The 208,332-nt window shown below is 47.9% G+C and overlaps 13 protein-coding genes across 25 annotated transcripts; 9 read left to right on the forward strand and 4 right to left on the reverse strand.

Annotated features, from left to right (window-relative positions):
* Positions 1-3,462: 3,462 nt before the first annotated feature.
* On the forward strand, positions 3,463-8,632 carry rbm41 (RNA binding motif protein 41). The gene is made up of 7 exons (XM_088924697.1): positions 3,463-3,517; positions 4,756-4,872; positions 5,366-5,567; positions 6,522-6,726; positions 6,900-7,510; positions 7,689-7,836; positions 8,086-8,632. Exons 1-7 carry the CDS (start codon positions 3,510-3,512, stop codon positions 8,226-8,228), a joined length of 1,434 nt encoding a protein of 477 aa, XP_088780823.1. The 5' UTR covers positions 3,463-3,509; the 3' UTR covers positions 8,229-8,632.
* Positions 8,633-12,047: 3,415 nt separating this feature from the next.
* Positions 12,048-37,652, forward strand: LOC148828734 (MORC family CW-type zinc finger protein 4). The gene is made up of 17 exons (XM_088924699.1): positions 12,048-12,091; positions 12,245-12,317; positions 15,217-15,349; positions 22,283-22,504; positions 23,054-23,197; positions 24,043-24,202; positions 26,412-26,540; positions 28,519-28,638; positions 29,487-29,590; positions 30,159-30,332; positions 31,116-31,244; positions 31,702-31,779; positions 32,071-32,110; positions 33,571-33,719; positions 34,129-34,726; positions 35,272-35,564; positions 36,412-37,652. Exons 1-17 carry the CDS (start codon positions 12,053-12,055, stop codon positions 36,560-36,562), a joined length of 2,736 nt encoding a protein of 911 aa, XP_088780825.1. The 5' UTR covers positions 12,048-12,052; the 3' UTR covers positions 36,563-37,652.
* Positions 37,653-41,651: 3,999 nt separating this feature from the next.
* Positions 41,652-43,623, reverse strand: cldn2 (claudin 2). Its single transcript, XM_088924698.1, has one exon. It carries the CDS (start codon positions 43,531-43,533, stop codon positions 42,703-42,705), a length of 831 nt encoding a protein of 276 aa, XP_088780824.1. The 5' UTR covers positions 43,534-43,623; the 3' UTR covers positions 41,652-42,702.
* A 12,155-nt stretch (positions 43,624-55,778) lies between these two features.
* On the forward strand, positions 55,779-58,587 carry ripply1 (ripply transcriptional repressor 1). Its single transcript, XM_088926072.1, has 4 exons — positions 55,779-55,879; positions 56,381-56,459; positions 57,522-57,598; positions 58,227-58,587. Exons 1-4 carry the CDS (start codon positions 55,779-55,781, stop codon positions 58,459-58,461), a joined length of 492 nt encoding a protein of 163 aa, XP_088782198.1. The 3' UTR covers positions 58,462-58,587.
* A 2,593-nt stretch (positions 58,588-61,180) lies between these two features.
* On the forward strand, positions 61,181-71,867 carry prrg3 (proline rich and Gla domain 3). 2 transcript variants are annotated; one of them, XM_088925933.1, is made up of 4 exons: positions 61,181-61,268; positions 62,752-62,797; positions 65,071-65,231; positions 65,942-71,867. In XM_088925933.1, exons 2-4 carry the CDS (start codon positions 62,788-62,790, stop codon positions 66,482-66,484), a joined length of 714 nt encoding a protein of 237 aa, XP_088782059.1. In that variant the 5' UTR covers positions 61,181-61,268; positions 62,752-62,787; the 3' UTR covers positions 66,485-71,867. The 2 variants fall into 2 exon arrangements, with proteins under 2 accessions (XP_088782059.1, XP_088782058.1); XM_088925932.1 differs by having other exon boundaries at positions 61,207-61,268; positions 62,752-62,812.
* Positions 71,868-72,412: 545 nt separating this feature from the next.
* On the forward strand, positions 72,413-79,543 carry LOC148828738 (mitochondrial fission factor homolog B). 5 transcript variants are annotated; one of them, XM_088926005.1, is made up of 8 exons: positions 72,413-72,449; positions 74,401-74,607; positions 75,360-75,520; positions 76,153-76,247; positions 76,699-76,860; positions 77,697-77,762; positions 78,297-78,372; positions 78,629-79,543. In XM_088926005.1, exons 2-8 carry the CDS (start codon positions 74,406-74,408, stop codon positions 78,758-78,760), a joined length of 894 nt encoding a protein of 297 aa, XP_088782131.1. In that variant the 5' UTR covers positions 72,413-72,449; positions 74,401-74,405; the 3' UTR covers positions 78,761-79,543. The 5 variants fall into 5 exon arrangements, with proteins under 5 accessions (XP_088782131.1, XP_088782133.1, XP_088782134.1 ...); XM_088926007.1 differs by having other exon boundaries at positions 77,703-77,762; XM_088926006.1 differs by lacking the exon at positions 72,413-72,449 and adding an exon at positions 73,311-73,386.
* Positions 79,544-84,220: 4,677 nt separating this feature from the next.
* On the forward strand, positions 84,221-93,131 carry cnga2a (cyclic nucleotide gated channel subunit alpha 2a). Of its 2 annotated transcripts, XM_088924405.1 has the most exons (7): positions 84,221-85,051; positions 86,796-86,932; positions 87,207-87,317; positions 87,411-87,590; positions 87,800-87,907; positions 88,526-88,632; positions 89,559-93,131. In XM_088924405.1, the coding sequence occupies exons 2-7, from the start codon at positions 86,826-86,828 to the stop codon at positions 90,983-90,985; spliced, it is 2,040 nt and encodes a 679-aa protein (XP_088780531.1). In that variant the 5' UTR covers positions 84,221-85,051; positions 86,796-86,825; the 3' UTR covers positions 90,986-93,131. The 2 variants fall into 2 exon arrangements, with proteins under 2 accessions (XP_088780531.1, XP_088780530.1); XM_088924404.1 differs by lacking the exon at positions 84,221-85,051 and having other exon boundaries at positions 86,387-86,932.
* A 269-nt stretch (positions 93,132-93,400) lies between these two features.
* dnaaf6 (dynein axonemal assembly factor 6) lies at positions 93,401-95,636 on the reverse strand. The gene is made up of 6 exons (XM_088925971.1): positions 95,537-95,636; positions 95,293-95,356; positions 94,735-94,828; positions 94,424-94,520; positions 93,716-93,801; positions 93,401-93,567 (listed from the first exon to the last, which is right to left on the reverse strand). Exons 1-6 carry the CDS (start codon positions 95,624-95,626, stop codon positions 93,438-93,440), a joined length of 561 nt encoding a protein of 186 aa, XP_088782097.1. The 5' UTR covers positions 95,627-95,636; the 3' UTR covers positions 93,401-93,437.
* Positions 95,637-96,190: 554 nt separating this feature from the next.
* nup62l (nucleoporin 62 like) lies at positions 96,191-105,932 on the forward strand. Of its 4 annotated transcripts, none has more exons than XM_088925138.1 (13): positions 96,191-96,373; positions 96,923-97,232; positions 97,607-98,100; positions 98,522-98,611; positions 99,097-99,201; positions 99,432-99,536; positions 100,256-100,382; positions 101,022-101,166; positions 101,640-101,689; positions 102,191-102,325; positions 102,846-102,975; positions 103,998-104,064; positions 105,685-105,932. In XM_088925138.1, the coding sequence occupies exons 2-13, from the start codon at positions 96,931-96,933 to the stop codon at positions 105,774-105,776; spliced, it is 1,842 nt and encodes a 613-aa protein (XP_088781264.1). In that variant the 5' UTR covers positions 96,191-96,373; positions 96,923-96,930; the 3' UTR covers positions 105,777-105,932. The 4 variants fall into 4 exon arrangements, with proteins under 4 accessions (XP_088781264.1, XP_088781266.1, XP_088781265.1 ...); XM_088925140.1 differs by having other exon boundaries at positions 102,846-102,957; XM_088925139.1 differs by having other exon boundaries at positions 99,100-99,201.
* Positions 105,933-106,872: 940 nt separating this feature from the next.
* LOC148828742 (calnexin-like) lies at positions 106,873-116,952 on the forward strand. Of its 2 annotated transcripts, none has more exons than XM_088925351.1 (15): positions 106,873-106,887; positions 107,257-107,344; positions 107,807-107,880; positions 108,679-108,749; positions 108,985-109,126; positions 109,335-109,416; positions 110,381-110,573; positions 111,491-111,680; positions 112,114-112,227; positions 112,676-112,832; positions 113,139-113,354; positions 114,086-114,205; positions 115,016-115,118; positions 116,204-116,280; positions 116,558-116,952. In XM_088925351.1, the coding sequence occupies exons 2-15, from the start codon at positions 107,276-107,278 to the stop codon at positions 116,573-116,575; spliced, it is 1,626 nt and encodes a 541-aa protein (XP_088781477.1). In that variant the 5' UTR covers positions 106,873-106,887; positions 107,257-107,275; the 3' UTR covers positions 116,576-116,952. The 2 variants fall into 2 exon arrangements, with proteins under 2 accessions (XP_088781477.1, XP_088781478.1); XM_088925352.1 differs by having other exon boundaries at positions 107,262-107,344.
* Positions 116,953-118,313: 1,361 nt separating this feature from the next.
* On the reverse strand, positions 118,314-127,987 carry vamp7 (vesicle associated membrane protein 7). Its single transcript, XM_088924557.1, has 8 exons — positions 127,831-127,987; positions 125,936-126,205; positions 124,975-125,032; positions 124,750-124,887; positions 123,028-123,118; positions 121,930-121,997; positions 121,343-121,435; positions 118,314-120,515 (listed from the first exon to the last, which is right to left on the reverse strand). Exons 2-8 carry the CDS (start codon positions 126,079-126,081, stop codon positions 120,447-120,449), a joined length of 663 nt encoding a protein of 220 aa, XP_088780683.1. The 5' UTR covers positions 126,082-126,205; positions 127,831-127,987; the 3' UTR covers positions 118,314-120,446.
* Positions 127,988-128,442: 455 nt separating this feature from the next.
* On the forward strand, positions 128,443-139,997 carry polr1d (RNA polymerase I and III subunit D). 2 transcript variants are annotated; one of them, XM_088924561.1, is made up of 6 exons: positions 128,443-128,505; positions 130,385-130,482; positions 130,842-130,918; positions 136,737-136,819; positions 137,208-137,253; positions 138,045-138,163. In XM_088924561.1, exons 1-5 carry the CDS (start codon positions 128,464-128,466, stop codon positions 137,241-137,243), a joined length of 336 nt encoding a protein of 111 aa, XP_088780687.1. In that variant the 5' UTR covers positions 128,443-128,463; the 3' UTR covers positions 137,244-137,253; positions 138,045-138,163. The 2 variants fall into 2 exon arrangements, with proteins under 2 accessions (XP_088780687.1, XP_088780686.1); XM_088924560.1 differs by lacking the exon at positions 137,208-137,253 and having other exon boundaries at positions 138,045-139,997.
* Positions 139,576-160,767, reverse strand: LOC148828745 (endothelin receptor type B-like). 2 transcript variants are annotated; one of them, XM_088924558.1, is made up of 8 exons: positions 160,483-160,767; positions 150,115-150,604; positions 148,030-148,142; positions 146,918-147,122; positions 144,514-144,663; positions 142,424-142,557; positions 142,071-142,179; positions 139,576-141,516 (listed from the first exon to the last, which is right to left on the reverse strand). In XM_088924558.1, exons 2-8 carry the CDS (start codon positions 150,541-150,543, stop codon positions 141,367-141,369), a joined length of 1,290 nt encoding a protein of 429 aa, XP_088780684.1. In that variant the 5' UTR covers positions 150,544-150,604; positions 160,483-160,767; the 3' UTR covers positions 139,576-141,366. The 2 variants fall into 2 exon arrangements, with proteins under 2 accessions (XP_088780684.1, XP_088780685.1); XM_088924559.1 differs by lacking the exon at positions 160,483-160,767 and adding an exon at positions 157,694-157,825.
* Between the last annotated feature and the right edge of the window lie 47,565 nt (positions 160,768-208,332).

Genomic DNA, 208,332 nt, shown 5'->3' on the forward strand with positions numbered 1-208,332 from the left:
GCAAGGCTGCCAGTGTCAATGAGAATGTGCTCTCATCTGATTGGATGAAGGGCTGTTGTTGATGTTACTATAGTCATCATTCAGGGGCTTCTCAATCTGCAGCCCTTCCATTCTGCTCCATTTCAGACCACCAACCCCTGAGCAGTTTATTGATAAACAGAGAGGCGAGACTCAGCAGAGGCGATATGTGAATTAAATAGCTGGTTGTCTCCAGGTTCCCGAATGGAGCAGATTGGGAGGTACATCAGTCAAGGATAAGCAACCCTGGGATAAGTCATGTGTCTACTTCTAGGTAAGTCCACTATTGGCGCAGGCAACAAAACATCGGCATTGTTTTAGAGACAAACTGCAATCGTCCTTATGTTCTTCTGCTCAGGGTTCAATTTAGTACTAAAGGGCTAGATTGGAAGCCCCTGTGATTCCACTGGACTGTGACAGGAGTGGGGATACCCAACACAAGGCATGTTGTACAGTAATGCCATTAGTCCCCTAGCACATATCGAAGGAGTAGAGGGTGTAAACCAAGGTGAATTGTTTTCTTCACCTCTCACCAGCACAAAAAGCATTATGCGAAAACACCCCCCCCCCCCCCCAACTTCAAGATTGCTCCTTCTCCCACCCCCAAGACATGTGGAGCTGTGAGATCACCCCTCCCCCCCACCATGGGTAATGGAAGGTTCCAAGGGGGATACCCCTCCCCCCCACCCTGGGATATGGAAAGGTCTAAGGGGGCACCCCCCCCCCCACCCTGAGTGTGCTTCAGTAAAAACAATGTGCCTGGCTATTCCCTTGTGCAGTACCGCCACGCAGTTTTAAAACAGCTTCCCCGCGCTGACTGAAGATCTAGTGTTGCTAAATCAACTGTTCTGCTGTCAGTTTCTCACCACAAGAACCAGCTCAGTGCAGCTTCAGACATCACTGGCTGTAGGTTCTTCCATTTTTCTGTTCCAGCGGTGAGCACATAACTAATCAACCGAAGCAATTATCTCGCCTAACTGGAGCACCAGTCAAGGTCCTAAGCAGGTAAAAGTTTAAAACGGAGCCCCCAGGCCTGGAGGGGTACAGGATATCTTGGTTGCCATTCGACTCCTGATCCCTGTTAACTTCTTTGGGCCAAGTCTTTGAAGAGGAAGTCAGATCACCTGTTTTTTTTTAAAGGATGGACTTATTCAGTTGCTAATTGAAAGGTTAAGCTGTAAACCAGCAGGACTCCGGCCTTTGTGAGGAGCAGAACTGGTCTCTCCTGGTTGAGACAATTATTTTTCAAATACCCGTTCTGAAAAGAAGTTTCCACCCACAGAGAGGAATTCACAGCGGGGTGTGACACATTCACACCTCGGAGGAGCAGTGGAGTTTGTCTGTCTGTCTGAAGTCTCCAACTGATTTCATTCGGTTTGTTCCCTTCCTGTACTGTAAACCCATTCCTTGTGTGTAGATTTCTCACAGTCAGGAATTATTTCACTGAGGACATCTTACAGGACACAGACGCTCTCCAAACCACATTCTCCTGCTTATGTCCTCTTTGGTCTTTGCAACATTTATATGCTGAATCAGGTCCACTCACAGCCTGTCAGCCTCAGTCCTACCAGCCTGTTGGTGCAGGATATTCCCTTAAACTCAGGAAGGTATCGTGTTCTAAATGAGATCTTCCCAGTGCATAGTAACATTTTAACATCACATCCCTTGATTTAAATTGTACTCTTTTTACTATAGATTCATATGAAACATCTTCAGAACTGGGTTTATCATTTTGTACGTGGAGTTTGTTTTTATACCTGAATGTAACACAACTGCACGTTGTGCCTGAATTTGCTGGTTTTCATTCCGGCTGAGCCCTTAGTCACAAGTGTTAATTGGTACCTGTAGCTGATCTGTTTCCTTGTTAGATTTTTTTACACTAGGGCCTTAGTTTCAGGAACACCCCAGTTAATTCCAGCAACTCCCAGACAAAGAACTTTATACAGTCTCTTAGGAACTTATTTTTAACTTAAAAGCTCTTAATAGCTACCCAGCCTGCTATGGGCATGTGCATATTTTTCCTTCTTCTTCATTTCAGCTGGTCTGAAAGTTCCTAATTATAAAGGCCTCAAATAAAAAAAAAACAACCTGAAGTCTGTGGCTGTGATTACAAACATGACTGAAGTAAAAAAAACAGAAGAGACAGTGTTGGACACTGTGGGGAGACACAGAGCTGCTCTTGGGTCTAGCAAGGTTTGATGACATCTGACAGAAGGAAAATATTCTGGATTTGAGCAAGATATCAGCAGTGTAAACAAAGAAGTAAGCTATATTCTCTATTCAGTTTATTTTTTATTGATAAAGTATTATTTACATACTGCGAAACAGTTACCGACATGCTGAGAGGCAGGTGCTGGAACTTCTGCTCGCTGTGGAGTGTTGGGGTGGGAGCAGGGCGTTGAGCGGAGTGACGTCACCGTGTGACGCCAGGCAGGCCTGCCGGGGGTGTGGCCTTTGCTGTCAGTAGATGGAGGTATGTTCAGACTCCACCTAGTGACGGCTTTAAAAAACCGCTCTTTCCACTGCAGCGTATTGTAAAGATTTTCGAAAGGAAACAATCCAACTATTCATTCGACCTACCCGAAAAGACGTTTACCAATTCCACGTTTCACGAGTAAAACTGTGGTTAATTTAATTTAATTTTTACCTAAAAAATTACTGATTGGTCTTTTTTTTTGCCATTTAAGTAATTCATCCTGTGCAGAATTGGAAAGACCTAATCTGGGGGGGGTGTTTGACAAACATCGTGGGGCTAGCGTCCAGACTAGGTCTGTAATCCTCACTTTTCTGAAACGGTGAGACAGCCTTTTCTCCCCAGTCTTCCCGATGTAAATGGAATGAGAAATGAGGCTGACCGAGCGCCGGCCACACTGCCCCCTTGTTTGAGCCTGAAGGCGCCGGGGCGGATCACGTGTGCGCTGTCGGGTCCCAGGTGACGCAGTGCGATGTGTCCGACTCTAGGTGTGCGGGGGGGGTGGTGTTAACTGGGTGGTGTGACTGTGAAGAAGGGGCAGTCTGCGTTTAGTTTGAAAACCTTGGTAATATAGTGTTAGGGTATAACGATAAGTCAGACAGCCTGGACAGCACAGAGTAGCGAGTCCCTGTTTCAGACACTGCTGCTGTTCCCTTGAGGAAAGGAAGAGGAGAGAAAGAGCGGCACAGCGTGTGTTGTGTAAAAGCCCTGGTAAAAAATGGTCACAGGTGAGGTTGGTGTCCGCAAGGCGTGGTTTAAAGAGATGCGACACAGAGCCTGATTTAATCACAGGGTACGGACATATGTTATTCATACAATATTAACAGCGCTGTTTTCAGTTTATAAATACAATTTAACCTGGCCCATTCACTCGCTTCAAATAATCATTACCCTTTCGTATTCTTCATCCTGCTCTTCCGAACTACATTTCCCAGAATTCCCTTCGGTTTGTTCAATTCTCCCACAGTGCTTTGCTGTCAACAAAAGGGAGTCGTTTTGCTTTTCCGCAGAACTGAAAATGCGCCGGTAAATCTCGTTAAACTCTACATTCGTTCCCTTCGAACTTAAAGTGAAAATACTTTTTTTTTAATAATCGGGAATCTCGGTATTTGCATTTCGATTACAATCTCAGTGCCTCGTTACAGGCACCGACATTACGTGCACGTTTTGAATGGTGTATCGGTAGTAATGGAAGGATCTGTTTTATTTAAAAGTCTTAAGTAATTGGTTGGGATAGGGTGCAATAGCTCTTGTTTTGACACTGGCTATTGTCGTAGTCCGTGAATCGGTAGTGTGAGTAGTGGTCCGGACGCAGCTACCCGCAGTGCTGCTGCTGTCTCTTGGGACCCAACAGCTCAGGGCAGGCTTGTCGGGAAGGAACGCGTTGATCTTTCACTTTTTATGTAGAACTGAAGCCAGAATAGGACTGACAGCGGAAGAGTTATTCTTTAAACTCTGACAAAGTATCCATATTAATATTAATCCTGAGATTAATGAGAAAGTGAGCGGGAAGTTGCCCAGCGCGAATATTTACCCCTGTCCGGTGTGTTAACGCGAAGCAGTGTTTATACGTGAAGTAGCTGTGGGCAAATTGTGCTACAGTGTGTCCTTAGTGTAACAGAGTTCAGTACTACTCATTGGGCTATGAAGTCTCTCCTGTTGAACTGCTCGTTCATCTGTAGTGATCAGAGGTTAACATTTATAGTACAATAACACAAAATTTACAATAAAAAATAAAACAAGGTTAAAATAACGAATTTTGGTTACCCTTGCTATTCCACAGGCCGCTGTCATTGTATCAATAATCGCAGGGCACACACACACACACACACGGCCAGTTTTCCCAGAAGTAACCTACCAGTATGTCTTTGGACCATTGTGGAAGAAACCAAGGCACCTGGAGGAAACCCACGTGAACATGGGGAGAACATGCAAACTCCACACAGCCAGCTCTCACGGAATTGAACCCAGGGCCCCAGCGGTCTGAGGCAGCGACGCTCACCGCTGCACCAGCGTGCCGCCTGCGGCTGACGGCGTTTAATAACGCTCTACGTGGCTATGGCGCTTGGAAATGGAAGGCAGCAGTGCGTTTGCGACAGACAGCATGTCAGCTAAGACGCAGTAGAGGGTGTCCTGGACTGTGTGGCCACTCGGAGGAGCTCGGTCAGGATTAGGCGTCGGATAGCAGCTGGTAGTAACTGGTGCTCTAACACCCTGTGTCACACTCTTCTCTCCCTCTCCCTCCCCCTCCCCCCGCCCCGCAGCGTGAGCCGGCACTCCTGCGAGGACGCCCCCGCCCCGGAGGAGCAGGAGACCGAGGGCCAGCGGCAGCTCCGCGGCCTCCTGCTGCAGCAGCTGGACACCGCGGTGGACCTGGACAGGTGAGGAGGCCCCCCGCGGGTGGGTGTGCAACCGCTTCACCCTGCTGCCTCCTGAAAGAGAGACCAGGCCAGAGACTGCACGCTCCACTCTCCCGCCCCCCTCTGTGCAAAGCAGCGCCTCCCATTCTCGGTTTTTATTGCACTTCCACGTACTTTCACCCGTACAACGTAGCCTGATGGGGAAATCAAACCCGGGCTGTGGGGTGGCGAGAGTCAGCAGTGGCCAGCTTGGTCCGTGCTCCCACAATCCTTTGCATGGAAAAGCCCCAGCTGTTTTAAATGCCGTTCCACGTAGTTTCCAGTGTCGTCTCCCCTGGTTCACTGTGAAGATGTGCACCTTCCTGTGGCTTTGAGCATTTTCGATATTGGTACCAGGACCCTTCAGAGCGATTCTTTCAGCCTCTCAGAGTAGGACGAAGGCGGGGGGAGACGCAGGGAGTTAAAAGCCCCCGAGAGGCAGATCTTACTTCTCCGTGGCTGTCTCCTCTTCTAGGTGCGTGGCAAAGAGGAAGTGTTTTGCGCCGGCGGCCCTGTACAAGCCCTTTGGGGAGCAGGCAGCCGGAGTGAGAAGCCTGTCCGAGTTTCAGGCTTTGCAGGACGGGGAGCAGGAGCTGGCGAGCCTGAGGGAGCTAGGCCTCACCGACGCCGAAATCGAGCTGTGGCTGAGCAGGGATGCACTGAGAAACGCAGAGAAGGTAGAGATCTGGGTTAACAATTACCTGTTTCTTTAAGGTAGAACTTTTAAGCCTGTTCTCACCTCTCTCTCATTTCCGGACAAATCTCTGTTTAATAATTCCTTACACTTCTAAAGTGCTTTTCTGGACACTCCTCTCAAAGCGCTTCACAGGTAATGGGGATCCCCTCCACCACCACCAGTGTGCAGCCCCACCTGGATGATGCACCAGTACTCTCCCCACACACCAGCTCTCAGTGGGGAGGAGAGCAGAGTGATGAAGCCAGTTCAGAGATGGGGATTATTAGGAGGCCATGACTGGTAAAGGCCAGGGGGAAATTTGGCCAGGATGCCAGGGTTACACCCCCACTCTTCTTGAGAAACTCCCTGGGATTTTTCATGACCATAGACTCAGGTCCTCGGTTTTACATCTCATCCGAAGGACGGTGCCTTTATACAGTATAGTGTCCCCGTCACTATACTGGGGCATTAGGACCCACACAGACCACAGGGTGAGCGCCCCCTGCTGGCCCCACTCACACCTCTTCCAGCAGCAGCCTCAGCTTTCCCAGGAGTCTCCCATCCAGGTGCTGACCAGGCTCACACCTGCTGAGCTCCAGTGGGCTGCCAGTGGTGAGTTGCAGGGTGATACAGCTGCTGGCAAATACATAAGTCTGTCTGAAAAGTCGTAAGCAGTTGCTAGATAAAGCTTGTTTGCTTTTGAGTAAATTCTGCATAGAGAGAAATAGAGGGAAAACAACATAAAATGTGCTTTCCCCCTTCATTTGTGAAGCCCTGCAGCTTGGAGAATTTCACATGGTGCAAAGCTGCGGGCTGTGAGTCTGTGTTTTGCATGAACGGTGTCTGCATTAGTGCTTACGATCCGTGAAGTGGCCTTCGGAGGCGTGCCTGTGTTCTGGCAGGCTGCGCGGGGAGTGTGACCGCAGCCCCCCCCCCCCCCCTTCTGTCTCTGCAGCGCAGGGGGGTGTCCGCAGCCCCAGGTGCGAGGGAGGAGCGCCTGCAGCAGGTGGAGGAGAAGCTGGCCGCGCGGCGGGCCCTGCTGGCGCGGCCCCAGCGGCTCTCGGCCAGCCGCGCCCTGAGCCGCCGGGAGATGGAGATCGAGAAGGCGCTGTTCCACGGCGCCGACCGGCAGCGCTTCCTCACGGCGCTCTACCACCGGGGTGAGAGGTGCACGTCCTGCTGCTTCCCATCTCAATGTGTCTGCGGGGACACTGTCCACCCGCTCTGCCTTTCTGTGTGCCTCTTGCCACTTTCCTGCCCTCTGGGCTCCCCGTACGCTGGCCTTAAAACAGTCTTCCCCTCCTGTCCCTGAACTCCTTGTTCTCGTTGACAGAAGAGGAGCCGCAGCCTGACGATGGCCAGACGCTGTGCTCTGACTCGCTGGACTCCGTGTACAGGGCTGTCCTGAGAGATGCCGGGCAGCAGGCCCTCTCTGCAAAGGTCCAGGGGGGGCCTTCAGACCACAGCTCGCCACAGCCCAGACAATCCCAGAGTGAGAGCGCGCAAGCCAGCCAGCCACCGTGGGAAGACAGCCACTTCGACCAATCACAGGGGGATATCCACAGCTCTGACCAATCACAGAGCGCCAGCGCAGGCTCTGGCCAAGCCCAGAGGGTGAACAGCCACTTCGACCAATCACAGGGGGATATCCACAGCTCTGACCAATCACAGAGCGGCGGCACAGGCTCTAGCCAATCCCAGAGGGAGAACACCACCTCTGACCAGTCAGAACCCCAGGGCAGCAGGGGGTTGCCCGTGTCAAGGAGTCTGAGTGTGAGCCAGCCAATCGGCAAGTTGTGTGGTGTGGGCGGGGGCCCCCCAGTGACCGTGACCGGACCAGTGCAGCCCATTTCAGAGGAGGAGATCCGTGCCAACCGGGCCACTGTGCAGGAGATCCAGCAGATTCCACGTTTTCACAACTACCAACAGGGGGAGCCCTCCAAGGTAGGGCTTTCTACAACACATTGTTCAGCTGAGCGCCTGTCTGTCTGTGACACTCAACGAGCAATTCCGATTGGAGTCAGTGAAAAGCACTGCGCGGGGGGGGGGGCGTATTCAGGATTGCGCGTGCAGAAGGCACTAACCAGTCTGTGCTGCCTGTCCCTCTCTCTCGCTCTGTCAGGTGCTGTTTGTGAGGAACCTCAGTCCCCGGGCTTCACTGGCCCAGCTGGTCTCGGTGTTCTCCCGGTTCCAGCCCCCCTGCGCCCCGGTTCTCCGGTACCGCCTGCTGACTGGCCGGCTCAAGGGCCAGGCCTTCATCACGTTCCCTGGTGGGTCTCACAAGCCAAAAAACAAAGAACTAATTTAACTAAAAGCTCAATTAAAAAGATACGTATGGCGTAAGTGATGGTGTAAGCATGGACTGATAACTACCAGTTCTGTGTGTTTTTTCGTGTGAAATGAAATATTTGTTTTTAAAAAGTCATTCAAACTCGGGGCACGCCGGCGATGGCGGGTGAGGCTGGCCCTCCAGGTCCGGCCCCTGCCTCCGGCGGCTCAGATCCGATTCTCCGTTCCAGACGTGGCGACGGCCCGGGAGGCGCTGGAGCTGGCGAACGGATTCCGGCTGCTGGACAAGCCCCTGGTGATCGAGTTCGGGAGGGAGCGAGAGGAAGGGAGGGGCGCCGGCGCCCCAGCAGAGCTCGGCGCTGGGAGCAGCTGAGAGGGAGCGGAGGAAGAGGAGGAGCAGCCTTGCCTTCGTGTCCTCCATTGACCTCGGGACTCGGAAGAGAGAGGGAGCAGGGAAGAGCTCCGGCAGTGCGGAATCCCGGCTAGATCGCTGCCCTGGGAGGGTCCGGAAGCCGTAAGGGCCGTGCTCATGTCCGTCACATGCCGAGAAAGAGCTGGCCTGAGCCGAGAGACTGGTTCTGCCGTCGTCAGTCCTGGGACGGCGAGAGGGATGCCCTGACGCGCATTCCCACGGGAGAAGAGAGCTCCTGTCTGTCGGCGAGAGCTGGACCTGAACTATGTTTGTGATGCCAGGAGACTTGGCGAATGTTCTGTACGAGTGCACAGAATGTTCCGTTTCCTTGGAGTTGTAAATGACTAATATAGTGATGACTGAAATGTGTTGTACGTATGTTTTTTTTTTGTTTTAAAATTACTGTCATTTTTAATTTAAAAAAAAAATGGAAGGGACTTTTGTGCTGTAACTGTCGCAGCCCACCAGGGGGCAGTGCTCGGCTGAGTTGATTTTTTTAAAAATTGCAACGCAAACAGAAGAGGGCGCCAAATGCAATGCAATGGTTCCTGCACAACCACACACTGTTTTCTGGGCAGTGGGATCCAGAGCACTGCCAGTATCTTGGAAAGAGGGCCAGGTGAGCTTAGCCTTTTTTGCTTAATCACTTCTCAATATGATCAAGATATCATTAGCGTTTTTGCAAATAGAATATTTCTGTTTATGGTTCTCCAAACATCAACATAATTAAAGCAAAAACAAACCACTGTGTATAAATCTTAAAGTTGATGTGCAAAACATGCATGAATTCTATTGCTGTTGCACAAAACCCATATTCCTGCACAGAGGTCACCTAATAGCATGAGCCCTGATATATGATTTACTTAGTGCAGTAGTGTCTTGTGTGGTGTGCAAAGGTTAGTTTAAAACAGGTGTTCAACCCCTGTCCCTGAAGATCCACGGGCTGGTTTTTGACCAGACTTTTCAAACGACTGATTCAATGAAATAATTCTCAAGCTCTAGAAAGTGCTGTTGCTCTCCAGGAACAAGGAGAGGAAGTCCTGTTTTAAAGCAGTTAGAATGATCGAATGTGTGTGCTGAAAACTGAAACACCCGTCCATCTGAGACCAGCAGAGCAGCAGAGTTAAATATACTGCATAAAAGCAGCTGAAGCTAGACACTGGAGCACCTGCTTTCAAAACAGTAGGACAAGCAGCAATCTTCAGTAGCTATGCTTCTCTTCTTTTTTTTACTGGAACAGGCAGAACACCCTTATGCCCTTATCACAGATAGATTTTTATTCACTTTAGGTTTACAAATAGATTGATTTCCCATTGCCTTGTCAGGTGATTCTTACCTGCTCTTAAGGAAATGAGACAGTACATTAACACTATTATCAGAACGCCCCCCCCCTGTAGGGGCACTCCAGACACTGATAGGCACTGGGCCTCGGTTCCAACAGGTTGGCGGAACTGAACAAGATTAATTACAGGACAATACGTCTTCTATTACATGGAGAGTTCTGGAAATGTTAATTAGAACTAAACTAGAGGATCAATGGTATGGAAACAGGATGCGAGGGGATTATCAGCAAGGATTTCGAAAAGGTACGTCTTCATCAGAACAGCTAAACATGTGTCAGCCCTTTACACCCCGACCAGTCAGGACTCTCCTCGCCCCTGCCCATTTTCCTTGTCTCAGGCGCGACAGCTGCTGAATATTTTACATACTGATCGTGAGAAGAACACCAGCACCTCATATCGCCAGATGCTGGAATGCGCTCGGTAGTACTTTAACTTTTCAGTCTAGGAGCCTCGTTTGTAAAGCGTGTTGAAATGCTGTATGCAGCCTGGAAGCCACAATTGTAACTAATTGTGACAGTTCTGATCACCTCTCGTTGCACAGGGGCACAGAGAAAGTTGCCTTTTTGATGTTGCCTTAGAACCCCTGGCAATTAGCAGAAGAAACCATCTCACCAGTGAAGGGTTTGAAGTTGTCAAGGCGGGAGCCTGTATATTTCTCACTCTGTATCGGCCCTGCTCCTTCTGTTGGAACTGATCGGAGTGTCTGCGGTGTTCTCAGGGTACACTAGCAGAACGGTATATTCATGATCTAGTGTGCTGTGAAAATCGGGGCCACGGTAGATCTGGGGTGCCTTTTTTGAATGTTTTGAAAAGGACTGATTACTTCACACATCTAAACAGTCTGCAGTCACTTTTATCGTGGATCCTGTCTCTTCTCCAGCTTCAACAAGAAAAGGCAAAAGCAAGTTTGAGCTGTTTTTTCTTTGCCTCTGTGTTGTGTTTTGTTTTGCTTTTTACGTGTTTCTATATATTCTGTGTTGTTTTTTTTTGTTTGTTTCTTGGTTTTGCTAGTCTTGTCAACATTTTCCACTTTTTAAAATACTTAAAATAAAAAAATGAAGGTGTTCCATAAGTAACGCGTACTAGCAACAGTAATGGACACAGTGCACTTGATATGGTGTATTGGGATTTCACTAAAGTGTCTCATAAAATATGAATTCTTATAATTAATTGCTGGCAGTAAGCAGTCTCAGTGATGCATGTCTTTGGAAGGGGGACTAATTAATGGGTAGAAAACTGAGAACAGGTAAGGGAAAATAGCTAAAGTGAGGTCAGATAATCAGTGGAGGATCACAGGGCTGTCTGTGAGGACCACCGCTCTTCCCAATTTATGATCCCTAATGCATGACTTCAGAATAGTTCGTAAACTGGTGGCATTTGGGTGATGACACCAAAACAGGAGGATGAGCCAACAGCAAATAGAAACCGCAGAAGAAAAAAGCTAAATATTCATAAAATGTAAGACTGGGCAAACAGGTAGCAGGGATTTAATGTGGAGGTGAGGAGCAGCAAAGGCAAACTTTATTCAAAATGGGAAAAGCTGACCTTAAATGTCCTACCTGTGAGAACCCTTCTTACATTTGTGTGTTGTTTTTTACATACGTGCTGCTTTTTCTCACTTTTTTGTACAATCACCTGAGATGAAAGCACTTGTACAAAAGAAAGTGCTTTAGAAAATAGGCTTATTGGATAACGGGATGGGTTTGATGTCTGACTAGGGATCCTTCTGTGTGGAGTGTGCATGTTCTCCGTGGCTTTGTGAGGATTTTCTTCAGACACTAGGTTTCCAAATTTCTTCCCAAAACATGCTGGTTAGTTGATTGGTTATGGATTACATAATATAGATGTTATGTGTCTCTGCTTTTTCTCTCTGGTCCAGAGTGTCAGCTCTGTGATGGGCTTGTGTTCCATTTAGGATCTAATCCCACCTTGCACCCTGTCCAACCTTGCCAGGAAATAGCAGCTTTCTAATAATGGATGAATGCATTATTGTTCTACTGTAAGGTATAATTAAAAGGTTATGGAGTAAATATCACTGCATTATGAACGAAGAGTTCTGTTCAAGGGATACTATAAGATCTCCTAGAGTGTGTTAGTTTAAACTCTCTTGACATGAGCAGTTCATTTGTGCGTTCGCCGAACAGAAAACGCTCTCATCGAACAGTAACGCCGTTCTGTGGAGCGTTACCCTTACCAACATGGCGGATAGCGGCTTCTTGCCGTACAACAGGGCGTTTCCCAGCAGGGTTACTTCCCGTGCAGCGCCATGCTGTACGGCACTTCATAGGTACAGGGCCTGGGGAGGGCCTGAAGGCACGAGATCACGAAATCGCGTGCCTCCGAAGCGCTGCATTTACAGCTAGTCGCCGCAGGTCTCGCCGTCTGTGTGTTTGTCTCTCTCGCTCTCTAGTCTTATTTATGTTTTTCTGACAGTTCGTAAAAATGGCGAAGCTGAGCGAGCACGGGATTCGGCTGAGCTGTGTGAGTAGACCGAGCTATCCGCTGAGCTTTAAGCATGACACGGATGAAAACATGATAGCGGAGTCAATTATGAAATGCGTTGCTGATTTCTCGATGAGCATGCCTGTAACTCAACAGAAATATTAATATTTCAATGCCTTTTCCTTAATTTAGATGAGCCCTTCATACCTGCACAGCAATTCAACAAGTCACACCTGGCCTTTCAGTGCAGTTGCGGAACTTATAGGTAAGGCGAAATAAATGTTACAATTTCGATACGGTATTTGAAATATCCGTTAGTGCGATTATTTCCTTTAGCATGTTTGTTGCAGTTGGGGGGTTTTTAAATACCGGCAACACCGAGCTGCGCACGAGACCTCGGAATAACACTGCGCCGACAGTTCGCGTTTTTTTTTTAACTCCCGTCTTTGATAACGACGCATTCGTGCGACCCGCGTTCTTAGAGGGCTCTGTGAGGTCAGGTCTGCGGGACAGGTGCAGAGCTCGGCGCCCCGGGTTGCACGCCGGGTCGCCGTGTCTGCGTGTTTTCATTCTGTTTACAACGTGCGGACCTGCTGGAGACGCACCTGTTGCCAAGCCGCCGCCGCCGCGCGCCCGGAGGACCGGGGAGCTCGTGTCTGCAGGGAACCACGAGCCGAGCTCACGCTCGCAGGTCGCTGATAATGCAGAACAGGCATGAGCGTGTAGGTGTGATATAGACTACTTTTGAGTGTGTGGGGTTTTATTTTAAGTTTTAGATTTACACGTCGTACTTTCTCCTCTGTACCATTTACAAAACCTCGCCTGAAAAGATGAACAAAAATAAGACTTATTGAGAAGGGGGTGGGGTTGTTACCACCTCTGTGATAGACGAGGACAGAGAATGCAGAATGCATTTAAAGAACGGTCTGCTTCAGTTTTACATGACTGTTTCTCCGTAAATGTGAAGATCTGGGAGGTGTTGATGCGACTGGATTGGTGATCTATGTCCCTTGTAACATTTCCTTCATTTTTGCACGAGTAAAAATAGTATTTAAAAACTCGGAACACGTTATCATTAACGTGACGTGTTTTTTTTTTTTTGGCTCCTGTGCTGCTCAGCGCTTGGTTTCCTGATCAACACCTTTGCCGAGTTCCGCATTCAGCGGGCGAATCAGCGGTCGGCCTGCTCCACTCCGCGCGCCGTCATTGGCGCGCTCGAGAGCCGGGTGGGGGCGAGCTGTGGCCACGCGAGCGGCCCTCCGCGCGCGCCCCAGCCGACTCGAAGCGCGCGGGGCTGCGGGGCCGAGCCGCGGTCAAGCTGCGCGAGTTTCACTTCTGGAGCTGCGGTTCGGACACGGTGCATTTTAACACCCGAACAATTGTGCAGTCGGCGTCGGTCCAATCGCACTATACTAGGTCATCATAACAGAGCCGAGAGCTGCGGGGTTTTTCTGTTCCTCCGAAGTACATTCGAGATCTCCGATATTTTATTTTTCTTCCTTTTATTGCGCAGTAGTCTGAAGCTCACCGGATGCATCTAACTTCCCCTTTCGCTGAGAATTTTTTTTTTAAAAAGAAATGGCAAGGCGCCGGCCTCCCTCTCTCTCGCCGCCTTTCTGTCAGCGCTGCGGACGGCCGCTCGCCGCCCCTGTGCGCGAAGCTTTTGCTTGACGGTGACGAAGGTATTGCTCATCGTTCACCGGCCAGCTAAAGGCCACGTGAAAATGAGCAGGGAACAGGACGGGGTTTTCTTTACAGTGACGACAAGCTTCTCTCATCCCTCAGTTATTCACACGTTGTTAGAACACAGTCAATACACGCTGTAGGTACGGTTGATACCCAGCTGATAGCCAGCCGAATGTCGCATTACTGTAACAAGACGTTAGCATCGTTTTGGGGTTTGATTACACGTGTGTATCGGCACGGCGAGTATTTTCTTATGCATGCCTTCGCTTCTGTGTGTACATAGTCATTGTCTGCCCGAGATTCCTGTCATTACTCCGGAGCAGAGCGGAATCGCGGGATGGGGAGAGGTTGGGAGACGTTGTGTTTGCGTCACGTGATCGTGTGCGGAAGAATGTGTGTGAGCTCCGCACATCCCTGCACAACAGCCCGGAGCAGCGTGACAACACTGGAACGAAACAAATCAAGACAAAGCTGTTCTGTAGCGGGGTCTTTATCTGCAGACCTTCCACTTTGTGTTTGCTTAATGCCTCGGAACAGGAATGTGTGTACCTCCTCTATTGAGGAGCTCAGAGTGAAGCAGTGCAGTGTGGGATGATGCTGAGGAGCTCAGAGTGAAGCAGTGCAGTGTGGGATGATGCTGAGGGGCTCTGAGGAGAGGCAGTGCAGTGTGGGATGATGCTGAGGGGCTCTGAGGAGAGGCGGTGCAGTGTGGGATGATGCTGAGGAGCTCAGAGTGAAGCAGTGCAGTGTGGGATGATGCTGAGGAGCTCTGAGGAGAGGCAGTGCAGTGTGGGATGATGCTGAGGAGCTCAGAGTGAAGCAGTGCAGTGTGGGATGATGCTGAGGGGCTCTGAGGAGAGGCGGTGCAGTGTGGGATGATGCTGAGGGGCTCTGAGGAGAGGCGGTGCAGTGTGGGATGATGCTGAGGGGCTCTGAGGAGAGGCGGTGCAGTGTGGGATGATGCTGAGGAGCTCTTAGGAGAGGCGGTGCAGTGTGGGATGATGCTGAGGGGCTCTGAGGAGAGGCGGTGCAGTGTGGGATGATGCTGAGGGGCTCTGAGGAGAGGCGGTGCAGTGTGGGATGATGCTGAGGAGCTCTGAGGAGAGGCGGTGCAGTGTGGGATGATGCTGAGGGGCTCTGAGGAGAGGCGGTGCAGTGTGGGATGATGCTGAGGAGCTCTTAGGAGAGGCGGTGCAGTGTGGGATGATGCTGAGGGGCTCTGAGGAGAGGCGGTGCAGTGTGGGATGATGCTGAGGGGCTCTGAGGAGAGGCGGTGCAGTGTGGGATGATGATGAGGGGCTCTGAGGAGAGGCAGTGCAGTGTGGGATGATGCTGAGGGGCTCTGAGGCACAGAGGAAGGGAGAAGGTTAGAGACCAGAGACAGCGAGGAAGGGTGGCATGTTATTGACCATGAGATGGGACTGCAGGTGCTGCTGGCTTGCCCTCTCTCTCCCAACAGTCTCCCTCTCTCCTGGCAGACAATGCCTGTGACCCGGGCGTCACGGCCAAGCAGATCTGGATCGACGTGGTCAACGTGAAGGACGAGCTGTGCCTCACCTTCACGGACAACGGCAGCGGCATGACGCCCAGCAAGCTGCACAAGATGCTGAGGTGAGCTGATCTATGGCACCCCAACTTCCGCCTGTGGCGCCTCCATGTCCTGCCGCGCTCGAATCGCCCGTGTGCCACTGGGCTCCAGATCCGGCACAGAAGACTTTTCCCACTGTAGGCACAGGGGTTCGCAATCCTGGTCCTGGAGGAACACACGGCTGCTGCTTTCCGTCCCAGCTTAATTGCTTAATTGAAGTCTTAATTGAGCTAACAAGTAACTTGATTGGAATATCTGCAAGTTTGTTTTTTCTCTCAAAAGCACATTAATTATGAATGAAATGCAATAGTTAGAAACAGTTTTGTTTGACTGAAAACAGTCAAACATTTTGAACTAAGGTCCCGATGAAGTCGGTTCAAGGTTCAGCTGTGTAACTCAGAGCTGGAACAGCAGGTGTTGTGGCCCGTCCAGGGCCAGAGCAGTGTGCTCTGTCAGGCACAGATGGGTTTGACTGGTAGGTGGAGGTTTTCTGTGTGTGTACTGAGTGTGCATTTCAACCATAAAACCCCACGAATGTCCACGCACGCAGGAGGAACTGTGCGTGAGCGTGCAGGAACAGGGCTTGGGATAGATCCTGGCCTTCCTATGTTGTGACCTTCAACACTGTGCATCAGCACAGGTCAGATGTCTCCTCCAGTCCCTGTCTCCCCCGATTCCTGACTCTGATCCCATGGGACACCACTGGCTGGCTGTGGTTTTACATATGTAAAATTCCTGCACTTTGTACAGTTGGATATTTCCCCAAGTGTGACTTTGAGTCCTGGACACGCGAGTCTCTTGCTAGTATTGTGAAGCAGCAGGGATGTTTAATCATGTGCTTAATGAATCTCAAACCTGGGATGTTAGTGGGATCCCCGTGTGGCATTTGGGAATAAGAAACTGGCAGCCATTCAGGACAGACACAGAGGACTGTGGTGTATGATCTATAATCTCATCTCGATCATCGTGCAGAGTCCACAGACGGTTTGTATGCTCATGAAAATAACACCATGTAGCCCCAAGCTGCCATACCGGTCTAGTCTGTTTAGTCTCCCTCGTAACACATCAAGGGGTGTTTGTGTGGCTCTGTGAAACAAGGAGTTTTTATACTGTGTGGTTATGAGTATTTTAAGTTATGTGGAGATCCATCAAAGATGAACCCTGATGCCCACATCGCCCTTGGGCTTTCAAACCAAAAGGTTGTTGATGGTAACTAAAAGCAGGGTGATTAGGCCCCTCACAGGGCCGTTAGAAAAACAACACTACTGTGTATCTGAAAGCTCACATGCACAGTCAGCTTTTTCTCTCTGTTGCTTTCTAGGAAACTCTTTGGTATTCCCTTTAAGGTGAAGATAGGATGACAGTATTCTGAATTCATTACACATTCGTTTTTGCGATTTAATTTGATTTATATGATTTTGCCCACTAGTTTAATTAAATGCACGAGGGGCTCGTTGTGATTTTGCCTTCGTTCTTGTACAGCTCTGGTCAGGTAGTGCTCCGTGTTTGTGAACACAGTGACGCACTCCCACAGCCGTACACACGCTGAGCACGTGTCAAGCCCTGACCCTTCTCTGCGAATGCCAGGCTTTCTTTATGATGATTAAGAACAGTACAAGCAGCAGGGCTTGTCTCGGTCCGCCTTCAAGCAACATAAAAGATAGAAACCTTTTTATAGCCCGAGAGATGCACTCAGCCCGCGCGAGAAGCTGTGTTTTGAGCTCTGCACTGTTTTTGTGCACGTCTCTCTCTCTCTTGACAACACTCGCCTCTGACGCAGGAACAGCCACATACTCTCCAGCTGTATGAGCTGAGAAACATGCATGGGGGGGGGTGGGGGGGGGTCTCTTTCACACACACACACGCACGCACACACTTCCTCTTAGAGCTCTGTGGCCGAGCCAACCCGTCAACACTGAGAAGAGGAAACAGCCCTCTGACCAGCACCACTTCAACAGAAAATGCAACCCAACTGTCCCGGCTGTGTCTAACACAGCTGCACGGCGCTTTGGTTTATATTTTTAAGTTATTTTATTAATTTGTCAAGGGCATTGTTTGTCTTCATGACAAAAATGGTTTTCTATTAGCAAAATGCTTATGTATCCTTCTGTCTATCTAACCAGTCACCCCTGTTAGATTTCGAAATTTTCATGTACTACTTCTTATTTTAAGACCAAGCACAATGAACTATGCGAATGACTTTAACGAGATCTTGCTTTTTCACAACACTGAGCATCTAAATAGACTCCTAATTTGGCGTTTTCCATCTATGAAGTCAAGCTCAGCAGCCTTGGTTCGCTGTTTTCCCTGTAAGGCCCCGGCAGAGCTTGACCAGTGAGACCGGCCTTGCAGGGAACGGCTTTCAAGATTGTGCTGTATTTTGAGGGCGAGCAGCTGCTTTGGCAGCTGGAGTTGGGGTGTGTGGGGGGCGGGGGGGGGGGTGGATTCTATCAGATGAGGTATAAAAAAAAAAGTTCCATTGAACTTGAACTTTATTGCCATATGTAACCGGTACATGTACTGGTACAATGGAATTCTTACTTACAGAAAGTCTCTCGATTGTTAAAACAAGTGTAAAAACACAAAGTGCAGACAGCGCATCAAGACGATATACAAACAAACAGTAGAAATTTTAGTAGTAGAAACAGTAGAATTTGAAGGTTTTTTTTTCTTCTCTTGAGTCTTAAGTTTGGGAACTGTGGAATGCGATGCGTTCAGTTGAATCCACGTTTGTCCTCTGCCTCGGGCTCAGTCCTCCCTGCCCAGCATAGCAGCCCATTGGTCCAGATCTAGACACCCCGGCCTTGTGAAAACAGCGCCGCGGCCACAGACTGGTTAGCTCTGCCAGTTTGCTGCAGTGCCTGCCTCCCTTTTCACATTTGCCACCTGTTGGACAGCAGAGCTTGGCAAAAAACATCGTCCCCGGCTGAGCCAAGACCCCACTGAGACAGGAATGCTGTCCGCCAAGCTAATAAAACCTGCGTTTCTGCAGAAACTGGAGGTAAATGCTACCCTGGGTTTCCTTTCATTCGCCTCCCTTGGCTGGGTTTCTCCCCTTCTTCCTTTAATGCCGTTGGAGCGCCGAATGTTTGAAATGCTTGTGTGCTGAAGTCAGGTGCTACCTGTGGCTTAGCAGAAACAGCCACAGGAATGGGCTGAGGGCTGGGTGTGTTGTGTGCTGTGTGACAGCAGGGAGGCACAAGGGGCTCCACGAGGGAGAGGGACAGAGATTGCAAGACAGCGAGCAAACAAGAGACAGAGAGAGAGAGCTGGTGACTGAGGGCACAGCAGGTCTGTCAGCAGAGTTTCGTCACTGTGAGAGCCGGGCTGGATTCCAGCACAGAGGAACCAGATTCCTCCAGTCAGGTGCGCCTGGCTGTGAGAGTCTGGAGCACAGCACCCAGGCTTCTGTCCAGAAACAGCTGGACGAGACCCTTGGATTGGTTAGCTACTAGCAGCCAAAAGGACCAGGTGGGCCAACTCGCCTCCTCTCGTTTGTGACCCGTCTTGTGTTCTTCCACTGTTACCCTGCCAGCCAGAGCCATGTGGTCAGCAGCACACCTCTCCCTTAGCGGCCCTCACAGACACTCACAGAACCCTGCTACACCGCTACACTCCAGTAAGATCCGTCAGCTGTACAGGAAGACCGCTGTAGGGTTAGGCCCTTTTACTTTCATTCTCTAGAAGATTAGACCTCTGTAAACATCCTCCTATATAAGATACATGAGGGAGGTTACAGACGGGGAGGCTGTTCGTGTGCTTTAATTTCTAGTAGGAAATTGACCCCAGGATCCCCTCCAGCTGCTTCCTCAACAGAGCCAGGGTCTGGGCTCCCACACCACGACCGGTCAGCTTGTTAAAGACCCCCAGCACTCTTCTTGCAACAGAGGTCTCGTGTCAGATGAGTCTCTGCGGGGTCATAGCCCATATGATTAGACCGTTTGCAGACCCTCTTACGCATTAATCAACACTTCTAGGGACATACTTGGATATGTGGTTAGACATGCAGATAGAGAGATGGATGGGCAGTTTTTCTGGGGGGTTTTTTGTACATCCTTTCTGCGAAGCTGCCTGACCGATGAGACTGTAAGGTCTTCAGAAAATAAAGGAATGTTTGATGGAGGAAGGGTGAGTCAGAGCTGAGCTGCAGCCAGGATGCTATAAATAGTACACGGCTGCAAAGGGAAACAGCAAAGTGCAGAGACAGACACCCAGCAATGACCAGTAGAGTTGGAGTTCCTGTGTGCCCCAGATGGAGAACAGACGTGGCCGCAGTGGGTCTACAGTCTGCACCGCTGGTGGTATGGGTACCAGCTCTTTGCATTGGTCCTGTGTGACTCACAGAGCCAGTCCTGTGACAGCCGTGTTTGTTCCTGCTCTGTTTAATGCTCAGCGTGGTGCATAGCACTTGCACAGCCTCTTCGCAGGCGGGGGGGTTTCTGGGCTGCGCGCCCCACGTCGGAGATGGATGAGAGGGGATGCTGTCCTGCAGGCTTGGAGACTACTGCTAAAAAGGAGTTTGGGTTCTTCCTAAGGCTGCTGCTTCTTAGAGTGTGGTTCCCTGGCTGTGTGTCGCTCTCTCACAGCAGCGCTAAACAGATGACATTCGTCACCAAAAAAAAAAAAAACAACAGTAAAAAAAGCCCTGTGATCTGATGTGTAGATATTTCAGCGAGTGACAGTTTCTGATATCCTGGGGTGCCGCGCTTATCTGATCCAGGCCGAGAAAGTACAAGGTGTGTGACAGAGGATGAGTTGTTGCTATTTTTGTGTGCGCGAGGTATGAGTTTGTGGTGGGGTGTGAGTGTATCAGTGCCTGGGAGAGCACGCGCAAGATAGTGTGTATGTGCCTGTGTGTGTAATTGTTTCCCTTACAGTTCTGTGTTCTGTCGTCCACATTCCACAGTGATCGTTCAGTAACTCAGATTCCGTCGTGTGGAGCAACGACACTAAATGAGGTGTTTAACACTTCAGGTGGAAGAGCCGGTGTTAGAGTATGTTTGTATCCATCAGATCTGCGTTTTTTGGAAAGAAATTAAACTAATTGCACCATGAATCTCAGTATTTAGTTTGTTTTGAAGGTGACTATCAATGGTGTTACAACTACTGAGGTCTCCCTAAGAATCTGGAGACAAGGGTAATGTCAAGTTTTGCAGTACTGAGGAGCTTCAAAGCTAGAAAGAAACTGAGATATTTGCTGAGGTGTAGGGGGTTAGAGACACAGTGATCGAAGAACTTGTCTGGTTTACCTCAGTTAAGTTCTTGGTAGAGTCATCAACAGTCCGGGAAAACAGGATATAAAAGAATGGGTGTGAAAGAAGAGACAAAAAAGGGGACAGAGAGGGAGAAGATGGCATAAGGGGAAGAGAAGGACAGTGCCAAGAGGGAGTACCTTGTTCCAGTCAGCCTTTAAGGCCAGATTCAAGTTAAGTATCTGAACCTTTTTAAGAGAGCTGGCTGCTCTGAGTTTTTAGGAAACTCTGATTTCCTGTATAGAGAATCCCTAGGTCAAAAACAGTCTTTTCTGCTTAGTGGATTTTTTTAGAATAGGCATAGGGTCCCCTTCACTTTATTGCATTTGGATTTATTTATATAGGTTTATCTCTCTTGTATTAGCTGTTATACGAGTTTTGAATACTTGGTAGCAGTCCGGGGTTTTTCTGGTTGGTCAGGTGTAGGTGTCCCTCGTGGGCCCACTCTTGTGCAGAGGTGTTTGTCATGGGCCCATTCTCATGTTGAGGTGTTCCTCATGGGCCCATTCTTGTGTGGAGGTGTTCCTCATGGGCCTATTTTCACATGCAGGTGTTCCTTATGTGCCATTTCCTGTGTGCAGGTGTTCCACATGGCCTATTCCCATATGGAGGTGTTCCTCAAGGGCCCATTCTTGTGTGCAAAAACTTGCATGTCTCGGAAGAGGCTTGGTAATGCTCTATGTTGTGTGTTAAGGCAATTCAGCTTCTCTTCTATTGATTCCTGTGATTTTAGCAAAGAGTTATGCTTTCTCTGATGTTCTGAAAATTGCTCTAGGTGTCTTCATTGCTGGGGGTTGCAAGTGAACTCATTTTTTTAGATTTTGTCCTGTGATGGGACATTAGTGATGTAACAGGATTTAAAGAGATTAGTATAGATTAGAAGGTGTCATCACACTTTTCACACTGTAAAGCCAGGCAATTAATATCTCTTTACTGAGGTTTTAATTCAATTCATTTCCACAGCACAGAGAATCTGCTAAGTAAGCAGGGAACATGATTCAGTGCTGTTGGTTGGATAAGAATCTTATAATTTTCTGAACCAATATAATGGCGGATTATATTATAGTGTGTCCCAAACATATACTTATATACACATATATAAATACATATTGATAAATGTATACAGTGACATTTTGGCATTGCAGTTGTGTTTCGCAGGTTTTGAGTTGCACTCCAGACTAGAAGTCCTTCTGTGTAAAGTTTGTGTTCTTCTCATGTCTGTATGAGTTTTCTCTAGGTGCTCTAGTTTCCTCACATCTCTTATAGAAATGCGGGCTGCATTAATTAGTGTCTCTGAATTGTCCCTGTGTGCACATGTACAGCATTATGATAGTGAATGAGTATATACTACATACTGTAATTCTGTACAGATACTCAAATATATCTATTATTCTGATCATGCTTGGGTATTTTCATGTTAAAACTAAAACTGTTTTTGTTGAACTGGCTCATTGCTGGTGGCACACCTTGATCTGTGTCCATTTCAGCTCTGGGACGTTAGGATTTCCAGGTGCAATTCCTTCAGCTGTATCCATGCATCTCGGTTGTCTGTGCTTTCATCATGTTTCTCTGCAAGGGGCCTTGAGATGATGTCATGCACGGTATTACATACTATAAAGACTGTTGTCTTTGTCAGAGGTTGTGTCATGGGTGTGCTCCTGCATTGTTTTACTTCTGCATCTTTCTCTCTCTCCACCTCTGCAGTTTCGGCTTCACGGACAAGAGCTCCAGCAAGAGCCACCAACCCATTGGGGTTTACGGCAACGGGTTCAAGTCAGGCTCCATGCGGCTGGGCAAGGACGCGCTGATCTTCACGAAGAACGGGGGCTGTCTGAGTGTGGGCTTGCTATCCCAGACCTACCTGGAGAAGATCCGGGCGCAGGCCGTCATTGTGCCCATCGTCCCCTTTAACCAGCAGAACAATATCCTGACCCAGGGCTGAGAGGCCTCGCCACCTGAAGCCGAGGGCAAGAGTGAGGGATCTGGCTGGACGAGACAGCGGAGACAGGGAAGACCACGAGGTGCCAGGGGCTGCTGAGAGGTGTAGACAGGGCAGGCTGGTAGTTTGAGTAGCTGCCTGGGACTGGGGAGTTCCCGATGCTTGGGGGACCCAGCAAGAGTTAGAGAGACCTAGAAGAGGTTGCAGATGAATACAGGTTAGTGGTCATATTCAACACTCAGTACGTTAGAAAATGGCTTTTCCCAGTAGAGGAGAGTCAGTATGAAATGTCTACTGCTGAGCCTGGGTCCCTTTTGCTACGTGTGCCGACTGAAGTGGACAGGAGAGGGGAGAGTAGAGAGTATCTGTCCCTTGTGCACTCCAGTTGGTCTCTCTGTCAGCTCACTCATGCACATTGTATGGTGTTTTTGGGTCAGAACCCTGAATCCAGTCTTCGGGCAAAGGCTGCTGGTGCACAGAGCAGACTCCCCCGCCACAGTGTCCCAGTGTTCTCCTTGACCCGGTTTCTCACAGAACCTGATTGTGACTGAGGACTCGGTGGCCAGTCTGAACGCCATCCTCACCCACTCCCTGTTCAGCACCCAGGAGGAGCTGCTGGAGCAGTTTGACACCATTCCCAGCAAGAAGGGCACCAAGATCATCGTCTGGAACATCCGCAGGTGGGCACGCCATGCTAGCGGCCAGCCTGGCACCTCCCCACATGTGGTCACGCTCGTAAACTCGTATAGTAGATAATAAAATTGCCCAGTTCGAATTGCAGCGTACCCCAAATGTCTCTTGAGGGACAGCTTTGCAGAACACTGCCAGAAGACAGTGTCGCTGCATAGAACCGTTTGAGTGCACTGAAAAAGAAAATGTATAAAGAGTGAAAATATTATAGTCACATTGTATCTCTCAACCATTTGAAAAGCAGAGCCGGTTTTGCTAAAATGCCCCATGCAGTCTTGAAATATATGCCTTGAAAAGTGTAGAAAAGAATCCAGCCTGCATATCCAGTGTTCTTGAGCCATTAAGTTGCAAAGGATTGTATTGCGTGCAGGGCAGTTTGCACCAGTATTTATGCAATTCAGGTTCAAGTCTTTCCTGTTTTGGGCTGCGGATTTCTTCTGGCTACTTCCTGCTTTGCGATCTGGACGCGCTGTTCCTCGGTGACGTGAATGATCTGCGGGTCAGCAGGTTCAGGGGCAGGGGCTGTGCACTTAGGCAGCACGTGCCTGGGGCCTCTCTGACTGGCCGAGGTTTCTGTTACTCTCTGTGTTCTGCACTTTGACCTCTGCCTGGGTCCAACAAGGCTGTCAGTGGCTTTCCAAATGATTTCCTGAAAGCCCTCCAGCAAAAACTTACTGGGCAGCTGCCAGTTAAAGAAAGGCGGTGCCGCAAGGTATCTGGCTTGATCTGCTGACAGCACACAGCTCCGGGCCAGCAGTGTTGTGGTTACTCACACTCAGACCGCACATCAGCTGCTCAGAGCCCGTCTCCCATCTTCCCGAAATCTCTCTTCCAGGAACAAGGATGGGAAGCCAGAGCTCGACTTCGAGACGGATAAGTACGATATCCGGATGCCGGATATCCGTCCGGAGGAGATGAGGACAGGAGGGAAGAAGAGATTCCCAGGACCAGAGAGGACTGATCAATCCGTGCCCGAGATGGACTACTCCCTGAGGGTCAGTGAGGAGGTGGGGGTGGGTGAGTTGGGGGACGCGGGGGGGCAAATTGCAGAAATGGGGGAAGATGAGAAATGGAAGAAGGTGGCAGAAGGGAGGAAGGGAGGTACAAAGCTGGCGAAGCAACGAGGGCTGCTCACATGGTGAAGAACATCCAGCACAAACTGGGTTCCTCCTACACCTACCAGTCCCAATCCCAGGGAGGAACAGACTGGAGCATGAAGACAGCTGCTGCAGCATTCCCACCCTTCAGGCGTCTCACCGCTTAACACTGGCTGCTCTCCCGATAGTGAGGAGGTGTTTCGCTCTGTGGTGCAGACAGCGTGCGAGTGGACACTCGCTCTCTTGACGTGTTAGCGTGAGTGAGTGCAAAGGCATCGTTTCGAGTTGCTCGTTTTCACTCGCCAGAATGGCCCCTGCCAAGGACTCCAGTCACTTCCCCGGCCTGTAGTGACCATCAGGATAGGATAGGTGGCAGATATTAAGAGGCCACTTATCTCTTTATGAATCAAGTCCTTGTTAGAAGCATAACAGTGCTGTGGAGATAGGTGAGTGAGTCCTTCAGAGTCCTGATCATGCATACACGGTCTGTAATGCCCACATACAAACATGTGGCAACAATTGTATGGGAACTACCTGCTGCCTATCATTCCAGTTTAATTAGTATCCCAAACTGCTCTTTGGGGATAGTGGCAGATACAAAACAAATATTTAGTGACTTTTGTGTTTAAACAACATGCCCCTTTGTTTTAAAAACCAGTGTGATGTGTATTAGGAGTCTGCCGGGGAATTTGTCCCTCTTCAATAGTAATACATGCCGTACACACACAGATGGAAACACAGGAAATCCCATCAAGGTTCTCTGACAGCCATGATGCCTTTCTTGGGGAAGGAAGTAAAGGACTGCTTGCAGGAATCCAGAAACACTGTTATCTTCTTAGGTCCTGCGGGACGTCTTCGTGCATCTTACAGAAAGTCGTTGTGATATGGGAGGTTTTCACTTTTTCCAGCCAACAACTGATATGTTCTTGGAAGTCAGCCACTGCCTTCAACATCCCTGATCTTTCCCAGTCCCTGTTTTTGTCTGTGATCTTTCTCCGTGCTCTGAAGCATTCGTGGTTTGTTGAGTGGCTACAGTGCTGTGCCCTTGAGACAGACAGTTACTCCCTAAATAACGTTTGATGTTTCTTCATCAGCCTGTTTGCAGATGCATAAGTCTGTGTTGCAGGGTGGGGGTTGCAGGGAGCTGAACGCCTTTCGTCAGCGAGGAAAGCATTCCTTTAAGTCTGTCTAAGATTCAGAAAAACAGGGCCTGACAAACTACAGAAGGAATAGGAGAAATGTTTTCTAACACATCAAGATTAGAATGTTGTATTTGGCTTAGGTGGCCTATACAGTATATAGCAAGACAATCACTAAATGCTGCTCATTAATTATTTAATTAGCTGTTAATTAGACGCAGCAATTACAGCAAATTATTTGACTATACCCTAGATATAACCTTAACGCCTGCACTGGGCACTGTGAACAAAATAGCAATGGTTTTTGGCTTTAAGATCGTGACACTGGTAGCTGCCCACGTCTATCCCTCTGACACGGATTGAAGGCCCACGAGGCATTGCAGATAAGGAAATGCTTGGATACTGGGCGCAGTGGGTATACAATTGCGGTACATATGGTTAAAACTGACGGAGAGATTGCTGGTGCATCTGGTGAGTGCATTTGAAGAGTCTGCGGCAGTAGTGGTTCATTGTTCCTTATGGTTTACTTTGTAGTGAGCAGAGGATGGTGGAGATGGTGGAGATGGGGGTGTGCACCCTTGAAAACTGGCTCAGAATGAATTATGTTTCCAAGAGGAAGGCCGTGAAGGCAGATGAAGTAGTTTACTCAGTGTGCAGGACAACACTGAGCTGAGAACTGCTCTGCTGCATTCTGGGACAACAAGTGTGAACATGTATTTGGAAGGCGATGTGCCAGGCCAGTGACGAATACGATATTGCAAGGCTTTGCTTCCCATGAATTTTTATTGACGGTAAACAATGACAGCAAGCCCATGTTATGATCAACAAACAGAAGAACTCGCTCTGGTCTGCTGTAGACAGCTCAGTTCTCTCTCGAAATTCCTTCAAGCCCAGTGATGATGCAGCCTATGTGTCTCCTTGTGGCTTTCCCCGTGACGTGCACATTAGCGCCCCCTCTGTCTCTGCAGGCCTACTGCAGTATCCTCTACCTGAAGCCACGGACCCAGATCATCCTGCGTTCGAGGAAGGTTCAGACCAAGCTGATCGCCAAGAGCCTGGCCAACATCGAGAACGATGTCTACAAGCCCAGCTTTATCGTATCCACAAGTGAAGAACAAGTGTTCTTTGGAGGGGTGGGGGGGATTGGGGTGTTACTGCATTCGGAGATAAAGCTTGTGCAGCTGCTGTGCTTTAACTTGTGTGTTTTTTGGTAGATCCTGGAAGTGTTGCAAAATATTTTTCAGCCCTGGGCACATCTCCTCTGGGACCAGGGTACCAGCAGCAGCACTATGCGATTGGCAGAGAGCAGCTGGGGTTGGGTTTTGATGGGGTTTAGATCTCTGCTTTCTGGCCTGTGGTGCCCCCTGTGAGGCAGGGAATCAGCAGGGCCACGCTCATCTTCACAAAGAGCTGTTCACACAGACGGTCATTGTACCCATTGTCCCCTATAACCAGCAGAACAATATCCTGCTCCAAGACAGAGAGACCTCATCCAGAGACCAAAGTGGCCTAAAGCTCAGACCGAGAGTGAGAGTGAGTGGCTCAAACAGGAACAGCTCTTTCTTGTACATCTTTGACATTACGGGATGGAGGCTGGTAGTTTGAGTAGCTGACTATGACCAGGATTTCTCCAGGACAGCTGCGCAGCCAGCATAGGGCTGGGGTCTGCCTGGGTGCTCTCTCTGCTTTCTGGCGATTGGCTGAGCTTCGGCAGGCTTGTGGTGATGTCATTGAGAGACGTGCCTCTCCTCCAGTCAGTTCTAGCTCTCCTGCCAGCTGCTGTGGTGCTTGCAAAGGACAAATAAAAGCCATATTAGGAAGGAGGATCTGCAGTTTCCCTGTCCATTTTTTTTCCAAGTCTTCGTTGAAAGAATGCTGTCACACGGGTGAGTTTTGTCAATCGGAATAGAAAGCTGCGTGTCTCAGCAGGCCTGCTCAGCTCTTTGCATCTTTCTCCTGTCAGGAACAGGGCTTCCAGGTAATCCCAAAACTGAATTCATTACCGGTAGCGCCTTGCGAAGAACGGGGAAGCAGGAGCTGTCGCTGAAGGCTCTTGGCAGTCACGTCCTGCTCTCTCGGAAACGGGAGAGGAGAGGTGACTTATCCCAGAAGGCCTCCAGAGACAGATCAGCAGGGCCTTTTCCAAGCACAGGGAAGGCCAGTCCAGGCAAAAAGCTGGAACCGCCAGTGTTTCTGTTTCCTCCACAAACAGCTGCCCCTGTCCCACTCTGCCTGCCCTCCTTCTTCCCTCTTTCCCATTCCAGCTGTCTCCCTTCTTCCTGGTCTCCCCTTCTCCGGCTGCATTGCTTTAATGCTCTTATTTGCATCTTCTGCTTTTCCAGTGCTAGCCTGAGTGTTGTAAAAGCACAGCGATTTGCATGCCAGCGGGGGGCAGGGCTGGAAGTGATGAGCTGCCGAGAGAATGGGACTGTGTGCTGTAGCTCTTGGCACAGCTGTTGGGAATCAAATTTGAGTCATACGATGTCACGGGGAACAGGAGAGTGTGCGCTCCGACTGGGATTAGGGGAGAGAACTGGGATAACCAGCACGGAGAGAGGCTGACAGCGACTGGGCCGCGAGTTCTGATAAGCTGGTCGTGACAGACGGAAGCCCAAGAGAACCGGGGCAGAGAGAGGTTGAACCTGCTTTGTGTTTTTTTTTCTCCTTTTTCTTTAGCTTTTTTTGCTTTTTTCTCTTCTCCTGCTGTTCCCCTTTTCTGAGCTTCTTTGCTCTGTTTCTCTGCTGGGGTTCGGAAACCGACCTGTGACCTCTGACTTGTACTCGTACTTGTACTGGAGGCTGGGTTGAGCACAGGACAGGCATGTTTTCAGAGTGCATTGGAGATAATGGGAATGGAACATGTCGGACGTGATCACAGTAATACCGCACTCACCCCTGCTTTAAGAATAGTGGTGTCAGAAATATTGGGGTACTAGAGCATGCAGAGTACCCATGTCTGAGAGCGCGACCCAGCCTCTTGCCACAGTTTCAATGGTGTATCTGTCTTGAGTGACCCCTGCCTGCCAGTGTCCAGTACTCTACCTGGGACCTGTTTGCCTTAACAAGTGCCTCCAGAACAAGAGAGTGAAGATCACCTTCGGGTTCAACTACAAGAACAAGGACCACTACGGCATCATGATGTACCACAAGAACCGGCTCATCAAGTCCTACGAGAAAGTGGGGTGTCAGATTAAGGTACCCAGTTCTTTCCCCTCCATGTAATGCAGGGGTCCCCAATCCTGGGCATGGGGACCCCCACTGCTGTGCACTCGATTAAATCAGCGAGCCCTTCTTAGACTACGGAACAGGCTTCATTTGGTCTTAAATTTGTTTTCCGTTCCTAAACCTGCGGGAGGTTGCCTTGTAACCAGGTTGCAAATTAAAAAAAAATGGCAGAGGTTCTTACCGGCCTGTTTGTTGGTTCAGCTAAGGATTCACATAAGTAAGGAGCTCAGTGGGTTCGTGAATTCCTGGGACGAGGTTTGGGGAACTCCTGCTGTAAAGAATTCATCCATCCATCCATCCATCTATTTTTTAACCTCTTCTTCCATTACACTGTTGGGGGGGAGGGGAGCCAGAATTGATACCGGCAAGCCAAGTGCACAAGGCAGGGTACACCCTGGACGGGACACCAGTCCATTACACACTAGGACCAATATTACCAGAAGCCAGTTAACCTACCAGCATTTCCTTAGACTGGGGGAGGAAACCCACATGAGCACATAGAGAACATACAAACTCCACACATATGGCACACCAGGTCCAGGACTGAGCCCAGGGCCCTAGTTCTGCAAGGCAGCAGTTCTGAGCACCACTGTGCCACCATGCCACCTTAAGAGTTCATCTTTAGTCTTACTGTTTCAAGTTAGGATTGCTGAAGAAATCTGAGAACGATCCTTCAGTTCAGATTAAATCAGTTTTATTTCTCCAGAGAAATAAGTGCCTCTGGAGTCAGCTTCCCGCTTTCACCCATCAGTAGGGGGCACTGTGCTCTTTTCCATCTCTGATCCTGGCTCTGCCTGTCCCCTGTCTGTCCCCTGCAGTCCACCAGCCGAGGGTCAGGGGTCGGGGTCATCGGGGTCATTGAGTGCAACTTCCTGAAGCCAGCGCACAACAAGCAGGACTTTGAGTACACCAAGGAGTACAGGTAGCGTGGGGGCAGCCCAGCATGGCTGTCAATGTGTGTGTGATGCAGTTCATTCCAAGTAAGCAACTGCACTTTACAGTGCCAGCCACTGCTCTTGGTATTACTCTTTGCATTACAGCAGTTCTGTGAAGCACAGGGATTTCTAAGCGTGCAAGATATAAGATATTGGAATTTTCTAAAGGTAGTAGAACTCCTTGGATTATTCAGTCACGTAGTAATGATAACATGATCTTCACAAGGAGTGGACAATTGTTTTTTCTAAGAAATCCTCTCCTTTTCAGTTTATGTCAAAGTGTATACATTTTTAACGGTACCTCATTTAAAGTTTGTCAATTTAAAGCTGACGTGCAGTTGACAAAGTAAAATGTGATGAGTGTGGGTCAGTCTGACTCTGGCCTCTCCAGTGAGCGCTCTCTGCTTCCCCCTGCAGGCTGACTCTGGCCTCCCCAGTGAGCGCTCTCTGCTTCCCCCTGCAGGCTGACTCTGGCCTCCCCAGTGAGCGCTCTCTGCTTCCCCCTGCAGGCTGACACTGGCCTCAACAGTGAGCGCTCTCTGCTTCCCCCTGCAGGCTGACTCTGGCTGCTCTGGGCCTGAAGCTGAATGACTACTGGAGAGAGAAGAAAGAGAAGAAAGCCAAGCAGAAGGCGTTGGCCCGAGCGCAGAGAGAGAAGGAGCAGCAGGAGAGAGAGGAAGAGGAAGAGGAGGAGGAGGAGGAGGTGGATGGAGAGCAGGATGAAAGCGAGTGAGTGCCTGAGAGAGGGAGACAGTCAGAGGAGAGTACCATCAGAGCTCCAGGCGCCGGCTCCGTCAGACTGGCCTTGAAGTTCTGATTGCCTTTGTACCGTTCTGTTGATAATGCCAGCCTTCACAGAACCTTGGAGACGAAGTGGAAAACATGTCAACATGTCTGGAGAATAGGGTCTGCTCTGCTCGCCAGCATCCAGGACCAACAAAGGGACAGACACTATGCAGCATATATTTAATATCGTGTGACCTCATTAGGCCTCGATGGAGGCTCGCAAAATAGAAGGTTAGTTAGAACGTGGTTAAAAGACATCATACGGCACGTCCTAGGGGTTCTTAAGGAGTTTTTCTCTGCGTGTGGGACGGCGCTGTTGGAGTGGAACAACCTTGTGCAGTGTGGCTCTCTCACGCCCTGTGCAGAGCACTGTGGACAGGTTGGGCGGAGCGGTTGTGTTCAGAGTGTTGTGGTTGGTGGTGACCAGCAGCCTTGAGAGGCTCTCAAACAGCCAGCAACAGTAAACAGGGGGGGGGAGGGAGGGGGCAGGCATGCTGTGCAGAAACCTCAGTAGCAGGAAACCGTGCAGGTTGGTGGGGGGGGGGGGGGGAATAGGGGGCACGTGGGACTTCCGAGCTGGACGGGAGGTTCAGGGTGGTTGTGGGTTGTGCGTCTGCCTGTGGGAGAGTATGTAATGTTCTTGCTGTGTGTGCGTTATTGTGACTCGAGGCGTGTGGCTGATGCGAACACGTCCGTGTCTAACCACACGCGTGTGCCTGCACACAGGTGTTACCCGGAAGAGCCCTGGGTGCAGTGTGAAGAGTGTCTGAAGTGGAGGAAGCTGCCCTCCTGGATGCAGCCTGAGACGTTACCCGACAAGTGGCACTGTGCCCTGCACCCTGACCCCAGGTCACGGTGAGTGTGCTGGACAGGAACACGCAGGTGGGGCTGCTGGTGGAGGAGGGTGCCAGACCCAGTGCCCCAGTCTGGGGTGTGGTACAGGTTTGCTGCTGGGAGACGCAGGATATTACAGAAGTACATGGGATTGTATAGGCTTGAACCGTTAACTGTCACCAGCACTGCTATTGACCCCGTTAATACTTAACCTGAGACTTGATTTAAGTTAGGAGGCTGATTAAGGGGGAAAAAAAGAGAAAAGGAATAGATGGATAGAGAAGATGATATTAATTCGCTATGATTGTGTCACACACAGTAGCTGTCTAAAGAGACTTCTAATTATGCTGTGTGGACATGAAATCAAGATGTGCAGCTGGGGATAGCTGTGCTGCCCTCATTAGGGCTCATCAGTGCGATGCAGCTGTATCCTGACCGGCGAATGAGAGGAGATAAACAGATGTGTGTTGCCGTGCAGGAGCTGCTCTGTCCCAGAGGACCCCGAAGAGAGTGAGGATGAGCTGATGCCCAGCTACGAGAAAACCTACAAAAAACAGTACAGTTTCTCTCTCTCTCTGTCTGTCTGTCTGCCTGGCCATCTCTTAAAGCACTTCTCCCAAGCCTTACCCAGTGTATGTGTGAGCTTTCCTGTGCACCTGCTGGTTCCTGTGAAGCTGCGGTTTCACATTGTGGTGATTGTGCACTGTGGGAGGTGTGAATTCAGTTGCAGTGGGGTTATTTCTGCAGCCACGACTGGCGTGGAAGAGGAAGGCAGGGACAGTATGTGTCAACTGGGGGGAGGGAACATGTGCAGGCCTGTGGGTGATCCCCATGTGTCTATTTACAGAGACCCTGCCTGGGATCGCAAGCGCAGCAGATCACTGGAGGTGGGTAGATACTCGAATGTCATCCACACACAGACTCTCTGCATTGATTGGATCTCTCCTACCAGTTTGAAACACAGAAATGACCCTGGAACACTTGCACAGATTTTGGACATGCTCACTGTTAACAGAGTTCTGGGCTAAAATAAAACAAGACCATGTGCCAAACTGCAGAATAAGCTGGGTCTTCCTATCCTGGGATTGACCACTGAAACTGAAACTATTGTCCAAAGGACAAAAACAATATAGAGGGACGAACAGCTAAAAATCATCTGAATGAGCAACTGTCCTTCTAGCAGCAGGATGATCAGCAACCCCCTAATTAAGTGTAAAAATTAAAGTACTAACCCACAACAAAGTCTCAGTGTAATAGTCCAAATAAGGATGATTAGTGTCCTTCTAGTATATAAATATAAGAAGGATAATTTTGTTAAAAAAAAGATTGTCCACCCATAAAATTAACCCCCAGTCCACACCCTACCCCTCCAATGTATAACCACATGAGTTCTCTGGACACAGCTTGTGCCTCATGAATCTAAGACTCACAATGTTTCAGCATGAGTCATGTATTAACTATACTATTATGAATGCAATATTGTTATGCCTGCAGTTTAACTGCTTTTCAGACAACCTTAGTATTTTCGATACACACGTATTAAATATTTTAGAAGGAGAAATATGTCTGGCATGAAATGTTTTCTCTGAACACCTATGGTATTCACATTGCAGAGAGCACGTTTTAGGAAGTGGTGCTTTAGCCTGCTAGGATGCAAAAGTTTGTCAACTCCTAATGTTATGGTAAAATTCCACTTTGGGCTTGCACAGTCTGACACACCTAAGCACTGCATAGCACAGAATTATTATTCCAAGTGTAACAAGTTTAAGAAATAACTGCTCTACTCTTGGTTTTGTTTTTGCACATAGACTGAGCAGAAATGAGGAAGATCGGTGGTCCTAGTTCAGGGCCCTGTGGCACACCACTAATTATTTCACCCCAGTCAGCAGGCTCTTCCCCTATCATAGCTATCATCAAGTTCATCATTCTCAAGCATACATAACCTTGTATCCCTACAGTTCTCATCTTGAGAATTCCTCTTTAGTGGTAGAATTTAATCAACCACATTCTAACAAGTAACACTTACCCTATCGTTTACCTCAGTTAAAGAATATGTGCTTTCTATCCACTGTCTCATGGTACTAATATAAAATAACATCTGGTTTTATGCTGATTCTTTAACATTTACCGTATACTAGAACTGCATTCAATAGAAGTAAGACTTTGGAATATTTATATTTATACTGCTTTTACCGTATTTTCCATTAATGCGTCCCACTGTTCTTGGTGTTTGTTTAACGCCAGAGCGTTTCAAACACAGACCAGGTCATTGGACTGCTGGACGGCTGGGGGGGGGGGGGGGCGCGAGGAGCTGAGCTCTGAAGAACGCGTTTGTTTGCCGTTTCAGGAGGGGAAGAACCGGCCAGGCCTGGCCAGGGGCCTGTCTGAGCCAGCCAATCACTCCTTGGGCAAGCAGGAGGAAATGGAGCTGGAGGACGAGGTGGCGCTTGACTATAGCACCCGCAGTGGCGAGGAGGACCACATGGCAGCCTGCAGGTCTGAGCGGCACTGCCCAACAGGGGCGCAATTCCCAGCTAGAGACGGAAGGAATATCTCAAGCCTGCCCTGGTGTACTGGATTGATCCCCTCATAACTGCAACATTGTTTTCAATTAAAACGGCCATTATCACCTGACTGCATAAACGCAGTCGATGTTGCGACTAGAACGTAAACACTTTGGTAAAACACTTTGGTAAAATCTTTTAGAAAAATCTGGTGGAATCCATCCAGACTTAATCACGGTGCACAGAATCATAGGACACCTCCTGGCCAGTTTATCAGCTAGTCTTTCCTTTCCAGGAGGCTCTGCCTCTGGCCATGAGCGCTCAGCGCTGTAGCTGTGTCTTCCTGTATCATAGCCAGCCGCGTCATCGCCGTTGTCCTGCCTGTTCCTGTCTGTGCGCAGCAACAAGAGGAAGCCGGGGCCGGGGTGGAAGGAAAGCAGCCCGGAGAAGAAGCTGTGTTCCGGGCTGGAGGGCGAGGCCCGGCCCCCCCGCGGCGCAGCCAAGCAGGAGAGGGAGGAGGACGGGGGGAGGAAGAGAGGGGGGCTCCGGGAGAGCGAGGAGGAAGAGACCCTGGCTGTGGAGGAGCGGGGCACCTCTCCCAACACAGTCGCGGTCAAACAGGAGCACGGCAAGGCGCCCCCCGGAGGGAGGTCCGTGGAACCGCAGTCCTCGCCAACGGGCATAGCGCCCCCTCTGAGAAAGAAAGAGGCCTGTAAGGCTGCCCTGATCCCAGAGGAAAACCCGGAGTCCATGGATAGGGTAACTCTCTGCCAGAGGGTGGCACAGCTTGAGAAGGAGGCCGACAGGCTGCGTAGGATCCTGGGGACGCCCCCTCTGCCCCGCAGCCCTTTAAGGGAAGAGGGTCACCCCAGTACGGATCAGACAGCAGAGCTGTGCCAACAGCTCAGCCAGGAAAGAGAGCTGCTGAGCCAGGGGCTCTCGGAGGCAGCGGAGAAGCTCGTAAGAATATCCACGGAGAGGGACAAGTACAAATTTAAGGTAAGAGTCGGCTCAGCACTGCGGACAGCAACAGAGTTGGCACAGTTAACAGCTTCACCCTCCCTTTCATTCTAAAGGAATAAGCCACAATTACAGAAACTTGTAAGTCTGGCTGTCCTCAACAACGCACACGGATGGGTGTCGTCAGCGCCACACACGGTCAGGAAGTTAGTGGTGCACACGGTCAGGAAGTTAGTGGCGTACACGGTCAGGAAGTTAGTGGTGCACACGGTCAGGAAGTTAGTGGCGCACACGGTCAGGAAGTTAGTGCCACACATGGTTGGGCAGTCTTCAGCGGCGCACACGGTCAGGAAGTTAGTGCCACACACGGTTGGGCAGTTGTCAATGGCACACACGGTTGGGCAGTCGTCAGTGGCACACACGGTCAGGAAGTTAGTGCCACACACGGTGGGGCAGTCGTCAACAGCGCACATAGTCAGGAAGTTAGTGGTGCACACGGTTGGGCAGTTGTCAGCGGCGCACACTGTTGTCTGTGTTAGTGGTCTGTTGTTACCGGAGTGTTGACAACATACCGCATCCTTCAGGTGATGGAGCTGGAGCAGGAACGGGCCCGGCTGCAGGAGGAGATTGAGAAGAGCCAACAGGAAGTTGTTTTGCTACGCAGCCCCCCCTCACGGGCTGGTGAGGACATCTATTGGGGCAAAAAGTACTCGAGCTACCAGTACCACGAGCTGGAACAACTGCGGGCCAGTTTGGATCACTTGCAGCTAGAGAAGAGAGAACTGGAGAACCGGCTGAGGCAAGCCGAGCTGTGCCTCCAGAGGTGCAGGGACACAAGGGAACAGAGCACCAGCACGACCCAGACTGCATCAGACAGGTACTTCCCCTCTACAACACCTATAGAGAGGCAGCCCTCGCCCCGCCCAGAGACAGGTAACCCCCTCCCTGCCCTGCCCAGTAACAGCTGACCCACCTCCCTGCCCCGCCTAGAGACAGGTAACCCCCTCCCTGCCCTGCCCAGTAACAGCTGACCCACCTCCCTGCCCCGCCTAGAGACAGGTAACCCCTTCCCTGCCCTGCCCTGCCCAGTAACAGCTGACCCACCTCCCTGCCCCGCCTAGAGACAGGTAACTCCCTCACTGCCCTGCCCAGTAACAGGTGACCCACCTCCCTGCCCCGCCCAGAGACAGGTAAGCCCCTCCCTGCCCTGCCCAGTAACAGCTGACCCACCTCCCTGCCCCGCCCAGAGACAGGAAACCCCCTCCCTGCCCCACCTAGAGACAGGTAACCCCCTCTCTGCCCTGCCCAGAGACAGGTAACCCCCTCTCTGCCCTGCCCAGTAACAGCTGCCCCACCTCCCTGCCCCACCCAGAGATAAGTAAGCCCCTCCCTGCCCCGCCTAGAGACAGGTAACCCCCTCCCTGCCCTGCTTAGTAACAGCTGACCCACCTCCCTGCCCCGCCTAGAGACAGGTAACCCCCTCCCTGCCCCGCCCAGTAACAGCTGACCCACCTCCCTGCCCTGCCCCGAGACAGTTGACCCACCTTACTGCCCTGCCCTTCCCAGGAACAGGTGACCCCGCACTACCCCTCCCAAAGACAGGTGACCCCATCACAGTCCAAACTACAGACAGGTAAACCCCTCCCTGCCCTGCCCGAGGTGCTGCAGGTACCGTTCTCGTACTGCCCCTCTTCACCCCTCTCCCTCTGTCTGTGCCCCCCCAGCGTCGCCATGGTGCGCCTGCGCGACCTCCGGCAGAACGTGGTCAACCTGCTGACCTCCGTGCTGCCCCACCTGGACCTGCAGGGCATCAGCCTGGACACTGGGGACGTGGACAACATCCTGGAGCAGGTCATCGAGGCCAACAAGATCTGATTCTCCCCAAGTCCCTCCCCCCCAACACACACTCGCGCACACACACACACACACTCGACAGACTCTGCAGAAACTCATTAGCAGCCTGTGTGCCTCGGGTGCAACTAGAGCAAGAATGCAGTTGGTTTGCTTAGCTGTCTCTTCCTCCTGTCGTTGAGTTTGTGACTTGTGTTTGTCTCTTTTTGCTCTTGGATTTAGTTGGAACAGCTCTTTGGCCAAACACATCAGAAGGCGGCGTCCAGTGGCTTTCTCAAAAAGCCCATTTCTAAAGGTTTAACCGGAGTCGTTAGCTGTGGCTCCTCCGTGCGTGCCTCTTGAGATGAGATAGGACAAGTGACACTCCCCTGTTTGGGAGGCGCTCTGGGAGCAGACTCCTTCTCTCGGCAGGTTTGCGGTCTGTGCCTTTACTTGTATACCGCCTCCGGCCAGCAGGGGGCGGCCCTCGCACCCGCAGCACAGGAAGAGCTCGCGATGAAGGGGCCTGTGTTGGTCGGCCCGCTTCAGCTCGGACCGGCGCGGCATATAAAGCCCCACTCTGGCGGAGGCGGAAGGCGGGTTTTTCCTCGAAAAGGTCTTTGTGATTTTTGTCACCTTTTTCTTTTCTTCGGTAAAAAAAAAAAGTAGTTGGGTGGAAATTGCGTTTTGAGTTTAGCCGGTAGTTTGTCTCTAACAGCTCCTCGCGTTTTAATTTTCTCACACATCGCTGACGTATTTTTTTTCTATATGTATATATATATATGAGTAATGCGATTTTATGTAGGATTTCAATCTCCAGCAGCCTGTTATGGGCCATCAAGAGACATTCGTAAGATGTAGGTAAATGTAAGATCGCGAATCTAACCTTTATGAAGTGTCCGTGACCGAACATCTGGGCTCAGAATATAGAGTGATACAACCCACACGCCAAGTAAACTCTGACAAAATTCTGGATTTCACTGTAGAATACCGATTCTTACGTGTTTTATTTATTGTCATTTTTTATACTAGATATGTAATTTGTACTACTGTGTGTGGGGACAAATATGTATTGTTACTGTAAGGGAAGTTTCCTTTTTTAACGATACATATAAAACGGGGAACATGTTACAAACTGTTGTCGTGTCTGTCCTGTCCGTGAGTGGTTGTGTCGTGGGAGCAATGCACCGCAATAACCCACACGTGTCCGTCAGCTTAATTCTTTCTTTTTCTGTCCAACACGGAGTGGAGTCTTGCTTTCCCCCTTTCGGCTTGAGGTCTGGCTCTCTGTCGCCCCCTGGTGGAGACTGCCATGGCTGCGCGCTCTGTGTTGGCTCAGGTCACACGCAGTGCTGCGGCTGTTTGTGTGTGCTTTGGGCGAGAGCCCACATCCAGTCCTTGAGGTGCAGCAGATAACGTTGTAACAGGGAGCCGTGGCTGTAAATATTACCGAGAGAGGAGGACCTGAACTGTACTCCCCCTGCTGCGTGTGTGTTTGTGGTCTTTCTGTTCCGCGGTCAAAGAGTTCGCAAACGTTGCCTTCGAAGAAGCAATAGCAGTTCAGTGTAAACAGGGCGCACATCTGCTTGGGCAATCTCATGAGCTCTGACCCAGTGTCACATCTGAGGTCTGCTTTTAGAAATAATTAAACCACATGTGCTGCTAACCCGAGGAGGAGGAAGAGGCGCTTCCCCACTCCGGCTTCCTGCCCAAATTCAAGGCAAACCTTCGATCGCTGTACATGGAGCAAAGTCTCGTGGAGCAGAGCCAGCCCGCAGTTTGCCAAGGTCATGCCCAGCCATCACTTCTCAGCGGGACTAGCAGGGAAATGGAACATGCCGTCCTGTTGCCAGGACCCGCCAGCCCAAATCGAACCGTCCTCCGCGTCTTCTCTCAGAGGCTGCCTGCTGGAGGAGACGAGCAGTTGCGTGCTGCCGCTTCTTTGAACAAGTGTCGGGGGGCCATCTTAGTGACCAGAGCTTCCTGCTTTCGTTTGAACTACGGGAGAATTTGTTGGGTTATGAATACTGAAAAGAAATGAGCCGAGACCGATGACTTCTTCAGTTTTGGGGACGTTCCCGTGTTACAGCATGTGAGGCAGATGGCTTTGTGCAGCTCACAGGCGGGCTGGCCCAGTGACCGTGCTGGCCCGTTCCAATACAGGAGTACGTCAGTACTCTAGTGTTGGAATGCTGCTGGAGGTAACAGAACTTCCCGATACTGGGGCAGTAAAACGGACTTCGCAGGCTTGCATGTGACAAGGCGTGACAAACCCCAGCCCCTCAGGAGCCCCGGAGTAACTCTGAGCCGCCCTGTGCTGCACACTGTGAAATTGTAAAATTGAGCAAAATTAAAATGACAAGAGAACAGAGTAAGAGCTCAGCCTGTACTCCCTGACAGTTTCATCGGTGACATCGGTTTTAATTTTTCATGGTTTTTAATTTGCTACAAAGATTATTTTGGTGCTCGGAGGGGTGCGCTTTTGACTTTGGTCCCGGAACCCCCGGCTGTTTTAAAATGGGTGCAGCGGTTGGGCAGCCAACGTTAAAATAAAACTGCAAAATAAATAAACAGAGGAGCAGATCGGCTGGATTGCTGCTGGAGAATGTAGCCTTGGCAGCTGCAGCAGCTCACCCTGCCCCGAGTCCATGTGCTATCCTGTAGGAAAACCATGCCAGCGAGCCCTGGACCTCCCTGGCAGCCGACCGGAGAAGGGAGTGGACCGACCACAGCAGGGCACCTGGCAGAGCCTCCTTGAAGACACAAAGCTCAATTCAGCAGCTCTTTCAGCTGGGAGCCTCGGACAGCTCTTGTTTGAGATCCGTGCCTGTGTGCTGCCCTGCTCAGTCTCAGGCCTGCTCGCACGTGTTTGGAGGAATGATCCTTCAACATTGGTTAACCTTAGACCCAAACAGTGAACCAGCTGAGATACTTTTGCTGTTTCATTTTCAGTTTGCCCAATGGACTACTCATCCATGTGGATACTAACAACCATGTAGGCTAGTTCTATCCCCTTGACTTCCTCTGGTTTGTTATGTTGTTATGTTATTATATATTGTGATTTTGTTCTTCCGTCTGTAATACTCAGCGTTACAGCAGCCTGCAGCACTTGGTTTACAGCTGCTGAAAGCTACAGCCCAGCGGTTGGAAACGGGCCCTGGTGAGCTTGGCCTTATCTCCAGTTACAGGAACGAGATAGCAGCCTGTTCTTCCTGTAATACACAGACAAGCGGGTCGTTAACGATCATCACTCAGCTGCACGGTTTCGGCGCCTTCACTTCCCTCACGGCAAAAGAGCTTTTTAAAAATGCTCTTCCTACCGCGGTACATCAAACGGGTAAGCGCTGGAAAGGAAGAGGCCGAGAGCGCAAGACGTTCCGTGCACTCTTGCCACCCCCCACCCCTCGCCCTCGCCCTCGCCCTCGGGCGTTGCTGTGGAGACACGGAACACTCAATGACGTCAGAGCAACAGCTGCCGCATCTGGCCGTCGTGACTGTGTAAAGTCGCCAGTGCGACGCTCGGACTCCCGCCGGCGTGCTGCGGCGCTGAGGGGTGTCCCGTGACTGCGAGGGACGGAGAGTCGGTGCTACGCAGATCCGCAGCTAATTCCAAACTGCAGTCTAGAAATGCGCCAATGTCACAGTACCACTGTAAACATGTGTAAAGGCACAGTAAAAATGATCACTGTGTGATCTCTTTTTTTTTAAAAGTGAAAGTGATCATTTTTGTGCAGCCCGTTTCTTGTGGGTGGTGGAATAGCCCCGGGACACCTGTACCCGTGAGCAAGTTCGATAAGGAGCTCCGAGCAGCGGTACGCCTGAAGAATGAAGGGCCGTCAAACTTTACGGTGCAGTAACACAGTGAGAGAACATCCCTGCGCGCAGTGCTGGGGGCTGTTACTGGACCGAGGCGGTGTCTCGCAGCGACAGCGTGCGAAGGGCGAAGAGAGAGTGTGTCTGATGTAAGTTCTCGCAAGCTCTCCGTAGACCCGCCCCCGCGGGCACCCGCGGGCCTTATCTCACCCTTATCATTTGCATGTGAGGGATTTCGTGCCTCTCGGAGCAGAACCCACCTGTGGGAAGACCTCAGCTGCGAGCACGGCGGCATTTTAGTGGCAGAGCGAGCCAGCAGATGGTCTCCACCCGCCCCAGTGTCGAGAGGGCGCGCGATGCTTATTGACAGCTTCGTTCACGTTCGTGCGATCAATAGACTTTCCGAACAAATCATGTTTGCAGACGTAGGAATCGGCATTGTCGTTTTCTTGAACTTAATTACTTCAGCACTTAATTAACGTGTTTTCTGTCTTCTTTTTCCCCCCAGCATGTAATAAACCTATTACTTGTTCCTTAATTAACCTTTGCCAAGATGAGCTAATTTAGAATAAATTTAGAAAAGAGGTGATTCAACAAAAGCTAAGGTCATCGTCTGCAACTGTGTGTTGTTCTGCGTATAACAAAACGGCAAACATTGAGACTACGGTAAAAAAAAAACGACTTTTCCCCTTTATTCAGATATATTTATACACTTACATAAGCCACGGAAATGCAGTCAGGATGCACTGTTATTACAGAGCTCTGGTAACACTTCTCACACGACACAGTTCCAAGAATCAGGTTTTGCAACACGGGCGTATCGACTGTTCGTCCCTGGGTCCTGAGACTAGCTGTGACTGGCGCGTGAAGCCGCGGGGGTCTCACGCACGTGCCGAAGTCACCCTAAACCATAAAGGCGATTTCGGGAAGGTCGTCACTTTTTTTTTTTCAAATTCGTTTGAAAAAAGCGCAACCGCAAAACAATCCTGCTGACACAAGAAAACAAGTGTAAGGAGGTATTTTGGAGTTCATTCAAGTTTTGCGGCATTACTTATCATCGGAATAATAATAGCTCATGCCGAAGAACCTTGTGTGCAGCTGATGAACCAGGCGTTAGATTACCGCTGCCTGAGCCTCTGGGAGGGGCTGTGGCTAAACTCTCTCACAGGGGACGCTGCCGGAAGACCCTACCGACTTGATTTAAAAGAGAGCCTCGCTTGCGCCATAGCAGTCTCGGGTTAAATAGTGCTCGTGAGATACTCCGTCCACCGGCCGTATTGAGAGTTACTGTGCGGTAGACGGGCTGAGCTTCAGCTGGGCTCCGTGCTGTCAAAACCAGGCGCTGCACTGGGTGACGAGCTCAAGAGGAACTCAAGTGTTTACTCACTCTGGTGAAAATGAAACATCCAGTCAGTTCGTAAACATCAAGATCAGACCTTGAGCTCCAGTGGTTTTATTAGTGATATAGCGATATCGCCGCTACGTACAGTCAAAGGATCAACAGAGAATCATTTTCTTCATATACTTTTTTATGTGATTTGTAATTTCAAGATGGTTTATGTTAGTTTTGTGTTTGGAATTGTGTAGACTGCCAAAGATGTCATGTGAAAACGAAAAAAAAAATTGAAAAATGGAGCAGCTGTATCAAAACCCACTCTTTAGCAGGATACAGTTGTAATAAACTAATTTTAAAATCTGCTAACAGTTCTCCATTATGACATTGCTCTGTCCCATGTGTTCAGGGTTTTCACAGTGTGTTACCCACTGAACTACTGCACTGTCCAGTGCTGCAGGCTGTATCACCACTGAACTACTGCACTGTCCAGTGCTGCAGGCTGTATCACCACTGAACTACTGCACTGTCCAGTGCTGCAGGCTGCATCACCACTGAATTACTGCACTGTCCAGTCCTGCAGGCTGCATCACCACTGAATTACTGCACTGCCCAGTCCTGCAGGCTGTATCACCACTGAACTACTGCGCTGTCCAGTGCTACAGGCTGCATCACCACTGAATTACTGCGCTGTCCAGTCCTGCAGGCTGCATCACCACTGAATTACTGCACTGCCCAGTCCTGCAGGCTGTATCACCACTGAACTACTGCACTGTCCAGTGCTACAGGCTGCATCACCACTGAATTACTGCGCTGTCCAGTGCTGCAGGCTGTATCACCACTGAATTACTGCGCTGTGCAGTGCTGCAGGCTGTATCACCACTGAATTACTACTATGTTAGGGCACTGTGCAGTTAGACAGTCCTGCAGGCTGTTCCCTGGCTCCTTATTTTTCGTCCCCCCTGGTGTTAAATGGAGTGGCCGTGGCGGTCTTGTCCGGTCTAAGGCAGGCACCCTGTGGGCTGGGGTCACCCGGAGGTCAGACGTACCCCGTGAGGTCATAGCCACTGGCGCCGCGGTGCCCGGGGGAGGGCGTGGGGGCGCTGCTCCTGCTCTGCTCGCTGTGGCTGCTGCGCGGGGGGCTCTTGCTGGCGGTGTGGACCCCGGCGTGCGCCAGCGGGTTGCGGAAGGTCATGGCGTTGGCGTGGGCGTGGGCGCGCGGGTGGGGGGCGGAGGACCCGGGGTAAGGGTACCCCGCCATGCCCCTGCCACCCCGGGGGCGCCCGCGGCTCCCTCTCAGCGGCTCCTCCCCACAACATGACAGGCAAAGCACCCCCCCGCCCATCAGGGACAGCAGCGCTGCCGCCATGCCCACGTAGAGACACTCCCCGATCTCAGACTTGTAACTGGAGGGCACGATGGGATTGTGGAACAGCTTCACCACCTCGTTGGTGGTCCAGGCTACGGGCACGAGGCACAGGAGCCCAGCTAGGAGCAGACAGCAGCCCCCAGCCCCCGCCGCGCGCGGCTTCGCCGGCTGCCCCTGCAGGCAGGTGGTGCACTGCATGCCCAGGCAGGAGATGGCCAGGCCCAGCACCGACAGCACGCAGGACACCACCATCATGGCGCGGGCGGCCTGCAGGTCGGCGGGCAGCGCCAGCAGGGAGTTGTAGGTCTCGCACTGGAAGCTGCCCGTGCTGTAGTAGGCGCACTCCATCCACAGGCCCTTCACGTAGCCCACGGCCGTGATGATGTTGGAGCCGATGAAGGCTGTGGTGCGCCAGTAGGGCAGGACGGTGGAAACCAGCGTTCCCAGCAGCCCCAGCAGCGCCAGCAGGAACCCCACCAGCTCCAGCCCTACCGAGGCCATCTTTCGGCAGAGACGCGTCCCGGCAGGTACCCTTGCTCGTCTGCCTTCCTCCCTGTGCTACCCGGCTCCGGGTCGCTGTGCTGCCGTGTCCCGCCCGTCTCCTGTCTTCCCAAATCCAATCTTCTCTTCCTCCGTCCGCAGCAGCAGCAGTGGGGAAGCGCTGAAGCTCTATATCCTCCTTTCCTGACTTTTAGGATTCCCAGTCAGTTTCTCTGGTATTTCTCTTCCTCTGGTCAGATCATGTCGGTGCGATGGCTGTGTCCAGTGAGCCTTTGTGTGTGTGTGAAAGAGAAAGCTCAAGTTCAACTCTCTCATCTCAACATCTATCAATACAGGAACACATGAGAAAAACACACACATATATTTACAGCTAGTTAAACATTCACTGATCCCAGATAAATCCACTCAAACAGACCTTTGGTTCAACCAAAAAATAGGATAACAGCTTTTATTGGAACTGCAGTAAATATGTTATGCCCCCCCCCCCTCGCTAGTCAGACTGCAGCTTGACGGGAAAAAATAAAACCCTCTTACTAATATTATTAATACCCTGTTTCGGAAACAAATTCTTTAATGTTCCTGAAGCTAAACAATCTTCCCTACTCCTCTGTCCCTGCTGGCTATCCTCCAAGGTTTTATCTGTTGTTTGACCCAGACAGTTAATCAATAATCCGATCGAATTGTAAATCTTTAACCTGCCGTGGAGCTCTCTACAGGTGCCCCGAACAAACTCTCTTTGCCACCTCCCATCCCGGTGAGTCGCTAACAACAGCAGCAAAATGCTTGCATCACTTTCAGAAGCATTGCTATACACTACTCCATCCAGCAAGGTAAATAGTATTAACTTAGTTGTGATTATTTGTCTATTTCTTTTACAGATTCTTGTTGAACACCGATTCATCCTGCAGCTGCTTTGTAGGTAGCAATACTGTTTCAAATGAAGGGTGGCAGTACTTCTATTGTCTATAAATATTTCAGGCTGCTTTCCTTCCTTTCATCTGTATTATAGTCATTTATTTTAAACAATTAAGAAAAAAATATATGTTCTGGGTAGGACCCAAAACTGACAGTGAATGGTCTATTATGCATTGCTAAATAAATTAAAAAGGTTTTCCAAAGTTAGGTGGCCCTGGTATCAGTTTCTGGGTAGCTGTCTGTGTGGAGTTTATATGTTCTCCCTTTGTTCACATGGCTTTCCTCCAGGTGCTCCAGTTTCCTCCCACAGTCCAAAGACATGCTGGTGGGTGAATTGGCTTCTTGGAAACTCGGCCCTGTGGGAGTGTGCGTGAGCTTGTATCTGTGTGTTCCCTGCGATGGACTAGCGTCCCGTCCAGGGTGTACCCTGCCTTGCGCCTGTTGCTTGCCAGGACAGGCTTGGGCTCCTCTGTGACCCTGAATCAGATAAAGTGATAAGAAAATGGATGGACGGATGGATGGGTTTTTCCAAAGTTATTCTAGAGAATTAAAAAAATAATCCCAGGGTTCTTACATCTGCTCCCCTTTTCCCGAAACAAGCATAAAAACTACTGGCATTTGTAGCCAAACGTTTTGCATATTTTTATAAATACCCTGCAGAACTCCCTCAGAAATCAATTCAGGATGTCTTTGGCAGAAAAGATAAAGGATTCCTTGAGGGGTTTTGGAAACTTTTGCTCAAAATATCCTGCATGAATCTGGCACATATCCTGAGGGAGTTTTTGCAGGAAGTGTGCAAGACATTGCGTCTTGGGTGGTTTCCCAGAAGCTGGCCTGGGAAATGGCTCTGTCATATTGATAGGACAGCACAGCGTACCTCTGTTCACACGCACAGAGATAAGAAGTCAACTACTTTTAAGACTTGGACACCTGGAAATCGGGTAATTCTTTTATTGCCTGGTTATTCCACAGTCTTAGAACTCTTTGATTTTCACCGTCCCTGGCCATGAAGCAGGAGCAGTCACTCATTCTGCAGGTGTGTGAGTTCAGGTAAGTGTCTGTATGTACTCCAGGCCACCTTGGGCAGGCTTTCCTGCTGGAGAACAGCCCGTCTGTATTGAGGTGTTCCGATCCATCAGGGACACAGGGAGAGAAACACAAGTGCTCAGCAGGGACACTGTTTTGCTTAAGGGAGTTTCAGCTCACCAGACTGGCTCAGCCTCAGAGTCAGCGATTGCCAGAACCTTAAAATGAAACGAATCTTCATTGAATGTCCTTCACCGTCGAATCAGTATCTAGTTCTCATTTAAATCTGTTGTCCTGGATTTCATTGTCTCTATCAAAATGACAGGCAGTTTCAGACCCTAGGTCTAGTCCTAGCCTTAGTGCTAACCTTAACCCTAGCCTTAAGCATGAACCCAATCCTAACATTAACCACAATTGTAATCATAGCCCTAAATCTAACCTTAATACTATTCTTCGTCCTAATGCTGGATTTAGCTTCACAATAGCCAAATTCCTAACCACAACCTTAACCTTAGCCATTATCCTGTACCTGTTCTTAGTCTGTAGACTAGGCACACAGCTCTCATAGAGAACTACTGAAAAATGAGACACAGATACAACCGTTAGGGTCAGTCATGAGTTAATCAGATTACTGGTCAGCACAAGAAAGCACAGAGTTTTCTTCCCCACATACAGACTGGACTGCCACAGCCCCTTTGTAAAGCCAGGTCATGGATGCTTTGTTTCAGTGTGTCTCATTATTATGAAGCAAAAAGCAATTAACCCAGTTTGATGCTCAGACAGCTGCGTCTTCATGGATCTCCATCGCAATGCGGGTACATTACAAAAAAAGTGTTTCCTTCCTCTCTGAATCAGCGTATCCCCAAGGAAAAGCCACAGGTAAGCCCTCTTTTTACTACTATAGGCATTTAATAGGATTTGCACAATCCTATGGGGTTTTCCTGATGCCTTACCAGTATTGTGCAGATAATGATAGTCAAATGATAGGATTATCAGAGGGCTTTCACCGAAAGACAATGATCTCACTCCTAGATGAGCATCTGACTTTGCTTTTCCAACAAAGACACGAAAAACACCCGGATTAGGCTTCTCTGGAATAAAAATAGTGTGTGTAGTGAGAGGCATTAACAATGCAAAAAATATACTGTTACCAACACACATTTGTTTTGTTTTTAATGCCTCTCAGAACAGCTTCATGGTGATACCGATTATAAGGCACACGAAACAAAACATTGCGAAAAAAAACATATCTCACAATGGAAGCTGAAATAATTTAACGAAAGAAGGACAAGGGCAGAAGGAAAGAAAGGGGAGAAAGGGAGAGACAGGCTTTTGTCCGCAGGGTTTCTGAGAAGATGGAAAGACCGTGGGATTTCTAGCAGGTTAGCATTCAGAACAGCCCCTGGCAGGACACCTAAACACAGGCACTTACCGTGATGCATGTGTGGCGCTCACATCGCAGGCTGCAGGATGGGCAGGGAAGCTGACAGGCTGGATCTTTCCAGTGCAGAAACTGCAGGACAGTAACCCCCAGGCTTGCCCCTCCAGTAGGGGGTGGTATTGTACTTCTGGGGGCTGGGCACGAAGGACAGAAGCAGACTTACTGTTTTACTGTTTCCTGGCTGTTCCACCCCCCTCCCTCCTGGATCAGATCCTTCACCTCTCCCCTAATTCCGTGTCACATGTTCGGGGGCACGGTAATAAGATTAGCTCCCGATCCAGCTCCTGTCTGAGTGAGGTGGTCAAAGAGCACTGGGCAGGCAGCACTGTGTACAGCAAAACTAGACAGGGCTCAGCACAGACACCGCGCACCAGACACAGCACAGACACCCCACACCAGACACAGCACACCACACACACCCTACACCAGACACACCACACACACACACCCCACACCAGACTCACCACACACACACCCCACACCAGACACAGCACACCACACACACCCCACACCAGACACAACACACCACATACACCCCACACCGGACACTGCACACCACAGACACCCCACACCAGACACAGCACACCACACACACCACACACCAGACACAACACAGCACACACACCCCACACCAGACACAGCACAGACACACCACAGCTTTTACAGAAACCCAGCGGGGCAAATCACGGTCAAAGACAGAAGCAAATGCACTGGAACAGGGTAAATGTGTGATGAACACGTGGGCACACAGAGCAAAGATTACCTTGTGAGCCTGCTATGGAAAACTGTGATGGAGGAGCTAACGAGTTGTTACAGCGCTATAAACAGAGCACATGATGTTCTGAGTCACTTTATTGCCTTATAGCAGGGGTGTCAAACTCATTTTTAAGGGGGGGGCAAACTAAAAACATTTAATCATGTCGTGGGCCACACATGCAGATACACACTGATTAGAGTTTTATTATAAATTTTTCCACATATGCAAGTGAATGTAGCCTCTACAAACAAAACATTGAACATTGCTTCAGTATGCCTCTATTTAAGAATATGATTGAGCATTTCATAAAAGAAAATGTATTCAAGATAAAAATAAGATCAAGCATTTTAGGTAATTTTTGGCAATGTAACTATATTGCACAAAATGAATGGAAATAAATACATGAATTGAAATAAATAAAAAAAAAACAAACACAGATAAGGATAGGTCTACATCACAAACTGTAAGCCTATTGTTGCTTTGCCAGGCCAGAAACCTGAGCTCTTTTCTTTGAGGCAAGAAAGTCTAATCTGGGCATAAAATCCTGAATGGCAAGTGAATATGCAATAAATTTGGTCGCTTTCTCTGAAAGCTGCTCTTGTAGATCATAAGCAATCTCATCCGCTCGAGAAGTCATCGTATTTCTAGTGAGACGACTGATGTTTGCAAAAGCAGGCCCTGTCTCTGGACACACTACTTCAGAAAATCGCCCTCACTGAATGGTCTCCTTGATTTAGCTATTTCTTCAGCCATGATAAAACTTGCCTTCACGACAGTTACATGTTTAATAGCAAGATGACAGCGTTTTTCTACTACTAGATTCAAGGTGATATCTGTGTAAAGGAAGCCAATCTAATTAGTTTCACTCCAGAGGGGAAGGGAAGACGCCAATACTCAGTTGTCGCGTGATGCGATTGGAGCCAAGGGCTCATGGGAATTGGAGTTCCTGCTGTTGTGGGACTCATACAATAGACCGGGAAAAAATCTTGCAAGTGCCGGATTAAAACAGATTGCGGGCCGTGATTTTAATTAATTAATTAATTGCTTAGACTTATATAGCGTTTTTCTGGACACTCCACTCAAAGCGCTTTACAGATAATGGGGACTCTCCTCCACCACCACCAGTGTGCAGCCTCACCTACTTGTAGATGATGTGACAGCAGCCATAGTGAGACAAACGCTCAACACACACCAGCTCTCAGTGGGGAAGAGAGCAGAGTAATGAAGCCAATTCAAAGATGGGGATTATCTATGGGACATAGACCATGGGAAATTTGGCCATGTCGCCGGGGTTACACCCCTACTCTTTTCGAGAAGCGCCCTGCGATTTTTAATGACCACAGAGAGTCAGGACCTCGGTTTTACATCTCATCCGAAGGACGTTGCTTGTTTACAGTATAGTGTCCCTGTCACTATACCGGGGCATTAGGACCCATATGGACTGCAGGGTGAGCGCCCCCTGCTGGCCTCACTAATACCTCTTCCAGCAGCAACCTCCAGGTACTGGCCAGGCTGCTGGCTATATATATATATTATTATTATAGATATATATATAGTATATATACAATATATATAGTTTGACACAGGTGCCTTATAGAAACCGCGACCCTGCCACGCCACAGTATTTACATGTGTTCTTTATTCATAAAACATTTACCACCACAGTTAGTGCTGTTTGCCTTGGAGAGATAAAGTATCACAGGAGCCATTCAGAAGGCCAGGTTAGGAGGAGCAGGAATCTTGTCTAATTTCGGAATGCTGAGCTTGTTTTCCCTTTCAAAAAAATAAGGCACAGGACGTTCTGTGATCGGACAGGTCATGATGAAAACGGCCCAAAGTCTCTCCAGTGTGGGTGATGTATTTTTTAACATCAATGTAAACATCTTTTTTTATTATGCTTCACCATGCAAGTGTTTAAATTACAATTGTATTCTTCAAAAGGAGAGATGCTATAAAACTGGTGTGTGCAACCCTGCAGACAAGTGCGTTTTTGTTCATGTAGTAACGTGATTATGCCAGGAATGGGTCAGCGATGGGCCTTGAGACCTACATGTAGTTTTGCGATTTTTATTTCGTTTCAGGGGATGTCTAAACTGCGTCCTTGAATAAATCCCCTGCTTCTGGGACCAGAATTATTGTGCCCCGAGTGTTCACAAACTGAGAAATTAAAACCTGCAGCGCCGTGGCAATCCAGAACCAATCTTCGATACAACTGCTTTGAAATGTTTTGATCCTTTATCCGTCCGGGAAAAAAAATATCACCTTGCGATGCGGTCTGCGTCCACTAGAGGGAGCCCTTTACTGCGCGCTTCAGCTGTGGACGCGGGACGGGGGGTTGAGAACAGAGCGAAAGTTATACAGGACATGAGGTCGCGAGGACCATTTGGCCTGTATTTTGTTTGTTTGGTGGTTGGCAGTTGATTGATCCAAATTGAAACTCATCCATCCATCCATCCATTTCTTGAAAACAACAAAAAATATTCAACAACATGGCTGGGTAGTTTGTTTCACACCCCCACTACCCTTTGGGTACAGAACTGTGTGTTGTTTTCATGTTTATGTAATTTCATGCAGACGGCTCCCAGCAGCAGTGACTTGGTCTATTTTGGTGGCACAGGGGTCCTGTAAAGTATAGTCACCCTTGCATGTCATCGCACTGAATTACCGTGGAGGGAGCGATGTATAAATACATATTTCTGACACTCGCAGAAGGCGCCACAGCCGAAATGTTGAGTCTCTTTTCTTTACCTTTCAGCGCGGAATAAACCTTTACCCGTTCCTCTGCAGCCTCAGCACACTGACGCAGCTCCCTGCTCGAACTGCAGTAAATATCAGTCATGTTTATGCAATGAAAATGAACAATGGAGAAACACAGAGATCCCCTGGAATGAAAACACAGGAATGTTCCAGCCACGTCCTGGGATCGGAGACGCTCTCTCCTGAATTATCCGGATAACTTACATGTTACATTAACCCAAGCCGGGGCAGTGCTACAAGTCTTCAGACATGTCTAGATGGTTGCTCTTAAACTGTTGAGCTGAGCCTTAAGCATGAACCCAATCCTAGCATTAACCATAGTTGTAATCATGGCCCTAAATCTAACCTTAATGCTATTCAAGCATTAATAACAAGTCTCTTGGGGGCCCGGTCTGGGCTCCACTGTACGGCCAGTGAGGTGCTGGGCTGCGGCTTGCAGAGAACAGCTGCTGCCCAAGGTCAGGTGGGTCAGTGCCTTGTGTGGTTTTTACCCACAGCCCACCTGGAGCCGTGCCAGGGCTGCGCTGCGTGGATCAGTGCTGCCCTGGGAATCGTGGAGCAGTCCCAGGAGCAATCCCAGAGCAATTCCGGAGGTGCCGAGAGTGTCTCCTCCGGGCGCGAGCTCAACAAGGTGTGAGGCGGAGGTGCCGGGGCGTCGGGGGGGGGGGGCCCCCCAGCCTCTCCCCGAAGTGTGCCTGCAGAGGTGCGAGTCTGCTGCCAGGCCCGGAGGTGCGAGCTGCAGTCTGGGGTGGGAACGGTCTGACCTGATCCATGGCCGCTCGCAGGCAGGCCGCTGGCCCGAGTCTCGGCTTCATTGCACAGAAATCACCCCCCTCCCCTACATCTCCCATTAGTAAAGGTTTATTCCAGGCTGAAAAGAGATGAAAAGAAACACGACGTTTCGGCTGCGGAGTCTTCTCCGGGTGTAATGAGGGTCTTGCTTCGTCGTGTTGTAGACTATAGGCCATGAATGAAATTGCTCTTGTCAAGCTGAGCCGTTTAAAGTGAAAAATCACTTTAGATGTCGTTTATGAAGAGTTGAGTGAGACGTTCGTGAAGAGGTTTAGGCTGCTTATTGTGTGCTTGGCTGGATCATCAGTGTGAGAGTTGGAGAAAACAGTTTTCCTCACATTGTACAGTATTGCCCTGTGTGTGGCAAATCTCCCAAAGGGGGATCCTTAGAAGCCATCTCGGAATTTGTTTGAAAGATCAAAAAGGATTTTGGTGCATCAGTCAGGCACTTTCCACTTAATTTTAGCACAGGTTTGATTGCACAATTGAGGGTGGGGGTTGTGTGAAAACAGTGACTCATAAACATAACTGAAATTCGCCCTCTTGTGCTCCAGTAGGAAACCTGTTTTGCCTGACCTGTGTCTGCAGGTTTGCCAGGTCTCTCCAAAGCAGCGGCACCTGAAGAGCTGCGGGAAGCTGTTGAATAATTGATCCTGTTAATCCGATAATGATCTGATGGGGGTTGCTCTGGAATACTTGTGATCTTTTTGGTAACCCTTCTCAATAAGGGATTAATCTACAAGGAGCCAGCCGAAGACATCATCACTTAAAGTACATTTCTCATCAGCTCCAATTAGTGCAGGTGCTCACGTTACTCCTGTCCTGGAGTCCTTGCACTGGCTTCCATCAGGTTTTGTGTCGACTTCAGAACCCTCATGCTCACCTATAAGGCTCTCCTTGGCTTGGCACCTCGGTACCTGTCTGATTAACCATCTTCTTCACTCCACCTCACAGCCTTCACTTGTCTGACTCTGGTCTCCTGTTCAAGTCCCAGTGTAGGAGGTCAAGAACCCTCTGATCTGGGGGGCAGCAGCACCTGAAGAGCTGCAGGAAGCTGTTGATTAATTGGTCCCATTAATCCAATAATGAGCTGACGGGGCTGGTGAAGAGCCCAACTGGAAGGAAAGCCCTCTGGAATAGCAGCTTGCTGGCTTCTGTCCCTGTCCCTGTCCCTGTCCCGGAGCGATCTGAGAGAAGCAGCTGTCTCTGGTGGACAGCCCCAGTGCCCCTGTTCCCTGCTCCGCGCTGCTGCCCCAAGCTACATCTGTAGGGGAACAGTATCTCATGGACAGCGACAGTGCAGATTTATGGGCTCTTAAAACAAGGGGGCTCGCTTGGATCTGTACCCTGGAAACACAGCACACTCCCAGTGTGGACAATAGTGACAACAGTGCCGTGTGGTGCGTGCTGCCATTGTCCACTAGAACTTAGTTTGGATGAGAACTTCAAATTTCAGTGCTCATAGTGCACTTCTTTACTACAGCCTTTGACTAAGCATTAGCATCCTGTACATGTTAATGTATTTATTGAGGCCGTATGCTGACCCCATACCGTACATGCTTTCTCTTTATCAATGTGGGCCTAGTTCTATACATATTAAGTACATCCATGTGTCTAATTGTGAACTTGTTTTGCTGACACTTCCATGCGAGGCAGCAAGCGCTGGTGCTCATTCTAACAGCTGGGCGTGCTATTGGGCTGACCTGCCTGATGCACTGCTAATCCCACTGTCCTTGCAGTTAGGAGCCCAGAACCCAAACCAGTACTCCAAACTGCACTGCTGTTTTACTCTGACGTGCCATTTATGTGCACACTGTGAAATAAGCATTACAGTACGTATTATCACGAACATATATATATATGTTGCAATATATATTCAATTCAACTTTATTGTCATTATACTTACACAGGTGCGTAGTATAACGAAAAGTGTTTCTCATTAGTTCAGGTGGGTGGCTGCGTCAGCATGCGTAGGCTGCAAAGGAACAAGTAATAGGTTTATTCCATGCTGAAAAAAAGAAGAAAGAGAACACAGCGTTTCGGCCGTGGAGCCTTCTTCAGGTGTGTTTGAGGTGTTGAGGTGTTTCTCATTAGTCGCTCAGGTGCAGTATATAAATAGAACAGAAGATAAGACAATAGATAGTAACACAATAACAATAACAGTGTACTAACATAACGTAATCAAAACTGTGCAAAATCCGCAAACAGAGAAAAGAATAAAACAGGACAGAAACAGTGCAAGGTAATTCGGGGAACAGCGCAAAAATAGTACGGTGATGAATAAATATATATAACTAATACGGTTTTACTGAGCTATCGAAGGGACAGTACAATTTCGGCTTACATATATACAGTATATTTAGTTGTCAATCGCTTGATTTTAGGGGGTAGATGGTCGACATTCCTGTCTCAGCGGGGGCCGGGGACGATGTTATTGCAGAGCTCTGCTGTCCAACGGGTGGCAAATGTGAAAACAGAAGCGCCCGCTCCGCGGCCAGCTGGCGGAGCAAACAAACCGCGCCAGGGCCCGGGCTGGGGGAGCGGACATCTGGATCTGCGGGGTGAACTTTTGTCGCGGCGCTGTACCGCGGGGCGGGGAGGACTGACCCGGGAGGGAGCCGGTCCCAAAACGTGCGTTTTCAAAAAGTCCGAAGGGTCGAGCCTTAAACTAAACTGGATGTTTACTGCAGACGGCGGGTCTCGTTTATCTACACTGTACGTGGAAAAGGTCCTTACCAGTGTCGCGTCTAGCCCATCAAACAAGAAGAAAAAAAATCAGATAGGGTATCTCTTTCTCGTCTTTAAACATGGTCATATCTACTTTTAATATAGGTTAGCTGGAGAACATATGAGTTATTTGAAGTACATATGGGTTATATAAGTAGATATGGGTTATCTGGAGTATGTATGGGGGTTATTAAAGTATATATGATATTTGAATTCTAAATGCAATGAAGAATGAGCGGCGTTTTTGTGCAGCTTGTTCTATGTGTGTGTGTGTGGAGGGTATGTTTATTCGCTTTCAGTGAACCTCATATCGCATCTGCGTACTGTTAAGAAATAATGGGGATTCCTATCGCTCGAACCTCGTCCATTTGTGCCGTTTGTGTCAGTTTGCTGCCCTGGCGGGGGGGCTGTGTGTGTGTGGGGGGGGGGGGGGGATATCAGCCCGAAGCCCTCAGAGCCCATTAGAGGGTCATTACCCAGAGACACAGTCGCCTCTCCCACCTCACACCTCGCCACACACGGGCCGCGGGCGCGTGCGACTTGCGCCCCGGGTTTCCAAGGGCAGCCAGCATATTTCAACACGCTTTGTGATATAACTAGGCTTTTTTTAAATGTAGGACGGGTGGCTTTCGTGCAGGTTTTCACGGTTTTCACTGAAGAAAAATGTTTCGAGAGACAGCGAGAAAGGAGGGTATTCTTTTCTCGAATAGTCGCGCGAATCTGATGATGTTCTGTTTGTTGTTAGAAAAATAAGACGGACTGCTTGCATTCATTCTTGAAAGCCAATCAATTTCCACAGTATTTCTCTCTCCTGAGACTCGTATACTTAGATAAAGACGCACCTTACAGCAAGCAAGACGTAAGACTTTCTCCCTCGTGTTCGGTCATTAACATTAACCAGGTAAAAATACATAGTTTATCCATCTTTGAGTCATAAATGGGTTTATTAATCTCTTTAATCGTCAGACGTTTTTGTTGTTCTCGGATAATGTGGTCAGAATGTTGGGCCTTCTTTCGCGAGCGCAATTAGTCCAGGACAGGGGGTTTAGACTGAACCCCGAAAACTCCTGAACAAGCAAAGTTCAACACTTGCAACACCAATTATATAGATCACAAACAGTGATAAGATATCTTACAATAATTTTGTAACTGAACAGTATGATCTATTAAAAATGGCCCTTTTAACATACTCTTTCAACAAGCTTAATACGCAACGGGCTTTCATATACAAATTGTGTGTGATACATCAGGGTATGTGCCACAGTAAGGTTTCATAAGGCCAAACTCATATCGGGATTTCGCCCTTGATATTCTTATCTTAAAATACCTGCCCTCGCTGAGCAGCTACAGCGCTCTTTATCATCAGCTCTGGGCTGGAAAGTAATTTTCAGTCTTAATTAGCCCCCCGCCCCCCTGCTCCCGCGCCCCCCGCGGACCTTCTCACAGATGGTGTCTGACTTTCCGCCTTCTTGTTTTCTCTTGCCGCCTCTCTGGTACCACATTTCTCACCCCCTCGCTGCGGGTGTCTCTGTTTATCCAAGTGGGACACTTTAACACCAAAATGCACATCGTTTGGTAGCTGTGTGCCCTCCCCCCCACTTCCCTCTACCCAACCACCCCCCCACCTCTGCTGAGGTCTTTAAAAAGCCGGGACAGAGGCACAACCGCAGCCATCACACGCACCGAAAGCAGACTCCTCTCTGTCGAGGCGAAACGACTGTCCCGGGGCCACGAGAGAGAGACAGGGCGAGAGCAGACGCGTCCGGAGGAGGAACAGAGGGACACACGGCTCGCGCTGCGCCGCAGGAGGAGACCCCGCGACCACAGACAATGGAAGCCGCCTGCGTCGCCAGCAACCAGGCGTCTCTCGGGACGCCTCCGGTGTCGTTCCGGTGTGCCCTGAGCACCAGCGGGGCCACCCTCGGCTGCAGGTGAGCCCTCGCACGCCAGGCCGCAGTCAGCATCTCCCCCTGTCGCCGAGAGGCTGGTGACCATAGACTTCGTGCCCGCCCGCGATCAGTGGTGAATGCCTTCCCGGTTTAGGAAATAGTGCTGTGGATTTGCAAGAGGTACTCTTCTTTGCGCGACAGCATAAGAGCAATGGGGAAGTTAAACGGTGCTAAAGATTAAAAAATAATAATAAAACGGCATGGAGCACCGTGCGCGTTGCAATTGTTTTTTTTTTAATGTCATGTCTGTTTTTTAAAAAAAACACGCGTGATATGGGGAGGTTGTGGAGGATCCGTGCAGTTTTAAACAAATCCTCGCTCTTCTGCTGCATGCCGACACGGCTAAGATCTGAACCACAGTTGCACGACGGCGACTCCTCCAGCCGCGCGGATGGTGTTTAGAATGAAGTGCTCACACGCACGCGCGCGCGCGCTTCAGCGCTGATTGACGCTAACCCCGTGCGCTCGTGCCCCTGCCCGCAGCCCGGCAGCCCTGTGGAGACCCTGGCTCGCGACGGCCGAGGATGCGCAGAGAGCAGCTCGGAGACGGCGGCTGACCTGTGTAAGTTCCCGGCGGTCTGTGCCTTGTTGTGCGATGTGTGCGAGGCATTGCATGCACGATTTCTTTTCTCTCTTCGTAAATGTCTGTGCGGTCCAGCCGCAAAGCCAGTACAATACACGGGACAGACGTAACTCCCCCTTTCTACACAAGCCGTATTGCAAACATTTCCATCTGTAGAAGCCCTCCCCAGCACCTACAGCACGTTTCCCGTGCACGCTGTTCATTGTTTCTGCCTGTGCAGGAACTGTAAGAAAACATCGGCGGGCCTAGTTTGCCCGATCCGTCGTTCTGCAATATCAAGATGAGATTTTAAGAGGTGAAACAACTCATCCAGTCCCGTTCTGCACTGGCTTGTCCAGGCATGGCAGGAGGAGGAAGGGGGAGAGGGGGCAGGGTTAACAAGGAGGGGTGGGGTGGGGGGGGGTTCTGGGGTGTGCCGGAGAAGTGTGGCAGGTTTCTGACACCTAGACAGACAGGCCTGAGAGAGGGCGGAGTGGGGAAAGGAGAGAAAGGGATTTTAGCACCGAGACACGATGCCATATGGGCAGTGAGCCCTGAGCTGACGCCCGAGGTGAGATGTGCAAACACAACCCCTCTTGCTGCCAGTGGAATAATGTCCCACAGCTCCTGTGCACTTGGGGGCGGCAGACCTGGGGCCTGTGTCACATTGGCGCTGCTCTGAAGCCTGTCAAGCTTTCCGCACTCACAGAGCTGCCCATGGCAGGATGGAGTTTGCTCCTTTATTTCTTCCTTTTAAAAGGAAAACAATTCCTGTGCAGGATCCAGCCCCAGAGGCAGAGATCTGAAAACACAGTCCAACTAAACTCAGGAGGCGGCCATCAAGAAACGCTCCTTTCCACAAAGAGCTGGGGCTGTTTAGACTAATGATCACATGCTGAATTCTGAGTGAGCAGGGGAGCTCAGGAAGAGTCTGGAGCATCAGGATTCTGGGTCAGCGGTCAACTAGATGAGCAAGGTGGTTTGACTGGCAAGGCTGCTCGGTTTTAGCAGCTGTCTGATCCCGGCGGTTTCTGACCTGACGATCTGTTCTCTCCTGTGCAGCCCTACTCCAGAGCGGCAGACCTGCACAGCTGTGTGAGCGATGGAAAGACGCAGTCCTTCTTCCAGCACCCTGTCAGGTGAGCTGCTGCTCCACTGATCTCGCTACAGCCTTCACCCCGTCCCGACCTCTGAGTTAGCAGTGAGTGGGTGACCACATGGCTGGCCAGTGCTCCGATCGTGTGCTCCAGTGCGGGTGCACGTGTGAGCTGCATAATACATGTTTTTAAACACAAGTTTTCAAGTACTAAAGGGCCTGATGTTTTTTTTTTATTCAAAAGATACACGGAGACTCTGTAGATTGCTTGTTCTTAGAGAGTGGCAAGCTCTGTTCCTCATTCTGGCCTGACAGTTTGACGCTGTCCTCGCCACCTGTGGTGGCATCAGTCTTCTTCGTTACTGTAGCCATTATGCCGAAGACGATTCCAGTGCAGCTCTGGTCAATTGCATTCAGAGTGCCGCTAGAGTCAGAAAACCTTCTGCTTCCGTTTTGCGCAGAGAGTCCGTAAGATTACAGCAAAACTCTGGGAACCCAAACTGTATGTGGTATCATGGCTTCACACATCATCCATTAAGGGATACAGAACAATGATTATTTTATGGGAGGTGAAAAATTTATATTACACTACACAGTATTTGAGGTCCATTGACGAAATCACTTTTCCTACCGCGTCTGAGCTCACCTGTCCTTCTCATTTCCCCCTCCAGACTGTTTTGGCCGAAGTCCAAGTCCTATGACTACCTGTACAGTGACGGACAGGCTCTCCTGAAGAACTTTCCAGCCCAGGCCACCATCAACTTCTATGAAGAGTCCGACAGCGAGGAGGAGGATGTTGACGACGACGAGGAGTGTGAGACGGAGGAGGAGGAAAGCGAGTCGGGGTGCCACCCATCTCGGACGAGCCCGCGCAAACCTCCGTCCGGCATCTCCTGCTACAACTGAGCCCCGGCACTGATCCGAAACACACCGCCGGTTGTGCGATGTCTGCAGAGAGCGGGTAATGCCGCGTCTATCCCAGCCGGGCTCCAGGCTGTCCCGGCCGGCAGGGCGCGGATGGCAGGAGCTCTGGAGCCGCTGTCTCTGCGCTGATGGAACATCAACTCCTGTGATGAATCCTGGGAAAGACTCCAGGGGGAACTGGAAATGTGGGAGGGGGCATTTCAATATGGAAGGCCGAGACTTGTTAGGTTTTAAGCTGAGCGGGGAGTTGCAGTGACAAGGTGGGGGGGGGGAGATTCCTATCAGTAAGTTTAGATTGTATTTATTACCCTTTTAAGGAAAGGTGCTCTTAGCCTCCTCGTGCACTGACATGGGCTGGGCCAAGTGCCTGTGATACAGAGGGTTATCTCCTGTCCCTCTGTTCTCACCTCTCGGTGTCCTGTGCCAGAGCTGTCGGTGGCCCTGTTTTATTTGACACAACAGACAGAAACACCGTCTGAGCTCATTGTAGGCTAGGGAGTCCGAGACTGAAGATGTGAAGTCCCATATTGGGACAGAGGCTTTGCTGGCTGATGAGACTCCTCTTATCCCGGGTCGAAACTTTGTATTTTGGGTGTAAAACTATTCCGATTTCTAATAATATTTGTAAATTTAACTTATATTGTAAAAAGTCAAATTTAAAAGTGCTATTTTTGTATTTTTATATGTTTTTACTATTTTATTAAATTCTTTAATATAAGGAATTCATGGAAATAAAGCTTATATTGTGAAAAAGACCATCTCCAGTTTGAATATGTGTACGACAAAGCGATGAGGTTCAGTTGTTTGTTATAGAAGTCTCCTTTTCCCGGCTCAATCCGGTGTGTCCATTCCAGGAAAACAAGACCAGTCACAAATGAGAGGAGCCATCCAGCCATCCAAATGGCCTGTTTGCTGATTGGTAGTTTATCTAATCCCAGGATTTCATCCAGCAGTTTCTCAAAAGAAACTGGCAGCTTGTTCCACACCACCACCTCCCTTTGCGTAAAGAAGTGTCTCCTGTTCTCAGTTTTAAATGTCTGCTCCACACCAGGGCCACATGGTAGTGCAGACCATGATCTCTCTGGAGGTTAATGTGTCATCAGAGAGCAGTCTCTCCATCTTCCCTGCACAGAAAGCTGACGCCTCAGAGCCACGACCCCCCCCCCCCCTTTGATCTTTCCTGTCCCATTGTGACTCCTTGCTGTGTCAAGAATACCCCCTCCACACACACACCAACAAGCAGCTGCCCGACTCTCCATTTCAAGGCACTGCCTGTCCTGAGTCATCCAGTCTGGGAACACGCTTGCAGGCAGAGTCAAAGGTTGGGCTCTGTCAGGTCAGAGGTCACTGAGCACTCCTGTCACTGTCAGTTGTGGGACTTGAAGCGTTGAACTCCGTGTCACACAATACCCATCTGCCCCTGAGGGCCATTGTTAACAGAGGAGATTTCTTTTAGGTAATTTAAAATCCAGAGGGGGGGGGGAAACAACGCACACAAACACATTAAAAGAGCAGAATCCCGACTTTTCAGCCATTTCCAGACTTTCTCTCATTGTAACTGGCACACTGAACTAAGCAATGATGCTCGAGGGACAGAATGACGTCCGCGCCGGGGCTTTTCGCCTGAACACGACCGTCATACTGCGCGGTATGACGGCAGACGGCAACACAACGCTACGTGATGTGTTCGCTTGCGAGGTGGGAGCAGCGATTCCACTGCCCCCGCAAAGTTTGTTTCGGATTTCAGGTCCCTCACGACGCGCTGTTTGTCTTGTGTCACAAGTCCAGCAGCAGGGTAAGGCGGGGGCGGTGTGTTCGGCGGAGCTGTATCTGTAGCTACAGTCCCTCGCCCAACATCACTCGGAGGCGACGACAGCTGGGGTAGCACGCCCTGCGTGACTGCAGCCCCCACGCTGCCTTGTCGTGACAAACGCAAAAGGCATTTATTTTATTTTTTTCCCCCACATGCGTGAATAAGTCACAACTGCACAAAACTGCGGGGGCGTCAGCCAGTCGTGAATAAGCCCACTCCGCCTCCCCCGGTCCTCACCCACGCATTTCTGCGAGCACGCCAGCCTACAAATGCCAGTGACGGGTCGCACAGGCGTAAATCTACCCTTGCAATTCCGCGAAATGATAACGGTGTTTCACCGTCGGATAATACAGAGTATCTAATGAACTGAGACAGCTCGCGAAACGTATTGTCTTTTATTTGTATAGATTTCCCCACTCGCTATTAATCCCGCAGAAGAAAACAACCCCCTCCATTTGATCGAGACCCTTTTCGTCAGCTGGACGGACTCTCTCGTGTGTATTTTCTTCCCAACGCACACCTCAATAGTAATCGACCATGTGGCTCTAGAAATCCGGGAAATGTAGTCTTTTAGTAAAAGGTGTGGCAAGTAAAAACGGGATGGTCTTCTCAGCTGTGGGATTGTGGTCCTTCCTCAAGAGCTACAGCTTCGGGATGGGTACACGGCTGACGTGCTCACTCTAAGGAAGAGTTTTGCTTTCTCCCCCTGCGTTCAGTGGCGATTTAAGTGCAAGTTAATTAAAGGCGCGAGGCGCTGGGAAGGAACTCCAACTACCAGCATGCACCGTGAAAACAAAGGCAGAGGCTTACTGTATCAAACCCGGACCGTGAGGGCTCTGATTGGTTGAAACCGGGATCCCAAGTTTCCGATTGGCTAAGACGCTTTTCATTCACACTTCGAGAGTAATTCGTGTGTAGACGCTCTGTTGCTGGAAATAGCAATGGAATGGAAGGGATTCGACTCTAACGGGGGAAGGTAGGCTTGTATTATTGCTCTGTTTCAGAGTTGCAAGTTTATAAATCAGAGAGATAAAAAGCACCCATTGTTTATTCGGGGGGCGTTGTGATGGCGTTATCGAAAAAGGTGCGTGAAATGTTCGGTTATAATCTTCGTTTTATCGCAAGTAGCTCATCAGGGTAGTGCTTTCAAAAACCTCAATGAAAAAAAAAACTCAGCACGACTGTTAATAAATATTTGATTCATACAGAAACCGTTTCTCGGCCTCCCCTGGTTGGTTCGTGTTAATAGAAAACGAGTCTGATGTTCATTATTGTCCACGTTTCACACAAATGGAAAAAAAAAACGTGTTGCTTTTTTTTTTGCCGGTGGTTAAAATACATGCGTATGTAATTTATTAGTCACGTTAAGTAAGATTTAGCTATCCAAGAACAGCGCGTAGCAGCTAATTTTCCACGGTTTAATCTCCTCGGCATCGCTTCAGGCAGGAAGATGTGGTTGTCAGGATGTGTCAATTACAAAGTAGTAGACAGGCAGCACCGACGCGCCACATACAGTAGTAACTAGCGCCCTTTCCGTAAATAGCACCTGATGGATACCAGCTGTAGCCCAGTGTTGATGTGCAGGGTACGCCACAACCGAAAGAAAACCCCCCCTTCTCCCGGCTCCGCGGCTCCAGACAGCGCCGTTCCTGTTCTACCTATTTCCGCCGAGATGCGTGCTGTTGTTGCGGTTTAATTGTGTCAACGCGGTGCGTGGGGGGGGGGACCCCCGCAGCTGACGGCGTGTCTCCCTTTCGCTCGCTCTCGCCCTCCTTGCTGTTGCCATGGCGATCCCTGCCCTCCTCCGGGGAGACGGGCGTGTGGGACACGCCGGCCCGCGCACCGCAGTGCCACCGAGCGGGGATTACCCACAGACCGGATCAATGAACCGGCTGTCAGAAAAAGCAGGAGGGAGGGATGCTGTCAGAACAGGCGATCTGCGTGCTGCCGTCACTCGTAGTACAGCCAGTAGCAGCGGTGTCTCCCTGTGTCCATTGACTCCCGGCTGCTCCATCTCCCGCCGCTCTCGGGCTGAGCACCAGCCTTTACTATCACCTCTTGTGTGTCTCCACAGTAATGCCCTGTCGATTTCCGGGGGAATTTTTAGAATTCGTCCCGCATTTTGATTCAATTTAAAAATCCTTCGTTTTGCCCGTAAGGGAAGAAAGAAGATGTTTTCCCCTCACGAAGATACTGACAAAGCAAATCCATCTGACGTCTACGGGGTGAGCTGTTACACTGGGAGTGGGGACGACTTTCAGGCGGAGCACGGGAGGCAGTGCCCTTACACCAAGAGCAGCGGGGGTGTGGAGCGGGCTGTTGCCGCTGATAGCCAGGCTGGAGGATCCGTTAGTTCCTGGCAGCCCAACAAGCTAGATGGCTCTCATTTGTTCCCCTTTTCCTAATCTCCTCCGTCTTCACAGTCTTCCTCCTTTCATAGTCTTCCTCTGCATTTGCAGGTCGCGCTGTTCCACTCTCCGCTGCGGACCGGCAGCATGGCCGAAGGCAAGTACCACCGCCGTACGAGCGGCACAGGGGGCCAAGCCTGGAGATATCTCCGGCTCTTCCCGGATTTCCTGAAAACATCCTGGTAGCACCCAAAGTGGAGCAGACGAGGATGGCTAGCTGCCCCTTTGCTCCGGCTGAGGCTGCCTAGTGTGCCGACTGAGTTGGCCGTTATTGTAAAGTGTTACCCCGGGCGGGGCAGTTCGGCCTTCCCGTTTCTGGGGGTGTTGGGGATTGGGCAGGGGTTCCCAGTCCTGGTCCTGATGATCCCCACACCTGTGTGGTTTCATTCTGACCCACCTTCATTAGATCAAGAGGTTGTGTCTTTGGAATATTTACATTTTTCTTTCTAGTCACCAGTTTAGGGTTTATTTCAATTGTAAAACACAGTGGTTAAAGCTCCAACATGTTCAAGAGCTGGGAACAAGGAGTTCCAACTGATCTGATTATTGTTAAGTCAGTGGAGGGTTTGATTGTGCCACTGAGGGCTCGGCTGGAGCAGAAACCAGCAGGTGTGTGTGTGTGGGTCACCGGGCCCAGCTCTCAGAACGACTGGCACAGTGTTTGCTCATTCAAAGTGTGGTGGCTCTGTGGCTCAGGATCTGTGCCTGTGGCTGGCAGGTTGTCGGTTTGTATCCCGCGGCCGGCAGAGGAATCCTACTCCGTTGGGCCCCTGAGCAAGGCCCTTCACCCCAACTGCTCCAGGGGCGCCGTATAAATGGCTGACCCTGCGCTCTGACCCCCAGCTTCTCTCCCTGTCTGTGTGTCTCAGGGAGAGCAAGTTGGGGTATGTGAAAAGACAAGTTCCTAATGCAAGAAATTGTATATGGCCAATAAAGTGATCTTATCTTATCTATCTTATCTTATCCAAAGCATATTACAGGGATCATGTGTGAGTTAACCAAACAATCATCTAGCTGCTATATCTCTCTGCAACTCACAACTGGCAGTCCACTGAAGCTCAGCAGGTCCTGACTCTCTGTGGTTATTAAAAACCCCAGGGTGTTTCTCTAAAAGAGTAGAGGTGTTACCCCAGTGTCCTGGCCAAATCTCCCCCTGGCCTTTACCCATCATGGCCTCCTAATAATCCCCATCTCTGAGCTGGCTTCATCACTCTGCTCTCCTCCACACTCATAGCTGAATAGCTGATGTGTGGGGAGTGTACTGGTGCACTATGGCTTCTGTCACATCATCCAGGTGGGGCTGCACACTAGTGGTGGTGGAGGGGAGTCCCCATTACCTGTAAAGCGCTTTGAGTTGAGTGTCCAGAAAAGCGCTATAGAATTGTAAGAGTGATTGTTTTACAATTATTAATCAGAGGTGGTGGAGTATTACCCTGACACACTGCATGTTACACCAACAGTGCATCTGGAGAGATACATAGAGAGAGAGAGGAGTGGGTTGTTCAACTTGAAGCTGGAACACCAATAGCAAACAAAGGCATAGAAAAAAATTAAAACAGAAACAAAAGGAAATGCATGAAAAAGAAAAGGAATTAAAACGCAGCCTGCCTGTGACTCAACTCCTCCAGGACAGAGTTGGAACTGAACGGCAGCTACACCTCACTGTCAGAGACGGCTTCAAGTTCGTTTTTCATTTTTAATGTAAAAAAATGTTTTTTTTAAAGCAGGCAAGTACTTTCACACTAATGAGCTCCCCTGGTGCCCGCTTGCTCTCACCGGCAGGCTGTTGGTGTTCGCACAGGAGCGATCTGAGAGCTGCGAGAGTGAGTCCTGTGTTGTGTGCAGGGTTGGAGGTAAAGAAGAGGCAGAAAACAGGCACTAAGAATACTTCCGTCTGTCGTTTTTGCCTCCGAGTGCTGGGAAATCTGCAGAGACTGTAGTGGGGAGAATTGAGACATGAGAGTATCATTACTCCTTTTAAGGAACTTATCCAGGCTGCTTCAGGGGGTCTGCTTTAGAATATCTGCTGTCCCAAAGGTGCAGTCCTCCGGTATCGTTCACCCCCAGGGAATTCCTGGCGACAGCTATCCGTCCCTGGTTTTCTGCAAAATCTATGATCTCCTTACGGGAAAACTCGATGGACGTGGAAGCTTATAGCATCTCAAAACGTGCTCGGCTTGTTCTCACACCAGGGAAGTTCCTATTAGTTTTCTAGAACATGTTTTTTTTTTTCCAAGCCAAATCTCCGCATTTCTTGTCTCTGTGACTGAACTGGCTCTCGCTGAACGCAGCCTTTTTTAGCTCGGTATGTGCAACAGCAAGCCTGTCTCTGTCTGAGGGACTTTCCCCCTTCCTGTCCCCCTCCGCCAGCGTTCCTAGGGGAGAAGGATGCCCACTCTCTCCTCCGGCGACTGCGGCGAGCCAACGGGTTTCTGGAGGAGTTCCGGCAGGGCAGCATCGAGCGGGAGTGTGTGGAGGAGAGCTGCAGCTTCGAGGAGGCCAAGGAGGTGTTTGAGAACAAGGAGCGCACGGTACCAGGAGCAACTCACTGCTTCACTCTCACAGAGCTGCATCATCACACTGAGGCTGCACACAGAGACCGACAGAGACCGACAGAGACCGACAGAGACCGACAGAGACCGACAGAGACCGACAGAGACCGACAGAGACCCACAGAGACCCACAGAGACCCACAGAGACCCACAGAGACCCACAGAGACCCACAGAGACCCACACTCCAGACAGGCACTTTGCATTGATGCGCATGTGTCACTCACACGTATAGACCTACATCTGGGGGCAGTGATGCACTCTGCACTGATATGTTGTAGTGAGACACACACCACTGATACTTGCTCGCTAAAACAAATGCACACACACAAGATTTTTATGGCTGGTGCACTCATATGCACAAAATGGTCAAGATGTTATCCTCCACTGCAGAATTTGCTCAAGTTTTTCTTAATGTTGTGCATCCCAGCAGGTCATGTTACAGAGGGATTTGTTTTTGAGGCCAAAAAAAGTAGAGCAGCGTCTCTGCCTCATAACAGCATTGTATCTTAATAGGTGATTGCTTTTAGTTTTTTTGCTGCAACTTTTGTAAAACTGGGAGAGAATTTTGCACTTGAGCAAAAAGATGTGGGTGGATCTGCACAGCGCATGAAAGTGTGCACACTCCTGTCACAGCTCTGCCTCCTTGTCTCCTTGTCTCTCTGTCCGTGTGTCTGTGTGGGGCTCTCAGATGGAGTTTTGGAAGAACTACATCTACACCGTGAGCAGCAACTCGGAGGCTCGGACCGAGCGCTCGGACGCCGTCTTCATGGTGGTGCCGCTACTGGGCGTGGCGCTGCTCATCATCATCGCGCTCTTCATCATCTGGAGGTGTCAGCTGCAGAAGGCCACGCGGCGCCGGCCCGCCTACTCCCAGAACCGCTACCTGGCCAACCGGACCTCCCGCAGCCTGCCGCGCATCCTGGTCCACCGGGAGCCCGCGCACGCGCCCAGCGAGGCCGCCGCCAGCGCCGAGCCCGGCCCCCGCTGCACCGGCCCGGGGGCGGCGGCGGCGGCGTTGGCGGTCGGCGACGGTGGGCCCTGCCACCCCCACTCCGGCCGGGCTCTGTATGTGCAGGACTCCTCCGTGTCCGTGGCATCGCGGCTCTCCAGCGCCACCCCGCCGCCCTCCTACGAGGAGGTGACGGGCCACGTGGAGAGCAGCAGCGATGAGAACAGCGCCCCCTACAGCGACCCGCCGCCCAAGTACGAAGAGATCATCAAGCAGAAGTGATGCTCCCCAGCAGCCAGACATGCGAGGCTTGGCAGTGACCAGCCCCAGCAGTGTGAGCCATTTCAGGTTTTACCAGTTGCCAGCTCTTGTTCGGAAAAAGCCGGGACGCTGCACACGTTTTTAATGCGTGGGCGCCTTACCCGAAGGGAATTTGCATTGACACACACAAGTGACCGCGCGTTACAAGTTTGTGTTGTCCTTCTTCACTGATAGAGTTTGGGCAGAAGCCAGCGTTCGCAGAGCCTGAAATGGATGAAATCGCTGGGCGTTGGGAAGGAGTCGGTGATTTAATCCCAAGCCGTTGACCTCATAACTATACCTTCCCCCGCTCCCCCCAAGGTGGAAGGATCCCCCTCCCCAGGTGAAAGACAACAACGCAAAGGCATCGACAGGTTGACACCACTATTCACAAGGGAAACAAGCTCCTGGCTCCTTCCCGTCCTCGGCAGAGAGGGACTGATGGGAAAAGGGAGGGAGGCTGACTTGGATCAAAGTGCCAAACGAGTTTAATCGGATTCCAGAACACGAGGGATGGTGCGGGATGCCAGCTGGCCACCCCAGACCTCGTGCAGCTCTCTCGTGCTGCGCTGGGAGTTCTCGAGCCCTGGCTGTGGCCCCGAGAGTTGGATCACTGAAGATAAAGCCCAGAAACTCTGTCCTGGAAACAGGTGGCAGGTCGCCCCTGGGGAGACCGCTCAGTGGCGTTGGGCCAGTTCAGCACCCGTTCCTGCGGGGGGGGCGCTGTAACTCCCTGGGGCGAAAGGAAGGACTGGATGCTCCGGGGTGCGTGGTGCGAATTCCCGTTGGCGTTGCCTTTTTGTTTCCCCAGCTTCGAATGTCTAACAGGGCTTGGCCGCTGCTGTGCCAACTGCGACCGCTGTCGTTCCGATAGCGGCAGGTGATGGAGCTTTGCTGTGGTGGGTCACCACGCAGGGCCAGGAGGAGGGGAACCTCATGTGGGCACAAAGGGGCTGGTCCCTCCGCACTGCCAGCCTTCAATGCCTTTGTCAGATACCTGCCGTCCTGAGAATTAGTAAAAAGAAACCCCGAGGTGGGTGCACCCTCTGCTGAATATATGTGATCATGTAATCATGGGGGCTCCATGCATGCAACCCTGGAGAGCCCCAATCCACTTAGTCTTGCAGGTCACCTGTGTCTAAATAAGAGACACTTGTTAAGCTATTAAGTATGAAAAAGTGATCTGTACAAAAGAAAGGCTATGAACAAAGAGGAGGCCATCTGGCCAGTCGAGCCCTTTTGGTAGCTGGTAGTTAATTGATCTGAGGATCTCGTCCAGCTGTTTCCCGAAAGACGCCAGGGTATCAACAGCCAGCATGACTGGGCAGCTTAGTTCCAGTTATGAGTTCTGGTCACTGGCTGAAGGTGACAAAATTACAAAATTAATTCTACATTATAACATTGCAACCGAATTGTCCCAAGCTTTCAGAAATTGGTGTTTTAATTGGGGCTCTCCAGAAGCCGGGTCGGAGGTCCTCGCTCTGCTGCTGCTGCAGGGTAGGAAGGCTTCCTTTTCCTGTCATTTGATCAAACTGGAGGTTTTTACAAGCTGTAGTTTGATTTTAAATTGTACAGACGAAGAGCCTGCTGTTCCTAACAAGCTTCCAGCCCTGTCAGTTGTGTTAGAGTAGTGGAGCCCAACTCCAGTCCTGCTGCCTGCGGGTCTCCGTACCACCCAATTTCCATCAAATTATTGCTCCAGTTAATTATCCCAGTTCAAAACCATTTGCAAGTACTTCAGGTCCCGAAGAGTGAAAGAAACCTGTAAGATGTGGCCTGTAGCCCTGCAGGCCTGGAGCTGTGCACCCCTGATTCAGGGGGTGACAGTGTCTTTCTGTGGGTCCCACAACACAGTGGGTTGGCCTCTTACTGCAGTCGTGCGGTGTCCACTTACGACAACACTATTCTTCACTCAGGCTCCATTGCACTCCAAATGGACTGAGTACATTGAGCTCCATAAACCCCCTTTTTGTCCCTAAATGTGGTGGTTGATGCAATTTACAGCACCTAGCTGTGCGCTCTCTGCAGTGTTGCTATTTGTTCATGTCCACTGTGTCCATACATGTGAAGCTTTCTGTGCAGCTTTCCACTAGAGGGCGCTGCACAAGTATTACAGAGCTGTCAACGCTATGAAGAAGCTGTTGTTTTTATTGGCTATGAGGCCTACTATTAGGGCTACTGGCGGAAGGTCCCCTTAAGCAGGCTAGCAGAGGTGTACCCCCTTTCTCAGCCACCAGTGTCTCGTGAGGGAGGGCATTCTTCTCTGCCCAGGCTTAATCAGAAATGGTGGTGCCGTTCGATTCCTACATTTTTTTATAGTTATTATTATTATTTAATTCTGAGTTAAAAAAAAGAAGACTTTTCAGTAGCTCAGTTGAATCCCTTTCTGGGGAAATCGGAAGGAAAGATCCCTTCATTTACTTATTCTGTTCATCCTGTTTGTATCCGAATGAAAATGAGAAAGTGTGGAAGAGCCAGAGGCATGCTGACAAGCTCCTAGTGTACTGTGCTGGGTCCCCCTTGGGGTTGTGTTCCTGCTTGCTTTGATGTTACAGCACACAATGCGCTCCGTTTCCTGCTGTGTTACACCATTCTCCTGTACAGGGCGCGGCTGGGCTTCAGAGACAAACCCATTTTCTCCTTTTCCCTAGTCTTGCTTGGCAACATGGATTTTCATCCTTCTGCGCCTTACTGTCACACGTAAATGCTCGTGCCTCCACTGTGCTCTGTGACAGGAGTTCTCCCTTGGTGTGGAAGTCGTCGTCTGCATTGGAAAGTGTTGCAATGCCATTGTTATGGCCTAGTTGAGAATCTGTGCTGGTGGCTGGTGTTATGGAGGGGACAATAACTCAGATTGTTCTAGTATTGAAACCCTGTGTAGTTTTCAAATTCTAAACAAAGGAGACACTTTTTTTCTTTGCAAAATAGAATGCACATATTTGCTCCTGATGAACGTATAGCTTTCTTCCTCACTCAGCTGTCATAGGACATGCCTGCAGTATAGTGTATAGCATGTATAATGTCTCAGCATCATAGACATAGCCGACCCTGAAATAGACAACCTCTAACATAGCGATTTCCAACTCTGGGAGTCGAAGATTCACTGTCTTCAGTTTCAGAAGAGCTCCCTGTTACTTGAATCATATTTGACTATTTATACCCCAATTAATATGAATTTTTAATCATTAACAGCCCAGCTGTAGTGTCTTGTCCTCTTTCATGTTCTCCTTTTTTTTGCCTTATTAATGAGTTAAAATTTACCACACTCCCTCAGAGCTCATCAGCCCTTTTCACAGCTCGGTAAGGTTTGATTTTGTGGAAACTGTACGATTTCCAGTGCTCTTTGCTCTTTGGAATGAGGACGTTTTTGCTTTGTTCTGCGTTTGCTGTCCCAGGAGCCAGCCTGCTCAGACCAGTGTGTCAGAGCTGTCCAAAAAAGTGCTTCCACTTTCTGTCACTTGGCACGGTATCATCTTTCCCTGCTCTTGGATAAATAAATATTGCAAACTGAAAAAATAGTAATAAAGAAAGCAAAGGGTGTCCCCTGCTGTTCACCCTCCTGGGTACTGCGAGCTGCTTGTAATACTGAAGAAGACATCAGCACATCAGTATCTCTGAGTGGGGAAGAGTGTGTCTTTACAGTCTGCGTGCAAACAACAGCAGGAGAGTTTAGTCACAAAACGTCAAAAAGCACATTGGTAAACATACCGTACGTACGTGTAACGCTTTTGTATTGCTGAAAAACCTTTTCATCCCATTTGAAACTGCTCTGTATCACCACATTTAGGTTTCCCATCGTTTGGCGATATTTTCCTTATAAATTCACTTCTGAGTTCACCCATGTTTTTATGTAAATATGTATACACACGCTTTCACAACTGCCTAGGGATCTGGCCTTGTTTTCCCTGTCATAGTCTCGTATTTGTCCCATTTAGCCAAAGTGGGCCACCTCCTTTTATATTTATATATGTATAATAAATAATATGGTACATTTTTATAATTGATTATTGCATGGATGCATATTTTTATATTATTATAATTTTGTTTTCTTTCTCTAGCTCAAGTTGATAGATTTGTACTAAAGTGTATTGCCAGTAGGTCAGGGGTAGACAGCTGAAGCTTCTCCAATCTGTGCTGGGGTTTGGTCTAGGACTTAATTTGTCCTGAATTACTGCACTCGCCTTTTGCCCCTCTCTCGTTTAAACACAATTATTTGTAAAGGGGGGGAGTGGTGGAGTCCAGGCTGCCTGCCCCTGCAGTTAATTGTCTAGTATGTATTTCCAGATGTTTGCTCCCCTTTTTGTACAAATGAGCTTCCAGTACTAGCAGATTAAGGAGAGAAGTGTCTCCTTCACGGTTTACAGAACTTCACTGCATGGATGACACAAAGAACTGGAGTCCTCTGCAACAAATCGTGGCGTTGTTGAATTTCTAAAGGCACAATTTATAGAAAATATTCGCCTTGTATACAGTACACCTTTCAGAACGAACTCTCGATGTGTAGTCAGTATGTGAGTACAACACTGACATCTACCGGCCTTTCAGTGGTAGTGCAAGTGACGTGCATTAAAAACAATGTACAGAACTCCCTCTCCTCTGATGTAAAGTGCTTTATCGGCAGCGTTTCACTCTTTTTAAGTGTTGTTAACCAAATTGAAATGTAGCTGGGGAGGGGGCATTGGGGGAAATTTTGTGTACGTGTTAGTATTTCGTTCTCATGATGGTGATTTCGGGGTGAAGGCTTGTGTCTGGGTCTCAGCGTGGAGTTGACTTGAAACCTTCTAATCAAACGCATGACGTGGTCCTTTTTTCTGTCATCTCTGACCGTCTTGCGGCCAGAGAATGTGAACTCGCTGCACTACCAGGACACGGGTTTATTTCCTCCGATATCCGAAAAAGAGAAAATATCTTTCTCCTTCACCAAATTGCTTTTTCGAGTATGTGTACCTGAGCTGTTTTTGTATGATGTGTAGGACACAAATAATATGACACACTACGTCGTCACGTGGGCATCAGTGTTTCCGAATTTGGCTTAATGTCCATTTTTAAGAATTAGGCGAAACCTCTCCAGGCTACCGTAAATACATCTGAGGTTGCAGGGCCAGCGCTTTGCGACATTCATAGAAAATACGGGGCAAGTCATTCCGGGTAGCAGAGTTGGGAACAGGGGTACGGGGGGGTCTCTCTTGTGTTTCTTAAGGTAGTATTAGTCTGTGCCAAAAATCCACCCCGCGAGACAGACACACTGCTGGCCTCACCCTGGTTTCCCTTCAGCCACGCTAAGTGCCAAATCTCTCTCTCTCTCTCTCTGTGTGACGCACCAACTACTCTGTGCACATATTAAACAGTGTTTTTTTTATACAAACTTTCCTGGGCTCCTTCTCTTTTATTCTGGTGAATAAACCGTGATGGTGAGAGACACTGGGCTACAGGAAGTGTCATTCTCCAGAGGAGACCTTCGGCAAGGGACGTGACTACGAGCTCATTAAGGCTCCTTTTCAACTCATCGAGTTTGGTCACACGTCTGCTGTTCTGGTAGGTTCCTCTTGCACAGTTTGGCCTGCCTGTAGCCCCCTCTGTCCCCTTGATTCAATTGGTGAAGTAATTTCTTGGTTTCCACTTCATCTGCATCTAGACTGGGATCAAAACTGAAGAGTTCAGTTGCTCGTTGATTCCTTTAATGTTAATTGATTATTTATGTTTAAAGAGTTACACTTCCTGTCTATTTTTTTTATTTAATGTTACAAAAATTTGCGTCGGGAATACACAACCTCACCATGTGACTGAGTCTCTCGGTGTTTACACCTGACTCCTGGAGGCGGGACTAAACCTGCCGCCGGTCGATTCTATAGGACATAAGTGTACGGAGCCGTGACGCAAGACAGAGGGGGAGGGTTTTGCACCGGTTACGTCATAAACAGGAGTCGAAAAGAGGTTTGTGCAACAGGTTAGTGAAAAACTGCTTTTCTAGTGTGGGACTTGAGCTTCAGCGGGTTTAGATACTTTTGCGCAAAGTCCAACTAGTCAGGCTAACGCCTGTTAAACTTTGTAACGTATTCGGACTTTTGCAGCGACTGTCATTAAAGCTGAAATGCGAATTTAGAGGGTGATCCCTGAGTTTGTGTTGATTGGGACACAACTGCGCTGCACAATACTTCGGTATTTCAATCTAGTTCTTAGATAAACATACAAAACCCTCGATTTGTTAAATACAGAAATACAGAATTACCTCCTTTTAGCAGCCGGTATGCTGTTTTGTAATTACAAGTAATATGGATAAAAAACAATTTTAATTAATTCTTATAACATTTTTATTTGTATAAAAAATTAGTTTATTGTGTGAAGGGGCTAACTGTTTTCTCACAGTACCCAGAACATGCATTAGTTTTTAATCCCCTTAAACGGTCTCGTCACCTGGTGTTTGACTCGAGCAGGGAGCAGGTCGTGTCGGGCCGCAGTCTGTCGCGGTTTAAAGATAAGATTGACTCCCAGTGCTCAGCAGTCTGATCGATTTCAGAGTTTCCGATCTGGAGGTTGGTCTACTGACGGAACGGAAAACCAGATTAAAGTTGTGATGCTGTGATGTGACAGAGATCGCGTGGCTAACACATATGGGTACAAAACTGGGTTTGGTAGTTTGGCGAATTCGGTTCTTTTATATCGATTTAAATTCCCAGGTCTTCAACTTGCAGGACCTGAAATGTATTTTTTTAAACTATTCTGTGTCTGTCCCATAACGTGGGGTGTGGCTACATTGGTCGCACGGGTTTTAAAACACTATTTGCAGTCCAGCTGTCTTTTCTTATTCATTTCTTTGAGAAACAAATAATATCCTTATGAATGAGCTTGCTTGATCAAGATGCTGACAGAGCAGATTTAACAATGTGAGTACTGCGTCGTCTACAACCCTCCTTTCTCTATATGCAAACTGCAGGGGGTCAGTAAGGCGCTGTGTGTTCTTTGTAATGTAATGTTTTAAGATTCTCTCAGGCTTTTCACTGGGAGAGATGAAAAAGCAACTGGCCTGTAGCTGTTAAGATCTGGTTTTGGGAATAGGGGCAATGATGGATTTCTTCCACAGAGAAGGGATGATTTGTAGATTTAAAGACATTTGACCTGTGCTGGATCAATTTTGATAGACAGATTAAACAAGTGAAATGACAGGACAGCAAATTTCCTCAGTGGCACAGTGAAGCTTGAATTAAATGTTTAGAAGCGGTTGATCGTATATAATGCAACATTTAGTTAGCGCTGACCTGTGACATTCATGTTATACTTCATGCCCCAACATGTGAGATCCCAGGTGCAATACTGCTGTGATCACAGGGGCTACAGATCACAAGGGCTTCTAGTACGGGCGGAGCGGTGGCTCTGTGGCTCAGGATCTGCGCCTGTGGTTGGAAAGTTGCCGGTTCAAATCCCACAGCTGGCAGAGGAATCCTACTCCGTTGGGCCCTTGACCCCAGCTGCTCCAGGGGTGCTGTATAAATGGCTGACCCTGCGCTCTGACCCCCAGCTTCTCTCCCTGTCTGTGTGTCTCATGGAGAGCAAGCTGGGGTATGTGAAAAGATGAATTCCTAATGCAAGAAATTGTATAGGGCCAATAAAGTGATGTTATCTACTTCAAGTAGTCAAGATTCAGAGCTGCAGCTGCTGAAGGCCAGATCAACTCCTCAGTGAGTAAAGTGCTGGGATGAGAAAAATTTGGACCAGCTAAGAGACTGATTCAGTTCGGTTAACGATTGAAGATCTTTTTTAGATCTGAGGAGGGCAGAAATACACAGCTGGCAAGGAGGAACAGGAGATAAAATAAGAGTGAGTCAGGTTCCAAGCTGAGAATGAAAGAAGCGCTGAAGTGATCTCCCGGCGGGACGTGCTGACTGCACCCTGTGTTCCAGTTGCGATGGCGTCTCGGGGTTTCCTGGGCGAGGAGCAGTCAGGGGGGCGCCGCCCCGACCTGGGCTTCACGGAGGTCATCAGCCAGCGGATGTGCGTCCCCGAGCACCTGAGGGTGGCCGCCATGCCCTCGGAGGAGCGGGAGGGGCCCGGACAGGAGCCGCCGCCTTCCTTCAGCATGCACATCCCTGACCGGATATCGCTGGCGGGTGGGTGTGGACCTCCTGCGCAAACAGGCCGGAACCACACCGGCCTGGCAGGGCAAAGTCAAGGGGCTCTTCCTGTAGCTCCCTGGGGTAACACAGCCCAGCCAGGGGGAAGAGTGCTGACAGGATGAGAAGAGGGGAGTAACCTGGGCCCAGCTCCAGCGGGAATCTCAAGGTCTGGGGAACAGTGTGTTTGAAAGTCCACCAGCAGGGGATGTTCAGGTCTTTGGAGATTAGCATCTGTGCAGAGCCCGGAAATCAGATTTGGTTTGTAATATTTAAGCCAGGAGTGGCACGGTGGCGCAGTGGTGAGCATTGCTGCCTCACATTGCTGGGGGTCCTGGGTTGAATTCCAGCCCTGGGGTGCTGTCTGTGTGGAGCTTGTATGTTCTCTCCATGTTCGTGTGGTATCCCCTGGGTGCTCTGACAGTCCAAAGACAAACTGGTAGGTAATAATTGGCTTCTGGGTAAAACCGGCCCTGGTGTGAGCGTGTGTGTGTTTGTGTCTATGTGCCCTGAGATGGACTAGTGTCCTGTCCAGGGGTATGTGCTTTGCACGTGTTGCTTGCCTGAGATCTGTTGCTCTGACCCCCCACGACCCTGTTTTGGATAAAGCGGTGAGACAATGGTGTTTAAGACAGCAACTGTTTCATCCAAGTCACTAACAGCTGGGGTTGGAACACAAACCATGTGTTGACCGGCACTGGCCTGGCATGTCCTGATGTCATCTGTGCCTTTTGTCTTTGATGGCGCAGATGTTCCAGATGTGAGTCCCCGGCCCCCATTCCTTCCTCGGATGAGCCAGGGGTGGACCCCCCAGCCCCCAGCCGCTCTGCGCCGTGCTGGCTACTCAGGGGTGCTCTCTGAGTCTCTGGCAGCAGGGTGGGACAGGGGGACACATCGTCAAGAGGAGCAGGTACGTTCCTTCAGGTCTGGGCTCATAAAGGGGCCCATAACGAGCGCCCCAATGTGAGAGGCCGTACCCTGCTTCCACACAAGCCTGCATCGCTGACGCCCCACCTATGCAGATTTTCTCTGTGAGAAAGTGAGTGTGAGCACTGAAAGTGATCTCACACCTGCTGTCAGAGTTTCAGTTTCGGCAATATAAATAATGGCAGGGTGGCATCAAGTGCACCCGGTTTCTTCTGTGTGGCAGTGCTAACTCTACACCCCAACGCAGGATGCTGCTTGATTGGGGTGGGAGGGGGTCTCAAAGGGTTCACTGAGCAGATAATGCATGTGTTGAGGTCAGTTAGCGTGATTGGTCTTTTTGGGTAGAGAATGTGGACTTCATTCTGGGGTAATTGTAATTCCTAGTACATCTTTTAACTTGCCTCTGGCCCAGTGTTGTTACAAAATGGAGGAGGACAACTTGCCTCTGGCCCAGTGTTGTCACAAAATGGAGGAGAACACGAGTTCAGCAGAACTGAGCTAGAGGTTGTGAGCAGGTGGTTGTTGTTGTTAAAGGAACGCTGATTACTGCTTCTTGTTATCACTGTGTTCTGCTTTTTCTGCTTCCTATTCTTCCTCCTCTCCTCCTTGTGAAAGGCCTCCCTCCGCAGGTCATTCAGTGACTGCACATTCATCAGGAGCTCTGCGGCACCCTCCAGTGGCTCACGACCCCAGCAGCCCCTGCAGCCTCTGTGAGTACTGTCCTCCGTAGCTTCTCCAACTACAATTCCCATCAGCCTTCAGCTGCATTCCCACAATGACCTTGCCTGCAACAGTAGAATTGCCTTGTGCTGTTTGTAGTGCCCCAGGTGGAGTTTTAGCTAAGTCTCTCAAATCCTCCTGTGCTCCAGCTAGGAAGCCCATGTGGGCTTAAATATATTCCAGTACTTTTCAGAACCTAGGAAGGTGTTCAGCAGATGTGGAGAAAGGTGAGTGTTCCTGTTGCCCCATTGGGTGAACACCCAACTTTAAGGTAAAATACAGACAAAGGACAATTAAGTGAATAGAGCATCTAGATGCCATTCCGTTCATTTATCAATATACTCCACCTATTGGACTGTCCTTACGCTGGTTCATGCAGACACTATCTGTGTGTTTGTAACCTGTCTATGTGCCTGTCTGTGAACCCCCCCCCCCCCTTAGCCAGAGTGTGGGACACCCCCAGCACCCCGATTCACCCTCCTCACCCCTGGAGCCTCTCCCCAGCCTGCTGTCCCCTCAGAACATGCTGAGGACTGCGCGGGAGCTGGGACAGCAGGCCACTCAGCAGCTCCTGCAGACAATCACTCAGAAATACAGCCCCAGGTGACAGAGCTGCCCCTCTCGTCCTGCCCTCTGCTTGTGATCCACGGGCTCGAGTGTTCACACCCCTCCCCAGATACGCTGGCAGGCACCTTCCCAGAAGTCAGTGCGTGCTGAACAAGAAATGGCACTGCCTGGTTTCGTGCAATGGTGTGCAGTATCTTGCCACCTCACAAATGCAAAACATGATTGCATTTAAAACATTTCAGTTGTGATCAGCAGAAAAACACGATTATTCCTTCCCGTGATCGCGTAAAAATTTCAATTATAAATACGCTCTGTCCTTTTTCTTAATGGACTTGAACTGCCAACGTATCCAGGGCGAGAAAAGCCAGATCTGCACTCTGTCTTCCCAGTCTGTCTGTGTGTGGCTTTGTGAATGTGCACAGCACACAGGGGGTGAGTTCTCTAACTCTGAGCTGTCCGTTCCTAGTCCTAGAGGGCTGGTGTGTCTGCAGGTTGTCATTTCAGCCTAGGTCTTAATGATCTGAACCTGTTACTGGCTTAATTAGACCAGTTGAACTGCTTCTCTCAGCCCTTCAGGTGCAGAACTGGGCAGCCATGCTGTATAGTACCGGCACGGGGTGGCACTGTCTCTGCAGCTGGAGGAAATGTGTGCAACATCTGGATCAGCTTCCCCCTTGCGGGGTCCTGCTTGATCGATCGCATGTGAAGCAAAACAAAACAGTTCAATTTTTTCCTTTTATCCCTTTCTGATTTGATGGGTTTTTTTTTTTGCAATGGAACTGACAATTATTAATTCTAGTTTTTTTGGACCAGGAATCTCTATCCATCTGTCTTTTGGAAGTGGAACTCTTTTTCTTTTCTTCTTTCTGAAGTTACAGTTGCCTGGATAGCTCTCCGACCAGCAGCGCCAGTTTTAATCCTGTGGGCGACCATAGAAGGTAATGCTCTTTTTTAAGTTTGGTTATATTTTCATGAATGAGTGAATGAATGTTTCACAAGAACAAAGAGCCTGTGCTGTACACCTGTGATCCATCTATACGTATAGATCCATCTATCTATAAAAAAAAACCCACTGATTTCTCATGCATGCAGATTTGATCTGTAGTGTTTCCAAAGTAGTTAAAATTTGAAAGTCTAACTGGATGATGTGGTAATTCAGCTGTATGTTGAGTATGGTGTTAAAAACAAAACCTTTTGGAGCTTGTGTATGTATACACAGAGCCACGAGGTCTCTGCACCATCAGTATTGATGGAAACATGATTAGGATAGCTGCCCAGTCTCATTGCGCTTGTTATTCTGTGGAAAAGGACTGTTTCATCAGCCTTGCCTGGGTCTGCCGTTTAAAAGCAGGAGAGAAACTCCGGACGCAGCCCTTGCACCAGGCGGGGCCTTTCTGTACTCGCTGGCTGGTGCCCGTGGTGTCTGTGTGTGGGCATTGCTGTCGTCTGACCTCAGGCTCTCTCTGTCTCAGTGGGGTCCCGGAGTCCTGGCTCAGCCCTGACGCAGAGGAGGGCGTGGCGGTAGAAGTCATTGTGCTGCGGAGACAAGTGAGCAGGAGCAGGAAACATTCTTGGTGTCTATGTCTGCGATGTAGGGATGTGTCTATATGTGGGTGAGCAGAGTGCTGTAGTCCTGCCTCTGTATTGTGGGGCAGTGTGTTGCAGTCCTGCCTCTGTATTGTGGGGCAGTGTGGTGCAGTCCTGTCTCTGTATTCTGGGGCAGTGTGTGTGGGAGCAGTGTGCTGTAGTCTTGTCTCTGTATTGTGGGGCAGTGTGCAGTAGTCCTGTCTCTAATGTTTTGCAGATCAGTAAGATAAGCCACCGCCTGGCTGGCCTGGAGAGGCAGAATGTGGAGCACAGACGCACCGAACTGCTGCTCTTCTCCCTGCTGCTCTCCGCCTGTATGGTCAATGGTTGGCTGTGGTTGCGCAGGTAGCCTCAAGCTGCGCAGAGAGAGCCCCAGGCTGCGCAGGTGGCCTCAGACTGTGCAGAGAGAGCATCAGACTGCGCAGGGAGCACCTGTGCCACCTCCCACACAGGTGCATGGAAATGGACTTCAGAGCAGCAAGGAGCACCTTCCCCTGAGATGACGGGCAAATTGGACTGACAGCTCTACACTGCAGCTACACAGTTGGCCCCAAGAGTCCACTTAGAGATGCAGGAGATCAGTTCTGTCTGCATGTCAGCCCACCCCTCTGTACCTCAAGGAGACACCCCTCACTAGCAGGAGCTCCAGGACTGAGACAGGATGAGGACAGCAGTGTCTTAGCCCTCCTCGGAGTGTGCCCTCAGCCTCGCTGGAGACAGCCTGGACCTTGCACTACAATGAAGGTTCTCTGGTTGTCGAGGACTAGAACTGCAGGCTCCTATTCTGTCACACGTGACTGTTAACTGAACTAATTAGTTTCCTAGTAGGAGAGAATTAGATTTTAGTTGCAAGTTGTTTTTCTGTAACACTAAATTTAACAAAATCTGTACAGGATGTTTCATGCTGCTCTGAGACTTGAGAAATGCAGGGAACAGTACCTCAGCTTAGATTGATTGAGCTCACTGAAATACTATGCAAAGCAGAGCTCACCAGGTGATGTTCAGATGTCCATAGCGATTGGCAGGAATGTTGTGTTTCTAGGAGTTATGTTTGCTGGATAATTTGTGTGTTTAAAATACACTTTATAACAGATTTTAATATATGAAATAAATTCTGGATTTGCTCTCTGTAGATGTAGTCATAATATTCTTATTAATGACAATATGTTTATTTGTAAAAAAGCAGTAAGTGTTTTGCAGATCTATTTGGGGCATGCAGTCCTGTTTTCAGCCAACTTGAGCATCTTTAAGCCTGTTTGCATCTCTGGGATGAAAGTAAGGGTTGCCAAATATAGGGCGTGCCCCTGGACATGCTGCAGTGACCCCAGAGGGCTCCTGGGGGCCCTTGTAGTGCCTGTGGTTGAAGGAAGCCGATGTTTTCCATTATATACGACCCTGGAACACAAACAGCAAACAACTGCAATTTTAGGATTGTTAGGGTTTAGGAAGGTGTGGCTCAGAGGAAGGAGGGTGTGGCTCTGAGATGGGATGGTGTGGCTATTGAGAGTGTGTGTTATGCTCATAGGAGGGAGGGTGTGGCTATCGAGAGTGTGTGTTATGCCCAAAGGAGGGAGGGTGTGGCTCAGGGAAATTGGGGCGTGACTCAGGGAAGAGGGGTATGGTTCTGAGGAGGTAGGGTGTGACTAAGGAGTGAGGATGTAGGTTGTGTTACGTGTGCGGACTAGAGCACCTGGTTAAAACCCCACATGAACAGTGACAGAACATGCAGTCTCCAGATAGACAGGCAGCTGAGGTTGGTATCAAACCCAGGACCCAGGGGCAAGAGAATTGCCTGACCATTCATCCTGTGTGTCTTTCTTCTTTCTCTCCTACTTGTGCATTAGTTTGTTGTCTCTCTCCTTGTGAAGAGGCAGTTGTTGATGAGAGAGGGTGAGGAGGGAGGGGGGCTGGCCTGGCACCTCATCAGAGTCTGGTTCTGAATTTTGATCAGAGTGCCGCTTGTTAATTAACTCCATCAAAGAGCACCTGTGCCTTTCCTGGCGTGTTTGTGTACAGGGGGAGGGGGCAGGTGCAGCTTTATCTGTATGAGTTATTTTTTTTGAAGATGTGCAAAAGGAGGCTGCCTCACTGCATCTATCAGCAGAAGAAGCATCCACTTACCTTAAAGACAGATCTCTTTCCCCAGGACACGACACACCCTCTCACTGCCCTCACTGTGCCCGACGTTATCCCATCCCTCTCTTCTCTTGCTGGCTTTGTCCCAGACATAATCCCCTCTCCTTCCTTGCTCTGTCCCTCCTCCCCCCTCTGCCCCCTTCATTCCTCCTCTCTGCTCTCCCTCTTGCCTCCTCTCCTCCCTCCCGTCCCTCTGTGTTCTTGGGCTGTGCGTGTTAATTTCTCACTCCCTCTGCTGGCTGCCCAGGTGACCTCTCACCTTTTGGGGTTAGAGGCTGCCCAGCAAGACTGAGCAACGTGCTTCCCTGGCATGGCAATCATTTGCAGAACATTTGTGGCGATTAAGAAAACATAATAAATAATATAAACAGCAACCAACAATAATATCTAAGTGTACAAAAGAAAAATGCAATTATTAATTGTTATGAAAGTGCATTTTAAATAAATCTGAGAAAAGGAGACAATACTTTACCCAAAGGGTTGTGGGTGTAGGGAACAAGTTCCCTACCCATGTTGCTGAATGCAGATTGGAGGTTTTAACAAATCATATCCCAACCATTAAAGAAAAACACCAAAGCATGAAATGTAAATTACCTTGCACTGCATCCTTCATCTCAGCCCAGACTCCTTTTTTCTTTGGCTGTTTTAATTAAATCTGAGTCTGAACGATCTGCGCCTGAGCCCTGTCCACATACTGCAGCCCCAGTTGTCAATTGGTGGTGCGAGGTGCTGACACCCGTGCTAAGGTGCCATTTAAAATTAAAAACGATGACCTGATCAAAAGGGAATGGAGAACAGGTGGAGAACATGTTGTCTAATCTTTTGGCCGTTAATTAATTGCTCTTAAGAGGCGCTACCCACGAATTCCTGCTTAGCCGCTCGGATCAAAGCGAGCGGAGCGTCACTTGAATAACCAGGAGCGAAGCTCCGCTGTGTGGGCCCGACTGCTGGAGACACATTAAGTCAACGGGAGGCCAGAAAAAACTGAAAGAAACCCCTTTTTTTATTCATGTATTCATGGGAAAAGATCTGAGTGATGGTGCTCGCTCTTTTGCTTCTTTGTGTCCCTGTGCTCTCTCTTCTGCCCGCTGTGGAGAAGTGTGAATAGAGATGAAAACCACACAAGGAGACAGACTTGCTTTGCTGTTGTCCAGGTGGAAAGAGGGAGAAAGAGGGCGATGTGAAGGGCTTTCTGTGTTCCTGTAGTGCTGTTTATGCTAATGCTCTCTCCTGTGATCATCAGCCCCACGGCGCAGTGCTCCCTGTCCAGTTCCTGGAGACTCGTCTGAGCGCACAGGGGGAGAGACAGCTCACACAGACGTACGCAGGCTGAGAGAGAGAGACAGAGACAGCGCTGTTGCCTGGAGAGACAGAGAGAAAGAGCTGAACTGCGGGGCTGCTTCCGAAGGGACAGGGAGAAACAGACCTACAGGTCAGGGAAGGAGAGAAACAGAGAGCTGTCCTACCGGGTGCATCTACAGAGACTCAGAGAAGGAGGGAGAGAGATAGAGAGCTAACCTGCAGGAAACAGAAGAGAAGAGACGAGTTGCATTGGTACTCTCCCCGGTCTCCAGATGGGCACCCTACATAAGACGGAGAAAACGTTTCCAGGTCGGGGTGACCAGCAGGATTTCTGACAGGCAGCAAGGAGCTGCGAGTCAAGCTGGTGGTGAGTCTTTCTCAGTCTCTCTTCCCAGGTGCTAATCTGTGAGCAACTTAGTTTCGAAACGTGGGCGGCACGTGTCCGAAGTGCACAGGGCTCCCATGGAGTCTTCCCGAAGTCACGGTGCCTGCTCAGTGGGGGCGCGGGTTCAAGAACAGCACCTGCTGATCCCTGTTGATGGCCCTGCCAGATTAAAATGAGCAGCCTTGTTACAGCAACCCTAAGACTGCGACATTGATACCAGCGCAAAACGGAAAGGACAGTCTCATGTGCATCCTTCAGCTTGCCCTTGTGTGTGCTGTGCATAGAGCTTATTTTATTCATACTCTGAGTACAGACATATGCTGGGACAAATAGACATCTCCCTCTATTTGTCTGGCAAGGTCTCGTTTTCATGTGGTGTTGCTGTGCTCTGACAGTTTGCTGTTTTTACTGTGAATATATCTATTTTCCCTGCTGTTTTATAAGCTGGCCTGTCTGGGTGCCAGTGTAAACCTCTTGCTATCCTCTGCTCTGGTCCTTCCATGACAACTGGGAAGTCCCCTGCTGTTCTGGGCCACTGTTAACACCATGAGACTTGTGTGGCAGCTTAACGCTGTCTGACACAGCCTTTGGAGCAAGAGTCCCTGTGCACAGCAGTCAGATCCATTCCAGAGTTTACCAGTGAAGCCTTTATAGCATGTAAAGCAATAGCAGGCGCTGTCCATTTCAAGTCTTCCCTTCAGGAAATTTGCGCAGATGTATGTGCGATGTTACAGGACTAATACATTGTTTTTGTCCCCTCAGTAATGCGTTGTGTACAAGTCAGCAACAGTCAAAACATGACACAACCATTTTGTTTTATTTCTTCCCTTCAAGGGGGTTGTATTGAAAATAAGATACTGGTACTATGAGTTTGCTGTATGTAGGGGGCTGAAATACGACTTCAGTTTTAATGCTGTTTCCCTGTTGTAAAATGGCTTTTTGAGATAAGAACATAGGAAAGCCATTCAGCCCATCTTGAACAATTTCTTCCTAGCAGTTGATTGATCAGAGGGTGTCATTCTGTTGTTTGTTTTTAAAGAAATCCAGAGATCACTAACACGGGTGGGCAGCTTGTTGCAAGCTCTTACGTTCTTCTGTATAAACTCGTTTCCCCTGTCCTGACTGGAGGATCTCATCCTGCCTTTTCTTGAAAAATCTCCTTTTTTTTTTGTCTTTTTGTAGTTCTAAACCCCCGAGGGTGCTTTCCATGAGTAGGTAAAGCCTGTATAAAGGGACAAATGTTTGATTTATGAATTAATTGATTTATTGATTGGAAAGCTACAGAAAGATAATAGTTACTGGAGAGTAGCCCTGTGCCCAAATGTAACAATTGTGCCCAAATTATTTTAACCAGTGACATGACAGTACAACACACTGTGCTGACAAATTTCAGTGATACATTTTAAAATGGTTGGTGTTGGGCATGTGACATATGAGTTGCTTTTCAAACCCTAGCGTCTCTGTGCTGTTTCTCAGACACCGGCACTCTTCTCATTCAGTGCAGTGGGCGTGAGGAGCGGTGCGAGAGATGGGACGGTACCTGTTGACAGGTGTGGAGAGCGGCAACAGTAACCCACAGTGCTCTAGGCAGAGACAGTCCCTAATGAGGCTCATTAGTAAAATACAGTCACAGGAGCTCTAATGGTCTCATTAGCCTCCCTGTGCTGTTCTCCGCTGCAAGGAGAAAACAGAGGCTTCCTCTGCTGAGGGAACATAACATTTTCTTTCATGATAAACAGCAATTATCAATACAGTACCGTTCCAACACATCCACATCGACTACATATGAGACAATCAGGTTTGTAGGGCTTACGAGCTATCATTAATCAGCCTGGTGGATTGGACTTGCCAGTCACCTGCTACTGTTACTGTAGTCTGTCCGCTGGTGTCCACAAGTCATCCCTGTCACAGCTCATGAGATCAATAGCTGATTCATTTAAATGACAGAGAATTGAGTTGAGATGAAAAGTTGAGTTGAGAGTCCTCTTGGCTTTCCCAAACCAGGCAGATCAATGAATCCACAAACAGAACAGACCCAAGCTGGAATGAACAGGACATGAAATAGAATGGGAATCAGGAGTTCTTTTTTAAAAGCATGTGGTGTGTATCTGTTCTGGGGGAAGAGAAGGAGCCCCCGACAGGTTCGAACTGAGAGAAAGAGAGAGATGAAGAAGGAGGGCAATGTGTAGGGATTGGAGGAAAAGAGTCCAGTGATCAAATTGATTAGCTAAGTTGCTCTATTAGCATGAAGTGTGTGCAGGTAAATATGGTGGGCCAGCCTAACCAGGATCTCTCTGACCTCTTAATCCTCACACTTCTATAGCGCTTTTCTGGACACTCCACTCACAGTGCTTTACAGGTAATGGGGACCCCTCCTCCACCCCCACCAGTGTGCAGCCAAACCTGGATGATGCACCAGTACACTCCCCACACACCAGCTCTCAGTGGGGAGGAGAGCAGAATGATGAAGCCAGTTCAGAGATGGGGATTATTAGGAGGCCATGATTGGTAAAGGCCAGGGGGGAATCTAGCCAGGACACCAGGATAACACCCCTACTCTTTTCAAGAAACGCCCCGGGATTTTTGATGACCACAGAGTCAGAATCTCGGTTTTACATCTTGTCCTAAGGACGGCGCCTTTTTTTGGAAGGAGCCCCTGCCTTCACTCTCTTTTACAGTAGCACTCTTTTCTTTCACATACTGCTAAGCTCCTTTAAGAAAACCCAGCACTATCTCAACATCCTCAAGTGCTGACGTCTTGACGTGACTCTGCTGGATATTAGAGGGCAGGATCAGGGCTGGGCGCAGAGCACATACGTGAGTATGAGAGCGAATACATTATCAGCTGTAGATGTGTCAGGAGGGTTTTCAAGTCCGAAGGAAGAACGTGCCTCTGTCTTTCTCAGTCCACTTCCAGCCCCTTGTCCCTCTCTCCCTCTGTCTCGGGGGGTGGCAACCACCATAACTACAATTGCACGTTGCTCTGGTTGCCAAGGCTGTATCCACAGAGACAGGAGTGTTACTAAGGAGAGCTGGGATGTGCTTTCTCTCACCTCCCCTGGCGGTGTCCTCTGCTCGCTGGGTGATTTACCACGGTGAATGGTGTAAATATTGTGATGGCTGCTGCCTCTTTAATGATGCTGGTGTCAGATACAACACAGAAGAATCCCCAGGTTGACACCCAGCCTCAAAATACCCAACGCGATAGATGCACATGCTTTCTCATGTGGGTGTGTGTTTTCCTGGACGTCAGGAGCTGAATTTGGCATTAATGGAGTCAATCATTAGAAGGTCCTTCAGGTGACTGCAGGGGAGGAGAATCTGCACTGCCTGAGACAGACCCTGGAAAGCAAGCTGGCCAGGGAGGCAGAGCACGTAGAGAGAGGACATGTGCAGAAGAATGAAAACTCTATGGCCATGTTTACTTTGCCTGTACAAACACAGTGATTGCGGCAGACAGTTTTAATAATATGTCGGTTTCGTTAAGAAAAAGCAGATTATTAAATTCTATATGCCAGCACAGTGTCGCCCAGTCATAGGCTCTACATGACACTGGAACTAAAGCAGGGGTAATAAGTCCAGTAATTCACTTATTTCATCCTAAACTCCCTGTTCTTTAATGATCAGGAATAATTGATAATAATTGATCGACTCAGCAAGTACCATTCCAATAAAGTGCACACTTGTCCAAGAGGGCTGAAGAATACTCTGATCGTTGTACCAGATGTTCTCTGAATTACCTATTGAGCAGCATCTGTTTAGTTGATCATGTCATGGTGAAATTGTTCCAGGCTTTTGGAAATGACGGCCGCTGGCCGTTTGTCATCGCTGTCGCTGTACTGTACAACTGGTGCCTCCTGGTGGCGAGGTTAGGCACTGCAGTTCTTTCTGTCGTAGAGTATTGTCTGGTCTGAAGGTTTAATATTTTACCCGAGTCTTGTTGCTCTGTAGAGTACTGTATTGAGAAAGAGAGGGAATGGTAGACAGACAGGGAGGCAGAAAGTCACAGGAAGCAGCTGCCTAATTAGCAAGTTCTTAATGACACCATTAACCATTAATCTTAATGACACCAGCTTAATTTTTACACATCAATGCATAAAAATGAGCTAGTACAGTATGTGGTGCTGGAAGCTCTGACTCACTCTGACTCACTCTGCTCTGACACTGGGCTCCTCCCTTTGGAAATGGATTACATTCTCTCTGTAATACCTACTGGACGGGGGCTCTCTGGAATCAGGCTTGGAGACTCCAGCTCTATACAAATTCAGTCTGAGCTGAGATATTCCCAACACTGCAGACAGGGATGTTCCCAAAACTGTATTCCCCCTAGTGCACCAGAAGGAAGAAATTGAAATGTTTGGGGAATGGGGAAAGAGGAGGGATGTCTGCCTGTTGTCAGGGGAGAGAGGAGGGAGTGAGCTGCTGTTCTGTCCTTCAGCCACTTGGTGTGAAAGTAAGAGCAGAGCTTGGTTTAGACCCTGATGGTTATATGCAAAGTTAAAATGATGAACAGGAGCGCTTCGCAGCCCAGGCAGACCTCAGGACTCCCCTGTGTCCTCAGTCCTCTCTGACAGGGCCGCAGTGAGCCAGGATGACAGGCCAGGTGGCTGGGAAGAGCACAGACCTGTCTGCCCACCGGCTGTCCGTGAAGACCTCGCTGGAGGACGAGCTGGACGGAGCCGACAGCACTCTGAGCCGGTGAGGGGGATCAGGGGCTGTGCGAGATGCAGCTCAGCCACACTGCTGTCCTGAGCAGTGTAGTCCACTCTGGTGCAGTGCCTTTGGCCTCTGTGTGGAGTTTTGGCATAGGCCGGTTTGTAAAGGAGCGGATGAGCAAGCAAATTCACAAATAGTTGGGTAGAGCCTGCAGTATCCTGTATCTTCATGCCTGCGTGTCTGAGTGACAGCAGTGCCCTGTCTGTCCTGGTGCTTCGCTCTGGCTTCCTGGCCTTGACGCTCTGTTTGTCTGCAGGGCACAGTCAGTGTGCGATGACACATCCTCAGAGCTGCAGCGGGTCGCGACCCTTGACCCCCGTGGGCCGAACTCGCAGAATTCCTTCCGGGGGCGAGGGGCCATGTCTCGGTGAGTCCTGCGGACGGGTGACGGAGGTGCCGTCCTGTCAGTGCGCTGCCGCCAAGCGATGGTGTCTCACCCGCCGTGTGTCTCCCCCTGCAGGCTGGTGCGGCTGGTGGTGACCCTCCGGGAGTGGGCCCACAAGAGCCTGCTGGAGGAGGAGGAGCGGCCCGACTCGTTCCTGGAGCGGTTCCGTGGGCCTGAGCTGAGGGCCCCTCCGAGCCGGGTCAGCAACACTCAGCCAGGCCAGAACAACAACGAGGGAGCAGGCGCCGCCAGCAAGTATGTCACCCCGTTATCCTGTCACTTTGCCCATTCGAATGCCACTCCATCTGTAGAACAATCTGCCTTTGTTTCTGTCTGTGCACACCGGAAAAAGTGCAGCTCTCAGCCTAGCAGCCTAAAAGTCCCGTGCTGGTGTTTTCCATAGAATTCCAGGATAATGGGGTCACAGGGCAGTTTGTTTACTAGCACGCTCTCTCTCCACGCAGGAAGAAGTCAGATGTGTTTGTGGTCGACCCTGCTGACAACCTCTACTACCGCTGGCTGTTTGTCATCGCTGTCGCTGTACTGTACAACTGGTGCCTCCTGGTGGCGAGGTTAGGCACTGCAGTTCTTTCTGTCGTAGAGTATTGTCTGGTCTGAGGGTTTAATATTATACCTGAGTCTTGTTGCTCTGTAGAGTACTGTATTGAGAACGAGAGGGAACGGTAGCCAGACAGACAGGGAGGCAGAAAGTCACAGAGAGCAGCTGCCTAATTAGCAAGTTCTTAATGACGCTTAACCGGCTTAATTTAAACACATCAATGCATAAAAATGAGCTAGTACAGTATGTGGTGCTGGAAGCCCAGGGAGTGTATCAGTGTAGTTACTCACTCTGCTCTGACACTGGGCTCCTCCCTTATAGTCTAAAACAATTTACGCACCCTTTTTTTAAACTAACCAGGAAAGCCCTGACACTTTGATATGCAGCTCGATTTCTGCTCTTATGACCAAGTAGGGAGGTTGAGATCTGTCTTGTTCTCCTCAGGCCCATCATGCATTGCCTTTCACTCAGAGAGAGACCATATATTTGGCCCGTGCTTCCTAATATTTTCGCCAGTGAGCATAAACGTTTTTATTAAAATCACCCATTCGCTCCCCGGACACTACCTGCACAAGGGACAGGGCTGCTTTAAGGAATGACACAGAGCCTGAGCTCACTCTGCTGTGTGCAGGGCCTGCTTTGATGATCTGCAGACTGAGAACTTCATCCTCTGGCTGGTCCTGGACTATGTGTCGGACTCCGTCTACATTCTGGACACCTGCGTTCGGCTGCGCACCGGTGAGGACACACGATTCCAGCCTTGCTGAGGTCACAGGCTGCTGGCTGGTCGGAGAGACCCGTCAGACTCTGGGATCAGTGTGGACAACCTCTGCTGTACTAACTGAGGGAGTATGACTTCAGAAAAACACTCAACAAAAAATAACACTTCCATGTGATATTGATTTGTTTCAGCCAGGTCCTGTGAATTCAGTCGCTGCTGGCTTTGTTCCAGCTGAATTCTTGATGGTTTTATTGAATCCCCAGATTAATCTAGTAACTTGCAAGCAAGGTAGATCGTTCATTGCTTACAGGTCTGCAACGTTAAGTGATTCTAATCTGACCTTTTTAATAGTCTTAAGTGACTTGAAAACTGCAGCTCTGTGCGAGCTGAAACCAGTTCCAAAGCTCTCTGATTAATCTTTCCATGTGAAAGCCAGTTGACCCAAAAGGTCAGGAATACAAGGATGGGGAAGAACTGTTTCAATATTTGCTGTGAATGAGTTGCACCGGTAGCTTGAGATTAGAGATGAAGTGTGCTGTTTCCTTCCTCACTGTAAGTGGAGAGCTGCGGAAACGTGTCCCACATTTAACTATGATTGAACTTTCATTCATTTGGAGAGACGTCAATGAAGCTGGATCAGTGATTCAGCAGACTATTCTATGGGTCAGTCAGTGAATACATGGGTGTGTAGAAATAACTGAGTCCACAAAATGCGATGATCACAATTAGCACTGTCCAAACCCCCCAATTCGGCAATTATCTTTTAATCCATCACCCATTGAAATCCTGGAAGAAGGTCCTAATGGAGGCAAATGAAGTGAATAAGTGGTTGAATGAACTGAGGGTGGAAGGAAACCTCAAAGGCACTGCTGGCCATGAGGACTGGCTTTTGATCTGCGGTCATGCCGTCTGCCTGTGTGACACGGTGTCCTCTCCCACCCAGGATTCCTGGAGCAGGGCCTGCTGGTGAAGGACCTGTCCAAGCTGAGGGACAGCTACATCCACACACTGCAGTTCAAGCTGGACATGCTGTCCATCCTGCCCACTGACCTGGCCTACCTGGCCACGGGCATCCACACGCCACAGCTCCGCTTCAACCGGCTGCTGCGCTTCCCGCGCATGTTTGAGTTCTTTGACCGCACGGAGACGCGCACCAACTACCCCAACATCTTCCGCATCTGCAACCTGGTGCTCTACATCCTGATCATCATCCACTGGAATGCCTGCATCTACTTTGCCATCTCCAAGTCACTGGGGTTCGGCTCCGACACCTGGGTGTACCCCAATATCTCGGACTCCGAGTACAGCTCCCTGACGAGTGGGTACGTCTACTGCCTGTACTGGTCCACCCTAACGCTCACCACCATCGGCGATATGCCCGCGCCGGTCCGCGACGAGGAGTTCCTCTTTGTCGTTTTCGACTTCCTGGTCGGCGTGCTCATCTTCGCCACCATCGTGGGAAACGTGGGATCCATGATCTCCAACATGAACGCCACCCGGGCGGAGTTCCAGGCGCGCATTGACGCCATCAAGCACTACATGCAGTTCCGCAAGGTCAGCAAGGAGCTGGAGGCCCGTGTCATCAAGTGGTTCGACTACTTGTGGACCAACAAGAAGGCCGTGGACGAGCAGGAAGTGCTCAAGAACCTGCCGGACAAGCTGCGCGCCGAGATCGCCATCAACGTGCACCTGGAGACGCTCAAGAAGGTCCGGATCTTCCAGGACTGCGAAGCTGGGCTGCTGGTGGAGCTGGTGCTCAAACTGCGCCCCCAGGTGTTCAGCCCCGGCGACTACATCTGCCGCAAAGGCGACATCGGAAAGGAGATGTACATCATCAAGGAGGGGAAGCTGGCGGTCGTGGCTGACGACGGCGTGACCCAATACGCTCTGCTGACGGCGGGCAGCTGCTTCGGGGAGATCAGCATTCTCAACATCAAGGGCAGCAAGATGGGGAACCGGAGAACCGCCAACATCCGCAGCATCGGATACTCCGACCTCTTCTGCCTCTCCAAGGACGACCTGATGGAGGCCGTGACGGAGTACCCCGATGCCAAGAAGGTGCTGGAGGAGCGCGGGCGGGAGATCCTGCTGAAGGAGGGGCTGCTGGACGAGAGCGCGGCGGCGCAGGGCGGGCTGGGCGGCGAGGAGGTGGAGGAGAAGGTGGAGCGGCTGGAGTCCTCGCTGGACAACCTGCAGACGCGGTTCGCCCGCCTGCTGAGCGAGTACACCGCCACACAGCAGCGGCTCAAGCAGCGCCTCTCGGTCCTGGAGCGCAGGGTGCGGCACATGGGCAGCGGGTACCTCTCCGATGGAGCCGAGAGCGCCAACGGCACAGACGGCACGCACGGCGAGGGCAACTCCCGCAGCTGAGCACAGAATGACTTCTCCTGAAAAACCGCAGTCCCAGCTGGGGGATGGGGGCTGGAAGCCTTTCTCGACTCCGCTTTCCACGTCTATTTTTAGAGATTTGTTCTAGTGATCAGGAGGTATGTTTTCGCGAATGGATTTTCACCCCCCGTGACGTCATTTTGTGCGCCGCGGCCCTTTAAATTATATTTAGAGGACGAGAACGTTGTGGACTGGAGAGGCACAATTACAGATGAAAAGAACAAAATAGAACCATGAGGAAGTAAAAGGTGCTGGTGACATAGTGGAGTATATGGGCCTTCTGAACCCCCCCCTGCTCTGCACTGGGACAGTTGACCAACCTTTGCCATATGGTCCATTCGGGGTAGCACTATGTGTGACCTGGAGCAGCAGGGCCTGTTTTGCTTGTGACACAGCCTTACAGAATGATGTAATCCCTCAGTGGTCAGTGATGATGCAATAACTCCCCAGTGTGGAGCATGTGCTGAATGCACCAAGTCAGGTCTGTGCACGCCTCAGGTGCCTCGCAGGATGTGACTGAATGGAATCACGATCCCTGTGGACTGGAATTCCCCGTCTACACAGACTGACGAAGGGATAGGAGTGGATGACACTGTAAATAAGCGGTTAACAATGGAACATGTGTATCTAGCTGTTTTCGGGTGTTAATGTGATACAGCCGTGTACACAAACATTTAAAGCAGCGCATGACATTACACTTAAGTGCACTTTACACACTGAAACAACATTCTACTGGTAGCTCGCCATTTTTTAATGCCTTATTTTTTATTACTGCATTTATGGAAGCTTTTGTGTTCAAGAAGATATTAGTAATTATTTTAATTAAAAAATAAGATTTATAAAAAAAGAGTAAAAAACAGAAATTGCATTGACTCTGTGTATTAGTTGTAAAAACAAAAAGCTATTGAATGTATTTTTTTACCTTAGGGTACAGGTAATACTGTCTCAGTCTGACCCCTGCAGTGCTCTACTCTAGTCCAGTTGTAGGACTGTGCCTTTGTCCATGTAGGAGCAACAGGAAGGGTTCCTATTACACCCTGTAAGTCTCCTAAAGCAGGGGTCACAAACCCAGGTCCTGGAGAGCTTAGTATCTTCTGGTTGTTACTTGACTGATCAGGTTGAAAGAAAAACCAGAAGACCCAGGAGCCCCCAATTTGAGACCACTGCCCTACAGGGAGACCCAGTTTAAAAGGGTATGGATTAGGGATGCATAACAGTTTTAAAGGGCCAGACGGTTTCTGCTTTTCTTTCCATCTGTTTAACTCTTAACTCAGGTTCTCTGACCTGAGTTGGGCACACCTGGTATCTGGTATAGATGATGTTGAATTGGTTACTTGAACAGAGCACTGTCCACTACATGTATGGAAGGAGGGAATTGGGTGCAAAGGTAAAGTTTTAGACATACTTTATCTATAAACTTATCACATAAACCAATGCCATCAGGTTCTGAAGGAAATGTAGGGTTTGTAACTGCCACCTTTTACACAGAGAGTTGAAGGCCATCAGATAACAGATTATATTTAATTAAAGAGTTCAAAACACAGTAGAAAGAAAGCAATAAAGATGTTAATGCCAATAATGAAGCATAGAAGACTATCTGCAGGCAACAACAGTGTGATCCATAATTAGGGCATTTCTATTAATGAGAGGAAGTCAGGTGACAGTGAACAGTTTGACATACTGCTGACATACATACAGAACCCTGCTGAGGGTTCACTCTCACTCTGTCTTAAAACAGCTATGTTAGAACAAATTAACATTCAATGTGCTGTCAAAGTGCTACAGATTAATGGCTTCTCTGCTGTACCGTTACAGCAGGACTCAAGAGTTAAGAAAAATCTCTCACTAAGCCACCAGAGGACACTAGACCATTTAGGATCGGTGGTTTCCCTACACTGATGGGGAACTGGTTGGAATTCCAATGCCTTAAACATTTCTTATGTGTAAAGGAAAACAAAACTAATACTTCATGAACAATCAACACAATGTACAATGCCTATACTTTTAATACTATAATTTTTGCTGAAAAGAAGGGGAAAACAAATAAAATCTTTTTGCTAAAATTGTATTAAATGTGTTCTTTTTGTGACACTTAAGCCATGCTGGAAATATACCCATACATGATCAGCTTCAAGGCCATACTAGGTTCTCGCCTGGTACTCTGCTACCCCTACAGGCCTGCTGTTGTGTTGCTGTCCTGGTGTCTGCTTGCAGTCAGGATTTACAGTCGGATGTGTCTCCGTGTTCTGAACTGGAAGAAAGGAGGCTGCGTTTCCCTGATGTACTGTAACATTTTCAATGAAAGACACGAGGCAGAACACGTGAGCATTATTCCTGTGCAGCCGAGACAAGGGCTCTGGTGTAAACACCCTGCAAGTGTGCTTTGGTTGACTGGACCCAGGGCTCCAGCACAGTCACACACTCTTCCTCTCTCTCAGGCCAGGTTAATGCCGTCCAGTGGGCGGTCCATAGGGAGGGTGACCTCCAGCTCCTCCCTCTCCGTGATGAAGCAGGCTCTCCCCTCTTCACTGTGCACAGGGTGAGGGAGGTGCAGCCCCAGCTTACTGCCAGAGAAAGGGAGAGAGGTGATATATCTTGTTTAATAATAGAACAAATTAATTTAATAATACATTAAAGATATGGATATAGAGTGCATCGTTTCCAGCTGTAGGAAAATGCTTAGCGGTGCCACATGGAGATTTGTTTTCTTACTATTTTGGTGTTCGTAGATCAAGGAAATTCTCTTTGACGTCGAGGACCAAGTCAGTGATTTTTGTGTTGGGCAGTTTGATTTTGACCTAGAGAGGAGGAAAGGAACAGATTCTCATTTGCCTTAAACTTTTTTTGGGGCACTTAAGGTTGTGCCTCTTGTTCATCTCTGTGTAAGGTACAGTACGTCACAGTCTGTAAAACTAACATGCACATCCTGCTCTTTGCTTTTAGGCCTGTTCAGCATGCTGCCAACATTGGCAGTTGCTTGCAAGGTAGACAGACCCTGCTTTCACACTGAATTGCAAAGCCCAGACTGTGATTCTCTGTTCATTCAGAGTGCAAGGAGCTGTTGTAGATGTGTCTGAATGTATTCTTAACCTTCCTTCCCCAAGCCCAGCCACAGCCCTGTTGTGCATACTCCATCATTATTCTAAACACACATTTGGATTCTTGACTTCTGTTAGAGCAGGGCCTTTTTTTTACAGATTTGTATAATATTTGTTTCCTTTTGACATCAGTGATTATCTCTTTACATTCAGACCTGTTTTCAGCTATTTTTTAGAGTGTAAATCCAACTTGCCTGTCTAATATTAACTGAAAGTTAAATACCTTGGGTAAGTTTAAAGGGTTACGCAGAGGTGAGGAGAGGGGATTCTGAGTGAGAGTGTGCAAAGGCCTGGGTGAGGAACTGAAGGGGATTAATCTTACCAGCATGCTCTCACAACAGGCGGAGGAGGGGTTCTTTCTGCTCATACCCAGAAACACATCCTCGGTGCCCACTCTCTGCTTCAGGAGGATCTCATACCTGCACAGACAAGCAGGCAGGTTAACCTCTGCACACACTGCACCTTCCACAGCAACTGCAGGATGTTACACCAAGCGTCAGTCCCAGCAAACACGCTCATTTCGCAAACCAGAGGTCCAAGCTAATAAGTTTGCACATGCAAATGGGGAAAAAAAAACCTGAAAAGGAATTAGTTGCCAGAGGTGCTCCTGAATTTGAACTGTGTATCACTCACTCGGGCTGTGGCCGAGGATCACAGAGGTCATCGAACTGTGAGCCTTCCGCCACCTCCTCCTCACTCCAGATCTGCCTGCTGTCCTTTGAGGGAGCTGGGGAGAGAGATAGAGGGGAGGGAAACCTTTGATCAGCACAGCGGTGTCAGGCACCCTGCCCTCCTGGTCTGATTCCCTCAATGGTAATAACTTCAAAGGTGTTACCTTTAATTAAGCACGACTCGTTGCAAAACTGAATAGGAAAAATCAATCACACTGGATTTTGTGTCACGATGAAACACCCGATTTAAAAATCATATATGTGTAAGGGAGATCAGGCACGGACAGACAAGGTTCATCGAGTTAAAAAAGAAAAACTGAGTCCGTGTCGTTATTTAAATGAAGGTTCAGAAATAACCTCAAAACCAAACTTTTTTTCTTCTTATCAACAGCGACTCCCAGTGAGATCGCAGGGTAATTTCAGCTACATTTTAAGGTTGCGCTCTCCAGTTCCGAAAATACAACTTATCTGTTCTATTAAAAAAAGCAGGGAAGTCAAGAAGACACAGATCTAGACTCACCGTCTTTCTCCACTGCTCTGGCTGGGCCAATCTGACCAGGTCCCATTCTTGCCGCAGGTGGAACCTAATAATAATAATAATAATAATAATAATAATAATAATAATAACAACATTATTATCGTTACATTATAGCAATTTAAAATGACTCTTGACTGAAGAGATGGTCACATACTGAACATGCATGACTATCAAACGGCATACACACGTAGGGACCGGAAAAATATTTCTGAAGACGGAGGTTTACCGAGATGCTGTCATCCTCGTCAGACTCCTGGCCGGTGTAGAGGAGGCTGGACAGAGCCTGGAGAGTCTCCGCCGAGGACATGTTGTCCATTGCGCTGCTCGATAACCCTAACGGGACTAAAACTGTAATGTAGTGAATTATTTTTTTAAACACTTTTTACAGAGATGTTAGCTTAACTTATTTTCTGATTTTAAATTTTAATATTTTTATGCATCTTTACTGTCGGGTAATTTCAGGAGAAGTAATCTCAGATCTATGTATACTGTGATGATTATTTTAAAAGTATTAGAGTGTGGCTTCTTGCTTGGCTTTCTTTCGATGCCATGGCAACCGAATTAATTCCTCCCTCCCAGCCAAAGAGATGTGGTTGACAGAAGCTTAAACCAATCACTGAGTAGCAACTTTAGTAGCACACCAATCAGCGAACAGATGCATATACGTCACTTCTGCCAAGACAGTCCGTGCCTGTTCCCGCTTATACAGTTTTATTTTTTAAATAAAAAATAAACAAAACGTTTGTACAATTACCATAAATTTTCCAATATGAATTATTTGCTAATTCAGTTTACAATTAGTTGTAATTTGTGGTTATAGTTTTAAAACTGTTATCTTAGGCAATGCAATAGCCAGTCATACTCACAGGCTGGGGTCCTCACGTATACTCTGGCGCAAAAATGGCGCAGTAGGTGGCAGTGTATTAGAATTGGAAGTTGTGAACGTTTTCCGGTTTGTTAAATTTATCGTACTTGATTGTATGCTTATTTTAGGTTACTATTAATTTTTATAACACATACCTGAGGAATCTGACAAGCTCTGCGTTCCGGAGACTCTTAAGTAGTAAGTTACTTATTCAGAATCTGCGTAGTCCAAGTGTTTCGTTTCTCTCGTTTGTGATACAACGTGTGCATGTTATCGTTTGACAGTTGTCGCTGGTATTATCGATACAAATGTAGTATTACGTTTAGTGATAATATTTAAAACCACACGTCTGACGGGAGCTCATTTCACATACTTAAATTAAAATTACAAAACGGTTTTTGTTATGCAAACGCATTGATTTCTCTACTGAAGTGTTGGAGACGTTTTGTACTTCTTTTCTCGTTCTCTTTTTGTCTTCCTCTGTTTATCACTTCTTCGTCTGTTTGCTTTACTAATGCTATCAGTTTCTCATTAGAAAGGTTGTAGGCGAGAGGGGGCCATTCAGGTAGTTGCTAATTGGTCCCGGGATCTCATTCAACTGATTCGTGAAAGAAACCAGGGTATCAGCTTCAACTACATGGCTGGGTGTCTTACTCCATGCTCCCACAACACTTTGTGTAAAGGAATACTTAATTTTGTTTTTGTCTCTGAAACTTTCTGTCTCTCTCTCCTTTCTCCCCCTTCCAGGATGCGCCATGAGTGGGTTTAATTTCGGCCAAAGCTCCGCCACCACGGGGGGGTTCACCTTCGGGACCCCGAAGACGTCTGCAGGGGCTGCCCCAGCAACTGGGTTTGGGCTGACCACCAGCACCCCAGCAGCGGGAGGGGTGGGGGGCTTCAGTTTCGGGACCCCGGCCCAGTCCCAGGCCTCAGGGCCCAACCCCCAGTCCTCAGGCCTCTTCTCGCTGTCGACGCAGGGCGGCGCCAGCACCCAGGGGGGCTTCAGCTTCAGCACCCCGGCACAAAGTGGCACCGGCCCGGGTGGCTTCTCTTTTGGGTCAGTGCCGCCGTTCTGCGCAGCTCTGTTACTCTTGCCTGAGCTCAGAAGGGGTTCATGCCTCGAGCAGAGGGGCTCGTCTTTTTAGAATGACACTGCGGGGGGGCAGGTTCGTCCTTCACTGGTCCTCATTTGAGGGTTTGTGCAAAAGACACATTTATAAAGGTCGGGAGGGTCCGCAAACAAGGGATCCAATTAATCCCTTATTCGAATCCCTTAATTAAGATTCATATAATCCCTTAATTAGTTAAAAGACCTAGGGAGCCTGACAAGTTGATCTGTGTATATGTCTTTCATCATTTTTTCTTATTTCTTTTAAAACCGCGCTGTTGGTGAGAGAGTTTTAACTTAAAGTTTCTGTTCTGTTCCCGCAGAAACTCCACTGCGAAGCTCGGCCTCAACCTGTCAGCCACCTCTCAGCCCGCATCCTCTGGAGGGCTGATCCTGGGGGGCAGCACAGTCCAGTCTGCCCAGTCTGCCCAGTCTGCCCAGTCTGCGCAGTCTGCCCAGTCTGTCCAGCCTGCCCAGTCTTCGGGGTCGGGGTTCTCACTTGGCGGGGTCCTGACCACACAGACCACCGCGGCGGCGCCCTCTACTGGAGGGTTTAGCTTCAGCGGGGGACTGGGGATCGCAACCACACAAGCTCAGGCCCCGCCTGCAGCAATGGGGGGTTTCAGTTTGGGGGCGCCTGCAAGCTCCCAGCCTGGAGGGGGATTCACTTTTGGGGCGCCAAAGGTCCCAGCCACCACCACAACAGCAGCTGCAGCCCCTGCTGCTAGCACTGGGGGGGGATTCTCATTTGGTAGCAGTAATGCCACAGCAACCAGCCAGCCAGCTAGCACCCTTTCCCTAGGGGGTCAGACTACAGGTGAGCTTCCTGGCACTGCCATTCTTGAGATTCACTCAGTACAGACGCCTGCAGTGGTTCTGATTCTGGTGCCATCCTTAAATCAAGTTTGTTTCTGAGTTTAGTTATGATTCCGGTGTCTTACAAGAGCTGGTCATAACGAAAACATGTTACAAAAGATGTTAAATAATCAGATTTTGATATCTTAACCTAGAATTGTCATGTGTCTCTGATTTTCTGGTGCTCATGTTTACCTTTGAAACATGCCCCGATTATTGCAGTAATATTTTTTTATTTATAGTGCAGTAGTTATGATGATGTATACCCTTTTCCCTTCAAATATGTCTAAGGTTAAAGAAACAAGCTTTTTTGTTACTTGTTTTGTCTTAAGTCTGCTGCACTGACAGCAGTGCTCCCTCTTCTCCTCTTGTCTTCTCAAAAGGTCTGACTCTGGGATCTGTCGCCCCAACCTCCACAGCCACAGGGGCTGCCAGCCAGGGATCAGGCTTCTCATTCGGAGTCAAACCTGCAGGTGCGAAAGGGGCTTTTATGTCCAGTGCAGAGGCCATATAAATAAAAGTGAGCAGTGCGGACTGTGTTGTAGGACGCAAGTAGGTAGTGTGGAGTGGTATTGAGGAATGCAGTTCCATACCCTGAGGATTACAGTCCCTGCCATAGACTCTTGTTGCATTCATAAGCCAAATGGATCCAAGCTGCATTTGCTGGGAGTTTAACTTGGAATTAATTACTAACTCATTCAGGATGAACCCTGTGTTCTTACTTCGCTGAAGGCATTAGAGACCAGGATTTTCCCAGCCCTGGTTTGAGCTAAAATACTGACCCTGAACATGAAGCACATATTCCTTTCTGAGAAACTGTCAGTGTCATCGTAATTTATTGATTGATTGAAACTACTCTGCAGCAAGACCTTGGAAAATTCTACCATAATGGCAGCATTGCTGTTGTATTGTAAGGAGTCTCTGAATGTGAGTCGTGACTGTTTTGTTTCCTCTTCAGCAGCTGCAGCTACTACTGCGTCAGCCACCCAGGCTTCCACGATAGTTGGTTCCTCCCTCTTCGCCACCCCCACCGCAGCGTCCTCCGTCCCCACAGGCTTCATCCGTGAGTTCCTGTCCCCAGGGCGGACATGCACTGTACTTAACTTTCCCCCAAGCACACCTCGTGGCCGACAAAAAAAGAAAAGGGTTTATTTCCTGTAGTGTAAGAAAAGTGACCCTCGGCTGTTTGGTTTAAAGGAGAGTTTGAGTTTAGTGCTTTGTGTGAATTAATTTCTGACCAGTCCTCCCCTCTGCCTTTCTCTCCTCCCTCCCCCCCGTCTACATTCTGCACAGTGGGGGCAGCAGCAGCCACACCTGCAACAACCTCAACAGGCGGAGGACTGGGGTTCACGCTGAAACCCCTGGGGAGTATATCTGCCATCAGCACAGCCACTACGGGTGAGAAGAGATGCAACTGAACTTCAGTAGCATTAATAACAGGAATAAAGTCTGGAGTGGGAGCTCCTCAGTGCTGTGTCTCAAGGGCCACTGTCCAGCAAGCAGGCTTTTGTTAGTCTCTTTCAGAGTTCTCTTCAATCCACCTGGAAAAACTTGTTGATTTACCTCACTAAAGTCCCCAGTTATCAGTTTAAGTGCATTAAAAACACTCTGCTTATTAAGCTGTATTGTTGTGGAATACTAATTCATTCAGTTGTTAAACTGGTTTCTAATGTTAACAGTTGCTGTAGAATAGTGTTAAATGGGTTGAAGAAGTTCAAGTAGGGAGCTGTGTTACCATGCATAGGCTGCAAAGGAACAAGTAAAGGTTTATTCCATGCTGAAAAGAGAAGAAAAGAAACACAACGTTTTGGCTGTTAAGTCTTCTTCAGGTGTAGTATCGCCTTTAGAGGTCGGCGTCAAAGCCAGTGTAAGAAGCGAAGAAGTATTCTTCTACCCAGCCAACAAAAATATTAGCACAGGTGGGTCCCATCCTGGTGCCCTGGTGACACCTGAAGAAGACTCCACAGCCAAAACATTTTCTTTTCTTCTCTTTTCAGCATGGAATAAACCTTTACTTGTTCCTAGTGTTAGATGGGTGCAGTGAACCCATTGTGAGGGGGCCTGAGACCAGGCCTTGAGCTTGCAGCGAGTGAGGGAATGCTGGTGTGTTTTTCCAGCTGTGACGACCTCCGGCTCGGCCACGGGATTCTCTCTGAGCATGAAGCCCACCGGAACAGCTGCTGCCAGCACGGTGGCCCCTCTCACTGCTGCAACAATCACTGCCACCCCTGCCTCCACTGCCAGGTACCACCAGACTAGACTCCCTGCTTTACGCGGCCACCTGCGTGCCTCTGTCTCTCCCAGTGCTCTCATCTCTGTCTCTCTTTCCAAGTAAGCATGTATGAGTCCCGAATCTGCAGGTAAATCCCATTCTGGGTGGTTTTATTACTGTCTCTTTCTTCAGTACGTGTATTTCTTTGTGTCTTTTTATTGAGCGAAATGAAAAACGTGTACTCTACCCCAGGAATGAGCATCTTCAGTCCTTGAAGGCATTAAGGTCCTAAGATTTAATTCCACTTGTACGCTTAATCATATTAGTCGTTTGGTGAAGTTGTTTGATCTTAGCAAGGTTCTAATTGAAATACATCCGGAATAACGTGCAGAACTTTAGCCCTAGAGGATTGGTGCTTCCCATCTCTGTTGGACGTTGCCCCTCCTTAGATACAATTCAGATCAGTTACTTGGAAATGTTTATGCAGCGGCAACACCAGGCACAAAAAAGAATGGATACAGTCATTGCATTTTCTATAAGCTTGACCACATGAACCATGCTTCTGAAGGCTGATTTTAACCCCATTGGTGCCCAAGTGTTCAGGAGACGTTGGGCTCATTTCAGCGTTGTGGTGTAAGTGTGCTCACAGCCTGTTGCTGTCTCCGCCCCAGCGCCCCCCCGGTGATGACGTACGCCCAGCTGGAGTCCCTCATTAACAAGTGGAGCCTGGAGCTGGAGGACCAGGAGAGGCACTTCCTGCAGCAGGCCACACAAGTCAATGCCTGGGACCGCATGCTCATTGAGAACGGAGAGAAGGTGCTGAAGGGAGTGTGGCTGTTCAGGGCAGCGGACCTGCAGGAGTCCCAGATGGGGTGGGGGTGCAGAGAAAGGGTACCAAAATAACTAAGGGTGGAAGAGGTAGAGTCAGTAGAAGTGATGGCAGGGCCTCGCATGGTACAAGGTACATAGGGTGGGCACAGGATTGTGTAAGCTGCAGAAATCCTGATAGTACTCGTCTTGTAGTTTTAACGCCTTACTATAGTACCCACAAAGGATAAAATGCTATAGCAAAATTTCTATGTTGAATTTATGAGAAGAAACCAAGGTGCTGTGTAAGACGTGATTCAGGAACTAGTGTGACTTCGGTCTTAGGAGGAGCCGCTGTGTGGAAGACACCCTGTGCGCTGTGTGTAAAGAAGTGTTTCACTGCATGAATAAAGGTGGCAGGGACTGAGCAAGTGCTGAGGGGAGATTTAATGTCGGTGCTGTGTCTCTGTTTCCGTTCTCAGATCACGTCCCTGCACAGGGAGGTGGAGAAAGTGAAGCTGGACCAGAGGAGGTAAGGTCAGGGGGGCCGCAGGCTTATCTTGGCTCTTGGTCAGAAGTGCCTTTCACAAGAACGGTGTTTGGATTTGGTTTTCCCTGCTTTTCCCGGGATTTTAAATGCTCCCTGAACACTGAACTCTGAACACTGAAGCGACCCCAGTATTGCCAAATGTCGGGGTCACCGTTTTCAGGAGGGCATATGTTCTGACATTTTTAATTACAGTATTGTGTGATCTCAGTCAGATACATTGATGAAGTGAGACAATTATGAAGTGCTTAGCAGAACACATCTGCAGTTGATCTTTTTTATGACCTGCTGATAAAATCTTTTATGAAATGTTTTACTGGTTTAGCCTGAGGGACACATCATGTTACTTAAGTGCTGTAGTTCAAGTAAGTTTTACATTAAGACGGGGGGAGAGAGAGAGCTGGCCCAGCTGAATAATTAGGAACATGGGCTTTAAAGTGCACCCCTGCTCTGTTGTGTAAAAGATGATCCTTTGTTCTTCTGCAGGCTGGACCAGGAACTGGATTTCATCCTCTCCCAGCAGAAGGAGCTGGAGGACCTGCTGTCACCGCTGGAGGAGTCGGTGAAGGAGCAGAGCGGCACCATCTACATGCAGAATGCAGATGAGGAGCGCGAGAGGACGTAGGTTCCCTTTTCCTGTTTTGAAATCACTGATTCTTTACACAGGCCTCCTTCCTCCAGCCTGTAATCCTGGGACTCTTTCAACATAATTTGTCAGTGTGCAGCAAACCTTACCAGTCTTACAAGTCCGTCACAGAGAGTCTAGAATTGTGAATTGCTGTATGTGCAAGAGCTGCATTAATGCAGTTTCTTGCACTTTTGTAAATACTTTCATGTAATTTGATTAGAAATGGCATCTTTTCCCCTAGTGGGAGAGTCTTTGAACTGTGAAACCTCCCACAATGGAAAGTGTTTTTTTTCTCTCTTGAGACATCACCCTACCTTGGATAGGTAGGGATTTAAAACTCATTAGTAAAGTTTTAACTTTATTTTTTAAATGATGTTTCAACATTTCTGAGAGAAAGTACTTTTTGACAAAATGCAAAATAAGCTGGCGTGCACGGTTTGTTGTGTGATGTGATGCTTTACCTTCACTGCAATAAGACTGGCCCTGTGATGCATCTCTGTTTGCTCGCGTCAGGTACAAGCTGGCCGAGAATGTGGACGCCCAGCTGAAGAGGATGTCGCAGGATCTGAAGGAGATCATCGAGCACCTCAACACCTCCAGCGGCCCTGCCGACACCAGCGACCCGGTACGCCAGGGGTTCAATGTGAGAATGAACCGTAATCTTCCCTTACAGGGGCTTGGGGGTGGGGTGGGGTGGAGACACCCCTAGGGGTGATTGAGATTGGGGTCTGCAGAAGCACAGCCCCTAAAACCCCCTTCATCCACTGCCCCACAGCACACATCAGAGAAGTGTCATGACTGGAGAATAACGTTTTAGATAACTTTTAATAACTGCTAGAGATCCTGCTGGTTAAACCTATTGGACTGTGTGCCAGCCCATCAAAAGGCCACGTTCCAATGCACTGCTCTGTTAGGGGAGAAATAAATGGATACTGCCGGATCTTCTGGGGGAAAGAGTGAGGAGCAGGAGGGAAAAGGAGGAGGCGAGAGGTAGGGAGTTGCTGGGTGAGAGAGAGGAGCAGTAAAGAAGGATCGAAGGGAATAATTGAGTGACAGTCAAACCCGCTGTGGGTCTAAGTGTCTGGTTAGAAAGACCAGGATCTCTTATCAAAAAGTACAGTATGAACCTGCTTTAACCCTTAAGCCAGGTGCTGAAACACATTTTGAGAATCGCTGAAAGTGCGTCAGTGAACGTGTTACGTCTCCAGTTCTGCTGGGGGGCCTTGCCTTGGACACGAGGTGGTGTCACAGGATTTTGAGACACTGTGAATTTTTTTTCTGTCTCTGTTCCCGGGCCTCTAGAAAATCTGGGAGTTTGATAGGGGGGCTGGGAGAATTGAAAAAGGGTAGGAATATGTTGTAGACTTGTGGTGATGGGAGAGGAAGATATCTGTGTTAATGGGTTACTGTTATTGAGAGTTCATATGATGCTTTTTCAGTTTTACAACTAGCTGAAATCTTGTGAAATTGAGTGAAGGAAAGAAAGCAAAATTTCATCCGTCAACCACCTACGTTTATTTCTTGTTTTAAAACACACACACACACACACGCACATATATATATATAAACCCAAACACATGTCTTGTTGTATATTGCCGCAGGACTCTAACATTAGTTTTATGTTTCTAAAAAAAACTTTTTATAACTTTTTTTTTCTTTTACCAGCTCCAGCAAATCTGCAAAATTCTGAATGCGCACATGGATTCTCTTCAGTGGATCGACCAAAATTCTGGTGAGTGTGCAGATGTACTTTTTCCATGTTCTTTTCCACGATGGTGATCATAAAATGTTTCATGAATAGTTTTCGAGCAGCAGCTCTGTAAACTGCTATCAAGGGACTCAGGAGCTTCCCTTCATTCTGCGAATAACTCTTTTAGCTTCTCCTTGTTTTCAACAGAGAGTAAATATGTATTTCGGGCTTCGTGCCCAATTAACCCCTTTACCTTAAGCTCACTAAGGCAGAAAGTGGGCAGCAAAGAAATAATGCCTATCAATGTTTCTGGCACTACATAGAACAGAATTAAACGTATTCATTAAAATTGCCATGTTTTGTGATGTCTTGTGACATTCATCGGCCTGACCAGCAGAATAGACGTGTAGAATTTGATTAGACTTATCTCAGTCAGTCAGTCAAGTGACTTATCTCAGTCACTTGCTGAATGTTTATGTAACTGATTAGGGCCCCTAGGGAATGTTTGATATCTGGACAGTTATTTTGTGGTTGCATTCTGTGTTAACGTTTTCATGAATAACAAGTATGTCCTTTTCCTGACATGAGATTTCTAGTAACACAGAGGCTGTTCATGCTGTGCCTAAGGTTAAAAATAGCCTTGGCTTTAGAGTTAAGGGAATGAGAGAATGAGGAGGGCCTTTTGTTATAAACTTTCTTACAAACTACAGTGAACAACACAGTGACTTTATATATCCTACACATGCCTTTTAAACACTGGCCCCTAAAATCACATTGTAAGCTCATGCATATAGGCTTTGCTTGCTATAAAAAAAATGAAATGTGAATATGTATTTCGCATATTCATATAACACAGTTATATATATTTGTATAACACAGTTCATTGCTCGTATTTTTGCAAACGACTGAGTCTTTCCTGGTCAGCATTCATCCCAAACTCATTTTCCATTAGCTGCAGGGAACAGTGCCTCTTCCCATGGATGCATTCCTGTGCAAACAGAGATGGGATTGTAATAAAGTGCTGCTTTGTTGAAATTCCTAAATTTAGCTTTGGAGATGTCAGCAGGATCTTGTGTAGAGGGTTTAACTCTTTAACCTAAGTGAATAATTAACTTGGTGTTTGTTGTGTTTTAACCCTTGTTGTTAAAAAGCCCTTGCCAAGGCAATGAAGAAAGTCTAAATGTCAGATTTAGAGCTAATTTGTAGTAGATCCACAGAGCCATATTTATTCATGGTTATTCGGAAGACAATTGTATAGTTTTCCCCACGGCATTTCGGCGTCCACTTAACAATATCAGCCTTTGGAATACCCATCTGCAGACCCTGTGTGATGGAGGGTCAGACTTTACTAGATCCTACTGTATATTGTTGTTGTTTTTTCTGGGTTATGTGGCAGTTAAACTTATTTCAAGGCCTGTCAGTTCAATGTGGCGCTGTTCTTTAGTAGAGTAAATCCAGTAGGGTCGTTGTAAATGTGTGAGTGCTTTCCTTATTTATTTCTTGTGCCTTTTTAAGTTGTATAAAGCATTTATAATGCATGTTGTGCTTCCTCGTTGCAGTTTCTTAAAGTCGCCATGTATGAGTAATGTTGCCTCTTTTAAAAATCTTTTAAGATCTTGTTTCAATTTTTTCTTCCTTCTTTTTTTCTCCCTCTCTGTACAGTCCTGTTGCAGAGGAGAGTGGAAGAAGTGTCCAAGCTGTGTGATAATCGCCGCAAGGAACAGGAAAAGAGCTTTAGGATTACGTTTGAATAGGCAGAGAATATATAACTTGACTGATTACGATCTGTATGTACATGTTGATGTACAACTGTTTCCCATAAAGCCCTAGAATGTGTACTCTGAGGGATGAGAAAGGGGGGCTAGAGGGGTCTCTTTTGTTACAATAAAGTAGTGATTTTGTCAGGCTGATTCTAGGCTGTTTCTTTTATTTCAATCATGACATCAGTGACACTGATTTCACTGCAGGAGATTCACACTTCACTTCTAAAGGAGCAGTTCTTCGCCCCGCAATGATGGCGAAATTTGTATGTTTGGGAAAACGGAAAAGTACAGTAACCCAGTCTGAGGTCTTCTAGATTCATCTTCGTTAAGAGTTTTTTTTCAGTCCTCTTTTTCCTTGAATGCCTTTTCCTAAAAGCTATTTTAGCTCTTTGAGACATCTGTTTGATGGTCATGTCAAGATTGTTCTCTGTCTGAACATGATTAATGTTGGGTGAAAATGTCAGCAAATATTTGGTTTTCACTGTTCCTAAAATCTGGAGTGCAGTCTGCTACCCAGTCATTATGCACTTAAAAGATGAGATGCATTGATCCTGTTTTCTGCAGAAAGAAGCTGCATCTTGATGAAGAGATGCTGTAAATCTTGGATCAGTGTATCGCTCAGAGTTAGCAGTATTATATTAAGAGTGTAAAAACTGCTATGCCAAAGGTTGAGTAAGTTTTCTTTTTCTAAAAAATAAATGATTAGCACAGTGCAGAGTAATGATTACATACTGTAGCTCATCACTACCGGTTTCATTGTGAAGGGGTATTTTCATTACAGTGGCGTTTGCATTTCAGTCTATAGATGTACTCTTTTTTTTTTTCATTGAGAAAGGAATTGAAAAAAATGTGAATGTTAGCTAAATGAAATGGGAAAATGAGAATTCAGCTCACCACGTATGAACCAACTACACGAAGATAAAAAGATAAAAGAGGGTGTGTTTAACTTCCCCCTCCCATTGACTCCGGATGCCGGAGTCCGTGTCCCTTCGCTGCCTTACTGTCATGGCAACAGACGGCCAAGGGTTAAAGTTCACTCTGTGAAGTGAAGAGTCACCGATCCTTTTTTGAGTTAGTCAACGTGCAGCTGGCATCCGAACAGGTGAGTTCAAGAACCAGCTTTTATTTTTACTTCTGCATTAGTCCCTTCACGTGGGGTTTATAATAGTACTTCTCACGTGGGGTGATTTCGAAGTTGCAGGCTTGTCGAAACACCCGCACAAGGAAATAAAAGCCATTCCAAATAAAAAGGAAATAGAAATGTTTTTTTGGCAGGTACCTGCGTTTTACGGCAGGGGTTAATGATTACAGCATTCACTAGGCACGTGCTTCAGGCGTATCAGTGTTTTAAAGGAAAGGGCGGCATGATTCCTTTCATCCAAAACAAGAAAAATGCAGCAGTGTAGTTATTTAAATGATGTGACAATAATGCCATCTGTCGGTTCACTCGCCCCATCCTCCCTCCACAAAGAGCAGAGCTTTTGACTGTGATGCCCGGGCTCGTGCTTGCGCTGTTCCTGCTGGTCTGCGTGTCGGCGACGTCTCGGGAGAAATCTCAGGTAACTACTGTATATACCGTATATATATAAAACACTAGAATAGAATATTCTCAAATTTGCACAAAGAAAAGCACCTGGATAACGCTTCAGACGTCTGGAGCAATGTTCGGTGGACAGACGAGTCAAAAGAGTCATAAGCTGCATTCCTGCACTTTTCTTAGTTCCTCAAAATCTTAAAACCTGGGGAATTAAGGACTTCAGCTGGTTCCGTTTGGATTTCACTAGATGAATGTAGCCATTCCCATTCCCCATAAGTCTTTGATAATGAGAAAGACTTGGAAAACAGGCTCAGCAGATCTCAAGGCCCAGGACTGGGTGCCTTCTGCTCTCTATATTTCTAGGTTCAAAAAGTGTCTTGTGGCGTGGATGCATCTTGCCAAAAATGCACATATTGTCTGCAGAGCAGTCACTCCATTTCATGGCACCCCTGTCGCTGATTTTGTCTGTCTCTGTGTGGTGCAGATCGTCTACAGACCTCCTGAGGTCCTGGAAGATGCTCACTTCGCAGAATCCTTTGACTCTGGGCCACTGGAGGGGTAATGTACAACAGGCCTGGAGCAGGTCGTGTTACACATGCAGATTCAGGAACCAGCACACGTTGGTGGCTTTGGAGCTCCTGCTCATTGATCTTGCTGACGTCTTTATCCACAGCAATTTACCATTTGCACCCATTTATAGTGCTGGGAATGTTGCTGGAGCAGTTTAAGTGAAGGACCTTACTCAAGGGCACAACAGGTGTCTCACCTGGGATTCAAACCCGCAACCTTTCAGTTATGGGTCCCAGACTAGAACCACTACTCCACCCTGCTGTCACCAAGGAACAGGATCCCAATCTAGGATTTTTTTGCACAGTCCAACATTTTAATTTAGAGCAGACCATAGCCTTTTAATTTGAACTCTACCGTTGATATTTCCTTATATCCATTCAATGTGTAATTTTCTGAGAGCCGACAGTTTACGTTACACAAGCTCTGCGCCTGCACAGGGAGGAGGGAAGCCTGTAGACCCACTCCTCCAACACTCCCGCCTGTTGGAGTCATCAGCCTTTCGACACGCTGCAGGGTCCAGGGTGCCTGGCAGGAGAGCTACAGTATACAGTATATATTTTAAACAATGAAGGATGAAGGACAGGTTTACTGAGCCAGTTCAATATACAGGCTGGGCAGTGCCTATGGATTTCTGCCCCTTGGGTCCATCCTACCTTCATGCCTGTGTTGCTGTGTGCCCCCCCTGCCTCTCTCGAGATTCAGGTCACTTGCAATTCAAAAGAGCTTTACTGGCACGGCAGGCTGTCTCCATCGTGACCCTGCGTGTTGTCTCTCTCGCGCTGGCAGGAGGTGGGTGCTGTCCCAGGCGGCGAGAGAGGGAGAGGAGGAGGAGGAGGACACTGCTGTCAAGTACGATGGTGAGAATCCCTTTGCTGCGATTGTTCTTCTGTTTTAAAAACAAGCACCTTGGATGCAGCGTTCCAGTGTGTTTGTTCACTGGGACCAAGTCACAAGAATGGATTAAATAAAATGACCGAGCTTATTTAACACTCGAACGGAGTGCAAAAAAACCCCAACTTGTATGAGACAAGGGATGCTGTGATTTCAGCTCGAGTGTTTTTCCACTGCGGCTGTGTTTTCATGAACCTGCAGGGATCTGGGCTGTGGAGGAGCCCGTGGAGAAGGTTCTGCCTGGGAACAGAGGCCTGGTTCTGAAATCCGCAGGCCGACACCACGCCATCTCGGCCCCCCTGCTCAGAGCCTTCCACTTCCTGGACCAGCCGCTCATAGTGCAGTGAGTAACACGCAAGGGGTCACCATCATCATCATCATCATCAATAACAATAAAAACTCACAGGGGAGTAAGAGAAAGCAAAACAAATTGCGCAGGGCTGTGCGTCTAGGTTTTAAGCGGGAACTGAGAAAATGTGTCTGAAATAATCCAGTCTTTGCTTGCTGGACACACTTGAACAGCGGTTCATCAGTGCTGGCTGTGTCCGCAGGTATGAGGTCCAGTTTCAGCAGGGGATGGACTGTGGGGGAGCCTATATCAAGCTGCTGTCTCAGTCCGAGCAGCTGAATCTGGTGAGTCAGAGCTCTCCCTGCCCTGCCTTCCGAAACGAGAGGGCGGGCTCATGCCACACGTTTCTCTCAGGCCCTTCTGTCTTGAAGCCACGGGCTCAGCACGCGGACCTTGCGCTGGCTGCTTCAGAGGCAAGCAGGACCTCTCGCGCTACTTGTGAGCTTCTCCTCTAAAGTGCTTGTTCTGGCCCCCAGCTTGCTACCCCGACATCTCACACGGTGCGCCTGCAGGTTTTCAGGGTCCCTTTAAAGGAGCAACATCTGAAGAGCTGGGAGAAGCTGTTAAATCAGCCCAGTGATGCTATTAACCAGGTGGTTCAGCTCATTAGGAGGTGTGTTGGAATGAAGCCCCACAGACACACAGGCTCTGCACGACCAGGATTGGACACCTCTGGTCCAAAGTCTGGGTTTAGGGCTCTCAAGAGTCATTCAGCCAGTGCAGGCGCTCATGGCTGAGCTCTGTGATCCAGATGTGATCCAGGTGTCACAGGCTGGAGCCTGGTCTGTGTCTCCTGCTGATGCTATTCGGGATACCCACCTCCGGAGATGGGGTAGGGCTCAGTGACCGGGGATCCCCCGGAAGTAGACAGGATAGCAACTGCTGAGGATTCCTGGGCTCCTGCGGGCTTTCCGTCAGGTCAGTCTGAGGAGCCCCAGGTCTCCTGGAAGGCACATGTCAACAGTCACATGGTTCAACGGGTGGATGGACAGAGGGGCAGGGGAGCCTACCCTCATTCTGCCCGTGCAGCGCAGGGACTCGCTGCTGTGTGCTGAGGTGTAAAAGAAAAGTTGGGGGCTCCAGTGAATGTAAATATAAAATGAAAAATAAATAAAATAAAAAAAAGATTCAGTCTAAAATGTGGTTTACAAACAGTTCTGAAAAATTGCTTACTGTATGTTATTGCTGTGACAAGTGGCCAGGGTGAAGAACTCCTCCTCGACTTCACCTTCGTTTCTCCTGATTTAGACTCGGTTCAGTGACACCACTCCGTACTCCATCATGTTCGGGCCAGACAAGTGCGGAGAGGACCACAAGCTGCATTTCATCTTCCGGCACAGGGACCCCCTGACGGGGCGCTACGAGGAGAAGCACGCCAGGAGACCGGACTGGGACCTGAGGGAGTACTTCACTGATCGCAAGGCTCACCTGTACACGCTGCGTGAGTCCAGCAGAGAGAGAGGGGAGAAGGAGCAGTGTAGGAGAGGGGGTGAGGATACAGAGAGGGGCAGGAGGGAGATATGGAGGCAACAGAGAAGAGGAGACAGGTCTGTGTTGACGATAGATTTCGTTACAGTGTCCCATATCATGGAAATCACACCCTTTCCCACTCATTTCAATTCATGATTTCAGTCATTTCAATGGTGAAGCATGCCTGCAAGGATTTTATTGGCCTGTTTCTAAGCACAATAAATATACCAGACTCTGAATCCTTATTGGCTGGTCAATACCCATTAATTGCCTTAATTGAGGCAAATGTTAAGCTCTGATTGGCTGGGTAATTTAGAGACAAACAGAGGACTCAGAAGAGAGTTCCTATACTTATTTAGACTTTTTGATCTCATGGACAGAGAGGTAAAGATGTTCAGTGATTGTTATACATTCCCCTTCGCTTCCATAGTTCCAGTTTTGTTTTAAAAGCTTGACATAATAGCAAACGGATAAAGGAGGATTATTCCTTTGGCATCAAAGATAAACCATTTTAACTCTTTTGCTACTTGTATCCATCTTGCCAGGTCATGAACCTGGTTTCCTTGTGAAAATCTTATTACATGCAAAAGAGTTAATGCATACTCTTTCAAGGTACAGGAGAACCCCTGTAAAAGCCTGACCTCTGGGTTTAAAGCACTGTAAGGATGCACCAAACTTCACTAGGGACCAATGCTTATAGTTCAGGAATGAGCTGAATTCCAGAGTCTTTTTTTTTCCAACTGGATTTTTTTTTTCTCAGCACCCCTGCCACTCCTTATACTTATTCTCATCTGTGTCCCGCGTGCCGTAGAATTACCATCCTTACATTCCTGGCCCCAGGTTTCAAAAGATCCTACGCCTGACCATTGCGTGTGTGTATGTCTTTAGGGCTATACCCAGACAACAGCTACGAAATCCTTATTGACCAGTCGGTGGTCAGCAAGGGCAGCCTCCTGGAGGACATGACCCCGCCTGTGACCCCTCCGAGAGAGGTGCCAGACCCATCAGACACCAAGCCTGCTGACTGGGATGACCGGCAGCGCATCCCGGACCCCTCAGCCATCAAGCCAGCAGACTGGTAGGACAGATATTTTCATGCTTAGACAGCATGACCGCTAAAAGCACGCAGCAGATTTCCAGTGAGGAATACCGCCTGACCATCGCCTGTGCATCCTCGCTGGTGACGACTTCTCTTTTGAAATGGGGCTTAAGTGACAGCGCCCAGCCCACCCTTCCACTACCCCTCCAACAGATGAGATTCCCTTTGCAGTGCGCTGTGATCCATGTCAGATTTCGCTACCTGGTGTATGTGTTATGTACTTTTATTTATTTTTTTTAATGCACCCCACCGGTGAGATGATTAGAAAATGAACCCCCTTCTCTTTTTTCCTTGTTGCAAGGGAGAGTGTTTCAGTAGGACCTGTCTGTCTGATTCATCGCTGCAGTTCTGTCACTGGTGCCCCTGACCCCCCCAGCCCCACCCCGACCCACTCTCTCTTCGTTGCTCGCAGGGATGAGGAGGCCCCCCTGCAGATTCCGGACCCCGCGGCCCAGAAGCCTCCCGGCTGGCTGGAGCAGGAGCCCGACTTCATCCCTGACACGCTGGCACAGCGCCCGCAGGACTGGTGAGAGCACTTCCTTGCCCTGACGAAGAGCAGAGCTGTCGCCCTGACCTCTGCCCCGGCGCCCTCTCGCCCCCTGCGGACCAGAGCAGACGTGCCGCTTCAGAGTGCTGCTGAGCTCTCTCAGCGTCCATGCTGTTCAGGCTGAGCCACCATTACTGTAGAACAGAACAAGGAGATCAGCAGCACCTTAAGAGTGGGGAAAAGCCAGCAAACTAGTCAGATTCAGCCAGTGCTTAGCAGGAATATGCACAAAATGACAGTTTTCAAGAAAACATTTCTGCTTGTGTCATCAGCTGTGACCAGTGAGCCTTTCTTCTCCATGTTGCGCAACTGAACTTGTGAAGCAGAGAATTATGTGAGTCACCAAGGGAGGAGGGCAAGGAGGGTGCTGCCATTTGGGCAGCAGGTTTATTGGACCGATTCATTCATGTGTTTTCCTGTTCCATAGGGATGAGCAGATTGATGGGGAGTGGGAGGCGCCTTTGGTCCCTAACCCTGCCTGCAAGGACGCTATTGGTTGTGGCCCCTGGACTCCGCCCATGATTTCTAACCCCGCCTACAAGGGGAAGTGGAAGCCTCCTATGATTGACAACCCGAACTATCAGGTACCCTTTCATTCAGTTACCAACACAGATGTGACTAGAGCCCTGAGCAGTGCAGGGGCCTCCATGCAGACATTTTGCTGTCCATTCCCCTGCCATGAGTCAGATTTATGGTGACACATGGTAGGGAACTATTCAATGTATTTCCTGATAAGGTATTAAAAATTGTTTTAGACGTATTATAATTAGTTATATAGCATTTTGATTTTGGAATACTAAGACTAATGTTCTTTAGTTTTGTTCTGACCTGTTACACAGCAAAGTTGCTGAGTTATGACACCACATCTTTTGACTGTCTCTCTCTCCCAGGGACAGTGGCAGCCCCGGCTGATCCCGAATCCAGGGTATTTCAAAGACCCTCATCCATTCCGCATGGCCCCCCTGGGCGCGGTGGGGCTGGAGCTGTGGGCGCAGACGGCGGGAGTGCTGTTCGATAACCTGCTGGTGTGCGCAGACATCCGCCTGGCCCGGCGCTGGACTCGCCTCACCTGGGAACAGAGGCTGTCTGCTGAGCGCGCCCTGGCGGTGAGGCTGGGCCTGACTGTGTGCCCCCGCTGTGACCCTGAGACCGTAATCATTTCCCTGCAGTGAGGCCCAGTCTGACACTGTGATCCCCTCCTGTAGAGGCAGTGAGGCCCAGTCTGACACTGTGATCCCCTCCTGTAGAGGCAGTGAGGCCCAGTCTGACACTGTGATCCTCTCCTGTAGAGGCAGTGAGGCCCAGTCTGACACTGTGATCCTCTCCTGTAGAGGCAGTGAGGCCCAGTCTGACACTGTGATCCCCTCCTGTAGAGGCGGTGAGGCCCAGTCTGACACTCCACTCCTCCCACTTTGATCCTGACAATGCAGTGCCATCATATATTCACTTTATTACCAACGAATGTGTTATGGATAAAGACAGACTAAGATTTCTTTTTAAATCTTCTCCATTCATTTACAGGTTTCAGCCTTTTCCAGCTCTTTCTCACTTGCGTGCCCATGCTCGCCTCCTCTGCCCCTAGTTCAGCTGCCACCTTCCTCTCTCTCTCACACCTGAAGACTCAGCAGCCAACTGAGTCAGTGCTTCTGTCTTTCAGTGTGGATTGACCTGCAGTTACTTTATTGTTTCTCCACGTACTGTAGAGCGTGTCGTAGTTGAGATTCTGAGCGTGTTCCTGGGGCAAGGCAATTCTGAATCTGGGAGTGCTTGGCGGCGAAACGGGTGCAGCTGTAATCTGATAGTGGAGCAGTGTGTGTTCTCTCTGTCCCACGTACAGCCTGGCATCCTGGTCCGGCTGCTGTCTGCAGCGATACAGCGGCCCTGGCTCTGGGGGCTCTACGTGTTCACAGTGGGGCTGCCCATCATCCTCTTCATCAGCTTCATGTGGCCGGACAAGGTCAGTCTCCGCCAAGCACTGACATGCCCATTATAGACATTGCCTCACTGCTGATTAGCGCCTCATTTCTCACACATTACTACCTCATCTCGGGGTAAATCTTGCTTTTAAAGACCGAAGTCCTGGGATTTGACTTTACCGTTTCCCTACAAGGAACAAGGAAAGAATTAACAAGCAAGAGCCGCTCTGGGAAATCACCGTGCTGTTGTGTGCTGTGCAGAATCAGTGTTCAGAGGTCAGCCTGTATGCCCGGTCACCTGCACACTCACAGCAGCACTTAGCACGCAGCTTTCTCTGCTTGTCAGGGCATTGCTGTCCTTCAACAGTGAGCAGAAGAGCATGACGAACAAAAAAAGAAAAGTCTTACCCAAAGAGTTAAAGAAGACTTTATGAGCCTGAAGCTACTTCCTGGAATAGTGTAGGGAGGGCAGTTATCATAGTTGGAGAACAGGTTTCAAGTTTACCTGTGCCAAAGAACCCATAGGTTTCTTTTACTTTACTTCCGAATGTATCATTTGAGATATGGTGTAAGTACATAAGAGACCAAGAGACAATATGGTGAATTTATGTCTAGTCCAGTGGTCCATCTGGATGACAAAGTCCTCCTGCTGTCTCTCCATTCTGAGCTTTTACTTCTCAACTGAATAAGTGATTTACTTAATCGTTCACAGTGAGCATTTTGTGTCTCAGATCTTTAGCCACCTTTTGGCCCTGCTGGAGCTCAGGGTTGGCGTCACTGGTGTAGAGTCCTGTCAGTGTCCATTAGTGTGAGTCCCTGCCGGTGTGAATAAAAGGAATTTCTCCTTGCAGAGGTTCGGCCCACCTGACCAAGAATACTACTATAAGAAGTCAGATGAGCCGCAGCCAGATGACCCCCTTGACTCCTTGGGATCCCATAGATCTAGGACTCAAGGTGAGTGGCCACGATCATAATCATGAGCTGCATTGCCCTAACGATATACACTTCAAGCAACACACCACTAACCATAAAATGGAGGAGGCACAAAAACAGACTAGACTCGACTTTTTGAGATGATGCAGGGACCTGAAACAGCTGCTAATACTAGTATTATTACTATGACCACAGAAGGACAAATTGGAGAACTTTATGCATGCTTGTTGTCATAGACTCTACCCTTCAAAGGGTCTACATACACAAAACCCATGATGACAAAAAAGGAGGCTGTGTTTTCAGCCTATTCATGCAATAAAAAAGAGCCACAAAGTAAGGTTTCAAAAACCCCCAGCACCACTAGCACCATGCGCACCCTTAACCAAACCAAAAGCTTAATTGCACCCATGTGAAAACTCGAATCCTTTTACCGATTAACTAGTATTTGCCTAATGCACCTCTAGTGTGGCTATTTACAAGTATCAGGGGATGTGTAGTGACATCTAGTGGCAGTTCAGCTGCAATTACAAACCTTTCTACAGTTGGCCTGCTGCACGTGTCGCAATATCGCAGAGTACTTTTTATAGTTTTAACGTAAACAATATAATCCTAAAGCTGCAGACTCTCAAGCATAAACCAGTACAGGAGCCAGTGCAGTCCAGTGAAACAGAAACCAGTGAAGGTCACCTGTTGGAGCCTCTGCCACGCCGCCATCAAAACTCAAACACACAATGAAATCTACTTCTACCTCCCATGTCGGGAAGCTCACTCCCCATAATTTTCTATGCTTTATTTCAGTCTGTTGATGTATGATTTTGCACGTCTGATGTTGTTTTGCACATTACCTGTTACCTGTTGTTGTTTTGCACATTTCCTGTTGTCTCCGTCTTTCTTTTCTTATACAATTATATTATCTTTTTGTGCTGCTTACCGTCTGAGAGCTAGCTAAATAGCATTTCGTTATCCCATCTACATGTATATGAGTATAATGACAGTATACTGTACTTGAACTTGATTTGAACACCGTCTTATGTGCTGGGGCTCAAGCTGAGAGTTCAGTTTAGTTCTTCAGCACTTTGGCTCGTTTCCTGTCCTCTCCCTCCAAGGAGCTGGAAAACCAGTAGGACTGTGGGATGGAACCTCTGGCATGCCATCAAAGACCACGCCGGATCCTAAACCCGAGGTAACCATAGAGGATGTGCTTTTAAAGATTTTAGGTACCCAGTGCCATTTATTTCTCCATGCTCAGTGCTCAGTGCTCAGTGCAGTGTGGAGGAATATTGTGCGTTGGTGCAGTGTTGTAGTTTGCTTGTACATTTTGCACAGGAAAAGTAATGTAAAAAATAGTAGTGTCATGTTGCTCCATATTTTTTTATAAGGAATCCCAGTACTTCATCAAATGCTGCCGCATCAGGTAGTGCTTCGATTTGAAAATATTTACTTATTTCTGTTTTTGTCAGCCTCGGAGTAGAAAATGAGCAGACCTGAAGATGTGACACCCCGGTCAAGCCCTGGGGGAGCCCCACCTCTCGAGACTCTTGTACCAAATCAGTAACGTGCATGCAGTGGAATTCCAGCACTTGGCATAAGATGTCTTTCAGGTTGTTCCCGGAACACAGGATCATCAAAGTTTGTGTCTGTGTCTGTATCGAGACACCCCAAGAGCACACACAAACGTTTTGCAGCCGGAACAGCAGAGCCACACAGAGTGACTTTGGGGGACTGTGACTGTCCCCCAAATTCTGCCCCTCTATCTGGGGTGAGCTGAAGCTAATCCTCTTGTCAGAAGCCTCCTGACATTCCTGCTGTGAGCGATACTTTTTTTGGTTCCGGATTAAAAAAAGAAGTTAAAAATGTGAAATGACCTTGGTCTCACACTCCCTCCTGGCTTCTCGACTTTACATTGGTCAAAGAAACCTGCTCCCCGTCAGTGGAGGCTACAGGGAGTAAAGAATGAGGAAACGATTTGCTTCAGATTGGAGAGACGGCAGAGGGGAGGTGGGAGGGCTCAGGAAAGGACGTGCTTTCTGAAGAAAAATATAAATCAGCTTTTTAAGAAGTGCTGAGTCGCTGCTCTTCCTAAAATAACTTGGCCTCCTTCCAGCCTGTGGTTAAACGTTGTCCTTCAGAGCTGTTGCCTTTGCCCTGGTTAGCATTGCTAAACAAGGCCCCATGAGGCTGAAACTTCCTGCTTCTCTGTAATCCCAGCTGTGCAGGGCTGGTGCTGGGCATCAGAACTGAGCAGCAGCGCTTTCTTGGGGTTACCTGCAGCAGGTGGAGACTGTGATTCCTAGGGAGAGGCCCCTGGGGTGTCAGGCCTCTGCATCGTAAGTGCTCCCCCACTTCTAATCAGTTTCATTACCACCGCCCGAACTCCAGGTTGCCTTGCGTTCCTGATCTTGCTAAATAAATGATATAAATGGAATAAGAAACATCTATTTTAAGAGTCAAATCTTTGCAATTTTTTTTCCTTTGTTTCAAATTCACTGAAACATTGTGAGATAAAAGGCAACCAGGTTGTCCCATCTGTCCCTGATAACCTATGGGTTATTCTGACACAAAAGTCCTGCACTGAGTGCTTCAATGGATATTGTTTATTTCGAGGGGCTGGGAAAGAGCACGAGTGAAGTGACTTTGGAAGGGAGTTTGCAGTGGTCTAAACTCTGATCAGCCTGATCACCCTGCTGTTGTTCCCCCTAGGAGACCCTGACCACCAAAGTGCCTCGGTGTGGTTACCTAAGAGTAATACATGCAGTGCTTTAACCTCAGAGGCTCAGAGCCACACAGCACTGACTCTTAGACAGTAGTAAACACTTGTCTCATTGGTTTGGGAGATAATCGGTTTCTGAAAGCAGTTACAGGCTACAGCACTGCACTGAGCTGGGGAGAGAGTTTCCTTATGTACTTCCTGCCAGACACCCTGATGCTTAGTAAGCAGCAGAGAGCAAGTATACAACGGAAGAGTTTCTTTCTTGTGCAGAAGACAGTGCCTCGGCTTGGCATCCTTTCCCCCTGGCAAGGGGAGTGGTCCTCCAGTTTTGACGTATCGGTTTGGCACTGTCCCTTCAGAGACAAAACATGCTGGTGGTGTATTCTGGGATGAATGCGACTGAGCATCTCCATCAAGCACTCCAGCATATCTCCAAATGGTCTAGGCCCCAAGAATCACCACCTCTCTCGTGCTTTCAGTAAATAAGTGCGCAGGGGCAGGGTGTGCCACATTCTCATCTTTTATTTTTTTATTATTTAAAACAAGAATTAAATAAGAAAACGACACAACAAGGCAGGAAGGAAAAAGAACTAGTGGGTTAAAAGTGCATTGTATCTTGGATGCGGCTGAGCCACGCCGAGCTCTCTGCGCAGACAGAGGTAGGGCTCAGCGTTGCGGCAGTGGACATGCTGCTCTCCGACTGGGCGGAAAAACACAAACATGGGGGAAAAACCACCAAAGAAGTAGCTAAGTCACCTTTTCTAATGCAAGCCGTGAGGGTAAACCTACCAGAAAATACACAGACAGGGAGGCAAGCCAGGAGTCCGGCTGCTATCCTGGACAGGCTCCCCGAAACACTTCCCGGCAGAAGCCAAGTGCTTTTAAGACAACTGCTCCTACCTCCTGCTATGGAAGAACTCATTTTGGCAGAAGGAATGCGATTAATGTTTATATGATCAAATGTATACGTCATTTCCTTCCTACTCTATGCATTAAGACGGGGCTGGAAAGAGGGGGGGGGGGCACCGAGGGTGATCACTACCCACCCGCTCCGAAAACCTGTAATAACGCTGTGTTTGACAACAGTGTAGCCGTCAGCAAATTACACAGCAGTTATAAACAGAAGGTCCAGTTCACAGCAGCACAGTTAATTGGCCATCGAACACTTACATTTCAGTTCTGCACGAGAGGAAGAAACACATCAGCCAAGTAAACAGGAGATAAAAAATTAGCTGAAAGTTCTCTTTGCCAAAGACACCAGACTTGTAGGGAAAAGACGCAACAGTCAACAGGAAAGGTTACACAAGCAAGCAGGGATTTCTAAGAACTCTCAGATCCTCAGATCAACACTGGGAAACAAGAGTTACAGGACCAACCTAAGGAAGAGCGCCTCCTAGAGTCTCAGCTGTAGCAGGACAGGCTTATCAGTCCGACAGTCTCCCAGTAGGATTTGCTTTTCATTCTTCCAAGGAAAACGCCACATGAACTCACACAGGATGTATTCGACAACTGGTGTACATCTCTATTTACAAATGATTAAAAAAAAAAAAGCAACGTTTCAAAAACCCATTTGTGAAAAGGAGCGATCAAAGGCCATGGACCAGTGGCACCGTGGCCTGGTACCGGAAGAGTGCCGGGTCGGATCGCTCGTGCTGTCCGGGCCAGGCGGGGTGTCACGGTGGGGTCAGGTGGGGTCAGGGGCCAGATCACGAGCTCCGAGCCTCGGCCGGTCCACCTGCCCGGAGCGGAGGAGCTCAGGGGGGCCGTTCTCAAGGAGCTCCTCCTCTCGAGAACGCCAGCACGCCTTCATCTGCCACCCCCCCCGCTCCGAGAGCCCTTCTCCTACAGCAACAATTCCCACACGTGGCAGCGCGGCCGTAACAGAGGTGTCGGTGCTCAAGGAGACGTGAGGGTTTGGAGAAAAGTGCACAGATTCCGGTAAGTGTCGAATACAGGGTCTGCTCGTTTGCCTTGCGTGTGCATGTATGATGTAAGACAGGCAAGGAGCTGCTCCTTTGCATTTATAGCAGCCTGGACTCATTTCTGAGGAAAAAAAACCCAAAACCGCCATGTTGTAATTTGCTGAAAATCAAAAAGTCACAGAAAAGTTTCTATTTTGCCCCTTTCCTTGTCCTCACTGAAACACTTAAAAGTTCCTTTACATTTTGACATTCCTGAGGTCTTTGTTGTTGTTTTATTTTTCTGGTGTGGTAAAGTCTGGAATTACAAGAATAAAAAAGTGATGTAGACTATTTTAGATTTCCCAAAGCTTTTTTTTTTATAAGGATATATAGATAATTCCTTGCTTCTAAATATCTCGATCATTTCAGGAATAAATGCAAATCACTCGCCATCTGTACAACAAGTGATCAAGAAGAAAGTGTCTCATGTGGGTTTGAAAAGATGCAGTGGTGGTGTCTGTGTCTGTGGTTATGCCCTCTGCGGTCACTTGCTCATAAGGCATGTGTGGCTGTACGGGAGTCGCTCTCGGTGAAGGGGGGAGGTGGGTGAGGGAGGAGGAGGAGAGGGGAGCGAAGGATCTTGATCGCTGGCGGTCAGGATGGACCGGGTCTGGCGAGCGGTTCTTTTCACTCGCGGGAGGGGCTGCAGGTCGAGGGGCTCGGGGGCAGAAGTCTCCCTTAGTGCTTCACACAGCTGGGCCAGGTCACTCCCCCACAGGCCGCAGTCACAATGATGTAGATCAGGAGCTGCAGAAAGAACATGCAGGGCCCCATGTTTAAAGAGCCCTCCCATCAACAGTGTACACTGGGGCCCCCAGTGCTCCCATCAACAGTGTACACTGGGGCCCCCAGTGCTCCCATCAGCAAACCACAGTGTACACTGGGGCCCCCAGTCCTCCCATCAACAGTGTACACTGGGGGCCCCAGAGCTGCCATCAGCAAACCACAGTGTACACTGGGGCCCCCAGTCCTCCCATCAACAGTGTACACTGGGGCCCCCAGTGCTCCCATCAACAGTGTACACTGGGGCCCCCAGTGCTCCCATCAGCAAACCACAGTGTACACTGGGGCCCCCAGTCCTCCCATCAACAGTGTACACTGGGGGCCCCAGAGCTGCCATCAGCAAACCACAGTGTACACTGGGGCCCCCAGTCCTCCCATCAACAGTGTACACTGGGACCCCCAGTCCTCCCATCAACAGTGTACACTGGGGCCCCCAGTCCTGCCTCAGCAAACCACAGTGTACACTGGGGCCCCCAGTCCTCCCATCAGCAAACCACAGTGTACACTACAGCATTCCTATTGCTACTCTTCATAAACCAGAGTGCATGCTGGGGTCCCTATTGCTATGCTCAGTAAACCAGAGTGTACACTCCAGCACTTACACGGTAACCTCCAACAGCAGGGGTATCTACCCTGACTATTCCACAGCACATTCATTCCCAGCGGGCTTTCTGTTACTCAGCCGAAGCAGCTGGCTCGAGCTAGTCAAGATCTAGCCTCTGAACCTGTGGGATTCAGGCTCTGCTGGTCTCCAACATCGTCTCGGAGGCAACGAAAGAGGCTGGACTTACGATGCAGACGAACACGACGACGCAGGTCAGCTTCAGGTTCTTCATACACATGGCCCGGGCCAGGTTCCGGCTGGTGGTCTTGAAGGTGACAGACTGCCGACAGGACCGGGGGGAAGAATTAGGCAGAATGAGAGATGGAATAATTGAGAGAAAAGAGGGGGGGAGGGATTGAAAGAGGAGGAGAGTGAGAGGAAGAGAGGAGGAGATTTATTAGTAGAGGCCATCTCTTCCTGGTTACATCCACTGGCCACTGATCCTTAAGTACTATCAAGGCATAAAGACTTTTCCCCCCAGACTAAATGAGATTTATTGGCATGACAGATGATTTACAGGGTTGCCAAAGCAATAACAACACACCATAAATTATTAGAGAGGCTCACTGTCTGTTCCTCAGGTTCTGGCAGGAGAAAGAAAGAAGCATGCAGTCTGATATTTCTGCCCGTCTTGGTACAGTAGATGCTTTATCCAAATCCAGATTCATTTAGTAGACCCCCATGGGAAATGCCCCCCAATCAGGAATTAACTTCCTAAGAAGCAGGAGACAAGTTAGGAGGCTCGGCAGCTCCGGCGCCACCTGCGGGACTCACCGAATCCACCAGGTTCTCCGTTTTGTCAATGAGCAGTTCCAGCTTCTCCCCTCTCTGGGCAACCAAGTCTGGAGAGAAAGAGGACACATGGCCAAATTCAGTGCTTATTTTCACCTGACACCTTTTAAAGCATATTTACCGCTTTTTAAGGCATTGCCATGTTTTAATTAACAACAGAGTACGCAAGGCCATCTCCGTTTGAAGTATTTATTACAAATAGTTCAGCTACTGATAGGCACTATTGCTTCCGACAGCATCCGAGCTGATTGAAAATTCATTCTGAAACATGCCAGCGGAGCCCGGTGCAACATGTGGCAAAGCTGAACGAGATCACGAAGAGTGAAACAGGAGCAGAACAGTCTCAGGATCGAGTGATCGGTGTCGCCAGTCAGGCAAGTTCCAGTTCAGTCGGGATATGAACTTAATAGGCATCACCCTCACTTTGCGCTTACTGAACTTCTGTGTTCTTGATTATCACACCACATTGTCTCGCAGTAAGTTTAAAGAGGCGTCACATGACTGAACTTCAGTTCCTATTACTGTTTTTGCTCATGCCTTGACAGCTGACTACTGATGCCTTGACTATCTTTAACTTGTTTGTGACCACAAAATGCAATGGAGTCTAAACTGAGTCTTATCTTATTAACGAGGTCCACTCACTGGTTCTACAGCGCTGTGGAGGCATTCGCAACGGCACAAACGACAGTGTAGGAGCACAGCTGGTGCGTGACAAAAACAGACCGTAGAACACAGCTCCAGCTCTTGGGTGCCAGAATGTAACCAGGTGTTTTCAAGCAGAAGACCTTTGGTAAATGCTAAATTGGTCTCATTAATTCAATGATCAGCTCACTTAGGTCATTAAGAGCAGAGATGGAATGAAAACCCTTCAAAGACTGGAGTTACGCACCACTGCTGTAGGAACAATGCTGTCTGATAGGGACGTAGTGGGACAAGTAGCTCAGATCAGCTCTGCAAAAGTGATCATTAAAGAAAACAAGCAACCTTTTTTTCTTTTAGCAACACGAAAGCAGTTAAACAATACGAAGAAACTAAACATTTCTGAGCAAAAAGGTAAACTGCACCTGCAGCTTAGCTTACCAATGTTTCGGACCATGATGCCCTTCAGCTCGTCCACCTGCATCTGTGTCTCAGCCACACGGTCCGATCCCCGGGAGTCTGAGTGGTGTTTCTGGAGGAGGGAGAGGGACAGGATATGTACACTGACCGCACCCGGCGAGAGTCTCCACACTGCCCCCTGCACACTGACCACACCCGGCGAGAGTCTCCACACTGCCCCCTGCACACTGACCACACCCGGCGAGAGTCTCCACACTGCCCCCTGCACACTGACCACACCTGGCGAGAGTCTCCACACTGCCCCCTGCACACTGACCGCACCCGGCGAGAGTCTCCACACTGCCCCCTGCACACTGACCGCACCCGGCGAGAGTCTCCACACTGCCCCCTGCACACTGATCACACCCGGCGAGAGTCTCCACACTGCCCCCTGCACACTGACCACAGTCAGTGAAACTTTTGCTCCATTTGTAATTATTACAGCAGTAGTGAATGTGCAACAGAACTGCAAGCAAGCTGCTCCTATATTTCAAACAGAAGCAGCCTGCAGCACAGTCGCCTGACAGGTAGGAGCCCGGCTACTTTCCTTAATGGAATCCCATTTCTAACTCCATACAAAACCCAGAAACTTAAAGCAGCAGAAAAAAACAACCAACAGCATCAGCTCTGTAATCGCTGTTCTAACTTTAGATCTCAGTGAAAAGACTCAGCTGGTGGTGGGAGGGTTGTTCATAAGTCACAGAGCACGATGTAAAGCAAGCAGCCTGAGGCGGTGACCCCATCATGCCTGCATCATGAGACACTGTGACTTGGGGCTCCACAATGGGGGCTCAGAGCTTGCAGAACCGGCTTCTGACTGGGCCCCTTAATCCCTGGCTCTCCCCTGCACAGCCAGGCACTGTCTCAGCGCCTCTCTGCCAAGAGGAGCCCTATTCCATACATATGCAATCTCTGTCCTGGTTACACACGCTCGTCATTGATTCAAGTATTATAAACAAACAACAGCATAAAGTCTTTTCTCTTTTTTTTTTTAAATCCGATGAGCTTTTACATTAATTATTTGTCCTTTGCTTCCTTCCTCTCCTTTCCAGAATGCACTATGGGTGGGCTTAATTTCAGCCAAACTCCACAGCTTAGGGGTTCACCTTCGAGACCCTGAACACACCACGGACTGCAAATGGACCAGAGCTCAGCAGGGAACAGAAGCTTGTTCTGGGTTAGGTCTCCCCTCGGTGGGAGCCAGTCTCTCTCCTCAAACCACAGCCTGGCCTCTTGGCCTCTACAACACCTCTCCAGCTCAGCTGACCACAAGCCCTGCTCATGAAATATTACCCGCTCAACATTTTCGTTGAGCAGGAGAAATCCAAGCCTTGATACTACAAAGCCAAGAGGAAAAAAAGTGCAGAGTGCCCACCTGATGGGACTAATTAAAAGTGGCAAACGGGAAGACTTCAATATGCTGATTTCACCCTAAGAAATAGACATAGGGGGTTCTAATTTTTCACTTGCAGGGTCTTTTGTTTTTGCTTAACTCAACACAATGGCCACACCCAGTCAGAGACTGCACACTGCCCCCCGCACACTGACCACACGGGGCAACTCTCCCGCTGTGTCGGCATGGGGAGGGCGGAACAAGCTACCCAGCCAAGAGGCTGGAGCCCACAGGACGAGACCCTCGGGTCAATGATGCCAGGCGTGCAAGAGGGGCCAAATGGGCTCCTCTCGCCCGTCAGCTCCTCTTACCATCTGCGCGGCCAGCGTGCTGGAGAACTCGCTGTTCATGGCGTAGGGCAGCGCCGTCTGCGCGCGGGACCCGTACGTCGTCTGGAAGCGCTTCTTCACCTCGTTTAGGAAGCTGAAGGCCCTGGACCTCTCGAAGTCCTGCGGGCAGGGAGAACAGACAGGCTAGGCCGGCTGCGGAGGCCGAGGCCCAGCTTCGCCGGCCACGCAGAGGGCAGGGATACTCACATCGTCCGTGATGCACAGGTAAATGATCCTGTCCTGACAGACGTAATGAAAGAGATAGCTGCAAAGAAAGGGGAGAAGGGGAAGTGAAAACAGTGCACGCAGGCAGCCACTCGGGCTTCGTTAGGTGAGCAAGCATTGCTGAAGCGGAAACTGAAAGACAGCTGTCCACGCTCCTCAAGAGGCAGCTTGGAGAAGCTCTTGTTTCTGGCTGATCCACACAGCGCCATTCCAGCTTATAATTAAAAACCAGAGTGAATATTAAATTCACTTTTTTGAGTATGCATTTGAGCCATCCGTTACTCTTGGTTTTTAATTATTCACAGAGCCCCATGAGGATTGCGCTACGTGACAAAAATGGTCTTAAGGTGCCCGAGTGGAAAAAGGCACTTGCGGGCTGAGCTCTGTGATCCAGACCGGGAGATGGAACCAGCTGGCTGTGATTGGACTCCCCAGCAGGTGGCACGCAGTTGCCTGAGCACCAAGTGGGGTGGGGATGGGATGATTTGGGCCCAGGAGAAACAGCGACCCCTGCAGGCCTGTGGTGATGCCCAGGAGGGGCGCGCGCCTCTTCTCCAATCGAGGCGGTACCTGCTGTACATCACGGCCGAGTCTATAGCGGGTGGGTAGGGCTGGAGAAACCTTCCAGCACTTTCTCACTGTCCTTGTATGGGGTCACCACAGTGGGCTGAGCCTTAGGAACAGCTAACCTAATCGTAAAAGGTAGTTAGTTAGGCATAACAACACAACTGGCAACTCCAAATTGGGCAGATATAGGATAAGAAGCAATTGACAATGAAAACAATGCTCCTAAGGTGTTAGGCCTGGGGAAGTGATCAAGCAAGAGTGCTTTTCCAATCCCAGCAGAGGGCTGTTCCGCTCTCCGAGAGCCATGTTTTGCAAGCTGGCAGCCAGACACTCGGAACAGAGCCCCCTGGTGGCCGGCACGGGAGGGGACACTCACTTGCTGTGGGAGTAGGTCAGCTTGTTGTTCTCCGACGGGATCTTGGCCAGGATCTGCTCCGTCACCTCCAGGAAGTTCCCGCCGCACCAGGCGTGCTTGGCCAGGATCGTGGTGCCGCGCGCCACCACCGCAAACAGGATCGCCATGGCAACAGGAGGAGGAGGAGGGGTGACGAGGACAGGGGGGGCTTGGGGAGGAGAAACCAGTGGGAAGCAGCCCGCAAGCGTGTGAGTGGGGTGGGAGCACGGAGAGCGAGGCTGGGGCACTTGACTGCATCAGAGACACAAGACAGAAGGAGAAAGGTGTGATAGGATAAGATAAGATCATGTTATTGTCCATGTACAAGTTCTTGTATTAGGAATTTGTCTTTTCACATACCCCAACTTGCTCTCCATGAGACACACAGACAGGGAGAGAAGCTTGGGGTCAGAGTGTAGGGTCAGCCATTTATACAGCGCCCCTGGAGCAGTTGGGGGTTAGGGGCCTTGCTCAGGGGCCCAACAGTAGGAGTAGGATTCCTCTGCCGGCCACGGGATTTGAACCGGCAACCTTCCAGCCACAGGTGCAGATCCTGAGCCACAGAGCCACTGCTCCGCCCTAATAATGTAGCGCTTTCGGGCTTATGTGGGTATGCGCCCTGCCAGCCGGGGAATCAAACCCGGGCCTTTGGCGTCACCCAACAGGGAAGCAGCCAGTCGAGCTACAGTGAGATCTGCCCATCTCCATGACCTGCCACTCCCACTACTGCGCTCTGTAGGTTAAAAGCCCTCAAATGTCACCGGAGGCTGACTACCAGCTTCGACAGTCATGAATCAGACTGGCCCCCTGTCCACGGTTCACAGTGCTCACCCAGCGCCTGCTTGGACTCGAGCGCACAAGCCATTCTACCCCACTGGGTGTGTACTGAGGCACAGGAATGCTCATGTGACTCAAGGCATGTGATACAGCTCTGAACACAGCACAGGTACTGACTGGCAGGCCAGTAAACCCTTCACCTTGGACGATGGAGGGCAGTGTCTGCCTGTGTGCCACTGTGCACGCTGACCGCCCAGGTGCGTGCCGTCGCTGGTCATGGGGGGGATGATCCGACCTGATCCACTTGTATGGATACGAAATTCCATTTGTATGGTTACAGGATTTCCCATACAGCTGTTGAAACAGGCCGGCTACCTTTACAAGCGCATTTTACCACCGGCTGAGATGAACACCCGTCTCCAGGCTTCAGAGCTGCCCGGTGTAACGCAAACTGAAGACACCGGCCCTGGAACCACACGACTCGGCTCCCTCCGGGCTGCAAACGCACGCTAACTGCCCACCTGCCCCGGGATCCACTGCTCAGCCCCGCGCGCACGCCGGCGACGTCGTGCTAATTTAATCAACCCTTTTTCCAATGCACTCAAAAAACATTTGATTTCAGAAATATATGTTGCTGCAAACTATACGTCATTCCGATCCGGAAAGGGGTATTTTAAGTTCCCAATTTTTTTCAGTCCCCCGTCTTGTAACCACAAGAGCCGATTTCACCATCAGCTCTTCACCATGTAGCTGGAACAGACCGTGTTAACAGTCTCACATTGACTGTTCAACAGTGTCGGTTACACTGCGGTACCACTTCAAAGCCGCGTTATCTGCCAGAGCTCGGAACATTAATTACCTTAGAATAAGAGCATGTTCTAAAGTCTATTTCAAGAGCTACTTAACGACCTCCGCTGTGTTTTAGACAGCCCGTGTGGCCCCCAAAAAGCTCTTCTAAAATGATTTTGTCAGCTTTCTCTTTTAGTTCTGGAGACCTCTATACACACGGACACCTCTGTTTCTCCGACATGTCATACGCCGTAGATTGCAACGATACAGCCGTCCTAACACACCGCCTTTAATCGTGCCATGTACTGTACCTCTCAATCGCCTTCCGTGAAAACTATCTTCGGAACAGCCCTCTTTAAAATAAAAAACAGCGTATATTTCCGTAATCCTTCCCGTCCGTACGTATGTTTTTAATTCCCAGTTCTGAGTCACCTGGTGCTCCTCTGACGGGCCACTTTCGTCTCTCCCTTGGAATCATGGGGCTTGTAGTTTACAACCTCTGCTGCGGGAATAAGACTTTACGGGCTCAAAATATTTGACTCGAAGCTGCCTTTGGAAATTAACTTACTGCAAACAAAACAACATGTAATGTAATGCGGTTTTAAAGGCATTATTTGGATGTTAGAAAAACTTTTAAGTTTGATGTATCCGTTTAAATCATTTCACACACTAATCCCCGTTTGTATTCTCCGGGACGACACGGTTCTTGTTTTAGAAGGTTCTGTTTTTTTTTTAAACTATATAACTGTAAGTCGATTTTAAAAAGTGAATTTTACAATCAATGTAACATTGTTTCACTGTGCTTTGGCAGTAAACATTTTTAGAAACGAAACATAATCTAAAAGGGCGTCCGGGTAGCGGAATTCCACTACATTACCCACATTTCCTTGCGCTGCCCTCTCTAAAACGTCACATTGGTGCGCCAAAGGAGAGCGGTAACAAGCATGGCCACCGGCGAGGATGAGAAGAGACCTGTGCTGGAAGTGGTAAGTACTGTTCTGAGTGACCGTTTAAATGAAAATGCGAGAAACTCAATGCACAAGCCCGTAGTCTATTTTAGGAGTGGGGTGTGATTTGCGTCTGGTATTTGAAATTAAAATACGGTCACGGCGAACTTGTCATCAATGTGCCTACTCTGGCAATTGTCAGTTGGGGAAATTCTGCGATTTCCTTGAGCGAACCGATTTCGGTGAAAAATCTTACTGAAAGGAGCAGTTGCAGCATCATGTGCAGGGATTTAGCGAGTTTTCTTTCCCCGAAATCTTAGCTCGTGTCCCATATTTACCGCGCGACACTGAAAACCCCCCCAGAAGATAGACCACTACCCGAGAAAGCGGGGTTTATGGCAGTCCTTGTCTAAGCTAACTGTTCCCGGAGCCTAAAACGGTATACTAGCTATACTTCATATGGCCAGTTGTTCTCTAGAACCTACTTACCAAAAACGTGAAGTGTCTTGGGAAAAATATCTGAAGGATAAGACGAACAACAAAAATAATTTCGTTATCTGCTGTATAAAATGAAAATGAAGAACGGTTTCTGTCACACTAGGGAGACTTTGTATATCTGCACAACTTTCCAGACGATGGAGAGTTGTACGCTGCAGAATTATTTCTGTGTGAAATTGTGAAGTTTCTAGAGCTTTTTCGTTTTTCTCGGCGATACCCCCTTTTACCGCTAGGGGGCACCCGGAGGTAGTGCTGTCGCTGGCCAGCGGATCCTTATACAGTAATTGTGATTTCTTTCTGCGATCTGCGGGTATTATCACGTCCATCCAGCTCAAATACCCAGATTTCCCAGTTTCACACAAAAAAGGCAGAATTCCATCTCCCATTGAAAAAGAGCTGAAGGTATTAAACATGTTTTGTTAGCTGTTTTTGCTTTTAAATACATAGTGGTCTTTTTTTCCCACGTTTCCTAAAAATGACTTGGAATGTTCTCTTGAAAAGTGGGAGCAGGGAATAGAGTTTCTGTAGCTGTCTGGGCAGGCGGAGGCCTTCCTGTGAAAAAGACATGCTCCACCACAGGGGATCACAGAGGCCTCACGTGCAGCTCCAGTCAGACAGGCTAGAGCTGCAGCCAAACCTGAATTCTGCCCTTTCTCTTAGGCCCAGAGGTGCCTCTCTTTCCCTCCTCAAAACCTCATCCTTAATTGCCGCAGTACTCGCTATGGAAGCTTGCTCGCTGCGCTTGTCAGATTACTGCTGGGCTTTCCGTTTCCAGCTCCTCGTGAGCCGAAGGAGTCTACTGGGTATCTCCACAGCCGGGCTCGCCCTTCATTGTGCCCGTCATCGACCGTCCGGCTTGTTCAGTTGTGAAGCTTGGTTTTTCGGCTCCTAGCCTTTCTTTTCTCTCACTGCTTCAGAGCAGAAATCAAAAAGATTGAATGAATCCGGGTATGAGCCCCAAACAAGGGGTTGATTGCCTGACCGAGGGTTGAGTAAGAGTCATGCCATCAGACAGCGGGGCCACAAGGACAGTGATTGAGACGTCCTACCATCAGAGTTTCACACTGCTGCTCGGGACTCTGATTATTATATGCAGATCCTGGTGCTTTGGGCAAGAGTGTGGCCTTGTTGTCCTGAAAAAGAAGCAGCAGAAGGATCCAAAATGCAAAAATGCCAGGATACAGCAGGATGGGCACTTTATCGTGTATCCCCAAAGCGCATTCGCAACATTTTGCCCATCTTAAGCAAGGTGACGCCGTTTAATTTACACAGACGTGGTCAGCGAACAGACGTCCGCTCAGTATGCGAACACCAACGCGAGTAGCCTCACCCAGCCTGTTTGCATGTTGTTTTGTCCGCCTGGTGACTTCCGAGAGGTCGGAGAGGTCGTGACTGCCGCGGTACCGTTTGTCTTCCGCAGGTGCAGGCGGAGGGCGGGGATGACTCCTGCGTGACTTTTGTGCTGCACGAGGAGGACCACACTCTGGGCAATGCCCTGCGCTACATGGTCATGAAAAAGTGAGTTTCCCCTCTCTGCCTGGAGGTCACGAGTCCTGGTGCACAAGCGCTCTGACAATCACTTGCAGATATACTGGCCGCTGGCTTTTGGACCAATGGTTTCTTTGGTTTCATACACTGTAATATGTTAACTTGATGCACAGCTGAGCTCAAAACAGCTTTTCGGACTTCCAGTATCAAGCACAGTCTTAACGTGTGGGAGACTGGAGCTCCTAAACCCTGGAATGTTTTAAATGGCTGTGCAGTGGAGTATTCCTTCAATTGCATTGACCTCTACATTTGTTGTGTGTCGTTGTGTTGAAAATAGTCAGTGACGTGCTAAAGAGCCGCTGGGTTCATGTGCGTTTTGTGTTGTACAGCCCCGAAGTGGAGTTCTGTGGGTACAGCATCACTCACCCCTCGGAGAGTAAGATTAACTTCCGGATCCAGACACGAGGTGAGTGAGTGAGTGAGTGCCTGTGTGTGTGTGTGTGTGCAAATCCGAGGCTCTTCCCTCAAGGATCTCAGACTCCTGACGGATGACACGGGGACATTCTGAAATTGTAAATTAAAAAAACGATTTTCAAATCTGCACATCGCAAAAATATCTAGTTTTTGCTTGTGCTCTTAATCCCCATGCTGTTTCATTTCACTGGAGGCTGGAATGTTAAATCAAAATGGGGGTCCACGAAAATGGACGAAGGCAAATGTCTGTCTCTGGTGGGGGGCCCAGGCAGAGTTGGGGACTCCCAAACACCACAGCTCCCCCTTGTGCTCTCTGGGCCTCATTCGTGCAACGCTCTGTGGCATGTTTGTTGCAGAGACTTTCCCCACCTGCCAGGAAAGCCCACAAAGACACCAGTTCCCCTGAGCAGCGTGAATCAAGCTTTGTTCTTGGTTATGTGATAGTCGGCTTTCTTTGTGTGGAGCCCTATGTTAATATTGGCATCACAAGTGTTTTTGTGGATCCAGCCCTTCTCTCTCTCCTTCTGCAGCAGACGGTTATTATCCGCAAAGAGAGATAATGGGGTCTGTTTCCAAAGTTGGGAAATGGCTATTTTGGCTTATTCTTTTTGATGTCCCTGGTGCTCTTCTTGGAGAGATTGCACAACAGCGCTGCACGCGCGTTCTCTGAGCATGAGCGTGTGTTGGCTGCTCTGCGTACGTGAGCTCCACAGTGCCAGCCTGGCCAGCCGGAAAATGGCCTTCCACTGTGTCGCGGTGCTCTGGTTCCTTCAGTCTTTTTTGTTTTGGTGAATAGTTCTGCTCATGTTTATGGTGTGGGGCCAGAATTCAGTTTTTAAAATTAGATTATGAAACGATCCCTGGTGACAGTGTGTAGCCTCGGAGCAGAGCCCTTTTTCTGGCAGGAAGCCCAGGACCACAGAAACAAAACCGCCTTTTGCTCCTAATTGTATTAGCTGCTTTAGAGGAGCACATTGGAGCAGGAAGAGGGATAATGGGTTTTTAACTGGGGTCCGTAGAGAGGCCTCCGTTTTCAATCTGTTACACGCTGGATTGCAGGAGCCGACCAGCTGTTGTTCCCAGAGTCTGGGAGCAGCGCATTTGTCACAGTTTGTATACCCTCAAGCACCTTCCCCCAGCCCAACTCCGGAACGATGACCGTCCAAGTATAAGAGGTCATCTAAAAATACAAAGAACAAGTGTAGAGCATCGTGTACCTGCAGAAATACACAGAGTATAGCTGATCAGCTGGTGGTCCTGGTCTGCTTTTATTTGTGCAGTGAGTTTTCCCCCCAGCTCTGAGGCTAATTTATGCACAGAAGAACAAACAACTACATCTCGACTATGTGGCTTTTTTTAAAAGAACCGTGCCAACCCCCAGGTCTGCTGCTCTGGCAGTACATAAAAAAAGAAGGGCAATTATCTCTTAAATGTGCAAAACCCCAGAGCCGACATGGCTGATTGAAGTCTGGTGCTTGTTGTTCAGACAGCTGTGTGAGGAATCTGGTTCCTGCTCTTGCTCTCTCTCCAGCTCTCTTCTGTCTCGGGAGCTGGTGCTGCTCGTGCAGAGTGCAGCCATGGTCCTTCACGGAGACGCATTTGCGGTTGCAATTCACAAAAGCATTTTATGAGGAACACATGGATTTATAGGCTGCAGAGCAAAATGGTACCTGGGGAAAGACCGTTTCAGGGACCTGCGATCTCTGTTCATCACGGGTTGTAATTTTCTTCTGGGCTCTGCTGACATGGAGAGAGCTTGGCTTCTGCTCTGGAGAGCTCCCTCTCCACCCCCGCACGCATGCACACGCACGCCCTGGGAGTGAGCAGAAAGGCAACACGCTGGAGATGGTTGTGCAAGGCAAGCTTATACTCCACACTGGATTTTGTTTCCCAGGGGTCCGAGCCCTCTTTGGCCTCCTGGTTGCCAGCGGGTGAGCAGCTCTCTCCTGTTGCGGACGGCGCCATGTTGGGCGCCATGTTGGACACCTGTCCTGTCCTTCTGCCCCTCCTCAGAGGGGAGGATGGGGGCTGTTGGTGTAGCGAGGGGCAGGGAGCCTGGTGCACAGCACTGTCCTCTCCACTATGCTTTGATCCCTGGCGTCCTGCCACTAATCCTCAACTCTCTGATACTAGTCGAGGTGTAGTACTTGGATCTTAAATAAAAAAACCGTTTAGAACAGTTGGTCTAATTATTTAATAAACTGCGCAATTGTAATACTTCTGCCCCAGCTTTGCGGTATTTTAGAAGGATTCTTAAGTGAATGCCTTATCTAATAATCCACAAAAAGACCTTAGGAAAAGTCCTTTGTTTTGTATCTCAGAAAATAATTAGTTTAATGGTTTGATTGTCTATGCAGGTGGGAACAGAAAGGTCCCTGAGAGACCAGGCCCACCAAGGAACTGAGTTTGACAGCCCTGGTCAAACGGAAGCAGGGTGATCAGATCTGTCTTGTTTTTGTTTCCCCAATCTCTGTCGTGGACTGTTTTGACAGAACGCCAGCTAACCGTGAAACTCCCCCCTCCCTCCCCCTCCAATCGCAACGTGGGCCCCGAGCTGGCGGCAGACCCAGCACGCTGGCCCCCACCAGCTGGGTTTGCAGGGCTGGGTTTCGCCTCTTGCGAAAAGACAAGCGTGACGCAAACCAAACACGAAACAGCCTCGCTCTTCCAAAGGACACGTGTGCTTGGCTCGGCCTTCGATCAGCCTGTTTGTTTTTTTCCCCCCAGTCCTGCTGCCTTATCAGGTGGATCTGTAGCTTTATTTCCCATCTGGTTTTATTCATTCAGTCGTAATTGAATATGAGTTCGAATAGGGAGCTGCTGCATCGAAGCAAGAAAAGGTTAATTACACACTGCAAAGTGAGCAGTGTTTCTGCTTTTCAGCATGGAGTTATCCTTCTACCTGTTCATTGTTTCATTCTGTTTAAACCGAGGCAGTCTCCTGGACTCCATATCTTCAAAGCATTTATGGGTTAATGTTGCCAAATGGCTTCTTCTCATCTGTGACCTTTCTTGCGTTCAAAGTAGGACGTGTTCTCATGACAATCCGATTTCTTTCGGAACAGTTCCTCTTTCTGAGAAGTTCATTTCCGAATTAGCTGTGAACATGCTCTGGAGCAGTCGTGCTGGCGTGGAAGCAAGGTGTGAGGAGAGGGGGAGAGGGCTGGTAGGGCTGTGCCCGGAGGGTCTTCAGGCCCTGGTGCGGGGAGTAGATTTGGGATTTGATGGGGTGTTCGAGGTGTGGAAGTAACAGTAGCATGTCTGCTCACGCAAGAGGTTACACGCGTAATGACTGCGGAGGCGGGCTGGAGAGGGCGCAGGGAGTAACGCGTCTGAGAAGAGGGGCTGGCCCACACGTGCAATCCGTCCTTCTTTCCATTTCCCTTTTCTTCATGAGTGAAGTGAAGCCAGCGCGTGTCCCGTGTGTGTCTCCTCCCTCCCTCCAGTGAGCGCCAAGAAGCAAGTGTGTATCTGGATTGAAACCGACATTCAGTCATACGCTTTCTCTCAGTCGGTGCCATTCCTGATCTATTCCTACAAGGCTCAGGCTTTGGAACGGTCAAGTCTCCAGCATCTCAGCTGTAGTGGATGTGTTGCAAAGCAGAGCCTCTAATCAAATCCTTCCTGATTTCCAAGGTAGGAACATAAGGGCTATGTGAGCTCTGTGCTAACGTGATTAGTCCCAGTCCTGATGACATCTCCACTTTAGCCCAGTATGGCCTCTTTGTTTTTAATTTAGTGTTCAACGTAAGAGGTGCATGTGTATCGTAGGCCACTATTCGCATCTGGCTCTTTGCGATAATGTCCCTGCTCACGGAAGGTCTTCCCTTCGTCCTCTCCGAAGCCTACTTTCAGAGCTCAGAGACTTTTTCTACTGGAGGGACTTTACAACTCCCAAGAGGCCATAATGCCTCAATACAGATTGGGTGGGGCTGATGCCATTCTTGAAGCTGAAGTTCCCTCAGGGGTTACTTCTTTCCATGGGCTGCCTGTGACTGATTCCCATTCGAGGTGAACGGGAGAGCGGATTAATAAGCAAGGTGTGGCTTCTCCTGCCCTCGTCTGACGTCGGCAGTGTGGCAGAGGTTGCCAAGAACCCAACAGCCGTGCTCCGGTCTGCTCATGACAGTGCAGTGCCTGTAGGACTTTTCCCTTCCCAATTTGTTAGGCAGCACTTCCCACTTGTCAACAGGGGACAGGAAAAGGCAGTCTGCTGGTCTCTTGCCAGGCCTCCCCATCCTGGAAGCACTGGCAGGAGTCAAGCTGCGTTCACATGTGGAATGCTCATTTTAATTGGCTCACACAGAAATCTCAGCATTTTAAATTGTTGCATATTTCTTATCAAAAGGAAGTGGCAGGACGGCTGAATAAAATCAGTCATTCGGTTTCTTTTAGTTGGCAGCTCGCCGGCTCTGAGCAAGCATGACCAGAATTTTGTGAGAGTGTGCACTTTGATGTTTCTGAAATAGATCTGGCAACAGGCACAACTTATCTAGGAAAACCAGATTTTTGTGCAAGATCTTGCATCTGCACGCTGGTGGTTCAGTTGAGTGGGTTACTGATTTCACTAGACTGAATTGCCAGTTGGAGAACGTGAAGGATCTCAGCTGTTCGAGAGTTGTGATCTAACATGCAAAAGCTGCAGACCTGTCTTGGCTGTGCTAGCTCTGGAAGCCAGATAAGGGTATGTGAAGGTGTAGCATATTTGTAACTCCCGTGTTAAAACATGCCCCATCTCTGTCCCGCAAACAGGAGGAGGCAGGAGTCGCAAAAATACCAGCCAGTGGATTCGTGTCCAGTCGGGGGCTCTGCTCTCCTGCAGTGGGATTCGTGCGCGGACACCTGGGAGGCCGCGTGTGTTTTGAGCCTCATCGCTTGCTTCCCTTCCCGCGGGCTGTCTGCCGCCCCGGCCTGGGGCTCAGAGGCTTGTGGAGGAAAGCTCTGTCCCGGGACAAGGGCTCCCTGCCACAGCTCCTGCGGAGAGAGGGGCTCTCTGCACACGCCAGGCCTGCGGTTCTCTCGCGCTGTCCCCTTCCCGCTGACTCCTGGTTTTTCTGCTTATGCTCAAGCACTGCTGTGGTGCCGCTTGCTGAGCCAAACAGAGCAAGATTCACAAAGGGTTTTGTTTTTCGGAGTCTTACGAGATCCTCTTTGATGGGATGCAGATTTTGTGGGCATTCCTTCTCCTTTATAGTTTTGTCTCTCTCGTCCTCTCTCATCCTCTGGGATTGCTCCCAGTATAGTTTTCTTTTTTGAAAATGAATGGTAATTATTTTGAATTATCCACCCCACTCCCCAGGAGAGGGATGATGGTTTTCTCTCTCTGATGTGGTGCATGGTGACAGCTTCATCCCAGGAGCTCTGTAAGATGCTAAGAATCTGAGTAGCATTGAAGGGGAGTACCAATTTTCGTTTTATACCACATGCAGACTAATATTTCTGTTTGAATCGGAAATCTACAGTTCGTCTGTGAGAGCTCCACTTCTTATACAATTTAACTAAACATTACAGAACAGTTTGTGCCAGTTCTTCAGGAGAATGGGCTGCCAGGTTCAGTACTGGGCAACACATGTGGTACCCATGCACTTCGGGTCATATTAATATTTGCAAACAAGAGGAGCTCTTTTGTCTTGGGTTGGAATTTTGATGAAAGGTTTTGCTAAGGATCCCGGGGTGCCTGTTGAAGTACATGTCGGCAACTGCTCTCTCAAAGATATAGCCAGTGATGTCATCCCAGGGAGTGACCCCTCCCTCTTGCAGCCAGTGATGTCATCCCAGGGTGTGAGCTAATTGTTTGTCCTGTTCCGCAGGGGGTATGCCTGCTGTGGAGCCTTTCCGCCAGGGCCTGAATGAGCTTATGGAGGTCTGCCAGCATGTGCTCCGCACCTTCGAGGTGAGACCTTATAGGCCAGCCCCTCCATTCCCCTCTACCCCCCACCCCCCTACCTTCCTTTGGTCTTGCTTAGTCTTTTGAGAGCTTTGTTTTGAGAGCAAAATGGAAAATAATGTGACCAGGCATTCTAAGAGCAGTTTTCTTGATATTCCCTCACAGATTCAAAGTAATTGTTATTCAGGTGGGTCTGATCAGAGATTTCCCTGCAGGATTTCCTGGCTGCTCTGTGTTTCCATGCGTTGCAGATGAAAAATTGTGCCCGATTAAGAGTCTGATCCCTTAGTCGTGCTTAAGATGAGCCCAGCCCAACTGTTAAAAGATGATGTAATCCTTCACCGTTTACATTACCTGTTAATTAGATTATATTATAATTCGCTTTGTATTGCAGTTCTGCAAGCAGGCCAGAGGAGATGGTGCTTGTTAACGTATTTTGAGTAAGTCTGCCCAGGCAAATTCTTAGTTGAGTTCTCTACACACACGGGCAGATCTGACAGTGTGGTGGCAGAACGCAACCTAACAACATAGGAATGGTTACAAACAAGATGAGGCTGTATGCTAAAAAGCTAGCAGCCCATGAGAAAAATGGCTTTATAGTAAAATTTTGACAGCACTACATCAGACAACAAAGGACAAAGAACACCTTATTCAGGGTCAGTACTGCAGGAGGAGCTTTTGCGTGTGAATTCGGGGCTGGCGTGTGCAGATGTGCTGTCCAGCTCATGTCAAGACTGTGCTGCTGCTCCTGATCTTCCACAGGCACCTGCACGCCTACCTCCACTCATTCCACTCTCTGAGCCTCTGGGCCTGCGGAGACCACCGAGTCTGGAGCCAGGGATATTGGAAGCATGTGTGCACGGAGTTTGTGAATATCGATGTCAGCTCGTAGACACTTAAGGCTGAATAATCCTAGCCAGTTGTTTTGGTGCAGCATTGGGTTTCATAATGAAAAATATTGCCCCTGGGGTATGAGTGCTAGCTGTTAAACTGTCTTGGCAAGTGAAGAAGCAGGCTTCCCAAGACCGGGCACACATGAGTGGAGTTGTGCGATCTGAGTTTCACAGTATTCTGGTGCTCTAGTGAGTGCTGAGTTATACCATTACCAGTGTCAGTGGTGGGGGCGGGTGGCAAAAAGAGGTTTGAAGTCCCCCCCCCCACCTCACACATCTCACCTAATCAGTCATTTGTAACTCTTAGCAAACTGTGTTCTGTTTTGCATTCTTTATAGGCTCGTGTGCAAGTGTTCAAAGAGCAACAGGACGTTGCCATGGATTAACAGGGGAGCGTGGGAGGATGGCCGTGCTAGGGACCCAGGATCAATCTGCAATCCCAGCAGATGACTTTGGGCGTTTTTGTTTTTAATTGCTCCAGAAAGCCATCATTCAGCATGACTGCAAAAGCACCTTTTCCAGTTCCCGGGGAACCAAACTGGGCGGACTGGGAGCACTGATCTGGGTGGTGTCTGGGGAGTGAGGTTGACCCTGCACAGCACTCCACCTCCACCACACGTGCCCACTGTCCTCCCAAACATCCGACCTGCAAGGAAGAAGGTCTCCAGAATTCCCTCCACATCCCTGAACAGTCCTCACCCATTTTTTCCTCTTTAGTCTGATGCTATAACTTCTTTTTTTCTGGAAAGACAGTATTCAGATTTTTCTTTTACATCTCAAAGCCTGATATAATTGTATGAGCCCCCATGAGTTTACATCCTCTATGAGTGAATATGGGCTCTCTGGGCCACAGCTAGGTGGGTTCTTGCTGAGACTCTACTGTACTCCACTTTCACTATAGTTCTTTGAATGGGCTAGCTCACTTGACGTGCATCCTTTAACTTGTGGTTAGCGTGTCTTTCCGAAGTCCATATATTAAGGGGAGGGGAATCCCTTTAAGATTTAACATAGATTCCACTTGACTCCCAGATCCATAATCCTCCACACAGTTTTTCAGAGCTCTTCTGCTCAGTTTCCTCTGTTGCGAGTTTCCATTGCAGGAGAGAACTTGTAATGTTTTGGAGCTGCCTTTTTCTTTCTCACAATCGCCTAGCCTGATTGAGAGAGCCGCAGGTAGTGCGTAAAAAATGGAAATGCCAGTGCAGTCACTGACAAGGGCGTTGGGCCACCTTGTGCAACCGGTGTAGGCCATATGTGCAGAGGCATCTGGAGCTCTGCAGGGAGAATGTGGCATGTTCTTCCGGGAGAAGGTCGAATCATCCTGGATAATGCAAGTGGAAAAGACTGCCTTGTTGTGTTCCAGAATATCCCATGATTTTCAGTTCACTTGGTGTCCCTCATGTACCCAGGCGATTGAATTTTTTGACCACTACCAGTATCTGAGTCGTATGGAGTTCAAGCAGGGAGCTGCGTCAGCATTCGTAAGGCTGCAAAGGAACAGGTAACAGGTTTGTTCCATGCTGAATAAACACCTGAAGGTTCCACAGCCGAAACGTTGCGTTTCCTTTCCTTTTCAGCGTGGAATTAACCCGTTACCTGTTCCTCTTGAGTCATATGGACATGGCATCTTTTTATAAGAGCGAGATGGTCCTGAGCATAGTGTTGGCACTCCACACCGCTGGGCAGAAATGGCAGTCAGTCTTGAAACCTGTACCACTCCCTCTTCAGTATTTTCACCGAAGAGCTACCGTCTTGTGCAGCTTGCAGAGAAATGGACCCTGCCTGTGTTGAAAACATAATCCTTAAGCGGTAAAATGTGACTGTTTTTTTTTTTTTCCCCAGTTGGAACAAAAACGTCCGAAACAGAACCATGATAAAATATTTTTATTTGCTATCTATTTGTTTTAGACCACAACAAACAGTATCAAAAAAGCTTTTTTTGTTTAAAAAGTAAATTTTAGAATAAATGTTTTCCTTAAAAAAAAATATGAATATAATATCTGTTCTTTATATTTTAAAATATACAGTCGACAGTAGAGTACAGGATCCCCCTCCCCTGTTGTGGAGGACTTTAGGATGAGCACTAAAGTAAAATACTTTAGTCTGGAACAGGGGAGAGTTGTCTTCACAGCTATACAATTAGATACTCAGTCTGGTACATACAGCAGGTCAATGTAATACATGAATAAAAATGCTATATTTTCTATATTTTGTCCCTAGGATATACTGCATAATATACTATATATAAATATACTGCAAGAGAACAAAATAAAATCCTTTAATTCTGAAAATGGCTATTTTATGCTGTATGAAATCCGAGGTATATACATTATGTAACACTTTCTTGATGATGCCTATTAATACAGTATATAAATTTATATATAATGGAATATTTAAAAAAAATAATAATAATTTGAACACAGAGATTGAGGTATAACAGAGACCAAGCTATTCCAGGTGCTAAGAACAGTTCTAACCTCTGATAACCTAGTAGGTGTATTGGTGTCGTGGGACTCAGTGTGTGTTTGTATTTCCATTTTGGAGTTTTTCCATATGCATTTCTTGCACGTGCCTGGTCTGGCACAGCTGCTCCTGAACAGAGTAAATGAAGGCACATGTGACTAGTACAGCATCTTATCCTGATGCCTTAGTTTGATCTATTTTGCTTTGCGTTTTTTTTAATACTTTTATAGTCCCCCCTCCAACAGACATTTTGCTTTATTTTTTCTGACAACATCAGTTTTACGTGCTGATGAGGCCAGTGTCATAGCTAAATAGGTCAGCGTCATTTATATGGACTAAAAACAATAATAGTGTCTATGTATTCTATATATCTATATTGAAAAAACAATGTTCTTATTGTGTACCATATATTAATGTAGATACACATAGTTAAAAACTCTTCCCCGGTTCTTGCTTACTGAGTGCCTGTATTGGTGTGGATGGTGATACACTTCCAAATCTATGTACAGGTGGTATAGTGCTTCAAATACATTTAATCCATGTTCCATCCCAAACTGTCTCTGAACCACGGTTTGCAGGATTAGGACTAAATCCTAATGTTCTATAACATATTTGTCCATTGTTCCTTGAGCTTAGTTTATACAGCGTTCTGAGGTTATTGTTCTACACTCAGCCTGTGGAAAACTGGCATCCTCTCCAGGTTGTAGTCTGTGCTTCTGGGTTAGGCTCCAGGTTGCCACAATCCTTACCAGGAATAAGCGCCTTTCTGATGATGGATAAATGGAGGTTCTGCACAGCCATGTGTAGGGAGCCTTCCTCTTGACCACCCACCTGGATTGTGGTGGTTTTGATGCAGAGGGTCATGGAGAGAGACGTCCAATGTCCCAGTTTGGTTGTCCGGCTGTATTGTTAACAGGCCAAAGTCCCGACTGAAATGCATGTGGCTCTGGATTTCTTACCACAGTGGGAGTTCAGCTACTTTGTGGTTTTCCTTGAAGGGAATCCCAGGTTGAGCTATGTCTGGTTGTCCAGTTCTGTGCGGTCTGGTCTTGTAGAGCTGAGTTGGTGCCAGTAGGCGGGGGGGTGGGGGTGGGTGGGGGTGTTGGGAGGGGAAGAGCAGTCCTGTTTATTGGCCTCCGCCCCCTGCTCTTTGCCCAGCTGCCCAGGTCCCCCCCCTTTGCGGGCACCGGAGTCCGTCTAGGAGGTGCTGTACTTGTGGCTGGATCGCGAGCTGCTCCGGTCCAGCCCGTTCTCGTGGCAGTGCCCCTTCCAGCGAGCCGCCGAGCCCCTCTCGTCGGCGGGGGCGATGTTCCTCCTGGGCCTCTGGCACCAGCAGCACAGGCAGGACTGGGGGGACAGAGCAGAGAGAGGGATCAGGCGCCCCGCTTCGCCACCTCCTTGTGTGCGGATGGGCCGCGGTTCGTCACATTTTGATCTGATGCTCCAGTGGTGCAGCAGACTCGATAGAGGACTATGGACCGATTTTCATAGGTATGAATCGCAAACCATCTGAACTGAGGACACTTCAGTGCTCTTTCCGAACTACAGCTGTTTCTCCAGCCCTCCTGCTTTAGCAGCAGAGTGTACCTGATGGTAATGCTAACTGATAGTATATCTACCACCTCAGAGAGGTGAGGCACAGCAGGCTGGAACTTACCACAGCCCGGGACTGGTTTAAACTGCTGAGCAGTCATATTCTTATTTTTTCTGGACATTTCAACGAAGCAAAAGTAGAATTTTTTTGTTCGCATCGTGTAGCCTACAAGTGGGGCTGCCTTGAATGGCACCTGCCAAATCTGCTGGTCTTTTTCTGGAAACCAAATTTTACTACACCTGTTTTCTAAAGCAAAGCAAGAATGAGACAATACCCCAACCCCCCCCCCCCCCCCTCCTGGTCTTACTTGAAAGCAGTTCTTGAACTTCTGGCTCACAAAGTAAAGAGCAACGGGGTTGATGCAGGAGTTGAGTGATGCCATGTTGATGCCAATGTAGTCCATCACCAACAGGAAGCTAATGGAAAAAAAATGGGAGAGGTGCAATTATAGTTTTTTATGGGTAGATTTTCATGTTGTAGGGATGTCAAAGCCTGGTTTGGGAGAGCTGGTATATCTGGAGGTTATACTAGGAAAAAAAGACAGGAAACAGATGTCTTTTTCTCATTTCTGCCCTGCTTGATATTCTGCAATGCAGATGAGCAGAGGGTGGATTAAGACCAGTTGACCTGGGGACATTGTGGAGGCGTCCCTGTCCTTACCTGAGCAGCTCACAGCGGGTGGGGTCATTCTGGTCATAGATGGTCTTCTTCAAGATGCGGCTCAGGTGGAGGGGCAGCCAACACAGAGCAAAGATCACCACCAGGCAGAAGACAGTCTTGGCCACCTCACGCCGCTGGCAAGAGACGACAGATCGTGAGCTTAGTGCTTGTGAGCGTTTCCCTGTACCCCAGTGCAATAGGGCATTAAGGAGTCTCCAGTCCTGGTCCTGGAGAGCTGCAATTCAGTTTTACAGGTCACCCAAAACACCTATTTTTTATATGAGGTGCAGGTGTGAGCTGTGGAGCTATTAAACAAGTAGTTTTGTTCCATTAATTAATCCTGGGCCTTGAAGGCTGAAGGGTCCTCAGAATTTGGTCTCGAAAGGTCTCTAAATTGCTCGGTTTTAAAAGAAAATCACCTGTTTGTCTGATGATGGAGAAATTATTCTAGGTCTCTAGAAATCGTTGATTTGATGATACCTGGGGTAGGGGCTCTCCAGGAGCAGGGGTCAAAGATCCCTGTCTTAACCTCTGTCTTAACAGCTTACTTCATGATGGACTGGTCCCCTAGACAAGGTTCTGAAATCACTGTGTCGTGTCTTGATTTATAATCTTTCAGACTGTGGCACTTGTATAGCCGGACGTGAGTGGCCTTTGAGACAGGTCTTGACATAAGCTAAAGCCGGAGTACTTGCATTGCAAGTTGAAACATCCCCATTTTGGTTGGTGCTAGTTTTGGTCTCAAGTCCAGCAGTGTGAGTCATTTGTAAGGCCCGAGCTGTGGATGGGTGTTTTAGTCATTTCAGGCCTGTACCTTCAGGACTGCCTGGGGAGAGGTAGTTGCAACAGGAGAAGTGGTCTAAAGGAGAATCTGTGTTTCACATCTTTATGTCTCCCCCAGTGGTGTCCCAAGAAGGCATCCGATCAAAGAGACAGCATGGTTCCACAATTCCTGTCAAGCTGCCAGTACAGTTAAATAGGAAATATTACTGGCTGGAGACCCCAGTTCCTGATTAATTTCCATTACGTTTTATTCCCCTTTCGTTGCCCCCAGGTCCTGGTCTGAAGCTGAGATCTTGCAGGCCTGTTTTCTGTTTCCTCTGCTCCATGCAGAACACTGGCACCTGCTCTCAGAAAGATGTTTTCATACACATCGTAACCTCAGCCGCAGCATGGCTCCACTAACGAGAGGAGGAAAAAAACCCCTCTGCCACAGATCACTGGCAGAGGATGAAACGATGCTTAGCTAATTAAAGGAGGAATGTTGTCAAGGAAATCTGGCCCATTTGCAAGGCCAAGTTAAACAACGGGAAGAAACAAAAATCTTGTGGCAGTGGGCTTAGCTGAACAAAACCTTTCCTGATGTGTGCAAGGACATCTCATCAAAATGTCCGCCTTGTCGAAAGCACCAGAAACTCCACGAAGTGAGCAAGAGGATGTGTTGGCTGTAGTCGAGCCCAGCGGCTCGGTTTTTCGGGTCCTGCAGTCCGCCCGCTGGAGGAAGGGGCCCGGCTGTGGGGCCCTGTCTCCCTGAAAGAGGAGTCTCTCGGCTCTCGCTGCTCTCCAGCGTTCCTCCTGAAAACCCTGCCTCCCCGCCCTCTCTACACCGCTACACTCAACCCTCTCCATTAGAGGGAGTAAAAGGTCACAGAAAAATCTGTAATGAAATAAAAGAACTAATTTTTTTTTTGGGGGGGAATGTAAACGTGATGCATCAGTTCTTGTCCTGCGGCTCAGAAGTGGGGTGCGTTTCAGAGACAAAAGGCTGCTTGACGTCGCTTCTCCAGAGTCTCCCAATAAGCCGCCTTCTAGCTGCTGCAGGATGTGTCAACAACTGCTGTGGTCAGTAAACCTCCCCTGTCGTGCTGTTTATTTGGACCTTCGAACATGAGACAGCTCAGGGCCATTTTAGTACCCCTGTTAGTGACGGTACGCAGTCACTAACCCTCACACTCACCCTCCTCCTAGCAATTGTCCTGTTTTCTTTAAATGGCAGCCTCCTGCATCTGACTCCCGTGTGACACGCAACTCCACAGTGTCCAAGTGTGGGTTTTTTTAAGGGTGAGCCCTGGACGTTCATTTCCGCCTACCTGTTTCATGTGGTCGTTGAGGGCGATGCGCATCCCATTCTTGCGGCTCAGCATCTCGCAAGACATGAGGGTGTAGAAGACCCCAGTGCAGGCCAGCGGCAGGCAGAAGTAGAACCCAAACAGCCACCAGTCCTTCACGTCCTGGTAGAACTGCAGAGAGACAGACCACCGTCAGCAACCCCCGCCGCCCCCAGTGCAGAACTCCAAACTAGAGCTCTCCCCTGGGAATCGGGGATAAAAAGCGTAAAGCCAGAGCTAATTTTGCCATAAATATTTCAGGTGTGAGAGCACATCTGTTTTAATGACACTGAAAGTGCGGGGTCTATACTGAGACAATTATTAGCTTGGAACTTTGAGCAAGACAGGCACCATGAACCATTTTTCAGGAATGTGACTCACTGGGCGGCAGTGAACATTTTTGCCAAACATTCTGACTTTTATGCATCATTGTTGCTTTTGGAAACGTTTTCTGTTTCAGTTCCTCTCTGCTTCAAGAGAACTGCTCGTATTTTTTTTTTTGTTCATGACTGGACAGTGATGGCCTGGGATCAATTACTGCTGAGAAGCCTGTGTTAAATGTGGTAGGAGACCATCTGCATGCATCTGCTCAGAAAGCCACGCTTTCACAGGCCCATGGCCTCCCAGTGACTGAGCCTCTGTAGATCCAGAACTCTCCAGGGCTTGGAAGGAGAGACATACTGCAGACCGCCTTCAGAATAATCACTTTCAAACCGACCCCTGAAGTTAGTTGCGTTCCAGATCTGCAACAAATTTATGTTTTACCTTCAAGATTTAAATTCAAGAGAATGGCCTGTCACTAATGAAGGGAGAGACCTATGTTTGAAATATTTCCTGTTCGTCATTACATCACTGCCTCTGTGATAATCTGGGTTTTTATTATCTGGAAACAGGAAAACACAGTAGGCACAATTTAACCTCAAAGGAACCCTGGAGTCATTCTACGACCTTAACTGCATGTTTCCTCTTTCCCACTTTATTATTTTTCCTTGATCTGCAATTTTAAGGTCTAGGTTTGTATTTCAGCCCAGACAGGGAGATTAACAGACATTTAACCTGTTTTGGCCAAAGCAGCCTGGAGAATATATGCACCAGTACATAAAAGCAGACAGATAGTAGCCTGCCTAGCCACAATATGAATGAGAGTTATCTATTCTTAAAATCTAAAAAGAGAAAAAGGAAACATAACCTTTTCGTGGCGGATGAGGTCTTCATGAAAAGTACTGTTGTCTACCATATGTTTCATTGTACTTCTGTATTTTGTGCTTCTGAATTGGACAGCACTGAAACCTGTAACCTATACCATAAATCAGAGGTGACAGTTGTCAGCTTAAAGTGAGTATCTGGGGTTACATCTGTTTCCTCTTCAACTTAAAATAGAGGAAATTCAGGGGGGATTCGACAGAATCAAATATATACTGTAAGAAAGTCTCCATAACTCCACTACTTCAGCATAAGTAATGAAACAAGCAATGCTGGACAGGTGTTCATTTACGACTGAAAACGATGTAGTTCTTTACACCAAAAGTTGGGGGTGTCAGGAACAGATTCTCTTGCCTTTTTGCTCAAGAATATGCCTAAGTATCCTTCTACAAATGGACACGGGAGATCCCCAAGTAAAGAGGCTACTAAAAACCACCTGGGTAAAATGCACCCAGCACATGATATTTAATGTACAGTGTTGCATGCAGGTAGAAGCAGCACAAACTCCAGACAGAAGACGAGGAACTTGAAGCTGGTATCTACTGAATAAAAATTCAAATATTTTGTGTCGATATCATGGGAACCATAATTGTCTCCAGACAATGTGAGAAAGCAAAACAATTTAAAAAAATGTGATAATAACATTGGTAGAAGTGTACTACTCAAATCTAGGGAAGCTGTATTAAAGTTTATAACGCGCTAGTAAGACGTCATTAAGAATGTTAAGGGCAATTTCAATTACCACATTTCCAAAAAGAAATTGCTGCTCTGGATTCAGTCTGGGGAAGAGCAATCAGACAGGAATGCCCCGCACAGGCAGGCTGAAGGGGACAGAATCTTTCTAGGCTTGAGAAGACAGAGAATTTAAGGATTCAAAATCCTCCGGGGCACAGACTCCAGAACCAGCAGTGGAAAAAGGAAGCAGAGCGTTTAAAATGCAAATTAAGATGAGGAGGAGGTGGCCTTTTACCCAAAGGGTTGTGGGAGTCTGGAACAGCTTAAAGTTGACCAGATTGATGCCCTCTTTTTTCTCAAGGATGGGCTTGATCCTCCAATTGGCTACCAGCAACCAAAATGAGCTAGTTGGGCCGCATGGCCCAGCGCTGGGTAACCTTTCTTCCGGCCTGTGTGGAACCCCGGCGTCCTCTGGCGCCGCCCCTGTGGCGTCCCGCCCCCTCCGTACCTTCATGAAGCTGGAGTCCTGGTGGGGGTGCAGCAGGCACACGCGGAGCTTGCTGCCACGGTAGGGCATCTCCATCATGTCGAAGGCGATGGCCTCGGGCACAGCCAGCAGCACGGCCGCCACCCAGATGAGGGTCACCTCCACGGCCTTCCACAGTGGGATGCCCATCCCCTTCACCCGGCTCCAGGACGTCACCGCGTGGTACCTGCAGGGGGCGACAGAGAGGCGTCCTGCGTCCGGCTCGGGAATGGGGCTGTTCCGGAAGAGCGTTCCTTCTAGCTTCTCTACCAGTTATCTGTCGGACACGTGTATCTCGCTGTTGCACAACTCTAGCAGGCCCAGGTTTATCTGCTCTCTTTAATCATTTGTTCTCTGGAGAGTCAGGGTAGAGGTGTCCTGCGGCCGCTTAGCCAATTAGAGAAATTGGATCACCAATAAAATAGTTTAAAAAAGATAGCAATGAAGGACTCTGGGGAGAAGGAAGGCAGTAACTCTGTTACCTTTGAGCCCTCCATCAGTAATGATTTACAGCACATGGAGGGAGGAATGCGTCAGCTCAGATCAGGCCCAGCCATTTGCTCCCTTGCGTCTGCATCTTGAAACAATGCAGACGCGCAGACGCACATCGCAATTGTACCTCCTTCAGCAGATCATAAGAAAACTCACCGCCAACCAGCCCCAACTCTAAAAACCCGTGTGAAAATCTACTCATAACACCATTACACCAGCAATTTAAAGAGCATCAGTGAGCCACAAAGGAGGATGTTAATTCTTCCTTTATATAATCATTGTTCTGCAAATAGGTGCCCAACCAAGATTTTAACCCACAACCTTCCATTTCTGAGTCCAGAGCCTGAATCACTCCTCCACACTGCTGTAATGAGCAGGGATGTCAGAAGTACTCCCATCGTGTAGCAGAACTGTGATTCATCTTTTCACTTTCTGGCTGTTGAAATCCAACTCACACCCGTTACTTTGCGTAAAAACGCCTCTCCCGGGACCTGTGGTTATCCTGCTGCTGTGCAATGGGAGTCTTACTTCTTTCCCAGGTTAGCTGAGGAAGTCCAGCTGTAGGAATGGGAAGAGACATCGAGGCTGGAGCTGTGACTCACCTGTCAATGCTGAGGGCACAAAGGCTCAGAACTGTAATGCCCACCGAAGCTTTCTGGATGAAGGGCATCAGCTTACAGACGTGCACTCCAAACGGCCAGTCTTCTGCCAACAGCTGGAAAGAGCACAGAGGAGCTGTGTCAGGCAAATGTGAAAGATGTATCAATGCACAGCTGGATTGGAAAATTGACCTCAGTTGCACATACTGTATAAATTGCAACACACAAACTACAACACAGTTGAGCTTGGCCTGCACAGAGACCAGTGAGACCAGTAAAAATGTAATAGTTTATGTGCAGGATGTGCAAGCCGATATGTAGTGTCCTCTGATAGTATTGGGACAGCAATTTAGAGTCAAGCAATTTGTGTTTGTGATAATTTTATTATGATGAAATGTTGAATTCAATACAATATCGAATAACCTAATTGTCTTGCATAACACCATTCTTGGCTTATACCTCCTTAAATGAAAGCTAAGTGAAAGCTTAGTGAAGATATCTGAATTTCAGCAATCACACAGCCTGATACTACACAGTTCAGAGAAAAGTGACCATAGGTATTCTTGGACTTAAAGGAATGTGCTAGGCTGACAGACTGAGGAACTCAACCTTTTCAGTCTTGAATGGAGACGTTGACTGTAAGGGGGTCTGATTTAAAGTACTTAATGTCCTCAAAAAAATGGAGAAAACCAAACCTAAGGTCTTCTTCAGGATTAACAATGAAACACAAGTGCAAACCACAGGGAAGTGCATTTAAATGACATCCCAAACTGGGGGCAGACATGCGCTTTCTCAACAGACAAACAAAAAGACAGATTTAAATTCATGTTCTCTCAGTAATTTGACGACGTAGTCGTTTCCCAAAGCGACCTGCGCTAAGATCTGATGGACAGTTTCTGCCTTTGAAAGCTGCTAGAGAAACAGGGGTCTGTGGGTGAGAGAGTGAGATCAGGTTTATATAATAGCTCTTCTTACTACGGCAGTAAATCTCTCGGACCAGGAGCTGGGATCACATGTGGCACTCTGCAGAGAGCTGTCCTGGAGGTGAAAGGTGTTATTGTCTAGACAATTAACCAGTCACCAGTAATTAACGACGTACGTGATGGCCACACACTCGGGCCTTTGCTTCTTGTTAGCGCAGTGACCCCCCAAGAACGTGCCTGTTTGATTTAATGTTTCAACGCACTCAAAGGAAAACCTGATCTGCCTTAATACGCAGGAGAATCTGCATGAGCCGGCACTCTGCTTCAATGGTAATACTTTGTACGAGACCCTCTGGGTTGAAGCCAGACCCGCACTGAACTGCAGCGCATTAGGAGCCTCCGACATGGTGGAAGAGGTTCTGGAAGGGACCATCTATTTGATGCTTTGCACCAGCATGGACGGGTTTTGCCGAGATACCATTTCTGAAATTGCAGGCAGGGGAATTCAAGATGAGCTGGAATTAGTAGCTAAAAGGACTAGAGCTGCTACTGGGACAGGCTGTGAAAGCTGTGGCTGTACTGCAGCTCCTTACTAAAAAAGATCTTCTACACTGACTCTGTAACAGATCTCCGCCTTGACCGGCAATGTGGTAGGGCAATCTGCACATAGGTTGTCCCTAATATTGTGGAGCCTGTAACGGTGACACAGTGTAACAGTGCCTTCCGGCGCTAATGTGAGACTGTATTCATTTTTCCAGCAGCTGACACGGCTTACAAATAAGTCTGTTACTCAAACAGAAAAGTGTTAATTTCAACCCGGACTGTTTTTTTTCCTAACGATGCAAGAGATCTCACCCTGAGACTTTGATAGGGATTTTTTTCTTTTATAAGGAATTATTATTATTATTTGTATTATTATTAAATAATTTCCTCTAGTTAATATAGCAGATAGAATGTCTCATCGTCGCCCTCTGGTGGCTCCACCCACTGTTCACCTCCCCGTCCCGGCTGCCCTGCTGCAGACTCCTAGATGGGCGGTCCGGGTTTTCAGGAATAGAGAGGACGAGCTCTCGGGTGCCGATGGGAGTGGCCCAACGAAGACGGAGGGGGAGGAGAGGCACACGCAGTCTCTGTCCCCGGTCGCGAGCCGCCCTCCCTGCCTCACCTTGAAGACGTTGATGGGGATGGCGATGAGGATGTACAGCAGGTCCCCGAGGGCCAGGCTGGCGATCAGGACGTTGGGGCCATTGCGCATGCACTTGTTCTTGTAGATGATGCGCAGCAGCGTGGAGTTCCCGATGATCCCCACCACGAAGATCAGGCAGGACACCACCGTGTTGACGTACTTGAACGCGTGCTTGATCTCTGTGGGCTTCGGGCACATGGGGGGGAAATAGGCGCGGGGCGGGTTGGACAGCGCCGGGACGTCCGAGGAGGCGTTCCAGCCCGGGGACCCTGCCGCGCCGACCCCCGTCATGCCCTTCTGGCCCGGCCCCTCCCGGGGGCTGCTCGGCGTGGTGTCCCTGATGAAGCGCGTGGCCCCCGAGCCGGCCATCCACAGCTCCAGGAGGAGGAGGAACATGGCGGCCTTCATTCTCTGCCCAGCGGCTGGGGAGCAGGGGGGGTGGGGAGAGACCAGGCCGCGGCGCGCAGTCCTGCAGAGAGAACAGCCCGGCATCACTCACCAGGTCTGAAGTCCTGAGAAAGCGCTGGGAAAACTGTTTAATGCAGCTAAAGTGTTTGGCTGATCTTTTTCACTCTGAATTTTTCTTGGCGGGGTGGCACGGTAGTGCAGTGGTGAGCATTACCGCCTTACAACACTGGGGCCTTGATTCAATTCCACCTGGGGTGCTGTCTGTGTGGAGTTTGCATGTTCTCCCCTTGTTCCCGGCTGCTCTGGTTTCCTCCTACAGTCTGGAGACTTGCTGGTAGCTTACATGGCCTCTGTTAAAACTGGCTATGGTGTGAGGGTGTGTGTGTCTGTGTCGGTGTCCCTGTGTTGGTCCTCTGATGGACTAGTGTCCCACCCTGGGTGTACCCTGCCTTGCACCTAGTACTTGCTGGGAGAGGCTGTGGCTCTCCTGTGACCCTGAATTGGAAGAAGTGCTTGGAAAATGGCTGGATTTTGTTTGGAACTTAACTGTTTTCCCACCTCCCCCTCCGAACTCAAGGGCTGGAGGCTGGAAATGCATGGAGTGAAAAGGCCTGGGGGAGTCAGAGTGCACGTCCTTTGCAGAGAGTGTGTTTCTCAGCAGCCATCCCTGCACTACTCAATCCCCAGGGCTGATTCTGACAGGTGTGTGCCATTCAGCAACGCCATGCCGTATAGCACCGTACACCACCATGCATAACGCTTCTCCTTTTCAAGAGCTCCCCTGAGAAGCAAAAAGCATTTCCTTGCTCCTGAAGGACCGCCGCTTACATGGAAAGCTAGATTCCCAGTGATCAGCAGTGTGAAAACGCTTTCTGGAAAGTCGTCATTCTGCAACTGTACAATTCATCATGCACCACTTGCAGCTACTGGTGATCCAGCCTGAACTGGTGACATGTGATTTGGAAAGAGTCACTTAGGAAAATACATTTCCTGCTGAAAAGTTAAAATAGACTACGGAAATTCTTACTGGTTTTGTTTTAGGTTTTCGGGCTTTGCTCTTACTGGTTTTCACCAGCACAAAACAAAGATGTTTATGTCCATCACTTACAAAGGCATCTTGCTGGGAAATAACATTGCGTCTAATCTAACCACTATCATTTTTTTTGGTTGAATGCAAATCTAACACAAAACTGAGAGGCTGCAGGGACCTAGCAGGATCTGCTACTCTATGTACTGGTGCACGCCACAATGAGCACATGCTCGCCCGTGTGCAGACCCATGTGCATCCTCCAATTACTCCCATGACCGGGATCATGGGACCGAGACTGTGCGGGACAGTGCTACCCCCGCTCTCCAAGGCATCACAAGTTAGCTCTCACTCTGCTGTGTGCTTCTTTGTCTCTGAATGGGACGATTGACTGTTTCCAAACATCTGTAGGGCACGCTCCAGCCCCCCGAGCATTAGGGGCTCTGATAAATATATCGTTCCACTTACAACCCAGAAAAAGTCTTGCCAAATACCCTGGGGACAAAACTTCCAGACATCTGCAGAAACCTGAAGGGGGACTGTAAGGGGGTCTTTTCTGTATTGAATTCCAACAACCAACCACAAAGGTCATTGAGGACTCCTTGTGCATTTCACACTGCCCTCTGTTTTTAGTGCATCTTTAATTTTTGTGGTGCACATAATCGGACACAGCTACACAGCTCAGCTGGAGTGCCCCTGCACTAAGTCACTCAGTAGTAAATAAGCTGTCATCATGAAGGGTCTACACGCAAAGCTCTTGTGCGGCTCTCGCTCTCTCCTCCCTGACAGCAGGTAGACGGATCTATTCCTGCCACCTGCTCTTGAACATGCTGCAGTACTTGACTCCAAAGATCAGAGGCGCAGAAGGCTGCTCCCACCCTGCTGACAGGACTCCACTGGTTATTCCCATTGAGACAGGAGCAGGAAGCACCAGCAGACAATGACTGTGCTATCAGCTGTAAAACCTGAGCACACTGAGCCAAGGACATGACGCTTGTGCACATCTGAGCTGTGATCCGACAGCAGATCACCTACAGTACTGCCTGTCCTATTAACCTGCCATTAGCTGCATCAGCTACTAAGCTCATATTTGGTCTCGAGGGATCATCACATTGCTCAGATTTACAACTTTGTTTGTCAAAATGAATTAAATTTTCACATGATTCAAAACTTGCGGTGGGACGCCTTGGACCGATCACTAAAACTAATAAGACTAATAAGTCATTTTACAACAGCGCCTTGAGCAAATGAGGGTGGTGGCAGCTACAGTCGGCAGCACAGGCATTGCGTTGAGATGTACATCAAACTCTAGGACATGTGTGGCCTGGGGCATGTCCTGTCATCATGCTGAAGTGATCTGTCTCTCCCCTCCAGACTGGGTCTGGGGTCTGTCTCTGTCTGCTGCGCTGCAAGGCTGGAGGTCATGACCTCTGTCATGCGTGCCTGCGAGACTCGGACCCCAGCCTTTCACGGAATCAGGATTCATGCAGAGCATGCGGTTAGGTAAGGGAACACCAGTTTTCTCCATGCACATCAGTAACTGGTAACCAGTAGGTAACTGTGGCATTTCTTTGGTCAATTTAAATTCATATTACATTTGTTATTTTTATAGCTGTCAAATTATAATTCATGTATTGCCACATGAATACATTGCCAATTCATGTATTGAATTGTAATTCATGAATTGCAGTGTTGTGCTGCCAGTTATACCCACACTCTAAAGCCTACAGCACTTACTGTACCTTGGTATCAAAACTGACGACCCGTATAATACATTTTGGTGAAAACAGATGGCATGTTTTTGTGGCTCAGAGACTGTAATAAAAGAAAATCTCATTCTCTTCATTAGTGCCAGATTGTGAGGCAGTGCTGTAGGCTAAGCCTGTATTTAATGTGAAATTCTGCCACAAGTCTGAGCTCAGTGAGTGTTGATAAAATTATTCCTTTGATGGAGAGGTTCTGAATCCTAGTCTTTAAAACCCCTGAGCCTGCTGTATTGTGCCCCTAGAGGATGAGTCCATTACTTAATTAACACCTTAATTATTTCCTCAGTTAGACCAATTAAACCTTCATCTATAACAAATGAGTCCGTAAACTGCTTTGAAATTTCAAAAAGCCCATAAAATGTGCACACAATACTTGAAGATGTTGTACAAGCTAGAAACAGCTAAAAGGCTCCAATTAAATAATTACTTCAATTAAGTACAGTACTTTGGGCAAGGATCTTCAAGGACGTCTGAAAAGACTGGAACTGGAATGGAAGGGGGGGGGAGTTGAGCAGCAATCTGTTTGACACGCACAGTGGGTAAAGTCAAAAAGACAACCCCAGGAACAGACAGCCAAGGCCACGACATGGGGAGTCGCTCCCAGCTCCTGGAGGACCACTGTCATCTGGTTTCTTTTTCCATCTGGGATCACGGTTTCACAGCTGGTCTAATTATTTATTTAGCTGTGTAATTGTTAATACTTCTCACCGGGCTTCACATTGTTTTATAGATAACCATAACTTTACCAAAGTGCGTTTCTCATTAATCAGCTGTAAAAGACCTTCAGAATAATCCTTCATACAGTTACAGTTACTAAAACGGGTTAGTTGTTTAATGGACTATTCAGCATCAACCAAAAAAAAAAACCCCAGAAAACCCTAAACCCTTGATTAGAACTATAGTAAATATTAGGAGCAAAATATGTAAGTGGAATCGTGTACAAGAGAATGACAGTAACTAATACAGCAGGTTGGTGGACACACAGCATTTTGGAGAGACAGGAGACAAGGCACAAGTGGAGATGGGGGTCTAAACAATGCAAAAGGCATTCAGGCACAGGAAATGAATCTAGATGAATCAAGGGTCCCAGGAATTATATATTATATGACCATTTACAAGCAGGATACATGATGTCAGAAGTATGCTACCAATCACAAAATTCAGGTATTCATTCTAACACATAAAGGCAGAAGCGATTGTCATGGGAAATGTACATTTTCCTCACAAAGATTAGGAAACATTAATCAGGATATCAGAAGTCAACATTGAATGGGAGACATGCCTAAAGACCGCTTTCAGACTTAGTGTAGGGTACAGACAGCATTTAGGGTTTGTCCTAGCGGGACAGGGTGTGATCATCAAGACAGAGCATTAGGACACCGTGATCATAAGGTATGACCGAAACTTTACAGGCATAGTGCAAAACAAGGGATTATAGTTTCAGGAAAGCAGACTATAATGGAAGGAGACAAAGTTTAAGGGAAAAAAAGATAGAAATAATCAACTTTATTTTATATAGCGCCTTTAAAGGTGGCTTTTCCAAGCGCTACAAAGATACAGGATCAGTAGACAATGTCTGATGTTAAAATACACAGTAAATGATTTTTCTCAGTATTACACCCGGAAAAGAACAGTGAAGGTTTGAAATGTCAATAAAACACAGCGAGGGAACCAGATTCAAATGCACAAAATACTCAAAGGATTGACAAAGTCACCCCTGTGAATCGCTTTAGAACAAACAGGGAAACATAGTCCAGGGGACTCAAGACGAAACTACGTGGAGGTGCATTGAGAACTGAGAACACGAGAATGAGACTGCGCTGTCTTGGCTGATACCCGGCTTCTTTCAACGGCCGGAGCTGAATGCGCTCTTCTGGTGTGTGAGTTAACCTGAAGTGCTTGCTCTTATCTGAGCGCCCAGCCGGAGCGAGAGACCTGCAGAACCCGGGCACGTACAAACTGCCTTGAGGAGATAATGATGAAGTGCTCTTACCAGCACACACTGGTCGCTTGTTTATCTGTCTGTTTTCGAAGTGTTAGATGGGTTGGACCGGAGTGTCCTGCCTAGTAAATAAAGAAAGAAGTGGTCTTTTTTTTAGGATAAACACATCCAGGACCATTTGCTGTTCTGGAACCAATCTCATAGCTAAACCGCGTGAGAGACCTTGTCGCGGGACAAACTTCACCACGCCCGGGTATTTTCGAAAGGGGTTTTTTTTTTAACTGTTAACTTGCCGCCCTCCGTTCTGTAAGATTCCTCGTTTTACAACTTTTTTAAATGGGTATTTAATTAAAAAAAAAACGATGTGCATGATGTATCGGAGAGCGGAGCTGATATAAAAAGCGACACAGGCGGAAAGTTCGCTTCCTACGAATTCCGGCCCGAAAGCTGTCTGGGGAAGTCGGAGCGCGGGTGTTTCTGTGAGCCGTCAGCCGGGAGGCCATCTTCCAGTAACACAGGGATGAAAGGCTTTAAATTTGTCTGGTGAAAGAATGGACTACAGTGAAAAATAAAAATCTTTTAGCATATTCTCGAGATCCCCGTGGGTCCCCACGATCAGACACATACGCGGCAATCAGTGAATTGAATTAACGACCAGCCGTAGTTAATGTGTTCGGTACAACACCTGGACTGAACTTGTGCGTTTTGCTTGGTCTATTTAGGGCTGGGGGGGGGACTGCGGTTTGACTCGAGTCAGGGATCTGTTTACACCTTCAGTGAAGGTTACAGAACGGAAAATTAATCAAATTTGCCGTATTTTGCGCAATGTGTAACCACAGTTAAACATCCGCCTTCCTGCGAAGTCTTAGCAATTCCCGTCTATAAACACTCAACTGTTGCATTATGCGCACATGATGAAATGGGAGTGTTTAGTTTGCGCTAACGTAATGTTGCTCGGTTTAGTGATTACTTGGACAATTACAGTGCATCCTAGATGTCCAATTATCCTCGTGAATCTAGTTAAAATGCATTTGGTTTTTGCCCCAGTAAGAAACGCCTCGATTCTGTGTCTTCGGCATGCTTTTTTCAACTGTACGCCTCAACCCACACTCTTCGAGAAGCCTTGGTTATCGTGATACTCGTCTAATTCATTTCTTGGTTTCGATATTACTACCTTTCCTCTCCAACACAAGAGTAATCCAGACAACTCACTGCGAAGGTGTGCTTATTGCTGATACTTAAATGTTTTTTTTAAATATTATAACCAAAAACAAAAAATAAAACCTCAAACATGTAATAATAATTATAATAATAAACTTTTATATAGAACTTTAAAGGTGGCTTCTCAAAGCACTTTACAGGATGACAATAACAAAAAATAAGAAGAATACACAAGATAAGACAATTACAATATACAATTACAACAGAGGAGACCGTGGAGGGTGGTACTAGGAAAAGCAGAGGGGCGAAGAATGGAACCAGTTCAGTAAAGGCTCTTCTGAAGAAGAGGATTTTGAGTCTGGATTTGAAGGAGTTTAGAGAAGGTGACTCTCTGATATCCTTGGGCAAAGAGTTCCAGAGCTTGGGGGCATAACAGGAGAAGGCCCTGTCACCCATAGAGTGTAGATGGGCTTGGGGGACAGTAAGGAGGGCAGAATTAGAAAAGTGAAGGTTGCGAGGTGGGGAGTAGGGCGATAATAGTACAGACAGGTACTGAGGCGCCAAGCCATGCAGAGCCTTATAGGTGAGCATGAGGACTTTAAAGTCTACATGGAATTTGACCGGAAGCCAGTGCAAGGACTCCAGGATAGGAGTAATGTGATCATTTGCACTAGACCTGGTCTGGATTCTGGCTGCTGAATTTTGGACATACTGCAGTTTGTTCAAAGTATCTTTACGATGTAATAAGATGTTACTTTAGCAACTCATCATTATCATCAGTATAATAATAATAATAATAATAATAATAATAATAATAATAATAATAATAGCGTTGTTTTCTTAAGAATAATATTTCTGGTCAGTTTGATAATTTCACAAATACACGTGGTGAAAATACTAATATACAGTATGCGCAGTATATTTACATATATACTGTATGTAAATTACCCCTAACCCTTAAGACATCCAAAGTCTATCGTTTATCGCGCTAAAATAAGGTTTCTGTCACCGCCTAGAAAAGTTCATCATAAAAGCAGACTACAATTGTAAGAGGAATGTTGATATGTAAGGGGTTAATGTAATTTAAGTCATTGTTTGCTCTTAAGAATGCAAAAAATACCTAATCTTTAGTCTGCATTTTATTATTATTATTAACTTTTTATTTCACAGATTACTTACGGTGGACAACGGTTTCTTTAAAAATATCACTTCTAAATAACCTTCATCTTATTAAAATGGTCATATGCTACTTACTGACTTCACCTCCTGGGCGATGACACTCCGTCTTTCCTTTCTGTGGTCTGTTGGGAATTTGTGATGCCGACGGTACTGAAAACTCTGTGCGCAACCCGTGGCGTTGCAGAGCCGCGAACGAAAACACGCTCTGAGTTTCCTGACCGACCTGTCCAAGTTATACTGCGCGGAACTGCGAGAGACTTTTGGCCCAGAGTTTCCGCCGTGGAGTTTTACCAGTCGAAGGTCGTTCACTGGCACTTGTAGAGTTTCAGGGAAACAAGATCGATGGAACCTGGGGACAATGCATTCGATATTTTGTTGTTGTTGTTGTTGTTGTTGTTGTTGTTAAAAAGGCTTTTAAAAAACTACCTGAAGCTCATTTACATCTACGTAAAATTCTCCTACGTCTCACATAGTTATATATCTTTTTCAGACGATCATCTAATACAAAAGCAGGCCGCAAAACTATTTTAATTGCCGATTCGTGTTAACGAATAACTAAGTTCAAACGGATTTTAGCAACATAGTTCACATCCCTCCTTCTGCTTAATGTTCTACGATCATTAAAACCCGTACTGCACAATCCAGTATCCCCACGGAAACCGCGCACTAATTCTGCATTCAAATCTACGAGCAGTCACGTTGTGGTTTTAGAAATAAAGGCTAATTCTTACTTCCTATTGAGAACACTGTGGGCAATCTCCGTAGGAAATGAATGATTAGATGGGCAAGCTGCCCACAGTCAGTCTACAGGGACAATGCGACTCGCTGCCTCTTGGCTGATAACGATCTTTGAACTGTTGGTGTTAAATCGCTTAAGTACACAGTTATTGTACAGCACATCGATGCTTTCATGTTAAATTCATACTGGGGTCTGTGGAATCACTCCACTTCTGAAAATAAAGCCGTTCATTCTGATTATTGATTATCGTGGATATTGATGACTGATAATTATCACACTTCAGAACCGACCTCGGCGTAAGGAGTAAGGGTGGTCTCGTTTTCATTTTACACTGTCGGTGGGATTACTTTTTTTCACTCGCTTCCCGAAAACAAGCCTGCTTTACAATACCCTGCAAGCCCGTGAGCGCGGAGCCCTAAAACGTCTCGAGACCAGAAGGTGGCGGGTCCGGGGGTTCCTTGACCTGCTGCCCCGGATACGGAGAGAAACTGAACCGAGCGGACGTGCAAACGTGCACTGCAATTCGCAGAGCCGGGCCTGAAAGTCATAGGAAACATTTGCAGGGCACTTTGGGCTCAAGAATGACTCCGAAACTGTCGAAAACATCCGAGAACGCCGGTAGCCAAGATGTGGAAAACGGATCCAATGTTTTCGTCATACATTTTTTAGAGGAAACTGGTGCAAATTTTGCGCTCGAGCAACGCTGCTGAAAAAAAGCTTAAGAATATATGGACGGGCGGAGAGAGAATGGAAATGTTTTTAACTTAGGATGAGTTCGGTCCTGGGACATTAGGGCTTTATCTAGAGATAGAAATAGGCTGTTTCAGCCAGCGGATACTCTGGAGGTCTCCTGTCTGGTGTCCTCAATTAGTGCCGGTCCTGGTCTATGATGATTAAGACTGCGGTGCTAGTGTGAGGGCGGCTGAAGTTTACGTTTTATGCAGGACTTGTAAACAAGCGCAGTGCGTCCTTGTACAGTTGTGAAGTGAAGTTAGAAACAGCTGGAAGATGACGCACGCTGCCTGGGTAAGGTATGGTTATTTGCTATAAACCATACGGTTCACCTTCCCTAATTTAATTCTTAGTTTATTCCACCTCAAAGCGTCTGCCCGTGTTTTTTTTTCCCCACTATTTTCTTTAAAAATCTGTACCGTCTCTGAGTGGATTTTCAGTAACTCTTTTTAAGAGTTAAAGTTCTTTCACGTTATGACAGCGCTAGCTGAGCTAAAGAACTAAAAAGGCGGCCTTTTGTCCGATGCAACGAGAAATGTTTGTGTTAAAATACGTTGTGGACGAAAGGGCTGTGAGTTTTCCGTTATAGAAGTTCTCCCTTTTTCCCCGAAATCCCTCTCGCAACCAGCCGTAGTTACGAACCCGTGAGATCAAAGCTGTGTGAACAGACAAGGTCAATTAACTGTGTCGTACTAGTGATATTACACAACCCCGAAGTGGGACTATATGCACTCTGGAAGTCATTCGCTTTTAAAATCATGGCATTTCACCTAATCGATTTTCCTCCCACCTTTAACTCTGCATCACAGTTTTTGTTGACGCACAGACTCGCAACTTTCGTGAAGACGCGTCTTTTCACTTACTACTTTCAGTGCTTTGGTTGTCAGGAATTGTGTGCACGGAAGCAGTCTCACAGTTCTTACTGTTTTAGCTTTTTAATGTTTTTTTTTCCTGTATGATAGGTCTCAAGGTAGCGCAAACTTGCTGTGAATTGTTCCGATTAATATAATAATTTATCTTTTTCCAAACAGTCCCCTTTAGTGTTTCCTGACGTATCTGTGAGAAAATATCTCCAGCCTTCTGCCTGGTTAGTTCTGCTCTTCTCGTAGAAGTCGTTTTTCACCCTTCATGCGGGTCAGACAGCTGTCAGTAACTACACAGAGCTCTCCTCCGCGACTCTCTCCGCGTAAGTTAGAGAATGTAAGCAAATCAACAGCTGAAGTATATGAAAAAAAAAACACTTCTAGGATTGAACAACCGAACATGTTTCGAATTTCGAAAATACCGTGGATTTACAAATTACAGTTCGCGGCTTAAGATGTTAATATTCTTTTAGGGTTATTTAAGAACAGACACACAATTGTATTTCAACGATATAAACTGACACTCTTACCCTTTTCCGGACACTCTTTAAAAAGAAAAAGAAGGACCAATCTCCTCTTTTCGCGTGGTTTGTCCTGGAGCAGGTAACAGTTTTATTCCATTCGGACCCCCGACGTTTTTTTTTTCCCAGCTCTTATCAAGCGGGAAAAACTACAGCTACTCCTGCCCGCACGAAAAGTAACTAAACCTCAGAGAAAAGACGGATTTCCTCGCGCAAAGGGAACCTCGTCCTCGAGCCTCTTGCCGCTCCAGCCCGTGCCTGTCCTCCTCTCCGCCTCGCGCTCTCTCTCCCTCTGGCACACTGAAGGGACACTCTTGAGTTTTATAGTAGTTTGTATCTCTTCTGTCCCCCCGGGCGCTCGCTGTGGAGCCAATGGGATTCACAAATGCTGTGCAGGGACGAAACGGATCTAGAACTGTATCGTTTTTTTATTAGATACTGAAAGAGAGGATGCTTAGTACAGGCAGGCACGCACACGTACAATGAAAACTAGATTTTGGGGGTGATAAAGTACTTTTACGCGGCGTCGTAACCTTTCCCCTGCTCTGTCTGTACACCACACCAGCAGACCCGAAAACCAACCTGAAGTCCGCCTTCAGCGGTCTTGAGCGTTCGGAAAGATCAACAGGAGGAAGCGGAATCTGTGATGGAAGGGATCGATTATCCAGAAGTCACCCCGCCACTTTCACGGGTGTCTCCGGGTGAGAGTGAGGCAACACCGATTGTACCCATCCGTCATGCGAATAAAGCACCTTGAATTGAAAACTGAATTGAATTGTGAGGCTGTCAGTCGAGCGGGGGGGGGGGGGGGGGGTCATTATTAGAGGAGGGGGTGAGGTGTTCGGCAAGTGAGGGCTCATCTTACCTGTGGCGTCCGGGAGGCCAGCGCTAACCTGCAAGACCCCCAGACAGAGGCCGAGCCGGGGTCCTGCTTGGGGGGTGCCCTGCGGAGCCGCCCTCCCTGCCTTAAGCGTGTTTTCCCTTCCAATTTCCCGCAGTTTCCTGCGTGCAAACGCTGTCCCCTCTCCCCTTTCTGCAGTCCTGGGGGCACTTTCGTTCTTATCACAGCTCTCTTTGTTGGAAGCTGCTGTGCGTGTTTCGAATAGAAACCACCTTTGCAACTTCCCGCAACTTCCAAACCTCGGCGGGTGTGATAAACCAGCGGGTTTCATTTATTGTTTTCCAACAGAGCGTCGGCTCTGCATGGCGCTGGCGTGTACGTCTAGCAGATAAAGATCTTAAACCTTTGAGTGTGATGTCTTGTGTACCTGGTCCTGTACTGTGCTATTAGACAGACAGGTTGACATTATTGGCATTATTTTGATTACAGAATGCCCACAGCCAAACACTGTACTGCGACATTCCAGTTCTCTTTCAGGTCTTCGCGCTCTGAACTTCACGTGGAGCAATCGGAACGATTTTTTTTTTCTGACCCGCGCAAGGCGCTTGCAAACGAATGGGTTACAATGCAAGATGAGAAAAAAAAAAATCAGACGTTTCTTTTTTTTTCCCCTCAAAAACAACCTCGACTGCGCGCTGAGAAGAACGTTTAAAAAAAAGCGATTTCAGTTTTGAGTGGACCCCAGTTGGTCCGACTATGTTCACATTCCCTGCCAAGCAGCACTCTCTGCGCGGGACAGGGGTTACTGGTGGGACTAGTGGACGCAGACGTTGCACTGCGTGGAAATGAAAGCGCCCCACGCCGCACGCCAGCACAAATACTCCAGTCCACGACTGTGAGGAGAGAGCAAACAGATCAAAAGTCCTGAAATCCCTAGGCAATCTTATCCGCTCACCCGCCCACCCCTCACAGTCTATACACAGAAACCTCCCCGATTACAATACGCGTTCCTAAGGCGAGCGTCGCTTTCCCCCGGCGCACGCGAAGAGCCTGGGATAAATTAAACAAAGCAGGAGTCATGATGTTTGACATCTGGCTCGCTAGCGATACTCCCAGTCTGCGCACACCTTTTGAAGTAAATTGCGCCGCGCTCTCTTCATTTAAAAGCTAGAGACAGCGCTTTACAATCGGTTTTTTTCGGCGACTGGCGAGGTTTGCGCAACAGTCTGGCCTTCTTAGATTTGGCTGCAGCATCTTGAATTATGCACCGGAAACCAAAAATATGTTACTTTAATTTGTTTAGTTTTTTAAAAAAAAATGAAACCACTTCCATAAATATAGCTGTATATTAGGGAGCTGCAGACATAAAATATGTGACACTACAAATCCACGTCGTTATGGAATGTGAATTATGCCTCCCATAAGCTAGCCGTCCCACTCTCGATGTCGTTTATTGGAGAGACAGCACGTTATGTTTTAGGAAGCGGCTCATCACTCAGGGAATCCGCGAGTGAGCAGACGTTCCTTCAGGAAAGTCTTCCAGCAACGTTCCTTCGGGATCAGCATAAACGCCGTGGAGAATGAATATCGTAACAACCATGAAGCAGCTGCAGACGGAAGGAGATGGGGGCAAGGCTTTGCGGTGTATCTTGAAACCGTCTGTTGTGAAATCTTTATGACTCTGAGCAACACCGATTCGACCCTTGGAGATTTCCCGAGGCACATAATTCTTTATGGATTAAACGCCACTGGTCATCATTGATTAACCATTAGGAAGATGTGGTAAACCGTTAAGCATTGATTTAAAGGATCAGAGTCCAGAAACACTGCCCACACCGCCTTGTTAGAACCACCCCCCACCTATTTAAAGGACTTGAGTCATGCACAAGGCAGGCGTTTTGTGTCTGCTCCGTTTTGTGCTCAGTGCTGTGTTGCATGCACTCTGTCTCTGGGAAGAGGTTGGTGTTGCAGACAGCTGGGGTGCCCCCAGGGCTGTGGCTTGTGTCTGAGCTGTTATGAAGAGCAGCAGAGAAGAGAGTTCCTTTGCATTCTGCACTGCCTGCTCTCTGGCTTCCTGGATGGTTGTAATGACCCTGACAGGAACTATGGAAGAGGTCAGCTCTGGCAGTCTCTTCTCTTCCTGCCATCAAGCACTGACAAAAAGCAGGTTCCCAAGGCTCATGCAAAGTGTAGGTTTCTCGTGTTTGAGAACTCCTAGATGGAGGGAAAACAGTTATTGAGCTCTGAAAGGTAATTTTATATACCCATCAGAGCTAACTGTGGAATGCGATGTAGTGCAATACTTATTTACAGAGATAAGTCTGCGTTCGTAGTCCAAATGGTGAAATATTTTTTTAAGAATCTGCAGAGATCAATTCATTTTTATAGAAAAGATTTATTTTTAAAGGCCAAGAAACTTATTCTTTCTATCTTTGGCTTCCCCAGTTGTAATTTACACCTATTCTCAATGCTGCTTTTTAGTGGTCTTCTTCAGTTTGTTCCCTAACTGCCCCGTCTCCCCAGCCCTGCACTGAGAGGTCTCCCCTAGGGCAGTGGCAGGTTTGTAATTTGGGGTATCATGTTTTCAGCCCACCTGTGGGACTGCTAAGATTTTCCCACCGATGCTTAAGGAAAACCTAGGCCGTACAGCAACTGGAGTTACTCACTGGAGTGTCTGGCGCTGCAGGGTGTCAGTTCAGACTATACGTCAGTGAGCTCTCAGGACTGTGTGGAGACACATGTGGTCACCGTCAAAAGTGTTTTAAGCAATTGCAGACACAAGGCCTAAATCTATTCATGCTCAGCACCTTTGCATATATGATCTCAGACTAATGGATTCCATTGAATATTTGCATTGAATTATTTATTTTAGTGGGTAAGTCAAGTGAGAACACATTCTCATTTCCCCGTGACTACTTGGTGACTGCTGCTTTACTCTACAGGTCACTTAGGAGAAATGCAAGCGAAGCACTTTGCTTAAGGGTGAGGAAGCAGTGCCCCAGCTGGGACTTGAACCAGTCCAGTATGGTCAGTATGTATACCATGCCCTGACATTTACACTGTTACCCCAGTGATCAAGTCGCAGTTCCCCGCAGCCCCCACTCAAGTGTTGTGAGTTTAAATTCCTGGGGATCCGGGTTGTTGTTGCGAATGGGAATTTGTTTTTGATTGGTTTGTTTTGGGAGGACCACGGTGGTGGAGGTGTTAGGCGTTGCTGCCTCACAACGCCAGAGCCCTGAGTTCAATTACAGGGGGCACTGTCTGTGTGGAGCTTTAATAATTACAATAATAATTGCTTACACTTACAGGGCACTTTCCTGGATACTTCACTCAAAGCGCTTCACAGGTAATGGGGATCCCCTCCACCACCACCAGTGTGCAGCCCCACCTGGATGATGCGACACCAGTACACTCCCCACACACCAGCTCTCAGTGTGGAGGAGAGCAGAGTGATACAGCCAGTTCAGAGATGGGGATTATTAGGAGGCCATGATGGGTAAAGACCAGGGGGAAATTTGGCCAGGATGCTGGGGTAACACCTCTACTCTTTTCGAGAAAAGCCCTGAGATTTTTAATGACCGCAGAGAGTCAGGACCTCGATTTTACTTCTCACCTGAAAGACGGCACCTTTTTCCAGTATACTGTTCCTGTCACTATACTGGGGCTTTAGGACCCACATAGACCACAGAGTGAGCACCGCTGTTGGCCCCACTAACACCTCTTCCAGCAGCAACCTTATTTTTCCCCAGGAGTCTCCCATCCAGGTACTGACCAGGCTCACACCTGCTGAGCTCCAGTGGGCTGCCAGCTGGGAGCTGACCACGTTTAAGGTCCCACTCCTTATTTGTGTAGGTTTCCTTTGGGTCCCCTGTCCAAAGAATGGTTAATTGGACTCTGGGAAAGCTGGCCCTGCTGTCAGTGCATGTCTGTGTTTGTGTCTGCCCTGTGATGGACTGGCGTCCCGTCCGGGGTGTGTCCCACCTTGCGCCTGTTGCTTGCTGGGACATGCTCCGGCTCCCCCGCCTACCCTTCAACCTTGTACTGGATAAAGCGCTCGGAAAAAGGATGGGTGGAAGGTTTGTTTTTGATAAAGGCAAGGGGGAGGGGTGATCCAACATTATTACCTTGTGATCTACAGCTTGCTAAGGCATAACAGGATGAAAAAAACAACAACGAGATGAGCTACATAATCACTCAGCACAAAGTGTTCCTTGGTTTCACGGTGAATTTCACATGCTTTAGGTCCAGCCTGGGGGGGGTCTTAATTTTCTATTCCAGGGATAAAGGGGTTGCTCATAACATTACCGTATCACATGCACACATGAGGCAGTGTAGGCCTACCCAGAGTGCAGAAGTAAAAGCCAGGGAGGGAAAGGAAGGCGGTGAGGGAGGGGGGGTTAGACAGACAAAGGAGGGGGGGGGAGGGGGCAGAGGAAGAGAGGAGGTGGGGAGGTGTCTTGTGTCGCTTTTGCAGGGTGAAGGAGTTGGTGACATTTCATTCCAATTCAGATTCCAAGAGCAGTATTGGCACGACTGTTGAGTTACAGTGTTGCCAAAGCAGGAATAATCAACACGACATATACAGACATTTACAGCGCAAACACGCCATTGAATATTTACATACAGCAAGCAACACATAAAACACAATTGAGAGACAGGCTCACGGTTCCTGATTCTCATCTATTCATACCACAGCCCCCAAAGTGAATTTCAATAGAAGTACACGTTTTTCAGAGTCTACATCAAGACCTAAATTTAACTTCAATGCTAATTGTATTCAGTCAGGTACAGCCTTGAAACTATTTGTAACTTCAGGATAAATTAATTAATTTTAGGGCAATTAAAATGATGCCTCTATTAAGTTAGGTCTTGACACAGTCTGTTTATCTTCTGCCGACTATAATCCCTGGTGATGTCTTGGGCTAACTCACTGACTGTTTCCTCCCTGCCCAGCCAAGTGCATTAGAGAACAGCTGGCTGGTTTTCCAGAGGGGTGTGTGCATCCATATCGAACAATCCTGCAATCGCAGCAGAAGAGGACAGGGTCAGAGACTGGGAAAGTCCTACAGGGGAAGGGGTGGGAGTTTTAGGATAACATTTCTCCCTTGCCCACAAATCCAAGCGACTCTCAATCATTCCCTCCGCCTGCCTTTACCTCACTGAGTTAGCGGCTGCCTGGACTGGCTCCAGCTCATGTGGGGGGTGAAGGCTACTCCCAGACCTCTCGGGGAGATCAGTGACCTTCACACACGCCGAGGTGTCTGTCCCGCAGCGCAGGCGGCCTGCTTCTGCAGGGGTGAGGGCCTAGAGAGGGTGCAGCAGGGAACCCCAGCAAGGCTCGGCGTGAGCTGATTGAGTTCCTGAGCTGCCTGGGCAGAGCCTCCGAGATTCCCAGTGAGCATGGAGTGGAGACTCCTGGTCAGGCTTATAGAGCCAATGTGGAATTAGACAGGTGACAAATAACTTCCTCTAGGCATGACACTCTCATATTTTTGTTTTTAGTGCAGCTGCTACATTTTCACTGCAACCCCATTATTTAGACATCAGCTGACTGTTATGCGTTTTTTTTTTAATTCCACTTCGGCTGTTTGTTGCTTTTTTTTTCTTCTAGGGGGTCCACTGTGGGGTTGATGATGGAGATTTCGAATTGCCTAGCGTTTCAAGTTTTCATTTGCAATTTTACCTGCTGTCCTGAGCGAAAGGAGAATGAAATTGCAGCAACAGCCCCCTACTGTTCCTCACTACAGGGAGCTGCTACCATATTGCTGTGCTCCCAGGGTGCACTGCCAGATTCTGCTTCAATAAGATTCGATTGTTTTCCCAATAACTTCCACTCTGGAGGATTCAGAAAGCGCACAAAGGACACCACAGAACACGACCTCGTGGCTGATCTCTAGCACAAATGCAATCTAATTTTATAGCCTGAAAACGATGCATTCCCAATTATCAAACGTGAAAAAACTACCAATTAGCATGCATAAATAGACTGTACTACAGAGCTTTTAGTATTAGGTATTATACTGATAGGCAGGTATAACAGGTGTATCAGCAACTCAGGATGAAAACAAACGCCATACACTGGACAAATCATCGATTCCAGGGGCACAGCTCTTCAAAGCCTGAGTACTCGAGATGTTTAACACAGCGCTCACCCATCGATGCAGGGACTTCAGCTCAGCTTATCTGGCCATCATACAGGACTGAACCGCTCGCCGGTAAGATGGAAGGGACCAGAGGAAGGAAAGGGATAAGCGTGGCCTCGTGCAGGTTCTGCGCGACGCAAGGCAGAGCGCGTGGCCGGCAGGCCTGATGAAAATGGCTCCCCGCGACGGACGCTCGGTGCTGAAGATTGTGCACGGGGGCACAGACTAGGACACGAGCCTGCGGCCGCCGGGTGGTAAACGAGTGAATGTATACACGGCTCAAGAGAAACATCCCGCTAATTGCGATTCGCGGAGCGGTTTCTGGAACTAAAATCTTACGTTGAAATATCATCTCGAGCAGCGCCTGTTTATTCAGTGCACACGTTTCATCTACAGATAGGTTCGTTTTTTTTTTCACGTATTATTCATTGTTTGTGGTGTTTTGTTGTTTTACTTTTATCGCACTGCAGTCGATGCAAGTGATGTGTTAAATAGAATGGCACAGCGTTATTTGGTTTTGAGGGGTTGTGTCCGGTAGCTCTCGTCCAGGTCTCATTGGAGGGTGTTCTTTCCACAGCTGCGGTTTTAATAGAAGGACGCGCGCAGAGAGAGTGCGCTCCGGGGGTACCGTGGAGGAGAAATGACCTGCGCCTTAATACCGGCCCGGCAAACTGCTCGGACGTCCGGCTGCACTGTTAATACTCGCAGGTAACTGAACCCGAGTGTCACAGGACATTCTGATACGGTTTAAGTAATTGATTCATGAATAATCACCACTCCCGGGTTCGTAACGAAAGAGCGCTGTGAAACGCTTCTCACACTGGTGTGCAGGTCTCTGTTCCTGGTTTCTATCTGAGGAAAGGTCGTTTCCGTTTGATGCCTTGCCGCTAAAAGCTAAAAAAGGGCCTCGGTCAGATTATTAACTGTAAAAAACAAACAGCTATAGCATAGAGGATGAAAGTATTTCCAATAAAAACGCCATTTCTCTGAGGGGTGAATGAGCAGCTGTTTAAGGAGAGTTCTAACACCCCATCCTGTGTTAGTGTACCATTTAACACGGAGTCTCAACACGTCCCTGTCTGTCATCTCACTATCTTTCTGTTACATTTAAACTACATGCCGTGGGACCTCGGATCTTGTACAACTCTTTGAAACCGAAGCGAATTGTGTTTCAAACCGAAAAAAAAGGAAGGTGCGTCTTGAAATAAAGGATTGTAGCGCCGTGGCACAAGATGCCTTGTTCTCAAAGCTCGTTGGTGCCGCTGACCTGGACCTCCATCACAAGCACCCTTCCGGTGTCCCGGTCCGTCCGGCCCAAGCGAAGCGGTGAGCGCTGGTCCCTTCCAGGCTGGAACGCTTTGGAGTGACGTCACCACCTCCCCTTCTGAGACCCGTCGCGCGCTGACTTGCGGAGCAGTCGCAGGAGTCGCCGGCTTCAGGCTCTGCGTCGGAGCCAAAAACAGATGCTGAATTTCAATGCTTGTTGCCTCGCTTTAAGTCAGTTTGCAGAGACAAGCATATGATTAGCATCGCATTAGATACTCTCTGCTTTGGCCTCCACGTGAGCGTACATTGTTTGAACCTGCACGCTGCGAATCGACAGCTGGACGGAATGCAGTGAATTGAACGTGTAGTTTCCATCCCTGTCTTATTATTGCGTGTTGTGAAGCACGCAGAGCTGCAGAGACCATGCGTGTCAAGTTTACAATGTACAGTACCTGCTGGAGGAGGAGGGGGAAAAGCCTGCACAACACCCAATTAACAGGCCAACAAAGGCCGCATTCCGGCCTGCCCACCGGGCTCCTGTTGAGTCTTTATTGTAAAACGTTTTAAAAGCACCACTTTCAAACAAGGAAAAAGGCAGCGCACAGAGACACACATGTGGTGGCTATAGGCCTGCTGGCAGTGGCGCGGCGTGCAGCAGAGCCGAGTTTGGCGTGTTCCTGGTGGAGTGATCTCCGAGGACCCTCGCGTTGGTGCTCGCAGGCAGTCCCAGCCTGTCGCTTGCTTCTTCTGGGTTGTGTGTTTGGCTCCAGCCGTTGCCTTGAGAGAGAGTTGTGTGTGTGTGTGTGTGTGTGTGTGTGTGTGTGTGTGTGTGAGTGTGAGAGAGAGAGAGTGGGATGGTGCAGTTAACAAGTAATTTGGGGGCCCTGTTTGGACGTCAGGGTGTTTTAGACATACAACACCCCTCCTCCCCCACCCCATCTCACACACAACCTGTCTGCTGCATGAATTATTCAGACGGAAATTCTTTCTAGTTTAGAAGAGACCAAATGTAATGGTCCTGAGTCTGGCCCTTCTCATTTCCCTCCTGCTGTCGCTCCAGAGCTCTCTGGACCTTACTGCCCGCTGAGGGAGAACTGCTGTCTCCTGCTGGGGGAGGAAACCAGTCCTCTGGTCAGTTTGAGCCCAGTATCCTTGGCATGGAAAACCAGTCCACGTATCTGGTCCTCACTGATACATGTGAGAATAACCCATATTTTTCAGGTAGTTTAAAATCACCTTCCAGTTATGTGTCAGACAACTAAATAACGCTACTAGCCAGTATCAAATTGAAAATCCATAGTTTTCAAAATCACAATTTTCCGAAAATGAGCAACCAACCCTAAGTCCCATTCCATACATCCACCAATTACAGCATCAGAAAGTCTATAGGCTTCAGACAGAAAGACCTCCAGTACCAAACAGTTCCTGTATAACCCCGATGGATACATCTCTTTAGATATTCTTAATCTTCCATTGACCTATTTCAAATATATTTTTTCTTTGCAGTAATGTCACTGCTTCTGCCAGCCCATTGCGAGCGACACAGCTGCCTGTGGTGACTTGCCTTGACAGAATTAGATGTTCTGTTCCTCCCTTTAATGTCTGTCAAAGCAGTTGGCTTTGCTTCTATTCTATAATTCGTGTTGTGACTTTTTTTGTGCAGCCAGGTAGGCAGCTGTTTTGAATTCGGATCCAAACACCCTTCATCTGCATGGCTGTGTCAGTGGCCCCATGGCTGCCCTCTTCTGTTGGTGGGGTTGAGGGCCCTGTTTCCTGCCCGCTCTGAGGCTCTGAGCGGGCAGGACGGCTGCCTGTATTTGTGCTGAAGCGTGGAGTGGGCTAGCAGGCTGTGCTGTTGAAGAACGTGTGGCGGGGACTTTGGAAGACCGAGGCTGATGCTGTCGGCGCTCAGGTTGTGTGCAGGACAACGGGGGGGGGGGTAGGGGGCAGGGGGGGCGTCAGGGGGTTGAGATATCCGGAGGAAGGTGGGGCGCCTCAGCCTGCGTCAGGACCGGCCCCCTGAGTGGCGGCCAGGAGAGCACATGGATTGCTGGGAAACTGGGAACTGGATGCGGGGCCCGGACGGACGTCACGGCGTCCGCTGTCCGGGGCGTCTCGGCACTGCCCTTGAACATCCCACGTGTGTGACTGGGACAGTTTGGGAAGGGTGCGCAATCTGCGCTGTTTGTGCCAGGGTCAACAGTTCATTTTCAGTGTTAAGAAAATAAATGAGAGAGGATCGCAGGATAGGTGGGTACTTCCCTTCTTCTGAACCGAACCAGAAGTGTTAAAAATAAAAGGGGGAAGTAAGAGCTGCGAGGGCAGGGTGACACGTTGGGGTGACTGTGGACGCACGCTCAGATTTCCAGTCTCCAGCTGCAGCAGTGTTGTGATGACAGGCATGTGGCTGTGATTTTTTTTTCCTTCAGCATCTGTTGTGAATCAGTATGATCCACCTGCAATGAAAATTAATGAGTGTGGAACAAGGTGTTGTGACTTGTGTTGTGACTTGGCTGGGTCAACTGACCCCCCTCTCAATCCCAGGCTTTCCTGGTTCTTTTATTTATTGAGTTTTATTAAAGTTTTGTGTAACACTCGAACAAAAGCATCAGTGAACTTAATTGCTCATACCTGTTAGCACACGTTGAGCCCCTGTTGGTTGACTGTATCTGGAGCTGCCAGTTCTCAGCAGAGAGGGGACTAGTCATTTGTCTATGGGCAAAGACAGTCTGCTGCTTGGGATTTCTACCCAACTGGTGCAGTCAGAGCGATGGAAGATCATTCAGCCGACCGCACGATTACAAGTGTCTTTCTCACAATGCAAATCAGTATTTAAGCACCTGCCCAGAAAACTGGTCAATCTGACAAGCAAAATGACAGAAACACCCCTAACACATTTGCCATTTGACTTCACAATGTCGCAGAACTGAGACACAACAATAGGGACCAGGTGCCCAGGCAGCAGACTGCAGGTGCAGCACTTTGCAAAGTGCTGTTTACACTGCTGGCTCTGATTGAACTGTGTGCACACCAAAGGCTACAGGTGAGTGTGCATTATGAATGTTGCATGTTTTCTGCTCACGCAGTCAAATCAGATGTGTCTCTGTTTAACCCACAGCTGTGATAGTATTGTGTCTATTGCAGATCTTCTCCCTAACATGTTCAGCTTGTCTAAGCTTCAGTCTTCAGTGGCATATCTGTTGTATACAGTGTTTGTGTTACTGATGGGAGTCTGTGTGTCCTCCAGTCAAGCTGGAGGACACACTGATTAATCTGAACTGATTAATCAGGGAAGCAGTGAAGGAAACTGATTTTTCTTGGCCAGAGAGGATAGGATTTTTTTTTCTTACACATGCTTGTGTTTACTGGTTATTTCCAATCAAATGTAGCTCTTCTTAATTTAAAAGGGCAGTATCTTTCATTATGGCAGGGCCCTGGCAACTTGTCCACAGGAAGAAGCAACACGCCTACTTGAAGCACCACACAGAGACTTCTTAGTTAATCTCAGAGCGCCTGGTAAATCAGTCCAAGTAATGGATTTGTGTAGCCCTGCCGATACTTAACACCACACCCCCATGGTCTTAACCCCCTCTCCTTTGGTGAGCGTAGTCGGTATCCCATGTAGTTTGAAGATGCATGCTGGGATGTCAGATGTGTCTGTGTCAGAGAAGTGGGCGTGTAAGAACTGAAAGCCCCCTGCTAGGTTTGCCTTCGTTTTTTTTTTCTTGAAATAACAAGCTGCAGTTTTTGTTACAGGTGAGATTAACTAAGAAGTGTCTGGAAAAGACAACAAGAATGAATAGAAAAGATGTTCAGCTACCCTCCCCCCCACCCACACACACACACCACCTGCCAAAAGGAATTTCTAAGAAAATCCCCTGTTAAACCAGTGTTTATTTTTTTTGCAAAGAAAAGAGAAACTGTAGTTGTTGTGCATCTCAGCTGAGAGCCTGCAGAGCGAGGGAGTCCTGCAGGGCTGTGCTGGGAGGAGAGCAGCTGATGCGCTTTCCAGCAGGCCCTCCTGCTCCTCTGTGGCTGTTGTTGCTCTGCCTGCCTTGTGCTTCTTCCTTTTTTCTCTGTGCTGGACTGGCCCAATCTGAGCGGGCTGCTCTCTCCCTGCTTTGACACCCCCCCCCCCCCCCACACCACATGTGGTCAAGCTCAGCTGCATCTGTAAATAACAGGAAGTCATCGGAAATGCTGTTTGATCAGCGCGAGTGTGCGTTGGGCACGCGGACTGAGATACACTGAGCAAGATCTTCGGAGCTGGGCAGACCTGTCCGATGAACATAATAATCCAAAACAGAAACAAAGGAAAGAAAGCTGAGGGAATTTGGGGTTTGCCTGGAATAAGATCCTACGCAGGGGAGATTCCAACACTCACATGTGCGTAGTTCTCATGTTTCCAAGTAACACCTGCTTTTGCTCGTGGCTTTTAGCAGTTCTGTGATGGCATCTCATTCAGACATTATCGAATCCCTATCTGCCCTGTCCTCCATGCAGCTGGATATTCTGAACATGTAGCTCATCCAGAATATCAAGCCACAGGCTAATGGTTATTATCAGACCCCCCTGCTTCCTAGCTGAGTCCTGCTGGGCACATTATATACTTACATTCTGCATCTCAAAACCTCCAGTCTGAGAACAAGCAACCTTTCAACTAAACACATTTCCTGTCACTTATACTAGTTCTATTTCAATGTGATTAAATGAATGACTTTCTCTCCAGAGGATCCCAAAGGTAATTTTATACACAGAAGAAGTTTCTTGGGTTGACAATCAGTATCTTTGGGGATTCTGATCTTCCCTCGCCACCTGCTCTCTTCCAGACATAAGCATCTACTTCAGCCTCTCAGTGTTAGACATTCCCTGACAAAAAGGGTCATTGCAGTCTCTTTGTTTTGACATCTTGACAGGTGTTTGTGTCCTTTTTTACAACTTGCGGAGCCTGCCCACTGCAGCTCGTCCTGGGCACTGCAGCCGTGCGGAGGGAACTGGGGCTCTGAAGAGCAGGCAGAATTAAACACCCGGGTGGCACTGGTACCGATTAAGGCTCCTAATTCATGGCACCTTTATTAAACATTTCCCAGTGACCGAGACACCAGTGTTTAGCAATTCATCTCTGCTCTTTTTAAACATAAAGAAAGTTGAGATTAGGCAATGAAATGAAATCATTCTTGCACTGTTTGGGGACGAGCTGTCAGTAGTGTGATCACTCTGCCCCTATTGGAGGTGTAGGCAGTGTGCGCATGGCCTGTTCTTGTTTGTGACTGTTCTGAAGTACACACACAACTGCACACGCCACGGATGCCTTCCAAAAGGGCGGAATGATAGTAGTTTCCACTTTTGTCCTTTGGTTCATGTTCCAGACTTGAAACCGTCTCTCGGAGGGTCTGTGGTTAAGGAGAGTCCAACATGCTGTCTGCTGTCCGCCAGTCTTTGATTCTTTTGCTCAGTTTCTTTGTCAGTGACATAAAAAACCAGTCTTTGACAATCAAACTGGATCCTGCAGATTCAGGTTCAGAACCTGGATGATTGTTCTGCTTCGATGCCTCTGCAGGCTTACTGATAATTCGCATAGTTCAGTCAAGCCCTAACAAAGGCAGGAAAGAGGTGCAATTTGAACACCTGGCTGAAGAGAATGATAGTCGTCTAAAAGTGGGAGGGGAGCATGTCAGAACCTCCCTCTCTGCTAAGGAGGGAACACGCAGGGAGCAGATACAAGGGGGTGAAGATGAGGCAGAGGGAAGGAGGAAAAAATGACACCCAGAACTGAGTCAGGAGGAAGCATGATATTTATATGTTGGCAGGCGGAAGTGGGCGAGATTAGGGTTTGACCTCCCAAACATGAACTCCATTTGGTGTCACAGTGCCTGTGGGTTGAAGCAGGTGTCCAGGCTGAGAGCTGTCCCCTCTGGGCTGATGTGTTACCTGCCCACTGAATGAAAAAGTTAGTAAATATCCGTTTTTTCCCCTGTTGACCTTTTTGTCTTTGCCGTTGTTCTTCCACACAATGGTATATTTTTCTTTTTGTAGCTCACAACCCTTGGACTGTGCGCTCGTATGAAATTCGCAGTGGTGGCGTGTTTGGGTGATGACCAGGATGGACAGTGGCTGAGCTGTAACCAGCCGCACGCTGTGGGTAATGGCAGGCAGGCAGCTGACCAGCTGTTTCACAGCTCCGGGGGGCCACCAGCCAGATGAATAACCATGCAACTCCAATTTACACACAGTTCCATCACTTCACAAAATGAAAAATTCCTGGGCTTTTGGTGGATCCCCTGGGAATGTGAGCAGGAAACACTGGGAATGTCAAACAGGTAAACCAAGCAGCTGGAGAGAAGAGAAGAAAGGGAGGAATTTGTAGTAGTCTTTTAGGGCTTTATTGAATCCATATTAAATTATAATAAAATATTAATTCTGAACAGTTTTAAAATATCTTAGCTTCTCATTCTTCCAGAACTGAAATTACAATACTATCAGAAACAAAAAAACATATATTTTTTTTAAACTACAAATTAATTTTCTAGTCTTAAACAGAGAAGACCACAACAGGTCATAATTCACCTCTCCATTTTTTAAGTGCTTCTTCTACCCAGGGTAACGAGGGAGCTTCAGACTATCCTGGGGCACAGGGCAGGGTACACCCTGGATGGGACACCAGTCCATCGCAGGGCACACACACAGACACCTGCACACTCGTACCTTGGGCCAGGTATCCCAGAGGCCAATTAACCTACCAGCTATTGAATTATGGGAGGAAACTGGAGCACCCAGAGGAACCTCACTCGAACCGAGAGAGAACATCCAAACTCCACACATATAGCTCTCCAGGTCTGGAATTGAACCCGGAGCCCCCCTCTGCTAGACAGCTATACTAACCACAGTGCCACTGTGCCACCCGGTGTCCTAATTCAAGAGTTAAAAAATTCCCCAAAACCAAAGTAAACTGGGCGGACGTCTTCAGAATCACCAGTGAAAGATGAATCAGAGGATGCAACTGGAAGCTTTGTGGAAGTGCGCTTAAAACACTTTTCACACAAAGGGCACAGGGAGTGTGGGACAGACAATCTTGTTGCTGGATGAGGCGCTTGGATCCATTAGCTACTAAAGACAAGAGTTAGATGCACTACATGGCCTCCAGCTGTTTGCAAAAGCTTCTTATGTCATAGAATAATTTTAATTTCATATAGTGCCTTTGACATCATGACATCACTTGCCAAACACAATTGAATGCAACACATGAAAGAGGATTGCAGGCTAGTTTATAGGAGGAAGGTTGAAGACTGGCTTGCGCAGTGTGCTGTGGGCTGGAAGGTCATTGCTGATGCCTTGGAGCAGCGGAGCAGACAGCCGGGGCTCCGAGGGCTGAGAGTCCAGTGAGCGCACACGCCGTGTGGGTCCCTGTGCAAGCAGATGATCGTTCACAGATGTAGCCAGGAGCCAAACTATTCAAGCCCCTAAAGATGAAGAGCAGCATTTAAGAGTGTGTTCTGGAATCCATGGGATGCCAGTGCCAGGCGGAGAAAAGGGAGCGGTTCACTCGTGTATCTTTGTTTCAGTTGAGAATGTTTCTCTTTTCTTATTTTTCCACCTTTTTTAAAACACCGTTAACATTATGTTTACGTGGGTTACTTGACCTCCTCTGATCCAGGGACTGAAGTCAAGAAGAATTTGAAGGCCTTTGTGTTTCTCCTGCGCACAGCCGGGCTGATGTTTTCTCTTTGCTTCGGCAGGAAGGGGTGACCCGGCTCGTCCTCCTTCTTCAGAGCCTCACTTAGCTCCTGGCAAGAGTGGTTTCCTCAGAGCCAGGCTGTCTCCTGCGCTGATGCAGATATCGGGGAGCCTCCTCAGCCGGTACCTGTGTTTCGGACTGTATCAGAATGAGTTAGATGAGGGCAGTGACTCAAGAGACTGCCAGATAGCCCGCTTTATCAGCGGGCGGGTGTGCGGTTCTCACACTCCGTCTGCCGGGCCGGGCCCCCCGTGCTTCCTGTTTCCCTGGCTGTCCGCCCAGGGAGCGCAGCTGACGCAACGAAACAGATAAAGAGGCGACTGATGCCACAGCCAAGGAGCCCAGCCATATTAAAATGAGCAACCCCCCCCCGTCTTTCCACAAATAATGGAAGTACTGTACATGCAGATCCCTGGCAGAACAGATTGAGCGTCTTTGTCAGGCCCCCGCCATGAATCACATCAGTTGTGAGCACTGTGTCAGAGAACTGATCCACCACGTGGCAGCGGCCTGTGTTTCTTCCCCAGTTTGCCCATCTGGCTCTTGCTGACTGACTGTTTGGGTGTACTCTGGAACACAGCCATTTCCTGTTTTAGTGCTGTTACTCAATGAGCATGCGATATGATGCTTTACTGGCCACCCCAGTAGGTGTCCTGTGTTTTTGATGTACAGACACACATGTACTGTATATACACATTTATACATATACATTAGTGTGCATATAAAGTATACTGTATTAGCCATGTACTATATTTTTTTCAAAATTTTATTTCACAAAAAACATTTCGCAATAAGTACGCACTCTAACAAATCATCAAACTTACATCAGATGAGAACTTCCTAAATCAGGTGGTTTGTCCATTAGCAGTCAGTGCAAGTGGACGATGGGGCCGAATTTGCTCAATGAAAGAGTCCCTCCAGGCCCTACCACTTGCTTTTGTCCATTTCCCTGCCCTGGATCTGAGCTCAGGGAACAGGGATTTCTGCTTTAGTCCCTGTAGAGGGCCCAAAGACCCTGATATACATAGTATCCATACTATACATGCCTGATTGCACAAGGCCAAAGTAGCAGAAAAGGATGTGTTTGTGTCTGCTGCATTTTGTGCACTGGTGTCTGTGCATAGTGCCTTTTCTGTTCAGAGCCTGCTTATAGTGGCTTGGGCAGTATGTAACGCCAGTGTTTCTGCTCCACTCAGATCTCGCAGGTGTTTTTCATTGCAAAAATGGGGCACATGGGAGTCCAATTGCTCTATCGTGCTGTCAAATTTAAGATGAACAATCATGGGCAGGACATAATTTGGTAATCACCGTGTCCAGAGTTTACCCTGCTCGTACTTTGCATGGACTTCCTTAGAGATTCTTTACAGAAGGAACAGCCCATGACTATTTCTCTCCAATTGTTTCACAAAGATGAACGTAGAATTTGAAAGAATTGTGTTCTGGTTTGTATTAGCAAACCCCAGAGCAGATAGAAAGGTGTTGTGTTCACACTGTTTCTTTTTCTAAACCAGCAGGGACTCTGTGTTTTATTAGATTGGAAAACCTCTAAATGAGTCAAACACGTCTTGAGCCCAAAGTGTGCTACGATGTGAAAGGTAATTCTTGCAAATATGACAACTTTGTGAATGAATCAGATTATATTTGTGTTTTTGCCACAAATCGCAACCAGATTTTCACATATTTATGATGAGAAAACAATGAAAGATAATCCGCAAGTTCTGGAAATAATAATGCCTTTAATAAAATAAAGGATTGTGTTGATTAAACTATGAACCACAGAATCATTGAGAAGATCATATTAATAATAGCCAGGCATGTTCCTGAAAATGGAAAAGATTATGCTAAATTAGGATCAGACCGTAGGGATTGGCTGTGTTTTACTTCCGATTTCAGGTTATTGTTTTTGTATTATAATTTTAATGTGTGGAAAAGCCTGTAAAGTCTGCTCAGCACAATCTAGTGACCTACACAGCCTAATTTGTAAGTACAAATTAATTACAAAAGGCAGGAGGCCGTTCAGCTTCACTAACGTTTGGTTGCCAACAACTAATTGATCCAAGGAACTCATCCCTCTGCTCCTCAAAATAAACGTTCTTATATTTTAGAAAGGCCAGGATCAGGAACGCTTATCGTGCTCACTAGTTCACAACCAGCATGTGGGGGATACAGAGCTACTTGGGCTGATGTGGCAGCAGTGAATGGTTTTGATTTTGTCTTTCTGGCTGCTTTTTGTTCCAAGATAAACATTTAGAGGGTACGAATCACACTTCAGAAGTGCATAACCAACAGTGAACCATTCAGGGTGGATTAATATACATCTGACTTCAATCAATAACCATGCAAGCAGCCATTAGCAAAACATAGTTACTATTACAGTTTTTTTTTAACATAGGCTGTGAATTGCATTAATGGTCTCTTCATGAATAATAAATTATGGGTTATAATGGATTTACACATGAATCTGTAGCCCCTATGCTCAGGTGCAGCAAAGGCAATCAGCTCCCAACAACTTCAAACATACATCTCCTTACCATTCCTTAGGATCTTATTTCCAAGAGATTTCCTGATTTCCAAGAGAAATCAAGGCAGGATTCTACAAACATAGCGCCCCTGAAACTGTGAATTGCACACAATGTGCACAGAACATGTTTTCAGATCCCACTGTGAACGGGCCATTCTTCCTGGCCTCCCAGAGACTTTGAGAGGTGAGGTTTTTTACAGCCATCTCCGGACTGAGGGTGCCAGCTAAATGGCTCTTAAGATTTTGGGGGTGTGCAAATCTGGGGAGTTTCCTCACTGAGTTTTAGTCCAGGCAGGTTTTCTCTTACGACTGCCTCCAGGTAGAAAGTTAAGATACATTTTAATGAAAAGTCCTAAACATACATACATACTGTACATAGTCTTTCCAGGCTAGCGTCTCTATAAATGGAAGCACATCAGCAGTTTAGAGCTGAAAGAGGGCGGGAGCATTTTACTCTCCAGATTTATTATTGTGGTGCTGTATTTAAAGACTCTTTCTATCCAGTGTCTGGCCTGTGCGATCACCCTTATTACAAGCCAGGTTCAGTTGGCCAGAGGGGACGAGGGACCAAACTCTGGGTGGGACATTTCGGAGCCAAGAATAAAAGTGTGGAGAATGTGCATGCTCACACAGAAGGTGCCCCAGCCTGGAATTGAATCCAGAACCCCAGGGCAGCTGTGCCAAATCCCACACCACCAGGCTACTTGGTTATATACTGTAAGTCTGGCATGCAAGCAGCTAACACATCGTGCATAACAGCTTCATGACACTTCATGCTTAATAGTTGTTGTCAGTAATAACTGAGTAACACAGCACGTGATTTTTATGTATCTTTGAATAGGCATTTACTTGCACTGAACAAGCTATGTTTCTGTGAGTCAGTGAGTGAGTGGTCTCTATTCTGAAGCGTTATCATCATTTTTCTTAAAGTTAATGCTTTTATCACACTAGTGTTGAAACATTTCCACTACTAATGCGGATTGTGTTCCTTGTAAGATCTGGAAAGAGAGACTTGCAGTCACCTCTCTATTAATTCATTCTGACTGACAGATTGTTCTCACTGATCCTGGCAGCGAGCCCAGATTCGAACCTTTCCCCCAGATTACTGTTCACAGCAAGAATGTAACTTTTAAAGGAGGTTTGCATGGTTTACATTAAACGAAATTCTTAGTGTCGCTGGTTTTTGAGTTGGCACTCCCTCTTCTGTCCGAGGCCCAGCCAAGAGCATCCTCTCTGGACCTGATCGGTCAGCGAAGAGCCCTGTCAGGGTTGAGGGATGGCCTGCCGTCTCTTGGCCAGGCCAGCTGCATACCTTGGAGAGTTGGGCTGTGAGAAGTCTCATGCAGTGGATATACTACATCTTCCCAGCATGCACCACTCTTCCCCTTCTCCAGAAACTGGCCAGGAACCCACAGAATCCCGACCCTTCACTCTTTCCCTCTCGGTCTCTTGCACTCTGGGCCCCCTTCTCTCACTTTTTGGTCTCCACGGGGGCGTCTCTCTCACTCTCTGTCGGTCTGTCTCTGTTCTCTGTGTCTCTCGGCCATCTTTCCCTCTCTCCCTACCTACCACTGTCTCTCCTTTCTCTCCCTCCCATCCTAAGTCTCTCTCTCTGGGCCCCCTAACCTACTCTCTTACCCTCTGTGAAGAGTTTCCATGGGAGAGCCTGTTTCCCATTCCCAAACCCAGCCACAGCCCGCTGTCAGACCGTGGAAGTCTGGGGGGGAAAGAAATATTTTTTTTCTTATTTTCTTTGAAAAGGTAATACTAGACTGCACCTCCCCAGGAACCTCAGCCCTGGTCCTTCTCAGAGCTGAAGACGTACTGGAGAATGACGAGTTTAATCCTAGGGCCTCCTCTGATGCTAAAAATGCGTGCGTGCATCTTAGGAGAGAGAGGGAGGGTAATTGCCGTGCTAGGAAGGTGGCATGTTTGAAAATCATTTAGCAGTATTCCTCATTCTTCTGACACCTCCCTCTGGGACAGCTCCTTCGGGCACGGAGGACTTCAGTCCAGTAGTGACTAATGTGATGGCATTCCATAGATACCTTTCCATTACACAGGATGGAGGGATGTGAAGACACGTCGCATCGCCAATGTATCACAACCTTGAAGGCTACTGTTGGAGCACCTAAATGCGGACCCGAGACAGTGTCAATGTGCAGGAGTGACCTTTAAAACGAAAAAAACCTGCTTGTCTCAGATTAAGTATTGCACAGCTGGTCTCGCTCTTGGAGGGATGTGTGCTGTGATGTGTTCAGTGTGAAGTCCACAGAGAGTGGCGGCTCCTCTGGTTTTTACATGTGGTTGCTGCTGAGGTCTTCCTACAGCAGACCCCTGCGCTCCCTTTGCCTTGTTTTCTAACCGGCTGCAAACAAGTGCTGCCTTGGGTTCAGAGAGCCATTTTGTCGGGCTGTCCTTCGGAATGAATTTGTAGAGCTTTCAAATTGTCACGTGTCATGCGAAGCGATTTTGAAAGCCCCGGGGTGCCTGTCACACCCTCACTGTAAGTGGTACACCCTCCTTTCTCCTCGGGGAGCTGTCTGTTCCTCATCTTCTGACGGGCTGCCTCATATTGGTTTATGAATGTACTCTGCTAAAAATACCACAACCCAGGTGTATCCTGAAAACAGAAATTAGAGCTGGTAAAATCAGTCCAGCTGGCCTCTGAAAATTTGTAAGACTTTCTGAGTTTATAGTTTATAGTATTAAAGATGCATATATTTTAATTTTGATGTGCTACTTTTACTCTGGTGCTCTTGTGCTGCCAGAAGTAATTTAACAGAGGAGAGTAGTTTAACAGTGTTTGCTAACTCTCATACTTTTCCACTGAGGTCAGACTGAGTCTAATTGGCGAGATATCCATGAGCTGGGAGTGGGACCCAGGTCGCCCGATCTCACCAGGCAGTCCAGTTACTGTCCTGTCAGAAGGCTCAGCTGGCCTGGAAGGTGGGTCACAGCAGGGGCTGTACTGGATGGCATGCATGTGACAGTATCCTTTTTCACTGCTGCAGTGCTGAGTGTTTATTAGGCACGCACTGAATGTGCTTAATTAGCTGTTTTGAACATTTCCTAGCTGTTCTTCAGCCCAGTCATCTCCTCACTCTGAACAGTCTGCAAGGAGGAAGATGTTGAGAATAGTGAGAGAGAGACAGTAATGCTGAAGAGTGAGACAGGAATGATCAGTCAGTGTGCCCATGAGTGACAGGCTTGTGCTCTGCCCACAGATACCCAGGACGGGGTCAGGGCCGGTCTCTCCAGCTCCGTGTGGAGAGCAGAATCCCCCTTTATTTATTTTCGCATGTTTGACCTGATGACCCCAATGTGTTCTTGGCTAAGAGGGGGGTCCTGTTTCCTGGGAATGTTTTTATTACTGTCCCTCTGACAAGACTCTTCTCTGGCATAGATAAAGCCCTGGAAAGACTTCACAGCACTGCTCGCAGAAAGTGTTAACCCTGCCCTCAGTGTACTCTGACACACAACATTCCTCGTCGTTCTTTCTTGTAATTACTGTCTTATCCTGCGCAGCTTTCTAGTAATTGGCTTTTGCAGATGCTAATTACACACAAGCTGTCTGAGCTCACAGTACAGCTTGTCTCACCTCAGACGTATACCTCTGACAGCACAGGTCCTCAGTAGCACCAGTGAAATGCTAAATGTGTTATCAGTGATATCGGAAATGGTCAAATTCACAATTTATTAGTAATATAATCAGCAGTATAGTTACTTTGTAGTAACTCGTTTTTCGCCTTCCCTCGCCGGAGATGTAAAACCCTGGTCCTGTGGCAGTTACTCTGCAGCAGTAGCTGTTAATGTGTCGTTCACATGCTAGTTCTTTTAAACAACAGATGAATTATTATATTAACACTAGATCAGGCTTAGCGCTTCATCTGGTCAGACTCCCCTGGTAATAAAAGAAACGTGTGGCTGAATGTCAGTCTTTTGCTCCACAGCGAATCAGTCCAGATTTCTAGAGCTCTTCACACCACCACTAGTTTAATACAAGAAAGAAATGAATTGCGCGAGTTTAAAACAGTGCTAAGCTTAGCATTACTGTACTGCCTCTTACAGTCCATAGCTTTCTTCTTCACTTGTCAACTGCATGGTTCGGTCTTCCGCGGAAGTGAACTTAAAATGGTTTTAAGTGTTTTTTACAAAAATAGACAGAAGATCTTGCTTCACAGCAGACATCAGATATGCTTGTTTTGTGTGATCTCTCTGATTCAGTGAAGGAGTTTCCCCATGGCTCAGGTCTAAAATGCTCATGATAAACAGAACCAAGCTCATCTTCTGTACCTCACCTTCACCTTTTATAGCAGGCTGCAGGTTTATATTAAACAGGCTAACAGGCAGACTACTGGAGTACCATATGGACCATTGGTGTCTACTGTCTTCCTACCTCAGTGTCCTGAAACCACAGATCAGGCCTGCCTCAATATTGCACGGTCAGAAACAGACACTGTAATTGGGCTCGCATATTCCCATCTGTTTCACATTTTCCTCCATTCTGCCATTTCAAGCTACAAGTCCCTGGGAAGGCATTGTTGCACTTACACAACTTTCCATCAGCTGTACACAGACAGAATGAAGAAAAACACAGCTGAAAGTTTCTGCAGTAAGGTCGGACTGTGTGCCCACACCTCTCTGACATAGCATCAGGCTGGAGAAAACGCAGGGAAACCCTGTAGCTCCTGTCAGTAGGCATGTAGGGCTTGAACATTGTCTCAGAGCTGGATCCATAAGCGAGGCAACGAAGTGAAAATTGGCGTGTCTTCTTCCAGCTTGCCTTACAGCACTTCATTTCCTGGTTTGGGCAGGGTTCCCGTGCACTTCACAGATGACTCTGAGTGGATCCTGACCATCTGCAGAAAAGGCATTCATGAAAATCACCCGTGAGTGCCTCAACCCTGTAGTTAAGTTTCATGCAGTATGGATAATTCACAAACAACATGGCCAACTTGGGGCAGTGGACAGAGTCGGTGCCTCGCAGCTCTTGGATACTGGATTTGATTTCCTTCTGTGCGCTGTTTACATGTCCTTCCCATGGCTGCATGGTTTATCAACAGCTTGGTTCATTCACATCTGAGACGGTTAAGCCATGAACAGCACGGTTATTGTCATGAGAAAGATGGTTAACATCACAAACGGTTTATTTTTAAGATATGTTGATTGTAAGTCCTTTTCATGAGATCATGAAAATAAACACATATACTGTAGCAGTGGCAAATTAACCAGACTGGTTAACCTTAGTAAAATACCCATGCTGTTCTTGAATTATTCATCTTGAAAAAATAATTGTAATCTTTATCAATGAACAATATCTGGATGAGACTTTTATTTATTTGGATTTATTTCACCCTGGAAAATCAACTGCTTTTATTGTAAGCGTTTAAAAAAACGTATTAACCTATGTTTAGGTGATAAGCATTTTTGATGTTAACTGTATCATCTCTAATATGACCATAGTATCTATATGCATAAATGATAAAATGGCCATCTTAAAATAAAGATGAAATAAATAAAACGAAAGATTTTCCCGTACAGTATATGTAGTGTTAAATTAGCATTACTATTAGTTTTAAATTGTATTGTTCATGGCAGTGCAAATTAATATTGAAAAAGCTTATTAAGGACATCTGAGGTAATTTCATACACAAAAGAATCTCTTGATTGTCTTAGAATACGGTGATATTGATCGGTGCTTAGACAAAGTAACTTCGAATGAGAGGGCACAGTTATAAGGGTATTGTAAAGAAAAGGCAGGGTCCTTCAGGTCACCAGGGCACAATGCCAACATTATGCCTCAGGATTTCAGAACTACCCCTTTTATAAAGACCCACAGCAGTGGGGGGTGCTACACAATCAGGGTATTGTGTGTAGAGAGGGGTTGTAAGTATCCCTGATGAAGTCTGGGTGACCAGTGATCATGAGATAAAGAAATGGGAGCACAATGGCAACTTTGTCAAACACAAACTAGAAAAAAGCACAGACATATCATTTACGCGGAGCTAATGGTGCAGAAGCTCTCTAAATTGGCTTATTGCTGTCTGTTTGTGTGAATTGCTCATTAAATGTATACAGTATACTGACTTGAAGCAAAAAAAAATGTTGGTGCAGATCATTTATGTTGTACAATAGATTGAATTTCTGTTTTGATTGATCCTACAAAATTGTTTAAAAAAACCCTTTGTTTCAGATCTTGCTATCGAATGAGCAGTGTGTATTAGAAAAGAAAAGAATCACAACGTTTATTCTTTTCTCTTCTCCACAGCTGAAACATCATGCTTCTCTTTTTTACCTTTCAGCGTAGAATGATCCTTTCCTGTTCCTTCAATGCACAGTGCTGACTAAAGTATTACCTCTAGCGGTCTTGCACACTGGCAGCCTATAATGCGCTCGCACATGTTTTTGTTATTCGGATTCTGTGGGGAGATCTTGGAAAAGGCAGGAGCTGGATCTGGGAGGGAGAAGCTGCCCTGGTCGGTCATCCTCGGGGCTGGGAATTGCCCCCTCCATTCAGGATCTTTCCTTCTGAAGAGGCACTTCACAGCACTTGACCTCAGACGAGAACACTCAGCTCCCCTGCTCTCCGGACGCTAATTACAGCTCTTGAATATTAGCCTGACAATGGCCACTGGATGTGTCTGCCAGGCAGCAGTTGGGACAAGAGCACGGCATGCCTTTCTGGGCATGTCCCACTCCTGCAGATGTGCAGAGCACTCCAGTGAGCCAGCTCAGCAAACCGCATTTCCTTTCACTGAAGGAAAGCATCATCACTACAGATGATGGTGTTTTGGAGGCCCAAAGGTTAAAGTTGTCCGACATGTGATCCCACAGCTTTTTAAAGAAAAGAACTAGCCCTGACGAGCCACCTGGACACTGCTTTGTTAAATTCTTCAGGTGCTTCTCAGTCACCATCTCTTGACAGTCACTGATCTCTTGCAGAGACCACACACACAGACACCCCCCCCCCCCAAACACACACACACGTCCAGTCTCTCTCCACCTCACACATCTGCTCTGGGGTGCTTGTTCAGAAAGGGGAGGCCTCTGCTATCAGGTATGAGGCTCCAGTAAAGAGAAATCAGTAAATGCTGCTGTTAAACAGTCAAGGATTTTAGAAACGCGCTGTGCACTTCATAAACTAACCACGCTCCCTGTATCTTCACCACTTGAACTGTAAATTATTCCATATCGTTGATAATTTCACCTCCTTAAAACAACAGTTTCTAAACTAACAGTAAAATGTTTACAAAATAACCGGCAGTTTATAAAGGAAGTGAGAGTCATTGTTTTGCATTGCTGTATCCGGAGCCAAATGTCAGCTGCGTCAAAATGTTGGGAGCCTGGGTTGCTGTCTGTGTGGAGTTTGCATGTTCTCCCTTTGTTCACGTGGGGTCTCCTCCAGAGACTGCGTCTGTGCCTTGAGATGGACTAGTGTCCTGTCCAGGGTGCACCCTGCTTCTCGCCCGTTGCTTGCTGGGATAGGCTCTGGCCCCCCGGGGACCCTGTATTGGATGAAGTGGTTTGAAACTGGACGGATGGGCTTCATGTGGCCCTCAGAAGCACTGAGTGGCTGTAGGGGGAAGGAGACCTTGCTCTTTCTCTCCACACTGGTCCAGGAGCACTCCAGTCCTTCACAGCCCCTGTCTGCACACGGAAGAGTCCCCCAGTGTCCAGCGTTGGGCTGGTGGAACTGAAACCAGCCTGCACCGAATTCCAGCCTTCGCTAGGACTGACAGCAGCCCCAAGAGCTAAACCTGCTGACAATGTCTGGCTTGTGTTTAGCTCTCCTAAGATTGAACTGAATCCTGCCTGTAGCACCGAGACTGCGGACTGAAGCCCTCCTGCGGTGTGGGGTGTGAATCGAGAGGGGAAGCTGCCAAGGTGGAGATGGGAGTCGAGGAGGGAGGTGGACCTGGGCTACAGTTCCTTTAGCTGAGTGCGAGGTGAAAGTGAATTTGACTGCTGTCACTGCCCCCCGCCGACCTTCCGTCCTCAACTCCATTCTGGCTCTCAGGAGTCTGAATGGAGTTACTGTATACCACATGCTGTAAATATCCTAACTACTTTGTCGCAATAGGAACAAGAAAAATCTGTTCTTTTTTTTTTGCACGTTACGATCGGATGTAAAGCAAGTAAGGAAACGATTACACCGTAAGAGCGCATTAAACCGTGCAAAGGTAATCAGTGTTTGCTTCACAAAAACCTAACAGATTATACATTGTTTATCCCAGAGAGCTGTTTTAGCGGTTTAACGGTCGGTCTGATAAGTGACATTTCATAAAAAGCTTCATTGTTCTCAGTTCTTTAGGAGAATCTTCAAACCTAGCTCTCCACTCCCTCCAACGCAAAACAGTTCATCCTCGTCGCCCTTCAATCCCTCCGAGCACCCGAGTTAGATGGCAGAGACCCGGGGAGAGATGATGTGACCAGCATGGAGGAGCCGCACTACAGCACATCTTTACGAGATGCTCTTGGTTGTTATAACCATGACAACCATGTTATAACCATGAATAAGCGACTCACCGAATGGCTGGATGGATTTATACCTTAATAAACAGCCCTGCGCTGCTTTGAAATCTGAGTCACAGAGGAGAAATGTTAGAAATAAATGCGCTAAAAAGTCACTGTTTAACACGTGTAGAGGGAGAGGTTAACAGTATTTCACTTCTAACAATTTTTCGTCTGATTCTAAGAGCCGAACTTAAGAAAGTTGCTTTTCAAGGAAATCATCATTAAATTTATGCCGCAGGCGAATGGTACCCAGTCGACGGCAGTTTATCGATCATCACAGCACGGACAGCAGAATATGCCAATAGGTCAATTTTAGTTCCCACCCCCCCGAGTTAAATTTAAGCGTACATATTGTTTCGGGAAACGTCACATTTTCAGAAATAACAAAAATGCACCCAAATAGCGCACTGCTGTCAGGTAGTTCTTCTAGATTTATATTCATAAAAAATATGTTAGGCAATTGTATTTAATTTTACTTTCTTAACTGTAGGCGTAAGTTGAAGTGTATAAGAAAACCTGTGTGGAGACGCCGGCCTGTTGACGGGCATCTCTGCACAACAACAGATCCAATGGACTGAAACTATAGGCAGCAGCGTATGGTTTTGACCCAAAACACCATTTTATTTTAATCTCCACGTGTATCTCCGTGTCCGATGTAATCCTCTTTTCCGCACCAATGAACCGCCCACTACGTCAGCCCTAGCGCGACAAAAACGTGGGTCACGCTTGGGTCCGCGTTCCCGAAAGCCGACCCCACTTCCACGCGTGTCCGCCCGGCCGGGGGAGGCGCGGAGCGGACTGATTAAACGATTCCGGCGTGAATAGAATGATACGGTTTATATCTCCGAGATTAGGCACATGAGCCTATCTGGCAGAGCATAAAATGGGCCTCCTTGTGCTGCCCCTAAGTGGCTGGCTCAGTACAAGTTTTCATAATCGGCAATAAATGTCAGCTGTCGTTATCGCCGCAGTCTTTTAAAGATCCAGTTAACAAGAACTACAGTATTCCCCGGAGGCCAAAGCTGTGAGTAGACGAAATGAGCTCAAAAACATATTTTTAAAGTCTTCTACACACAGGGGGGGAGAGAGAGAGAAACAGTGAGTCTGTTTCCCGATAATGCTCAATATGTTTACAGTATATGTAAATATTTTATGATATGTCTTTGTTGTAAATGTCTGTAATATGTCTGTAGATTTTATTTTACTTTTATTTTTTTGTTTTGTTTCATGTTCATTTTTATAATTTTTATTTGCTTTGGCAACACTGATTGTACCCGTCGGCCATGCTAATAAAGCACCTCGAATTGAATTGAATTGAATTGAGAGAGAGAGATCAGATACCGAGCTATCTTCCTCACAATGGAGGGTATCTTTAATCTTCACGCACGGTTAGTACAGTGTCGGCGGCAGCCGTATCCTCTCAAGTCACCAGTTTTCACTGTCAAAGAGAATCTGCTGCTCTGGGCGGTGGTCAGAGAGAGAATAATTACAGTATATGTATATTTGCAATACTTGCCCAACTCCAGTGGCAAACTGGAATAACCTTTTGTCGGTCAACGTGATGACACATTCAGGGATTTACATCTGCCTGGAAGAAATGTTCAAAACGGGTAAAATTCCAGCGCAGTTATAACTTAGTCCTACTTCTAAATGAGCTGCACTTTGCTGACCTCTCTCTGGACCTCCACCCTCCAGCTGGGGTTATTCCCTGCCACCCTTGCACTGGCTCTGTTGCTTCCGGTCAAACATGCTTCAGGGCTGAAAGCAAGGAGCCCACTTAATTGTTTTATTAGATCACTTAAGACGGCCAGTCTCATACAGAAGAGCTCTGCTAGAACACAGACCAGCAGGAGTATGGGGCTCCTGAGGAACAGGTCTGGGAACCCCAGTGTTAGATCAGGGGTTCCCAATGCTGGCGCCGGGGTCCCACACCTGCTGGTCTGTGTTCCACCTGACAGAACAAGCAAGTTATTCATTGAACCCTTTACTTTTATTATTATTGCAACAGTTTTAATTCATCTCAGCTGTTCAACTGTTCTCAGCTCCTAAATATGTATGAGGTTGCCTTTTTGACTACTGCATTAATTACGTGACCTAAGATCTCCAGCATCTGAGCAGAAAAAAAAAAACAATTGCAAAGCTTGCAGCTGAGCCACCTGTACAGAGTACAGAGGACAGCTGTAATGAAACCAAGCAGCTGTGGGGCGCCACCAGGACTGGGGCCTCCTGGCCTGTTAAGCCTGCAGACACACCTGCCTCTTCTTTATGCCTGAAGAAGGCCCCACAGCTGAAACGTTGTGTTTCTTTTCTTCTCTTTTTTTTCGGCATGCAATTCCTTAGGCATCTGAGTTTTGAGTTCAGTCCAGAAGCCAATCTAGCATCAACGAAGGGATTCTTGAACCCTGCACCTTATTTAAATGCAATCTATTCTTAGTTTTAGAAGCTGCAAATGTTAGTCTCTAAACCTTCTTGCCTGTTCTGTTTGGAGCCTTGCTTAATGTGATGACAGTGTATACAAAGGCAGACATGTATAGCTTTCGAGATATGTGCTCTGGCAATAGAGCATGGCTGTATAGGATACAGCTTGGACTGGCAGACCCTGCAGTCACATGAGGCGCAGTCTTGTGACCCAGTAACAGCCTGATTATATTTTCCGAGATACAGAGGCCACTGTATGAACCGCGGTCAGCTTCAGCAGAGCACACAGGCCTCCAGACACCACTTTGTTCATAATTACACGCATAAACACTGCTTTTCAACAGGCCTCCCAAAATGGATAAAAAGACTGCCGGATCATTGATCCTGACAAGGAGAAAAGAGCCTCAGGTTTCAGGGTAAAATCCATCTGAGGAGCTCAGGGAGCACTGAGCCTGTTCTCATTGAGAGACTCGCGCTTATAGTGTTCAAGGTAGTTTGTATTTGGACTGACATTTTCAGTGTTAACTCACAGGTTATGCCCAAACACAAGTACTTTACACCAGTGGTAGAACATCATGTGTATGTGTTATTAAGAGGGAAAAAAAGTGAAATTAAGAACAGATACAATTAACACTGACAAAAGGCATTTCTTTGGACAATGACCCATGGGTGACTGGAGCTAAGTACCTAGCCAGGTTGTCAGGGGCAAAACCTTGAGTTCTTCTCTCCCATCATGATATCATCCATCATCAGGAAGCTGCTTAGTTCTGCTGAGGATCACAGGTGGAAACTCAGCGGAAACTCTCCCACAGAAGAAACCCTCACTGGGATGGGATACTCACAAGCACACAGGGAAACAGGGAAGGCACCAGTTAACCCTTCCAGTGTATCTTAGACAGGTGGGAGAAGAAAAAAAAATTCAGAGAAACATGGGGAACATGCAAACTCCACACAGAATGTGCTGCAGTGTAGAATCCGAACCCAGGACCCAAGAGCTGCGAGGTGGCAGCACTAAATGCCCTACCACCAAGCTGCTCCTTTTCTCTTTCCTACTGTTTCTTGTGTTTTTATTTATGAAGCTAAAAGTGTAGAAATTTCCCACCAGTTTCATGGCAAATAAGGCACTGATAGGCAAAGCCGTGTCCCCATATCACCTTGTGACCTCTGAGCTTGCAATGGGCGGAACTTGATAAGCACTGAACTGGTGGGCAGCTTTGGGAACCGAACAGGCTGAAGTACGTCGCTGTAGTTCTGCGTTAACAAACTTCTGAACGCTTTGCACCTTGCGGCTACAATACTGGGGAGACACACCCTTGCCTTGTGCATGATCAAGCTGGTTCTGCTTCCACACAGTCACTGACCACTTTTACATACTGTGAGCAATTGCCTTTTTTTGCAGACTTAATTTTGTTACGGGCACTTGAGCCTTCTGAGTCATCAATCCTAGCATAACCTCCATGTGACAGCCATCAGCACAGGAAGCACACAGGTTGTTTGTGTTGAATCCCAGCTGTATTTCCAGAAACCTGGCCTAGCCCGAGAACTCGGCACAGACCGTCTTCCAAAACACATTTATCAACCTCAGGGTCCTGTTAGTGTTACTGCCAGGTACTTGGGTTCCTGCTGAAGGAAACAAGAACTACAGTTCGTCCCTCAGAGAACAGCTCTAGGGTGAAAGATATGCACACTGGCGGAAGGGATATCCCAGCTTTTAACCAGCTTTTTTAAAATGGGGTCAGCAGGGCTTCTGCAGAGAATGAATTCAGAGGGGCAATGACTTTAAAAAAGAAAGACTTTTAACAATGCATGTCTGCTACCATGAAACTACTGCAGGAGACACCCTGCTCCTTTTCCAGCACTGGTCTATTTATAAACACATTTCTCAGCTCTGATGCTATTAAAAGAAAAAAACCAATAAATTGAGAAGAAGACCCATTTATATCACAAAGCCACTGATTGAAAGCGCTTCCTGTCAGAGGCGAAGCATACTGGGATTTCCTTCCCAAATCCCAGTACAGAGGGTCATCTCCATGGTAGCTGTGCTCAGGATGCTGTGGGAGAGGGTCTAAGGTCAGAAAGGAGGAGGCTTAGAGCTGGAGCTTCTGCACGAGCTGTCATTGGCTTAATCAGGCCTCAGTTGAGCTCACGATGGGCTCAGTTCCATCTTATTAGTTATTACCTGCTGCTCAGAACAGTGCACATTTCAAGGTACTGATGAAGGTTATTGGAAAGTCAAATCTTCAACTGTGTAAGAACTGCTTCGTTTAGAAAAAAATCACTACCTGTCCTTTTTGGTATGGGTATTGGTGACTGTCCAAATGAAAGAGCCGCTTTTAAAGAAATGCCTTTTCTGTTTCTATTTACCATGCAGCTATGCATTGACCGGGATTTTTGTCGGGACAAAAGGACTATTCATTTTACCTTGCCTTGTTTCTTCTCTGCCTAGTCCTGTAAACCCAGATTTCCTGTAAGATAGAAGCACAACTGCTGATAATCATATGATATGATAATTATGATAATGTATGATCATAAAAAATCATAATCACCATCTCACGCATCAGCTCTTTTTTTACACAGCGCCACAGACAAAATCATGGAGCATGCAGACACTTGGCAGATTCAGTTTAACAAATGGTAAGTGCCAAGTGCTCAACTCTTGTAGCAGGAGCACAAACTTTACAAATCACGTAGGTCATTGTGAACTGCAGGAAGCTACACACAAAAGAGATCTGGATGTTTATGTAGATTCTTTAATGTAAGCATCAAGACAATGTAGGGAAGGAAAAAACTTTTTTGAGAATACTTGGGTGCAGAGCAAAGAGTGTTGACTTTAAATCCAGTGCTTTACAAAGCACAAACCTCACCTAGACTGTTATATTGGATTTCGCTGGGTCACCATATCACAACAAAAATAGTGTGGCCTTAGAAAGAGCTTGAAAAAGAGTAGTTGGAATAATTACTGGTCTCAGGGGACTGTCGATAGTGGACAGGTTAAGGGATCCTAGGGTGGATACACATGGTTACTCTAGGGAAGTACAATACTCTGCAGTCAAACAAGTGCACATGGTCACAAGTGGGAAAACAGTAAATGCTTCTTTACACAAAGAGTTATGGGTGTTTGGAAAAAGCTTCTCTGTCAGGTGATTGAGGTCTGGACTATCAACACTTTTAATGAGATGACATTTTAGTTTCATTTAGCTACAAAACCTAAACACAATCCACTATTTCTACAGCGCTGTTTGACCAATTTCTCAGTGTTAAACAGACATGTCAAATTCCAAAAGGATAGCACCACTAATATTGTTATTAGCAATTATATTAGCAAGTGATGATTACATCTGAGACTAACAATGCCATAGCTAGTCCAGTTCCATCTACAGCTACTTATCTGCTGAATGGTAGGCCAGGTAATTGACACCTTCAAGTATCCATCTGACTAATCTGGAAACACCTGTCTACACATAGGGCCCACAACTGTGGTTTATAAAATCAGCAAGAGAAGAAGCAGTGCAAGTCACAAGGCAGATGCTTTTAACTGGGAGCCAGTGAGATAGTTCCTTTCAGCTGTCTAGCACTTTACTTCTGTGTAATTTCAAAAGGCTAGAATCTTGGCGCGACACCTGTAAGAACACAGCCAAAAGTTTACAGGAAATTAAACAAAGAAGATCACACAGGAGGTGCTTGTAACCCATCTTTGTGTTTGGAGGTTACAAGCTGATTATCTCAGGGAGATTCTAGAGAATCGACATCCACAGGAGGGCTGGGTAAATGTGTCCTGTTACCTCTCCTGCACAAACACACACACATGCACACACTTAGCTGGCGTTTGTGTTGCCTTGGACCATGGTTCCTGGAGGAGGAGAAGGAACTGTGGGAATTAATCTTGTCAATTCCCTTTTTTCAGGGTTGCAAAGCTCCGAGTCGAAGGAGACTCGCAGCTGGAGCTGATCTGGAACACTGGCCGTGGAGGTGGGGATCTGGAAACCTGGGGGTGGAGGGGATGGGGGTTCACCTAATAATCCAGTGCTTGTTCAGCCATGTAGCCCTCCCAGTCGAGCAAAAACATCAGTCCATGTGGCGGTATGGGATTCAGACCTGATTTTGTGAGCAAGGCAGTCACCTTTCCTCTGCAGCTTCCCTGTGTGCCACTCGCTTTCTAGGGGCTGGGGTTGACAGCTCTGGTCTCTCTTCCCTGGTTGTGCTGTGCTTGATCTAGCCTTTCATGTGGCCTGTCACCAAGAGCCAGCTCAGATGTGGGATTGTGATGATTAATGACACCCAGGAAACAACAAGGGCAGTGTTTCACTTGTTTTTGCTGGATTCGTTCTGTATTGTTTTATTGTTGTTGTTTTTTCTGAGGCAAGAATGCTGGGAAACGGCCACAGTGTCTTCTGATGTGCTCTCGGGGCAGTAGAGTTCTGAGAAAGTGAAGAAATATGAAAAAAGCAACAGAAACGTACCTTGGTTATATTGGACCTTTGGCAGCTAATCTGCTCTGTCCCATTTTCTTTTCCCTGTCCTCTGTAAGGGCTCTGATGGGAGTGTCTCTATTGACCAGATACAGGCACTGGGATTTTGCTGCAGTGGCCCATCCCATACTGGACGCAAGCAGACGCTTACGGTCCATACATACTGCCCTCCCGGGACATATTGACCTTTAAGTCCTTAAGTGGGAGCGAAGAAGCTGCAAAAATGAAGAATTCGGTACTTCGAAAAAAAGAATTGCAGACCCCCTTGTCCTCAAGAAATTGTCATTTTACAATTTTAGGTTGGTAACTGGAACACAACTGGGTCCCCATGAGAGGCCAAGGCCACTTTTTCCTATAAGATGCATGATTGTATATATAATAGGTACTTAAGAAAATAGGATGACATAGTTATTAACCTGCTATCTTATGGTAAAGTGTTAATTAGTCATTCTTTAATTTGACTAGTTGCTTTAATTTAGGTTTCCTGGTATGTTAAGGGCTTGTCAGGGAATTTACTTGTATATGTCAGTGTTTCTGTCTATTTTATGTATATCTTAACTTTATCCGGCCATGACAGGCATATCCCACTCCACTCGTAAATTTGCGGCTAATGTTATAATTCTGTTCACACGTCAGAGCCACACGTGAGGCTGTTAACAAAGCATTGCTTCCCAGTAATTCAAAGAATAGTTTTGGCTTGTCAGAAGAACAGCAGGAGCAGGTGTGTAGCTCTCAGGAAACTCAGAGTTCGAGAGAGACATACAGGATGTCTGTGAAGTTTGATATGATGCTGCTCCAACCCGTGCGACATTGCTGTATTGCTTTGTGGGCCTCATTTTATGCCCCACCATCTCCTGAATGCAGTTTATTTAGTTTTCCTATTATTTTTGCACTCATGTTCCTTTAAACAAATTTCTGTGTTTTCCAGGCAGCAGCCAGCCTGGGCCAATGCTACTGAGAAGGCAAAGACACATGGCCCCAATGGACCTGGTGAAGCTGGTAAAGAGTGGGCTCTACTGTTGGGTCTGGAAGCCTAACAAAGAGGCTAAAGAGCAGCCTGATGTTTGTACGAGGAGGAACGGGCACGAGGGTGTACCCTCTGGCACACGGCGTGTCTCTTCCGGGGCGCCTGACTTGAGCTTTTGATGCAGTTCTCTGTAAAAGCTCTGCCTTAACAGATGGTAAATGTTAGAACATCCCACAGGCATGTGACCACCTTGCATTCCCCCTTCCCTGCTCGGAAAGTGCGGATCAGAGCCTCTCTGCTTCAATAGCTGGCCTTTGTGCTGAATCAGACCTTGGCAAGCTGAGTGAGAGCTGTCAGTCAACACTGAGGGCATCTGCAGTGCCAGAAAATCAGCAGTAAAGCGCAAAATCCCTACTGCTACAGCACACAACCCCATTCCAACAAGGCTTGGGCTTCCAAGCTTGAGGACAGCACGGAGTCCCTTTCACCCCCTCTCGTATTAGGAAACACATTGAGCGGTGAGGCCTGACGGCCAGGGCGGTAAGGATTGTATAGTGCAGGGGCCGGCAAACCAAATCCGGCCCGCTGAACTTCTCTGAGTGGCCTGCAGCTCCCTACTGTTTGAATCGCGAGGGTTGCTTTCTGCATCAGATATTGGAAATCTTCCATCAGTGGCCTCTACTTGTTTGCTGTGCTACAGCTTATTCCTACCGCACATACATTCGGATTTTTGTTGCCTACCGTGATGACGGCTAGTGTGCGCTATCTTGTTTGAAAGCAGGTAATGATTTCAAACGGTTCTAAAACTTAAAACTGACAAGAGGCTGACTGTAAGCTATTCCTGCCATGTCGAAAAAGGAAGATCGATGCAGAGGGTCGGAAATTCAACGACAAATGGTCAAAAGAGTACTTTTTGTGTCGCTGGGAGAGAGAAGGTAATGTGTCTTATCTGTCAGGAAACAATCGCCGTGATTAAAGAATAGAACATAAAAAGGCAAAACATCAGGCTAAATTTTCAGAATACACAGGAGATGGACGGAGGGGAAAAATGAGAACAGTTGAAAAAGGTGCTTCAGGGGCAGCAAAAACTGTTCAAGAAAAAAAATTCGAAGAAAATGTTGGGGCTACCCCGAGCAAGTTATCGAGTATCACAGCTTCTAGCAGGAGCAGCTGGCAGACCCTTCCCGGACGGGGAGTTTATTCAGCAGTGTGTGCAAGAGGACACGGAGGAGATGTGCGCGGAAAAAACGCCACCTATTCCAGTCGGTGAGTTTATCGGCTAGATAAAGGATTTCACTCAGATGGCCCAGCAAGGTTAGTAAAAAAAATGTTTAGTGGCCCTTGCTCTAAAAAGTTTGCCGACCCCTGGTATAGCGTGCCCCTCGTGTGGTGTCCCCCTGATTGTCTGCGTCTGACCCACCATCCAGCTTCTCTTTCAGTCGGAATTGAAAGTCGTAAGCCGGGGACACGATGCACAAAGCTGGCCTCTTCTTTCGGGATGAAAAAATGCTGGAGTCCAAAAAGGTGTTTCAACCCCAAGACAAATTTTAGAAAACGTGACTTGATAAACTGAGCTAAGAAGCCAGGCATGGGAAATTTCACACAAACGCCTGCCTACTGGGAGTCCGTCTTCTTGACGAACACTCTCCCTACATGCTCACAAACACCACACACACATGGGCACAGGCTGACACACATGCACACACACATGGGCATAGGCTGACACACGTCAGGCATTCCAGCCATCTCGATCTCGGGTGGCAGTGGCTGTCTTTGCTGGGACTTGTCCAGCCCGTTGTTTGCGAAAGCGAAGCAGACGAATTGTGGTGGAGACAGAGCAGAGACTGGCAGGCTTTTTTTACAGCTCATTGGCTGTGGTAAGACAGCTCAAACAGCTGAGAAACAAACAAGCCATGAGCTTCTCCCGAAATGACCCCTGCAGCTCTTCAATCCCCTTGACATGTCCTGTAAGAAGCATACGATGTTTCTTTTTTGCAAAGGAAAAGTAGTGCTGTAATTTCCCTCACGGGGTCAATAAAGTATCTATCCTAAACTGTAAAATAAAAAAGACCCTTCGGAGAACCTGGAGTCCTGAATCCCTGTTCTACAAGATGTCTTTTATTTTTATTTTTCGTAGGAGGAAGAAGGTCAGGTATATAAATTTGTTCTTCCATGGCTGCGCGGCGCTGGAGACGTGCTCCGGGCCTCACACTGAGGGAGCCACGGGACATGCGCCATCCCGCCAATCTGCCCAAATCCCGGCTGTTGTGGTTGTAAAACTGGAATTCCCACAGGAGCAGTGAGTTTCCTTCAGTTTGGTTTTGGTTTCGATGAGACGCTCAATTCAAAGGCTTTTTTTTGGTGGTTGGATTGAAAAGCGACACCGAAGCAAGAAGCGCCGTGTCTCGGGACAAGGCAAAGTGAGACCTCTGGAAAGATGAGTGCAGGCAGAGCTATGTTTTAAAACGAGCATGTGCGGTTCCAGTGAGCAAGTCAAACTGCTACCGAGGAATCGATTTCCCTGCCAATACTGCTTCTGCTGACTGACTTTAAACGTTAATTCTGTCTGTCTTCTCCAGTGGCCAAGCGTGGCCAAGATTCTCATGTAATTACTATATCACACGTTGAGTTTATATTGCACTTGTCATGCTCAATAGATCCCCAAGGTCTCTGCAAGTAGGAGGGCTCTCACTTTATCTAGCCCTGGAGGGCTACGGGCTGTGGTGGTGTCATTTTCCAAGCAAACCAAATCAGTCAAAACAGAAGGAAAGGGAGAAAGTTGAGCCTGGAATTGAGCCAGGATACTGGGGTGAGAAATCAGTATCACTTCAGGTCAGGGGTTACAGACACTGTTTCTACATGCTTTCTAGATTGAACATGTTAATAAAGCAACATAAATATGGATATCAGTAGTTCATGCTGAAAAGAAAAGAAAGGAAACATAACATTTCGTCTGTGGAGCCTTCTCCGGGTGTGAGAAAGGGTAGACGGCAAAGATTAAATAGCACAGGAGAACAAAAGCTGGAAAAGTGGAGGAGGGAGGGAGAGAGGAGAGGCAGAGAGGCCACTCAGGAAGTACAAAGTGGAGAGATTTATATAAATAAATACTGATATGCTCAAAATCAAAATTAAAAGCAAATAATTTAATTAAATTGATGTGATGGTAGAATTATTTAACGCACTAATAGGGTCTCATTTATTCAGAATATTGTGTACAATTTCGATCACCATGTTATAGAAAAGGTCACTGGTCTGGTGTCTAGCCAGAGAAGAGCAATCGGACACTTTCCAGGACTTAACGGAATGTCCTATGCTGAAAGGCAGAAGGAACTGAATCTTTTAAGTGTTGAACAGAGAAGACTATAAGAGGACCTAATACCTAAAGTATTCAGGATCCTCAAAGCCATTAAATTAACCCATCAGACATCTCCAGAATCAACAGTGAAACACAAACCAGAGGCTCAAGTGCAAACTCCAGGTAAGTGGATTTAAAACCAAGAATAGGAGCATCTTCTTTACCCAGGTTGTTGTGGAAGAATGGAACCAGCTGCCCAGCCATGTTGTTGATGCCGATAACCTGGCTTCTTTCAAGAACAACGGGATGAGATCATTAGATCACTACTATCAAATGGGCTAAACGGGCTGAATGGTCTGGTTTGTAACTGTTCTTATACAGCAATAACTACAACTACAACTACAACTTCGACTGTGGATTAACCGCATGTTTATAACAAACCTGTAGCCTGAGTCACACCCTTAAACCTGTCTGTACCGCTAATGTTTTTGACAGAAGGTAGACTGTTCCATGTTCAGTCCTTTTCTAAATTTATTTACAGCTGGTTTATATGAACATTATAAAGTATAACTTTGAGCTCCCTAACTTGTTTCTGAGAAATCCAGCTCTTTCAAAGAGTTTCTTTGAGTCCTTAACAACCACGAGCAGTCGGGATGTTGTCATTACCTGTTGTCAGACTCCATGGAAAACGGAAGTGCTGGTTGGCACACTACAGCAGGCACGGCTGCAAATAACTACAGAGGGGAGTTGCACCTCAAACCCATCCACTAATCACAACAAAAAGCTGCTGAGAGACTCTGGGTGTTGATCAACCTTCACCAGGCAAGTCAGTTAGGAAGGAAGTTAGTCAGTGAGATGATGTCAAAGCTGTTTTTTCTCTGCAATTTTGCTTTTGCAGTGTAATAGCTTTCAGAAATAAAATCACTACATTCCTTCCCCTGGCCTCTCTTGACATATATGGCGCCCTCTACTGCTCAGATTTATGGTGCTGGGTGGAAGACACTGGAGGCTTAGAGTGCTACTGACTGATGACCGGGTCAGGCCAGTGTTACAGAGTGATTTCATTTCGAGGGTCTTGTGAGGGGGTGAAGTGAATCTTCTTTGTTTCTTCTTGCTTTGTTTAATTCTGCAACATGCTAATTTATGAGCAACAAATCTGTAAAAGTGTTCAACACGTGGCAGCAGTTATGTTATGACAGTTCGGTTGGCCCTGGAACAAATGAGGTCATTATGCATGAATGGGAAATGAAGGAATTGGTTCACGCTGTGCATACAGTCGTGTCCTCTGAATTATCTTGGACACTCTTCATTGACAACCTTCCAGTTGTAAAGCGGCCTTTATATACTGCGTTGACCAAAAACACATGCAATATTCTAAATAATGTTTACATTTATTAACATGACTGCTTTATTTAAATTCTTAGTTCTTCAGTCTTCATGATGTATTGCAGATTTTGTCGTCTGTCTGCAAACACTACATAAAAGTCATTGATCTTGGAAGATCGTGCAGTCAGCTGGCTGTGGTATGCATTTATTACCTAGCTGCAGATCCCTCACAGTATTTTAACTGAGGCTCCTGTCCTGATGCCAGTTTTGGCCATATGGGCTAGTTTATCAGTGTCCTGCTCCTCAGTGCCTCCAATGAAGAGTTGGGTTTCAACAGTGGAAGAGAGGGCTACCTCCATTCCTCGCCCATCCTCCACTGAACTGAGATTAATGCTAAGATGCTCAGATGGAACAATCACCATCCAGACCTCACTTCAAAGTGCTGCCTGTAAATCACGGACTGCTTCCCTTTCTTGGGTCACCTCTTTTGGCCAAGACTGGGTATTTTATGTACCATTCATAAATTCATTATCTCATGGTCGTGAATCCTGTCTCACTTCTCATCTTGACATGTTTATGGCATGATTTTATGTAGCTCTCATATGGGTCAGTGCATGAAGTCTGCACAAAGCCTCCTTTTCAAGGCACACAGCGAAGGATTTGGGAGTTTAAGGGGTTGGATGTCCAGAATATTGACCAGATCACATTCAGTGCACGTTTTTGCCTCGCTCTCAGATGTCCAGAAACATTTTAGATTAAATTTGCTGCTAACATTGACTTGCCAAAAAAGCTCACTCCATCTGATACTTTTATACTTTCATATCTCAAAAGATGTGGGACCCGAGCTTAGAAGCTGCTTTCAAAGTACCTTCATTAACCTGTACAGTAGGTCATACTGTGAAATTTGCATACGCCCTGCATACCTACATGCCTGAGGAAGGCTCTGGGTTCTGTGGCATAGCCTGGGCACAGAATTGAACCCCAAGAAGAGTAAGACCGGACACAGCCCAGAGGTCCTTAGAGGTCCTGGGCACACATTCACTAAGCTCTGGAGCCAAGCAGCTGTGACCCCCTCAGTGTGAAACCAGTTCTCACAAACTTGTCACCACCAAGCTAGCAAAGAAAAGAACACTTGAGGCTACTCTAGTGATGATTTCACTCTTCCTATCCTAGTGAGCTCCATGCAGTTAAAGAAAGGAAAACTTCCAGAAAATAAGAGCACAAGGAAAAATGCAAAATCTGTTGTGATCATCTGCTAGCAAGCATCATTGATCCACAGATCTCTTCCTGTTCTTATCAGAAGAATCCCAGCAAATTAGTTTGTACGACATGGATGAGTGGTTTGCTTCGGATAAAACAGAATCCTTCAGATCTGTGCCAGGCTTTTGTTTCTCACTTTCAGTTAGACAGGGAAATGTGGGATCAAGGAGTAAAAGTGCCAAAGGTTGTGCTACAGAGGTGGCGGATTAGGAGGCACATTTGAGGCAACTGTAACAATTCGTCCCAAAAGAGAGAAGAGCAGGCGTGCGGAAAGCTCGACTTCAACGTGAGCAAATTTACAAAAGACCTTGTCTGCTGGGAATGAACAAATCAGTCGTAAAAGCAGAATGTGCAGCACATGGTAAGTCACCAAGGTTGTCTCCTTGGATTTATGTTAGCAATGTTGCAGGTCTACAAGATGAGACATTTTTAGGAATGCAAGGAAAACTTTGTTACATAAAGGCCCCCTTTCACAGATTCTCTTATCTGCTCCTGTCTTGTCATGCCACACGCAGGCTATATATAAACCTACGTTAAAAATAGTTGCCATTTCAATTGATTAAGGGAAAGATTCACAGTGGATAACAGCTTCCCAGAAGTAGGGCCGCCTGGTCTCATTCTCTCCCCACCCTGCGTCACAGAGAGCCTTTGAAGGAAATGGGAATACACATGGATAGAAGATAAAAGGATGATTGACAGCAGGGAAGGTGGACTAGTGAGAATTTAACCCGCACCAGCCCAGTGAGTCCTGCTGGAGCAGCGGGCTGAACCTGGGCTGACGTCAGACGCTTCCTGGAAAAAACGTTCTAGCACCCTCTGCTGTTAGTATCTGAACGCACTGAGAAAAGGCAAACTGTCCACATGGTGTAAAAGCAGAGCATATCTTAGTCTAAAAAAAAAAAACTTGTCATGTCAGTGAATCTGCATGTCATGAAGCAGAAACAGATGGCTGCTGATTGACGTTCAAGTTCTTTTGAAGGCGCTGGGAAAAGAAAATGACGCCCACACCACAACCAAAGAATGTGTCCCACTCCTTATGGCAAACGGAGAAAAATAACCCGAAGATTAAAGCTGTCAATAACCCTGTCAAGAGTGCAGCTACTGCAGTTTCACCATGATGAAACCGAACATCACTCATTCTCCGTTTAGCCTCCTGGCTGCTGCTACTTCTAACCACTTTATCCGGTACATGGTCACAGGGGAGCTGGAGTTTATCCCAGCGCACACCAGGTGCAAAGCAGGATACACCCTGAATGGGACGCAAGTGCATCACAGGGCAGACACGGTCAGCTGCTGTTGTACCTCTTCTTAAAATGAGCTGAACGGCCCTGTTTGGAGTTAACATAACTAAAATGCATATGCTTCGGCTTTATGGACTCGGGCTGGTTTTCTCAGCCCCCCCACGTACTACCCACCTTGTTGCTGTCTTGCAAAGAAACACTCTGTGTTCATCTGTGACAGGAGGCAGCCGAAGACAGATGTTGAGACAGCTGTTCGCAGGCAGAGCAGTGTGATCTGATCAGCCTGCATCCCCACAGGGAAGAGGCCCCCTTGTCCAAATACGGGGCCTCAAGCAGTAGGGTGAACCCCTGGGTTCCTCCAGGGCCCTGCTACAGAGCCTGAACTCCCAAAGCAGACGCAGTGAAGGACAGCGAAGGCTGTAGGCCGATCACACAGCGTGACCACATTGAGAGCAAATAAGGAAAACATTCGCATGGTTAAGCAACTGAGGCTAACCTTGGTCCTCATTCATTGCCAGTTTTATCAGTTTACATGGAACAAAATTAAGCTTTTCTTCAGCTTAGCAAGTGATTTGAGTTGACAGCATTAGTCCTGGAAGGCTGTAGGGTTTTCATGTGAGATATTGCTATAATACTTCAATAAACACATGCCCTGCTTGAAGTGGTAAATGGTTTTGTTTTCAGTAACTCATGATTCTGAGACCTGTTGAACCAGGGCTGTTGCTGTGGTACACAGTTGTCTTCCGGATTGCAGATCTAACACTCCAAATGTGCAATTTTCCTTTTCCCTGGTGCCTGTGACATAGTTGTTTACTCCCTTTGAGATCGCATTTTTCTACCAATTCGGCTACTTTCTCCCAATGCCAAGTCTACCAAACTTCAGCCCTACACGATTTCTAGAGAGCTTTAAATCGCTTGCATGACAAATGGAAAACAACCTAATGGGACGGAGAAGGGTCTCAGCTTTTACATTGAATGAGACAAAACACAAAAAGCATTAAAACCCCACGATCCCATGATCAGTTTACCTGATGCCGTTTATATGAAGCAGCTTACATGAAATATAACTACCAGGTTTTTGAACATATAAGCTTTGCTATTCCCTTATAAAGTACAGTATATGCTGCATTCTGCAGAAAGTACCGAGCTAAAGGAGGTGCTTCTAATGGGAATTCAAACCCACATCCCTCTGCCCAGATGTCTGGCCCCCTAGCCACTGCCCCACATTGACACCCATTGCTCCCAGTCCTGTTCTTACATGGTTGTGTTTTGTAAAGGCAGCAGGGTAGGCACAGAAATGAACTCAAGCATGACCCGGTGATCAGTAACCTCAGCGTCCCCAGGGCAGGAGCTACAACAAAGACAGTCTTAATTGGGCAATAAGGGTCATCAGTGAGGAGACAGTAGATTTACGAAGGACATATATCACATTAGTGGAACTCACATATTCCTCCTCCGTGTTAAGAGAGAAGCTCGGTGTTTTGGCAGGAGATCGTCTGATACTGAGCTTTTTCTCTCTCCTGCACAACATGGCCCCCTGTTCCTTCCGTAGAAGAAGCGGGAAAGTGGAAAATACATTACCAGGACACCTGGGGTCAAGAGCTTCCTAGTTCATCAACAAGACCCTCCAAGACCTTTATCGGAACGACGGAAAGGTTGGATTTTTTAAAAGCCCCTAAGGAAGACACTCAGACACACACAAAAGCTAACCAGTAACTCAAAAGAACTCAGTGCAGAGGTCAGTAGTTCATTTTGACCAATTTTTCCCCAAGGCTACAAATTACCGATCAACCTATCTGGGATACTGTGACTTGTTTGTTTCTGCCAATGCGATGCACATTTGTACTATGCTGAGTAGCAGGTCTGCACTTTCTGCTTCACTTTCAGGAAGTCAGGAAGTCCTGAAGACAGTGCTCTGAACAAACAGTCTACAATCAAACCAGCAGCCTTGCTTTGGCTGTTATATTGCTTCAGAACAACTCAGGAAAGTCATAGCAAAAGCCTCCTTCAACAGTCTGTCTTTTGGGTTCTTAAATCTTCAGCCAAAGCCACATACTGTATTAACATGGCTTAGCTGACGGAAAATACATTTGTGAAGACGTCCACAAAAGGCTGATAATGATCATGACTGCTTTTGGTGACCACAGATTTTAATGTTTTAGTTTTCACAGAGCAAAGTCTGTTTCCAGTTAATCACATAGCTGTTGCATCCAACAAATCCATCTTAAAAAGAAAAACCTGAAATTAATTCCTCATTAATCATGTTCTCAATGCCAAGTGCTGCAGAAAACAAAAAAAGGGGGTTAGAACATATTTAATGAGATTAATATGTCATTCTACTCTGCTCCAGTTCAAAAGAATGTAATTTTTATATTTCTTGGTTATCGAAAGGTATGTATTTGTATAATTGGCACTCAAAGCTTAGCAGGAAATGCTCGTTGTCAAACAGATTTATTTAATTTTGCTAGGTCATTATTATAACACGCAAGGTTTTTGAGCTTCGTGCACCAAGAGAGCATTAGGCAGTGTGATGCAACACTCCATCATCCATCATTTTACAGCAAGAATTGAGTGTCTTATCCGAGCAGGCAGGGTGGAACCAGGCATTTTAAAATCATGCTGACTTACACATTTTAGACAATCACAATCTGTTTTTCTGTGGTTCAAGAGTTGTCATCTTGGCCATCACTTTACAAAAAAACATACTGCACTAGGCCATTAATGAGCACCCAGGTGCATTTCTGGGTCTGTAATGCTCAACATACCTTTCTTATGTTTATTTACAGACGGATAAAGAATACAAATTACAGCCTTTAATCTGATTCATTAGTACAGAATTGGTGCTTTGTGAAAAGGACTTGTGCACAAGAGGAAGGTACGGATCATGGATTAATTGCAGTAGACTGTTTAGGCTAGACTCGGTGGGAGACAAAGGTAAGACCGTTGCTCAACTAAATAACTTTTTCACCCATGTCCAATCACCAGGGCCTCATCTTTTAACGAGGCATCGTAAATAGTGTTCTGTTCCAGCTGAACTTTCACTAACCCTGCTTGCCCTGTTGCTGCAAAAACGATAATAAAAGTTCACTCCATATCCATAAAAAACACAATCAATCTAGTTCAATCAAGCTAATTGATTCTTTGTAGTTTAAGAACTCCCATTGCCCCCAGGACAGTTCAGAAGCCAGTAAAGGACAGGCGAAAAAATGTTCTGATGCTCTTTAAATCTGAAGGCTACTGTGGTGAAGAAGGTTTCTACAGTTTTCACCTCAACACTAACCAATGTGAACCTCTTTAGTGTTGAACCTCTACACGTTCACAGTGCTGGGAATCAACCAGTCCACATAATCAAAAATATTGGTGTCGTGGAAATCTTGGGACATTTGAGTCCAAGCTATAAGGTAAAGAAGACAGAGGCAGGGAAAGAAAACCTCACTCTCGCTGGTTAGCATATGGGAGACCACAATTCTGGCTGCTGTTTCCACTCGAGTTTAGGCACTGGCCTAAAACACTGCCAGGCACCATCTTTCTTACAATGACAGCCAAACAATGCTGAAGAAAAACAAAAAAACACCACAGTGAACCACAAAAGAACCACAATGTGATCAGAAATGTTCTTTTTACCCTTACTTGTTTGGTAACTACTAAATGAAGCAGAGCAGTCTTCTTACCCATTACTGTTCTTATGTTCTAAGAAGAACAGGGGGCGATCAAAGCCAGCAGGATGTCTTGATCTCTTTAAATCAGCTCCCAGCAAAGAGAAGAGCTCCCAGCTACTATCCTCTTCTAATGAACCCAATACTTAGTTCTGCTGGGACCTTACAAGCTAGTCAGGTGAGCTAGGGTTAAGATCGCTGGACTGTGGACCTCAGTAACTGTACATGAACAACTCAAAGTGTAAGCAGACACTGGGGGCATGGCACTCAACAGAACAGATCCCAGCTACAGACTCATACTCCTGACCGAGTCTCAGTCACAATTCCTGACTACAAGGCCATTGAACCAGCACTCCTATGTTTCACACCAAACACCCTGCAAAATCCAGTTAATACAGGAGTAGAGGCCACACCTGACCAAACCTGGGGCATCCCTCCCCCCACTACCACAGACACATACAACTGGTATTTGAAAGGAAACAAAACAAAACACATTTCCACCGCACAAACCGAATGACAATCACAAGTCACACTGTTTCCGTTTATGAAGGATAAATTTAAATCGCGTGTCAAACTCACAGGAAGAGAAGACAAAACTAAAGCCATTCACCCCACACCATTAGGCAGAGAGCATGGAAAATTATGGCCTGAAAAAAAAAACTTCCAATGTACTTTACTAAAATATGCAGCTCCAATCGTATCAGTCTCAGCCACCTTTATCCCACCAAATATCGGAGTGAAAAGAATATGGAGGCTCTGCCTTTTCATTGCTTTCCTTCCACAGATTGTGGCAAAAGTCTTAAAGAGAGATGTGAACTTAAACTGGCTACAGCAGGACGGCCCAGTGTTGGGAGTGGAGACATGAAATCCATGGACTGGCTTTCTAGGTCTTTTAAAGACCCATGCCCTGCAGAGCACCAGTAATTCCTGCTCCAGATAAACCCGGAAGGACTGAAATTGGGGACTTCAGAGACGAGTTGAAAGGGAAACCAGCAAAAATGTGGGCCCTCCCAGTGTTTTCACTGCAATGGATGCATTTACACATTAACTGCAAGATTGGCTTTGTGAAGCTCTACCAGTAATCTGCCCAGTGGAGAAGTAACGTCTGAAGTTACCAGTCACTTCCTACCCATTGCAAAAGTGTTCTCTTCTCTTTTGAGGCTGAGGTCCAAAACTTTCATTTTGGGGAACTATAAAACTGGCCATATTATAGTTTTTGTAACCCACATAAAATTGTTCTAGATGTTACCATGTCCCTGCCTGCTTCAGGACAGCAACCCAACAAAAGCTTGAGGCCACTGCTGTGTCTAAATACGAGCGGGGAAAAAAAACTTCAACAGTGTAGTGGTTGCAATGCTTTCCTACCAAAAATTGAACCCATGGTTTTCAGCTGCATTTCTGGGAGAAAAAAATTAAAAGCATATACTGTGGTTAGCACATGAATGCAAAAGAGGAAATTCCCTTTGAGCTCCTCATGCTTTTACAAGGACAGCCTTCTACATATTATATGCATTAAGCTGAAATTGTGAAATACCAAGAACTGAAGAGCCACAATTTTTATTGACTAGAACATCTCATGCTTCTCATAGACAAACACTCAAGACTTTCTGTTACGACGGATGGACGTGTGCTAAAAACACATTTGTAAAACAGGGGACTCCAGACCTGGTCCTGCAACATCTTAATCCAATTAGTCCAATAGGTAATCCATTTCTAATGTTTGGGGAGCACTACATTCTGGGTGTAACCTGATAGCTTAAGAGGGCTCAGGTTCCCGGGTGGCGGAGGGGGTCTCATAATTTGGTTCTGAAAGATAACTAAATTACGTAGTTTAACAAACTACCTGCATATTTTTCCCCAAACTTTGGAAACTCAGGTGAACTGTTAAATGTGTTGTACCACGTCTCTCCAGGACCCCTACTTAATAAGCAGTCCATTCTGACGAGGCCCAGTCTCAGCCAGAACCACAGGTTGCAGGACCACATTCACCAGTGATGCAGGTGAGTATGCCAACTAAAGTCAAGCTCCTCTGCTCCAAATTTCTCTATCCTTCAGTGCCAGAGCAAAAAAAAAAAACAACCTAATAAAACCCAACACTCCAGCAAGCACTCTCGCTGTATTTTTTTAATTTGCATGTTTATTTGGCAGTCCAAGAAAAACAATTGCACAAGGTCCAAAAAAGTCAGTACGAGGCATTCTCAGCA

Source organism: Atractosteus spatula, chromosome 9 (assembly GCF_055471065.1).
Source record: "Atractosteus spatula isolate fAtrSpa1 chromosome 9, fAtrSpa1.hap1, whole genome shotgun sequence".
Classification (NCBI taxonomy): domain Eukaryota; kingdom Metazoa; phylum Chordata; class Actinopteri; order Semionotiformes; family Lepisosteidae; genus Atractosteus; species Atractosteus spatula.

What these genes read in the sequence shown, in the direction of transcription:
- rbm41 (XM_088924697.1), top strand. An exon ending in CACTGAGAAACGCAGAGAAG is followed by an intron (nt 5,568 to 6,521) that starts GTAGAGATCTGG and finishes CTGTCTCTGCAG; the next exon opens with CGCAGGGGGGTGTCCGCAGC. An exon ending in CACGGCGCTCTACCACCGGG is followed by an intron (nt 6,727 to 6,899) that starts GTGAGAGGTGCA and finishes TCTCGTTGACAG; the next exon opens with AAGAGGAGCCGCAGCCTGAC.
- vamp7 (XM_088924557.1), bottom strand. Translation starts at nt 126,081, where the DNA reads ATGGCGATCCTGTTTGCGGTGGTGGCGCGCGGCACCACGATCCTGGCC. An exon ending in CTGACCTACTCCCACAGCAA is followed by an intron (nt 125,033 to 125,935) that starts GTGAGTGTCCCC and finishes CTTTCTTTGCAG; the next exon opens with CTATCTCTTTCATTACGTCT. An exon ending in GCACGCTGGCCGCGCAGATG is followed by an intron (nt 123,119 to 124,749) that starts GTAAGAGGAGCT and finishes TCCCTCCTCCAG; the next exon opens with AAACACCACTCAGACTCCCG.
- cldn2 (XM_088924698.1), bottom strand. Translation starts at nt 43,533, where the DNA reads ATGGCCTCGGTAGGGCTGGAGCTGGTGGGGTTCCTGCTGGCGCTGCTG.
- prrg3 (XM_088925932.1), top strand. Translation starts at nt 62,788, where the DNA reads ATGGCCGAAGGCAAGTACCACCGCC. An exon ending in CGAAGGCAAGTACCACCGCC is followed by an intron (nt 62,813 to 65,070) that starts GTACGAGCGGCA and finishes CCCCTCCGCCAG; the next exon opens with CGTTCCTAGGGGAGAAGGAT. An exon ending in TTGAGAACAAGGAGCGCACG is followed by an intron (nt 65,232 to 65,941) that starts GTACCAGGAGCA and finishes TGGGGCTCTCAG; the next exon opens with ATGGAGTTTTGGAAGAACTA.
- ripply1 (XM_088926072.1), top strand. Translation starts at nt 55,779, where the DNA reads ATGGAAGCCGCCTGCGTCGCCAGCAACCAGGCGTCTCTCGGGACGCCT. An exon ending in GGGGCCACCCTCGGCTGCAG is followed by an intron (nt 55,880 to 56,380) that starts GTGAGCCCTCGC and finishes CCCTGCCCGCAG; the next exon opens with CCCGGCAGCCCTGTGGAGAC. An exon ending in TTCTTCCAGCACCCTGTCAG is followed by an intron (nt 57,599 to 58,226) that starts GTGAGCTGCTGC and finishes TTCCCCCTCCAG; the next exon opens with ACTGTTTTGGCCGAAGTCCA.
- polr1d (XM_088924560.1), top strand. Translation starts at nt 128,464, where the DNA reads ATGGCCACCGGCGAGGATGAGAAGAGACCTGTGCTGGAAGTG. An exon ending in AGAGACCTGTGCTGGAAGTG is followed by an intron (nt 128,506 to 130,384) that starts GTAAGTACTGTT and finishes TGTCTTCCGCAG; the next exon opens with GTGCAGGCGGAGGGCGGGGA. An exon ending in ATGTGCTCCGCACCTTCGAG is followed by an intron (nt 136,820 to 138,044) that starts GTGAGACCTTAT and finishes CATTCTTTATAG; the next exon opens with GCTCGTGTGCAAGTGTTCAA.
- nup62l (XM_088925138.1), top strand. Translation starts at nt 96,931, where the DNA reads ATGAGTGGGTTTAATTTCGGCCAAAGCTCCGCCACCACGGGGGGGTTC. An exon ending in CCGGGTGGCTTCTCTTTTGG is followed by an intron (nt 97,233 to 97,606) that starts GTCAGTGCCGCC and finishes CTGTTCCCGCAG; the next exon opens with AAACTCCACTGCGAAGCTCG. An exon ending in ACCCCTGCCTCCACTGCCAG is followed by an intron (nt 100,383 to 101,021) that starts GTACCACCAGAC and finishes TCTCCGCCCCAG; the next exon opens with CGCCCCCCCGGTGATGACGT.
- LOC148828745 (XM_088924558.1), bottom strand. Translation starts at nt 150,543, where the DNA reads ATGAAGGCCGCCATGTTCCTCCTCCTCCTGGAGCTGTGGATGGCCGGC. An exon ending in TCAACGACCACATGAAACAG is followed by an intron (nt 142,558 to 144,513) that starts GTAGGCGGAAAT and finishes GTCTCTTGCCAG; the next exon opens with CGGCGTGAGGTGGCCAAGAC. An exon ending in AGTTCAAGAACTGCTTTCAA is followed by an intron (nt 141,517 to 142,070) that starts GTAAGACCAGGA and finishes CTGTCCCCCCAG; the next exon opens with TCCTGCCTGTGCTGCTGGTG.
- LOC148828738 (XM_088926005.1), top strand. Translation starts at nt 74,406, where the DNA reads ATGGCGTCTCGGGGTTTCCTGGGCGAGGAGCAGTCAGGGGGGCGCCGC. An exon ending in CAGCAGCCCCTGCAGCCTCT is followed by an intron (nt 76,248 to 76,698) that starts GTGAGTACTGTC and finishes CCCCCCCCTTAG; the next exon opens with CCAGAGTGTGGGACACCCCC. An exon ending in TCATTGTGCTGCGGAGACAA is followed by an intron (nt 78,373 to 78,628) that starts GTGAGCAGGAGC and finishes AATGTTTTGCAG; the next exon opens with ATCAGTAAGATAAGCCACCG.
- LOC148828742 (XM_088925351.1), top strand. Translation starts at nt 107,276, where the DNA reads ATGCCCGGGCTCGTGCTTGCGCTGTTCCTGCTGGTCTGCGTGTCGGCG. An exon ending in AGTCCGAGCAGCTGAATCTG is followed by an intron (nt 109,417 to 110,380) that starts GTGAGTCAGAGC and finishes CTCCTGATTTAG; the next exon opens with ACTCGGTTCAGTGACACCAC. An exon ending in GGCTCACCTGTACACGCTGC is followed by an intron (nt 110,574 to 111,490) that starts GTGAGTCCAGCA and finishes GTATGTCTTTAG; the next exon opens with GGCTATACCCAGACAACAGC.
- cnga2a (XM_088924405.1), top strand. Translation starts at nt 86,826, where the DNA reads ATGACAGGCCAGGTGGCTGGGAAGAGCACAGACCTGTCTGCCCACCGG. An exon ending in GGGCGAGGGGCCATGTCTCG is followed by an intron (nt 87,318 to 87,410) that starts GTGAGTCCTGCG and finishes CTCCCCCTGCAG; the next exon opens with GCTGGTGCGGCTGGTGGTGA. An exon ending in GGAGCAGGCGCCGCCAGCAA is followed by an intron (nt 87,591 to 87,799) that starts GTATGTCACCCC and finishes CTCTCCACGCAG; the next exon opens with GAAGAAGTCAGATGTGTTTG.
- LOC148828734 (XM_088924699.1), top strand. Translation starts at nt 12,053, where the DNA reads ATGGCGAAGCTGAGCGAGCACGGGATTCGGCTGAGCTGT. An exon ending in ACGGGATTCGGCTGAGCTGT is followed by an intron (nt 12,092 to 12,244) that starts GTGAGTAGACCG and finishes TCCTTAATTTAG; the next exon opens with ATGAGCCCTTCATACCTGCA. An exon ending in GAGAAAACCTACAAAAAACA is followed by an intron (nt 31,780 to 32,070) that starts GTACAGTTTCTC and finishes GTCTATTTACAG; the next exon opens with AGACCCTGCCTGGGATCGCA.
- dnaaf6 (XM_088925971.1), bottom strand. Translation starts at nt 95,626, where the DNA reads ATGGACAACATGTCCTCGGCGGAGACTCTCCAGGCTCTGTCCAGCCTC. An exon ending in ACGAGGATGACAGCATCTCG is followed by an intron (nt 95,357 to 95,536) that starts GTAAACCTCCGT and finishes TATTATTATTAG; the next exon opens with GTTCCACCTGCGGCAAGAAT. An exon ending in GATCCTCGGCCACAGCCCGA is followed by an intron (nt 94,521 to 94,734) that starts GTGAGTGATACA and finishes TTGTCTGTGCAG; the next exon opens with GTATGAGATCCTCCTGAAGC.